The following is a 257500-nucleotide window of genomic DNA, read 5'->3' on the forward strand; positions in this document are numbered from 1 at the left end:
CCTCTTCCTGCTCCTCCTCCTCCTGCTCCTCCTCCTCCTGCTGCTCCTCCTCCTGCTCCTCCTCCTCCTACTCCTCCCGTTCCTCCTCTTCCTGCTCCTCCTCCTCCTCCTGCTCCTCTTCCTGCTCCTCCTCTTCCTGCTCCTCCTCCTCCTCCTGCTCCTCCTCCTGCTCCTCTTCCTGCTCCTCCTCCTGCTCCTCCTCCCGCTCCTCCTCTTCCGGCTCCTCCTGCTCCTCCTCCTTCTACTCCTCCCGCTCCTCCTCCTCCTGCTCCTCCTCCTGCTCTTCCTCCTCCTGCTCCTCCTTCTCCTCCTCCTCCTCCTGCTCCTCCTCCTGCTCCTCCTACTCCTACTCCTCCTGCTCCTCCTCCTGCTCCTCTTCTTGCTCCTCCTCCTCCTGCTCCTCTTCCTGCTCCTCCTTCTCCTGCTCCTCCTCCTGCTCCTCTTCCTGCTCCTCCTCTTCCTGCTCCTCCTCCTGCTCCTCCTCCTGCTCCTCCTCTTCCGGCTCCTCCTGCTCCTCCTCCTTCTACTCCTCCCGTTCCTCCTCTTCCTGCTCCTCCTCCTGCTCCTCCTCCTCCTACTCCTCCCACTCCTCCTCCTCCTGCTCCTCCTCCTGTTCCTCCTCCTGCTCCTCCTCCTGCTCCTCCTCTTCCGGCTCCTCCTGCTCCTGCTCCTCCTCTTCCTGCTCCTCCTCTTCCTGCTCCTCCTTCTCCTCCTGCTCCTCCTCCTGCTCCTCCTCCTGCTCCTCTTCCTGCTCCTCCTCCTGCTCTTCCTCCTGCTCCTCCTTCTGCTCCTCCTCCTGCTCCTCCTCTTCCGGCTCCTCCTGCTCCTCCTCTTCCTGCTCCTCCTCTTCCTGCTCCTCCTCTTCCTGCTGCTCCTTTTTCTGGTCCTGCTCCTACTGCTCTTCCTCTTGTTCCTCCTCCTGATCCTTCTGCTTCTCTCTCTCCTTGCTTCCCCTTCTCCTCTTCCTCCTCATCACCATCACAAAATAAATAGAGCTACCACAGAAGTTTCATTTACATATAAATGAACTGGAGCTCAGTCACTTTAGTGATCTGCTTGAAGTCTTATAAATGTCAAAGTGAGAATTTGGGTCTGGGGCTAGTGGCTCCAGAGTCAATATACTTGACTACTAATCAATGTTCTCTCCTTATCAATACTCAAAATTGTTTTCACAGAACTTCTTCCCTCAGAAAATGTGGCCATTGTGAATTGTAAGCAGGTGTAATCCAGTGCTAGTTAATTGGAAGCTTATTTTAGAAGGACTAACTCTCAGCTGGACTCCCTTTGTGTTCTCCAGCAGATGAGAATCCCTGCATTGAAAAGCTTGGCTGTGCGTGGTCCCTGCTCTACCTCAGTTGCACTGTCCTCTCCAGTGAATCTGGGACAGTCAGAATCTGAAGAGTGGTGGTGGAAATAGTCATGGGGAGGTGTCACATGGCTCTCACAGTGGCTTTTGCCACTTCTTTTTAGAGAATATTCCTTTAAATGCCTATAGATAAAGGCTTATTAATAGGTCCTATAATGCATTTTTATTTATTAATAGCAAGCATGGCACAATCATGATGGTGGTTGTAAATTGACCTGATATTTTAACAGTCATTATAATCTTATAAATATTCCAAATAGAAGGAGTAGTTTCCTTTTCTGTATCTTATTTTACAAAAATGCATCACTTAGCAGAGAAATCCAGTGCTGTTAATATCTGAGACACATGTGTGCTGTGGTGGAGGATTCAGCTTGTGAGCGATGTTTGCAGAGGCCAGTTTTCTACCTCCAGCAAACAGAGATAACGCTCGCTGGGAACTTCTCTAGGTGACAGGTACCTAAAAGAAAAGACTGGTAAAGAAAAGGGACCTAAACCAGGTTTCCATCCTGTGCTTCCCGGGGAACGGTTTAATGTACAGTCTGATATGGCAGGTTACCATAGCTACCCACAGGCCCGGAGAGCAGAGCACTGGCTCTGAGCAGCTGCCTTTGTTGTCACATGCCATCTCAGGGAACCTGACAGCCCCCAAATTCACCAAAACCTGTTCCTGAGGTGTTGGAAGAGAATACTGAGTCACAAGGACTCCCCTGAGTGTGCAGACACTGCCTTAGCTTCATGCCTGTACTCAGCAGGGCTGCTGGCATTTCTCTGTCACCTAACTGGCCTGAGCTGGAATGAGCATGCTTCTTAATAACGGGAGGTCTCATTTATGGTAACAGTGGCGTGGGCTTGCCAGCGTCCTGTCTTAGATGAGAAGGGTCGGTGTCTTTAGCCGATCTCTGACAGTCAGGGTTTACTTGTATTCCCTCATGCCAATCATAGTTTGGGTTACTGTGTCATTCTTTTTTCAGTGACCTCTGATTATAATTTCTGGTAAATTTTAGAGAAGCCCTATCTGTCTGTCTGCCTCTCTGTTTACTTACTTGTGGGTCATATTGCTTTACATTCAAGATGATTTATATGATCAGTTTTTAATTTTCTCATTTTGCGTATGCACCCTTTTATATTTTCCAGTACTCTAGGTTTATTAATATAAAACGAAGCCCATGTTGTTTAACTGCATGTACCTGGCAGGTGTTTGGTTTAGGATGGACCTGTGGATGTCTTAATTGTGTGGAGTACACACGTCTGTGGTTAGGTAATTATTCACTCTATACTGCTGCTGGAGATACGTGGTGATTATGAATGAGTGGGTAGATACTGATCACTTTTTCCCTTTCTGGTAATTAGCACCATGCACTATAATGACGGCGTGTACAGCTTGTGGTGGAGCCGGAGACCTAGAACTGGCAGAGTTTGTAGTTTGCATCTTACAGTAACAGTTGCACTCTCCTGTGAGTTCTATCCTGTGTGCTCAGCCACTACTGACACAGGGAGGAGTGTGTAAGAACAGTGACAGATTATCTGCTGACACAGGGAGGACTGTGTAAGAACAGTGACAGATTATCTGCTGATACAAGGAGGACTGTGTAAGAACAGTCATAGATTGTACCCTCTGCTGACACAGGGAGGACTGTGTAAGAACAGTGACAGATTATCTGCTGACACAGGGAGGACTGTGTAAGAACAGTCATAGATTATCTGCTGACACAGGGAGGACTGTGTAAGAACAGTCATAGATTGTACCCACTGCTGACACAGGGAGGACTGTGTAAGAACAGTGACAGATTATCTGCTGACACAGGGAGGACTGTGTAAGAACAGTCACAGATTATCTGTTGACACAGGGAGGAGTGTGTAAGAACAGTGACAGATTATCTGTTGACACAGGGAGGACTGTGTAAGAACAGTCACAGATTGTACCCACAGAGATCTTGGTCTGGGAAAGAATCATTGTGAATACGGGTAAAATAATTAAAATATTTGTTTTTATTGTAAAGAAACACTGAGCACTTTCATAATGACTGCTGTGACTAACAGTTACTACTTTTATTAAAAATGCTTTGTTGAACTTTATTTGAAAAGGCATTCAGTCTGTGATCGTATTTTGATACAAGCAAATAGAGTTCCAAAAAATTAATTTGACTGAAATTAAATTGTTTCTCCCATGAATGGCTTCATTAAGAACAGAGGGGGGTTTGTGATTTGTTCTTCAGCTGGTGTATCTCAAAAGAGAGTATGTCAGAATTCAGACATTAAAACTTGAAAGGATTGTGAGGATTCTCCAGGGAAACCCACAGTGAAGAACTTTTAACAATTTTGCCTAAAACCAAGAAGTTGGAATTTAACTGTGTTTAAACAAGAGAGTAACAGAAGCTGGTACAGCTACTTATATCTGGAATAACTCCTCAGCCAGTGACTGCTTCAGAAGAGGTCTCCAGCTGACAGCAAGCTTTACTTACTTGTGATGTAAATTTGTGATGTGCTTGTGACATTTCTTTTAATATGCATAAAGGTTTTTTTTGGGGGGGGGTGAGGGTAAGTTGTACGTTGTTGTACTTTAGGTAATTGACTTTGTTTTTACCAATGTGAGAAAATGTCTTCATGCTTTGAAATCCTAAGCTGATCTCTTAGTCCATGCTGATTTTCAACTCTCCAGAATCTTCCCTGGGAGTTGGCCTAGTCTTGTACTAGCTGGAGTTACCACAGAGAAAGGAGCCTCAGTGGAGGAAATGCCTCTATGAGATCCAGTTGTAAGGCATTTTCTCAACTAGTGATCAAGTGGGGAGGGCCCAGCCCATTGTGGGTGGTGCCATCCCTGGGCTGGTTGTCCTGGGTTCTATAAGAAAGCAAGCTGAGCAAGCCAGGGGGAGCAAGCCAGTAAGTAACATCCCTCTATGCCCTCTGCATCAGCTCCTGCTTCCTGACCTGCTTGAGTTCCAGTCCTGACTTCCTCTGGTGATGAACAGCATGTGGAAGTGTAAGCTGAATAAACCCTTTCCTCCCCAACTTGCTTCTTGGTCATGATGTTTTGTGCAGGAATAGAAACCCTAACTAAGACAAATTAGGACCAGGAGTGGGGTATTCCTGTGGGAACCTGACCATGTTTTGGTGAGGACTGTGGAAGAACTTTGGAACTTTGAGGTAGAAGAGCCATTGGAATATTAAGAGCTCTGTGAGATGTTCTGTAGGAGCTTGGAAGTTAAGAACAGTGCAGAAGATGGAGGTCTGGCTTGTGAACTTTCAGAGGGAAGATTAAAGACTCTTGTCAAGGCTGTTGCTGTTTTGACTATGAAGATTCTATGGTTTTGGTTAGCTGGAGCTGAAGAATCAGCTGGGATTAACAAGATACTAGAACTACTAAAGCAAAACCTTTGCATTACTGGGACTATTGATGCTGGTCAGCTAGAGCTAAGAAATTAGTAGTGATTAAGAAGAGACTTGCATCATTGAGGTGAAATCTTCTGGGAACTGTTTTCTGAGAGTGCAGAGAGGCTTTTCCAGAGATAGCCAGTGTTGTACCTCATGCTGTGGTTGGACTTGGTAATGTGTAAGAGTCACCCAGGTGGTGCTGGTTTTGAAGGAATGAAGGGTTCAAGGAAAGCAGCTGAGGCTCAGCACTGTGAGAAGCCATGGAAGGCCATTGGTGAAGGTACAGCCTCAGCTGCAATTAATGCACCAAGACAAGCAGTGTTTTGTAGATACCAGTGCCATGGAGATGAACACCAAGAACAGCAGTGGAGGTGGAGAACAGGCTACTGGACCATAGATGACTATGTGTGTGCTACAAAGGGAGAAGTGACCCAAGCCCTTGGAGGAGCCCAGAAGTTCATGAGTGGATCCCAGACATTGATTAGATAGTTAGAGTTGGATTTTGCTTTTGATTGTGACTGTTCCCTGGTTTTATCCTTCTTGAAGAAAGAAGTGAAGCCCACAGTTAAGAAACTTTGAATTTTAAAAGAGATTGGATATTTTAAAGGAACTGAAAATTTTAATGTGTAAGATTTTGTAAAGACTGTGGGACTCTTTACGGTTATTTAGATCTTGAGGATGAATAAGAAAGTAAGGGTTGGTCCTTTCCAGCCCAGAGGGCAGGGTGACCACCATCAAGGCTCAGGACCCACCTGCACACAGCTGAGCCCCCAGAGAAGTCTCACAAGAGCTCTCCCACCTGAGCCCATGGAGACAATGGAGTCACTGCAATCAGAACTCACTACCTACCCACAAAGAGACAAACACCCAGAAGCAATTTCCTTCCTGAGACTTCGGGCCCTCAGATCCACAGGAGAGAAAGGCTCCAGTCAGAGACAACAAGATCACCTCTAATCACAGATGACAAGATGGCAAGAGAAAAGTGAAAGAACCTAAGCAATAGAAACCAAGACAACTTGGCAACATCAGAACCCAGCTCAAACACCACAGCAAGTAGTGGATTGCCAAACACACCAGAAAAACAAGACTTAGCCTTGAAATCATGATTCATGATGATGAGGGAGATCTTTGAGAAATGTATAAATAATTCCCTTAAACAATTACAGGAGAACCAGGATAAATCACTCAAGAACTACAGAAAAACACAACCAAACAGATAAAGGAATTAAAAATGGAAATAGAAACAATAAAGAAAACACAAAAAGAGACAAACCTGAAGATAGAAAACCAAAAAAAGAAATGAGGAGTCACAGATGTAAGCATCACCAACAGACTACAAGAGATTGAAGAGATGATATCAGGGGCCGAAGACAACAGAAAACATAGACAAAGCAGTTAGAGAAGATGCAAAAACCAAAAAGCTACTAACCCAAAATGTCCAGGAGATCCACGACACAATGAGAAGACCAAACCTAAGGATAATAGGAATAGAAGAGGGCGAAGAATATCAACTAAAAGGCACAGTAATTATCTTCAACAAAATCGTAGAAGAAAACTTCCCTGCCCTTAAGAATGAGATGACCATGAGCATACAGGACACCTATAGCACTCCAAATAGAGTGGACCAGAAAAGAAACTTTTCCCGACACATAGTAGTCAAAACAACGAATATTCGAAAAAAAGAATCCTAAAAACTGTAAGGAAAAAAGGACAAGTAACATATAAAGGCAGACCAATCAGACTTACACCAGATTTATCAAAAGAGACTATGAAAGCTAGAAGATCCTGGACAGACATCATACAGACCCTAAGAGAACACAAATGCCAGCCCAGGTTACTGTATCCAACAAAACTCTATATCACCATAGATGGAAAAACCAAGATATTCAGATAAGTCTTCCTCCAACAACAAAAATAACAGGAAACAAAAATCACTATTTCATAATTTCTCTTAACATTAGTGGACTAAATTCCCCAATAAAAAGACATAGACTGTCAGACTGGATATGTAAACAGGATCCAGCATTTTGCTGCTTACAGGAAACTAATCTCAGAGACAAAGACAGACATTACCTCAGAGTAAAAGGCTGGGAAAAAAAAACCTTCCAAGCAAATGGGCCCAGGAAACAAGCTGGAGTTGCTATTCTAATACCAAATAAAATAGATTTTTCAACCAAAAGTTATAAAAAAGATAAGGAAGAAGACTTTTTACTCATTACAGGAAAAATTTACCAAGATGAACTCTCAATCATGAATATCTATGCTCCAAATACAAGGGCACCCACATTTATAAAAGAAATCCTACTAAAGTTCAAAGCATATATTACACCACATACAATAATAGTGGGAGACTTCAACACTCCACTCTCATCAATGGACAGATCATGGAGAAAGAAACTGAACAGAGACACAGCGAAACTAGCAGAGGTTATGAACCAACTGGAATTAAAAGACATCTATAGGACATTTCATCCAAAAACAAAAGAATATACTCTTTTCTCAGCACGTCATAGTACCTTTTCCAAAACTGACCATATAGTTGGTCACAAAACAGGCCTCAACAGAAACAAGAAGATAGGAGTCCTCCCATGCATCCTATCAGATCACCATGAACCAAGGTTTGTCTTTAGTAACAACAAAAACAACAAAAAGCCCACATACACATGGAAGCTGAACAGTGCTCTGCTCAATAATAACATGGTCAAGGAAGAAATAAAGAAATTAAGGATTTTTTAGAATTTATCACTACATACCCAAACTTATAGGATGTAATGAAAACAGTACTGAGAGGAAAACTCATATCTCTGAGTTTCCTCCAAAAAGAAACTGGAGAGAGCATACACTAGCAGCTTGACAGCACACCTGAAAGCTCTAGAACAAAAAGAAGCAGATACACCCAAGAGGAGTTGACGGCAGGAAATAATCAAATACCGAGCTGAAATCAAATTGAAACAAAAAGAACTATACAAATAATAAACAAAACCAGGAGATGGTTCTTTGAGAAAATCAACAAGATCAGTAAACCCTTAGCCAGACTAATTAACTACAGGGCACAGAGAGTATCCAAATTAACAAAATCAGAAATGAAAGGGGAGACATAACAGAAACTGACAAAATTCAAGAAATCATCAGATCCTACTACAAAAGCCTATACTTAACAAAACTGGAAAATCTGGAGGAAAAGGATAAACTCTAGACAGATACCAGATACCAAAGTTAAATCAGGACCAGATAAACCATCCAAACAATCCCATAACACCTAAAGAAATAGAAGCAATCATCAAAAGCCTCCCCACCAAATAAAGCCCATATGGGTTTAATGGAGAATTCTGTCAGACTTTTATAGAAGACCTAATACCTATACTCTCCAAACTATTCCACAAAATAGAAACAGAAGAAAGCAATTTGTTCTTCGAAGCCCTAATCATGCTCATACACAGCCACACAAAGACACTACAAAGAAAGAGAACTTCAGGCCAATTTCTCTTGTGAACATCGATGCAAAAATACTCAATAAAATTCTTGCAAAACGAATCCAAGAATGCATCAAAACAATCATCCACCATGACCAAGTAGGCCTTATTCCAGGGATGCAGGGATGGTTCAATATACGGAAATTTGTCAATGTAATCCACCATATAAACAAACTCAAAGAAAAAAAAACATGATTCTCTCACTAGATGCTGAAAAAGCATTCGACAAAATTCACACTGCTTCATGATAAAAGTCTTGGAAAGATCAGGAATTCAAGGCCCAACATAGTAAAAGCAACATATAGCAAACCAGTAGCCAGCATCAAACTAAATGGAGATAAACTTGGAGTAATCCCATTAAAATCAGGGACTAGACAGGGCTTCCCACTCTCCCCCTGCCTATTCAATATAGTACTGGAAGTCCAGGCCAGAGCAATTAGACAACAAAAAGAAACCAAAGGGATTCACATTGGAAAGGAAGAAGTCAAAATATCACTATTTACAGATGATATGATAGTATACTTAAGTGGCACCAAATATTCCACCAGAGAACTTTTACAGCTAATAAACAACTTCAGTGACTGGTTGTAAAATTAACTCAAACAAATCAACCACCTTCTTCTACTCAGTGGATAAACAGGCTGAGAAAGAAATTAGGGAATCAACACCCTTTACAATAGTCACAAAGACTATAAAATACCTTGGGGTGACTTTAACCAAACAAGTGAGGGATCTGTATGGCAAGAACTTCAAGACTCTAAGGAAGGAAATCGAAGAAGCTCTCAGAAGATGGAAATCTCCCATCCCAATGTGGATTGGCAGGATCAACATTGGCCATCTTGCCAAGAGCAATCTACAGATTTAATGCAATCCCCATCAAAATCCCAACTCAATTCTTCATAGAGTTGGAAAGAGCAATTTGCAAATTTATCTGGAATAACAAAAAACCAGAATAGCGAAATCTATTCTCAAAAATAAAAACACTTCTGGGGGACTCACCATCCCTGATCTCAAGCTATATTACAAAGCGATTGTGATTATAAACTGTATGTTATTGGTACAGAGATAGGTAAGTAGATCCGTGGAACAGAATTGAGGACCCAGAAATGAACCCACACACCTATGGTCACTTGATCTTTGACAAAGTAGCCAAAAAACATTCAATGGCAAAAGGAGAGCCTCTTCAACAAATAGTGTTGGTCCAACTGGCAGTCAGCATGCAGAAGATCGATCCTTTCCTGTCTCCTTATACAAAGCTCAAGTTCAGGTGGATCAAAGACTTCCACATAAGACCAGCTACAGTGAAACTATTAGAAGAGAAAGTGGGGAAGAGCTTAAGAGGAAATTTTCCTGAACAGAACACCAATGGCTTATGCTCTAAGATCAAGAATGGACAAATAGGACCTCATGAAATTGCAAAGCTTTTGTAAGGCTAAGGACACTGTTAAGAAGACAAAATGGCAGCCAGCAAAGAAAGGATCTTTACCAATTCTGCATCTGATAGAGGGCTAGTATCCAATATATACAAAGAACTCAGGAAGCTAAACTATAAAGAATCAAATAATCCCATTAAAAATGGGGTACAGAGGTAAACAAAATTCTCAGCTGAGGAATATCAAATGGCTGAGAAGCAACTAAAGAAATGCTCAGCATCCCTAGTCATCAGTTAAATGCAAATCAAAACAATCCTGAGATTCCACATCACATCAGTTAAAATGGCTAAGATCAAAAACGCAGGTAACAGCAGATGCTGGTGAGGATGTGGAGAAAGGAACACTTCTCCACTGTTGGTGGGGTTGTAAGCTGGTACAACCACTCTGGAAATCAGTCTGATGGTTCCTCAGAAAATTGGACATAGTACTACCTGAAAACATCTATTCTACTCCTGGGCAAATACTCCAAAGGTGCTCCAACATATACAAGGACACATGCTCTACCATGTTTATAGCAGCCTTATTTATAATAGTTAGAAGCTGGAAAAAACCCAGATGTTCATCAACAAATGATTGAATACAGAAAATGTGGTACATTTACTCAATGGAGTACTACTCAGCTATTGGAAACAATGACTTCATGAAATTTATAGGCATATGGATGGAACTAGAGACTCATCCTGAGTGAGGTAACCCAATCACAAAGAACACACATGGTATGCACTCACTGATAAGCAGATACTAGCCCCAGAAAGCTCTGAATACCCAATACCCATGAAACAATTCACAGACAGTATGAAGTTTTTGGTCATGATGCTTATGCAGGAATAGGAACCCTGACTAGGACATCTGTTAAGACCCCTCCTCCTCTTGGCTGTTAGGCCACCTCCCACTGTGTTTGCTCTTGATGGAGTAAGACTTCTCCATTTCGCACAGTGCTCTCCTTCCCCGAGAACAGCCTGCTCTTCATTTCTCTTCTCACCTGGCTTTGTTAGAGAATCTTTCATCTGTTTCATCAAAAACTGCCTCTTGTGCTTTCTGTCCTTCATGTTAGCTGTAGCACTCAGTCCACACCTGTTCCCTATGTGGCTATTTTAGCCCTCAGCTCCTGGACAGTCTCTTCTAAATGAAATGTGACTGTTGTGGCCTTGGGATGATCCAGGACAAGGCGCAAATGAAAGTGCTAATTGATCATCTTGTATTGTTCGGTGATTTGTCTAGTGTTTTTATCTGTAGAGACATTAATATGAATTGAGAACTGGTGTATGGCAATATAGAGCACACTTAGCAGTCAACAATACTGGTCTGGATTAGCAGTGACTCTTTCCCTCGTTTAACAGAGAATTTTACTGTTAGGCTACAGGGAGAGTCACAGTGAGATGCTCTAACAATCACCAAGGAACTGGCCAGTTACTGAAAGAGACTGCCAGCCCTTGCCCTTTTTAACTGGCAGAAATTATTATGCCTCCTAGAAATCAGGGTAAAGTAAAAGAGGGTAAAGATTTCTTGGGGAATTTAAGTCTCATGTTCTTTTAACACCCTCTTGCTGCTCAGCAGTGCTGAAAGCCTTTTGGAAAGGAAGCAGCCTTCTCTCTGGGGCTCTGAGACCGTTACCACTGCCGGCAGGTGTGTGTGCACATCACTGTTCACTGTTGGTCTGTCCCATTGCATTGTCAGCTTCTAGGTCCCTCTGTCCTCCCTGGGCTTGTCCTTGGCATCTGAGCAATGCCTGGTGTGTGACAGGCACTCAGACCACAAGTATGAGAGCAGAGCTGTGTATCTGACTGATGAACCAGTGTGACCACGTGCGTCTCACACAATGTGTGAAGAGGGCGTGCTGTCACGTGCACTCACTTGTCAGCTCCCGTGTCTCAGAGCCCGTGTCTTACGTAGACACTGTTTGAGTTCATTCCTGTGTTAGGCTCTGCCCCTTAGTCTGAGTGTTTAGAGCCTTTCAGTTGGTCACTGTGTCTGGCTGTGCCTGTCTTAACTGTTGTGTGTTCTCCATTTGCCTGTTTGCTCTTGGTTCTCTCTGCGTCTGTGCATTATTTTAGATTGTGTAATCTGCAGAATTCCAGTGAATCACCTCATTGCCCTGGGACTTAGGCTTGCACCTTGATTTCATCATGGTCTACTTCTTTATTGTCGTGTGTGTGTGTGTGTGTGTGTGTGTGTGTGTGAGACAACCTCATCTGCCATCTTCAGGTAAGCTGTCTGCCTCTTCTGAGACAGGCTTTCGGATTTGCCAACCTCTGGCAGTTAGGCTCAGCCTCCTCAGGGCCGAGGCTGCAGGTTCAGGTTGTGACCTGGGTTCTGGAGCTTGGACGCAGGTCCGTGCACTGGCAAGGCAAGCAGGCCACCAGCTTCTCCATGCCCTCAGCCCCACAGCGTACTCTAAGTGATTCTCTGTTCACGTGTGCCGTGGGGACTATTCCCAGCTCCTCATTCTTTGTGCTGTTCTGAACTTCACAACATTTGATTACTTTTGCTTTTAAATAGTCAACTGCATATTTAAGTCTTTAAAGCTAGGGAAATATGTTTACTTGATCCCCATTTCAATTCTCCCTTCTTCCAGTGTGTGAGCCTTACCCAGATGTCCTTCCTTGCCTGAAGAGCTTCACCACTAACCCTGCGCTGTGGGTGTGTGGGTGCTGAGTCCCACACCATGGCCCTGGTGCTCTCCTACCTTTCCTCCTACAAAGGTCCTTTTATACGTTCCTTCTACCTAGAGTTCCAAGGTAATAGCTTCAGTTTATGTTTCTGCATGCGGGCAGTGTGTTTCTTGGCTGGGACTCAGTGGTTTGCCCACCTGCTTCTTCTCAATGTCTGTCCCGGGCTTTCATGGTTTTGATTCTAACGTCCCTGTGAGTGTTTTTCTCTGTTGGCTTATTGTGTGCACAGGTTTGAACTTTGGAAGGTTAGCCATTATATCAGACCTTTTTCTCTGTACTTGGGAATGAGGTGTGCAAATGTGATGGTGTGCCCTGTCTCTGGGCTAGATTCTTGAAAGTGCCATTGTGTGGGAGAGGCTCTCAGGAGTGTGCTGTTACTCAGCCCGCAGGCTTTGGACTGTGCTGCATTGGGAATGTATGTGTTCCTCTCTGACTCTGAGGTCAGCCCTCCCATGTACAGTCTGCTAACTACGTCCACTGTCTTCTCATTTCATAGTCTTTTGCAAACAGCAAACTCATATGTATTTATTATAGACAACATGCTTTAAGTACATGTACTTTGTGAACGCAATCTATGTATAGTCTTTTCATCAAGAAAGTATAAATTGTGATTTTCTTCTCACACGGCATAGCCTGATTACAGTTCCCCAGTTCTTCCAGTTTCTCCCTCCTCCATCCCAGTGCCCCCCTTTCCTCCTCTATCCCAGCCTCCCTTTCTTCCTCCATCCCAGTGCCTCCCTTTCTTCCTCCATCTCAGTCCCCCCTCCACCTCCATCCCAGTCCCCCCCTTCACCTCCATCTCAGTCCCCCTCCACCTCCATCTCAGTCCCCCTCCACCTCCATCTCAGTCCCCCTCCACCTCCATCCCAGCCTCCCTTTCCTCCTCCATCCCAGTCCCCCTCCACCTCCATCCCAGTTTACCCCTTTCTGAACACCATTCCCCAGTTCTTTCCAGTTTCTCTCCACCTTCCCATCTCAGTCCACCCCTTTCTGCCTCTCATTAGCAAACAAACTGGTTTCTGTGGATGATGATAGTATAAAATAAAATATAACAAAATAAACAAAATCTACCACATCTGAACTGGACAAAACCAGCAAATGAACAAAGGAGAAGGAAATGAACCCAAGAGAAGGTGCAAGAAATGAAGATCCACTTGTTTGCACACTCAGGGATGCCATTGAACACCAAACAGTAGTCACGGTAGATATGCAAAGGACTTGGAAGCTAAAAAGAGGGAAGAAAAGATACATAAATACAATCAAAGTAAAGTTAGAAAGTAAGATTAAAAACCAGCAGCAGTGAGAGCTCTGGCTGACATTAGACCGGGAGCCACCAGAGATGAGCTGAGCTCGTTTTCTGTAAGCAGTCTACTGCCAGGGATGCAGTCTGCCCACCGGAGGAGTTTGTCCAGCGAGACACCCTTGGGGAGAACTCATTTTCATTTGCAAGTGGTTGTCAGCAGGGGACAGTTTCTGGCTCTAGAGCCCGCCTGCTGCAGACCCGTGCAGGGCTGTGTATGCTGCCTCAGCCTGTGTTCATATGTCGGCCATGTGGATTTCAGGAGTCTTGTTTTGGGGGTGTCCTGCGCTTCCTCTTGTGTTTACGCTCTCCCTCTTCTGAGGGAGGGACCTGATGGAGTCCATTTAGGTCTGAGTGTCCTAAGGTTTCTCACTCTGCATGGTGCCTGGTTGGGGTCTGTATTTGTTTCGTCTGCTGCAGGAGCCTGTGGGTTCCCAGGGAGCCCTGGCCACAATTGCGCAGGTCTTAGTTTTAACTTCAGAATACCTCCTTGCATGTGCTGTGTTTGCGTATGTTTCTCTCCTCAGATGTTTTCCTTTACACTCCGTTTAAAGTGTTTGTTTCAAGTTTCCTATTCGCTAAATCCCTCCTCTCTTCTCAGAAGGTGTAGTCTCACCTGGTGTGGTGGTTTGAATAAGAATGGCCCCACAGACTTTGAATGCTGGGTCTTCAGGCATTGGCACTTTTGGGGAGGAGTTAGGAGGTGTGGCCTTGGAGTAGGTATGGCCTTGTTGAAGGAAGTGTGTCACTGGGGTTGGGCTTTGGGATTTCACTCTTTCCTCCTGCTGCTTGTGGTTCTGGATGTAGAAATGTCAGCTGCCATGTCTGCCTGTGTATGGCCATGCTCCCCACAGGGAGGACCTTGGGCTAGCCCTCTGAAACTGTAAGCCAGCCCCAATTAAGTGCTTTCCTTTATAAGAGTTGGTGTGGTGATGGTGTCTCTTCACATGGAACACTGACTTAGGTACTTGGATGTGGTGTTTGAGCGACGACTTGTAGAATAATACATAGTTATAGAGAATACAGAGTCTTAGTGGAGTGCTTTATTTTTATGCATTTGTTTAAGACAAAAGGTAATCACTGAGTTTTGTCTCAGAGAACAAATATTAAATTTGATAATTTTATTTACTATCAATACATTTTTCTTCCAATGTGTTTATTAGTTTTGCATTGCTTTGTAACCAACACTGATTTAAAAATTATCATTACTTCACATTTTCCTGGAGTCTGGTCCGGGCTCAACTGAGTGTTCTGCTCAGATCTCAGAAGCTTCTGTCAGGATAGCAACCAGTGATGTGCCCTGAGATCCTGGGTCATCTTTTATGCTCAATGCATAAAAAAGCCCTAGTTTTCTGTGGTATAGAATTCAGCCCTTGCTTGGAGTCTAGAGGTTGTCTGCTCTTTCGGCTGCTCCCTGCTCTCTGTCTGTTCTGAAATGTGGCTCCAATTCTTCAATACCCAGGAAGCAGTTTGAATGTTTCTAACATATCTCTCTGATATCTAGACCTCCATTCCAGTAACCTTCCTTTTGTTAGTAGTCAGCGTATTCTCAGAATCCCTTCTGTGCTGTAATCGATGCTCACAGGACCCTGTCACAGGCCCTAGAAACAGTTGTTCTTCTTGGAGTGGGAATTGTGGGTTTGTCTTACAAGCCTTACAAGTTTACCTACCGTGGTTTATATTATTAATTATTACTACAATATTTATATTATTATTATAATTTGAAGCCTTTAAGTCACGAGGACTGGAGAGATGACTCAGAAATTAAGAGCACAGGCTGCTTTTCCAGAGGACTCCTGTTAGATTCCTAGTACCCGCAAGGTAACTCTCAGTTTTCAGGTTCAGTCCCAAAGGAATCCAACAACCTCTGATGGCCCTATGGGCACCGTGTGTACATGGTCTGCAGAGATAGGGGCAGGCAAAACACTCATACATATTTAAAATGTTAGGTTTTTATGTAAAGGGTATAGATACATTGAAAATACTAATGGACTATATTAAATTGATAGTGGAAACCAATTATTTTCTGAAGTATTATAACTATAACCTTGGTAGATTGTTTTATAATTTTGTTTCTTCAGAGAAAAGTATAATTAACTCTCATTATTCTTAGAAAAGAATCTCAGCGAAATTTTGGTAATTTTCTCTTTGCTTAGCAATAAATATGTATAATTTCAAAAATCCTGATTCGTTTTTACATAAATTTAATACTTAGTTCTGTACTAGTGTTTTGAAGTTATATGGTAATTTTCTCGCAACATGAAAGGGTGAATGAACTGTTCACAACTCTGAGTGTAGTGTTGCTTAGTTACCTGACCCTTTCATTTGAAGTATTAGACATTTTGATAATTGGTAGCCCTTGAGCTTCTGAGTGTTGCTGACACACTGTGGTTTATGTAAGCCATTCACCTTTGTATTGTAGTGTTTCTGTGAGGTAAAATAAGAGTGTCGTTAGCACAGGCTGTGGAGTGTCTTAACTATATGAAACCAGTCATTTCAGGAAACACTCTAATGGACACCAATGAAATTATAAAAATACTTTAATATGAGCTTGCTTCAAATACAGTTATACTGCAAAATGCAATAACAGTACTGATCTGTCACATGTCTGTAAGGAAAAGATCAGTGGAGGATATCTAGAATGTTACATGGAGTTGTATTAAAAATTCAGGGGCAGCATTGGACACACGGAAAGTGCACTCAAATCATGCTGCCCATTGTCGTACCCAAGTTATTTAAGTAGCATCTCACATGGACTGCTCCTCCAATGGGCAAAGAGCACGAAGCTGCGCCTAGGTAGCCCCATTCATTTAACTTTTCACGTGTGTATGTTTGTGTATGTGTGTGGGTGTACATGCACATGTGTTTGCATGCATGTGGAGATTCAAGGCCTATGTCAGGAAGCATCCTCCATTGATTGTCTACCTTATATATTAAGGCAGGTATCTCGGTGAAGTCCAGAGCATTTATGGCAAGTCTAGCTAACCAGCTTGCTCTTAAGATGCCTGTTGTGCCCTCAGAGCTTGGAGTTACAGGTGACATACCCAGCATCACATGGGTTTCTGTGGCTCCAAACTCCAGGCCTCACATTTGCAGGACAAGTGTTTTAATGCTGATCCCTTTCCCCAGCCTGGAAACTCTTGCATTACATTTTTTTTCTGTGCATTCTCCTTAAGCACACCCCTCCTTAAAATTCCTATACATTATACATTATTTTTTTAAAGTACAAATAAATCTGAGTTGAACAGTATCCACCTGTAATCCTACTTCCTCCAGAGATGCAGATCTAAGGAATTAGTATATTTCTCTCTTTTAAATATTTTGCTGTAGAATTCTAAGCCACATTTCATATCAATTTGCATATTGTTTTAACTTTCTTATTGTGGGATAGGAATCTCTTAAATCATTAACATTGTTTGCAAGCGTGTTGGTGTCTGTCTACTACATGGCACTGTCTGCTTGTGTTGTTTCTGATGTTTACTGAAGAGGGGAAACTGGAGATTGTGTATCTTTGTCAACACCTCCCAGTTCCTACTGTACAGTTCCTAGAGGAAGAAAAAATACTGTAAAGACCTAAAACTGAAGTTGACCTTGTTAATTAACAGTCACTAGTTTATTTTAAAGAGCAGAACATGTGCATGCTGCTTTAATGACAGGGAAAGTGAGTTAGCCTTTATAGATTTGTGAGAGCTTTGATCCCCTTCTCCTTATTGATAAGCCCTGTGCCTTATGACTTTGGGGAAAGCCTCCTGAGCCTAATATTTTCTTCTGTTACATTTTCCTATTGATTTTCCTTTTAAATTTATTCATCTACTTTGTAAAGTGCAGGTATTTGCAGGTATTTCAGAAATGTATGCCCATTCTACACCTTTGCTTGCTTGTTTTCATTCCTTGCATTTGGGCTCATAAATCTTTTCACTGTGTGCATCCCTACACTTTATCCCTGTTGTCCTTTGTATTTATATAACTTTAAGTAATATGAAGTGGACTTTGGTGTTTCTAAGGTTGAGTTAAAACAAATCTGACTCTGACACTAACACAGTGTTGAGAATGTGAAACAGTACTTCTTTGCCATTGATTTCAGAGAGTTCTAGCATCTATAAATTCTTTCTTTTACAAATTATAAAGTATCTACTATAGGAGGTTGTTAAAATAATTATATTTATCAATAGTAATCATATTTTATTAATACTTATTAATATTTTGTTGTACCATTTATAAATTAAAGTTTGAGTTAAGAATGTATCAAAAAATGAGTTCCATTTTTTGAAACCTGTGGTCTCAGATATTTGCTAGGGTCTTGAAGCCTGTCTCACAGACAAGGGTGAAGAAACTATAATAAACTGTAGGTTGATGTTAAGGTGATACATGATTGGACAGTAGACAATGGGTGGGAACAAAGTTTTGGTAAAACGGAAGAGGAGGAGAAAGCCGGAAATGCAAGAGGAGGCAACATGGAATCAGATATGGATGTTTCTCTCAACGAATCTCTATATGGATAAGGTTGTTATGATTATTTATAAGGGTTTCTATGGGTCAATTTATCTTATCTATGTGGAAAGTTTTTATCTTTGTCAACTGGTTGTAAGATTATTATGTAGAAAGATTGTGAATTGAGAATTTAACATATAAACCTGTTTGATAAGTTGTTGATTGTTGAGACTTGACTTTACAGGACTGTGGAGGACAGTGTGCAAAAGCAATGGCTGAGAACTAGCAGTTCCAGCTCTGTTGCCCTTGAGTGTGGGGCCCATGGACTGAGATGTGTGTGTGTGTGTGTGTGTGTATGTGTGTGTGTGTGTGTGTGTGTGTGTGTGTGTAAGCCTTGGTAACAACACACCAAGGGAAAGTGAGTGAAAACGACACAATGGGGCAGTCATGGACCACCCGGGACAGAAGCAGCCAGGGCAGGTGGAGTGAACTACCTGGGAGTGGAGGGTCGGCTTGTGGATCCTGTGATAGCATCCGGGTGCCTGGCTCACACTGGAGATCCCCCTGGGATAACAACAGAACTTTAAAAATATTTACCAGTACAATAAACCTTTATTGTTGTAAGCTATTGACATTTGTAAACTTTAGTATTTGGTAATGTCATGCATGAATACAATGTATCGAAATTATAGCAGCCTGTTCCCCCATCCTGACTCCTGTTTTACCCACACACTCCTGGATGCCTTTTCTTATGCCCATCTTTCGGGTTTTGTGCCAGTACCACAATACTGGCTTACATTATCCTTTTTCTTCTTCATGGTTTTCACTCTCTGTAAACTAATATAATTGTTTACCTGGCATCTCATGCTATAGGCATCCCTACCTGTCTTATGTTTTTAAATTGCTATTTCAAATAAAAGAAAAAAATCTATTTTTTACTGACGTGATTGATGGCTACTGATTTTAAAAGAATATTTCAAGCATGAGCTCTTATTACAGGTAAGTTTATATACTTTTTTTATATGGATAGTAGTTTCAACTGAAAGTTTACTTCCCCCCAGGAGTTGTATCTGGATTGGCCAGTGAGAAGAGAGTGATATTAAAACAAACAAACAAACAAAAAACTTTAACAGTAGGTATTCTCATCACATAAAAGTGAAATCCACGGTAAGGAAAAACTATAATTAGTGTTCTATCAAAAGGGAAGTGTCAGTGGAGATCCATAATTATCTCATTAGATTAACCACACTGTCAGTTTAGCAAGGGGCAGAAGCAGAGGTGGGAGGTGTTTCTTTGTCCAGCAGGGGGCAGCATCTGACTTGCTAATGGACCCCCTTGCCTACTGATGGCAAGTAGAGAAGCTTTGGGAAGGGTCCCCAGAAGACAGTAGAGCAGGCACTTCACACTGGGACTGGAGAGTGGGAAGTCAACACTGTGCATTGAGTGGGTCACACTGAGGGCTTGGCCTTGTGACCTCGCAGACCAGCAGAGTTCATGGTGGAGCAGGGCCAGTCAGTCCCCTCAGGCCTTCATCACTGTTGACATATGAGCCAAAGTGGATCCTTGCAAGTCTTTATTCTGACTTTAAGCATCAATTCTTTCCTTTCACCTCAGTGTTTATATTTCATGGCAATGATGTGTAATAAATCATGTCACAAATTAGTGACTGAAAACCTTTGTTTGTTGATCATTTGTTGAGTGGATAGTTTTCAGCTTGGCAGTTTGGGCTGAGTGTAGCTGGGTGTTTCCTTTGCTCTCCCTGGTGTGTCTGTGGTGACTGAGGTAGTCTGGCTGCGCAGTAGCTGGAAAGATGTTTGTTCACTTTTCTTCCAGAAGCTTGGGCTTCCTCCTGATGAGAGTAGGCATCTGAGACAGAACAGACAATGGCTCCAGGGTTACACTTGTGCTACCCAAAAGCAGCTTCTAGGTCAGCCAATTCCAGCAACATTTCTCCTGCCTGCAGTGTGACACTCAAGTCTAAGGCCTTCTTTATGCATACTGGGCACAGACCACTGACCTACTTCCCCACAGACGCCACCTGCTTATGGGACCTGCTGTGAGGCTAACACAGTGAGAACTCGGCTTCCCTTCCTTTTCATCTCTCAGGTCTTTGTCTTTGGTTTGGGGGGGGGGGGTTGTTTGTTTGTTTTTACTCTTCTTTTTTTTTTTTTTTTTCTTTTATGAGCAGGGACTCTTAACCTTCCTAATGCTGTGAGCATTTAATACAATTCCTCATGTTGTGGTGACCTCCTAACGATAGAATGATTTTTGTTTCTACCTAATAACTGTAATTTTGCTAATGTTATTAATTGTAATGTAAATATCTTGTAAACATCTATGTTTTTCTGATGGTGGTAGTTAACTCCTGTAAAAGGGTCATTAGACCCTCCCCAAAGTGACCCATAGGTGAGAACCACTGTTGTAGATAATTATTATATTTTTATTTTTAGATAAAGTTTATTACTTTTGTATAATTAATATTAATTTCGTAGATTATATTGTGGGATCTTATTACATTTTACTTAGAAGTACCTTCCCTGCATCCTCAGGATGTATCTCTTTTTTTCTACATAGTTTTCTTTAAGGTTTTTCTTTATTTTGTTTTATTTATTATTGTTGGGGGGGGTGCTTCTGCACACACATCGAGCTCAGAGGACAACTTTCCGGGTTGTTCTGACTTTCATCCTTGTTCTGGTATTTCTGCTGCTTCATGTATAGCACAGGTTAGCTAGCCCACGCGCTTCCTGTTGGGTCTTGTGTTTCCGCTTCCACCTGGCTGTGGACAGTCTGGGCTTTGGCGGAGTGCAGGTGTCTCTGTCTTCTGAAATCTGTGCTGTTTTTAACTGTTCCCAGGATCTGCAGGCAGCGGTGAAACTAAACCAGGGTCACACACTGTCTTGCTGCTCACACTGGTTTGGGCTCCTTAAAGAAGATGAAATGTATAAGGAAAAGCACACTTTTTAGCATGCACTACGGATGAGGCTGGTTCTGTATTTCTCTTGGGTGATGACTTACCACATGGATGTCTGTTCCTCTGTCTAGATAAGTACTCATGTCTGTATATTGCAGGATGCTGTGAACTATCTTCAGTGCCCTGTGCAGTGTCCGGGGTTCTGAGGGATTGCGTGTAATAGAGACATGACACGGTGGTGCACGGGGAGGTTGGGATGCGATGTTCAGCGTGGGCTGCCGCATAGATCCATGTCAGCACTGCAAGCAGCAGGAAGAGGGCAGACTGTATCCCATCTCAGCTGACTCCAGCTTTCTCAGGGCCCAGCAGCCCTTAGCATAGGCTGCAGCAATTTGCAAACTGGGCCCTCTAACCCATTATAGGCTTAACATTTAAGACTCACAGACACTGAAGGTATCTGGGTTTCTTGGAGAAGTCAACTAGATATGGATAGGATATGTGTTGTGTTTTGTGCCTTTATACAGGTTTCTATGAGGGTGCAGGAAAGCCTGCCTTTAGCTCAGTCCAAAGGGCACTTAATGGATTTTTCACTTTTTATCAAACAGATGTACAAAATGCATATAAATTTTTTTAAAAAGCTCACTGCAAATGTTGGTGTTTGAAAGCTGAGGTTTGCTGCTTTTGTCGATTTGTGCTGTGTTTTATGATTCTTGTACCAGTGAGGACACACACGTGTGCACGCACATATTTCATCTTCTGCTGTTACTTCCAAATCTTCCTCTTGGGAACTGCAACTCTGGTTCTTCCTTCTCTCTGGTTCCCTTGTGCAGAGGCAGAAGGAGCAGGGATGGGTTAGTTGCTGAGTCTTTGGAGAAATGATAGTCACTTCCAAAGATGCTGCTTTCTGCTGGCTTAACTTTGGCAGCTGTCTTTGGTCGTGCAGCTCAAGATTTAATGGTAGATTAAAGGCCGGGGAAGACGTGTCATTGGAAAGTAGCTTCTCCAGCCACAGAAATAGTTTCCCATTGACTACTTGTTACTTCTCTGATCTTAGGGCAGAACTTAACTGTGTACTGTAAACACACTTCCCGGACCCTTTCCGCACCAAAGCTGTAATCTGATTTATAGAACAAGTCTCTGGGTCCTACTGGTTCCCATTGAGTTTACCCCACTGCTAAGTTTTGGCAATAATTGTTTTATTTTTCTAGTGAGTAATGTGTGCATGCACCTGCGTATGCTTTCAAATGTCATGAGAATCAGCAATTCTTGGTGAGGAAAAACCAGACTCTTATCTTTCCAACTTAGCCCAGGCTCCAGTTCACCTGCAGGTTGTGCGCCATGCTCTCCTGTTCTGGGAGCTGTACCCTGCTCTGGTGTGGGGAGAAGCTGTTCTTAAGCCTTGCTGAGGCTTCCACAGGCCTTACCAAGTATTTGACTGGTAGCAAAGGGACATGACTTGCAGAGCAATAGCCATGCTTAGTGACAAGTTAGGTTTCCTGTGGGTTTCACATAACTACGTTATATTAATTATTCTAGACTTTTGACAGAAAAAATTAATTTTCCATAGTGTAAAGAGACCATGTTTTAAAGAATTATAAGCTTTGAATGGCCTGAGACCTGCTGTACTTAAAGTTTCATATGACACTAGAGGACAGGGACCTTTGTCACTGCCATCATTATACAAAGGTCAAATCCATCCAGGAATCTGTGTGTCAGTATGTGAAGGTATAGACATGTACACACACATGCATGCGTGTGTTTGTGTTTGTGTGTGTGTGTGTGTGTGTGTGCATGTATGGTGTTTGGGATTGAGCCCAGGGCTTTATCCATGTTAGGCAGCTACAACTCAAATACCGAATTGCATACTTTTAGAAAGTAATTCTGAAAATTGCCTTTAGTGTTTTAATTTCATTTATTCCAACATTTGTTTCTGAGGCAGGATCTTAATATGCAGCCCAGGTTACTCTGGAATTTGCTATGCAACCCAGACCAGCCTCAAATGCCTGCCCTTGCTTCCTTTGCTCCCCAAGCTCTAACAACTATTTACCTCTGTTGCCAACTTTGGATTTAATATGCTTGGCTCGGATTTTGGGGACCTGTCTGGAGGAGAGTTAAAGCAGACAAACATAAAGTCAGAGTGTACCACTGAGTTAATGTCAGTTTACTTCATATTAGACATTTGATTAAAATGCTTAAAATTTATTATGATCCAAATTAATCACTAAGGCTTTTGTCACTTTAGTTTGATAAATTAATTTTGAACTAACAGAAGTTGAATCTCATTCTGTGACTGTTACCATCCTGGTCAATATTACAGTAAGTTGACACATGAAGACATATAGGCACACACCTCAGTTGCAGAACCGTAGTGCTTCTATTGAAGACACAGCAAAGTGGGAGAATGCTCTTCCCTAGACAAAGGCGCCCAGGACACTCAGCTGCAGACTGTGGGGTGTGTTGGAGAAGAGGTGTGCACTGAGCTCTAGATGAAGGAACACACGGCACTGGGTGTGGAGATGAGAGGTAAGGGTAGATGCAGGGGCATGGAAGGAGGAGCCAGCCTTTTGAGAATTCAGAGCCAAGGGTGTTTCCAGCTAGAAATAGTCTCAGGGCGGGCACCACCCTAGTCAGTGAGTTTTAAAGAGGTACCCCAGGGTCAGGGCCTCCTCTGTGAAGGGAAAACCCGACCAAGGCTGCCTGCATCCAGACCGGCAGCTGCTGCTGTTAGGGTGAGTTTCGTACCATGTCCTCAACGTCTAACTAGTGTGGTTTGTGACTGCTTCCGGTTTCATAGAAAAGATGAGACATAAAACTAAATTTAATGGAGAAATAGCAGTGGCAGGACTCTTCCCCTGCTGAGTAAGTTGAGGAGGGTGGCGGTTATACTGGTGCCAGGACAGGAGCTTCATTTAGCAGGATATTTATCCCAGTTGAGGTCTTCACTGCTGCTGGCCAAGTGCATTCTTCTGGGCCACGCGCTCCTCTAACAACCACCACTAAATGCTCTCTTTCCTATCAGCGTTTACATTATCTATTGCTAAATTCTTCAGCTCTGAGGTGGCCATGTTATCCTTGTTTTGCAGAAACCGAAGCTGAAAGACTGGCACCCTCCCGGAGGCTTCATCCTGGGACTGTGGGCGCTCATCATCATGGTCTTCTTCAAGACCTATGGGATCAAGCATATGAAGTTCATCTTTTAGACTCAAGGGTGTTTGAAGGACAACGACTGGAAGATTGAGCCTTGGATAAACTTAGGTTTTTATATGTCTTTAAATATGTTGCTTTTGTATAAATTTGGGAAGAAATTTAGGAAAATGGAACGTTAGTGAACTTTTGACTTTATAACTTAATGTATCTTTCATTGTGTTTGTGTGAGATATAGAAACCAGAGGACAGTGACATTGGTGTCTTGGTCTTTTCATTTACGTACATATGTTCCCAGTTATAGAGCACATGCTGTTCCATAATCTTTGGTGTTTACAGTGCATTATTACCTTTCCCCTTCCTTGGCTATCCTTCAAGAATATGCTGTGAGCCTAACTTGGAGGCACTTGCCTGCAGTCCAGGCTGTTCAGGAGGCCGAGGAGATTCTTTCAGCCCTGGGGGTCAAAGGTCAGCCTGGGCAACAAACAACAGAGAAGAGAAACACCGTGGAACGCATTACAGTGTGTGGACCCTTACCTGTTCCCAGCGTTCCCTTTGGCTTGCTCTGGAGTGCACGGTGACTCTCAGTCATTCGTGGGAGCCTGCAGCGTTAGTTGTAGGGGGCGAAGCACAGCTCTGGTCTCTCTAGGGAAGAAGTGCCTCTGAGAATTTCTAGGGTTAACCGCCCAGAGGAACATGCCCTGTTATTTTCTACCTAAAGCATCCTGTGAACTTGTAGAAGTTTGTCCTGAAAGAGACAGACTGTCCCTGAGGACAGACACGGAGCACACACGTACGGCCCCGCCTCCACGTAGTGGCTCAGTGACACACCAGGCACTGCTTCATATTCCGTAAGGTGTACGAGCTCACACCCACACTGGCTCTTCTACACTGCCACCCCCATCTGTCCTGTGTGTTTGTGACCAGTCTCAGGTACTCCTTCTCTTTCAGACTCTGCCGTCAGAGAGCCGTGCTAGGGTGGGTGCGCCTATAGGTTTACTATTCACATCTGAGGGGATACCTAGTGTCTTACCTAAGAATCTGTTTTCTTTACACTGTTTACCACTGTAGGCAACAATGAAGAGACTCTTCTAACCCCTGGCAGCGCACAAAGAGACACCTTGTTGGTGACGTTGCTCTCATCAGTCAGGGCAGGACAGACGGAAGTCCTTCATTCATCCTAACTTAATGCCTGGCTTGGTGGCCAAAGCTGTAAAAGTCAAATCATCAAGTCAAGTCCAGGCAGCACAACTTGGGAGGAAGACAGTGGACAGAGACATGTGGACCAAATGCCACCCACAGCAAAACTGCAGTTCCAAAGTAGCAACAAAACACCTTTGTTGTTGGGGTCACCATAACATGAGGAGTATTCAGGGGGTACAGCGCTTTGAAGGTTGAGAATCACTGGTTTAAAGTTGATAATCCACTGATCTCCTTACTAAGTAGCACCTAGAACACTGTGTTGTAGTTGTAAGCAAAGCATCCTCTCAGCAGCAACAGAGTGACTGCCATCGCCCCATGACAGTCTAGTGCAGGTAATACTGACGCTCCTCTAGCTCCGAGTCTTTATTAACAGGCAGTTTTACTGCTGTGCTATGTAAGAGAAAAAAGGGAATTTCTTCTGGAGCACGGAAGAACAAGCAGAAGCTGGAGTAAGAGACGGTCTGACCACACCCCTTCTAGACCATGCTTGACACAAGGTCCTGGGGACACGATTGGGTGGGGCAGAAGGAGTGTGGGAGTAAGGACTGCTCTTGAGACAGTCATTTTGTCTGAATGGAGTGAACATGCCCTGCCGTGAAGGCTTCTGGCAAGCAGAGCTCCCTCAGAGGCTGGGACCGGTCCAGACCGGTCCTTTCCTAAACCAGGCCACAAGTAGCACTCGGGGTTAATTCACCCGGCACTTTCAGAGCGCAAGGGTGGTTGTTGTGGTATTTGTTTCTCTTTCACTTTTTCACTTTTTAGAATATAATTGAAGCAAAAAACTTGAAAAGTCTGCCTATAGCCGTTTTTCTTCCACGAAACTGTTCTGTAAGTGTATATACAGCAAATAACGCATATCCTAAATATATCCTCAGCATCTCAAAGAGATGAAGGGAAGTGTTCACCTCCCTCGGTGTGGTGACGATGGATGAGAAAATGCTGTGACTGGACCCTCTGGAAGTTATAAATATGCTGTGCAATTGTTCTCATGTGTGCTTAGGGGCACACAGGGATGGGATGGTGACAGGGCTCGTCCTCTGGGGCTTGGGCGCCAAGAGCTGCTCTCTGACATCCCTGGTTCTACTTGTGTTTTCTCTCTTCTGCCCCGTGGTGTTCTTGAGGTTTGAGAACAGGGACGTAGACAAATGGAGCCCTGTAGACAGGCCCTGACATTTCAGAGAGTTCAGGGCAGAGCGGCGCTGTACCTGGAAGGCGTCGGGTGTGAGAAAACGACACACAGACCAAGTGTTGTGTATTCTAACCCCATGAGACAGTTATTTGCAGCTTATAAAAAGAAAATGTAGTTTGGATGCAAAGGTGATAAAATTGAATCAGAAATCAGAAGTAAACCTCAAAGTAATGCATGCATTTATGGTTTCGATTTTTATATATTCTCCGCTGCTTCAGAGTGAAGAGCCCCACAGCAAGTATAACTCATCCCTTCCTGCTTATCCAGGTTTCCCGTCCCGGTCTGAGCTGCTACATTCCTTCCATTATGTATGTTGTATAGCCGTTACAGTTACTGTGGGAATCATCGTTCAACATTTTGATGCATGGGTTTCTGGAATCTCTACAACAAATGTTGAATTAACATATTATCCTTTCCTATTTCCTTGTACCAAAATTAAGCCCATCTGTGGTCGATGCTGTTCTAATGTGAAAGAGAGATTTTGTAAACACAGTGCAAGGTACAGCTGTGCAGCCATGCTGAGGGTCCCGGGCCGCTCTGCAGCACCGGCTTCATTGCTCCATTGTTCCATTGGGAACCTCAAGGCCTTGGCTGCTGTCTGCAGCCTGCATGGCCGCTGGTCACCACACCCCGGGGGTTGCCGGTCTTCCCCCTTCCCCCTGCAGAGAAGTGTACTGTCTTGGAAATACACTGTGACATATGTGGCTTTATTTAATTGTGTGCATGCATATATAATCGTCATGTTTCGCTCCCACGGGCCTCACTTCCATGTCACATACGTGCATATGAGAAGGTTTCAGGGTTTGGATTCAATGGTGACACTGAGACAGATTGGCATATATTTTATATGTATGTATGTATTTATAATTTTATATTATATGCATTTATGTATTTAAAAAGAGATTAATGCCACAGATAGACAGGCAACAGCATACAGGAGCTCCAAGGAGAACTCAGACCAGCATGGCAGAGTAAAAGTCCCTTCTTACATATTCTAGAGGAAGGGGGAGAGGAACTGGATGGAAAGGTTTGCCATTTTGGCCCCAGTTGGCCTTAGCAGGGTAAGCAGTAAGTAGTCAGAACATTAGGTCATGGTTTCTCCAGCGCAGCCGTTACTGGGGAACCGAGGAGAAAAGACATCCAGAGGAACAGGTCTCTGGGTCTGCAGACCAGGTGCCTTGGCCAGATCACCTTGGATTCTGGAATCATCAGGGTTTAACCAAAATGGAGGACCTTTACAAAAAGTGGTGTGACCTTAGCTCACAATGAAGGAGATATGTACATATAGCTACGTCTAATTCTTCGTCTTTGCTCCTCCCACCACAGGCCTCTTCTCATCCCTATGTTTACACTGCCCACATATTTCTGTTTAGATGTACTTAGGCTCATAGTCTGCCTGTGAGAGAGTATTTGACTTTCTGAGTGGCTTATTTCACTTAGCACCAACGTTCCCAATTCTACCCATTTCCCTACAGACAATGTCATTTGTTTCTTTACAGCCAGCTTCAAACCCACTATACAGCACATGCCTTTGTCCATTCGTCAGCTGACAGACAGCTCACTGGCTCCATATCTTCGCTGTTGTGGGTAGTGCCACAGTAAATATTAATGCAGTTTTATCTCCTACGGAGAGATTGAAGAGACTGGCATTCGATGTAGCACATCTGTAAGCAGTGTGCTTTATGGGTTGATCAAGTTTGCAGCAGTGTTTCCGAGTTCTGTTTAGACCTTTCAGACTGCATGTCACCCTGGTTTCCTTTGCTCTTTCAAAATGTAGCAAGTGTTGGAAACGGGCATCTATGTAGTGCTTCCTATGGACAACACTGCACATTTACCGATGCTTCTCCCATCAGGAGTGGAATAGTACTGCCCATTTCAGAGTGAGGTCATTAAAGGTGACCACACATACACCCTGCTGTGTCTGGTGCCTCCAGACCCAGCCACCATCTCCCGAGGAAACCTGAGCCTGTGGAGAAGCTGTGCTCCAGGCCAGGCCCTAGCCAATCCACAGCATCATCTCCTGAGGTCTGAGCAGCGGGTTCCCCAGTGCCCAGAACCAGGAGTGTATTGCAGTTAGAGTAGTGTCGTGTTAGAGCGGTTGCTAAGCAATAGTGACCGAGACTGTTATCATGTGCTGCACCTGGGGGGCTCCCGGGGTTGCAAAGATAGGATTCTTCCCTAAAGAGTAACAAAATGATTCTAGAATAATTCATGAGGGAACGGCTACCAAGGAAGACACAAAAACAAGTCCCATTTCAGAGCCACACGCTACAGACTACACAGGGCTGTTGTTTTTAGTCTGTGTCAAGGGAAGCTTAGCGGTCTGGAGATGAATCGGGCTCCGGAGCCACTTCACCTTACTGTCCACCTCCTGCCACTGGACAGGGTCTGTCCTTCCACTCGCCTGGACTCAGAGCCTGAGACCTGCCCCTTGAGAACTGCTCGCATCCTGTCTTGGAGCTCCTGTTTCCCAACCACGCTATCTCCTCCTTTCCAGTTCTTTTTGAATAAATGTTTTCCCTTATAGTGTGCTCAGAGCTTCTCTATCTAACGTTCTAAAATCAATCTGCTCTCTGCTAAATACTTCACCATGTTGTTTCATCTGGTTTTTCTTCTCTCACCTCAGTGGTATGCTCTGTGTATGCGTGTTTGTGTGTGCATGTTTGTGTGTGTGTGTGTCCGTGTGCATTTGTGTGTGTCTGTGTGTGTGCATGTTTGTGTGTGTGTCTGTGTGCATTTGTGTGTGTGTGTGTGCATGTTTGTGTGCGAATTTGTGTGTGTATATTTAGAGAGAGAGGTAAAGTTATTTTATAACAGAAACTATATCACATTAGACACCAGATACTAGTGAATAGAAGTCCAAGTTCTGAGAATTGGTTATTTATTTATTTACATCATAAATGTTATCCCTTCATCCTGGCCCCCCTCACAGCATTCCTCCTCCCACCTCCCTCTTCTTTGCCTCTGAGAGGGTGCCCTACCCCCAGATATAACCCCATTCTTGTACATGAAGTCTCTGCAGGATTAGGCGCATCCACTCCTACTGAGGCCATATGTGGCAGCCCTCTGGTCTGTATGTATAGGGGGTCTTGGACCAGCCCCTGTGTGATCTTTGTTTGGTGGCTCAGTCTTTGAGAGCTCCCAGAAATCCCGTTTAGTTAGCACTGTTGGTCTTCCTGCGGGGTTGCCATCTCATCTCTTTAGGGGCCTTCAATCCTTCCCTTAACTCTTCCACATGGGTCTCTGACCTCTGTCCAATGTTTGTCATTATCTGCATCTGCTCAGTCAGTGCTGGGTGGAGCCTCTCAGAGGACTGCATGCTCCTGTCTGCAAGGGCAACACAGCATCAGTAATAGTGTGAGGGATTGGTGCCTGCCCATGGGATGGATCTCAAAATGGACCAGTGACTGGTCAGCCATTCCTTCAGTCTCTGCTTCATCTTTGTCCCTGCATTTCTTTTAGACAGAACCAATTTGGGGGTCAAAAGTTTTGTAGTTGGGTACTGATGTACCCATCCCTCTACTGGGGTGTCCTGTCTGGAGGTGGTGTCTTCAGGTTCCTTATCCCCACTGTCTCCTCACAAAACTCAAGTCCAAATGAATCAAAGACCTCAATGTAAAACCAGACACATGGAGTCTAATAAAAGAGAGTGGGAAACAGCCTTGAACACATTGGCACAGGAGAAAATTATTTCCCAAAGAGAACACCAATGGCTTAGGAACTAAGGTTGAGAATTAAATGAGACTTCATGAAACTGAAGGCAGAGGACACTGTCAGTAGGACAAAATGACAGTCTACAGATTGGAAAAAGGTCTTTCTTAACCCTTCATCCAGCAGAAGGCTAATATCTAAAATATAAAGAACACAAGAAGTTAAGACTCTGAAAAATCAAATAACCCAATCAAAAAAGTGAGGTAAAGAACTGTGATGGTTTGCATATGCTTGGCCCAGGGAGTGGCACTATTAGAGGTGTGGCCTTACTGGATGGAGTAGGTGTGTCATTGTGGGCGTAGGCTCTTATACCCTTGTCCTATCTGCCTGGAAACTTCAGTCTTCTAGTAACCTTCAGATGGAGATGTAGAACTCTCAGCATCCCCTGCACCATATCTGCCTGAACACTGCCATGTTCCCACCTTGGTGATACTTATTGAACCTCTGAACCTGTGAGCTTGGATCCCATGTAGGAGGGGAAACAAAATAGTCATGGGAGTCAGCAGAAGAAAGGGACTTGTGTGGGAACAGGGGTGGGGAGAGACAGGAGAGAGTATCAGAGACCAGGAGAGTGAATGGAAATATGCAGCTGCCAGGGGTCGGGATGGGGGGATTCTCTAGGAAGTCCCAGGACTCAGTGCAGGTGAGCTTGCGTATCTTTCTTGCCTACTAAGTACCTTTCTTAAGGGACAGAAAGACTATCCCTTTCTACTTGAAAGCACCTGAGCCTATCATGTTTTCTCATTATCCAGCCTTCCTCTTCCTTTTTTCCCCCTTCTCTTCCAATTCCCTTGGATGACCTAGGATTGTGAAGCTCTGGGTCCTGTTAGGGCATGACTGGATGACAGTGGCATCCTGTGAGTCTAACTTAGATCCCTGTCATCCAGTGCTTGCTACGGGCTTGTGAAAACAGTGGTTACAGGGACAAGACTATCAGTAGACTTGGCAAAAGAAGCTCACCCCCTGGGGAAGACAAGCATGAGCCCCGAGCTTTAACAGCTTGTGGGCTGGTCACATGAGTGTGTTTTTATAGCTGAACCTATGAGCTCCAAATAAAGATTGATCCTACTGGCTAAAGTGATTAGAAACCTCCAAACAGAAATTGAATTGCTCCTGCACCCTGGGCATGGAGAAGGACTTCTCCCAGGAAACCCCTTGGTAGTTCCATGATGAACAGTAATGGTTGAAGAAAAGCTATAACCAAAACCAAAGCAAAGTGCAGCAGGCCAGGAGAGGAGTCTCCCTTCTGAGTGAAGGTTTGGTTCTTTTCTTCAGCTAAAAAAGTGGTCACTGTGTTTCGGTGTGGGGGCGAGGGAAACATGAGCCAACCTTTCAATGGTGACTTTCAAGCCAGCTTTCTGGAAATGAGGCTGGCTTTACAATGTGTGTGTGTGTGTGTGTGTGTGTGTGTGTGTGTGTGTGTGTGTGTTACAAAGGAGCTATAAAGAATGTATATATGTATATATGAATATGTATGTATTCATCTCTATATATGGCAGAGGAAATTGTGTGATTGTGTCTGCATCCAACAACCCATCTATGTATATATAGGCATCTGTATAAAGGAAGGAAAATGAGACTATATACGTCTTCTTTATGGTTCCTTCATTGGTGACACTACCCCTACAATATCACCCTTAGGAAAGAAATGCCCAGTGGAGCTGTGATGCATGGTGAAGACGTGATTTGCATGGCTGTAAAGTTGTGTTGTATTGAAACCTCTTTATTTTGGCATGGGATGACAACTTCTTCACTTGTTAACGTTCAACAGGTGACATGTCATGGCACTGCGCTCAGGTGTGAAGAAGGGTGACCATGGGCTGAATGGCCACAGAGCTGCGCTGTTGTCTTTTCTCTCGTTCATTGTTCAAAGACAAGGAGCAGGGCCTTCAGGAGGTTCTTCCTCCCAGGAGACCCCAGTAAGCCTAGTCAGGATAGCCTGCTGCAGGAACACTGTGCTGAAGAAACACTGCTTGTATCTGCCGCCCACCTTCCTGTGAACAGCACGTCCCCTGAGGCACCCTTCAGGGATGACCTGAGGCATGGTCCCCTCCAGACAGTGACACCCCGAGGCTTGCTGGAAGCAGCAGTGACCTTTGCTGCTGTCTGCCTGGCTGCGCCATGGCCTTTCATCCACGTGACGCTCTCCTTGGGTGTCTTTCCCTGGGCACCCTATCTCAGTCCTTGGAGTTCAGGGCTGCTTCTGATGCCCGCCCGTCCTCTGAGCCCTGACTTTCAATCTCTCACCAGGATGCCTCCTTGGTTGAACTTTTGTGTGAGTACTGTCTCCTGGCTGGACCTCACTAAGCACACATCCTCTCAAACACACAGGTCATAAAGTGGTAGGATTCCTGACCATGGTCAATGGACCATCAGTTGTGGGGCTCAAGGGAACAACTCTGTTCCTTGGAGGATCATTTCTCACCACCTCCTTTGAATCCAAAAGGAAGGCAGCCATCGGGGCTCATGGGCTTCCAGAACCCCGCGTCTCCTGGCTCTGCACAGCACCACTTTCTGTGAGTAGGAAGCGGAATGGGTAGATCGACATCACTCACAGACACCCTCCCCCACGTCCCTGCCAAGAGTGGAGATGGATCAAAAGAAAAGAAACAAAGTAGGAGCAGATTGGTCTAGGCAATCGATCTTCCCTCATTTTCCGTTCACTCCAGTGTGTTCTCTGACGAAGGTGTTTGAGAGGAGCAGAGGGTGAGGGCCTGCCTTTTACCTTGTGCTGTTTGTTAGCCTGGTGAATGCACTCTATATAGGAACAAAGTAATGAGATCACAGCTAAGGAAGTGTGCTGTGGACCTAACAAATGTGAAGGCTGAAGAGAGGAGCAAAGACCAAATCAGAAGAAATCGAAAGGAATAGAAACAGCAATTCCAACAGGTTGAAAGCAAAAACAAAACTCGGAAATGAAAGAGCCTAGCTAGGGAAAGTGACAGGCGTTTCAAACGGTAGCAGTTAGTGTCTGAACCTGAGGGGTTGGGTGATGTGCTTGTGCAAAGAAGAAGCAATAAGGTAAAAACAGTAGAAACCAGACCGGAAAGTCCGAGCCAGAGAGCTGGGGGGATGTGAAGGGAGATCTCTAATGCGAAGACTAGGAGTCTAACGCTAACAAAGCAAACTAAAAATAAACTTAGAAGACGACACAGAACAAGGCCAGTTGGAGTGAGTCACCTGCTTTGCGGAGAGGCACCTGGCTTCTGCTACTATTGTTCTCAGGGTACCATGAATTCTAGAAGGTTCCACGTGTGCCTTGCATTTCCAAGTTCCGGCTCTCTGCAGTGTACCGCTCAGGATTCCTTCAGGTCAAAGCTAAAGGTAGCAAGCATTTCCCCATAGGCTCTGTCTCGGTGTCTGTGTGGTGTTTAGTGCCTTGAGGAGGGTCGTCTGGCTGGTCTGTCACATGCCTCAGCCAGAGAAAACAGGCAGACTTCCCACCTGCCTGTGTGACCCCATGATAAGTTCTCAGGGGCCCTTTCTCTCCTCTACCCACGGTTTAGACGGTGAGAAATGTGTTTCACACGGTGACCTGGCACACCTGTATGTGCACATGACAGGAAATGATGTCACTGTGTCAGTGTCCGATGACCCATCCATGTATATATAGGCATCTGTATGGTTGAAGGAAAACGAGAAGGTGGCTCTTTCTTGGTATAGTAACCCTTTTAATTTCCCATTTTACGGTATGTGACTGTGTGTCTGGCTTCCTATCCGGACTCCCCATCAAGCCGACTCAGCGAGAGCTTGGAGAAGCACAGCCAGGGAACGTGCCCCTCAGGACGGCAGAGGCACGGCACATGACACACGCACCCAGCCGGCTCCCGTTGTGGTTGAGCTCATCCTTATACTGTGCTCCCGACACTGCTAAGGAACTGGTACTTCTTACGTAAGGGCAGCAGCCGCATTCTGTAGAGGAGCTACACACCAGTGAGCTGACACCCTCACACCCGGCCCCTCTCACACACAGCTTCCTGAGTGCTCTGGTCACAGACACAGGAGCCTCCCATGGTTTCTGCTGTCCAGCATGACAGTGGGCAGACACTAAGACACAGGAAAGGCATCTGTGTTGTACATTTATCAAAGTCTCAGTCCTCACACCAGACCAAAGCCAGGCCTAGCTGGGGCTCACACTACCACTCCATCATGTGTTAAATGTGCTCGGGACATGGAGGGGAAATCACTCATCCTGATGGTACTCCTGTTCTCTTCTACATCAAAGGCTCAGAAAAGTGCACATATGGAATCCTAATGCATTTCAGTTGGGGCTGAAGTCCTCAGGCCTAGGAAGCACAGGCACTCTGACCAGAGGCTGAAGGGAGGTCAGTGGGGACAGGAGTGCAGTTCCCATAATACCTGGACATAGGGGAGGAGTTCAGGCTGCTTGTCTATGCTTGCAGAAAAGTTCAAGATTACTGAGCATGCTAAAACCTAGAGTGCCCTCTGGTGGCCATTCAGATTGGCTCTCTAGCGTGTACTTAGGGCAAGCCACAGAGCAAAGAAAGATAAGGCATTTTGGATGCAAGGTGTGAGACAACCCCAATTTGAATAAATTTTGCAACAGGCACCCCAGGGTGTCTGGGAATTGATTTTAGACTTGGCAGTGCTCACTTTCCCAGCCTGAGTTTGTGTCTCAGTTGACCTGCCAGGCTGGGGGCTCAACTATTCCCAGGTTTTGGCACCAAGATAATAGGTTTCTTCACAGTAGAAATAAGCCAACTCAAGCCGAATTACAAGTAAAAAGGGCAGGCATATTTTCCAATGGATTCCCAAGTGTTGAAACAGTTAGGTTTCAGTGCTGTGAAAAGGCACCATGACCAAGGCAACCCTTATAAGGACAACATTTAATTGGGGCTGGCTTACAGGTTCAGAGGTTCAGTCCATTATCATCATGGCAGGAAGCAAGGCAGTAACTGGGCAGGCATCGTGCAGGAGGAGTAGGTGAGTTCTACATTTTCATCTGCAGGCAACCAGAAAAAGAGAATGTCTTCTTCATTGGGCAGAGCTTGAGGACCAGGAGGCCTCAAAGCTGCATACAGAGTGACACACTTCCTCCAACAAGGCCACACCTACTCCAACAAGGACACACCTCCTAATAGTGCCACTTCCCATGGACAAAGCTTTCAAACCACCACAGTCAGAAACCAAAGGACAGTGTGCAGAATCCTGCATGTAGCCTGGAGTCATACCGCGGTGGGAATGGGGTAACCCTGGGTCACACGGCTCTGGATCCAAAGGCTACCTGGAACAAAGACTGTCTTTGTTACATAATGGGCTTGCCGTGAGGAAGCCAGCACTCTTGGTGGGGGACCATGCGAGTCTTCGACCCAGAAGAAGATCCTGGTACTTCTGGGCAGTGGGTGGGAAAGGTGCTTAGTACTCAAAAATGGAGCTCATCAGGCAGAGAAAAAGATGTGGGGAAAGGAAAGACCCCACACGGCCAGCTTGGCCGAGCCTGCCAGGCTGGGGGCTCAACTACTCCCACATTTTGGCACTGAGATAATAGATTTTCTTCAAAATAGAAATAAGTCAATTCAAGCCAAATTACAAGTTAAACAGTCAGGCATATTTGCCAATGGCCTCCTGGGCACTGAGACAGGAAAAAGTCACAGGCAGGCTATGGTGGGGAAGATTTTTTTTATGTATTATAGGCAAAGGAAAGTGCTGTGTCTGTCACATGCTGGGCTGGTGTCCAGGTATGGTCGCATAGGTGGGGATTTGGGTGGCTATCGACTTCAGGGGAGGGTTGCCGCAGCTGTCAGGGACACAGAGCTGGTCTTTTGGTGCCTTTTCTCTGTCTGGAGACTTGCTGAGCAGGCGGGGTCGGAGGGAGAATGGAGTTTGTCCCATCCGAACACTTCTGTTGGCAGTGGCTGTGCTTTTGGAGCTGAATCAGATCAGAGGTGAACCGGGGTGCCATGTTTACACGCAGCAATGCCTGAATTATACGGCAAAGACAGCCTAGCAGTTTTGACAGCTGTTTAATGAGGTCCACTCTGGAGAGACAGATTAAAGCATATACCCATGGGGGCACACCCTGCATAGGCTGCGGCTGCGACTAGGGAGGGTTTATTTTTGTAAATGGGGATCAAGTGAGGATTTTCTCTCTGCATTAGATCTGTTCACTGTCACGCTGGACAGATGTCATCTGGGAGAAATGAAAACACTGGCACTTATTGCCACTTTGGTGGTTTCTCTATGGAGAGAGAGAGGGGGAGAGGAAGAGGGAGGGAGAGGGGGAAGGGAGGGAGGGAGGGAGGGATAGAGGGGGGTTTGGTTTTTTCAGAATCTCACACAAAATTGCCTTATCCTTATGTTCCACACCTGCTAACATCCGAGCGGCCACCTGCTCTGACTCAGAATTCAAGGCATGTACTCTCACCGTGAGCTGTTTCCTGTTCCTGTCTTCTTCCCAACCGCACTGCTCCTCCTCAGCTAAGCCCTGATGGATGCTGGGAGCCTACATCTCTCCTTGATAGTTTATCCATGCCAACAAAACAAGACAAAACAAACCAGTGGCAGAAATCCAGAGATCTCTGAACACAGTGTCCGAGTTTGGCACATCATAATTGCAAATCTCTTGTCAGTGAGGTGTCTGTGAGGTATCTGTGGTCTCCTCTTACCCTGTGAAGGAACCTAGCTGGTGGTCCCTTTATCTAGACTTTTTCTCTTTGGTGGAAGGATAGCTCACATCTGTGGGGGGGGTGACCTGTTTTGGGTCGAATATCAGATATTTATATTATAATTTGTAATAGTAGCAAAATTACAGTTACGAAGTTGCAATGAAATAGTGTCATGGTTGGGGGTCACCACAACATGACAAACTGCATTAAAGGGCTGTGGCATTAGGGAGGTTGAGAACCACTGTTCTACTCTCATAAGAGGCCTGTTAGCCAGCAGACCACAGGTAACCATCAAACCTACAGTGCTGGACACACACAGGGAAGACACAGAACAAATCAAAACACTCCCAAAAAGCATTTTCTCTGAACTTAACCCCTTACTGAAAATGCCAGAGCATTTAAAAATGGTAGTTATATATCTTGTGAAGTCCAGGGAAGGAAGGAGGTGACATGTGTATGTCACAGCGGGGAAGAGGATGAGGAGGAAGGTGATGGCCACTACGGAATGTGGCAGTGAAGGGCTGTGCTGTGAATGAGCCCAGAGAAGGCTCTGGAAACAAAGAAGCAGTGAGCGTTGAACAATGAAGGAGAATGGCTTTCTCCTTTCAGGCCAGCGTTGGTGGTTGTGTGACAGTGTTTGTATTTTTAGCTGTGACGTCCTCCACAGCATCCCTAAAAAGTGCGTGGGACCAGGTAGCAAGTGTTTGGTGCCTCGGGCACAGGTGAGCTGTCAGTGTTCCTATCCTAAGAGAAGCTCCTGCCCAAGCATCATCAGCTGCATGCTCTGCATGACCAGTAGGATGCACTGAACAGAGGTGAGGTGTGGCTTTGTTGGAGGAAGTGTGTCGCTGTGTAGGTGGGCTTTGAGGCCTCCTAGTGCTCAAGCTCCACCCAGTGCACAAGAGAGGCTCTATGCTGGCAGCCTTCAGACCAAGATGAGGAACTCTCACTTCCTCCAGCACCACGCCTGCCTGGAAGCTGCCATGCTCCTGCCTTAAATGAATGAACCTCTGAAGCTGTGAGCCAGCCACAATTAAATGTTGTCCTTTATAAGAGTTGCCATGGTCATGATGCCTCTTCACATCTGTGAAACCCAAACTAACTCAGGCTGGGAAAATGAGCACTATTAAGAGCTGTGGCTTTGTTGGAGGAAGTGTGTCACTATAGGGGTGGTCTTTGAGACACCCCCCTCCTAGCTGCCTGTAAGACAGTCTGCTCTTGGCTTCCTTTGGATGAAGATGTAGAACTCTCAGCTCCTCCTGCACCATGTCTGCCTGGATACTGCCATGGTCCGGCCTCGGTGATAATGGACTGACCCTCTGAAGCTGTAAGCCAGCCCCTATCAAATACTGTGCTTATAAGACTTGCCTTGCTCATGGTGTCCGTTCACAGCAATGGAAACCCTAACTATGACACCATTTATTTAACCGAATGTTCTCCGGAGTTCTTCCCATGGTGTGTAAAGGACTATACGAGGTGTTGGCACTCAGCCCCGTCCTCCACCACTCCTGCCGCCTGTTCTCTGGTGAGGAAGCAGGCCTTTGGGAGGCAATTTGGTTACAGGGGAGGGACACAGGCATGGGGCATGTGTTCTTTGTAAAGAAGGAGGGGGCGCAGGGTTTACCTGCCTGGTGCATTAGGAGGTCTGAGTAAGCTGGGGGGGGGGAGGGACAGAAATTGTTCTTCTTTACTACCCAAGATCTGACAGTGAAAACAGCAAAAAGCCAACATTTAGCAAATGGCCCAGTAATAATAGCTCTAGCAAGAGCCAGCAGTGGACGGCAGGACTGATAAGATTATAATGAGAAAGGGTATTTGCATATTCTTAAAATATCACCATAGACAAGTGTAATAATTACAACTGCAGAGAAAAGATCTCACGTAGTTCCAGCCAGGGCGTTCCAGAGACACAAGGCTGGAGTGCGAGGGAGAGACAGAACGAATGGGAACCTAACACAGGACCATAACGTTCTCGGTAAAAAAGAAGTTAAAAATTAACTGCTGTCTGAGATTTCTTTAAGGTAAGAAATCAGAAAACAAAACCAGAAACAAAACAAAATGCAAGAATCAGAATGACAAAGAACAAATGTAATTAAATGAAAAACAACATATAATCAATTAGGAGGAAAGCCCATTATTTATAAAACAGATGAAATCTGATACTGAATGAATTGATGGGGAGAGCAGACCAGTTCTTAACTTGCAATGCCCTCGAAGGCTGAGTAAGAAACACTTATTCCGTTCCGGAAGGCCCGCCTTTGGAAGTATGCACTTGGGCAAATGTGCAAGACAGCTGGCCGTGCGTCAGCAACAGAGAAAAGCTCGTGGCTGTCACAAAAAAAAAAAAATGGTAAAATGACTGAGAAGAACACACCAGCATGAGGGAGACGATAAAGGGGCTGCTCTGATATCTTCACAATTTCTTCAAGGTATTAAAGTCTTAGTCACAGGAAGATTAGAAGTCAGTAATAAACATTCCTGGGAAAAGATGGGCAGAGACGTGGCGCCTCTGCATTGGTTACTGTTCTGCTGTGTGATCAGCAGCCTGGCTAGAGAGGCTCAGGGGCCTGCAGCAGGTGGAGATCATTTCCCTGCCTAAGAAGCTGAGAGAGAACCTGAGTGCTACAAAGCTCAAGGCTGCCCTTAATGACAAACTTCCTCTAGCAAGACTCCACTTAAACACTCCATAACCTTCCCAGACATCATCACCAACTAGGACCAAACGTGCAGTCCTTGACTGCTGGGGGACATCATCACCAACTAGGACCAAACGTGCAGTCCTTGACTGCTGGGGGACATTTCTCATTCAAACCCTTATATCCCCTCTATGTAGAAAACTTCCAAACCTAATTCATAAAATTAAAAGACTTGATATCAATAGGAATGAGTTGCCCCCCAACAGATCTATTAATCAATGCATTCCCTGTGAAACTCTGTGTGGTTTTACTAAACACAAAGCTCATTTTTCTGTAAAACTATATGTGGAAATAAAATGTGGACTAAAGCTAGACATTAAAACATATTAACACTGGATTGAATTTGGATGAAATTTTAAAATAGGCAAAACAAAGTTGTCCCCTTGGGTGAGGAGACTGGCTAGAGAGAAACAGGGAAGTGGCGTTGCCACACTGTGCTTTGACCTTGAGTGTGGGTCTGTAGCTCATAATCTGTTGTGTGCATTAATGAGCCTACTGTGGTCTGTAATACTCACTCTGTTGGTGTGCATTTGTGAACCTACTGATTGATAATAGTAAGACTTAGAGACTTTTTAAAAAGAACATTAAAAACAAACAAACAAACAAACAAAAACCCAAGCAGGATGTTCCTCAGAGAGAAGGAAAAAGCATAGAGTAAGCACCCTAAAGACTCAAGGCTCATGACAGTGCTGTAGTAATTAAGGCTGTGTAACATTTATACAAGGACAGACTATTGGGTTGGCCTTGACTATCATATAGAGAGCAGATCTAAACACCCACATTTATCAAAATGTATTTATGGGGTCATGGGGAGAATGAAACATTCAGGAAATTTTATGGGGGGGGGGCAGCTAGAGTCTACATAAAGAGTACTGACTTTTATCACACTATAGGAAAAGGAAATCCTGGGCCAGCATGTGAATGGCAGACATTTTGAAATGTTTAAGATAAAACACAAGAAAAACACAAGTAGCAGTGGGGTGTTTACCAGAAGATAAGATTATGCTGTAATAATGTAAGACGGACAATGGCTCCTCATCAGGAGAGACCACAGAGGAGAGAAGACTGGAAGATGCTAGCAATACATGTAATCAACAAGAATAGTGTCTAGGGCAGAGGATATACTGATAGAGACATCCACCCCATAAAAGGCACCGATGACAGACCAGTGAAACAATCCCACACAAGCCTCACTTAGTGAGACATCAAGTTTACTGTGGTCACCACAGCAGACTGAGTCCCTCAAGGACTGAATCACCAGCCCAGTCTAGCACAGGTGACTCATGAAAACTCCATGCAGGAATGAAGATAGCTTAGTTACTAAGAGACTGTCTCTCCTCAGCAATTGGAACTACTTATATAACCTTGGGCAGAGGACTTTGAATCTTGTAACTTTCAGGATTTTCTGAACCTTGTAAGTTTCCTTTATTTGGACCTTGTTTATTTTGCTCATTTCCCGTGTGTTTAGAAGTGTTCTTCAGTTAGGAAGAAACAGCTGCACACGAGCTAAGAAACCTTTAAAAGGAAAAGGAAGTGAAGCTCTGTGGGAACAAAATCAGTGGTGGCAGCCATTGGCAAATGAGCTGAACTACGGAAAGGAAATCTCATCAGGAACTGGGCATGTGCACGTTAAGATCACAGTGAGACAGTTTGTACCCACTGACAGGGCAGAAGCATAGCGGCAGACACTCAGTATCAGTAAGAATGTGGGCAACGCTGTTGGGAGGAGAGAACCCAGCCTCTGTGGAAGTCAGTCTGGTGACATCTTGCCACGAAGTAGTTCTGCTGTACATATAGCTCAGCATTTTCATTCCTAGGTATATCTCTAAGAAATTACTATGCATATGGACTAGAAGTTTGGAGAATTTTCACAATGCTGTTAAAAGGTATACATTATATATATTAGTAATAACCGACAATGACAAAGAATAGGAAAAAGTAAGTTGTCTAATGTGTTGCAAACTTTCTTCTCTGTTGAGCTGCTGCCTTATGGCCATCGAGAACAGTGGGTGCATTGACTTCAGAGAGGGGGAGCAAAGAGTGTGGTAAGTGACAGAGGAAGCTCCTGACAGCAGAGAGACCCAACCATGGGCTGCTGACAAAGGCTGTGTCTGGAGTTCATTTCTGGGCTTAGAGGGGCTGCGATTGGTTTGGTGTATACAGATTAGGTGGTAGGTAGAGTCAGGAGGGGGCTCATGGACTGGAATGGGCTCTGCTCCCACCCCAGACAGACAACTCATATGAGAACATGAGCCTTGGGCTATCTCAGGACCTGGAGGGTGGAGGGAATCAGTTTCCATGTTCCATCTCTGTACTGGCTGGTTTTGTGTTCACTTGACACAAGCTGGAGTTACCACGGAGAAAGGAGCCTCAGCTGAGGAAATGCCTCTATGAGATCCAGCTGTAAGGCATTTTCTCAACTAGTAATCAAGGGGAGAGGGCCCAGCCCATTGTGGGTGGAGCCATCCCTGGGCTGGTAGACCTGGGTTCTATAAGAAAGCAGGCTGAGCAAGCCAGGGGAAGCAAGCCAGTAAGCAACATCCCTCCATGGCCTCTGCATCAGCTCCTGCTTTCTGACCTGCTTGAGTTCCAGTCCTGACTTCCTTTGGTGATGAACAGCAATATGGAAGTGTAAGCTGAATTAACCCTTTCCTCCCCAACTTGCTTCTTGGTCGTGATGTTTGTGCAGGAGTAGAAAACTTGACTAAGATAGTCTCCTACCTTAGAAGACTAGCTCAGGTCACAGATAGGATCCCTTCATTTCTGTGTATCCCTGAGCTCTATTCACACTTGACCCCCCCATGTGTATGCAACACATTGGTATTTCATAGTGAGAATCAACTAGTAACAGGAAAGAAAAACAAATATGCTTCGAGAACAAGTGAATTTCAGAAGACTATATGAAGTGTCTTATATGATGTTCAGGCTCTTGCAGAGTCAAAGAACACAGTATTCATAGATGTACCCATGTCTACTAAAACGAGGTAGGAAGCAGCAGAGAGAAGAGCAGAAAACCTGAGGTCAGGAGCAACATGGAGGTGGCTTTGAGGGCAGTACGCCTGCTCTGTAACTTGCATATTTGCATATTTAGCAAGTATTAAATATTATACACTGGATATTCTTGTATAACTTATTACCTATAAAATTAAATTTCTGTCCAGAACAATTGATGAAAACAGAAACCCCAGAAATAAGCTGCCAGGCTCTTGCTTTCTTCAGTGAGCAGTATTATGGCTGTGGAAAGTTACTCAAGTGTCTTGTGCCTCAGTGTTTGCATCTTTAAAATGGAAACTGTGAAAATATGTCCTTATTCTGATTACTAAATTCATTCATAGAGGAAAAGCAAAGTTGAACAAAGAGCCTTTGCCAAGGATCAGCTTACATTTGAAGGCCAGCAGCTTAGCATCTAGTATTCTCAGTTCTTTTATTTGCAAAGCAATGGAGGAGGTGAGACTATGGCAAAGCAGAGTATGTCTTGTCAGAGACATATATAGCACACTGAATATTTAGTAGTATGATGTAACAGCCTAATTATCCTACTGGATCCCCTAGTTTGGAAACTGATGAACTAACCTCACGGTGAAGAAACAGTCAGGAAAGATGACCACATTAGGAACAGGCATGCTCCCCAGGACAGAGAGGCATAGCATGTATGAGGGTCTTCACACAGCCCTGTTGAGATTCTGTTTGGGTTCCTGTTAGACTCACTTGATTTACACGCCGAGTACCACTGTGGGGAGATGTCTCATTCTGGTCCAGCAAAAAGCACTGTGCTCTCCTGTGCTATCTCCAGGCCTCCTCCTCCTCCTCCTCCTCCTCCTTCTCCTCCTCCCTCTCCCCCTCTTCCCTCTCAGTGTCAGCAAGTGGAGCTGGTGATAGAGTGGGAAGGGCAGGCAGTGAGTGGTAGTGGGCCCGAGCTCAGGAAGATGTCACTGTCCTTCCAAGAGAAGCCCGGCCATGACTTCACCCGGAGTAGCAGACTCCACCAGGAGCTGACCCAGGCGACTGCAGCGGTGGGGGCACCCTTCTGCTCTCTCCCTCACTTCCTAGTAGAGACAAAACTCTGCATCTGCTTCCTGGGAACAAAAGTGTTCCTGCTTTTATATTGTGCCCCCACCCCCATTTTTCTTTTAAGGTGAATGCATCTTCAAATTTGACGTGGCTTTCCTGCTACCTTCACGGAGCTGTCAAAGTGGAGGTGAGCTGTCTCTCATTTCCTGTTGGCTTTCTTTTGTGTTCTACCGCTGGAGCCAGAGTCCTGGCTGCTTCTCAGCCTGCACATGCCACAGCATTTGTCAATATTAAATTTAATTTGTGCTCAGAGCACTTCACTAACGGCGAAAACATAAAGCTCGATGAACTTTACCTTCCCTGTGCATTCAGTCCAGCCGGCATTAGCAAACCTAATGACCTGCATGCCTGTCCTACCCAAACATAGGCCAGTTCTGTTGACTGAACACATGATCTGTTTAGAAACTGACCCCGTAAAGCCCACTTGAAATTTATCTACCTCGAGACCCAGTGACGCACTTGCTCTTTTATAATAGAAAGAATTTCTTTCCAAGTGTCGAAACAGAGCGTCAACATTAGAGAGAGGGACATCAACAACAGACATTTATTGAGTGCCTATTGTGTGCAAGGCACCGTACTAGGTATGGGGCTACAGAGACAAAGGAGAGATAGCCCCTGCCCTCAAGGAGCTTACAATCTAGTCTAACAGACACACACAGAAAGACACAGGACAATCCAAGGTAGCATGTCATACTGGGGCACAAGTAGAAAACAGGATCTCAGGTTTTTGTTTTTGTTTTTTGTTTTTACATTTACATTTCAATACCCTGAGTAGGTGGGGGAGTGAGCTTAAACCAAGTTACTCCCATGCGGTCAGTCTCCGCTCTTTCCACTTGCCAATGTCTTCTGGTAAGTGCCAAAACCCAGCCAATCTGTAACTCTCCTCTTGCCCCACCTCTTCAGGCTTTGAATTTTTTATTTTTGTCTAGTCTTGTTTTGTTTTGAGAAACTTCAGAGAGGCTGATGTTTTGTCCTGCTCTGTCCTAAGATGGTCCTACTTTTAGGACCTAAACTCCCTCCTTCCCTTGTCTTGGCCAGCGAGGGGGCACATCGACAGTACCTTGTCTTGTAGTGGCATTGACTCTTGGACCTATCGTTTACAGCTCCCGGAGGCTCTGTACCGAACCCATTCCCTTGACAGGTCTCTAGTTACCGGCCCAGCAGAAAGACCTGACCAATCCAACACCGAGGGCTTGAGAACTCTGAAGGCAGAAGAAACTGGAGAGGTCAATGGTGAAGACATGGAGGCTCAAGAGAGGCAGAAGGATGAAGGACAGTGTGAAATGCTCAGAGCCAGAGGAATGCTGGGGCCTTCGTCGGGGTGGGACTCCCTCTGGGAGACCCAGAGTCACTGCCCAGGGCAGATATCTGAAGAGGTACATACAGCACTGTCTGCTTCCTAACAGAATTTCTACGTGTCTCCTCACTTCCTACCATTCATTTGCCTTCTGAAAGTTCTTTGAAATGTGAAATATCACACTTATTTCAATATGAGATCATCTGTCTTCATTCTAAATGAAGTTCAGGTGCTTCAGAGGTGCCTTGTCTTTGGCAGTAACCTAAGGGTACCAAAAGGCCACACAAGTGTACCCTTTAGGACAGGGCTTTGCTGTCCTTTTTCATTTGCTTTTATGAAGGACTGAGATCTGTGTTTTAGGACCTGTGTGTCCCTGAATTGATCTGTTTCTGTGCCCAGCTCTAAGAGTATAGAGCAGCAGAGCAAAAGGGGGCTCAGCTCCCTAACACCCACTTATGAGAGTGGGAATCACACAGCCAAGTCCCCATGCACCACACTGAATATTTACCTCCTAATGTTCTTTTAATGTGCGCTTTCTTGGGTGAATATTTACTGTAGAATATTAAATGTGAGATTCCTCTTTTTATGGGCCATTTGAAGTGATTGATTCTGTTTGTGAATTCCTGTGTCTTTGCCCATAATGGCTATCTATTGTAATGGCCCCTGCCAAATGTTCCTGTGTTGAAATAACAGAAGCCATGGATCGCCCAGCTGTGGCATCATATTATTGTGGTCTTAAAAGCTGGGAGGAGGCTGATGGTACCACTGGGGAGAGAAGAGAAAGGTAGCATACCAAGTCTGAGCGGGGCTTCAGATATCCCGAAATCACTGGAGTCTGTAAGCAGGGTGCCTGTCCTATATCAGATTTATGTTTAATGGCATCAGATGGCATTACGTCTGATGTGATAAGACATGAACTCAGCTGCCCACAGCCAGGTCCACAGCACAAGCTACCTGAGCTCTCGGCGTCTTTAATGCAGCAGTAACAGTGCGACCCAAGTGATCATTTCTTACACTCAGCTACACTATGTTTTGAAAAAAAAAAGCACAAGGTCCAGTATTGTAGATACAAGTGAATTTAAAATATTGTTTTCTGTGAAAGAGCCAAGACTTTGGGCATTTGGTTGATTGGCTGATCTTTATTCTTTTGAGTATCTGAGAGGAGGAAATTAGGAAAAAAACCACTTATCTTGATATTTTTGTGGGCTTTTCTCCCTTAAACACACACATACATGTACATACATATACACATTACACATACATACACATATACCACACATACACACATACATACAGGCACCACAATTCATACATACCACACACACATATACATACCACCTAGTCCCACACATACATACACACACACACGCACACACACACACACACACACACACACCACACATACACAGATACATATCATACACACACCATTCACAATACACATACACACATATCACACTCCCTACACATAAATACATACATATATACCACCCTCACACCTGTACACCACCCCCACATATATGTACCACACCACATACACACACACACATATGTATATATACATACACCACACACACACACACATACACACACATACCATACATACATACCACACACACACTATTCTCCCACATACACACATTTACATATACACATACCACACCACACCACAACACACAAAAACACAAAAACACCCCACCCAAAGTTATTCAGACAGGAAGACAGTGAATCAGTCAAGCCTTACCCCTTGGTAGCTCTGTTTTTCTAAAATCCCATAAGTATAGGAATTGTTAGTGGAACCACTTATATTTGAACAAATAATCTCTTCAAGGGGTTGTGAAGGTGACCGTCAATCAACTCTGTGTAGTTCACACCCTTATTCCTGTGTGCATAAGCACACTGCTCAGAGGTTGTGCTGTGCTAGAGAAAAATTCATTTTCCTACAAAAACTGAGACACTTGAAAAATGAATTCCACTATGCCTTGGACAGCCATTTCAACTTTTTCCTTTTTTAGGGACTTTTGATGACTCAAGCTGTACCACAATAACACTTTGCCCTGTCTGAATACCTGGGCTGTTTGCATCTCCACAATGGTGCTCTTCATAATGAACAGTTCTGCTTAATGAGAGGGAATGAGCCGCTGTCACTAATTAAGAATATGGGAAAGATCTGGTGGTGTGAGACGCTTTATCCACAAGCTCTGTCCTGTTGGTAGAGCAATGCCTGTTCCCTCGTGACATTAGCTGCTGCCTTCAAGTCTGTCATTAGACACACTAATGTCCCTTTGGCAGGAGTAAAGAAGAGTCTAGCATATTCTTACTTTTCCGAGTGGTACAAATTTTCACAATGAAAATCTGTAACACTATGTGACCGTGGACTGGAATGGAGAGAGGAGCCTTTCACATTGTTCTAAGACTTACAGCCACTGGGTTGGAACTGTTCTGTGTTCTTAAAACACAGGCGGATCTTGGCACTGCCTTTACTCCCAACCCCCAATTCTTCACTTTCATAAAGAACCCAGGGATAGTTTTTAGACTATCCCTGACAGGACAGGAGGAAGCATGGTTTCCCCCAGAGAACCCTGGCATCTCCACTATGACTGGAAGGTTCCCGCTATGATAGCCATATCAGGCCAAGTGTCTGATCCTCCCATCAGTGGGAGAGGCTCCGGCCATCTTAGATTTGCAAGAGGAACTCAGGGGATTTTCTGCTACGCTCTAAAGAAGAAGAAAGTAGAAGTCAGAGAGAAATAGCTTGTATTATCAGTTGCTACTGAAAAAAGCTATTGTATCTTTACATTTTTCTCATTAGCATCTTTTTGTTTTAATAATACAGTTTTGGCTTTCAATTTTGTTCTTTTGGACATTTATGTACATTAGAAAGTGTTATAGCTGTCTCTGTTATGAAACAGCAAATTGCCTGAAGCTGAGAAGTTCAAACAATGCTGCACATTTCCACGTCAAATGCCGATTTCAAGCTAATAATGAGCATTGTGAATTCAGTAACTCATCAGCCTGATCCTAGCCCATTCCAACCACCATTCAGGATTAAAGAGTCAGGAAGAATAAATTACCACATAATCATAATCTATAAAAATACTGCCTAGAGTACACTAAAAAACTCTCAATAAATAAATAGCAAACATTTGCTTTATGAAAATCATTGGAGATGTGCTCTTCAGAAACACGTCCTTACTTTCAGGCCTTTTACAAATCACAAAGTCTGACAAATGACAAAGATTACAGCTCAGGTTAGGTTACAGCCCGGATAGAAAATCCTTTGACATGGATGTCTGTAAAGAAACACAACTAAAGTGTTGGGCTGCTTATGTTGCAGTTTTGAAGGCAATGCTTCCAGAGACCTGGAGTGTTCCCATGGCAGTGGCACTGAATCAAGGGCACACAGTTGCTCTTTCCAAGAGACAATACACAGTTGCAATTTCGAAGATACAATGTATGCATTCTGGAATGTCCGCTGGCCGCTGGGATCTGTCCATGGTGCTGAAGGACGCTGCTCTTCTCAGCCACCCATTGAGTTCCCATTTCCCTGCCTATAGCGTGAACACCGCGCCTTACTATCCAGCACGTTCACCCCTCAGAACACAGGCTTATCCGCATGACTCACAGCGGGTGATTCTGGCTTCCAGTCTGGTTGGAAAAAGTGAATGTTGAATGTCCGTGCCCAGTTCTTAAACACCCGTTTCTCTGTAATGAAACGGTGGTGACTGCCCTTGCGCCCTCGTTCGTGAGAGAGGTACATTGTACATTCATCGGGTCCAGAAGGCTCATAGTAATGATAGGGGACAGAAGGATGTTTTGGGTCCCTGTGGGAGGAAAGAGGAACAACTGTTACAGCAGAAGAGAGCAAAATGATGCAAACACCCAAGCCGTACCGACACGGAACACGCTTCCTCGGTGTTACTGTCATAAGCTGATAAACACAAACCCAAACCGTATTTTCTCATCAAAACAGCTTCAGCTGATGTTTTCTTTCTGGTGTTGAAGTAATAAGAAAACGAAAAGATTTGAGGATGTAAAGTAAGCACGGCATCCGACAGAGAGGGTAGGAATGTGTGGGGGATGTTTAGGTCCCAGGGTTTAGGCACTGCATGTGCACAGTTACACTAACACTTCTCATTGTCACACTAGTTACTACACTCCTGAAAGCCTGAATAAAACCAAAACAGAACCGCTCTGTTTGCCTTATCCGCGGCAGCAGTCGATTCCCACAGGGGCTCACTTCCACAGTAAGGCAGGATTGAAAGGCCTGAAGGCCGGCACGTGATCTGGGCGTCTCTGCCGTCCTGCCTAAGGAATGCCAACCTGGCTGCTTCAGCCACACTCAAAGTTCTGCCTGTCAGTTAAACTGACACTCTTCCTACCTCAGAGCCTTTGCACTGCAGGATGGCCACCTGTCTGGAAATTTCCTCATGAGTTCATCTTTCTCTCTATTGGGAATCCAATGTATCCTCCTTGTGATGGATGGGAATGGTCACTGTGGGCTCAGACATTCGAATGTTTGATTCCCAGTTGATGAGCTGTTTGGTAAGAATTAGATGGAATCTTTGCTGGGGAAAATGGCATACTGGGTGAGGGGGGTGATCTAAGCCCATAGTAGTAGCTTGCTATCCATCCCTCCCTCCCTCCCTCCCTCCCTCCCTCCCTCTCTCTCTCTCTCTCTCTCTCCCTCTCTCCCCCCTCTCTCCTCTCCTCCCCACTTTTCCAATCAGAATGTAATCTCACCTACTGCTCAAGCACCATATCTACCTGTGCACTGCCGTGCTTCCTGCCATGATAATCACAGACTAACTCCCTGGAACTGTAGCAAAACCATCACTAAATGCTCTCTGTTGTAAGAGGCCTTGGTCATGATGTTCTATCACAGCAACAGAACAGTGACTAAGACACTTCTCAAGGGCCTTTGCTCCCACCCCTTCGCCCCACCTGTCAGTGACCTTACAGCAAACATCTCAAAACTGCCATTGTTTTCCTATTGATTGTCTGCCCTAAGGACAGGGGTTTTCCTCATTTCTGGGACTATGCCTAGTGTGGAATCAATAAGCAGATTCTGAATTTCTGTCCTTGAAGTGATCAGCTGAATGCCATGTCTCCATAGACATTTTCTTTTCCAATAATCATAAGTCTGATTTTATCAGGTAAAAAAAAAAAGACAGACAGCAGGCAGCCACTGGTTTATTCCAATTATTGTAGATGAGCCATCTGTCCCGAGTCTAATGTCTCTTGGTCCAGAGACTCTCAACTCTTTCTTCCCTTCATGGGAGCCCTGGAAAGTTTTTCTATATCTCCCATTTCCACTTCAAGTCAAAACACTTGATTGATTTCTTCAAGGTGGTCTGGCATCAGATTAATCTCCATTCTAAAACAGTGCTCCCTGTTCTGGTCTTGAAGAGCAGACATTAACGCTCATCAAGGTGTTCAGCAGACAACCTAGGCATATCCAGTCTGGCGCCACATACATATCCCGAGGTAACTATGAATGCAGCCTAACACAGGTGTAGGTCACTGTGCCAGTATGAATAGGAATGCCCATCCCCCACATAGACTTATTGGCCCGTAGAGAGTGGCACTATTAGGAGTTGTGTCTTGTTGGAGAAAGTGTGTCACTGTGGGTGAAGGGTTTGAGGTTATATGTGCTCAAGCTACACTCAGTGTGATATACAGTCTCCATCTGCTACCTTAGGATCAAGATGTGTAACAATCACTTCCTTCTCGAGCACCATGTCTACCTGGAGGCTGTTATGCTTCCCACCATGATGATAATAGACCAAACTTTTGAAAATGTAAGCCAGCCCCAATTAAATGTTTTCCTTTATAAGAGCTGCCTTGGTCATAATGCCTCTTCACAATAATGAAAACCTAAAGGGTGGACACTCCTGCTAGAGACTCTGAAAGGCCCAGGATGCTGAATATCTTGCAGTAGTCTTTCAACAAAACCTGATGCCTGAGGGCCCTTCTCTAAGAACAGGAGCTCCTGTCCCCAAGATGCTCCATCTACCAGCAAACTCCCTATTCTTTTTCTTTGGAAGAGATCAATACTAAAATGAGTTTAGAGTAGCAGCTTCCCTGGGTCAGAGATCAAAGTCTTTTATCAGGAGTGGTGTCACGTCTGTGGCTCTGACAACAGTAAACCTCTGAGCAGCATCTCCTCTTAGGTTAAAGTTGTTCCAGGAAGAGAGGTTTATTTCTGTCCTGTCAGCCCAGATGCTGTGCTGAGTTTACACTTTGCATCTTCAATAATCCTGTCTCGGATCAGGGACTGCTCACCTGCCCTGTCAGTTGCTGCAGATCTCTACCCACCCTAGACCTGGAGTAACACCAAGGTTCAGTAGGAAGCATTTCCAGTATGGAAAACTCACATCGGAGAAAACTCACGTTGGAAATGGCCACTCCTTACAAACAGCAACCACAGAGGGACAGAATCCTGCTTGTAATCCTTAAGAGGCTTAAGAGGCTGAGGCAGGAGGATTACTCTAAGTTTCAAGCTAGCCTGGGTTATAGAGTGGAGTCTTGTCTAAAGCACACAAAGATCAAAACATAAAACAATAGTGATAAATAAGTAAATTAAAACTCAATCAATAAAACAAAAGACCAAGGAGTAGGCATGTGTAGAATCCATCTCTGCAGGTTCATAGAGCAAGATCTGGAGAACGGAGACTGCCAAATTCATCCTGCCATGCTATTCCAGGGGCTAACCTTCTCTTTCACATCAATTCAGGTTTTAAATGTGATTCACCTAAATTTTAGGCATCGTATTGACATCAATCTACTAAGGAAACAATTAGGTTTCTAAAAATATCGTGTGATTGATGTAGTACCTAGGAATAGAATGTAATTGGAAGTTGGCTGGAGGATGCTCAGGATCAATTTCCTTATCCAAGACGATCATCTCTCTGAATGAAAGCTTATTGGGCTCCATATTGATCACCTAGAAGAAAATTAGATTTATGTGTTTGGGTTCCATGGTTACAGAGGTGTCCACGTGGGCCGTTCTTGGAAGTAAAAACTGTTTTTTGTCTTTTAACCCTTTGTGGTGGTTTGAACATGCTTGGCCCATGGGAAGTGGCACTATTAGGAGGTGTGGCCTTGCTGGAGGAAGTGTGCCACTGTGTAAGGCAGCTTTGAAGGCTCCTAGTGCTCAAGCTCCACCCAGTGTGAAAGACAATCTCTTCCTTGTTGCCTTTGGATGAAGATGCAGAATTCTTAGTTCCTCTAGCACTACGTCTGCCTGCATGCTGTCTTGCTTCCTGCCCTGATGATAGTGGACTGAGCCTCTGAAACTGTGAGCCATTCCCAATTAAACGCTTTCCTTATAAGAGTTGCCTTGGTCATGATGTCTTTTCACATCAGTGAAACCAGGGGCCAGGGTTTTTCTGACCATGCTTTCATTTGGAGGAATGATTTGGGGACTTTAGAAAGCAGTGGAATGCTTTAAGCGGGACTTAACCGGCCGTACTAGTAGAAGCATAGAAGACAGTGGTGCTGAGAGTGATTTGAACTGGGGGGAGGGGCTCTAGAGGTTTCAGAGGTGGAAAATTTTAGTATGTTTCCTAGACAAATTTTTGAGACTGCTCTTAGGATATTTGGGGGGGGGGGGAATGTAGATGCCTTTTGCCCTTGTCTGAAAAGTCAGCCTGAGGCTGAGGTGAAGAGATTTAGATTAATTACATTGACAAAGGAAATCTCAAGTCAACCAAGTTTACTCAGATCCATGAATTTACCACTGTGTCCTGTGGCTTACTCTTATGAGGAACATTTGATCAAGCAAAAGTTTAGGGAAAAAAACCCCAAAATGTATGGTTCAAGTATTAAAGGGACACCAAGAAGTTCAACAGAGCTAAATCCTGTGTTCAGGATATTAAATGGAATTAAGAAAGTGGTGACCTCAGGGCAAGATCCCACCCAGCTAAACTCACTGTTTGTGTTTACAGTTGTTATTATTACCTGGTTACTGTTTTCACTTGGACTTTTAATCTGAAACTAAAAATTCTTTGTCATAGTCACTGTGTGATAGTCACTGTGTGATGTCACTGTGTCATGGACCCTGCGTGATGGACATTGTGTGATGTCTCTGTGTGATGTCACTGTATGATGGTCACTGTGTGATGTCACTGTGTGATGTCACTGTGTCATGGACCCTGTGTCATGGACCCTGTGTGATGGTCACTGTGTGGTGTCACTGTGTGATGTCACTGTATGATGGTCACTGTGTGATGTCACTGTGTGATGTCTCTGTGTGATGGTCACTGTGTGATGTCACTGTATGATGTCACTGTGTCATAGACCCTGTGTGATGTCTCTGTGTGATGGTCACTGTGTCATGGACCTTGTATGATGGTCACTGTGTGGTGTCACTGTATGATGGTCACTGTGTCATAGACCCTGTGTGATGGTCACTGTGTGGTGTCACTGTGTCATGGACCCTGTGTGATGGTCACTGTGTGGTGTCACTGTATGGTGGACACTGTGTGATTGTCACTGTGTGATGTCACAGTTTGATGTCACTGTGTCATAGACCCTGTGTGATGTCACTGTGATGTCACTGTTTGATGTCACTGTGTGATGGTCAGCAATGCAAGCCCTAACTAAAACACACTGTCCAGAGAATTAAAGAGTACTTTGCTGGGCTCAGGATTACAAAGCTGAAGTAGGTTATGAATGCCTTCAGGATGGGAGTCTGCCCTCAGCTGTAATTCACCTTTTCACTCAGAAAGTCCTTTCTGCCTAAATCCTTGTTACATCTGCAGCCTGCCTTCCTAAAGGCTGTGTACTTTTCTTATTCCTCATCTGAGGAAAACCATCAATGTCTGAGAATTTTCACATGCAAAGGCTGTATTCCAAGGGATGTGGTGGTGGACTTCATGTCTGGGGCCAGGGAAGAGGAAAGAGGATGTTCTGGGGGCAGAATGGTGCAAACTAAGTTCCTTCCGGCTGCCTCGATTCCCTAAAGTAGAGTGAGGTCTACAGAGCAACTGGAAGAGGGATGGTTTGCTCATTCTCTTTAGAGAAAGCAGGTGAAGAGACGGAAGGAATTAGCATTTAACACACGCGTGCTTTAAGGAAATATTACCCCTAGCACACTGCTCCCATAGATTCTGGTTTAAGTCATAAGGAGAGGTCCCAGCACAAGTGGTTTTTGAAGTGCCTTTAAGTTTGAGCATCAAAATAAATAGCAGCACTATTGGATAATTAAGCTCACGAGGCGAGATAAATCTCTATAGTCACATGAGGATTGTAATAGAGACGTGAAAAAACAAGGGAAGTGGCCGTTCTAAAGGAATTCCAATGAGTAATATAAGAAAAGGAAGAAATACAAAATCATCCCCAGGACAGTGCAGCTGCCGCTGAAGGCAAAGATGTGCCAACAAGCCAATGCTGGGAAAGAGATGGGAGAAGTATGCTATCGGCAAGGTCTTAATGGATAGCCCCCACAATCTGTGTCACAGAGCACGTGAAAGATAGTCCACATACAACGGGAACTCATCAGGAAGCACAGCAGTCAGGGGCTGCCAGCAGAGGGAGGACAGAAACACAGACCCTCATTCTAGCCCAGTAACTAAGAGGGACCTCAGCTCAGGCCGAATCAGGATTCCGACTGTGATGCTAAAGGAATTTCAGGACTCACCACTTTAGTGAGTGAAATAAAGTTGGCGATGTTATTAACGGTGTTTTTAATGTAAGTCTCAGGATTCAAGGGAAGAGAGGCACTCAGAAGAAAGTAACATATGCTCCGGTAGGAGTGTTTTCTCTGCAGGAGAGCTCCAGGGAAGCAAGACACACCCAAGCATGGATACAGGCTCCTCAGGGAGATAAGAAACTAACTATCCAGAATTAGCCATTTATTTTATCTCAGCAGCTCCCCAAGTTACTCCCCCCTCCAAGGTTGTTAAGACCATTTTCCCTCTCTCTCTTGATTAGGTGGTTCCAGGATGCTGACAAAGGCTTAGACCTTCAGCCACATTCCAGAGCTGGGGGCTTGTTTCTTATTCTCATGTCCCCAGGGTATTCCCTGAGAACCCCACCTCAGCATCCTCAGTAATAAGACAAACTGATACCATGTAGAGTCTGATAGGAGATGCTCATAAGACTTTGTCACATCTGTAGTTCCCTTCCCAGAAGAATGACACCAGTCTAATGACAAGAAAATATCAGATAAATCAGATGTGTGGGAAATTCTACAAAGTGTCTGAGCACCAAGCAGTGCTCTTCAAAAGTGATAAGGTCATGAAAGATGAGAGACCTCAAGAGATTCTCAGTAAGAAGAGCGCAGTGGGTAAGGGCACTGACATCCCGAAAAGGTCATCCCGAACACGTAGGGCTTCGGTGAAGTCTGGAGTTTGAGTGTCACGCTGATGTTAATGTCTCAGTTTCGATGAGCAGACCACAGTTAAGCAAAAACTCACTACAGGATAGCCAGACAAAGAGCAAAATGGGCTCTTTATGCGGACCATTGGTGTAAATCTAAAAATTATTCTAAATAGATATGTTCTAAAGACTATATATTTTACTATCTATGCATGTATTTTAAAATAAACAAAACAATCTCTGTCTGTGTGTGCCTGTGTGTGTCTGTCTGTGTGTGCCTGTGTGTGCACCTGTGTGTGTATGTGTATGTGTGTGTGTGTGTGTGTGTGTCTGTGTGTGTCTGTCTGTTTCTATGTGTGTGTCTGTGTGTGTCTATGTGTGTGTCTGTGTGTGCCTGTGTGTGTGCCTGTGTGTGCGCCTGTGTGTGTATGTGTGTGTGTGTATGTGTGTCTATGTGTGTGTCTGTGTGTGTCTATGTGTGTGTCTGTGTGTGCCTGTCTGTGTGTGCCTGTGTGTGTGTCTGTGTGTCTGTCTGTGTGCGCCTGTGTGTGTGTCTGTGTGTCTGTCTGTGTGCGCCTGTGTGTGTATGTCTGTGTGTGTCTATATGTGTGTCTGTGTGTCTGTCTGTGTGCGCCTGTGTGTGTCTGTCTGTGTGTGCCTGTGTGTGCGCCTGTGTGTGTATGTGTATGTGTGTGTGTGTGTGTGTGTCTGTGTGTGTCTGTCTGTGTCTATGTGTGTGTCTGTGTGTGTCTATGTGTGTGTCTGTGTGTGCCTGTGTGTGTGCCTGTGTGTGTATGTGTGTGTGTGTGTGTATGTGTGTCTATGTGTGTGTCTGTGTGTGTGTCTGTGTGTGCCTGTGTGTGTATGTGTGTGTGTGTGTGTGTGTGTGTGTGTGTGTCTGTGTGTGTTGGGGACACCATGTGTACTTGTTCAGTGTTCATGAAAGTGCAGCCATGTTTGTGGAGAACAGAAGATGTGAGCGGCCATTCTTTTTCTGGCGCTGTCCACTTTAGTTTTGATTCGTCTGTCACTGGCCTGTATGTAGTTCACCACACAGGCTCGGCTGGTTGGTTAGGAAGTCCCGGGCATTCTGCTGTCTCTGCCTCCTCAGTTCTGGGATTGTAGTCATGCGCTGGCACACCTGACTATTTTTCCCATGTGTTCTGAGGTTCCAACTCGGGTCCACATGCTTACAAAGCAAGTGCTGTACTGGCTGGGCTGTCCACCTCAGCCCACGAGGACACTGGCTGAGCTGTCTGCTGGCTGGGGACTGGTATTGCAAGTACCTCAGGTCTCAGTTTACTTGCTCTCTTTCCATCTCTGTTAACCCTCTCAGCTAAAACCAAAGCTTCCAGTAAACAGATCAATGTGTGGCCCCCAGGTGGAGTTTAGTGTTGGACTTAGGCACAGGCCTAAGCAATCTCCATATACTAACAAATTTAATCCTCCCAATGGCCCTATAAGGAACATTGTAAACTCAGGTATAGAAAACCTAAGGAAGGTCCAGGGACCAACATTAGCTCACTGTAGATGCTTTGCACTTAAAAGAGATGCTTTATATCTGGGAGAAACGTCTGTCTCCCAGGTGAGGTTTCTATAGGGACGGTCCCCACATTTCTGCCGGGTCCCTCAGGCCTTGAGGGACAGCTTGCTTCCTGCTACCTCCTTCGGGACCTCCCTGGCAGGCCCTCCGAGTGGTGTTTGCTCTGCTTCGTATACTGTTAAGCAGAGACATCAGGTACGGTTGTGCCCAGCAGGATAAACGTCATCAGGGGTTTGTGATGCTCTATTTCTTCAAGCCTTCTGCGGTGGAGCCGAATAATGAGTGGAAAATGTCATGATATTGGAAAGAAGGGTTCAGAACACTGTGCCTCAAGATATGGCGTCTTCTCCTTTGAAGAGCCATATAGGCAAAGTCATCTTTCCTCAACCCCTCCCCTGAATGACCCTTTAGAGAATTCTTGGCCTTCTTCCAAAGTAGACCATAAAACTTTCAGCCCAGAGGCCCCCCATACCCAGAGAAAGAAACACCCTTCCCTCAAAGACATAGAGATAACAAGAAAAGCAGGAGAAAGTCTCAGTAAATCCACCTGATTTAACATCACCAGGGCATACTTTTTTGTCTAACATTGCTCCACAACCGTCTGCTTCTTCAAAATTAGCCTGAAAACACGTTTTTCTTTTCCAAAAAGTCTTCTTTCTAAAGACTCCCATGCACATAAACTTGGCCCGGGTAACTCTGCAACTGGCCTACACCAGGGCCCTTTAGAATAAACCGTTATCACCAGCAACCCCACTGAGCTACTGTTTGTGTGTTGCCTGGATTTCTTGTCTAAGTAGCCCACGTCAAGAATTAGCCATTTACCTCGGAAACCTGTGGCACTATCACTGTGTTTGGGGAGCAGCCCAAACCTAGCTGCTCCTCCTTCATGAGAGAGCAAGCCACAGTCCTCTCCTGAGCCCCAACCCTGACTCCCAGAGGGCACCCTAATGGTTCTGGAAGACCCCCTAGGAGATCAGGAAACAGTGTCAGGTGAGAATTAGACAAAATGTGGCAAAGGTGGAAGGACAGTGGGACTTCCCGGAGGATGCACGACTTAGCTTCAGGCCTCGCGGAGCCTCAGCCACACAGGTGCCATTACCATTCGTACCTGCCCACCGTGAGTGCTGGGCTCTGCTTGGCGAGCTATTGCCAAGTGGAAGCTGTCCCTGCTGCTTCTGATGGCAGCTTTATTAATGTCCGCTAGCTAATAATTCTAGAAGAATCAACTCTCCAGTATTCATGATACCTTTGAGATGTCCTTCACATTATGGACGAGGTATTAATTTAGTTCCATGACAGCAATCAGTCTGAATCATTACTTTGGTAATTAATAAGAAACGATGGCTAACAGAGAGCTGTAAACTTGGTGATGTGCTGAGTATGACCGGAAATAAGATTATTAGGTGGAATTTAAATGCTTGGCCTATTATTATCGCAAATAATTTACAAAGGGAAATGAGATTAAAAATACTCACCATAACTTGGTTTAGAAAGCAATGATAACAGACCTTTTCTGCAATTTATAGTCCGTTCAAAGAATGGGCTTGACTCCCTATCTGGAGATGGCGTGATTTAAGGGTCTACCGTACCCAGGATAATCCATTTTGATGCTGTCACTGGGGCAGCACAACATTAATTCTCTCCACCTTTCTGAACACTGATGGGTATGAAGCTCGGTAAGGGAGGAAGGCGGGGCCAGCATCCAAGCCCATTCCTGGGCCTCTGATGCTGGCCTCCACTGACAGCCACACAGACTGTGAACTCAGCGTTTGCTGATTACAGCGCTCATCCCTTCTATATGACTTGTAACAAACGTTTTGAATCAAATTCTCTCTAATTTTTTTCTTTAAATTTACTTGACCTGTGTCTGGATGTATGCCTTCTCTGTGGTGGCCCCTGTGGAGGTGTGAGGTGTTAGAACTCTGGGTCTGGCATTGCAGGAGTTTGTGAGCCACCTGATGTGGGTGCTGGAACTGAACTCAGACAGTCTGAAAAAGCAGAATGCATTTCTCACCTCCAAGCCATGCCTCGAGCCTCCAATCAGATTCTTAAACCACCAAAGGAAAGTCTTTTGGGTTATGAAGGAGCTGATTTATATTGAGTATGCACCATGTTCTGTCTGGATGACAGCAAGATCTAAAGGTGCAACTGAGGCATCGCCCCTCTCCTCAGGGAACAGATGGGTAAATGAAGGAGAAGCCATCCATGGGCTGTGACAGAGGAGAGGTGCAGGAAGGCTGGGGAGCCCATAGGGCTGTCTCAGCAGCAGAAGGGACTATGACGAAAGCAGGAAGGTGAAGGGTTAACAGGTTGGGCTCTTCAGATTTGCAGATCTTTGTCCAAATCCCTTCAGGCCCTTATCAGCTCTGAGACCTTGTCTGTGGGCTCACTTGGAAAATATTGGAACCAGCATTACACTCCAGATCATCCCAAGAGTCTATGAACTAAACCATGTGTGCATTCTAAGTGCAGGGCTGGCTTGGGTGTGTGCATAGGAAATGGAAGTCCTTATTCGGTTAGGAAAGAGCTGGCATATCCAGATAAATGAAGAAAGGAGAGAAGGAACTTCCATGCTGAGGGCAGGAAGAATGTCTGCAGGGTCAGTTCTCTGACAGGATTTTCAGGTTGGCTGACATAAATTCGTGGGTGCAGAAGGCAGGACCAGAATAGTGTGCAGACACCACACCCTGAAGGGCTGCTGGGCTAAGCCCGAGAGAACGAACTCTGTTGTAAAAGCTTTGGGAAGCCCACAAGCTGTGTCAAACAGTAAGGTCAAGACTGTGGTGTGCCCTACTAGTCCAGGGATATCTGGACAGGGAAGCAACCGCAGTTTGTGGGGTAGCAGAAACGGGCTCAGGTGGAAAAGGCTGTTGGCTGCTTCCTTGGCTCATAGCCAGGATTTTATTCTTCCAAGTCCTGTGCAGTCTCTCCCCCCCACCCCCGCCACCAAAGTTCTTTCTACACTGACCACCCCTCTTGGTGGTTTTTAAATATACATATGAAAGTAATCTTTTCCCAAAGAGTCCCTTTTCTCAGTACTTTGAGGGCCCACTTTCTTGTTAGTGAACGACTAGGCAAGGTCACTGAGGCCCATGGGGTGGAATGAGACAGCTGGCTGCCCAGGGAGGCTTGGTGGAAGATGACATTCCACACCACATCTGCAGCTTAGGGAATCATGGGCTGCTCAGCCGTTTACCTCTCAAAGAATTTAGCCCCAGATCCTGCTCTGACACCATGCAAAAGGCTGTGGATTTGGTCATGCGAGCTGCAACCGATGGAAGTCAGTGATGCTTTGTCTCTCTGTGAGGAGGAAGCATGGTTCCACTCTCCTGAGAGCCCGAAGGCATTGTGTTTAGATTAGAAAGCAGCCGGGCTGTACCATCAACTCACTGCAGGACTTGGCATATTTCCTCCCACTGAGGCCAGACAAGTCAGTCCAGTTAGGGGAACAGGAGCCCCAGGCAGGTAACAGGGTCAGGAACAACCCCCTCCAGTTACTGGGGGACCTGCATGAAGACCAAGCTTTACATTTGCTACATATGTGCAGGGATGGGTGTGGCATGTGTAGGTTAGTAACCATCAACAGGACAAATTGGCAACCTATAGAAAATGTTTACCAACCCTACATCCAATAGAGGGCTAATATCCAAAATATAGACACCAACAAATCAAATAATCCAATTAAAAAGCAAGGTGTGGAAGTTAAACAGAATTCTCAACAGAGGGATCTCTAATGGCCAAGAAACACTTAAAGAAATGTTCAATGTCCTGAAGTCATCAGGGAAATGCAAATCAAAATGACTCTAAGATTCTACTTTTCACCCATTAGAATGGCTAAGATCAAAAACTCAAGGGACAGCACATGCTGGTGAGGATGTGGAGCAAGGGGAACACTCCTCCATCGCTGGTGGGAGTGCAAACTTGCACAACCACTCTGGAAATCAATCTGATGGTTCCTCAGAAAATTAGGAATAGTTCTATTTAAAGACCCAGCTGTACCACTCCTAGGTACATACTCAAAAGACACTCTACTATGCCATAAGGACACTTGCTCCACTATGTCCATAGCAGCTTCATTCATAATAGCCAGAAACTGGAAACAACTCAGATGCCCCTCAACTGAAATATGGATAAAGAAGACGTGGTCCACTCACACAGTTGAGTACTACTTGGCTATCAAAAATAAGAGGACATTGTGAAATTGGCAGGAAAATGAGTAGTAGTAGAAAATATCCTGAATGAGGTAACCTGAACCCAAAAGACATGCATGGTGTCAATTTCCTATTTTCCAGAGGACCTCTGGTTGCTCTTATGGAAGAAGCCATTCACACACAGGTCTGGGAGGTTCTGCCCTTGGTCAGATTGGCAGGGATGGTCCTTACTCCAGGAATGCAAAGATTCCTCCAAGTTCAGTTCAAAACCAAGGACAGACATTTCAGAAAAACTCAGGTATTCAGATGCCCTGACCGTGAGCATCTTCTGCACGGGCACTGCCTCTGTAACCTTTGACCCTTGTGAAATGGTTATGAACTGACCAGAAGTCACTGTGATTAACTAATGAATGAAAAGCAGTTGATTTGTAAAAATGAGCATTTCCTGAGGTTAATGCTCTGAAGGGAGTCTTGTGGTGGAGTCACACATCTGGCAGCCACCACTGTGGTCAGTTCTCAATAGGGCAGAAAGGAGACTGGCCTCCAAGGGCTCAAAGGAGGACCATGCCTGCCCTTCCTTCCCAGGACCCAGCTGCCATCTGTGGCTGAGCACTAACTAATGTGCCCCTGGGGCATCTTTATAGACTGTGTTCACGATGGATGGCCTGCTTTCAGACTGGTGAATATGTCCCCCTGAAAACTCAGGCCTATGCTGAGCTCCCACCAGTTTCTAGTGAACTCATCATAAACTTTCAAGACCAGTGCCAACGACGCCACTAGTGTTTTATAGACCCGAGGGCTGAGATTCTGAGACACAGTCACAATGTAGCCTGGCCAAGTTCACCGAAGACCAGTGAAGGTCACACCTCTCTTACAGGAAGAACTGGTTTGTTTCATTCATAGACAACTTTTTTTTAGACCATTAAAGAAAGAATGGAAGATTGAGTCACTGCCCTGATATTTAAAAATACCTACCGTATGAAGTACAGTGAGCATCCCCTGCCCTGCACCTTCGGGCTCCAAACATGGAATCAAACATACAAGACTGCCCATATGGAAGCCACCTCCTGGCCCCTTCAACCAGCTCACAGGCCACCACCAATTCACAAACCAGGCCAAATCGTTTCTGGCCCTTAACCCCCGCAGCTTAAAGAGTATGTATTTTGTTGAGATCCTTATTACTTATGCCTTGGCTACTTTCAAATGAAGCCAAAGGCAGGACAGAACAGTTAGAGAAGGACAAACTTAGAGGTTGGTTTTGTTTTTTGTATGTTTGTTTTTTTTTTTTTTTTTTTTTTATTCTCTGAGAAAAAATATTGTTTTCAAGAGACATTTGCTATTTAGATAAGGACTGTAGAAAATGCAGTTTAATAGTTTCATGGCTGGTGCTGTTCCCATGGTCACTGTTAGTTTAATGTGGGCAAGGCTCGGTAGGGGCATCTGAGATGACAGAGACGAGCGAATCAGCATAACCTGATCATCTTTCGTCACAACTGCAAGTTAATGCTTGGGAGAATATGAACTGTTCTGTGGATCTTACATTATAATCCTAATTGAGGTTAGGATAAGGTTGATGATGGGGGACAATCTCTCTGGTGCACTGTCTGCAGCACTCTGTGTCTGTCATCTTTGCAAACTCTCCACAGCTAGTTTTTTTTTTTTTTTTTTTTTAACTTTCATATATCCACTTTACAGATGGGGAAACCAGGCTCAAAGTCATGTAGTTGGGAACTGAGTCCTTGTAGTCCAGTCAATATATCTTGAACATAAAGGGCAGGGGGAGGCATGAATATGTGTCTGTCCTCTTCTGAGGTGGTTAATACTGATTATTAGCTTGACAGTATCTGGAGTAACCTAGGAGGCAAACCTCTTGGTGTATCTGTGAGGGGGTTTTGAGATTGCTTTATTTGTGATAGGAAGACTCGCTCTAAACGGGAAGAACAGGACAGAGAACTGAGCACCTGGATCCATCTCCGCTTCCTGTCTGGATACAATGTGACCAGATCCCTCTGGCTCCTGCAGCCGGGACTTCACGGCCAGCATAGACAAGATACAATGTGACCAGATGCCTCCGGTTCCTGCAGCTAGTACTTCACTGCCAGCATAGACTGTGCCTTTAAACTGAGAGCTTCCTTTCTTGTTGCTGTTGCTGGGCATTTTGCCATAGCAACAAGAAGTTTACAGATACACACACCTTCTTGCCCTTGCCTTCCCCGACAGCCATGACTAAGTAGAGAAGATACTCCCAGGAACCCAGGCTTTCTTCTAGAGGCTCCTGGCACTCCACTTTCTGAGACGCAACTGTGGCAGCACCCTTCTGAAAAGTGCTTGCCCAGGATATCTTGGGGAGACAACCTTTTCTGTGGCGGCTGAGTTGTGAAGCCCAGAGCTGGAGGCAACACATGGCTCATTGGCATTATCTTAATTCCACTGTTAGCATCTTTCCATACAACGTCTCCATACTAGGTTGTGAGGGACTAGCCGGGAAGAAGAGAAATGACAGCTTAACTCGCCTTTCATTTGTTTTCCATAATAAATGAAATATTTCCTTGAACACTTAAAGCCATTAACATTTCAATTTATTCATGCTTTCTCTTCCTGGCATCCAAAGGCAATATTACATAATTATGCCTGCTCGGGAGCCATCAGCTTTGATGACAATGCCTTGCGTATCTTTTGTTAGACTGCTGATGGGAGGCAGCTCGCTTCTTTATACCATTCCGCCCACTTCTTGAAACCTCAGTTGTCAAACGGGGAAACAATGTCAGTGACATAAGTGATCAGGAACCGGATGAGGACCCTATCTAACACGCCCATGCTCACTACACTTTGCATACGTTAGCTTACTTAATCCACCCACAGCACTCCGCGGTGGGTTCTATTACCGAAACCTCTACTTGTACAAATAAGGAGGGCGAGACAGAGAGAGATAAGGTGGCTTGTTCAAGGTGGCTTTAGGTTCATCCACACTGAACTTGGATCTTGCGGTCTGGACCTGCTGAGGGACATCTTGATGTTCCAGGCTTCTCGGTCCATGCCTTTCTGTCGCCTGTGTGACTGAATCTTATATAGAGGAATCCTGCTGTGCTGGGGACTGAGAATGTGGCAAAGTGGCAAGAGTTTGGCTTGAATACCTGCTGGAGTTAACCTTGGAGTTTAGTTGTCATGTTTGAGGGACTAGGGGGAGGGCCAGCTGGCATAGGGGTGCGTAACTATAATCCTAACACTTAGGAGGCAGAGGCAGGAGTATGGTAAGTTTGAGACCAGCATGGGCTATACAGGGAGAACGTTAGTCCTCTTTTAGAAAGCAGGAGGGCAGATGAGGTAGAATCTTTAACGAGACCTGCCTAAGAGGTCTTGAAGGTGGGCCTTTTACAAAAGCCTGTTTCTGTCTCTTGTCTATGTGCTTCTCACAATGTATGTTACCTGGTTTTCCTTCACCGTTGCCCACATCACCTGACTGAAACAACTTAGATGTGAAATGATTTATTTCAACTCTCGGACTCAGAAGGTTCAGCCATCATGGTGTGGAGGATGTGAGAGAGAAGGACATCTCATGTCCTGAGGGTCAGGAAACAGAGAAGGGAGCACTCAGAACCCCTGAGGCTTTCTTTTATCTACCTGCACCACAGCCCTTGGGACTCTACTGCCCTGCTCAATTAGTCCACACGGGGACACACCCTCAGAGCTGTACCTCAATCTGATTGGTCAACTTGATGGAGATTAATCTCCACACCACCTTACATCCTGACCTTCCTCCATCACAGGTCCTCCATCTTGGTCAGGGCTGCCTCTAGAACCCCGAGTGGAATAAAATCTTATTCTTTATAACCTCCTCCAGTGTGTGGCATTCAGTTCTAGCAGCAGAGAGATGACCAACAGATGTCTTTAAGTCCTTTTCCTCATTCTTGCTCTGTCTGTTTAAAGTATAATTTTCCTGAAGACCCATGACCTCTGAGGCACTGTTGGGTTTAAATGGGTGAGAGGAAAGATACACATACACTTTTGCCAACGAGATATAAATAACCCCCGAACAGGTTTGACCATTTGAGCATTAGGGGCGAAGGCATGAGGAGGCCATGGGCATTTCTGAAAATCAGGGTGTTTTCAGAATTGATTGGCCGCAGGATTCCCTCTACAACCACAAGCCAAGCCCTTGAAAAAAGCTCAGTGCTTCTGTGAACACATAGTCTCTGCCTGGGCAGAGGGCAGGAGGGCACCCCGGGCATCAAAGTGTGTGCACATTGCCCTTAAAGTGATAGAGCCAAATAATTGTGCCTGTGGTTTTGGCTCTAGGAATGTGAACCAAGGGTAGAATGGGGTAAGAGAAAGAGACTCAGAGGAGCATGATAATTTCAGGAAACAAGCCTCTTGGTACAAAAAAAAAAAAAAAATGTCCATGAATTCATTTAAACATTACTGCATTTCTTCCAGGTGGAAAAGAAACATAATTCTTAATGCCTGTGCATCATCAATATTATGCCAATTATTACATTACTTTTGGCTGATAAATATTCAGAGAATAAATGAAGCCCATAAGACGGATTAATTCTCCAGGAGTACAAACAAAAACTTTCAATATTTTATATCACATAATTAAATGCTGATGGCTGTTTCTAGAGCCAGGACATGCTAATTAATTGCTCTGAGAAGGTGCATTGACATGCTTTGTGGCTGGTGTTCAGAATCAGATGACTTCTAAGCCCTAAATGGCTCTGCTGATGAAGTACATTCATGAAATCAATCCTACCTGCAGAAGTCTGGGGGCACCATGCCGTAAACATCGATCCTGTCACAGAGCTCCAGAGCAATTGTCATGGTGAACCAGCCAGTGCTCAGCCAAGTGTTGGAGATCTTCCTGGAAGGAACAAGTGAAGTCTGCACTCTGGTAAAGTAGTCCCACATTCATAACCATGCTGGGGCTGACTATAAAGCAAATATCCCCACCCGTAATGTACACATGCACATGCACATACACACACACATACACACATACAACACACACATGCACATATGCACACACACATGAACACACACATGCACACATTAACACACATGCACATATGCACACACACATGAACACACACATGCACACATTAACACACACATGCACATATGTACACACATGTGCATCCCACGTGCACACGTGTGTACACACATGCACCCAGGCACACAGGCAAACACTCATACATGCACTTTCTCTTATTCTCTTCCATGTGGTACACATTAGAATTTTGCTAAATGAAAATCTTTTCTAGTACATTCATAACTAATGTTGATGCTAGAGGGATTTCTACATCATTAAATATAATGATCATTGTTTGAATGCTTAGGTGTGTGCTGCCATAACTCAACTCTAAGATGACAATATCCATGTGGCCATTTGTTATTAATGAGAATATTTGACTATAAACTTTCCCTGTGTCCCTAAACAAGCTGGATTACAAATAATATAAGTATGGATAAACATGTAGGTCTTGCTACCTCTCTTTCTATCTATGTATTAATCTACCCACTTATCTATCAGCTGTACATGTATGTATGTATGTGTGTGTATGTATGAATATATGCATGCATGTATGCATAAATATATGCATGTATGAATGCATGTGTATACATGTATGTATAGATGTATGTATGCATGCATATATCTAACACATCTATTTTCCACCTTCTTATCAGTGTCAGTTGTTACTTATCTATCACCAATCAATTTCATTTTGCCATCTTTCTATTATCATCTATCACTTATTAGTCATTAATCTATCATCGGTCTATATATTCATATATTTTTCATGTATGTATATAGGTATTTGTCCATCCGTCCATCCATTTATCCATCCATCCATCCATAGGTGAGAGGTTGTTCTGAAGCACATTAAGAACACCAGCGTTGCGACTGAATTTCTTTTCTTAGGAAGAGCACATAGGTTTGGGAGGAAGAGAGCCAGAAGGATGCTTGCATCTAAAAAAGCCTTTACATTTTCCGTACCCGAGGTCATTCAGAGCTTTCTGAAAATGTCTAAGTCCCAAACCGACAAGTGTAAAGAACTACGTCTGTGCATTTTGCCATTCATTAACATGTCCATTCAGACATCCGAGTGGAGGCTGAACAAGCCACCCAGCCTCAGGAGGCCAGTGGAGACACATCGGCAAGGTCTAATTTGAGTCATGAGAATGACTCACTGGTCTCCATGCTCCACTGCTGTGGATGTTAATTTCGGTTCTTCTGGGATTGCTGCCTTTTCTTTCTTCAGTGCCATGGCATGCCTCATTAGCCAGCTCCAAACACCTTGTCCCCAAGGTCAGACTGTCTGACTTTGCCCAGCCACAGAGCTGGATGTGAGGTGAATAGCAGAACTGCGGAGAGGGCGTTCCTGATGCACTGTAGAGCTCCGCCGTTTGAGAAGGAAGGCTGTTAAACAGTGTGCTTTATTCCCCTTCATTCAGGGAAAGGAGATCATTGTAAAGGAGGCTTTTCCTCGTCAAGAGCCTGACAGACACGGGTGGGTTTCAGTCTTAAGTCTTTAACACGTTTTCCTCTACCCCACAGTTCCTGCCCAAGCTTGTCAAAGCCCCTACAGATGAGGATAATGTGAGCTTGACACCCTCCTGTTTCTGTCGTGTGTGCAGCTGCATAACCTGAGGCAGTTGCTGCGGATCTGAGTCTCAAACTCCTATCTGCAAAGCAGATGCTAGATGCTCTGTCCTCTGGCCATTTGAGACCATTAGACAATGCTCACAAAAGGGACTGGGGGGGGGGCGTATTGGTGATACATAGAGATCCTCCCCTTCTCTTCTGGATGCTGGGGTGAATGAACAAGGTAAATAATTTAGCATTCTTCCAGTGCTGTTTGGTGCCCAGAAAGAAAATCCTTCCAACCCTCTGGCACTGGGGACTGATGGAGGAGGTGCATCAGGAGCTGGGGTCTGATGGAGGAGGTGCATCAAAAGCTGGGGTCTGATGGAGGAGGTACATCAGGAGCTGGGGTCTGATGGAGGAGGTGCACTGGTAGCCAGGGCAGCATTTATAAAGAACAGAAGCTTCCAACATTCGTAGGTCTTAATATATCTCTTCCCTCTCACTAGGGCTATACCTTTATAAGGCTTGGGGATAGAGGGGTTGGGAAGGATCAGATCCAACTGAACGAGAAGGGGAAGAGGAGGGAAAGCCGTCATTAAAGGGGAGCCTATGTTCATACCTTTGTTGTGTTAACATGCTGGGCAGTGCTTGCAGACTAGTCTGATGGAGCCCAGGACAAACACAACCCCCACAGATCCCTGAGAGGTCTGGGAACCAATGGCCACACCCATATCTTCTGCCTTTCTATTCCCTGGAAACACCAACCAGGGTTTTCTTGGGAGCAGAAACTCCCTGAAAGTTTTTCTGTGATGCCTGGCCTGGAACAGAGGAGGGAGTGGGGCCACAGGAAGTGGCTCTGCAGGTGGAAACACTATGAATACAAAGTGGAGGACTAGAGGAACTGAAGCGAGGGCTCTTTCAAGTGCCACTTAAAATTCCCCAGACTTTCCAAATAACAGTCTGGGATCACGCACCATAGAAACGCAAGGGCTTTGTTCTGTCTTCCTGAAAGGATCGGAACGCTTTCTTCTCCCCTCCAACAAAGGAATATCTACTGTTTTTACAGTTAATCAGCTGTAATGAAGGAATATGAAGAGCTGTCATGTGCTTATTAGAGAAAATTAGCAGATATTCTTTTGTATGATGAAGTAACACACCGAGCTGATAACGCTATAGTGCACACTAAATTACAATTAAAGGCCTCTCTGCTCTGCCAGAATCTCATTTATAATCTCAATGGAGTATTCTTCCTGTGGTTATTTCATTTATGCTGCCTTTATGTAATTACTATAATATTGGTTCTGAATCATATTTTCCTAATGTGCCCTTATTCAATTATAAAGTTATTTTCAAGTATAGTTACTTTCTAATATCAAAGAACATGATTCGGCCATCTCTGTCATCTGCTGTGCTTCATAATTGCAGAGTGCTCATTTCCATCTCCACTTTTAAGGCTAAAACTTCCTATAAATCAAAATCTCTCGACTTGGCCCATTTCTTAAGAAATATTAGCCTGAGTCAAATGTTCCAGTGACGAGTTTGGTTTGGATAGAAAGCCAATCCTATATGTGTCTTCAACATATGCCCTCAAACTGTTGGATCTCTGTGCTTACATACAAAGAGTATTTTCAACCCAAATGTTCTGGGCTTCAGTCAAATGGAAATCTGTTCTGGAAGGTCGTTTCTGTCTCTCAGCCTAAGAATAAGGACGTATAAGAACAGTGAGTCAATAGCAGGCCAGCTTTCCAGAGACAGTCTCCAATGGTAACAGATGCGAAGCTCCTTCGAAAGGATCGATACGCTTTGGCGTGCTACAAGGTCATAGGTGAGATTTCCTGAGCAGCACAGAGTGGGTGATAATTGAGATTTACCTGCAGAAAGAGTCCCAGGAGCTCAGCTGCAAAGGCTCGGCTCACTTCTTACAGCCGGAAATAAAGAGATGTTTTGAGCAGAAGGTTTGTATTGGTCAGGCTAGAGGGAGGGGTAAGATGTGTCCTGTATGAGACCCTTCCTTAGGGATCTCAAGTGATCAAGGGGTGGGACGGTTCAGGCTCCGGGCCGCCCACATCACGCAATCCCTTGCAGAGATCTCTTGTAATACTGTGCAGTTGTCTTTATGACCCCTGCACCAGGGACTTTTTAACAGAGAGAGAGAGAGAGAGAGAGAATGCATTTTCTATGGTTTAGACAGTTTAAACTTTTTATTTTCAAATTTCTAAGTGGCAACATTTAATTGTAAATAGTTCCTTGTCTGTCCATTCCTTATAAAATGTGTTCTTGTTTGTCTATTCAGGATTTTTTCCTGTTGCTGGGCCACAGGGCTGAGCATGATGGGAATTTGTATCTTAACTTTTAATCTGGAGAGTCCATGTGATCTGACCCCTGGCTGGGTTAGAGATCGACTAGGTTAGCCACAGGTCTGGGCTTTGCTAGTTGTAGGGATGTTGGGATAGCGTCGGGTCTGTTAGCTAGACAAAAGTGTGTATCTCACTAGCCGTGAGTGTGATGAACTAGTCACAGGTGTGTTTGGCTAACTGTAGCTCTTCTAGTCCAGCTGTAGACCCACTAAGCTAGTTATGGGTCTGGCTTGTGGTAGCCACAGACCTGTTGTGTTTTCTCAGGAAAGAGGCTGGTGTAGTGAGGAAAAAAATAATGCTTCCCTCCTGGGGCCCACAACTGTCGGGGTGAGCCCCCAAACTGCTGTAAAGACCCCAAGGTTGAAAACCACTGCTCTTTTGTCCAAGGGATTTGGAGGTCCTGGACTAAGTTTCCCAATTATATTCTCATAAGCTCACCAAATAGCAGTTCAATACTTCCTGGTCCTTATTTTACTTAACAAATCCCTTTAGGTTTAAGATGAGAAATGGAGTAACAGATTTTTTTTCTTTTAATGAGAAGTGCATTGGACCACTAAGTGTATGTTAATTATAACAGTATATGCTTTAGAATTTAATTATGAAATTAGCCTGATGACCTGTCACTGTCCCCGACTTTCACAGGGGTGTGAGGTTATTGAGTCTCTAGGTACATAGCTGATGTTCCAGCTCAGAGCAGTGTGTCCTGCCACCCCTCTGGGGCTTCCCTGAGCACCCCAGTGTATTACCCCCCTCTCTGGCTCTGTCCAGCTCACGACCCTTTTCCCTTTTGACCTTATCTTGTGCCTCATGCCCAGATGTCCTGAATGTACTCACAGGGGGCCTTTCTACAGTCCCCCCGCATGCTCTCTCCCTAGTCCTTCGGTCCCTCGGGAAGACTTCTATCCCTTCCAGATCTTTCTGTACTTGTAGAAACTCTGTCCAGGCTCTCAGTCTGTCTGAAGCATCTTTGTGAGAAAGACTTTTGATCACCAGACCACAGACTTTTCAAAAATCTGCAACTTATATGGAAATACACCAGGACGATAAGTTGATTCAGATGTGGGTATGTGGTTTTCATTTCACTTTTGAAGCATGCAGTGCAATGGGCCGTTAGTGTGTTCGCAGTTACAACCCTTACTGCTTCCTTTAGAACATTTTCACATCTAAACAAACTTCCTGTGTGCTCATCCACACATGCATGTGTCACGTGCCATCACGTGAGACGTTCTTAATTGGTATGTGGCCTTATTCTCAGACAGGTGCCATTACTGTAGAGCCTTTCTGAAAACACTAAAAATGTTTACTTCGTGTGCATGTGTGTTTTGCTTACATGTATGACTACATACCACATGCATGCCTGGTGCCCAAAGAGCCAGGAAGAAAAGTGTTAGATCCTTTAGGACTAGAGTTACAGATGGTTATAAGCCACCATGTGTGTGTAAACCGAACCCAGGTCCTTTGCAAGAACAGTCAGTGCTCTTAACCACTGAGCAGTCTTTCCACCCGTTATCTGGTCTCAGTGAACACTTTGGAAAACATTGTCCTGGACCACGGTTTGCCTCCTGCCACACAAGTTACAGCTCCATTTTCTTCCTTTCACTACTTGATGAATGTCTAAGGCTATGTGATTGGAGGATGGCATCTTGCGTTTGAGTGTCCAGAGAGGTTCATGCAAGTGCAGTGCTGAGCAAGGAATAGGTTCTCAGTGAGGAGCCGTTGACCACATGACTGTGTATCTTTAAAAGGCAAAAATAATCTCACCTCTTTCCCTCTTTCCCTCCCTCCCCTCCTCTCCTTCCTGTCTCTATCTCTCTGTTTCTCTCCCCCCTCTCCATGTGTATGTGTCTGTCTGTCTCTCTCTCCATGTAAGCATGTGTGTATCTGTCTGTTTCTCTGTGTATCTGTCTCTGTCTCTGTCTGTCTGTCTGTCTGTCTCTCTCTCTCTCTCTCTCTCTCTCTCTCTCTGTGTGTGTGTGTGTGTGTGTGTGAATGGTGCATGTACATGCTTGTGAATGTGTGGGTGGCAAAGGCCAGCCTATCATTCTTCAGTGGCTGTCAACTTTGTCTTTTGAGACAGCGCTTCTCTCTGGCTTGGAATCCATCCAGTAGACCAGGGTAGGGTTGCTGACAGCCAGCCCCAGGCACTTGCTTGTCTCAGTTTCCTTAGCACTGAGATTCTAAGCATGTACCACCGTGTCCATTTTCCCCTGTGGAGCTAAGGATAAAACTGGGGTCCTCCTGTTGGGGCGGCAAGCACCGGCAAGCACTTAGTAAACCGAGCCTCATCTCCACATCTTGTCTTTGATAAATGAAGTGACCATGTCGCACTTTTCCTAATGTAGGCCAGACTCCATTTAGCCTTTTTAAGAAAATAAGGTCTTGTCCACGAATTACTCAGTAATGGTCACTGTGCTTGAGTCCAGTTTGCCTTACATACTCAACAGAGCAGTCTGTTACCAGGGCGACCCAACATGTGTGCCCCATTGATGTTGCTGACATGAGTCACAAGCTCACAACACAGACCCTCCGCTTTGGGTTGGCTTTTAGTGAGTCTGCCCCCAGCACACATCCTCACGGCCCCTGCTTCCCTCCTATGCACTGTACCTGTCTTTGCCAGTCTCCTGCTTGAAAAGCTCATCGAACCGCAGCATCTTGTGGCGTGTGATCATGAAGGCTTTCAGCCGCGGCAGCACTTGGCTGAGGAGCTGTAGGTTGTTGTACACCTGGCCCTTGCCATCCCGCCGCATGTAGCTGCTGGGGCCCCAGAAGATGAACACCGTGCCCTGACTCACGTTGAGCAGGTCATGGCGGTTGCGGAGGATCCTCTGGATGCTGGAATGTGCAATCACCCGTAGGCTGGTGCGGTTGCCCACATCAAGCCCATAGCCTCGGGTGGGGGCGTCATTCATGCGGATAACACACTCTGTCTGGTCGATGTGGGGGCCCTGCCGACTCCGCAGCAGATGCCCTGAGCTGGTGACCAGGGCACAATCCTTGCAATGCATTTTCAAGGGCTGTAAGACAGGAGAGGAGAAAGATGGTGTCAGCCACAGGATTTACCTACCTTGGCATCACCAGGATTGTTCCTCCTTTTAACACTCACCCCCACCCACGGCATCACCAGGTTACATCCCCGTCTTTAGATAAGAATGTCCTCTCCCTTTTTTTACAACTCCCCCTTCCCCACCGACTTGCATCACATTATATCTGGTCCTTTGCAACTACACAAACCCTTGCTTTCTTTCAAACTGTAGACAGAGGATGTTAGATTTGGGAGAACGGCTGGTGTTGATCTGTCTGTCACTGGCTATACTTAAGATCCCAGCGTGGACAAGTAAAACCAGCAAGGTGAAGACTGCTGTATGCTTAGAGATGGGAAGTCATGAAGACACACTTTCAAAACTAGGTCTTTCTGGATCCAAAGCTGGCCCCGAGACAGAGCAAAGCCCTCTCCTGCAAACTGTGTAACTCTACGTTTGCAACTCTTGTTCATCTTATTCCAAAGGTAAGAACTGTTAAAGCTTTGGATGCTGGGAAAGTTTATTAACGTCAATAAAAAGTGCGGCCCGTGAATCACGTGGGCAATGCCATGCAGGCTCAGTGCCGTGGCTTTGAGATAAAGACTTGTTTCTCATTTAAAGGCGCAGGGAAGGACAGAAACCACAGCATCTGCTTTCATTTATGTCAATAAAGCCTCAAGCTCACAGCCTCAGATTCCTTTCTGAAAATGCATCCCATAATACCCTGGAAACCCACAGGGACAACGCTGCCGACAACGCTCAGGGGAGCACCTTGAACCAATGATTTCCTTTCTGAACACCTAAGCGCTAGCAACTTAAACATGCCCTGTTCCTGCTTAATGGAAATAGCTCCTCCTTGTTCTAAGGTTATGAAATTAGAGCCTGAGCCCACGACCAGGAAGTTCAAAAGAATCTGAATGTCACTGTGTAGCCAAGAGTGACTCAGAGCTCCTGATCCTCCTGCCTCCACCTCCCAAGTTCCGGGATGGCAGGCACATTCCACCTCAGTGTATGCAGTGCCAGAGCCTGAACCAAAAAGCACTTCTTAACCGAGCTGTATGCCTTAGCTCAATCAAAGCCTTCTTTAGGGAGGTCGCCTCACTGATCTAACCCCAGAGCTTTGCCCTTCTCAGTTAATTATGGACTGGGCACCTGGCTCTGTGGAATCAGGAAATGGGATCCTTCTAAGCACTGAGATACTCAGTTTTGTATTGACCTTGAGAGTTTCCTGAACCATGGGAGTGATGGAATAGCCAGACATGGTGTTCCCCAAGACCTTCTCTTATGCCAAGGTGGGTTCAGCAGGTCCACCTTTGTTTGAGACACGTGTTTGGGTACTGAAACTTGCTAAGTCACTGACCTCCATGAGCCTTGGTTCCTTAACTCTAGCAGAGGAAAACTGCCCTTTCTACCTTGTTAGAAATGGGGAACCCCTAAGATATGGGCAGTTTTGTTTAAGTCATTAAAATCAGTACTATGTGACCTGGGAAAATGGTCGTTGCGTGTAGCAGAGCCCAGCTGAAGCATGGGACTTGTCACAAGAATTAGTCAGTAAGTGACAGGTGCTCTCAAGTCTATCCCTTACGTGATGTGCACACCTGAAACTTCAGCTCTTGGGAGGGAGAGGCAGGTGTAGTCTCCCTGTGATTCGGAGGCCTTCATGTCTACATAGCCAGTTCCAGCTCAGCTGGGCTACACCTTGAAAACAATTACCATTTAATATGAGTATTTATGTGGTGAATACTCAGCAAACCAGGACTGAGCCCTTTGAGCTAATGACGGACACACGGGCTTGAGAAACCAGAGCCTCGGCCACTGTAATCACCAGGAATGCAAATTATCACCAGGAATGCAATGTTTCTACAATGTTGTGTGTAGATGACTGGGTGTGATGGCTGTCCTTGTCAACTTGACACATCTGGTAAGAGGGAGACTCAACCCAGGAAGTTCCGCCATTAGATTCACCCTAGGACATGTCTGTGAGACCTTTTCTTAATTGCACTTTAACAGTGGGGAGCCCACCCCATTGTGGGTGCTATTCCTGGGCAGGTGGTCCTGGGTTATCTACAGAAGCTGGAAGGAGTCTTCCTCCTTCCCTGGTCTCTGCTTCATTTTCTGCTCTGTGTTTCTGTCGAGTTCCTGCCCTGTCCTCCCTCACTGATGAAGGGTGACCTGTGTGTGAGTCAAGTAAACTCTTCTGAGTTGGCTTTTTGTTGTTGCTTTTTGAGATCACAATATAGTATTTTCTCCCTTTCTTCCCCACCTCCAAATCCTCCCATCTATGCCTGCTTTCTGTCTTTCAAGTTCATAGCTTCTTTTTCCTTTAGTGTTGTTAAATAATGTGGGTGCTTGTGTTCCTAAATGGATACAGCTTAATCCATATAATGTTACTTGTGTAACAAAAGAAAGCAAACCAGTGCTTGGAGTTAGGCAGCCAGATTCAGAAAAAGAGAGAAACAGAGCCCTCTAAAGCTTGCATGTTGGCGACGGACCATGGGCAAAGGAATACATCAAGGTATGACAGGGTTTATGGAGGAGGTCTGAGCTGAAATCTGACTGATGGGGTTTAATTAGGCCACTGCAAAGCTGAGGGTATTTAAAAAATAGTAGTCAAGTAGCAATTTATTGAGCACTCTGCATGCGTTGGAAATGTGTCTGAGCCTATTACGCAACCATGTTTATCTTTCAAACAACCCTGTAAAGTATTATTGCTGCTTCTTTACAAATTAGACGTTTGAAAGATTAAAAAATTAAAATAATTTTGCTCGGGATCATACAGTTAGGAAAGGGGTAACTGGGATTAGAGGTAGGATATCCGGTTCTAGAGCCAGTGGGATTAGCAGGTAGGCTAGCACAGTGCTCTGGAGTAACTAGAGAGTTGCGGGATGTTAGCTTCACTCACTGGGTCCCTCCTGTATTCCTTCCTTGTGAGTGTTCCATCTCTTAGGGCTCTGATTTGGCAAGAGGCGGTCAAATGGCAGCTAGGACCCCAGTTCCGGTGAGGAGCATTCGCTGTAGAACTCAGTCCGGAGCCCGAGTCTACAAGGGTAACATAGGGTGAAGACCTGAACTTCTTGAGGAAGAGCCACACTCCTGTTCCCCTCTCCCAGTCCCGCGGTCTAGGGGGAGGAGCCTGACAACTCCTGTCCTGCATGGACTTCTGGGTAAAGGTTCCTTGCTCCACTGTCATTCTGTACATGAAATACGCAGAACTCGGTTTGGTTTATTTAATGATATTACTCGATTTGTTCTCATCTGGGCAAACTGGGAAGCAGAGGGAACAGAACATGCACGGGGGCGGGGCTATAAACCTCAAAAACCCCACCTCCTCCACCTCCCAAGGCTTCCACAGACTTCCCCTCCCCCACCACCAGAAAAAAAAAAGTCACCAGCAGTGGGAGACTAATTGTTTCAACAGGAGTCTTGGGGGTGGGAGGGCCCTACAGCTAATCCGCAACAGAGAATTATTTTATGTATCAGACACTGAACTTGTTGCATAGATTGTCTCTCGGGGAGCAGAAGTCCAGGGAGAAGATGCTCTCAGTAAGGATCCACAGTAAGTGCCAAGGTAAGGGACTGTGGAGCCAGAAAGGCAGGGGTGCAATCACTAAGGGATTGTGCTGTGGAAACCAACAGAAGAGGGGGTCTTAGAAGGGGGAAGTCATAACAGGACCGGACGTGGGGAAGGAGAGCCCAAGAAATGTGATCTCCTCCTCCTCCTCCTTCTTCTCCCCCTCCTCTTCTTTACAAATTCAAATTTTTCAAAAGTTTTAATTTATATTTCAGTCCTATAAGCGAACATTCTTAAGTGGAACTCTTTTCTAAGAATATTTAGAACATAAAAATTTGCCAGTTATCAGATGGACACAAATCCTTAACAAAGGTTTCCTGTGTAATCCTCACTAATGCGAGCCTTCATGAGAATTCCGCTCTTACCGTACATCTTCAGTCTCTCCTGTGACAACAAGGCTAAGGGCCGACAAAGGTTGTCAGTGGGGAATGGAGCCTCTCAGCCAGCTCTGACAGCTTCTCCAGTGACTGACCCAGTGTCTCGGGTTGTCTGTGTGTTAGTGGTGAAAATTCTGGGAACCCTTCAGCCCTGGGAGAACAAACATCGGTACCCCTGGGAAGCCCACCAAAGTGTCCTGTGACAATGAGGAGCTTCTGCAAGGATTAGGCTGTTCAGACACGGGAGGGTCAGGAGACAGCTGATCTCAAACAAGTCCCTAACCGTACCTTTTTAGAACAGAAAGGACCATCTAGATAACCCATAGTCCAACGCTGCTGATTTCTTTACCTGCTAACTTACCCTGACATTCATCCTGACCTTTAATTAATACTTAACATGCCCTGAGGGACCATATAACTCAGAACATTTTCTTCTTTAGGTTACTTTATTTATTTTTTTTTTAATTTTTATGTTTTTATTAGTATGTATTAATCATATGTAATAGTGGGTTTCATTATGAAATCTTCATACATGTATTTTAATCATATGAACCCAGATGAACTTCTTTTGTCCCCTTTCCACTGTTTCTTCCTAAGAAATGTTCTTTCTGCTTGGATGTGTGTAGGGGTAGGGGACAAAAGGAGGTGGGGAGAAAGACAGAGAAAGAGAGAGAGAGAGAGAGACAGAGAGACAGAGAGACAGAGAGACAGAGAGACAGAGAGACAGAGAGACAGAGAGACAGAGACAGAGAGAGAGTGAGTTTCTTTAGGGTGGCTTACAGGACCTAGGCACTTTACCAGGTAATTATACCACTGAGAAAAATGTCTTTTTCTTTCCCCATCAATAATTAATGACCTATAGATCCTCAAGAGAGCAGGGGCCAGGCAGGCGTCTCCTCCCTCAGTGACTGAGTATTGACTTCCCATCTTGTCAGAGCTTCTGTTGGCTCAGGAGTACAACTGCCCTGTCATGTGCGGCAGACAGGGATTATTCCTGATCCCCCCTTCCTCTGCCTCTATGATGTGGGCCCCAAATCCAACCAGATAGTGGTTGGTTCTCCTCATAACAGCCTTATTACTATCTGCCAGTGCTGCACCCTGTCTAGCAGTAGGGACTAGAGCTAAGGAAGACCACGGATGATGATTCCCTCTGGCACCCTGCACCTGCTGACATTTAAGAGGGCTTGCCAGCAGAGGGGATGTTTCCAGCCCAGTTCCATTCTGATTTTCGTTTCATTCTGTGCTGAAAGCACATGATGTATACAGTAGTAGGGTTTTGCTATCTAGTTCTAGTGGGCAACTGATCTCAGCGTTACTTGCTTACATCGCTTCAGGGGCTTCAAGGGTCTCCCTGACAACAGCTGGTACTTCAGGCTGCGCCATAAGTTTGCTTCAGTGGACCTGGACCTGAGGTCATGCAAGCTGAACCCTCCAGGCTGGTTTTCAATTTCCAGTCACTGTGTTCTCCGTGACTGGGGACTCTGAAGAGGGATAGCATCAGCTCATTTCCCCTGCTTGTCCTGGTGACTTCTCACAGCTGACAGGTGAGATGCTCCCCCACCCCAGGGGCACTCTGAGCACCCCCATTATCTTCCCCACTAAAGAAGGTCTTTGGGGGGAAGAATGTCTCTGAATGTGCTGCACAGATTCTCTGCAATCACCAGATATAGTCAGCCCACCAGGAGGTGGTCTAAGCCCATGACAGGCCTGAGTCCTCGCTCTGCCCACCCATGTGAGCTCTGTTCTCTCGGCTCTTCCCTGAAACTAGCATCTTCTCGTAAAGCCATGTTCATAGTCTATGTGGTGCAGAAAGATGGAAGCCCAAATTCTGCCCGTTGCTAAGGGTTACCAGTAAGACCAGTAAGACCAATCTGCTTTTCTCCCCCACATCCTTTTTATTGGACATTTTCTTTACTTACATTTCAAATGTTATCCCCTTTCCTAATTTCCCCTCCAGAATCTTCCTCTCCCCTCCCCCTGCCTCTATGAGGGTACTCCCGTCTCCTACCTACCCACTCCTGCCTCCCTGTCCTGGCATTCATTTACACTGGGGCATCAAGCCTTCACAGGACTATGGCCTCTCCTCCCATTGATTTCTGACAAGGCCATCCTCTGCTACATATACAGCTGGAGCCATGGGTCCCTCCATGTGTGCTCTTTGGTTGGTGGTTTAGTCCCTGGGAGCTCTGGGGGGATCTGGTTGGTTGATATTATTGTTCTTCCTATGGATGACAAACACCTTCAGCTCCTTCATTCCTCCCCCTAACTCCTTCATACTATGACCTTACATTTCTAGCATCTGAGAAGAGGGTGTACAAAGGCAGGGGCACTTCCAAAGAGGAAATGGAGTTTGGTCCCTGCGTTCAGAAGGACCAACGGTGCTGTGGAAGCAGAAGGACTAGAAATCACACACACTGCGAGACCCAGTTTCTTAGGGTGTACTGCGCTCCTCCGAGGGAGCCTTGTTCTTTCACATCTAGGCACCAGTAAAATTCTAGAGTCTCAATGATCTGGTGGGGGGCGGGAAGCATTCACAGGGGGTAAGTTGGTTTCTGCTGCGATGTCTGTGTGCTCAGATGTGGGATGGACAGCTTGCTAAGCAGAGCGTGGGAGGACTGACTCTGGGCTCTGCCTGCAAGACAAAGGGCAGCAGAGGAGGAAGGCAGAGCTTATCTGGGAAGACAGCTTGCCTGTCTTCTTCCTCATAGTATCCGGCCTCCCAGCACCTCTCTCCTTCAGTCTCGTCTCATTTTTTTCAGCAGTTGGATAGCTTAGTAGAAAAATGACCACCTAATACTGGATCACTCCAGTCTGGGCAGTTTCCTGTGTCCTAGCTAGGAAAAGGATTTAATGTGTCTGGGGATGTCGTTCAGTAAAGTCCAAGGCCCTGGGTGAATCCCAGCACTACAGAGAGCTTGGCATGATAGCTCATGCGGGGGATGTCATCCTGGGGTGTGTAGGCTCAAGAAGACCAAAAGTTCAAGGTGAGCCTTGTCTACACAGCAGGCTGAGGTCAGCCTGGGCTACATGAGACCCTATGGAGGGTGATGGGTAAAAGAGTGACTCCCAGCTTCCTGTACTCTGTGGGAACGAAAGGGCAGAAGATACACAGGTGGCCCGAGCAGCAGCCTGCCAGGACTTGTCTTGGTTCTGATGTACAGCTGGAAGGGACAGGCAGCAGTCAGCTGTCCTCAGAGAAGGGACAGTGGAAGCATCGTGGACAGAGCTCATCATGACGAGGCCTGGAACGAATGTCTGGGTGGAAACTGTCCCAGGACACAGGAGGGGTCATTGAGTCAGTTATTAATCCCCAGGAGGAGCTTCATGCCAAGGTCATGTAAGGTGTGCCCAGAGGGTTCCTCAGAGGCCTGGCACTGCAGACCATTCCTCCCACCACCCCATGTGAAGGGTAAGCAAGCTGCTTGGAGCTGTAGAAAGTAGGTGGGCAGCAGGCTGTTTAGGGGAAGATGAGTGCGCGCGCGTGCGTGTGCACGCGCGTACACACACACACACACACACACACACACACACACACACGGAACTCTAATTTTACTTTTGCTGTTTCTTATGTACTTGGGCAATTTACAAGCATTTTCTGCCATTCTAGAACACAGGACAGGGCATGTACCCTCTAATGGGGCTCAAGATGATTTTAGAATGTGTGAATTAATCCTTCTGTCACATTCCTTCTGTAAAACACCCCACAAAATACACACATGCACACACACATGCACACACGTGTGCACACAAATGTGTATACATACAAACACATGCACATGCACACATATACACACAGGATAGGAAAACACAATTTCTGTCATGGCTAACTCCTTCACACTGTGGTGACAGGAACATTTTTATTTGAGGAAGCGAGCTAAGAAGTCAAGGTCTGATTTTTGTCACAGCCGGAAGAACAAGAGTGGGTGGAATTCTCTCTGTGACCCAGCCGATGCGTCCCGAGCCTTTCTTAAGAGAATAGAGCAAGCCAAGTCAAATTAAAGCTGACACCTAAAATGCTTGGTGATGTTCTTGCACACATTTGTAGCTGGTAACACCATGTCTTCACTTCTTAAAACTGATTTATTTGGCAGGGGGAAAGGTACCTCAGAATGTGATGCCCATTAGCTCAGTAATGACACTGGCCTTGCCCTGGTTGGTGGGGGGAGCCCATTGGTCTGGAGCAAACAGATATTTTAAATGGCTTTAGGTGTTTCAAGACACTCTGGCCTTGCAATCTGATGTTTTCTTGTAATTACCAGACTGTTATTAGCTGTCAATCTCGGTTCAGGCACCTCCATGGAGCCATGCTGATTATTTAATGTGAGTTGCCAGGACAATGTTACTCTTCCAAGGAGCTGCTTTTCCTGCAGCTCGGTGACAGGCCTTCCCACCAGCCTCAGGGGCCACAGAGCACCAGCAGTCTTTCATTTCAAATTCTCTCTTCACCTAGTGCTATCTATATTGTTTTTGTCCCTTGCTTGGATAAGGAGAGTCAAGCTCCAAGGCAGAAGGCTGGAGTGGGTGTGGCCTAGTTGGAGTGGGTGTGGCCTAGTTGGAGTGGGTGTGGCCTTGTTGGAGTAGGTGTGTCACTGTAGGTGTGGCCTTGTTGGAATTGGCGTGGCCTTTGATACTGAGCCATGTCTGAAAACATTTTGCTGTTGTTGCTGTTGGCCTCAATCCTGCTTCTTGCACTTCTCAGATGAATATATGGGGTAAAATGGCATAGCCTTTTCAAGGTCCGATACCATGAACGCGGGGCATTTGAGCACAAACGGGAGGCTTGCCACTTCAATCCACAGGACAACTTGTTCCCAACAACTCACCCCCCAAGTCCCAGGCTCTTCCTTGAGGCTTGTCCTGTAGCCCTCTAGTTCCTGTGCTTCTAGTGGCTCTGCCTTCTACATCTCATCCCTGCCTGACTCACGCCTCCTGTCCCCGTATAAGTGACCAGCGTACTTAGTGAATACATCAGTACCGGTAGTATTCAGCTCTGAGCTGACACCTCTCGTTCACCCCTTCACCTGTATCCCTGTCTTCTAGGCGTTCCCAGGGTCATCCTCAATATGCAAATCACGTTCTGTCACGTGTCTGCTGAACCTTTCGGTGGCTTCCCTCCGAGCTCTGTGCCCCCTCCTGACCATCTGCGGCTCCTGCATAGCCTTTGTGCTGCCTTCTCCCCATTGCTGACTGTCTGACGTGCGTCATGCAGTATCCCCTCTCTCTGTGTGACACTCCTTCACAAGCAACTTCAGATGCTGAGAAATCTGGTTTCCGTCTCACCAGCACCCTTTCTCATCTCTCGTCCCATTCTCTCAGGACACAGGTTTTGTTTTATTTTTATAATCTCACGTGTCACCCTAAAATAATCCTTATTGTTTTGTGTGTATGTGTGTGTGTGTGTGTGTGTGTGTGTGTGTGCCTACATGTTGTTGTCTTTCTTAGATTCTGGGATGTAAAAGGAGAGAGACTATCTAATTTATATAGTTTCTGTAGCACCACTAAAGATGTCCAGCACAGGGGTGTTCAACAAGTGCATTTGAACAAATATTTGAGCCACAGGCATGTGAAGGACTTACACGGGGCATAGCACAAGGCGTTACACATGGGCACACTTGTGTATAAATCACCATTCAGAGGACAGGTCCACAGACGTCCTGACTCTGGAAGTCGGTTCTGTTTCCTACAGTACAATATTGGAGTTTGATGTATGTTTCATAACCATAACTTGCACTGAATTAACTGCAAAAGGAGGCCTGGGAAAGCCCATAATTTCCTTTTAATTTAATTGCATTTTAATGAGCTTTTAACACTCAGTCTTATTAAGATATAATTTGTATGCCATAAAATTTACCCATTTTATTTTATTGCAGTTTTTGATACAGAGTTTCAAGTAGCCCAGGCTGGCCTCAAACTCACTATGTAGCCAAAGATGACTTTGAACTTCTGATGTTGCCCCATCTCTTAAGGTGTGTGTGCAGTACAATGCCTGGTGACAGATTCGCTGATTTTATTTTCATCATTCAGAAAACAAACAAACACCCCCCCCAAAAGCCCTAAGCCCCTATGTAGACCCTGTCAATTCCGTGCCCACACCCCCTTTGACTGCTGGGTGACAGTTTGTCTCCAGCCAGATCTCCCTTCTTCTGCTGTTCACTGTAAATGGAATCATCAGTTGTGTTCCCACACTCTAGTTGACTTGTTTATCTATTCACCAGTGTGTGTGTGTGTGTGTGTGTGTCTTACATTTGTGTTGTCTCTTGTTTATTATGAATGGTGTTATGAATACTCAAATACAAGCCTTTGTGTAAACGTATATCTTTGTGTCTCTTGGGGAACCTAGGAATGACATTTCTGGATCATACGATAATCTTCTTTATAGCTTCAAGATGGCCAGTCTGCTTTCCCAGGCAGGTGTACATTCTCCATTCCCAGCGCAGCGCACAGGCTTCTCGGTATGCCTGACGGTGTATCCTGCCCTCTGTTTGGTGGTAGCCATTCTGAGGGGTGAGGGGAGTGTCTCATGGCAGTGCTTGTCCCTGTTGTGTTTCTCATTTGCCCTGTTTTGAGTTTCTGATAGTTTGTATTGTATCCTCCACTGCACACTAAACAAGTGGACAAAAGTAGGGGACCGTTGAAGACTGAGTGCTGATTTATATGTGCTGAGCCAGGGGCTGATCTTCAGCGTCAGCTTGGCTGCATTAGAAGTCCTCCGTGAGATCAGTGAGGTACACCAGGGGGCGGTGAGGGTGTTTCCAGACAGTTTAACTGAATGAGGAAGATTCACACTGCACTGAATCTGGGTGGCACTGTCCCCTGGCAGGTACCCTGAGTGGCGCTGTCCCCTGACTGAGCCCCTTCACAGTAGATTGAAAAGGAAGGAGAAGGCTGGCTGAGGGTTGGCCTTTCTCCTCGTTCTGACCTCTGCCTGCCTTGAGGATTCTCATCTGTTATCTGATCCTGTTGCTAGGATGTTCTGCCCAGGTATATGTGGCCAGCAAGCTCTGAATCCAACCCTTCAAACCTCTGAGCCCTGGTAGAGCCTTTTTCCTTAGGTGTCTCTGCCAGTGAGTAGATCAGAAAGTAGCTGATATAGTCTTGCTTTCTTTCTTCGTGGTCCTTACACAGTGGGTGGCTAGAATTTTTCATTTTGGTGCTTGATGCTTGGCAGATGTTTGGGAGATACTTGAAATACTTTATTGATCTCTGTCCCTTTCTTGGTAAGCAATAGATGGTTTTCCCATTGTTCTTCATGAGTGTGCACAGTTGACAGGTTGGTTACATCCTAGAGCCTGATCCCTCCCTGGGATGCTGGCACAGTGGTTGCTATTTACCTGGGCTCACCTGCCATCTTCCTATAATTCCACAGTGCAACTACCTTGACACACACAGTCACTCCCTGGAAGACAGGCCATGTAAGGACCCCACACATTATTTAGTGTAATTAGAAGGTGGCTTTTCATTAGCCTAGGGTGATATTGACTGTTGCTGGATGTGCCTATTTCTACAAATCTGGCTGGCTTGCTTCTACCAGCTTTGAAAGAAACCTTAGACAAATGTGAGCATAGCCCCAGGTCTGGGAAGGTGCTGAGTTGATGGCTGTAAGAACAGAGCTCTATCTATGGCCGAGTAAAGAGTGGGCAAGCTAACCAGCATTTGGTAGCCACGATACATCCTCCAGACCAGGCAGGGATGTGTTCTGTTAACAGAATAGAGATTTCTTCTCCCCCTGCCCTTTCCTTTGCTCAACACACAGCTCTTAGGCTCTAATTATGAGATCCCTCGAGCAGCTGCCCGGACACTGTCTGCCGATACCCCACTTGAACATTGGAAGGACTGTAAGGTTGCAATGACACAGACTCCTCACACGAATCGATGGCCATGTCTCGTTCAGTCAATGAGTGAGAACTACCCACATGATCAGAACATGAATGTACAGCACTGGACTGGAGAAAGCCCAGCTTGGGTGGCAGGCATGGGTGCATCGTTGTTGCAAAGCATCTTAGATGAAGGGCTAGGTGTGGCGGTAACCCCGGAACTTAAGTGGTTGAGGATCGAGGGTCACCTTGAGCTCCAGGCCAGCCTGGGATATGTGAGACTGTCTTACGACACAATAGAAGAAATGGAGGAGGAGGAAGCAGGGAAGAGAAAGAAGAGACAGAAGAGAAGGTGAAGGAACAGTGTAAATGAAAAGGGGGTGGGAAGGAGGTGGGAGGGGAGAAGATAAGGAGGTGGTAAAAGGAGAAGAGGAAGCCTGTGCAAGGGAGGGGGTGGGTTGGAAACATAAATGATACCAGAAATTAGAAATCATGGAGAATCTAGAAATTCAGAGAACCAAGAACACAGTACAGATTCCAAGAGATCAGGAATGTGGAACCTCCACAGAACCATCTAGAAGGTGAGAGGCAGGCAGTGGAAATGGTTCCTACCACCCAGCATCTTAGGTCACACGAGCAACCGTCATTCAGTTATCAAAGGCTGGGGTCAAACTTTGTTCCCTTGGGCAGGAAGGTGCAGAGTCGGTTTGGAACCTCATCCAGACAAGTGGGATTTGGTGCTAAGAGTGGTTGTGCTTATGGCATTTTAAGCTCCATTTGCTTATAAAATTCATTTCCCAACCGCACGTTGAAATGGGGTGCTAAACTAGAAGTTATGGCTGGAGGGAAAAATGAACATCACGGTGCCCACTCGGGTAGGATAGCGAGGTAAACTTCTCTTACTCCGTGCTTCCTCCACCAACTGTCGCATGGACGTGGCCGTGTGGCTCCATGCATCTTCGCTTACTGTGTCTTTAGGGTGAGCCTCCTGACACACCGGAGCAGAGGTCACTGGGAAACTGAGGAAGGAGGCATGCCTGCAACTCTGGCCCTTCCAGCGCCCTCACTCGCTGCCTAGTGAACTTGTCGCGTGAAGATGTTGTCAGAGCAAAGGGATGAAGACCAAATCCAGAGCCACAGCTTCAGCAACCCATTAAGAAGCCTCACTTCTTTTTGACTGTGTGAACAAGAAACTTACCTTGATCTGCCGTACCTTATGAGAAATCCGGGACAGCGCGTAGTAAGTGTCATTTTACACAAGGAGATAGAAAACCTGACCTGTTGATGCTTACTGCAGCCTGTGGCTGGAGGACAGGTCCTCATTTTTTTCTGGAGGATGCTTCTGACCACTACTTCAGACTGAGTCGGCTAGACTGCCCCCCCACATTGAGAACATTCTGCATTTCTAAAAGGCTTCCTTCAGCTGAAGGGGTCTGCAACCCCATAGGAAAATTCAATAATATCAACCAACTACACTGCTCCCAGAGCTCCCAGGGACTAGGCCACCAACCAATGAGAAACATTGAGAAACCCATGGCTCCAACTGCTTATGTGGCAGAGGATGGTCTTGTCTGGCATCAATAGGAGGAGAGGCCCTTGGTATTGTGAAGGCTGTATGCCCCAGTGTAGGAGAATGCCAGGGCAGAGAGGTGGGAGTGGATAGGTAGGAGAGGGAGCACCCTCTTAGAAGCAGAGAGAAGGGGGATAGAATAAGGGGTTTCCAGAAGGAAAACCAGGACAGTGGATCACACTTGAAATGTAAATACATAACATATCCAATAAAAATAAATAAATAAAAGGCACCCTTCCATACTGACCTATTTCAGTAACCCTTATCTCTGCACTGGGTCTCATTCGCTTTTCTAAACAAGCCCTGTCCTCGCTTCTGTCCTGAGGCCTCCGTTCAGAGTCCACTGCCGGGCTTGCTAAGTCTGGCATGCCCTCTACCTACCCCACTTCAGACCCTGTGCCAAGGCCAACTGTCCAGCTGAGCTGTGGGTCATAAAGATTGCGTGGGTTAAAATCCAGCGACCTACCAGCTTTTGCCCTTTAGGACACTTTTCAGTGCTCCCAGCTCTTAGTTCTCTTACATGGAGGGCGAGTGGGTGCAGGGCTAGATTTGCTCCTCCTCCTCCTCCTCCTCTTCCTCCTCCTCCTCCTCCTCTTCCTCCTCCTCCTCCTCCTCTTCCTCCTCCTCCTCCTCCTCCTCCTCCACTCTCCACCGCCCACATGGCCTCCCCTGCTGCAGCCTCTGACACACCACCTCCTGGGGAGGCATGGCCGCCTTTTTTATTTCTAAATCTTCACGTCTACCCTGTTTCACAAAGTGCTTAAATTCCAGAACAGGGCCAGTGGATGTTGGTTGGATGAATGAGCCTGTGGATTTCTGAGGTGGCAGAAGGCAGGTTTCATCTTCCTATTCCTCATTGTTCAGAGAACTGTAAGGTTTTTTTTTTTTTTTTTTTTTTCTTACACTTTTTTGATCCTGCTTAAAGTCTAACCAGACAATGCTAAGACCCTTTTCATATCCTGGTACTTTGAAAAGGCTTTGATCGTTCGGACATCTACTGGTGAGACTGTGTATCCCTAGACTGGGGGATGTCAAAGGCGAAGGACTTAGAGAGTCACTGTGGCCAGGCCCAGCAGAGCAAGGTGGGCCCTTTGTCTTTGAGCGTGTTCCCAGGCACGCTGAGGTTTCACAAGAAAACAGCACAGGGGTTAAGTGTCTTCTCTGGGGCTGGCAGTTTGGGAGGAGCAAAGCGGGACACTGTTAAACACAGATCCTGACAGCCACCGCCCCGTGGCTGGCCCGGCTCACTTTCTATTGCACTGAGAGCTGCTCTGATGTTTATTTCAAAAACAAGGCTTACGAGGGACAGGTGTACAGGCCATTGCTTCACCAGACAAAGGAGGACATTATTCTCGTGTGTGTGTGTGTGTGTGTGCCCTCACATACTCACGTCTGTTCAGTCAGCATGCTCATGTATACACATGCATGTGGAGGCTAGGGATAACTTCAGGTGCTACACCTTAAATGCCTTCTCCCCCTTTTTTTCTCTTTCTTCCCCCCCTCCTCTCCTCCCTTTCTCTTTCATTTCCTCTTCTTTCTTCTTCCCCCTTTCCCTCCCCTCTTCCCCTCCTCCCTTTCTCCCCCTCCCTCCTATCCTTCCCATCTACCTCCTCTTCTCCCTCTCCTTTCCTCCTTCCTCCCCTCTTCCCACCCCTTTTCACCATTTCCCCTCCTCACCCCTTCTCACCTCTCCGTACTTCCTTACCTCCTTAGCCCTTCTCTCCTCTCTTCTCCCCTCTTCCCCCCTCTCATACCCTTCATTCTCACCCCTCCTCACGTCTTACCTCCTCAACCCTTCTCCTTTCTTTCTTCTCTTCCCTTCTTTCTTCTCCCCTCTCCCCCTCCTCTTCCCCACCTACCCCTTCCTTTCTTTCTCCTCTCCTCCTTTCTTCCCTTTCTCCCCCCCCCCCTTCTTCTGCCACCTCAAAAAGAATATCTCAGTGCCCTGGAACTCACTGAGTAGGCTAGCCTGGCCACCCATCCTTTCTTCCTTAGTGCTGAGATGCCCCTCTCCACCCCGCTCTGCCTCTGTTTCGACCCCAGCCCAATGTGCAGCCTTGTCCTTCTTCAGCACCAGCCCCTTTCAACTCTCACCCAGCTTCTTTCCTTCTGTTCCTGCCACCACTTCCCGAGTTAGCTGAACTTCACCATAGAGCAGGGTTTTCAATCTGTGGGTCTCGACCCCTTTGTTGGCTGACCAGCATTTTCACAGTGGTCTCCTATCTGATATCCTGCACATCAGATGTTTACATTACGATTCCTAACAGTAGCAAAGTTACACTTATGAAGTAGCAATGAAAATAACTTTATGGTTGAAGGCCACCACAACATGAAGAACTGGATTAAACTGGATTAAAGGCCTGCTGCATTAGGAAGGTCGAGAAGCACTGCTCTAGAGCTCAGTTTATTGGCCAGCATCTCTTGAGAGGTGTGGGCATTATTTATTCATTCATTTTTTTAAATTTTTGAGGGAAGATCTCCTGTACCCCGGAACTATCTTTCAACTTACCATGTGGTAAAAATGAAGTTGAGCTTCTAATCTTTCTACGTCCACTTCCAAAGCTCCGGAGCTACAGGCATATGGTACCACACCTACTTTATTTCTATGTTCTCCTTTTCCCTCCCTCCCTTTCTCCCCCTCCCCTTAGGAGACATTATCTTATCCACAGAGCTCGGGGCACTGCCTGAGACACATAGATCTCCAATCTCTCGCCAACCACATTAAGCCCAGGCTTCCAGCAGTTTGACAATGCTAACACTACAGTGACTGACCCCGCCCCCCGTTCCCAGGTACATGCCCTCTGAGCAGGGTCATGAGCCCCACAGTCAAGAGCAAGGGATCATGGATGCATTCAACCCACAGCACTTAGCATTGCTGCAAGGGATCTGGGAACAGACCCAGTGTCTTCTGAGGTTAATGACTTTCTAGAACTGTGAGTGAAGCCATGGCCATCCCATGCAGAGGCAGTGGCTCTGCCTCTGTCATTGACCTTTACCATGCTCTAACACCTCTGTCACCACCACCTTCCCAGGCTCCTCTATTAACTGCTAGACTCACACCCGACATCCAGGGTGCTTGGGACCTCTTGCCCCCAGCACTCTGCTTCTCCCTGGGCCCCTGACTTGCTTCACTGTCGATCCATTTAGAAGAAGACCCATGGGGTGGCATAATGGAATCATTTTCGTAGCATTACACCCACACCCAGACGTTCCCATTTGTGACTTCATTCAGACAAGTACTTTCCAGTCCTTTGCAATGTGCCAGACACTGTTCTTCATGCTGAGGATACAACCAAACAGATTCTTTCCCAGACAGGCTATGTGTGCACTGGGGACAACTGCTGTGCTGTCTGCCCCTGCTTACAGAGCCCAGCACATGGCACTGATCCCGAGAACCTAGACATGAGGCTATATTTCCCCTCCTCTGGGGAGTCGTTAAGGTTATCCTGCTGAACCCCTCTCAATGACACCTCTGCAAGCCAACGCCAAGGCTGGAATGGAGCCCCTGAGACAAATCAATCCCAGCTCCATGCAAAGACAGACATGCCTGTGCCTTCCAGAAAACAACCTCAAATGCTACCAGCCGTGCTGTGCTTTTATGGGGAGACAACAGGACTGGCCAGGGAGAGAAGAAAACCAGCCAGCAAGTGTTGGAGATTGACACAAGGTGCTCACAGATAGGATTGGGAACCCCTTCCCTGGCCAGGGCGCAGGGAGCCTCTCCTCAGCCATGCATCCTAGGGTCCCCCTTTATTTTCTGTGAAGATGACATAGATCAAAGGTGGTGTATGACCTTTAAACTCAGCCACATTTGGGACCATGGGGAAAAGAGCAGCCCTGAGAGGTGAAGGAATATGCCTAACATCCCAGAGTCAGGACCAAAGCTAAGACTGAGCGTTGTGTTCAAATGACAAGCCAGTTCCTGCCTTGTTGTGAGATGTCACCTCCTAACAGAAATTTGGGGGAGCAATGGCCTCTCCTGGAACCAGTGCTAGACAAATCTGCATCCTCTACTGATAGGCCAGTATTTATGGTTTTTCACTGCTGAGAGGTTAAGCCCCTGGTTCTGCAGGTAAGGGCTACTGGCTAGAAATGGCAGGCTGCCTGCATGGGGAAGGGGCACTGAGGTGGTGTTGGGACGCTTTGACCAATGAGGCAGCCGCCTCTCATCTTCCCAGCAGTCTCTCGCACTTTCCCCTTGTATCACCTCTGCCTTGCCTTCTGAGTACCACGTGATCTGAGTACCACGTGATCTACGCTGGCTGCAGATGGCCCCAGGTCTCTGGCATTTCCAGATCGAACTTGTTATTCCATGGCCCAATTTGAAAAGGCTCAGGTACCCCAGAAAACTCGATTCTTACTGAGTAAACTGGGTTCAAGGGCAAGAATCCCCAAGCCTAAGCTGTCTGTGAGGGGAACTGGGTATTTTAGCGTTGTCCTGGAACGGGACATAATGTTAAAGACTTGAGCTTTCCGGCACCTTCCAGTTCCGCCATGTTTATGTTTAGAGTAAACGGAAGCCACAGGGCAGGGGACAGTAAAGGATATGAAGAGCTGAAGGACAAGGACCAGGGAGGTGATCTGACCATTGCTGAGAGACACAGAAAGGTGGGTCACAACAGATGGACTTAGGAGAGAGGAGGCATCTCCGAGGACATCCGGACAGGCTGGGGAAAAGGGTTCCGGTGCTCAGGGATGCTCAGGTCTTGTTAACAGCTGTGTGCACGGCACTCCTTCTGCATAAGTCAAACCTTAGCCTGGGCGAACAGGCGGGTCCTCTGCCCATGTGTTCTCTGTATAGAGTTTCTAGGCCTCGCATGGCAAAGACCTTTCTGAAATCCTCATATCAGATGAGAAAAACAGGTGGCTTCTGGGATCTCACCTCCTAAAAACCGGCACAGAGGAGGACCCACTTTCAGATGCAGATCACAGGATTCCTGTAAGGTCTAGCCATTAAAGGTGTGTGTGTGTGTGTGTGTGTGTGTGTGTGTGTGTGTGTGTGTGTGCATGCCCGAGTGTGTGCATGCACAAAAGTATGTAAGTATAGTTACACTTATGTACATATGTGTGAGTAAAGGCCAGAGAACAACCTCAGAGTTTCTTCTTTGGACATCATTCACCTTATTTTTTGAGGCAGGGTCTCTCTGGGCCTGGAAATCATTGATTAGGTCAGAATGTCTAGCCATCAAGTTCCTGGGATAGCTGTGTCTTCCTCCACTCAGACTGGTGGAGTGTGTGTGCTGCTACCCCTGATGTTGGAAAAAAAAAACCCATAGTTTTTGGGCATTTATTTTCCACAGTATATATAACTGGATTGGAATCTTTTCATTCAAATAGAAAGCAAAGCAGGTTGGATAGAAGTGTGGCTGGTGTGCGGCACGGCTGGATTAAGCAGAGAGAAACTTCCTCAGCTCCGAGTGAACCAGCTGGTGCCCATCCCTTGGGCTGTTTCAAGGGTTAGAGTCCTAGAAGACTATTTTCTGGATCCTGCCACTTAAAAGACAGAGACCCTAACAGCACCCCAAGCAAGCAGTGCCCAGCATTTGCTTCCTATCTTAAGGTACACATTTCTCCCGAGAAGCCAAAACTTTTCATAAAATATTGTCTGGGAAGTTTTAACTCTGAAGTATGTGTTAATCTGAGGGTTATGTTGTGTGCCTGCAAATGTCTCAGTAGCTCATCTTCCAGGCAGAGAGAGGTATCAGTAAGGCTTCAGTGAGGTGTCTACAGCTCCTTAATTTTCTGTTTTTATGGACGCGGTGGCAAATGAAAGTTTTCATTAGTATAATTAAAATTCCCACTCTCCTCAGAAGAGACAAATGACTCATGCTGAGTTTCCAGGAACTGGCGACAGGCCAGATAGCACTGGCCTAGGTGTGTGCTTTATTGGCTGGAGGGAGAAAGTACCAATGGGTGTGTAGCTTGGTCTGAAGGGAGTGACGTGTCTATATATAAAAGGCACAGACATTCTTATTAGGAGGCCTGATTACACGATTCTAAAATTTTCCTGAAGCCTCCTGACATGGGTGTGAGGCACAGCCCTGTAAATTGTCAGCATATAGAAGCTAAGATTTAGAAAGCGGCTTCCGCTGCGCATTCTGTAAAATGTGTCCCACGAGGAAGATTAGTATCAATCACAGGCTTATTGGAGAACGAGATGGGGTCCAATGATAACCTGGCACCATCAACTAGAGTAATGGTCTAAGAAGCAAAAGCAATCAGAGAGGAGAATGGAATCTGCACAGAGAGACAGAAGCAGAGCCGGGTGTAATGGATCACGCTGATGAGCAGGCGCTGTTACCCAGCACAAAGGCAGGCGTGAGCGATGGAGCTCAGCATGCAATGGATATGGCCCACCACCGATCTTCAGGATGCCTCCGGACACAGACCTGCCACCTCCAGAAGCCCAGCTGCACACACTGGTACTAAACTACAATAAAGTCATTATCAACCAGAGAATACTGCTGGTTCCAGAGGCCGATGCTGTTTTCGGAGATCTTCATGTGGGAGCTATGAGAACAATATATCCTAGACCTAACTGATTCCCGTGCTGGGCTTTCTCTCCTGAGCAGGGATGGAGGAACTGTCTGACTGCACTTTATAGAGGAGAGTCCTTGGACTGCTGGTTTTAGGATATAGTCCTTCTTGCAAGAGGCAGTACTTAGTCCTCTTTGCCCATGAGGTGATCTGCATCTCTCCCAGCCAACAGCAGGCAGTAGGAAATGGTGATGTGTGACCTTGGAGCTGGTGAGATGTGGCTTTTGCCACACCTCTGTCCTGAGCTCCTCAACTCCAGTGCTTGGCAGCCATTCATGGAGAAAGCCCAGGAAACACAGAGGCCACTTAGAGGTATCTGCACTCACAACTCCCCTGAAGTCTCTGCTCTCAGTCAGCGTGGGTGCTTAGGATGGAGGGGGGCTGAGATGTGTCAGCAGGTATGAGGGACCTGTGGAGGCCTGTCTTGCTGCATCTGGTCACCTCTTAGAAGGTGCGGTTACAAACCTGTGACTCCTATGGAGAAGTTTGAATGCTGCCTGAAGTAATTGGTGTAAACCCTACCCTTCCCCAGACTACAGATCTGCAATGGGAAAGAAGATAAAAAACAAAAAGCATGTGACATTCTCATGCTCCAGGGCCTCTCAGAACCACATTAAGGTCATTTTAAAAGTGACAACAGGAAGATCCCCTGAAAGACATTTGTCTTCATTGGAGACAGGGCCACGAAGACCATACCCAGTCTAATTGCTGACGCAACCCCCCTCAGTCTTACCAGGATTGTTTGTTTCTCATTAGCAAAATTCACATCCTTGGCTCAATTCTTTGCATTATTTTAGTAATACACACTCAGTCTAAGGGTATTTTTGTGCAGAATATTGCCTAAATGTTTTGCTAAAGTGCTGTACTGGGCTGCACGTGTGAATATCTGTAACCTGAGTCTAAGATCTTTCCGCTTATATAGATGGAATAATAAGGCAAGAATTTGGGCAGACAACATGACACATCAGACACTTCTAAATTCCTGTGCCCATGAGGATTTGTCACACCCTTCTGTTGGGGTGACAAAGAACTTAGGCTGGTCTCAAACTCATGGGGTCTGGTGATCTGCCTGCCTCAACTTCTCTAGTTGTTGGGATTCTGGTTACTTACTACCACGCTTCGATCAAAGCACGTTCAACAGCCATTGAGTTAATAGGGATACCCAAGCTGGTTTCTAGCAGAAGAGAACGCACACCTTAAAGGTTGCGATTGCAATCGGCGGACATTTCAGGAACGTTTTTGCTACTTATAAGTTACAGAGAACCAAGCATGTGGGTCTGACTTGTCCACAGCGTTGGGCCAACTGTTAAGTTCTGTGTGAAAGTTCCACCAGTGTGGATCTGGACGAAGCTCCAGGTGGTCTGCTCAAGCTGCTTCTGACTCTCTACCCCGTAGTTATAAAGATGCAGGCTTTTACAACTTCCATTCTCTCTCTGGAAGCAATTTCCATCACAGTGTCACACGACTGGAAACCGGAGAACAAAGCTTACTCCTGTCCAGTGACACCAAGCACTTCCGTGGTGACAGCAAAACCCATGTCCCCCCTCTCCCATCAGCTGACAAAGGAGACCTCTTTCTCCTTTCATGGGTCCTATGTGGAGAAAATAACACACTTTTCAATGTTCTGTGACACCAAGATTGCCCCTAATAAATGACATTGGGAATGTCTGGGTGGATCTGCCCTCTGCTCTGTCACCCAGAGGATACAATCTCTCCTCACACAACGGAACAGTTTAAGGAGGGTTGGCGTGCTCCCCACCCAGAAACTCAGGAGAATTAATGTGGCTTCACTGTTTCCCCGGGGCTTTGAAGGAGCCATCTGTCCAGCTGGCAGAGCCAGGGCCGCCCAAGTCTTTTCTTAGCCTGCTTCCCTGGCTCCCTTCTGACATGTCACACTCATCTGTCAAGTGATGTCTTCGCTGTCCTGTAAGTCGGGGTGGCTCTATAGTCTCTGCCTTCTGGTAGCCAGTAAAATCAGACATCAGAAGCTGATAAGGGACCAATAACCAGTGATCACATGAGGGACAAGGACCCAGCACACTTTGGTTACTGTTCACCAATCATGAGACAAAGTCAAAGGACTTTCAAGGATATTCGACATATCACCAGTGCAGGGCATTTTTAATTAGTTAATTATGTGTGCATGCAAGCACGTGTGTGTGTGTGTGTGTGTGTGTGTGTGTGTCTGTCTGTCTGTCTGTCTGTCTGTCTGTGTGGTGTTTGGTCTGAAGCTTACAGAAACACTCATAACTGGTGGCAGTTCGAGGAACCCTAAGGGAATGGCATCACTGGTTGCATACTTCAGAGGAGACTCTTGGGTATCTGACTCTTCCTGTTCTCTCTCTGATTTTTCAGCTGACAGGAGATGAGTGTCCTCTCAGTTACTGATGTCATGGAGGACTTCCTCCCTACAGACCCAAGAAGATGATGTGACCATGGACTTTCAAAACTGTGAGTATTATTTTAAAAAATCTTAAGTCAACTGTTTCTTTTATTTTGCTATACTAACAGAAAAGAGAAGGTGGTCTGATAAGAATCTTCTTTCTCTCTTAAGTTGCCTAAGAAAGGGAAATCTACAATTGAAAGCAAAACAAATACTGTCGGGCAACTTTGTTGAGGTATCACAGGATTTTTACATTGCCTATGTATCTATAACCAGGATCAGGGTTAGAAAAGAGTTTAGGATATGAGTCAAGCCTTTTGCTTTACAAATGAAGGCTAGAGTAAAGGCTAGGTGAGTCCTTGCTGTGACACTGTGGGTTCTGAAGTCATACTCCTGTCCCAGGCTCTTCACATTAGGCTGCAGTGCCTCTCTGAGAGGTGTCTTTGCAGCTTCCCACACTGTGGAGATTACCAAGTCTTCCATAAAGGACCTTCTCTCACTCTGGACACCGATAAAAACCATGGCTTGCACAACTCACTCAAGTATTTAACTTCCCTCAAAACTTCAGGGCGTCCTCAGGGGGATATGCCGGGTGTTTGTAGCCCTGTGGGACTCCACAGCAAGTGTAACCATGTGTGGGGTCAGGAATTTGTCCCTGTGCCCTGGAACCTGTCCTGCCTTCATAGCTTCTAGAGACATTCGTATTTTTAACTCCTGAACCCACACTGATTGAGATTGCCGTTGTTTTCATAGCTTATGGAAACACTTTTGTTCCACTACATGGACATCCTGGTGTTCAAGGAGACAATGCCCAGCCGGCTTCCAGTTGCATCAAGCCCCGCTCCCAAACCTAGCATGGGGCTGGGGTGGGGGTGGGGGTGGGGGATTTCCTGTAAAGGAGCTAGAGACCCAGCATTGCCTCTCTGATTTTTCAGTATTTCCTAGTAACAGTTCACGCCCTGGACCCTTAGATGGGGTTTCTTGTTCCCCTTCATGCTTGCCAAGTGATTCTGTGACATTTTAGGGAAGCCCAGTGTGCCTTCCCCCATCTTTGTAGCACAACAGATACACTTACATGGTGGCTGGCTCCCTGTCCTTTTAAATTGTTACACCATCCAGAGACAAGAGGCTTTAATAACCAGGCTTTTGCTCATTGATTTTGAAACAATCACCAGTACATTTCTTTCACCCATTCAGAAAGGAAGCTTAGAAGAAGTGGAAGATCCTAATTTCAGTGTTTGTCCCTCCTCCCATCCGTCCGTGGATGTAGCGGTTCAAAGGCTTGAGAACAGTGCTATTTTCTCTGCTGTCAGACAGTGTGGGGAAGAAATAGATGTAATTTCAAGGGACATGCATCCCAGTGAATTTGTCAAGTCGGGGGAAGGATACACAAAGAAGCTTAGTATTTAAATTCTGGGACAAAAATGGCTGGGACTAGAAGCCTGGATTGCAATTCTAGCTCTGGCTCCGAGCACATCACAAGACCTTGGTGAAGCCTTGTAGAGTACAAGACGTTTTATGTACAGATGGGGGGGGGACGACAGAGGTTGGGCAGTTATCATTCATGAATGCTAGAAACTAGATATTGTCTTGGGAAGTGGCTGGTGCTACCCCAGGCAAGCCCTGCCAAGGCGGGACAGATGACCTTGAGTTTGGCTATGAAAAAAGCTTAACCCAATGCCTTCAGGAACAATAGACAACCCCTGGCTTGGGACGAGGCCCCTGGAAGCCCTGTGCTCCTCTGTGAACCTCTCGAAGCCTCTTTTGCCCACCTCTTGCCTTTCCATCTTGCAAGCTAAGCTCACGGGCTGCCTGCTAGACTATGTCACCCTTGTATGTGCGGTTCTCTCTGCCTAAGAAGTAACCCATTTGGCTTACTCCACACTGACCCTTGAGGTCTGTGCTATGTCCTCAGAGAAGACTTTGAGGCTCTCTTCTTTCCCCCAGAGTGAAGTAGATATCCCTTCTCTGTATTCTGAAAGCTCACTCCAACCCAATTAGTGATTTCCCAGGGAGTTTGGGTTCCTGGTGGGTGCCTGAGCCACCAAACATCCCAGGGGATGCATCAATCCTGGGCATCTTGGTGGGTGTTTCCAGATGAGGCTAGTGTTTGAATTGGTGGACTAAATATGGTAGATTAACTCATAGCTTCTCTCTGACTCTTTCCGACTAATAGTATTGTCTGGAACCTTCTTTCTCATTTTCTTTTGCCTTGTGCTAGGATTAAAACCATCAGCTCCTGTTGTCCTCAGCCCTTGGGCTGATAGCACAATATGCTGTCTTGAATCTCTGAACTGCAATTCCGTAGATCACAGATTTCTTAGACTCCACAATAGGGGCTGGGGGTCAGGGGAGACGACAACTGATTTCTTATACAAAGCGTGAGAATCTCCATTAATACAATGAGTTCAAGTAACCAGAACTGACACTGGGAGAATAAAGTCCCACCCCCCACATGCACACAATTATACACACAGGTAAATTGGTCAACCTTAAAGTACTGATTGTAGACATGGCACTTCTGCATAAGCTTATCTGGCCCTGTAGATCTAGAGTGTAAACCCAGGTTCACCATTATGTAGCCATACAATCAGAGTGGGAACAGGCTAATTTATAAATGTACGCTTTCTATAATGATACACTATATATCCTTTCTATTTCACAAATCACTGAGAGAAAGCACGTGGTCATTATGCATGTGTCTGTGTTTCCTACAAAGTTCCATGTCGAATATGACCAGATCCCGGGGGACCTTTCGTAAGGACCCATCAGGTCCTTGGCTGCAAGAAAAGGGAGAACAAGAACTTGGTGTGACTCGGAGTGTGGCCCTGCCTTTGTCATGGTCTATCGGCACATCAGAGCTCTGCCAGCCTGGGCAGGGAGTGGGCTTAGAGACTGCCAGACACAGCGGTCATGGGGATTTTCATTTCTATGGCATCTTCAGAGAGGACAGTAGTTCCTGTCACCAAATTTATTGCTTAGATCACTCTGAGCCTTTTGTGGCAATGGGGGAAAATCTTTCTCTGTACATTCTTTATTCATAACTTTAAAAAAAAGCGACATTAAATCTGCCATTGCTTCCTGCTAATTGCCTGTAAATCAGCCATGTGTGAAGTTCTACACGTTCATCCACCAGCATAAAGTCGCAGAGCCCCACACCACGAACAGCCCTGACGGGGAGCCTGTCATTTGGTCGATGGAACAGTAATAGGTGTGGGAGTAAGTGATGTATAATGGATCATGAGATTTAAAATCCAGCATCCGCATCTGAGCTGCTGAAAAGGTTAGGGGATTATGTGGCTGCAGCCACATCAATTATGAAATAGAAAATACTCATCCTTGCCTTCCATCTCAGAAGGTGGTAAACATTTTATCCCTCTTTCTTCTGTGGGAGCTAAAGACTGGGGTCTGGGTGATCAAAGGGGATGTACAAACAGCCCCATGCATGACAGGTAATGACCCTTCCCTTATGACCCCATCCACAATTTGCCTTGACAATCGATGGGAAATGAAGTGTGATCAATTTCATTCACGTACATCGTCTCCTATTGACTGACCTGCCAAATTGTTGATTGAATAATTAAAGTTCAGTCTAAAGAGAGATGTTCACAGTTTTCTCCAAGGCAAGTTTTCAGGGCATCCCAGAGCAGCCAGCCTGCTGCCGGGAGCCGGACCATTAGCTGTTTATCCTTTTACTTATGGGGGTGAATCACACTGTTGATGTAAATAACTGTAATAGTCCCCAAGGGATGAATGGCAGCTGGGAGAAGAGCAAAGCACTTAGAGGAGTATGACACAGCCTTGGGCTTCAGGGACAGCTTTTCCTGACTGAGGACATTTCATCCAAATGCAGTGAGAAAACAAGTCACATTTATATGGCTGCACACTGCCCCGGAAGTTGCAGGGAAAGTTTGAATGAGGTAGGAGGGTCATGAGCTCAAGGCCAGCTCTGGATACATCAAGACCCACATTAAATGAAGCAAAAAATGCTCAAAATCAAAAGACCCAGTTATCTGTGGGTGAGGAGGGGATGCAGTTAGGGCTGGAGTGAGCAAGAGAGTGCAGTAAAGGAAGCCATGCCAACCAGCAGCCAGCAGCTCCAACCAGACAGACAGGAACAGAGTCTTCAAACAGAAAGCACCCAGCCGCACACCTGGAGCACAGGCACTAGTCAGGAAACATTAACTGCCTCTTCCTGGTCAGTCAGCAAGCAGCATCCCTCACAAGGCTGCAGAAGCAGAGGCTTCGTCATACAGACACATGGACCTGGTGTGGGCCATCTGAGGCTCTGCGATTGGCTGCTGCAGCTTGGTCTGTATTCCCATACACACTGTCCCCTGTGACCTTGTGTGTACACGCTGGCCCCTTTGGGCAGCCCCTCCCGCAGCAGCCTAGGTAACTAATACGTCACCAGTCCTCTTCTTGAAGGAGCTTTCCTAGATTTGACTCCAGCCCTGAGGTGTTTTAACTTCGTAGCTAGCACAGTGATTGGGAACTGTGTGTTGAGCATTCTGTTGAATCTCCATGGTTTCCACCCTGCTTTTATCACTGCACTGTGAGATTCCTCAGGAAACAGGGTTTGCTTTTTTAACTTTCCCTGTAGTCTTCCACACTGTGCATTGTGTAGTGGACCACCTGGGTCACTGTGGTGGTTTGAATAGTTATGGACCCACAGACTTATGGGTTTGAATGTGTGGCTCACAGAGAATGGGACCATTGGGAGGTGGGGCCTTGTTGGAGGAAGTGTATCACTGCAGAGGACGGGCTTTGAGGTCTCATATGCTCAGGCTATGCCCAGTGTGCGTGCAGATCAACAGGTAGAACTCTCTGCTACCTCCATGGCTGCCTGCATGCCACCATGCTTCCCGCCATGACAGAAATGGACTGACCTGAAACTATAAGCCAACCCCAATCAAATGTGGTCCTTTATAAGAGTTGTGGTCATTGTGTCTGTCCACAGCAATAAAACCCTAACAAAGACAGTTATCAAAAGTAACCTTGGATATTCCCGAACAAACCATTTAGACTTAAATTCCATTATAAAACTCCGATATTCACCCATAACCGGAAGTTCCTCTAAAGCCTGCCTCTCACAGAATGCTCTGTATTGCACTCAGGAGGACCAGACTGGACAGTTCAGACTTGTCTTTTTTCAGCTTTTTCGGGAGCACAGGAAAACACATCACTGTAAGGCTTTATTGGAAACATGAAGATCTCTTTGGCTCTTGCCTTCCTTCTCCGCTGTCTCTCGTTTGTGGGGGTGCTCAGATGCAAGCATGTAAACTCTCTCTGCTTTGTTTGGAGAGCAAGGGATGACCTGGAATTCCCGTGAATTCTACTCTCTTCTCAGCAGCTGCCTACTGAGGTTCTCCGGAGCCTGTTTTCCTACAGGCTTAGCTTTCCTACATACCCAAGGGGCCACAGATAGATGGCCTAATTAGAGGAAGGTTCAAAAATCTCAGCATAAGGAAGGCTTTGCCCCTTTCCCACAGTTTTTTATTCCCCCATGGCCTAGAAATTCTGTTCTGTCCAGTCAAAATTTCTGAGGTGTCTGGTCACTGGGCTCAGTACAGTGTGGCAGTTAAAGTTGTCTATCAGTAGAGTTTCCAGGTTTGAGTGGCAGCCTCGGCCTCTCAGTTGCTAAGCTGTGGGGCTTTGGACATTGGCTTAGCCACTCGGTGAGATTATGTTAAATGTCAGTGATAGATAAGATCACTTCTGCCAAAAGTCACTGTGAGAGGGGGTCGGGGGTGGAGAGTTGGCTTACCGGCTAAGTAGTTGCTGCCTGAGTCATTACAGCCTCGGAAGGTGCAGACATGAATCACCTGAGCGAGATGCCTACTGAGAAGAGCCATCTGTGAATTTGATGGAAAGACCTTACCTCAAGGATAAGGTTGTAGGAGAAACTGAGGAAGATCCACTTACCCATGCACATATTCCCATGCAAATATGCAGAGTCACATCCAGTCACATACAGGCAAATGAGTACACACATCAAGCAGGCACACAGAGACATACATGCACACACATATATGCAAAAGCACACATGCTCATATACACGCACACATATGCAAACATACAAACATACACTTACACGCATACGCACAATCTCACACATGTGTATATATACACACATGCACAATCTCACACATGTGTATATATACACACACATATTTACACATACACATACAAATGAAAAATGAAAAAAAGTCACTGTGAAGATTAATGCACATGAAGCACTTAGGTTACTGCCTCGTATGTAAACAATATTTACTATACATGAGGTAAAATACACCTCCCTTTGTCACTATATTATAAAATTACATTACATACAAAACCCCAAGGATCATCACTTGGGATGAATGGGGGAATTAATTCCAAGACTTCTCAGATGCCCAAATCCACAGATGCTCTTTTCTTATGTAAAATAGTATAGAATTTGCATAAGGTCTATTCCCATGACTCTAAGACTCTCTCAATTACTTACAATATCTAAAACAATGTAAATGACATAGGAATAACTGTCATCACTTCTCTTAGGGAAGAGTTTGGAATGCACACCACATTTGCAGAGGATATACATGGGTTGAGTTCCCACGAGCCACTTTGGGCAGCTTCTAGCTGCCTGTACTCCAGCCTCAGGGGCTCTGATGCTTTCTTCAGCCTCTGTAGGGCACTATAATCATGTGCACTCGCACACACAGAGACACACTACGTACACATAGGAATCTTTGTAAAACAACCTGTGCATGTCCGCTGCGGACTGAATCTCCCTCCGAACGTTCTTGCACCACTGTCTACTGAATCTGCAGACGTGGAGCTACCCGGTACAGAAGGCAGACGGTGCACAGTACAGTCTGCTACCCATAGAGAATGGAAAAATGATTTCATAGGCAGAGTGGAAATAAAATATTATGCTCACATAACAAATAAAATAAAAACAAGCTCAATTAGCCTAAGATAGAGTTATGCAAATTGCAAATGGGAGATTGCACTCAAGTTCTATGTTTCCTACACTTCCCAGAGCTCTGGAGTCACTTAGAGTTTGTTATAAAATAGAAGTACCTTGGCTGCATGCACAGGGGACAGCGGTAATGGCTCCTCTGGCCCTGGCAGCAAAGGGAACACTGTTGCTTGAGGACCTAATGTGGTGGTGTTTTCATCAGTAACGTTTTTTGGGGGATTCCCAAATCGTCAGCTTGAGTGTGTAGATGCCCTTGTGGAAACCAGAAGAAACAAGGTACATAAACCAACAAACAAAATACTGTATCCTTGTCTCTTAATTCTGCCCTAAGCATCACTGCTCCCGGCAACAGAGCTCGCGTTAGCTCTGATTATCATTGTCCCACTGAGCACTACTTGAGGATGACCAGCAGAAAAGACAAAGGGCCATCCACCTGCCAGAAAGTCCTACGGGGTTCTATGCCCTGCTTTTTAGAGGCCGCTAGCTGAGGCTCAGACATCAAGAAAACGTATCCAGCACTGTGGTCAGTATGGGAGCTTGAGGGGTGATGGGCCTTCTGCCTCCCCAGGCTCCTCACATCTGAGCAGCACGCAGGCTTCTTTGACAAGACAGCAGCAGATCGGCTTCCTTTTCACATCTCTTTTGGAATTGTGAGTCAGCTTATCTCCAGTCTGCGATTGCTTAGAAGGGCCCAGGAAACCCCACAGGGGAGCTGAGTGGTCAGTCCAGGTACCCAGGTGTTTTAGACCCAAATTTCGGACAGTTGTCACACATGGGGCCTTCTAACAGAGGAGACCACACCTGCAGCTGGGTGGACACCATCTCTGGATTCTGGCTTAAGGGAGGAGGGAAAGATACTCAGAGCATTGAGGTAAGGTCTCCGTCCATATCTGAGCTCTGAGATGGTGGGGTCATCATTGTGAACCCCGGGCCATTTGCCCACCTATAGTGAGTATCGAGTGTACGCTGGGCCCTGGCTTAGGAGCTGGAGAAGAAAGGCACACAAACTGAACCAATAGGCTCATGTCACAGTGATGCGAAGAGACTGTGGTCCTGAGCACTTAGAGAGAATATTTTGGTGCTCACAGTATAACCATTGCCTCTGGCTGGCAGCCCCTTCATTCCCTCCTTCTAGCTCTAGTCTAGAAATTAGGACAGTAGACAGTGGGGGTAAAGGCCATTCTATTAAAATATTTTAGTATTCTTTGTCACTAAGGAAATTGGCAATTTGTCCTAAGTCAATAAGCCTCTGACTAGGAAGCAAGCTTCTGGTGGTTGGATGGATTTTCTCAGGGGGAAGCTTCACCTACGACAAGGAAAGAGGTGACCTCAGAATCAAGGATTGAAAGACAGCCCTGGAGAGAAATAAATCCCAGCAGGGAGGCCAATTTTCTGTCACACGAAGAACAAAACCATGACATTTGTCCACACAGTGGTCCAGATGATGTTGGCCATGGAACTCAGCTGATAGCTGCCCCTCACACTCTCCCATCCTCTCTCCTCCCCCAATTCCTCTGTCCATTTCCGTCCTCGTACCGAGATGCGCCAGGTTTCCCTTGTCACCTGGAGGACGCACATGACTGTCTCCTCCTCCTCCTGTCTCATGTGGATGCTGACACTGCTCAGGTTATGTCATCCTTAAACCTGTGACTTCCTCTTAAGACTCCTGTTTCCAGCCATCCAGGTCTCTTTCCCGATAATCCAGAGCCCACCAGAACCCGGAATCAGGTAAGATACAAGGTGTGGCAGCAACAGTGATGGTCTGGGGTTCTCTGTCTTGCCATGTCCACATTCTTCTAGGTCCCCCTTACTGCTTCTCGACTCTGCAGTTGATTTTCTTTGGCCAGTGGTACAAACATAGAGGACTGGGCTAGCAAGGCCCTTCTGCATCACTGTTCTCAGCAACTTGTGGCCGCGTGAGCAACACTAGACTGGTCTGCTGGACACCACAGCCTATAGGCTAGTCACTTCAGTGTCCCGAACAAAGCCTGGCACCCACCAGACATACATCCAAGAACATCTGGGAGCACTCAGCACCCAACTGACCAGCTATCTCCATAATCCAGGCTAAAAGAATAGCCTAGGCTAACCCTGAGGTAAATGCACATGTGATTTTCAGCCACTAATGGTTTTAGATGCCCTGTTTCATGGTCAAGGGGGACAGATAGATAAGTGTTTTTCCAAGTGAACTGATTCTGAGTTAAAACTATGTACTCTTGTCATTTTGTGGTTTCTTAAAGATTTAGACATTGACTGACGATACGATCTGGGAATCCCACTGTTTCAAAGATGGCACAGGCTTAGAGAGACACTTGCAGATTAGTAGCAATGGCAGTGTTCTCCTCAACAGCCACATGGAGAGAAAAACTGGAACGTCCCTGGTGGATGAGGAACAGAATGTGTGTGCTACAACAGTGGGACATGTCCAGGCTTTAAGGAACGACAGGAACGACACTCAGCTTTAACCCTGCTGCATGTGTGAACTCTAAAATCATGTTAAACAAAGCAATCCTGAGCCCAAGAGACATACTGTATCATCATCATCATCCTCCCCTGAGAGACCCAAGAGACCCAGCACAGTCAGAATCACAGAGATACAAGGGAGACTAGAGGTCTGTGGGGGCTGAGGGAAGAGGATTGGACAGTTGTCCTTCAGCGGCCACACAGCTTCTGCTTAGGATGATGGCAACGTTTAACGTTGGGGGAGGGGGTTGGTGCCATCACTGTATGGAAGGTATTAATGCTTCTGAATTGTATATATAAGAATGAGGAGAGAGACCAATTGTATGTGTGTGTGTGTGTGAGTGTGTGTGTGTATACATATATATATATACATATATATATAGTGAGGTGTGTGTATATATACATATACATACATATATGTATATAGTGGGGTGTGTATATATATATACATACATACACACACACACACACACACACATATATATATATAGTTGGGTGTGTGTGTATTTGCATGTTTTTTATGTAGACACCTGTGTGTAGGTGCTCATGCACATGCATGAAGATGAACTGGAGGCTAGACTTTAGCTTTAGACATTGATCCCGAGGTCTTATCCATCTTAGCTTTTGAGACAGTGTCTGTCATTGAGCTGAGCTGACCTATTAGACTGGGCTAGATGACCTTTGAGTTCTAGGGCTTCTGTCTCTGTCTCTCCAATCGAAATCTACAAGATCATTCTGCCACACCCAACATGTTACATGTAGAATCTGAGGATCCAACTCGTGTTCTCATGCTTCTGCATATAATGTGTGTGTGTGTATTATACACACACATATAATGTGTGTCTGTGTGTCTGTCTCCACAGTTAAGAAAACTGCCAATGTGTAAATGCAGATTTGGCTTCAGACTAAGTAAATTACTGTGTGAGAAGCCAGTTTCCCAAGCTGTATTTGTGTGTAATTCAAAGGTATATATATATACCAGGTCAAAATTAAATGGAATCTTGCCTTTTTAAGAATCAGGGCAATATTTGGAAAAGTCACAAGACAATGTCTGTGCTTAAAGGATTAAATTCCCTCTGTAAATTCCTTACTTACTGATAAGCAGTCACTGGAGGCCAGATAAAACACACTGTAAGGGAAACATCTCTTGCTCAGCTCAGGTTCAAAGCTGGGAACACAGCCTGGCTTCCGTTTGTTTAGGCTCTCAGAGTGATACCATATGGAATCCACGAGGTAATTCTAACCTTTTATTCTCTCCTACCACACTGGAGCTAGAGTAAATCGAATCGCTGTCTGAAAAGCTGTGTGAGTTTACTCCCCTTCACAGCCACTGGATCTAAGTAGTTAGGAGAAAATGTCGCATGGGAATGAGTTTAAACTAATCTTCATTCCACATGTGAGAACACCTCCTCCCCCAGCCCTGAAAGCGGCTGCCTGTTACCTATGCCAGGCAGGATCCTAGGATGCTGTCCCCAGGTAGGTAATTCACACGGCTGGAGCTGTTCCATATTCTGCAGTGTATAATTACAAAAGAGAGTTTCATCTTCAGACATTTCACACACATTAGTCACGGAAGTCTCGACGCCTCTGGATTGCAGATGGATAACTCTGTGAGAGTTGGGGGACTTAAACGACGTCTGTGGGAACAATCCAAAACTCTAAACTTAAGAATCGAAGTTGTCGGAATGAGCAAAACCCAGTTTGCAAGTAAAAGAGCTGTGTTTGCTTTATCCTTTTCCGTCCTTCCCCGTGCTCGGCACTGAGCATAACTTACCTCACTGTCCTCTGCCATGGCTTACTGCGCAGGGTCTACTGTCGAAAGTACCATAAGAAGGTTTAGTTGTCACGAGGTTTTATTTAAAATGCTATTCACGGATGAACTTGATGCTAGAGACAAGCTAAGATTGTTAGCTCCAAATATAACTGCCATTAGACACAACTGATTTTATTTCTTTGGTGTAAACTAGCAAGGCAATGTGGAACCTTGGCATGATGCCTGGTGCGGAATTCAAAGGGTCACCGCCCTTTGAGTTTAGCCGGCTGGGTCCTGCTTGTGAGCATCATAGAAGGTCAGTATCACAGAAGGGCTTCAGTGGGCAGAGGGGCATCTTCACACCAGTGCTGCCTGGCTGGGCACTTTGCATGCAACGTTGGGTGTTTGGGACCAAAGTTCAACAGGCTCTATGCCTCCCACAGTTCTCTCTGCAGCTCCTCCCCTCAGCTCCTCCCCTCAGCTCCTCCCCTCATCTCCTCCCCAGCTCCTCCCCTCAGCTCTTCCCCGCAGTTCCTCCCCACAGCTCCTCCCCTCAGCTCCTCCCCTCAGCTCCTCCCCGCAGCTCCTCCCCGCAGCTCCTCCCCGCAGCTCCTCCCCTCAGCTCCTCCCCTCAGCTCCTCCCCTCAGCTCCTTCCTGCAGCTCCTTCCCTCAGATCCTCCCCACAGCTCCTCCCCGCAGCTCCTCCCCTCAGCTCCTCCCCTCAGCTCCTCCCCACAGCTCCTCCCCTCAGCTCCTCCCCTCAGCTCCTTCCCACAGCTCCTCCCCTCAGCTCCTCCCCTCAGCTCTTCCCCTCAGCTCCTCCCCTCAGCTCCTCCCATCAGCTCCTCCCCACAGCTCCTCCCCACAGCTCCTCCTCACAGCTCCTCCCCTCAGCTCCTCCCCTCAGCTCCTCCCATCAGCTCCTCCCCACAGCTCCTCCCCGCAGCTCCTCCCCTCAGCTCCTCCCCTCAGCTCCTCCCCTCAGCTTCTTCCTGCAGCTCCTTCCCTCAGATCCTCCCCACAGCTCCTCCCCGCAGCTCCTCCCCTCAGCTCCTGCCCTCAGCTCCTCCCCACAGCTCCTCCCCGCAGCTCCTCCCCTCAGCTCCTCCCCACAGCTCCTCCCCTCAGCTCCTCCCCTCAGCTCTTCCCCTCAGCTCTTCCCCTCAGCTCCTCCCATCAGCTCCTCCCCACAGCTCCTCCCCACAGCTCCTCCTCACAGCTCCTCCCCTCAGCTCCTCCCCTCAGCTCCTCCCCTCAGCTCCTCCCCTCAGCTCCTCCCCTCAGCTCCTCCCCTCAGCTCCTTTCCTCAGCTCCCCCCAACAGTGTATCCTAAGCCTCTGTGCCATTTGTAGCGATCTGACCAGGCAATCTTCCATTTTCCCATCAAACTAGGGAACCCACAAAGTCTGACACATCCTTCAGTAAAAACCAACTCCCGTCATGGTTTTTTCTACCTGGTTTTCTAGTCACTTCCAAGGTTACATCTCTTTTTGTTTTCAAAATCATCTATCATGAAACAAACGAAAACCCCTTTACTTTGTAATCTGCACTTTGTGGGTATCTGCCTTCTTTAGTCTGTTCATCCAAACTTCTCAGGCCATGAGAGCCTCTGGTTACTCATGTGACATGCCTGGCACAGGCCCCTCTGGAAATTCTCACATCCTGATACGAATCCCCAAAGACAGGTCTGGCAGGAACTGCTTTTTTCGTTTGTCCATTGATGGCAGTCTGACCTGCTGTGGGGCCGTGGTATGCGTTCAATCTCACACCATGGTAAGCTCTCTTCTCCCTGGGAACTCTGTGGAGCTCCTAATGCTAGAGCAGGAGAGGACAGGAAATATGCTGGCTTCCTGAGTTTTCATCTTCTCACAACAGTATACAGCTGGAATTTCAGCCACCTGGCCAGTCACCTCAGGGACATGCGCCCAAGCATATGTAAAACATTGCGAAAACCACATAACCGTAGTTATAAGTTAAGTCCTTAAGCTAAGGGAGCAATAGTCAGTGGGTGAAAAACCTCCCCCTTTGCTTTTTCTTCCATATAATCTGATTATTATTGAAACTGCACACCGAAAGCCTTCAAATCACAAAATACACAATGACGTGTCTGAAGCTCACATATTCAAACCACTCAGAAGGCATTAGCTGGCGAATGTTTTGGGGGGGCAGGAACATGGCTCCTTAATGTTTGACGTTGAAAGCTTTATGCAGTGGCCGGTGCGGTGTGTGCACCTGACAGACACTGTTGAAAGAGGAAATGGAATTTCTACCTCATATGAACCCACAGGCCACATACAATGGCACAGAGGAGCCCCCAAGGCAGAAGCCACTGCAAACGGGGAACTTCAGCTGGTCTAGACCGAGGCTACCCACTTAGAGATTCAAGACTTGGCCCTGACAGTTAGCTATGTAACTTTGAACCCATTGGTTAGGTTTCAAGCCTGTTTCCCTGTAATGCTGGGTGGGGGCACAATTGTGCCTGCCATCGACTTTCAAGGAGAGCTAAGTCCAGTGGATGCTTTATTCCTCCTCCCCCCACATGTCTGGGTCCCTCTGGGCTCTGTGCCAGTTGCTGGTGGTGATGTGATAAACCAGAGAGACATTGTCCTTCCCTCACAGAGCCAATGGGCTCCCAGGAGACACCGATGTAAATTTAGTAAGCAAGAGAGCAAAGGTGGCAAGCATTGCACACTCAAAACAGAGTCTAGAAGTATGTACTCACAGTTTTTAATGCGTGTAATTTATGTTTTCTTGTGTTTCGAGATGGGGAGGAAACACAAGAGGGTACTGGAGGCCGGGAGAGAAAAGGGAAGGGAAGAGAAAGTACTTTAGCAGTGCAGGTGTTGAAGGGAGTAAGACAGGAAGTGACAGAGATCCTGAACCTTCTCTTCCCCACCATCTGCCGGTTCAGTGCCTCTCAGTGACTTTCTGAAGGTGAGTCATAGTGTCAGAGAACACAAAGCTCTGCAGACCATGAACTGTCATTTAAGCTGACCACTGAGGTCCCGGGGATGAGTGACTCATCGTCTTCGTGGTTCATTCTGACCGTGTGTACTTCTTTCCTTAAAGCAGACTTGAAAGCTAAGTGTAGTGTTGGTATGTCCAATATTTGGGGTTTGTGCTTAGGTAGGTAGGACATGTGTCCCATAAGCCACTTGCCTGGCCATGGGGCCACACGTTTTACTGGGAGCAAGATCAACTTTCTAATAATCTCATCTAGAGATTGGGCCCAAAGGCTGACAGAAATCGGGGGAGAATACAGCTGCCTCCGTGGTCAGTAGTCCGGGTACATCTTTCTTTAAACGCTGCACAAAGTGGCTACCATGGTCTTGGAAAATTCCAGAGAGTACTGAATCCCCTCCTACCCATGGCCTTACAGAATGCTGCAGTGTTGTGCTGGTTCCTAGAATTTAACACAGGTCACTTGAATTGGAAGCTCTAACATGGGCTCACACTTTGTGGTGAAGACCCCTCCCCAGTCTCTCTCACTGGAATAAAACTGAGGAAAAAGGTGACCATCTCTTCTAATAGTTGCAATCCCACCAGCTTCAAGTGGTTTTAGGAAAGACGTGGCCCGCCCTGGGTCATGTCACTCTGAATTTACTTGTGAATGCCGGGCCACAGGAAGAAAAATCTCACCTTCATGAATAGAGCAGCAAAGTCAATTTGGAAAGAGAGCCAGTGAGGAAATTAATTCTTTTACGGAGCTGTCGGGGTTGATTAAGTTGGTTATACTACATTTTAAAACTCATTAACAGGGTCTATCAAGCCATTTGTAAGTGGGTTTTTTTTCTAGCGTCTTTATGGTCTTTATGTTTACTGTCCTGGAAGGCTTTCGGTGCCAATCAAAATAGATGACAGTGTTAAGTCATTGGCTTCGTCACATAATTCAGCACTGGGCGAGCCCCGCTGTCTCCATGATGTATGACCTTGCAGAAGAGGCTGATTCGCCTGCTCTCTTCTCTGATAAGAAAAGTATATTTATAACCATACTGTGCTGCATATGTATTTCACAGTGTGTGTTCCAAACTGAGTTACTTTAATCATAAAGAGATTCTCTCTGTATTAGGTGGTGTAGGAGAAAAAGGAAAATTTAAAAATAGTTCCTTTTTCTCATTCGCTCTTTTGGCCAAAGCTTCCTCAAATAGGTTCTAAGTCAGTGAGCTTGTAGTGGAGGAAAAGTCACAATCAGAAGCAGAAGGGATACATCTTTCTTCTGCATGCTTAATGAAAGAAAGAGGAGACAATTGGATAAATCTGCACAAAGGAAGCGTGCAAAGAGTGTCTTCCAGAACTGAAAGCTAAAGTAGAACACAGCGGAGGACTGCTCGGCTGTGAGAAGAAAAGCCCAAAGAATTAGGATTTACAAGTTTCTCTAACCCTTAACAAATTCCTTAAGTGGAAATCTCAGAGATTTGCTAGGTAAGTTCTTACCACCATTATTGCTAGTAATATGAGAAAAATATAAATAGGATTCAACCCTCCTGTGGCCAAAGATTAGTGTAAGGATAGTCTATATTGCTCACAAATTAATTAGAGAAAGCTGCAGAGACTTGTGATTTGGAGGCACGGGAGATGTGGTACTGTAAAGTAGGGTCCCGAGAAAGTGGTGTAACTGATACTGCATTCATTAGCAACCATCGACAGAGCTCTTGGTACATTTCCAATTCTGTGCAGAGGATGGGGTAGCAAAGGAAAACTTCAGCATGGCCCATGCCTTTGGACTTTAAGACCAAGTGTTAGGAAGACAAGAAGGAACAGCTAGAGTTTACAGGGCATTGTGGGGGAGTGACAGTTGAGATGCTTCTCAAAACGTGAGCGGACAAGTCAGAAGAAAGAGAGGGCAGGGCATGGGGCTGTGACAGGTCCTGCAAAAGGATGAGGTGCCTAATACCTGCGGGCAGGGGAGGAGACAGACATTAAAGCAAATGGAATGCCAAGCTAAGAAGTTTAAGTTAGTGGATTGCCAGGACATCGGGAGGCTACAAACTTACAAGTGGCTCAGGGGCCAGTAGGTACCTAGAGGAGGCACACTTGCCTCAAAGCACTCGGACTAAACCCAAGGAACACCATGAGGGGGAAAAGGAGAGATTTCAGACCTGGGTACGGTAAACAAGAGGACGATAGTAAGAGTTTTTATTTTTCTGCTCAGAAAAGAGGACGACATGGCCAGAGTTGCATGCTGGAAAGGTTCATTGGCTGCAGGAGAAAGAGTTAGAGGGCAAAAACATGAGGTGGGAAGGACCTTGGAAGGCTCTCCAGTGTTCTTGGAAGATGACACTAATATGACAACAGAGAGAAGGACCAGAGGTAGAGAAAGCTCAGAGGCAAAGCTGAAAGATACAATGACTTACTTGAAAAATAGTCATTGTACCTCCAGACAATAGGATAGAGTACCAGGAAAAAAAGGTAGAGATGACCTGTCTCCCTGTCTTCACTGTGTGCTTGAGGCCACCTGCATACGGTACAAAGGGGCAGTGAGCTGCCACTGGATAGCTGCAAGAGAAGCAGGCCTGACACACTGTAGAACACACATTTCTGGTTCCTTTCACCACACGAAGCACTAGAGGAAAACTGTGAATGGTTTATTATCTCTTCCTAAACAAAATATTTCTCCTAAACATTTTTTGTTGTTAGTAAGCAATACTGAAGCCCACAGGATAAGATTGCCAAGGGATAGGGAACTTGCATGGTATTGGGGAGAGGGCAGGCTGTGAGAAGAGAGAATGAGCTAACTTTCAACACATAAATTTGTCTGTAAAGTTCCATCTGAAGATGTCCTGTAGGCAGCCCGACCTACAATCTAAGAGTCCAAGAACTGGATTAGATTGTTATTAGAGAAGATGTGAAAAACTAATGCTAAAGAAATGAAAAAAAGGAGATATTTCCAGAAGAAAGAGCAGAAATACCAGGGAAGATTGAGCTAGGAAATAAATATAGAGAGGGACCTGTTAATGGCCTGAGAAGAACAGAAGGCTTGGTGCGTTTCAGATAATACTCAGTGGCTGTGAGTTTAAATAACTCAAGGTCCTAGCTTGCAAATCCAGGTATTTGCCATCTAAGCATTGCCATATAGCTATTCCCAACCACCCCATCATTTACACACAGCTGCAGACATGGGTCTGTAGAATAACTTATATTTGCTCCCCACAAGTCAGTAGCCTGTTTTCTGTGAATGAACTACATCTCACAGGGCTGGAGAGGTGGCCTAGTAGGGCAGGCATTTGCTGTATGTGCCTAAGATCCTGAACACAGGTGTGACAACCTGAGTTTGAATCCCCAGACCCCCACAAAGTCAGACATGTAGTGTGAGCACTTATAATGACATCATCCCTACAGCAAGATGGGAGGTGGAGACAGGATCCAGTCAGAACCTCAGGAAGTCTAGCATCTGGAACAGCAAACAGGCAGAACAGCCGTAAACAAGGTGAAAGTTGAGGACTGGCATCTGCAGTTGTCCTCTGATTCAACAAGCATGCCATAAAGGGTACACACTTCACACACACACACACACACACACACACACACACACACACAAACACACACACATACACGGACTTTGTAGGACTTGCCACATGTTGTGTTGTTAGAGGTCATCTTGGACTGCCTCTACAGGCCCTCTCTTCAGCATCTCTGTGTCTCTGTATGTCATGTGGCTTTGAAATGGCTAGGACCAAGGTCACATGCTGGCTAGCTCTGGGAAGCAAGAGCTGATCAAGGGGAAAGATTTTTTTTGCTTTATAATTATCCCTCTTGAGGGCACAGCTCTTCTCTCAAAGTGTTGTCTCTAGACCAAGGCTGCTTTAAACCTCGCTGATGTTGGTAAAATGAAACAGAAGTCAGAAAGGCCCAGGATGACTGCACAAGATTGTCATGGGACCCTTACAAACTCAACGTCCCTAGGCCTTTTCATAGTCAAGTCAATTGTTTAAGGAAAAAGAAAAAAAAAAAAAAAAGAAAGAAAAGAAAAACAGAAAGAACAACTCTATCAAAACCCAAACAGGCCCTACAAAAAAAAGTTTATATGGCCCTGGATGGTATATAGATATATGAAATATGTATACAAATTAATCATCTCCTGATAAGACTAAAAGGGTTTATTTGAAAATAGTTCTTTAGTATTGATACAATTTTCCATTTACTAAATATGAAAGTAAATTTGTATATTGATCAGATGAGTTTGCTTATTTATTTTTACATAAAGAATTAATCTTGGCTGAATATTTTAACTTGAACCTAGAGTATATTCAATGTTTTCAAAGTTGATCAATATTTTGATTTTATATTCATCAACGCCGAGAATGTTACATTGCATAGATCTGTAGTACACATTAGAGGAAGTATGTTTAGAGCCATTTCAGAAATTTCTGGAAATTTTGTTCTAATTTGAAACCAAGATTTACTGAATAATTTCTTTATGAAATTCATCAGCAACTTAAACATCAATTTTAAAACCAAATATTTTAACTCAATACAACCCAAAGACATATTGATCTGGTACATGCTGAGAAGTGAGAGTTAGAAAAAATTAAACATCTTTGTTTTCTGTAATTATGCCATTCTGTGTCTATAGGGGTAGAACTCTTCATATGTACAGTGAGACACTGCAGGTCATGACACAGAGGAGTTTGGAATTTGGACAGTGTTGGTTGGTATTGTGGAGTAAGGCAGGTGAAGAGAGCGAATGCATGTTCAGAACCACAGGTACAATGACGGATACAGGACAGCCTTCATTATGCACTTGAACTTTAAACTTATTTCTGGTCTTTGAATCTTCAGAAGCTTTGTGCTGTTGACAATTTATCTTCATGACCGTCACATTCAGCCATGTGATTTTGGGTCTGTGACCCGTAGTTTAACAAGCTGAGGTCTGCATAATAACCTGTGTGGCCATGGCCATCCCTACTCTTTACCCCTTCCAGTCCTAAAGTAGGCAAAAGCTCCCTGCTATTTATAAACATAAACACTGACTTTCTTCTCTGAGACCTGAAAACAGGCTCACGTGCCCAGCAGCCCCTTTATGAAACTCCAATCATCTAAATGGAGTGTGCTGTCAGGCTGGTTTGCTGCCAGCAAGAGATTAGTTCACACAATAATTTGTTGCCAGTGACCCAATTTCCTACTGGTTAGCACTTGACGAGAAGAGGGGCTGAGGGGCCTTATGTCAAAAGAGGGAAGTGTGTCTACCAAGGCACAGGTTGCTTTGCTTTGGAGTCTGCCATACCCATGGAACCCGGGATTTGGCACCATGTCCTTCCCCTGAGCATCTCTCCTCAACCACTTAGGGAAGAACAGAGAGAACAGGAAGCAGAGAGAGCTGGACATTTTCTGACGGATGAAGCAACTGAACCTCTAGATTTCCAGGTAACTGCTGTATGAGTTCACGCCCAGAACGGTCAATTCTGTGGTGCAGAAATTCCACGGATCTAACTGTGGCACCAGGAGCGATGCCTGTGCTGTAGGAACGAGATTCTCACACTGTTTTGGACACTATAGAGAGAAGCTTAAGTGTCGGGAGAAATAATGTTCAAGAGCACAAGAGAGAGGACAAGAAACTCATGGTATGTGCACGTGTCCAGGAAATAAACCCTTCTGCAGTGTTCTCCTTCCAGAAACCAAGAAAGGAGATGGAAACTAAGTCCAAACACAAGTTATAAAACTGCCAGAGAGGTCTAATATATTTTTTGAGATTTTTCTGGAAGCAGTTAAGTGAGAGGAGGCAGAGAGAGGGGGGTGGGGTCTGAGTGGTAGGAGTCCAGAATTCTTATGCCACTTTCTGAAGACAAAAGCTAATTCCTGAGAAGGATCACTGTGTCTATGACTGTGGCAGAAACAGGCCACTCTATTGCACCAAGGCTATGGTGAATGCCATGGAGAAGACCAAAGGGAGACCAAAGGAACAGCACTGCATTGTGTGAGCATACCTCACCACACTGCAGCAATGGCATCCAAACCCTTCAGCAAGAGAAATCTTACCCTGTGAATTCCTGGGACAAGGAGATTAAAATCATTGGTCACTTATATCTATGTAAGAATATTCTGACACAGAAGAAGAGAGGAGGAGGAGGAGGAGGAAGAAGAGAAGGAGGAGGAGGAAGAGGAGGAGGAGAAGGAATAGAAGGAGTAGGAAGAGAAGGATGAGGAGGAGGAGAAGGAGAAGAAGAAGAAAGAAGAGAAAAACAGGCCAGATTTGATTAACCAACTGTAGCTTTGCTGAGATTTCACCACAAGGGAGATGCAGGATGTGGAGAGAGGTCTTGCTGTGAGTTTGATGGTGAAATAAACCGAACAAATGCATTCACTGCTGGCTGAAATACAACAGCAATGGAAGAAGAGAGCGCGGGCAGGGCCAGGGTGGAAGTGCGGGGCTAGCAGAGCCGGTGCAGAGACGCTGTTCCAGGGAAAGAATAGAAACCATGAGCAGACAAGGAAAGCAAGAATCATAACACGAACAGACAGCACGAAGCCCACAGGTCTCTTGGAGGACAGGAATGAAAGCTGACAAAGTGAAATGAGTCAGCAAGGCCCAGCATGACTGCACATGGCCGTCATAAGCTCCTTATGTAAGCCAAAGTCCCTGGGGGACTCTCCGTAAGCAAGTCGATTGTTTGAGGAAAAAGAGAAGAAAGGAACACATCAGTAATGACATCATCAAAACTCCAACAGGCCCTGTGATTGCAGATCTAACACTCGATGTTTGATGCAAGGCTGGAGAGGCATTTTAGCATCTAGAAGCACTCGCTGTTTTCACAAAGGCATGAGTTTGATTCCCAGCACCTAGGATGGGCAGCTCTCACAATTGTCTGTAATTTCAGCTGCAGGGATCTGAAACCTCCTCTGGCCTCTATGGGCACCTCATTCATGTTGTATATTCCTACACAGACACACAAATAAAAATCATAGAAATATGTTTAGCAAGAACTAGACAGTGCAAGAGAGGGAAGCTGGTGATAAGAAATTTATTTATATTAAAATTTTTCCTTAAGACTATGAACGAGAAGACACATTTAATAGTTTCTGTGGTGATTTTGATAAGGAGACCCCATAGGCTTCAATATTTGAATACTTAGTTACTAGGGAGTTGCATTATTTGAAGGGAATAGGATTAAGAGATACGGCCTTGCTGGAGGGAGTGTGTCTCTGAGAGTGGGCCTTAAGGTTTCAAAATCTCATGCCAAGCACAGAGTCAGCCTGTCAGTTAGTCAGTCTGTCTGTCTCTGTGTCCCTCTCTGTCAATGAATCAGGATGTAGAACTCTCAGCTCCTTTTCTAGCACTATATCTGCCTGTATGCTGCCATGTTCTCTCTATGATGATAGTGGAATAAACCTCTGAAACTATAAGCAAGCATCAATTACATTCTTTATTTTATAAGTCTTGCCAGGGTCCTGATGTCTCTTCAAAGCAATAGAATGGTGCCTAAGACAGTTTCTTTTTGTTGAAAATAATAACAATGAGAAAAATTCAGTCAACCAAAAATTTAGGCAAAGTTTGAAGAAATTATAACTTAATAATTCTGTTAAAACTAGAATAAACATGAGTAAGAAAAATAGACACAGCATGTGATGGTTAACCTTAGTTGTGAAACTAAAGAGACATTGGGAAGGGAGCCTCTGGGTACACATTTAAGGGATTATCTTAATTGGGTTAGTCAAAGTAGGAAGACCTCCTCACTGTGGGCGGCACCATTCCCTAGGCTGGGATCCTGGACTGTATGTACAAAGGGGAAAATGGGCTGAACAAGTGTTCATTGATTCGTTCCCACTTGTGGACCTCAGCTGGACTCTGTGATGGTGGGCTATCACCTTGAACTGTGAGCTGAAGTAAACTTTCTCTCTTGAGTCCTTTCCATCAAGAGGTTCTATCACAGAAACAGGAAGAGAAACTAAAGCACAATGTAATTAAAACCCAGGCAGAGGGAAATCACTTGGAAGAAGATCTTGCTTGTGTCCTGTTAAAGCTGCTGAGCTATATAAAGATACACAGACACTCTTAACCATAGCTGTGCAAACACCAAGAGAAATAAGGCAGATTAAAATCACTACACCACGGGAGAGATGAAGGGGAATAAGAAATGTCCTAGATGCTCATCAGGACATCCGTGTCCTAAATGTTCAGAAGTTCATCAAGGGAGAAAAAAAAAATCCAGATTCTTACATGAGCAGAATGCATAACAAAGGAAACGAAGTGGAGAAAACAGACCACAAAACAATTTATAATTTTAAAACTTTAAAATGAACACACATAATAAGGGGAAGTCATAAAAGTGCCTTGGAGCATCTAACCGGGGCCAAATCACGTGAAAGGTGATGGTGGATCTCAAATGGAGTGCTTAGAACTGGGGCGCATAGGAAATTAAAGTGATTCAGAATAAAAATATCAGGCAACTGTAAACCAAAATATAGCAGAAGCCTTTCTTAGAGCGTTGTAGCTAATGCTCTCTACCCTAATGCTTATATAACATGGTCTATATCTATAAGCATTTCTATAAGCACTTTACAGACACCAATCTTTATCCTTTTACCCCAACTCAGTGACATAGTTGCTGGGCATTATCTCAATTTTTTTTCCCAGATGAAGAAAATGTGGTTAAAAAATACCCCACATGGGCAGTAAATAGCAATGTGAGAATTAAAACCCCTCATTTACAACCTGTGATTAATGACTACATTTCTCGAATATCAAGGCAAAGAGCATGAAATGAGAGAAAATGGATGTTAATGATGCAATTCATGATGCTGAATGGAACAGCCCTGTACTGGGCTTCTGTCAAGAAGGTAGTGTTGTGACTGACAGGGCAGGAACTAAAAAGAATATTTCAAAAGAGAAATGAGTAGAACGGCGGATACGTCTTTAATTGTAACAAGTATAATCCACGCCACGCACATTTCACCTACTAACAGTGAACAACCCAATACCTTTATTATGTTCGCGGAGCTGCATGGCCGCTGATATGATGCGCTTTAGAACATTTTCCTTACGTCACCCATGTCTCCCCTTACATGCTTCCATGGCTCTGTGCCCAGCTGTAATTATCAAACACTAATCTAAATTTCGCCACTGTATACTTGACTATCCTGGGCACCTAATGTAAATGTTATTTCTAAGTTCTATGTACATGAGTATTTGCCTGCACGTGTATATAATATATATGTTCTCCACATGTCTGCAGCCCTGGGGAAGCCAGAAGAGGATGCCCTAAATCTGGAGCTGTAGTGTGGGTGCTAGGAATAGAACCTGGGTCCTCTACAAGACCAGCAAATGCTCTTCCACTGAGATACCTTCCAAGCCTTATGAACATAGTCATTTTACTATGTAGTATTATACTTGACTGAATTTTGTCTTTCCAGTCAACAGTGATTTCATTTGTACTGACTTCTGAGAACTGCATCACTGTGGGAATCCATTTGCCCATTAATTATTTAATGTGTGTTTCTGTTTGGGCTGGTATGCACAATTCTACAACAAGCGTGAATGCAGAAGATTCTATGTGAACGTGTCATTTCTCTTGGGTGGACTTATCCAGCCACTTGGTGACTTTATGCTTAATAATCAGTTAAGTGCCACAGTGTTTTCCACGTGGCCACAGCAATGTGCCTTCTACCAGCAACACACAAGAGTTTCCCCCTCTAGTCAGCATGTGTTGTTACCCATCTTTTTAACATGGTCATCACACATTGTCCAGTGGCATAGTGCTTTGGGTCTTTGTTTCCTAAGTGACAGATGGCGGCGAGTACCTTCCCAAGGATGTCTTCTATATGTATGTATTGTCTTTAGAGGAGAGCCTTTGCCCACTTAAAACTTGTGTTGTTCGTGTTATTGTTCGAATCCTAACAGCTCTCCATGTATTTTAGACAGGTATGACCCTTGTTGGCTGCACTCTTAGCTAACATGTTCCCTCTGCCTTTGAGCTGTCATTTTGCTTGTGTCTCTACAGCGCATGACTGGCGTAAAGTGTGATGACTTTCAGTTTATCCACATTAAAAACGAAACTACATGCATTTCTCAAGTCATATGTAAGAATCTGTTGGCAGGTCAAAGTCATGATTATACCTTTTTTTTTTTTTTTTTTTTTTTTTGAGGAATCTCAGTTTATCTCTCAGGTAATCATTGATCCATTTTAACTGATATTTGTGTGGGGTGTAGGGAAGAACTTCCTTGTGCTTATACACACATCCACTTGCCCCCCACATCACTTGCTAAAAAAAAAAAAAAAACCTATCATTTTTCCATTTAAAGGAGACTCTACTTTCTTCTCTCTGTTCATGACACACTGGAGTGAAGAATTAGGGAAGGGGTCGAAGTACCCTGTGCCATAGCTGTAGTCAGGTTGGTGGGCCATTCTGTTCTCTGAGGTCAAGGATGTATTTTTTTTCATAACTGTAACAAAAATTAATGGCATGCAAGTCCCCAATAAATTTTAAAAGGGCAAACTCTATTTATAAAAGAAAGAGGTAACAATAAAATGGAGAAAACCAAAACACGCACAAAGCTGTGAAAGCATAAATAATTAATTTTAAAAATATGAAACAAAATAATACCACTATGATAAGAAAGAATTTAATTTAGCTATGCACAGATGGTTGCAAATTAAGAAAGATAGTGTAGTATATCATATTAGCAGGTAAAAATATTATAATCATTTCTACAGATAAACTCTTCAAGAGACGCAGATGCATATTTGGTGGTCAGTATAACCATAAGCAATGAGCAAATGTCTAAGCAGAGAAAATGTAAACATTCCCTTCTCTGAGCCAAGGATCTTTTCTGTTTTTTTTTTTTTTTTTTTAATTTTAGGTTTTATTTAGTCATCTAATTGTTTCTATGTGTGGCATGTCACAGCCTGTGTGTGGAGGTCCGAGGACAGCTTACAGGAGTTGGTTTTTCCTTTGCCACATGGGTCCCAGGGATTGGATATGAGCTCAGATCACCAGATTCGGGGCAGGCTGCTTTACCACTCATTGACCCACCAGGACTTCCTTAATGGTGGAACACCAGAAGACAAGGCCAGGATGTCAGGGGTTAGGGTTTGTATCTAACATGTACTAACATACAAATAAGATGTTATAATTACAACAATGAAAAGTGTGGGGTCTCGGAAGGGGGGATGGGGATTTCATATCTGAAAACCTATAGAGAACAGGGTAAGGAACACAATAGCCGATCAGATTGTGAACTAACACACAGAAACCAATAGTCTTCATAGTAGGCCCCATTTATAGCAGTCATAAAAATAACAATGTACCTGTGAATAAATTTACTAAGGAAATTTGCAGCTTTATATCAGGGGATAAAGAATCTCTAAAACAAACCTAAAAAATAGAAAAGAATGCCACAGCATGTGTGTGGTGACATATGCTTTAATCCCAGCATTAAGGAGGCAGAGGCAGGAGGATCTCTGTGATTTCCAGACCAGCCTGGTCTATAAAGTAAGTTCCAGGACAGCCAGGACTACACAGAGAAACCATGTCTCACATAAATAAATAAGCAGACTATAATTTCGATTCATATCTAACAAGAACACCACACTTTCTGAAGTAAGATCAGTTGATTTTCCCTTTATAATTTAGATTGCTAGAGGAAATAAGAGGAGAAACTAGGTTTCGGAAATTATCAATATGCCTTACAGTGCTTCATAAATCCATGTCTGTTGGATCTGAGAACCCAGGTCTTAGGGTTTCCATTGCTGTGAACAGACATCATGACAAAGGCACCACTTACAAAGGAAAACATTTAACTGGGGCTGGCTTACAGTTCAGAGGTTTAGTTCATTATTATCATGGTGGCAAACATGGCAGCGTGCAGGCAGACAAGGGGCTGGAGAAGGAGCTGAGAGTTCTACATCTTGATCTAAGGCACCAAGGAGAGACAGTGAACCCCAAGGCCTCGCTTGAGCTTCTGAAACCTCAAAGTCCCCACCCAATGACATATTTCCACCATCATGGCCACACCCACTCCAACAAGGCCACACCCACTCCAACAACATCATGTCCTCGTGCCCTATGAGACTATGGGGGCCATTTTTCTTCCAAACCACTGCACACAAGGAAAGTGAAATAAGGTTGGCATCTTAAGCCCAGAAGGATGGATGGCTATGGTTATGTCTAGGGCTTTCTGTTTGCCTACATACAAGAAAAAAATCAAATAGAATTAAAGACACAAATATGAGAATAAAGCCACAGTGGCAGGGTTTGCTTACAACTTTGAGGTAGAAGATGACTTTCGGAATGACACAAAAATACAGAAACCACAGAGCAAAGTATATAGTTAGTTTTATGTGCCAGGTTGGATGGAGCCCAGACATTTGATCAAACATTGTTTGGAAGAACGTTTGTGTCTGAGCAAACTGATTTCTCCTCCCTAAGGCAGCTGGGCACATTAGTTGAAAGTCCACATTGCTCCCTCTGAGCAAGAGAGACGTCTTCCAGCTGCAGCAGTGGTTCCCTGTGGGTGTCTAACTAGGCAGCCTGCAGCCTGAGGCTTGCCTGTCTCCATGAGCACGTGAGCTAATCCCTTTCAAGTAAATATACATGCAAGCCATATTGTTTGTTTCCTTACAAAAGCTCAATGATTACCAAGAACCTTGTAAAAAAAATTCTGTGTACATAAAGAAAATAGGTTTTTATGCCAACAAAAATCAGAAAGACAAATATAGAAAAGGTATATTTTATTGGAAGAGTAAAACCTGCTTTTCTTCAACTGGAAAACAAACAAACAAACATAGGTCTGGTCCTTTTGGAGAATGAGCTGCCAGGGGCCCTCTTGGTTTCAGACTGACAGGATTCTAAAAGTAATGGCTGCTATTGGCGAGAGCAGGTGTGTAAACTGTTGATAATGGGAACACGGACCTGGGCAATGCATATGGTAGATAATGGGTTGACAGCTGCACCCGGCTTGTATCTTCAGCATCGCACTTCCTGAGACGGTGTAGATAACACACAGTCATATGCTAAATGGATATGCACTGTGATTTCGGGCTTATATGAAGAAGTAATTAGAAACATACCAAATTTCATGAATAAAAAACTGGATGTACAAACTATGGCAAATGTATCTGAGAGAAATTTTGTACATTTGTAAAAGGTGAGGAGTTTTACAGAGAGAGATGAAAAGCAAAATTCAGGATCTGGGGCAGTGAAACTGAGTCGCTCATAAAACATGTCATTACTCTTATAGAGCTGGAAGGTTAGTAAACGCTCTTTACCTAGTCTTATTTATTTCTTAACACATATATTTTTAATCATGTGTGTTTGGGTGTGGGTCTGTGCACGAGTGCGGTGCCCACGGAGGTCGAACAGGACCTTCTGGAGCTGGGGTCACAGCATCATGAGCCTGTAACAGTTCTGTGCTTCCTGACATGGGTTCAGGGGAGTAAATGCCTCTGCAAGAGCAAGGCATGCTTTTAAACACCAAGCTATCACTCCAGGATTACATAGATACTTCTTGATCAATGCAAACCTTAAAATGAATGAAATTTATGAAAACAGGTCTGTTTAGATGAGGGTCTTTGTTAGGGAGAACTTTTAACTCTATGATCTTTTGTAATTTCTCATATGCATGTGGAACCTAGTTGAAATATTAATAGAACAATAGAGCATTGCTTCGTTAGTCTTGCTAATGAGAAGTTGATATTTTAAGCCAATCTATTCAACAAGAACAATTAGATAACCTAAGAAAAATATTTAAAGTTTCCTTGGAAGCATGAGAAAGGGAACAAAAGAACAGGGCCCAACAGGGAGAGCTGGGGGGAGCAAGGGCAGAGAGGGAGCCTGGCCTTGGGGAATATTTTCTCTGGAGAGCTTTGACAGTTTGGAATGTCCTAGCTCTGACATGTCCTAGCACAAAGGTACAGTAGAAACCAACCTCAGGACACCCCAGACACCAAATTCTTCTGACACAGAATCTAACGGTTGTCACTTTAAAACCCAAAGACAAGGCTGAGAACTTTGGTTTAGAAATGGGAAATTGAGTCCGTGTAAGATGGAGACTATAGAATTAAAAAGTGGGCTATTAGACACAGCAACAGACCAGCAGCCAGCGTCACGGGCTGAGGTGCAAGGAGATACCCAGAGGGAAGCAGGAGATGAAAAAACCAAACAAACAAGCACCCATCCCCCCAACAAAAACAATCATGCCTCACAAAAGCGGAAGAGCAACAGCAGAATCCCCGACATCAGCATGTATACATAAAATATCAAAAAATGAACTCATTGTTTAAAAATATTGGAAATTATCCCTGTAACCTTAGTACTCTAAAGGATGAGGCAGAAGGCTGTCTGTGAGTTGAGGCTAGCTTAGGGTATGTAGAGAGAATCAGCTTCAACGCCCTTCTCCCACAAATAGCAACTAGAGGAAAATTTACGTTGTCTTCAAATGAACAACAGTGAGATTGGCAGGTCAGTTCCCTATTTAAAAGAAATGATGGAATCCAGAAGGGCCATGGAATGCTGTGTGGATTTTTTGTTTGTTTGCCTTGTTTTGGGGTGCTGAGAATTGAACCCAGGGCCTTAAATACATACAAGACAAACACTCATCTAAGAAGCTAAATCTTCACTATGAAATTGTATCTTTAAATGAAAGAACAAAATATCTACCAACCTAGCAATCCATGTATTGAGAAAATTTACTTTTAAAATGAGGGAAGGATTCAGATATTGTCACAGGGCAGAGGCACACTAAAATATGGAAGATGTCAGAGGTTTATAGGAATGACCCTGGACAGAAGGCTTGCAATGATACATAAGGAAAAAAAAAAAAAACAGGCAGTCAAGAAGCTTGGGTTATTGAAGTGAATGCTAGCTATAAGAGGTTATAATATTTGGGGACTTTCAATTCCACAGACTGCACTCAGGTGATTCTGGACCAGAGTACCAGGGTTAAAGTTTGTAACACATGAAAGAAGTTAAACTGCCAACTGTCTCTAGTCAGGCAGAGAAAGCAAACTTCATCTGATGCCTTAACAGTGGGAAAGGGAAGAATGTGACCCTCTGACTGTTTGTAGGAGAGGGCCAGGCACATTTCAGTGTCTGTCCACGGAAAGTATATTTATTAGCAAGTTAGCTAATCCAGAAGAACAGAAAAGCAAAAGTCTTTCTAGAGGGTGCCCAAATCTTCTACTTTTTGTTACTATAATAAACTGTCCAACACTGAATAATTTATATATACACATATAGATGTAGATATAGGTATACGTATATGTATACGTATACATACACATATAAAGCTAATGTGGCTTTTGGTTCTGAAGTATAGGAAACAAAGGACAGGAGCTCTCACATGCTCAGTATATGCAAAGGGCCATTACACTTCATTATAATGTGGTCAGATAAGGAATGTGGTCTTTGCTTTGTTGTTTCTTTACTCCTCCTCTTTCTCTTCTTCCTCCTCCTCTTCCTCTTTCTCCTCCTCTTTCTCTTCCTCCTCCTCTTTATCTTCATCCTGCCCTCCCTACTCTTATTTCTTCTCCTCTTTCCCATCTTTCCCCTCCTCCTCCTTCTCCTTTTATCTGTTTTTGAGATAGAGTCTCATTATGAAACCCTGGCTGTTCTGGAACTTTCTATGTAGACCAGGCTGGCTTAAACTCTGCCTTCCTCTGCCTCCCGAGTGCTGGGATGAAGCTCTCCACCATGACTGGCTGATCGTTCTTATAAGGCCCCACTGCCACTAATGAGGCCTTCGCATGACCCCAGCAAACTGCAACTTTCTATGAAATACGGAACCTCCAAACAGCACCTAACTTGGATATTTAGGGGTGACGTTTTTAGCATGTAAATGGGCAATATGTTCAAAGAATCCCAGGCACACACACACAAAAAGAAAAATCTCCTATGTGAGTATTTATACTGCAGATCCAAGAGACTAGAAGGTGGGTTTTTACAATGAAAATAAACAGATCTGGATCGATGCAAAACAAGATTCTCAATGTCTGTGCTCAAAGCCCAAGCTCAGAGGAAAACCAAGGCCTTGACAAAGAAACCAACGAAGCTAAGTTATACAAGTTATACTTATATATTACAGTGAGAAATAAGGGAAGAGGAATTTCTGGGGCCACGGGGTGCAGAGGTGACGTTACGACGTGACAGTAGAGAAAGCACTGAGGATTCGGAGGTTTCCCCGAGGGTGATGGCCTTAGATATCTTTATTACGACACATAACATTAACAAAATTATAGTCATGAAGTAGCAATGGAAGTAATTTTAGTGTTGGGGGTTACTACAACACGAGGGACTGGATTAAAGGGTCGCGGTGTTAGGAAGGTTGAGAATCACTGTACTAATGAGCGGGAAGAGCAGCCATATTTCTGTTTCTTTGAAACAATGAAGAAAGGTCAGTTACAATGCCAAGAGGTACATGATACTTTTAGCGAGGCGTGCTGGGCCACCATGCAATGCCAGCATGCGCAGTTGAGGCGGGAAGATCGAGAATTAAGATGGGGGCAGGAGTTGATAGTTTATTGGCTAAAATGCATAGAAATTTAAAACATAAAAGAGTTTGAGGACCCACTGAACTATGAAGATTGTTAAAAGAATAGTGTCGTGTTCAAACAAAAGTTAGTGTGAAGGCTTATGTTAAAGCTATTTTTCCATTATGCTTTTAAACATTACTTTTTAAAAATGTGTGCTTGCGTGGGTGCACGCGCATGCGCACTCACGCGTGCGCCTGCTCACATGCACAGTCGATAAGGAGAGTGAATCCAGTAACAGACTTAACTACGCTTTCTCCTTAAATAGCAACTTCAGTGTCCTATACCCCTTTATGCCTCTAGGACCTTTAGCTGCTATTGAAAATAAAAATGCGCCACAGATTTACTTTCATCCCAGTTTCACCTTTAGCATCTGCGTTACATAAACAAGCGTTTGTGAAACCGAAGGAGGCACCAGTACCGCCCGCAGCCTCTGAGCACTTGAGTGTGTCATTAGGTTTCTTCAGGTCTTCTTGATGACTGCAGTAAATGTGTGAGCGGCCTGTGAGCATCCTGGCATTGGGTTTGGAGAGTACTGCTTCCCTCCCCAGGCTCCCCCACCTCCCCAGCCCACCTTTTTCAGCTCGGGCTGCTGGGCTGTGACCGGGAATGAGCGCTGCTTTCCGACAGACAGCCAGAAGCTCTGAAATTCTTATCATGTTTTCCTAAACCTTCCTCAGCTCTCTTCCTTAGCTGTTCTACCTGTCTCTCGGCCTGTGTATTTATTCAGTAGCTCCCGCATCTTTGTCAGAGCCTACCGAACAATCTCGACTTTACAAGAGCGGCCAACGCTTTGATCTGCCTTGGTGGCTGGTTGAAGTTTGCTTGATTTCAGAACTTCATTTGCCAGACATCCACTGTTTCGAGCAAAACATTTCACTCAGGCAACAACAAATCTTTGTTCTGGGCATCTGGAGAGACCTTGGTCCTACATTCGTGGAGACTATATGCTAATGGGTTGACTTGTGGCTATTTCCTCTGCAGTGACACACTCCTTCCGGAAAGAAGGAGGGTATGGTGCATTAGCACACATCGTGGTAAGGAAAGTGTTTTGATAAGAGCATAATAGATTATTAGTCTCTAAGAAAAAGGAAGCAAGACTTGGTGCGTGCGTGCGTGTGTGTGTGTGTGTGTGTGTGTGTGTGTGTGTGTGTGTGTGTGTACAATGTACAATTTGTATACATGAGTGTAGAGGTAGGAGGTTGACCTTATCCTTTCCTCAGTTGCTCTTCACCTTGTTTTTTGAGACAGAGTCTGTCACTGAACCTAGCGGTCACTTGTTCTCAGACAAGTTGTCTAGCAATCGCCAGCCCTGTCTCTGCCTCGAATGGGCTAAGATCATGGTATATGTGTTCGCACATGGCTCTTTACATGGCTATGACTGTGTATGACTGACTGAAACATCTCCCGGGATTGTAGACTACTTTTTATGCGACACTTCTCAAAGGAACTCAGGCATCTTTGGAAACTCTTTGGCAGTGACTCTGTTAGAAGCCCTGGAAACAAGAGAGTAGTTGCTGCTCCGGAAAAGTAGAAAACTTGTTAAACAATCTGGGGCATAGGCAAGTAATGGAGGCTGTCGTGACTCACAGAGCTGCCCCGAGGAACCTGACCAACATCCAGATGGAAGTGCACTAAAAATTCTTAGCGGGAGGAAGGGCCTTGGGTGCTAAGAGGCTGGTTAGCCCCTCTTCTGAACATTCTCAGTGGAGCTTTCCTTGTCCTGCACCCACAACAACTTTCAAAAGCCATCAGCCTCATTTAGACTACGTCTTGACAAAGCCCTAGCTTGCCCCCTCATTTTTCTAAGCATCTGTCCATTTTTCCTTTTTTTGAGTAAACGAGGCCACGATTCCTTATGTCCTCCTATGCCCATAGGCAAGACCAGAAGGTATGGAGAAACAGCCAAACCCAGTAATAACTGCAGGAAAATCAGAGTTAAAAGTAAAAAACAAGCCAGGAAGAAATGGAAAAAGATGAAGTGATACCAGACTACCATTTAAAATGAGAAATACATACCATTATATTAAAACATCAAAAACTTCCAATAGATACCTAAACACATCTGGGATTGAAGTCTATATTCATTGGCTAAATATGGATATTTTTTCATGTGTGTCCTACAAACCCTACAAGGATGAACAAGGGTAGCAAAAATGATCCCTGTTGTCCAAGTAGCTGGGAGACTGAAAGAGTTACCATCTCATTTCCCCACGAGTAGGGAAATGGGTTGAAACCTACAGGGCCAGCATGGCAGCCCTTGCTGGAGGTAAGGGTCATCTGGAGAGTGCTATGGGAGGAGAGAGCAGGGGGACCCTTGAGATGACAGAAGAGAGAGGCAGGTCCACAGACTTATGGATAACTAAACGGCTCATGAGCTGGGCTGCAGAGGCCCAGAGCTGGGAGACAAGGAGAGGCAGCTAGCTAGGGAAAAGAAAACCTCTTTGTAGGGTACAGGGCTCAGAAGAAATGTTCGAAACCACAGGTCTATCAGAAAAGAAAAAGAAGACAAGCATCCAACCACCATGCTAACATACACAAGAGCTCAGTGCTAGAGTGCCTGCTGACATGGGTCAGGTCCTGGTTCAATCCCTGACATTACCTCCAAAACGGTGTCATCCATTTTAAATTTTAAAAATGTTTTTATTTTTACATTTTGAGTGGATGTTTTGCCTGAATTTATATATCTGTCAGCTAGTGCCTACAAAGGCAGAAGAGGGTATTAGATCCCCTGGAACTGGAATTATAGATGGTTGTGAGCCACCATGTAGGGTTGAGAACTTAACCCCCGTCTTCTGGGAGAGTGTCTTCTGACAGTACTCTAACAGCTGATCCATCTCTCCAAACCCAGGGCCACCCTTTCAAAAGAAGGTGAGCTTTGTTCTTCCAGTAGAAAAAAAATGCTTTAAACTAGAAAAACTCAGCGGGTCTCGGCCTGTATTGTTATCTGTTTCTGCTGGCCTGGGAAAATGCAAGGCAGAAGGTAAAGAGCACATGATGCCTCTGCAAAGCCAGGCTACACAGTAGAACAGAGAGTGAGCCATTTCTGCGGATGCACATCCTTCTTCTTAACAGCTACATAGATTATATCACATCCCTAAACACAGCCAAATGTCTGCACAAAAGCAATCAGAAATATTTTAGATTACTTCTAAACAGAAGTTCAAAAGTTCAGAATGGAATAAAGGCAGATAGAGGGTAGACTGAAAGCTGGGATCTGGATCCAAAGAACCAGGAAACAATGTACATTGTGATGGAGAGAAGCGGCCATCAGCGTTTTTGCCAAGCCATCACACACAGCACCAGAGACAGAAAGTCAAAACGGTGTTAGGAACCTCATGGGGGAAGAGGTGGGACACACTGCAGTCCTCCAACACAGCTGATCCTGAGTGTAAAGGTGAAATAGAAATCAGACAACTTGAGAATTAACAACTGGCTTGGTCTTTTGAAAATGGCACTAACATTGGAACACAAATTTATTTCAGCTAAATGATAGAGGGAAGAGATGTAGGAAGCAGCTATATATCTGATCCTTCCGTTAATCCTCATTTTCTGGTGAAGGGATGCCATAGCAACTAAGAAGTATTCAAATGGAGAAATCTAAATATTCTGTATAAGATAATATAGTGTGTCACAGTTAGTGATCTGTTGTAATGAGCTGGGTATACAGAAAGGTATTGTTTTCCTTGATAGATAGAGCAACGGGAATTGCTCAGGGCTGAGATTTTAGGTCTACTACTTTCAGATGTAGGAATCAAAGCTATGGGTGGGTAGATAGTTAGATGGGTGGATAGATGGGCAGACAGTCAGATAAATGGATGGTTGGGTGAATGTATTAAACAAATACGTCAAAACACCAATGGCTGTCTAGAACTATAGGTGTGCTGGGTTGGATGGTGTTCTTCACAAAAATGCCATGCTCATCCAGAACTGCAGAATGACATTATTTGAAAATAAGGTCTTATGCAGATGAATTCAAATGAAAAATAAGGCTGTGTAGGGTTAGGACAGGCTTTAAGTCCAGGCTGGTTGACTTTCTTAGATCAAGAGGAGACACTGAGAGATGTATGGGGAGAGTATACACAGTGCAGGGGCTGCAGTCTCTCGAGTCTCTAAAGTTTCCAGATGGTAGGGCCATGCCATACCTCAGCTTCAGGACTCTAGGCTCAGGAAATGAGGGATGATTGGTTTTCTGTCACCGGATGTAGGACAGCTGCTACAGAAGCCCTCAGAACCAATAAGTAGTTGAGGATGAGAAGCACTCGGTGAAAATGCGTTCGGTTCTGTAGGTTTGAGTTGGTTCAGAACCACAAGCTGCCAAGGTTGCTTATGGTTTTAAAACATAAAATGTGTAGTAAAACGTTTAGAAGACTCATTAATCAAGAGATGTTCTCTGCTGGGTCTGAAGGACCTCCACCCTCAACTTTGACTTCAGAAGACCTTCTCAGCACCAAGAGAGAAGTTCCTCAGTCACATCTCTCCCATTTCTCCAAGACTATGCTTCGAGGAGATGCCTCTGACTATTGTGTGAAACCCACTGTGAGCTGGGGAGACAGCTGGTAATATGCGGAGTGCATAGAAGGTTCTGGAAGTATAAGATGGATGATCCATTCGCAGGAGGTCTGAGCCCTATCACAGAGGATGAATTATAAACGATGTCATGATTGGACCCAGAGACAAAGGGAGGAAGAAGGTGTTGACTCACATATCAGTGGCTACAAGAGGCAGGAGGCTCTGGGGTTCATTACTCAGAAAGCTGTCTGTTAGGCTGGACTGTTGAATCAGTCTCACTGGGGCTGTATTCACATCCTGTCTCTAACAGCCTTTGTGTTACTTACACAAACATGGCTAGACACAACATCCCACAAGGGGATTTTAAGCCGTGTATTTTCCTACTTAAGGCATGGATACATTAATAGCTTGTTGCACAAGCAAGAGAAGCAGATTGTGGCACTCCCATACCCACACCAGAGCAAGGGACAGTGACAAGCATCTGTAGCCCCATGCCCAGCATGGGACAAGCAGACCAGGCCAATCAAAACTCCCCAGGCTCAGTGAGACGCTATCTCAATATGGGAAGTAATAGAGGAAGACTTCCAGTGTTGATCTGTGGTCTCCACATGTGCAGGCATGCTGCACACACACACACACACACACACACACACACACACACACACACACACACGGCATATTTAAGGTATATTACCCAGGTACTTGCTTTAAGTCATTCTGATGAAAATGCAAAATGAGGCTGCAAAGCCAAAGGACACTAGTGGGTCTGGACGTTTAATGCTGATTTATGGAGTTCATTACACAAAATATTGATTAGCAGTAATTTTTTTTTCCAAACAAAACTTGATGAACAACAGCTGAAAATCAGATTCAGACCCTGTAGCTCCGATGACGTAGTCCTAGGCACCAGGACTTTAGCTCTCTAGGTACTATATCAGAATTTCATCTGTTTATAAACGGTGAGGTGAATAAGGCCCTAGTTCAAAACTTCAGTGCAGTCCACACAGAGTCTACGCAGCGACTACCTGTGACTACTGAATTTGCCGGATCTTTATCAAATCACCACCCCGCCCCCTGTCAACTTACAGATGATGGTGCCACGTTCTTCCAGTAGGAGGTGGATTTAAAAACCCATTCAAATCGGCTTTGTGTGCAAAGTGAGCAAGACAGTGTTTAATGTATGTGGCATGTGTCGGGTCGGAGGAGCGGCCAAACCTCTGTCTGTGCCTCTGTGCCATGTGGATCTTCCTCGACTCTGTATCTATAAAAATAGCTATCACTTACTCCTGTTAGGAACAGCGCACAATTGATTTCCATTGTCCTTGTCTCTTTCAATCACAACGCCCAGCCTTCTCCTTCCTCTCTGTTGTCACAGCAGCCATCTTCCCAGGGTCAGCCTCAGTACAGAAACTGGCAGTCTTTGGGGATGTGCCCCATGGCTACTGTGCTCACGGTGACCTCTCTAACCTCTCACTACAAAGCCTACAACTCACAGTGGTTAAGTGAGGGCCAGTGAGGCATTTCCTCAGGGTAAGCGAGGGAGGCAGGATTCAGACTATGTGCATGTACCACAGAGGACAGGACCATTCTGCTTATTTCCCTGGCCATCCACCTAATTGGATGAGCATGTATTAATTTGATCAATCTCAAATTAATAATACCAATCACATTTACCTCCTGCTCAGCCTTTATCCTAAGAGGAGTAAGGAGTAAGCCTCAGACCTGGGTCCTAGTTTTCTTAAAGACTCTGGAAAGTCACTCCTGGACCTTGTTGCCTTTAATTATGTAATGATTGCATTGCTTGTATCAGATTTAAAAACACCACTTAGACCAGTGCTTTCCCACTCTTCTCTCTTCACCCACGACATGCATCATAACACTTGGTGTGAGGGATTTTGAGTCACTTGTTTAAGTTAAAGTAACAGTTACAAAGAAACAAAAAATATTAAAAGTAAAATAAATCACAACAGAGAAAAGATAATCTTTGCAACTATTTTACAACAGTTTAGCATCCACTCCTACCCCCATAAGCCATAATTTTAAACTTTCCCTGTTAGAGTTGGGGGACTGTAGAGGTGAAGGAGAATGACCGAAGGACACGGGGTCTTAGGATCAATGTTTGGAAATCTTAAAGAATAAATTTTAAAATACCATTTGTAAACACAGAAAAACCTGTTCTCTTAATAAAAAGTTAACTAAAAATGGATCAGAGATATAAACAGAAATATAAAACTTGCATGAGAAACCATCTGCTAAGATGTTGCATATCTAAAACTAGGGAAGGTGCTTTGAGACACAACATAAGCGTATAAAAGGAAATTGAAAAAATAAACATAATGAGTCATATTTACTAAAGTCAAGAATTCTTGTGGAGTAGAAGCAAGACCTGTCATGGAGGAACACAGTGGTACAGACTGGACAGAGAACTTATAAATGGTATATCTGAAATTTTCTTTGATGCAGAAAACAGAAAGGGATCTTGAAACCAACTTTCACTTGGAGAACTGGCAGAAGACAGGACAAGAGTCTTCGTGATGGAGGCACACGGGGTGGCAAATTAGGCTAAGGACTGATGCCCCAAACTTATTAGCCAGTAGGGATACAGGTTAGAACCACAAGAAGATGCTCATGCCAATCACAGAGCAGCAGAAATAAAAGTGTAAGAGCTGCAGACATCTCGGCAAGGGTGTACAAAAGGTTGGTGCTGATGCACACGGAGAAAAGGTGAGGAAGGTTTCTCACACTGATCATATGACCCCACCAACCACTCCTGGGCACTTATCCCAGAAAAACGTAAAATTGCATCTATATAAAACCTGCATGCTGATTTTTATGATGATTGTGATCATAACCATAAAATATAGAAGTAACTCAAATATCCAGTGTTAGGAGAAGGTGAGACAAAGTTTGAGATAGCAGTGTGACTCCACACATCTGCATGCAGCAATGTGGACAAAGCCTCGGGGAGCTGTGTGGAGTGGCTATAATGGCTGAATTCAACCTGATTGGATCGGGAAACAGACAGAGATTAGTAAAGCTCATCACTAGGTAACTCTGTGTTTTCAGGAAGGATTAACTAAAGCTAAAGATCTGTCCTGTGTGGGGGTGGCAGCATCCCAAAGAAATCAGAGGGAGACAGGACAAAGCCACTGGGGGAGAGAATAGCTACACCCTCATGCTCCTGTTGCCACATTGTTCAATGCCCAGGCCCAGAGTCAACGCAGCCAGTCACTTATGTTCCCTTCAAAGCATTGGCTTCTAGCATTTTACTACAGTGACAAAAATGTGGCTAAAACAGGGGTAAGGGCGTAAATCTCAATAGTTTACCCGCTGCTTGGCTCTGTTTGTTACAGTTTCATCTTCTTGTGATCAAACACTTTACCAGAAGGAAGTTAGGGGAGGGTTTATCTGAATATGTGTCCAGGTCAGCCCCTCCATCATGGAGGAACCTGGCTTGCTGGCTTGCACTTGCTTGCTTGCAGGGTCACGCCTAACTAACGTTCTCAAACAACCCAGGGCCACAAGCTGGGGGTGATACTGCCCACAGAAGGCTGTGCTGTTCCACTTTAACAATAATTTAATTAATAACTTAATTTAATAAACGAGGACCTATCTGATCAGCGATCAATCTCTCGATGAAACTGCCCCTCGCAGGAGTCTAGGCTGTATGAGTAGAAAACTCAGGCTAATCAAGACCATGTTTGTAACAGCCAGGAAATAACAGAATGACAGAGATGAGGTTTAAAAAAGGATGGTAAACACATGGTGACATAAAGAAAAAGCATGGGGGACCTTATAGTCTGAACACAGAACCACACCACACGCAACCACTGCTATCACTATCATCACCACCATCAACCAACACTATCACCACCCCCACCACCACCATCACCACCACCACCATCACCACCACCATCACCACCACCACCACCACCACCACCATCACCACCACCACCATCACCACCACCATCACCACCACCACCATCACCATCACCACCACCATCATCACCACCACCATCACCATCACCACCACCACCATCACCACCACCATCACCACCACCACCATCACCACCACCACCATCACCACCACCATCACCACCACCATCACCACCACCATCATCACCACCATCACCACCACCACCATCACCACCACCATCACCACCACCACCATCACCACCACCATCACCACCACCACCATCACCATCACCACCACCATCATCACCACCACCATCACCATCACCACCACCACCATCACCACCACCACCATCACCACCACCACCATCACCACCACCATCACCACCACCATCACCACCACCATCACCACCACCATCACCACCACCACCATCACCACCACCATCACCACCACCACCATCACCACCACCATCACCACCACCACCATCACCATCACCACCACCATCATCATCACCACCATCACCACCACCACCATCATCACCACCATCACCACCATCATCACCATCACCACCACTACAGAAACAAACGCATATAAAATCATAACAACGAATTAAAATTCTGCAGCTTTATAGAGGCAGAAGAGCCTGGCCCTCTGTGTAGTCAGATATCTCTACTATGTAATTCTTAGCACTGGGGTAATGAATGGAAGTCAGAGCAAACTTATTTTCTTATGTATCTGTAATTGCTACAAAATAAGAAGCCAAATTACACAAATAAATACAGAAAACAAATACTTAAAACCTTACCTTTTCTACTGGGTTCTTTTACTGTGAAGTATGCCATGAAATTATTTACCTTGTCTGCATGGTGCATGTATTAATCAGCCAGCTCAGACGGTTGTAACAAAAACCACACAGTGTGCCTTAATCAGCAGACAATTGTTTTTTGCTATACCGGGGCTGTCTGGGAAGTCCAGGAGCAAGAGGTCAGTAGCTGCCATTTCTGATGACAACCCTCTTCCTGACTTGAAGATGGTCATCTAGTCATTGTATCTTAACAGATTAGAAAAGAGGACAGGAGGGACTGAGGGAGAGAGGGCGAAAGAGAAGGAGTGAGAGAGGGAAGGAGAAAGGGAGATGGGAGGGAAGGAGATGGAAGAGAGGGAGGAAGGAAGGAAAAGAGAGAGGGAAAGGTGGAGGGAGGGGGAAAGGGAGAGAGAGAGAGGGAGCAAGGAAGGGAGGGAGGGAGGGAGGGAGGGAGGGAGTGAGGAAGAGAGGAAAAGGAAACATTTAGGTTTTTACAAAGGTGCTAATCTTACCATGTGGTGATGCCTTCATGATTTTGTCAGTCATCCACCAATTCCATCAGTCAGGGCCTCCCACGTGAGTGTGGAAGGTGCACACACGTGTGCGCACACACACAGGCTATGGTGGGGAGGTTTTACGGGTCTGCTACTCACGTTCCCCACATCTACATTTAGTATTATTTAATGAGGAGCTCATCAGCGACTGGAACCAGACAAACAGAATGTTTACACAGGAACAAGCAAGGCCCACCAGGCAGGACCGGGTGTACTTTAACTGCTGGCTGTGAAGAACCTGAAGGTTGTAAAGAAAAGGAGGTGGGCACATGCTTCAGTTGCACAGGACAAACATGTTCTAGTGTTTTACTGAGTAGACAGAACTTGGTGAGTACTAATGGATCACACACTTTGAAATGTCCTCAAGAGAGAATGGTACTTAGGACTCTTTTCTGTTGATTATCTTCCTTAGATCATTTCAGATGATGCTCGAGTTATTAAAATACCACACTGCACTCATAAATATGTTAAATAGTCATCTTGACCCAAAAAGGTAAAATTAAAAACCTAACAAACAAATATAAACTGATACACAAGTTTTGATTTTAAAGTGTGTTAGGATGGCAGGCTTAACCTTGTGAAGACTACAGATTTATTTTGAAGAATTTATCTCTCTAAACCATCAAGCAGAGTTCTAACTTTAGTATTTTGTGTAACTTTCTCTTTATTCTCCATGGTAACAAGAGTACCAATTATATTCACATTAGAATCACATCTGCTCATTGGATGAACCCACAGTCTGGCTTCACACACACACACACACACACACACACACACACACACACACACACACCCCAAATGGAAACAACAACAAAAATACACTTCTGACACTGACTTTATCATGAAGAACACAGTACATATTGCTGTTATTTAGAAATTGTGGGCAATCCTTAGTAAAATTTGAGAGTCATAGCCATGCATAAACACACATTTTAAAGACAGCAATTACTGAAAGCCGCAGGGTCACACTGGCCTTTGGCATGACCCTGTCATCTTCCTTCAGGGAGGCCCATTGCACTCAGCAACAGTTGGTGCCGTGCCCTTAGCAAACGCTGTGTGTGAGAGACAGGCAGCTTTGACCGTGGCACGTCAGTAACCTGTCACTACCATGACCCCACAGATTGCACAGGGAAGGGTGCTGGCTTCCCCTGGCTCCCGCAGTGACCCATGCGTCTAACAAGTGTGCTGATGGCACGATTGGAACAAGATATTTCTTTTTGGAGGATTCTTCATGAGATGATCATATCTGTCTCTTTTTAACACCCCATGTTTGTTTTCTCTGTCCCCACGTTCAGCTGAATCAGCCTCCTCGGCTTACGTGACCCCAGCGTGGGGTTTGAAATCTTTGGGCTCAGTTTGAACTTTCAGCCCTAGTTTTGACTAACCTCTGAGTCTGCTGTTTCAAGACCCAGTTTTCCTCTCCTGATTTGTACCATCATCAACTTCCCAGCGAAGCCTTATCTCACGTCCTTCCCATGTCTTTTTCACCATATCATATCACGCATGTTTACAGCTTGCATCATATAGCCCTGTCATTTCTTTGTGGGAAATTTAGCTCTAAATCTTACCGCAATCACTAATTTATTGTCCGTGCATAGTGAAAACTTTAAAAGGTTCAGTAGATTAGTCTAATAATCTGTCTTCAAAGAGTGTTAGTTATCTCTTGAGGCATCTGTGCTCTTGCCTGTAAGTTGTGAATAATACTAAGAAGTCATAAATGTGATCAATGAACTACCATTGGTGTGAAGTACACAGAGTATAACTGTATTGTGCACAGTGACATGTATCAGCACCGTCACGAGCCTGTCACTATGCTGGCATTAGAATGCTGCACTACTGTGTGCCCATGAGGATCTGGTGTGGCCTGGTGGAGGAGCTGGCCTGGGAGTCAGAAGGTACAAGATCTCTCTCGCCTCTCCCCATGCCTAACCCTGTGCACATAGCCTTGGGTTAGTCAGACTTTCTAGTTCTGCGAGATGGTTTTGGAGCTGGAGACAGGGCTGAGCCTCTCTGTACCCTTAGAGTCTATGATCACACAATGCTGTATTGAGTCAGGTCCCTCGGTCTGATCTGGGCTCTCAGTGACAGGCCTGTGGACTTGGGTTCACTGTGGACTCGTCCACCGTCTTGGAGATGTATCGGTGAGTGCAGACACCGGGCCACTGCCGTTCGGTGAATGCTGACTATAGAATGCTTATGGTTTAAGATCACAGTGGCTGGTTGGACATTAGGGGGAAAATGCAGTGCATCAGGGGAGATACCTGATGGTTTTCCTCTGAGCTGATCCTGTGGGAGGGACACATCTCCAGCTGATCAACCTGGTGACAGTTCTCCAGCCCATCCTCCCTGCAGACGCCTCAGGTCACTGGACGAGTGACCTCAATTATAGAGACAGGGATCCAGATGCCCAGGACCACAGTGTTCCAGTGGGAAGAGCCCTTGTCTAGTCTAAACATTTGATTTTACACATGAGGGGACTTCATCTCAAAGAGACCAGAGGACAGCTACAAGGTCACAGATTAGAAGCAGAATTTGGTCTGGACAGCATGTGCTCTGGAATCCCAGCTGAAAACATGTCACCTTCCCCGGCACCATCCACAAGGGGCAAAGACAAAGGGGAGCCCCAAACAGGCAGCACATAGAACATTACCCTTCTTCTGGCTCCAGTTCTCAATAAGGTCTGATTGATCAAGACTGTTGGGGAAACAGTAGAAGGGAGCTTGGGCAAAGAAACACGATGTCTAATTCTTCACTCCTGTGTGACTAGTGACACTATTGTCATTAAGGCCTGTGTTGCTGAATCCTAGGTCCAGGAGCAACTGGTGCTTTGAAGTCCTTTTCTCTTGTGCAGAAGGACGTGCTCAGCACCACACCTCAGGCATGGGATACAAAGAACCTGGTTGTGTTTCCTGAAATGGACCTGTCGTGACTGAGAACTCCCTCTCCAGATACCGGCTCTGTGAGAGGACAGCCCCGGGAACAAGTTGGCATGAGGCCCGGCTCTTGAGAGGCTTTGAGGTAGCTGATGAGCTCAGAAGGCGTCGCATCTGGTGGTGACTATATGTCACAGAACATGCAGTGGAACCAAGACTGGTCCAGCAGCTGGAGCCCTGTAAGACGTGATGATCAGGCCTGCGGAGATGCCCAGACATCTATCTGTCTCACACGGGCATGGGGAAGGCAAGCAGAGTGAGACACACATTCTCAGTTCTTTCCTTATGTAAGTAGAGTAGGCACAGCTTTGGAATTCCATCGGTCTATCTCTGTTTCTCTTTGGCGGTTGGCTCTTCAGCGGAAGTACAGGGTGAAGTCCAACCTGCAGTTCTGTTTGGGGCATTGTGTGTAAGCCAGTGGTTCTTTTTCTGTCTCCTTTTCTCTGGAGTTTTCCTTTCTTTGGAGAAACGTGGCTGCTGCAGGGTCTGAGACCCACAGTGTAGGCCTGAGGGAGGAACGCAGCTGGGTGCTGAGGCTAGCTGAGTTCAGGGAATCAGGAAGTCTCCCATGGTGGAGACCGGTAACTGTCAAACCCGCTATATCCCTCTGGAATCACGTTGCTCATGTAGGGTCAGGCGACTGAGCTGCTCCCCATTTGTGAGAGTGCAGGTCACAAGTCACTCATGAACCTGGGCTTGCTGACATACCTGGTGCTAATGTCCAGTTCTTCCGAAGCGACCTCACAGGCTACCGGATGGGAAAGGGCTGTCTGAAGCATTCTGGTCTTCAAGTGCCGAGAGAACTCTACTCCTCGGCTCTTATTTGTAACTCAATCATTGCCTACCTTGCCCTAGCATTTTATTCTACAAAACACACTTCATCTGAGGACAGCACAGAGGCCAGAATCTGACCCCTGTGTCCTCTTGTCTGTCTGGGATGTCAGTGTGATGGTTCTGGGTAGATGGTTGGTGGGGAGGTAAGTGTGTCCCCTTACACTCCATTCTGCTTGGAGTTCCCTGCAGTTCTGCGCTTCTCCAATTTCTGTTCTTTAAGTGTATACTAGAAAAAGTTTTAAAGATGAAAATGAAACTTTAATGGCAGGTTAAAAAAAACTGATGGTTTTTCACGGTAAATTGTCAATACTTTAATTTTTTTTGTAACCCTGATCTAATTCAAACCTGATTAAGTCAGCATTTTAGGTTTTTTTCCCCAAACAGATCAATTTTTGCTTATTTCCAGAAATAGTAGGGGTATTTTAAAAAGCTCCAAGTCATTGGCCAGGGTCTTTTACATTGTTATTAATCTGGAGGTATGAAATGTATTCATCCCAAACTTTGGGTAATTACAATGAAATAAATTAAAAAAATTCTGGGGCCGCAAAGATGGCCCTGTGGTTGGAAGCACTTTTGCTCTTCTAGGGAGCCTTGGTCTGTCTCCCCACACTCATGTAGCGGCTGCCAACCATTTGTAACTCCAGTTGCAGATCTTCCACGTCCTCTTCTGGCTTCTGTGGGCACCAGGCACATACATGGTACACAGACATAGATAGATACGGGCCAAACAGCCCTACAGACAAAATCCGCTTAAAGAAAGTTCATGCCTTATAAACGTGGTTTCCTCTTCATTCTCTGTGTCAACCTGCTAACAAGCGAACCACCCTTTCTACCCTGAATCACCAGCCACCAAACCTAAAACACTCCACGCTAAGGCCTTCACAGAAGTTGGTTTGGTAAATATGTTTCATAAGCTTAATATCTTATAAATTTGGATTTTTTAGTGCTTTCACGTATAACAATATTGTAATTGACGTGTGATAAGTTTATAATATTCTGGTATGATCGGATGGCTACTCAGCAGTGGGTAAATGCATTTGGGATAAGTGACATGTATAAAAAAATGTGTCTACCACTTGAACATCTAGAGACACTTCCCACAATCTTTTAAATGCCCAGATGGATTACTTAAAATGTTAAAACTAACAACGACAATGGAAATGTTTATGTCCAGCAGCCACTCTGGACCACTCTTGCAGAAAAGGCTCATGAGGCAATTTGCGTTGAGGTATTTTTCTTGTCTGACTCTTCCAAACACAACCCTGTATTAGCGTGTTCAATAAACCAAGTAACACTCTCTCTGCATTACTCCGAGCCATTCTTGACCCTCATTTCATTCTAGTTGGAGGTAATTACTTGCTGCTAATGCAAAATGCAAAAGGCACCCTTAAATTCAGCTGAATTATTATGTAGATTGGAAACCAGACCTCTCAACTCCTCTCACCGAAACTCTTTTGTCTACGTTATCAAATAGAAAAGTCCTACTGATTTTTCCCCCAAGAGAGGGAAACCTTTTACTTATAACAACATCCTGGTCCTGAGACTCTCAGAAGAAAGGGTGAGCGTCCTGAAGATTAATGTCACAAGGGAATGGATGAGTGAGTCAGTAGTGATGTGGAGGGTTAGTGTGTGATGGAGGAGGAATTGATCACAGAGGAGGAATTGATCACACAGGAGGAATACAGGTACCCAGCCTCTGCTCCTTTTCCGTCTAGCGCAGCGAACACACAGGCTTGTGTTCAAGGCATTCTAAATAGAACCTGGATGGTTTTGTTGTCGGTCTGCATCTGCTTGGAACTCTGATTATCAACTCATTTACATTCGAATCAATCATTCAGGGCACTGAGAGCACTTCTCTGGATTAATAGTGTTTACAGTAAAAATGGAGCGTGGGCTTTCCAGCCTCATTCCAGGAATCAATAAACAAACGACAGTAAAAGGCATGTTTTTTCCATGACGACCTAAATGGCTTCCCAAGCGCCATTTCATTCTATCGCAGTAAAAGGGTGAAGGCATGGCTTCTGCGAGGACCAGCGGAGCTGGGTGCAAAGTTCAGGCGTCAGGAAGAAAGTCACTTGCCACAGGGCAAGCAAAGTCCAGGAGCATTGTACTTCCAGGAAATGAAAATGAAATATCTTCCATAAATTAAGAAGACAGCAAAACAGTAAATCAAGATTAAACATGTGGGACCAGGCATTACTTATTTTTTTTTTACAGAGTAGAAAATTAAGGTCTACAAAGTATAGGAACATTTCACTCAAAAATCCGGGAACAGTGATTGATTGGTAGCCTGGGCTCGTGTCTACAGGGCATGCCACGATGCTTCTTCTATGTTCTTTCTCTTTCCTGTTCCTCTCACTTTTCTTCTGGTCTATTCAAAACACTGCTTCCCTGCAGCCTTGTTTTGAAACTCTTATGTAGCCTAGGCAGGCCTCGAACTTGCAATGTGGTCCAGGATGATCTTGATCGTCCTGCCTCCACCTCATGAGTACTGGGGTTACAGGTGTGAGATAAACACTGCTTTATGTGGTGCTAAGGATCAATCTCAGCCCTGGACAAACCATGCTACATCTCTAACCTGAGCAGGGCTTACAAATCCTCTCTCTTTGCCCACACAAACATCACCCCAGGCATCTGAAATGCACATGAGTTCTAGCTAGCATTTGAGAGCATTGGAGCTAGGCCTGTGCCCAAGGGAGATCTCACAGATGTTTCCCCAGTGACCTTGGTTTTGTAAGGCAGTTCTTCTGTGTTGGGACAGAATCCAGACTTACCTTCAACTTTCTAAGACAGCCACTCCAGCTGGGGTCCGAGCTGCCCAGTGTCCCCAAGATATCAATGGGATTGATCATCTTGAATTTCTCAACATCTTACATCTCACAAGATGAGCTGACTTTTGTCTAACTTGCTGTTACTCACATGCTAAACTTCAAATTCTTTCTGTGAATTCTGGCCACAAAATGTTATTAACTGTGGTTCTAATATGGATACCTGTGGATTGATGTCTATTTGCAGGTGAGGACAGGCACAAGGTAAGACAAGGCCTGTGATTGGGCAGTAAAAAAGAAAGGTAGGGGCAGAGTTTTTGAGAGGCAGGAGAGATAGGGAAGAGAGGAGAAGAAACCAAGATGGAGGAAAAGAAGGATGACCAGGACCCATGTGGCTTTAAATAGCCACAGTTAGCTATGAATATCTTGTGAGGGATGGATTATTACAAGATAGTTTGTCTTATCTAGATGGGCAGTTTATATTATATCAATTGGCTTTGAGTTTATTGTGTGGATGGTTTGTGGAGTGAGAATTTACTGCTATAAATCTGATTGATAAATTACAAGTGTCTCGAGTTTTGATTTTTGTCAGGTTACTGGGGATTGTGACTGTAACCGCAGGGGGCAGGTGCTGGGAATGTGAGCAGAGTCCGCAGCAGCAGGAGCGCCCTGAGATAGGTGGTCTCTGTACGGGACTGGCATAGCAGCAGCTCCTCACTGGTGGGGCTAGCCATGGAGGTGGAGAGGCCTCTGGGGACAGAGACTGACAGGTGGTAGTGTGTGGCATGGTACCTGGTCACCGTTTACATTTTTAAATATTTACTGCTACAGATTCATGGGAAGAGAAATTGGTGGAGGGACACAAGGAGGCATTTCTAGGGGAAAGCAATGTCCTCAGACTGGATGCCAAACTGGCAAAGTCTGTAAATACATTCATATCTGCTTTTACTCAAGGAAGCTGATTTAGAGAAAGTGCTGGCCTATCTTCTGAAGCTGGTACATTCCCTAGATTCCAGTTCTTTAATCTCTTCATGCGTGCTTTCATTCCACCCATTCTGCAATCAACAAGTCCAGGTGGGGTTCAAGCCTAGATTCTGCTCAAGACACTGGGGCTGCTACAGTGAAAAATGGACCCAGATCTCTGCTCCTGTGTCCTTTTAATTCTTGGACCGGGGAGGAGTTATGGGTCAATACTTGTTGATGTAAGAATGGGAGCTCAAGGAGCAAGCTCATGTGTGCTCGGTACTGCAGACACCTCTGCGCCCCTGCTCCTCCTGTTGACTAAGCACGGGTCCGTCACCAGGCAACACGTCTCTCAGCTTCATCTCGCCCTCTGAACTATCCGCCACGGACGTGATGCGGTAGCCTGCTCTTTCTCTTTTAGAAAGGGAAAACACTTGCTGAGAAGCTGTTGCTAGTGTTCTCAGACAGAACTCAGGCACTGTCTGCTTGAGATTCGGGCACCGGATATCACGGGAAGCGCCTCTGTGTCCCACCAGGATGAAAACTATTGCCTTGGGCGGCCTTGGGGTGACAGGACAAACACCAGGACCATGGTCCCTTCTGTTCTTTTGATCTGTCCACCTTTGGGGCCTTTTGCTGCTCAGCACATGAACAATAAATAAATCACCTGCTGGGCCTAGGCTCCCCTTTATGTGAAGTGTGCAAACCTCACCCTTAAAGAATGTGACATTCAGGTTTTTTTTTTTTTTTTTTTTTTTCCACGCCAGAGAAACCTCAGTGGCTGAGACGTGAGCTCACTGAACCGTGGCTACTAACAGGCATTCCTCCTATTCCATCAGTAGTTTTTACAAATTAGACACACTGCCTTGTCACAATACCGAACCCCAAACTCAAATTACACATTAGATCATCAGGGAAAAATATTCTAGTCCACAGTTCACGATGTCTTTTATCTCTGCTAATGTGGAGAAATTAGCTTGGTTCCTCCCTGGATTTTAACCAAGGACTGACTTCTGTGTAGGGGGACTGCTGATGACCTTGAAAATATTTCAGGAGTGCAAGCTCTGTGGTAGAAGGGAGTGTGCTCAGGCCTCATTTCAGGGTTTGGAAGGACAGCTGGGCTAACTACTCCCCTAGCCAGCTGCACTGTTTCAAAGTTGTCCCTTGCTATTCTTGAAGTAGCCCTGAGTAGTAGGTGGTCAGAACTTATGGTCAAATAACCTAGATGCGGTCAGATTGGCCAATGGCTGGTGAACATATGAATCCAACCATGTTAACAACACATGTGGGTGTGCATCTGGGGAGGTGATTTAGCATAATGGGTTAAGCCTAAAGACTTCAGAGCCACCCTGGGTTTGAACCCCATCTCTAGCATTAAAGTGCCTCCAAAATGGGGCAAACTAATTAATCTGTCTCTAGCTCAGTTTGTCCATGCACAAAATGGAAATAACAAAAGCATTTGTGGGCAGATGTGAAGAAGAAATTAATACTCAGAACATGTTTAGAGCGGTAGGGTCTCAGTACACGTGGGCAGATATCACATGGTAAAAACAACACCTGGTATTGCCCTCTCTGTGAGGCCACTGCTCAGTGTTCTAACTCCCGGGACTTTGGGGGTCATTCCTAGGCTCTGGGGCAGCTGCTCCAGGTGTCTATAGAGGTTGTGAGGGCAGAGGCATCTCAAAGCTCCTGCATGGAAGGAGATGTGAACATCTGTGTCTCATCTGGGCATCCGGCTGTGCCATCTGTCCCCATCTCCATCACCCCTCTACATTGTCAGGCATGTCTTCCTTTGCCTCACAAGTATTCCTCAGCGCCACCCTGGAGACGCTTTACCCTTCTTATGCAGAGGATAGTCACTTTATGAATGTCAAGGGGATTTATTTCCTGGGTTGTCAGGTAGCGTAAAGACAAGAGACATTTGCCCTCTCTTTCTGAAGACCACAAGTCAGAGATGAAGTTTCTGGAAGCACCATGCTTCCCCTATGGATGCCGGGTCAAACCTTCCTTGTCACTTCTTGTTTTTTGGTAGTTTCAGAAAATCCTAGCCTCCCAGAATCTCTGTTTCCATCTTTCTAAGGTTTGTTCTTTTCTGTACCCACTTTTTTTGTCTTTTTTAAAATTTTTTTTGTACTTTTTGACATGGGTCTCTAATTAAACCAGAAGATCAGAGATTTGGCTAAGCCAACTGGCCAATGAGATTTAGGGCCTTTCAACCCCCTCCTCCCCCACACACAAAATAAGACACCTAAAAGGCAAAAAGCCCTGGTGTTGTGGGCAGAAACTAGCAAGTCCAGCTGAGACCTGATTTGAGGTTTCTGTGTTTGCAGAGCCAATACTTTATGTCTGATCCATCATCCCAGACCCTCAACATGGGCTTTCAATCACAAAGAAAATGTGCACTGGAATGTATAGGGCTGTGAGTCTGGATGCACACATATGTCCCAGCTGGTGCTTATTAATTATGCAACATACACAAGCCAGGTTGGCTTTAGTTACCAGGCAGAAGTCATGAGTTTCACAGTAATACAATGAACTCAGGCTCAATGATAACAATGTCCCAAACTACTAGAATTTATTGAACACCTACTTTGCATCAGTGTGGAGAACAGATGAAGTACGGAGTGAACATTGTTACCATGAACACAAACATGTCAATGACCCCAGGGCCTTAGACCCATGGGAAGAGCAAAGCCTTCCCTGGTCATTGATGGTACAGGTGACTGAACTTTAACTAAAACCAGCATATGCAGAAACTGTCAACCACAGCCTCCTCCAGTGTGACAGTGACCTGAAACTGCTCCCCTACAGAGACCTCCTATGCAATTAGCTAGCCAGCCTCCCCCTTGATCATGGTAAGCAGGCGTCCTTGCCCAGCGGTGTGTGGGAAGTACAGTGAGTTTCCTGGATGTGGATATGTCTCCATCAGTGTGCACGGTGCTTTTCTGTATGTGTGACTTTCACTTCTTCATTCTCTGTCACCTCTGTTCGATCAGTCCCTGCACATCAGCCTAACAGTGATGGGCCTGACTGGTCCTGAACTATGAAAACTGCATCCTCTGGGTCTGTCCACTCTGACGGTCTCTTCAGCTCTTGCCTCCAAGCACTTAAGCTGGAGTGGTGAGTGGTGAGGATGACTTTATTTAATGCTCAGGATGCCCATACTGTTAACATTCAAATACAAGTATTAGTGAAACCATATGTATGTAACTAATGTATACCAGCCTGGTGAAGCCAGAGATCCCTGTCTTCCTTCTGATCTCAAGGTTTCACATATATCCACATGTATATCCACATGTAAATGAGGACTAACCTTAACCGCCCTGTGAGGAAGGTTCTATAATTCATACCGTTTTACAGACAAGGAAATTGAGTGCTGGTGTGGTTAAGCAACCTCTACACAGTCCTTTGGCTCATGCCTTGTGACTCAGTTGCTAGGGTTATACTAGCTGCCAGTTCCATGCAGGTAGCAACTCAGCCCTCGTGTGGCTACGGTCTCCCATGCATCAGCCCAGCTTGTGATATTCAGGAAGCGATCAGCAAATACTGTGGAATGCCTGAGAGTCTAATTCAGATCCCTCACATGAGGCTACTGTGTAATATATGGATCACATAGACTTCTCACTAATCATGTGACTCACGGATAGATGCTGATGTACAACACATGTGCACACAAATATAATATATACACAACACACGTGCACACAGACATATCCATTCCATCTCCACTCCTGGTAGCCAGCTGACATCAGCTCACATCCTGTTGACCCTTGGCTCTGTCATGCATAAGGGACATTCATCTCTAAGTTACCGATTTAGGATACACAGATGAATTCTCTGGTTTCCTTGGCATCTCTGCTCTAAAGGCATTCCCGTTGGCTGAGCTGATTGTGCTCTGGGAAAGCAAGTGACTACTGCTTGTGGGAACTAGGACTAGTTCTCGTGATCCCTCTGCCCTTTTCTATCCAGTAATGTTCTTTCTGGTCACTGGTGCTAGCTCCATGTCAATGTGTTCCCAGACCCACCAGAAGAGAATCGGGAGGAGAGATGGTGCAGTGTCCCAGCGGCGCTTGACCCGCTCTTGCTAATGCTGGGCAGTGTGACTCATCGCATTAGAGCTGACAGGGTGTCCCTGAGATGACACGGATGCTTCTGGCATGCCATCAGGGAAAGACGCCCCTAGCTCTGCAGAGTCCAGGAGGACTGATTGTTTAGTAAATATTTCATCAAGAACATTAGCTGTAGAGTTTGGATGCTTAAGTAATGCAGATAATGAAATGTTAACAATTAAAAATTAATAATGTTTGAAATGTTAAGCATAATTAGGCAGGCAGCACATCAGTAATGAGGGGTCCACTCATGGTGACTGTCTATCCATCCACTCGGCGCAGGGCTGTACTGCAGGCGAAGCAGCCTGTCACAGTTCCAGGAGTTGTTCTAGAATGCCGCCCTGTGCGCTGATTTGTCGGTGTGCAGCCGTCTGCTGGTACGGGCTCCCACGGTGGAGGCCTCTTTACATATGGCCCGTGCAAAATATTGGCTGGGCATGTTTGATGCAGGACGGGGAAGACGGTATAAACATAAAGCACCCTTCCAATCAAAGGTGCTGGAGATGAGGCAGGGGCGAGTCCATGTTTATTTAGTGAGTCATGTGATGCAGGAGGGCTCTCTGGAGATTCGCTCCATTTGTCCTTCCCTTCTGCTCCTCTCCCTCGTCTCCAATCATCCCCTTCCTCTTCCGTCCAAAAATAATACACTCAAGTGTCCTTCATCTCAAAGGAGAATTCTCTGAACATGTCTCCTATAAAGGCAGCCAGCCTTCCTCTCGTCTTTCATTCCTCATCAAACTTCCTGGAAGAATGCAGCACATTTCCGTGTTCACCCTCCTGAATCTCATTCCCTGGTGTGGCATCCAGGTGTGTGCTCTCCCTCCCTCCCTCTCTCTCTCTCTCTCCCTCCCTCCCTCCCTCCCTCCCTCCCTCTCTCTCTCTCTTTCTCTCTCTCTCTCTCTCTCTCTCTCTCTTTCTCTCTCTCTCTCCCCCTCCCTCTCCCTCCCTCCCTCTCCCTCCCTCCCTCTCTCTCCCTTCCTCCCTCCCTCCCTCCCACCCCCTCTCTCTCTCTTTCTCTCTCTCTCTCTCTCTCTCTCTCTCTCTCTCTCTCTCTGTGTGTGTGTGTGTGTGTCCTTGTCGCTTTCTCTCTGTCTGTCTCTGTTTCTGTCTGTCCCTCTCTCTGTGTGTGTGTCTCTCTCTGTGTGTCTCTTTCTCTCTGTGTTTCTGTCTGTCCTTGTCTCTTTCTCTCTCTGTGTCTCTGTTTGTCTCTGTCTTTCTGTATCTCTGTCTCTCTCGTCACCTAAGCTGTTATTGGCTGAGCCAGTGACCCCCCTGCTCCACTCTGTAGGACTGTACCCCATCCTTCAGTAATTCTCCCCTTTGATATTAGCCTTCCCATTTTTGCAGTGTCCTTTTGGCCTCTCATGACCAGTTTTTAGGTTTCTAGCTGAAGACCATTCCCCTTTCAGTTCTCAGTTTCTTTACATAGGACTTGTAAATGAATTTAACAGAGACAGGATAACAAGCATGTGTGTGAAATGGAGAGGAGTCACCGAAAGACACAGAAAGCAACAGAGGTAGTGATAGCACACTTTGACTCATTTTATGTTGTTGGAGAAGCCTGCTCTGTGCAAAACGGAGGTTTCCCTTGCTCAGCAGGGCTTCCCCGTGTTGGCCTAACTTGTGAAATGTCTCTGAGCACAGATGTCTGACCTCGTTTGGAGGATGACCCAGAGCAGAGCTCTCTGCAAACACTGTATGGTTAGCCACACATCATGCCCTAACTTCCTGCCTATATGATAATTAAGTACTGTGCTCTGGCCACTCAGCCCTTCCCACCAGTATGCCTAAGAGCCTTATATTCCTTACCCCTGGACCAATAAGAGAGCTGTCTCACTGAAGCTGACTCCCGGAAGTCCTTCCTCATACTCATGACTGTCGGGCTCAGCTTGATGTTTCTACCCTTGGGCTGATGGCCAATGACTCTGAAGAGAAGGGACCCACAATATATTATATTTTTTAAATTACATTTTGTGTGTGTGTTTGTGTGTGTGTGTGTATGTGTGCCTGTGTATGTCTGTGTGTTCCTGTTTGTGCTCATGAGTGAGTGTGTGTGTATGTGTGTATACATTTATGTGCACTCCTGTATGTGTGTGTGCATGTAAGTTTGTGTATGTGCGTTTGTGTGTATGTGTGTGTGTGTGCCTGGGTGTGTGTGTGTGTGTGTGTGTGTGTGTGTGTGAATATGTGTGCATGTGTGTGTGTGCATGTGTGTGTGTATGTGTGGCATGGCACATATAGGGAGGTGAGAGTACAACTCTTAGGAATCTGTTCTCTCCTTTACAAAGTTGGTCCCAGGGATTCAGCTCCCATTGTGAGGCTTGAATGCCAAATCCTTCTGTATTATCTTAGTTTTCTTTTCTGTTACTGTGGTAAAAAGACTTGACCAGAGCACTTTAATGAAAAAAAAGTGCTTACCTGGTTCACAATTCTGAGTTACAGCCATGCTGACAGGAAAATCGAGGTGGCAGGGACTTGAAACAGGTGGTTGTGTTACACCACAGTCAAGAGCAGTGAATTAGTGAATTCCTGTAATGCTCAGCTCAGCCTCTCTCCTCCTGTGTCCCCTGTCCTGATGGTGTTCCCTCAGTGACTAAGTCCCCACAGACCACAGACATGGCCGCTGCTCAACCTAATGGAGCCAGGCGTCCATTGAGACTCCAACCATCACACCTGCATCACACCTGCTGCGTCTTCTCTCCCACCTGCTGAGTTGCTGACCAAGCTGTCATTTAATAATGTTAGTGTTCTTGATGTTAAAGTTTCAAACCTATGCGTGTGAGTTGTTCTATATTATTAGTGCGTGGTTTTATAAAGCTTTACTTGTTGTAAAAGCCTATATAGTAAAAACAAACAAAAAGTAAGATAAATGGTAAAACCCACCCCTTGATTCTCTCCCTGCAGGGCTGGTTTTGGCCTTGGTTTTATTTCTCTGAGTGCCTTGAATTTTTTCTTTGGCTATGCCTCCTACTAAGACCTGGCTCTTACAGCTCAGCTCAGGGTCTTAAAATGCTAAAGACAATTATCATCCGTAAAGTTCTCAATCAAGCATTCTCAAGGAACGTGTTCAAAACAAGTCTCTCTTATTCCCTCTTTCTCTTCTACAACTCATAAGCACACACATGCATAAGTACATACGTAAACACACACATGCATAAGCACACACATGCATAAGCACATACATGCATAAGCACATGCATGTATACAAACATACATGCATAAGCGCACACATGCCTGCACTCTTCCACACCCTGCTTTTTCTGTTTCCTGACTTGTCACCTCAGGCAGCTTTTTGACTCACTTTCTTCCTGGATTGGCCCACAGTGCTCTTGAGCCCCTCCCTCTAGAATGGCGTTTGCATTCAGCATGGCCCGTCTGCATCTGACTGTGGTCACTGCCCTCATCTTCTGCCTTCATAAGAAAGTTGCCAACTGTTGCTCTCTCTGTTGCTTTTGCTTCAGTGTGTCTTCCACAGTGAGCTTCCAGACAGATGGACGGATGAAGAGTTGCCGAGAGGCCAACTGGCCGTCGTTAACACTATGAATTGGTCAGGATGTAGCCTCACGTCCCCCATGTTTCTTAGTAAGATAATCGTCACTGGTCAGGTGGATCACAAAAAATTTCTCCGACTGTTCTGAGAGTCATCTAAGTCATTGGTAGTTAATGATCGATAGTTAATTTTCCCAGCATATGCATTGAACTAGGTTGGGAATAGGTGGGCGTGCATTTGTTGACTGAAGGATGGAGCACCTAACACCAGTTTCATATAAACTGGGAGAGGAGAGTCACTGACATTCTCCTTCTTACTTCCCACCTTAAAATCTTCTATTAATAAAGAGACATGGAGAGCTAGGAGGGGTTTGGCTAGATGATTTTTTTCCTTCTATAGAGACTGTAGTGGCTGGTTTTGTGTCAACAACTGGACACAAGCTGTAGTTATCATAGAGAAATTTTTTCATGATATCCAGTTGTAAGGCATTTGCTCAATTAGTGATCAAGGGGGGAGGGCACAGCCCATTGTGGGTGGAGCCATCCCTGGGCTGGTAGACCTGGGTCTATAAGAAATTAAGCTGAGCAAGCCAGTGGAAGCAAGCCAGTAAGTGACATCCCTCCATGGCCTCTGCATCAGCTCCTGCTTCCTGACCTGCTTGAGTTCCAGTCCTGACTTCCTCTGGTGATAAACAGCAATGTGGAAGTGTAAGCTGAATAAACCCTTTCCTCCCCAACTTGGTCATGATGTTTGTGCAGGAATGAAAACCCTGACTAAGACACAGACCAAACTCTGGATTGAACCTGGGGGAACCTGTGCACCTGGAATGGCCGGGGTGCTGGAGCTGGAGTGGTGGCTGTGGTGGTATGTGTGTGGGGGGGGAGGGGTCTTGAAACTTTAGGGCGGTGCTATTTTCTCCCCAGGTCTCAGTTTTCTTCTAATGCTTCTGCTTCCACGGTGATGCTTCCTGGCTCTGAACGTCTCACGGGACCAGTGCAGAAGAAGCCATCTTGGTTACTTCAGCGGAATTCAGAAGATGATTTCTGGTCTTTCCTTTAAACAACAAGTAACAGCTCAGACTCTCAGCTTCATCTGCTCACAAGTGACCGGATGGATTTCAGAATGATTATTGTTGCGCATACGTGAGATGCTAAACACGGCATGGAGAGGAAGTCAAATCTAACATGCATACATTTATAGGAGCAGGGCTTAATTGTGCGAATGTGTGCACCGGCAGGGGCTGGGGAGGGTTGGGCTTTATGTCTACTGTTCTCTGTAACTTGAATTAAAAGGCATCAAAGTGCTTTGGTTTACTGGCTGCTCCAGGCCTTTTATGGCAACCACACGTGTTTTCCTATATATCCTAGCACCAGAGGTCTGTAGTTCTTGTGATAGCTCTGCAACCCAATTTTTTTGACCTGTGGGCAATTTCTCCTCTACAAGGGGGAAAAAGAAATTAACCAAATAATCTAAATCTAACAACAAAGTAATAAAATGTCAATTTCATTCTGAAGTTACTGAAGTCCCTTCGCAGCTGAATAACTCGCCAGCCTGTACTCTGCATGTGCGTATTTATTGAATTCAACAAGAGCACGCTTTGCACATCGGCCGCCCGTGATTTGTGCCTAAATAATAACTCCTGAATAGAACTCACTGCTTTATGGGTCTTTGGTGGGGTTTTTAAAAAATAAATTCTGCACAAGGGATGGCATTAAAAGGGGGAAAACCATAATGTGATTTTTCTCCTATGTAGACATGGTGTTAGTTTCCTTTTATTAATCCAAGCAATGAAAATCACTTTGACATACCGTCATTATTTATTATTTATTTTCACATCTTTCTTAAAAATGGGGGGAGGTCCCATTTTAACATGCTTTAGAGTCTTCAGAAGCTGGTTCCCTGGTGACGGCTCTGAGACCGAGTACACAGAACTGTCCAGGGCTGCACGCCGCAGAACCAGCTCCTCCCTCACACAACCATGCTCACGGCATGTCCCGGTATGCAGAAGGAACCCCTGTTAAATTAGCAATTAGGCAAAGTAAAGCTTGACTTACAGAACAACCCAACGCTCAATGGGACGGACGTGGTGATGGCCGAATTCTTGAGTGCTGTGTGTAGCTTCTAAATGTCACCTACACATTTATACTGTGCCTGATTAGCTTGGAATGTCAAAATGGCAACCGAAGACCCCTCAGAGGACTCCTAAGGGTCGAGGCGCCTTTCTTTTCTCTCTTCGCTTTCTTTTTTTCCCTCCTCAAGAGTCGTCAGAATGAGCTATGGAAAGCTTCCTGCTTAGCCTGCTAATAACTATCAGAAATATTCACGGTATTCCCTGGGTTCTTCTCACATGGTCAGGTTTTAACATGCAGTCCTTACTCTCAGCCTAATTACTTGCATTTGAACCTCACATCTGTCACAAAACTCTTACACCATTTTTAGGAAGGCCTTGTTATCAACAACAGAAAGTGGGGGCTGTGGTGGGGTGGGGTGAGGTGGGGGTGGGTGGGGGTAGGGGCTCTTATCTCAGACAGTATGTGGACTGACAAAGCCACTGAAGCAGTTGGTGCTAATGTTATTACAGTGCCTTCCATATATGTCTCACATCAAATGTGGTTCCAGTCTTTTCATTATAACTTGGGCTTTCTAGGAGCCCAGAGAGAGCTGCCACAGAGAACCTGTCCTCTGTGCAAACCTGGCTGGCCACTAAAAAGCAGGCTTCCCATTCTGCTCTGAAGGAAACAATTAAAACTCCATTTGCATCAAGAACCAGAGAGCCCTAGGTTAATTACCAGTAAGGGTGTGTTTACATTCCCAGGGGCTAGCCACTGACTGGTTTTATTTCTGAGGAAAAAAATGCTGCTGCAGTTTGACTAAATCCACAGGTATTTTATTTTTTCACTCTTAAAATTCTGTGTGGCCAAAAGGGAGCCTGTCAGTCAAAGATCTTTCAAAGGTAACCTCGGAAACCTTCATTTTCCAGAGTCTGAATGGGAAGCCTAAACAAAAGAAGACAGGGGAGGCCGATGCCTGTGTGAGGCTCAGAAGAGGGCTGCTGGCCTCGGGTATTATGATGGTTACATAATTGTCCAATTAAAACCGTGAGACAAAGTCTGGGACACACAGGTGTGACCCGGGATGCAATGCGCTAAGGACTAGTTACCCAGATAAGCATGTCAAAGAGCTAACTTCCCACCTGGGTAAAGTGCTTGCTTTGAAAGAACCTCTCTAACAGGAAGACGGAGACAGGCAGGTGGCTGGGGTTGATTAACCACCCTCTTCAAGGCCAGCAAGAGGACTTGTTACAAAGAAACAAACAAAAAGATGGACCGGATCTGAGGCAAGACTGTTACAGTTGTCACACACACACCTGCACACATCACTTCCTTTTTTTCTTCTTCCCTCTCTCCCTCCTCTCCTCCCTCTCTCCCCTCTCCCTCTTTCCCTCCCCTCTTCCTCCTTCTCTTCTTCCCTTTCTTCTCCTGTCAGAGGGAATGATGGACCAGCCAAGCTAACTTTAGCAGCTGTCAGGGTTGTAGGTTGTAAGTTACTTCTTTAGGTTTAGATTCAGCTCTCCAAAGCCTCGAGCCACAGATAGGATGACCTGGGCTTTCTTGTTCAGTTGCCACGTGCTCTTCAGCTATGGGTTTGTACCTGCAAGTCCCAGAGTCTCTATTTTAGCTGTGGAAGCCAGTCTGTCTCTTGCCAGTCTCTGACCACCGTCTCTCCCTGTGCTCACTTCTTTACCTGCTGACAGACGTTTTCCCATTGACCCATTTGTGTAGTGATCCGAGTTCGCTTCCTCCTCCCTCACTGCGGCCTGTGCTAAAGCACAGCTGTGCTCTGAAGCAGCCATTCTTGTCTAGAGCAGAAGAACCGGGGAACCACTCACTGAACCAACGATAGCTTGTGATCTCAGGAGGCCTGGGATGCAGGCACCATGCAAACACTAGCTTCACAGAGATGGCCCAGACACAGGGAGCGCTCTCAGTGCAGGCCACTTCTCTGGAGAAGGAATTAGACGGAGAACAATTTCTAACGAGAAGGTAGGCACTCCATCTGACATAAGGAGTATCTTTTCCAACTAGATGTGGTGGTGTGTACCTATAATCTCAGACCTCGGGAGACAGAGGCAGGGGGATTTCTGAAAGTCCAGGTTGGTCTACACAGAGTTCTACATTATCCACCACTGTAAAGGAAGACTTAATCATAAAGGAACAGCTGTGTCATCTGCAAGTACAGCCCCCCTATTTCTACCGAGACTACAGTTTCCCCTTATTGTGATTCCTCTAAACCAAGACATCTCAAGACCCTAGTTTGTCTGTTTGCTTGTTTGTTTGTTTTGTTTTATTTTTTGGTCAAGATGCTTATGACCACAGTCAATTTGAAGTAAAAAGGAGGAGGTGGGACCTAGTTAGAGGAGGTGGGTCATTGGGGACATGTCCTTGACCACTATATCCTGGCCTGACCCTTTCCTTTTCCCATTCTCTGTCTGCTTTGTATTATCGACAAGATGGGAGACTTTATCACATGCCTCTGTAGCCATGATCCCTGCCTTACCAGGGCCCTGACTCAGCACGTTGAAACCAAGAGCCAATGGAAGTTACTAATGATGCTGCTGGGGGTGTTCTTCCCAAGAGCCTACAAGGAACCTGACAGTTTTAGTCATTTGGTGGTACCATTTTCCCACATAGAAACTCTCTGTTCTGGAGCGAGTAGAGAGACTCAGGAAGTCCACACAACTTGCAAAGCTCAAAGAGCTCATGAAAGATTATTAGATGTATTAGAGGGTATTAAGGCTCACAGGTGTCCTCTCTTCCTGCTGACACAAAAGCTGGGAGGGACTGCTGAGCAAAGCAGACCCTCAGGAGGAACTGGCTGTTTCTCATTGTTGTCTCTGGCACTGGGGTGGGGTGGGGAGAGCTTCCTGGTGAGGCAGGTTCTTTTTCTCATCCATGCTCCTTTCCTGCCTTTAGGTGAGAGAAAACCTTCATGCCCATCCTCCTTGTTTGGGTCTAGGTTAGGGTTTTACTGCTGTGAACAGACACCATGATCAAGACAACTCTTAGAAAAGCAATCTTTAATTGGGGATGGCTTACAGGTCCAGAGGCCCAGCATCATCACGGCAGGAGCATGGCAGCCTTTGAGCATGGTGCAGGAAAAACTGAGAGTTCTCCCTCTTCATCCAAGGAAGCCAAGGAACAGACTGTCTTCCAGGAAGCTAGTAGGAAGGTCTCAAAGGCCACCCCTGTAGCGACACACTTCCTCCAACAAGGCCATGCCTCCTAATAGTGTCACTCACTGTGGGCCAAGGATATTCAAACCACCACAGCCCATTTCTGTCTCAGATGGACAGCTGCTCTAGTGCCTCTTCAAGGCCAACAAGCTCAGCTCTCATTCTGAAAACCTCTGTTCTGAAGCCCGTTCTCCATCACACACACCCCTGTCTCCTCATTCATGGCTCCCTTAGTGAAGCTGACATCTAGCTTCCTGTCTGTTTCCCTGAAGCCACAAATCCCCCCACAAGTTAGATGCAAGACCTTTCATTTTTAAAAACATTTCTTGCAAGCTCCCTACACAGAGGAACAGGGAGCTGTAAACACGTAGAAGAAAATGTCGTCTGTGTTAGCCATTTATCTTTAATCTTTTTCCCGAAGAAGCTACTAGACAATACTGTAATTAATATAGCAGAGTTTCAGTCTTTCCTCCATCTGGGAGAAGATGAGGGTAAAGAGAAAGGAAGCGTAATGATAATCCATTAAAATTTGACCACCTGCATCTACTGCTCATCCCAAATACAGATTATATAAAAAGCCGCCATTTAGGGACCTCACAGGGCAAAAGACTAAGTGACCAGCAGATTTATTGACTCAGAGAATGCTTGACCTGCATTTTGTTCCAGACAGAGTTTCAAGTGATTTATACATACAAGCAACTTCATAGGAGCACTATCAGCGAGACCCTAGGACAGTGATGTTGATTTCACTAGATAATAAGGCCAGAATAAATTGCCAGAGCCTACAGAACCAGTGGGGTGGAGGAGATCAGTCTTAAAGGGGCAGCCTGACTCCCGCCCCAGCCTCTTCCTTTCTATTTGTACCATCAAGTAGCAAAACAAACAAAGAACAACTCTCTTTGTCCAAGGCAGGGCTTTATTCAAGGCTAGCCTTGAACTCACGATGCATCAGAGGATGCGCTTAAGCTCCTGAACCTTCCACATACTGGGACTGCAGGTTGTGCCATTATGGTGGGCCGGACCCATCATTTTGAGTCATCCAGTAGCTATAGCAGTACTTTAAAAACCTGGTAAAATTAACCACAGTAACATATTTATTTAGCCCCAAATGTCAAAAATATTATGTAGTGATGGATTTTCTGAAAACATCTCCTGCCTTCAAGGGGGCTGAACTTTTGTCGGATCTTGCAGCCAAGTTAGTAATATACCTAAGATCATCCACATCCACAGACTTCACCTGCTGTTTCACGTGGCATTCAGCCTGGGTACATTTACCTGCTTTTAAGAGAACAATGTGACCAACCTTCCTATGCCTTGGATTTCCCACACAACCCACTTTACAACCTAAACTAACGCACAGCATTAATATCAACTATGTACTGACCCAGAATGAGTGTGTGTGGAGGGCTGGGGATAATCATTAGCTGAAAATGTCCAGCAGGTTGAAAGCAACCTCAAACAAAACAAATAGCATCCACAACTGTTGGACTATAGATTGATGATGTCTATACGTGGTTTTGAGCGCTATTCTGGGTCAATGAAGTACCTTCTGCACTTGTAAAACTCCTACAGAGCTCTTCAAAGAATCCCTCTTTTCTCCCCAGTGCCCTGTTTTCTGTACTGTTTGATAAATAAAGCCCTTTGTTAGGGACAGGTACAACACACAAGTGACAGGAAATTATCACACACACACACATGTATACATACATGTACTCATACATGCATATATACACATGCACATGCACGCACCCCAGATAGCCTATGGAACAGGCCAATAACCACAGACTACAAACAGTAGACGACCAATGGAGAGAAGAGGGTTATTTAAAGTGATCTCACTCTCAGCCAAACTTCAGGAGGAGTTTCATTCTTAAATGTGACAGTAACATAGTTTCATTTTCGCATGTTATTGATCTACTTAGTAAGCTAGTTTAACCACACTTTCGAAGCTGAAGCTAGTGTGTGGTTATGATCACAGCATGCACACGGCAGTGACAACTGCCTGTGATGGTGGCTGCCTGAGTGGCTCTACACCACACGTCTAGAACATTGTGCTGTCACTAGCAAAGCCCCAGGTCTTAGCTGCGTTTTCTTTATGATATGAGGTGACACCTTGTCTTGGTTCATCCAATCTGAAACTTGAAGGCACACGGGCTGGGCAAACAGGAATAACTGGGTTATTCCATCCACTTTCAGCTGCCTGGTAGCCAGGGTTACTCCGACCTTTCACCCCTATGTCTCACTGCGGGGAACAAAACAGAAAGTACTCAAAAAGGAAGAAAAAAGTAAGGGGTTTTACATTTTCACATCAATTGCTCAATATGCCAATATGTGTAGACTGGCGTCATTAATTGAATTTGTCAAATCTCACTTTGTGCTAAGGCCTATGATAGACACCAGGGCCTGAAGACAATCAGGACAAACCCAGACCTCGCCCTTAGGAAGCACAGAAGAAAGATCGACAGTTTCTTTACCAGTACAGTGTAAAGTGCGGCAGGGCCTGGGCGGCCTTGGGAGGTTGGCGAGCATGGCGTGGGCTGAGGGGTGTGAGTACCAGAGAAGAGGTGAATACAGGGGTGAACTAAAACACCTTCCTGGAGCGCTGCAGTCAACCAACTACCCAACTGATCCTTACTAGTGGGGGCACAGGTGAGATCCAGAGAAGCTGTCAGCGTAGCCCAGTGTTCCCTGAGCAGAGTCGGGGGGCCGGTGAGCTGTGTTTATCACAATGGAACTGGAGAGGACACCACAACTGAAGGAAGTACTTGATGGACAGGACACGCTAGCCACGATTTAAAGAATGCCAAGCGTCCCCTTCAGTAACACTCGCAAGAGCGTGGTTCCGGAATGACTCACTGGAATGCAGTGGTTATAAGGCATTACGTCACGCACACAGTCCGTGAAGGATGCAAATGTAAGCTCAGCCTTTATGATGATTCCCATTAGCATGAGGCCATTGAGCTTTATGTTCTACCCCTGATCTGAGGGGAGAGGGGAAGCCGCTGAGCTGTGTGTAAAACCTGAAAACAACACCAGGAAGCTTCTCTTGGGCTTGCTCTACCCACGCTTGCTCAGGCCATCTACCCCTACCAAGCGCTTTATTCACATGGGACCCAAACTGGTCCTTACAGCATGCAGTTGATCTTCTAAAAGGCAGCATGACACCGACACGCACAATCACGGCACAATCACAAATAACTCTAATAGATTCATGAACAACCTCTACGGATAACTCATCAATCAAATGTAAGAACCTAGAGGACGCAGTGATGTTCAGGCATAAAGAGAACGGTGCCATTTTCTTCTTGCCAAGAGAAACGAAATGTGGTAGAGACGGTTGATCGGGGAGACCCTACAGTTAGGGGTGAAAAGGAAAAAAACTCTCACATCCCACGAAAAAGGCACAAAGGAAGAACACGGAGGCCCATTGCAATTACAAGGCTGTGAAATCACAGATTAAATGTATGCACTGTAGCTCTGTCACAGGAGAGGATTCTCCACCCACGACTATTTTTTCTAGCACTCGTGCATGTGTTTAAGTTGTGGAGTTGGTCCATGGTCAGTTGTGATCACTTTCCCAACAGCGACAAGAGAAAAGTGGTCTCACTTGGCTTTCGTGTGAGGATCACAGCTTCTCTATTTTCCCCTCACCCCTTCGTGCTTCCTGATCTGACACCATCTATAGGCCCAGGAGGCTGGAAGTCTGTGAGTGCGTCCAACAACAGAGAAACATTAGGATTTTCTAAAATTCACTTTATGTATCCATTAACATATTACCTGAGAGTTTTTAAGGATGTGGGAAGAGACATGTCTTATGGGAATAAAATGACTAGGTATTACCTGAAGACATTAAAATCTATATATAGGGACTGAAGTTGTGGCCCAGTTGGAAGAGAGCTGGCCTCAAATGCAGAGTCCTGGACTTCGTTCCCAGGACTACATAATCCAGGCATCATGGCCTTCTCCTCACATAGGCGAGGCAGGTGGATGAGCCATTGAGGATTGCCTCCAGTTACTTGGGGAATGAGAGGTCAGTCAAAGCCAAAGACCCAAAATTTAAAAAAAAAAGAAGATAAAATGCTTTAAACATAAACTTAAAAGCCTTTGTGCTGTAAGGACATCTCAGCTTGGGGCACTAAGTCAGCCAGCGGACTGGCCTGGAATTCCAGCCCTGCTCAGAAGGAATATCCTAACTGAAGCGACAACCAACAAACTGGGAAATATTTGCAGTATGCGACAAGCAAATCGGATGGATTTTTTTTTTTTTTACATGAAATAAACGTTCACAGGGCAGTTTTAAGCTTGATAAAACTCTCAACTTAAAACAAGAAGTTTTCAAAATAAATGAGTCGTGAGCATATGGGAACGTGTTTGGGGGGTGTCTGAGCATGGGGACATGGCCAGATCGCCAGAACACACGCTTATAAACGCTGGGTGCAGTGACACATGCTTCTAATCCAGTGCTGGGGACTCAGGTAGAAGCAAGTCAGGGTTTCACTGAAGCCACTGATCGGACAGCCCAGCCTATGTCATGAGTCAGAAAGAGACCCTTCTCCAAAGTAAACGACAGAACCCCAAAATAAACGTGTTTCAATCCTGCCTGACAAGTAACTGTTATGCTTGTCTTCTGGATGCCGGTGAACCTGTATACACACACGGGGCACTAGCATCCAGTTCATTCAGTCAAGTGTGAAAACCAAGCCCAGAAATCCAGCACGCCGTGTCCTAAAGAGCTGTGTGTAGGCCCTAAAGTCTTGGTAACGCCAGGGTCATGGGTTACAGCTCTTTACGTCACAGTCATTTCTTCTAGAGAGATTTGTCTCTTGTGATCTCATGAAGCATTATTTTTAAGTACAAAACAGGCAAATACTTGACACTTTTGTTTCCCATAGGCTTAAGATGGAAGCCATGGCCACCTGTATCAACTGAGCCACACAGTGTGCATTTGGGTGCTTACTTTTACAACACTCAGTTAGTGATGGATGTGCATTACAGGGCACACATGCCACCTTGATTGATTGCCTGCTGACTACCAGTCTTCCTCCCTGCCTGCCTGCCTGCCCATCTTTCTCTCTCTCTATCAGCATGTATCTTTCTCTGTCTCTCTGTCTCTGTGTCTCTGTGTGTATGTGGGTGTCTCTGTGTGTCTCTCTCTGTGTATATGTATCTATGTGTCTCTTTGTGTGTGTGTTCATGTATGTGTGTAGGGGGTGTGTGTATGTGTCTATCTGTGTGTGTCTATGCATGTGTGTGTCTCTGTGTGTGTATGTGTGTGTGTATGATGTAAGCATGCACAAGCCACAGTAAATGTGTGCACGTTCTGCAATCAAACTCAGACCATCATACTTTGCTTTTCTTGTCCTGATATAAAATATTCTACTTAGATGGCTATATCTAATAATGCAGGCTTTGGGACTCAGCACAGCACAGTGAGAACTTCTGTTGCTTGAAGTCTTGCAGTAACAGACAGACAGATAGAGTTGGCATTGGTTTGAGGATATTAGTGATGGACCATTCCAGGCTGTGGGCTTCAAGCAGGGGCAGCTATTGTAGAAAACGTAAAACTGTCTTTGGTTATGAGTTAATAAATCTAAGCAAATGGTCAGAATCTGCAAAGAAACAATGGCATCCAATTCTTACTTGTTTTGGTCTCAAACCAGAGTAAGGGAAACCTATCTTGACTGGACATGGATCTTCACTGGGCAGAAATGGGTGGATCCAAAGACTGCACATTCCTCAGTTCTTGAAGATGTCTCGGGCTCTCCTGTCTACCTTAGCTAAGATGATCCTCTACCGAAATGGTGGGAACTTGATCGCCTAGAATTATAGACACTTTAGCCATTGATGTCCCCCATTGGCCATATGTGGAAATTCTTGGGAAGTCAAAGAAACATATTTAAACTAATCTCTCTCTGAAGAAGTCACTGCAGAGAAATTGAGGCACACAGTCTAACTTTCTAGAGAGTGTAAAGAATGTTTCAATGATCTCTAGGAAGTGCATAAATGTTAGACACAAAGATTGACCCCACAGACTTACTACTTAATAAATACTCGAAGTCCTGGTGACTGGTACATCCAAATGCACACAATGGACTAACTTCAAGACTTGAACGGACCTTCCCATTAGAGACACCGTGTCCACATGCTCAGAGGATGCAGCAAGCCTTCAGTGTTCTGCAGTGGGCTTCTCAGATTTGGATTTTGAGTGAGAAGACCCACAGAATGAGGAGGGAGTAAAGAGACCCAAGTTTGTGCTCTTTGGGGATATGAATAGTATCACCTCATTGGGAAACACAGATTCCCAGGTCTCAGTTCAGGCCTGGGCTTATGTGCACGGATTCTCTCTCACACATACCTGCTTCCCCAACGCATGTGTGAATAGAGACAACCCAGCAGCTGCCACCTGTCTCTTCAGTGCTCCTCTTAGAATCTTCACACTGTGCTTATTCGACCACGTTTTCTCTCACTTGATACATCTGCTAAGGGCCTGGAGTGTAGCACGCAGTAACTTTGCTTTGGAACAGCACTTTAATTTTTAAAGCTGATACACTACAGTTCTGTGAATATCTGTGTGTATTTACTACATGTGACAGTGCACAGTAGGACCTTGGGATCGTGCTTTTCCTGACACTCTGTTAACAACACAGAAGGCCAACCTGTGCAGGACTAGAGACTGAGAGATAACTTCTCTATTCATGTGGCTACTGTGCCTCCTACCTGGGCTGCTCTACATCCTGTCCCACAACTAAGTTCACATCCACCCTTCCCCGTGTCTCCCCCCACCCTGTCTTGCTATTGTCTTTGCTTTGTATTATGTAAAGTTCAAAACTTTAAAACGCAGCTTCTTTTGAAATAATCGTAGACTCTAACGCAGGTCTGAAAAAGGAATACAGGGAACCTGTATCACGCCACACTAACATTCCTGGCTAGCAGCACCTTGCAACCACACACTCCAAGGTGTCACAGCCAGGGCAACAATGTGGATACAAGCTAGAAGCAAAGTGTTCTGGATTCCTTCTGGAGACACTTTTCCAGAGTGGCATCCTTCCTCTGCCTGTGGATTCTAGTTGCTCACTTGGTTGTTGGTGTTGATTTTCAGACTTAATGGCTATTGCACAGATTTGTGTAGCTGTATTTCTGGGCTCTCTGTTCTGTCCAACTCTGTCCACCCTTCTTGTGATGCTGTATCATTTGGTTACTGAGCTCCGTTGCACAGGGTAAGTAAGCATTCTCCCGATTCTTTTAGAAGGTGGTTCTAGCTATTCCAGAACCCCACCTTCCCTGTAAATTTTAGGACTGGCTTCTTAGTGGCTACAAAAGTCTTGCTTTGTTCTAATAGGAATGGCATTCAACCAATGAACTGAGGAACAGTACACATGCACTGTGTTGACTTTTCTGTGAGTTCTGCAAGCCTCTCCACTGACTTAGAACTTCTAAACGTTCTTTAATCATACTTTGTGGGGTATAGCATAACATTTCCGTTCATGTTAGGTTTATACCCAAGTATCCGTTTTCTTTGGGGTGATTGTAAATGCTTTTTCAAGTTTTATTGACATATGACCATTGTGAATAAATAGAAATACTGTTGTTTTGTGCCTATCCATCTTTTCTTCGGTGACCATACATAACCTACTGTTCCTAGAAGCTCTTGTTTATGTGTATGTGCATGGTCATGAGTGTATACACATGTATGTGCACATGATGAACACATGTGTGCATATGTATGTAGATAGAGCTGGGATGCAGTGTTCTCTAAGGGAGTGGTCTATTCTTTCAGGCTGTCATGTGTAAGAAGGTAAAGCTTCTCCTAGCATTGGGTTGCTGCCCCCAGCTGCCACAGTGATATTTATATTTTATTCTGGGTACTGATGGTACTGTCTCCTCTCTTGGGCTTTCCTTAGCGTCATGGAAGAAAAGCGGTATCTTTTATGCATGTTGTTGGAGGGTAAGCTTTTTGTTTCACTAATTTTCCCCCATTTTCTGTTTGCATTGTTTCTCTTCTTTATACTGAGGATCACATCCCAAGTCTTTTTTTTCCCCCTTCTTTTTAATTTTATGTATGTGAGTAAATTGTCATTGTCTTTAGATGCACCAGAAGAGGGCATCAGATCCCATTACAGATGGTTGTGAGCCACCATGTGGTTGCTGGGAACTGAACTCAGGACCTCTAGGAGAGCAGTCAGTGCTCTTAAACACTGAGCCATTTCTCCAGCCACCCCCAGTATTTCTACTTAGGATCGCACTCCCTAGATTTTATACTTAGGATCAAATCCCCTAGACAAGGAAGGTAAGCTCTTCTCTTCTCTCATTGTTCTTTGGTTTCTTCTTACACTGGTTGGCTTCTATTGTCCACCAGACATTTCTTAGAATAGACTGAAGAACTTCTGAAGATGAGTCTGTGGGCATGTCTGTGGGATATTGTCTTGATTATTTACTAGTGTCAGGAGGCCAAGTCCACTGTGGGTGGAACCATCCCTAGGCAGGTGAGCATGGGCTCTATAAGAAAGGCAGCTGAGAACAGGCCAGATTGGCATAGCAAGCAGCAATCTTTCATGCTTTTCTCGTCCTGTCTGACCTCCTGCCCTGACTTCCCAACCGGTGACGTGGGAGATGATGAAGTCATCCCTTTCCTCTTCAAGCTGCTTTTGGTCCTGTTGTTTTTCAGAGCAATGGAACATTTCTGTCTTTTCTTCGAGCCTTCTATGTCGGTTGAAGGTTCATTTCTCTCCCTTTCTAAGTTAAATTCCCCCTCCCCAAGTTTGCTTTGGTGGTCTCTGGAATCACTTTGTATCTGGTGACTTTGGCCTTCCCTTTCATCTCTCCACTCCTTATACATTAGTTGCCCCCCAATTCTGCCCCAAAGCTCACCCCACCCCAGGCATAACCTACGACTCAACGGCCCATTTCCTTCTCCAACACTTCATGCCAACAGCACCATGCTTGCCTCTGGTCTCTCTTCCCTCACTGAGTTTCAGCTCAGGTCACTCTGATTCTGTTCCCCAGCCCCTGCCTCTCCTGACAGTAACTGGCCACCCACAGTAACCTCTGTGTTTTTCTATCTTCTGTCACCTGGTTCCTGCAAGGCTGTGATCTTTGCCGTCACCGTACTGGCGTTTCCAGAGTATCCAGTTGCTTGGCCAGTCACTCATCCAACAGATGCCTAATGGGCCACATCTGTCTGTTAGAACTGGCAGGCTGACTTCTTCGGGCCAGCGGTCACCAGCACAGGACGGTAGTGTGGATCGCAGAATGCTGTGCCCGAGAAACATGTTAGATCAGGAAACACTGAAGGTAAAGTGCAGCTTAAAATCCCCGGCTGGGTATGATCCCATGAATTTATGATCTGTACCGCTTTTATTGAAAAGAGCTAGGTAGATTGTTGGATGATTGATACATTATATCCGAACTGTCACTTTTTTAAAAAGTCATTAATACTTTGAGGCTGAAGTTCCTTCTCACTTTGAGTTGCATTAATCTGAGATTTACCCAGGGGTATCAGGGTGGGGGGGCATGACTTCCTTTCCTTAAGATGTCAGAGAATGGGAAGAGCAATTTATACAGAGTCACTGAATTCATAGGATCTAAAAATTTAACTTTTTAAGTTTCTAAATTTTGTTATTTCTTTGCGGGCGGTAACATTCAAAATCTCACCGGCGTTTCTCAAGCCCAGGTATGAAAATCCTAGTCAAGGACCGGCTGTATTGTCAGGTGTGGTGGAACAAGCCTTCAATCCCAGCACTCTGGAGGCAGAAGCAGGCAGGGCCCTGTGAGGCTGACGCTAGCAGTTCTAGGACATCTGCGATACGCAGTGCGACTCCCTCCCTCTATGGAAGACTTGGTTCTGAGACAGCTCTTTTCGGGGACAGGAATGGCATGCGGATAAGCTCACCCCCCCTTCTTCTAGTTTACTGCTGTCCTTTAAAAACTAATGTCAAGTAGACACCAAGGAAAGTATGACTATAGCATGTTATGGCATGATACAGGACATTACCGCTCACTGCCCCACCACACCCCCATGCACAAGTTTTCATCTACAAGCTTCCACACAGATTTCCACCTCTTTCAATGTTGTATTCGTGGCATGTTTTTGTTTGTTTGTTTGTTTTTGTTTCTCTGATTCTTTTACCCGTTCTCCGTGCAACAGGTCATGGGCTTTTTCTCTTTCTTCATGTGAAGCGCTCTCATGTCCGTCCGGGAGCAGTATGGTTCCTGTTCTCACTTGAGCTTCAACTCCCTAATTGAAGCTTATCTTAGGGCAAAGGAATCTGAGTTTGCCGAGAGTATAACAAATAAAGGTCAGAAGTTTATTAAGCCGCTAAGAATGCTTGACTTGGTCTTTGGGAATTTAGCTTAGCTCTGCCCACATTTACTCAGCATTATACCCTATAAGGCACTAGGGATACTGAGTGAATTAATACACATACTTAAACAAAAAACTATATGCTCTAGACAGTCAAGGACACGCCCCCCCAGACAACCCCTCAGCTGAGGACACGCCCCCAGACAACCAGTCAGCCGAGGACACGCCCCCAGACAACCCCTCAGCTAAGGACACGCCCCCAGACAACCAGTCAGCCGAGGACACGCCCCCAGACAACCAGTCAGCCGAGGACACGCCCCCCAGGCAACCCCTCAGCTGAGGACACGCCCCCAGACAACCCCTCAGCTAAGGACACGCCCCCAGACAACCAGTCATCCGAGGACACGCCCCCAGACAACCAGTCAGCCGAGGACACGCCCCCAGACAACCAGTCAGCCGAGGACACGCCCCCTGTGCTTGCTGTCTAAGCCCATATTGAAGGGCGGTCTGGTCCTGCTAGGAAGCTTTACTCAGAGCTGACCCAGATGACCGTGAGGAAGTGGGGGAGCCATTTATAAGGGAAGAGCTGTGAGCATGTTAATCCGTCAGCAAGATCACCCTCAACTACAGAGGGTATGAAAGGGCATAAAACTAGAAAGTCTCGCATTTCAGAGGCTGCGCTCCACACGTGCAATTAAGAGAAGCCTCTGAAAGCCTGGGAAACATAAGAAAAATGAGAGGATTTTAATGTTATTTTCAAATATTGTAATGTTATTCTAACAGAAGCGCCTAGAAATGCAGAGCAAGAGAAAAGGAGGAGCAGAGTAACATGTCCATGAGTCTTCAGTTACACAGTTAACTTTATGCCACCATTAAACCTCTGCCTATGTGTATGTTTCCCTCTCTCATCCTGTCTGCGTGCGTGCGTGTGTGTGCGTACGTGTGTGTGTGTGTGTGTGTGTGTGTGTGTGTGTGTGTGCGCGCGCGCACGCATGTGTGTGTCTGTGTCTGTCCAAAAAACTGGAGACCTGGCTGGAACTAAAAATTTGAAGAGAGTGGACTAGTAATGGACATCCTTGAATAGAAAGGCCTCTTCCTGTCTTTGGCCCCAAATTCAATCCTTGGCTTCTCTTTGGTCTTTGACCTGCTAGCCTTTGGACCCCTGACCTGCCTGAATCTCTAGCTTGCCCCTGAGGAATCCTCTCCATAATGCAACAAGTCACTCTAGACCCATTGTGCCCTCTCCAGACGTTACTCTGATCATGATGTTGTCAGGAGGACTGTGATTCACTGAAAAGTAGAACTTCTAGGCATGAACGGCCTGTGAGCGGTGGCCATATGAACCCCAGGATATATGTAATACAGCCAGTGGATGCGTAGATGACAGTAAGGCATCACGGTGCCAAGAGGTCAGGCATCAGGTTTAGACCTGCACAGGAACTCGAGGAGACACATTCTTGATTGTGCAAGTTTCTAACTCTACTCCCTGAGACCAATGTATGGCGCCCGCATACAGCAAACAGTGGGGTTGCGGGCTCAGTCTTGGCTTTTCTTTCCTGATTAAAAAGGTCTGGGATGGAGATGAGAGGAGAGAAGGGCCCCTTTGGTAATGTGCAGCTGTTTCACAGGAGCTGTTGGAGACAAAGCAAAGCAGCTGTGCACAGCTGTGTGGCTGGCACAACCCAGTCCTTACTGTGCGGATGCTCACACTTCCCACCCGCGGACTGCCTCACAGGCAGGCAAGCTTTCATCCAGGATGGAACTCCTTCTTGGCTCAACGCTAAAAGACACCCCTTGCCAACACCCTGCGTGCAGAGATGGCAGGGGAGAGGTCTTCTGCACAGAAGAGCATCAGGCGGATGACTTTGGTCCTCATGCACACGGCTCTGTTGACCTCCATTGACTTTGGCGGAAGCCACGTTTTCTCTTTCCAAATCCCCAAATGGACAGGAAGATTGCAGTGAACACGTTAAAAACCTCGGGACCCATGCCAGCCTCAGCTTCCCTGCTTGAGTTTTCATAACTTTCCCCATTGCTCTAGTGAAGCACCTGCTACAAAGCCAGGAGGCTCATAGTCCAGAGGAAATCAGTCCAATGTGGAGGAGAGGGTGGCTCAGTGGAAGGCACTAACAGAAAGGGAATTCCAGAGCTCGGCTGACTTTTTTATTCAGTCTGGGGCCCCCGGGCCATTGGATGATGCTATCAACATACATGGTGGGTTTTTTCCCCCCTCAGTTAAACTTCTCTGGAAACTCCCTGGCAGATACACTCAGAAGTGTGCCTCACCAATACCCCAGGACCTTCCTAAGCCAATCAAGTTGGTGATGGAAATGATCTTTCCCACTGAACATCTGGGGGCTCCCAAGAGAGACAACAGTCTAGAGAGGGGCAGAGATCCGCAAGCTAGGCTTCTGGCACACATAGATGTTGGAGTCTGAATGAGGATGGTCCCCATAGGCTAATGTGTTTGGATGCTTAGGCAACAGTTAGTAAGCTGTTTAGGAAGGATTGGGAAGTATGACCTTGTTGGAGGAAGTGTGCATTTAGGGGTGGGCTTAAAGCTTTAAAAGCCTATGTCAGGCCCAAGGTCTCTCTCTTTCTGCTGTCTGTGAATCAGGATGTAAAGCTGGAACACCATGCCTGTCTGCTTCCTACCATGGTCATGGGCTCACCCTCTAAAACTGTTAATCGAGTTCCCAATGGAATTGTTTTGTTTATAAGAGTAGCTTTGGCCGTGGTGTCTCCTCGCAGAATACAGCATAGACTAAGCTTTCTAGAGCACGAAGGCTTAGTTTGCTTAGAGCCCAGCTTTCATCGGGTACAAGACTCCTGGGTGACTGTGTGGTTTGACTGTGAAATGCACCCAGGTGGCAGTGCTCTTTTGGAATGCTCAAGAAACTTTAGGAGATGGAGCCTAGCCGAAAGAAGTAGGTCAATCCCTGGGGACCGGGCAGGACCCCCACCTCTCTCTAGTCAGCAATGCAGAAGTACCTGAAACAAGACTGAGCTAGATTATTCTCTCTGAGGTGTGACATCTCACCTGCATACAGTGCTTTCCTAATGCAAAGTCTAAGAACTTTATAAACACTGGGCTTTTGAAAAGAAAACCTCATGAATCACTACCGTCTAAATGTTTACCCACCACCGTATATACTGCTAACTTCACGGCAATAGGTGTCATTTGGTAATATTCATACAAGCCAGGGTGTTAGTAAACATGTCTTCAAACTCATAACATCTTCTAGTAAAAGTGTAACTGAGATAATGTGGAATTTAATGAGTTTGCTCTCTTGGGATGTGTGTGTGTGTGTGTGTGTGTGTGTGTGTGCATGAACACGTGTCCATGCACAGGTAAGAGATACTTTCAACTGTTGGCCCTTTTGTGACATCCATGTTATTTTTTGAGATAAGAACTTTCATTGTCTTGGAACTTGCCAGTCAAGATGAACTGGCTGTCCCAAGCCGCAGGTCTGCTCTGTCTCTGCAGCCCCATCTGGGTCACAAGAGTTTGCTACCGGCTTCTATGTTTTTACACAGGTTCTAGGGGAAGAACTCAGGTCCTTGTGCTTGTACAGCAAAGGCTTTTATGTTTAAGTTGATAAAAAGTGGGTGAGTGTCTCGCCAGTTACCAAACTGATCATTTAGGCTAGACAAAAGCAAAGTCCCGTATCATTGTCTACACGGAAGCATTAGGTTGATTTCTCTGTGCAATCATTGCCGACAGCTAGCACACTACCCTCTGGAATTACTATATTTATGTGGCTTGTTTTTTTTTTTTCAAAGATCAAAAAAAAAATCATGTATCTTTAACCACAGCGATTGTGACAGTGCGTATCACGGCCTGCATGTTCTAATTCCATGATTGCATATATTTGCACAAATTATATAATAAGATGCAATTATGATAATTACAGAGGAATAGGCAACAATTGGAAAAAATTACAAAGTGCCCCTAAAATAACACTAAATTCTAAGAAAACCATCAGACAAACCAATACACAAAAAAGGAAGTGTTTAAAGATGAACCCAACTGTAGCACAGCAGGCACCTGATGTGAGAAGCCATTGACCTAGTAAAGTGATCCACACGGGCTACAGCAGGACATAACCATCTAAGGGTAAAGTCTTTTCATTACTGTACGAATGGTTAACACCGTGACTTTCCAAAACATATTATGACAAGAGAACCCTTCTCCTTGCTTATTTCTTATTGTTACTTGAAAGACAAGAGGAAGGATAATTACTACCCTCATAAAGCACCAGCAACTCTATGGAATTTTAAGTAGGATGAGCCAGCTCCACTGTGATTTTCTTGTCTTTTTCCCTATAAGCACTGTCTCCAAATGCATATCATTTTCAAGGATATATAGTCTGAGAATTTCTGTCTAATAATTTTCTTCTTAGGAAAATCACAGCCATAAGACAAATGACGTGGCTCACACATTGGACTTGCCTATAAATTGTTGTGTATTTTATTTACACCCCAATTTCTCACCTTGCTTTATATTGCAGACAAATGTCATTAATATAAAATTTGGGGAGCTTGTCTCTTGTGCAGTTATTTTACTGAATCTGTGCCTACATCTTGACAGACCATGGGAATGAAAAATAAACACCCTGACATTCGAGGAGATTCTTCACAAAGCAACATAGATTCATCTCCACGCTGTCTTTTTCATGGTCCCTGACTTTTCTAAGCACTGAGCTGAGTTTCTTATTTACTTATATGCAATGTTACATGCTCAGCCCATGTGCTGGGCTTTCCATCAGCACAACATGCCCACTTTACAGATATAAAAACTGACTCCTTTTGGAGAGAGATTCTAGAGGTTACAAAGCACTTGAGTCAAAAGGTGAACTGGCCAACAATTTTGTGACTTTAGGCAGTGTATAGGTTATGAGGCTGTGGGGGTGTGAGGTTATGAATCTCTACTGGTTCAAGGAAGGGTGTTGTCTGGCCAGAACAGAGATGTCTTACAAGTAACAGAGACACAGACAGCAATGATCAGAGCAGAACATCCTGAGGTGAGAGAAAGATGCCTGGAAGTTTTTACCATGAAACCAGGGCAACACCTGAGGCCTCTTAGGGTGGTCCAAAAGATGCTCTATGTATTTCATAGCCTGGAAACAGAGTTTTAATAAACACTGGTAAGTGATATTCCAAAGGCAGGATGAATCAGATTCCTTGAGAGTTCAGAATAACACATGAATTACATACTTGCTCTCTCGGGTTTCCATGGCAGTGATGCATGTGTAAAACCAAACAACATTGATTCCATGAGCAATGGTAAAACGTATTTATCAGAGCGAATGGTCATTAAGCATCCATCGTCTTTGGGTTCGTCACTACACAAGGCTTCGAGAACCCGAGAACAAGTGATGGGGAGCAGTACCTGCCTGTACGGAGCTCATACACCTCCAGACAGCCCAGCGGAGTATGTATGTGCTGTACTGTCAACGGAGGGAAGGCGTTGGGCAAGCACACACAGGAAAGCTCCAAGCACAGTGTGCTAGAGAAACAAAGACCTAAGGAGGTGTGGAGTGTTGAGTAAAGCGAAAAGGAGAGCCTAGTGTTTGGGGTTGCTCGTGTGCAAAGGCTAGAGAGGAAAATGCAGGTTATGACAGGACTGATGCCTTCATGAAAGACCTACACCCGTCTGCCAGGAAAAGAAGGTTGTGACAGGAAAACTGTCTTCCAGGAAGACACACACATGTGCAGGTGGGGCCTTGACCTTGGACTCCTTGTGAGTGAGACCCAAGAAAAGGTATATTTCTGTTGTTTGTAAACCACCCACTCAATGATGGTTTATAACGGGCTCCTGTTGAAATTCAGTCTCCATTTTGAGAGAAAATGCCATCAAAACATGATGGTAAGAAGTGAAGCCTTTGAGGAGCAATCAGGCTTGATTGACATCTTTCATCAAACTGCCTTCCAAATATTTATATGAACATCTATAGATCTGGGCTGCTCCAAACCTTGGTCAGAGAAGTTCTTTTTACATGGGACAGTACTTTTCAAAGTGCTGAGAAAAAAGAACTCAGCCACAAAGGAAACATCAATAGCCTCCAACTAGCCACGCCCACGGCCACACCTCCACCTGCCAGGACCCACCAGCTATGCCCTGCTGTCCACTCCCCCACCGGCCATGCCTCCCACCAGCCACGCCCTGCTGTCCACTCCCCCATCTGCCATGCCTCCGCTGACCACACGGCCACGCCCCCTACAAAGCTTGTGGAAGCTTGCAGAAGAGGGAGGGAGTTGAGAGAATGTAACAACTGGACAGTGGGAAGGAGTAAAGTGAATGCCGGTCCTCTGGACATAACGTGGTGTTATCTACATGAACACACAGCAGCTGTGGTAACCTACACACGATCTGTCAAGATCACACCAGTTAAAAGGTCCAGCATGGGTGGGGAGTGGCTTCTGAGGCTTCACCCCTAGCTGCAGGACTGCAGTTGGTGGCTGTTGAGGGAAGAAGTCATCTTTCTCTGGAGTGTGACCACTGGTAGGCTCCCTGCATTCCGGTCAAGTTTATCCATATAGGAGCAACCCTAATTGGACTCAGAGGGTTAAGTAAAATTATGTGATATATTCTGGGTAAAGCTCACATGATTTGCTACCACTCAGAATTCTGCCAGCAAGACAAACGTGCATGCTTTTACACTCTGTTGAGAAACAGAACAAACAAACCAAAGCAGAAAACAGGTCAAAAATAAGAATCTGAGAGAAATTTAGCATGTGTGGAGCCATAGGCAAGAGAAAATGGTGAGCGGCAAGTAATGCTAAACTTGGAGGGGGAAAAAAATCCCACTGTGATTAAAAAATCGACAAAGGGTTTCTGAGTGCATGGGACGTAACAAAGCCATCCAGATGTCCTGAAATTGGTCTTGTCTGCCAGAAACATCTCATATGGAACTAACAGAAATGCTAGGCAGAGGGCCAAATTCAAGTTAATTGATGGTTGACAATGCACACAAACACAGGACACACACAGAAGACACACATGGGTGATCTTGGAAGTAAACCTAAAGCAAACAGGGTAATCCGAGAGAAGCCAACCATTCCGTTGAGACCATTCATGTCTCTCTTAAGAGGAGGCTTCCACACAGGGGTCCTTAGCTACTCTGCTCCTGCTGTGTTAAGACTATAGCCAAAAGCAGCTTGAGGAAGAAAGGATTATCTGATCTTATTAAAACTTTAGGTCATGCTCCATCACTTAGGGAAGCCAGGGCAGGAAATCAGGGCAGGAACCTGGAGGCGGGGCCCGACCCGGAGCTGTGGAAAGGTGCTGCTTACTGGCTGGCTTGCTTGCTCAATTTGATTTCTTATACCATCCAGGATCCACTGGAGCACCATGCACCATGGGCTAGGCCCTCTTACATCCATCCATCAAGAAAATGCCCTACAGACCTCCCTACAAGTCAACCATGAAGGCATTCCCTCAAGAGTACTGCCCAAATGACTGCTCTGTGCCAAGTTGACAAAGTCTAATGAACATAGAGGGTAACCATGGAGAGATACCTAGACAGATGACTTTGGAAACTGACATAGTAACTATCGTTTTACCCCCTTCTGTTGTTGTGATAAATTACCCTGGCAAAAGCAACTTAAGGGAGAAAGGGTTTGTTTTAGGTCAAAGTTCAAAACACCACGGCAGGGAAGTCAAGTCAGCAGAAACCTGAAGTAACCAGTCACATCCTAGCATATCCATAATTTGGAAACAGAGGGGATGAATTGTATCCAGCTTGCTTTCTCCATTCCAAATATTTATTTTTATTTATATGTCTACATATGTATATTGCTTATGTGCAGTTGCCTGTTATGGCCAGAAGAGGGCAGTGGATCTCCTGAGCTTGTAGTACCCTAACCTGGGTTCTAGGTACTGAACTAGGATTAGCTGGAAGGAAGTAGTATTGTTAACAGCAGAGCCATCTCATCTCTCCAGCCCCACTTCCTCCACTTTATACAGTCCAGGGTTTCATGCCCAAGAACTGGTCTCACCTATAATTAATGTGGGTCTATTCACATAAGTTAACACAAACAAGACAGTTCCCCACAGACACACCTGAAGCCCATCTCCCAAGTGGTTCTAGAATCTGTCAAGTGGACAACTCTAGCCATCTTGGCTAGAAGAGAGTAAATACAGCTGTATATAAAGTGGATTTGTCATGACAAATGCTCAGTTTGGGTTCCAGAGAAGGCTGAGTTTCACTGAATATCATAGCACCCGTGGAACACTCAAAGAGGTTTGTCTAGTCAGTACTTGGACGTACAGCTCTGTGACTCAGGAATAATGTCCATGGTCAAGATGAGGACAGATTCCTCTCATTAATTGTGTATGCCTGTAAAGAAAGACATCTGAGGAGGCACACCCAGTTTCCAAACACAGGCAGTTTCTATCTTAGAGAGCTGCTCCCGTTCCGCCTGCTAGTCAGAAGCACTGCTGGTAATTCTCTTGCTACACTCAAGGATCTCAAACGGGTGGGACAACTCTCTGCTAAAGGCAGGTTTTCCTCTAAATTGACACTGATTGCCAGTCATTCTTCTCCTGTCTTAGACTTGGAAGAATAATTATCTGATGAGGAAGTTCAGAAGTTCAGCTATTATTTTAACTGCCTTTCTTAATTCAGATTCTTCCTGCACTCCATGAGAGACAGTAACACTACATTTCCTCCTCCGGGGAAATGGTTCCTGCGAGAAAAGCTTCTCTCCGACTCTGCAGGGAGGAGTTTGAAGAGAGACTTTTCTTCTAGATGCTCTCAGAAGTTTACTTTGGGGAGCACTGTACCTCTTTTCACACCACATTCTCCATCTTGAGAGTGCTTTCCACTTGCCTGGATTAACTACCCAGGAGACACAAACTTTATCAAACTTTTTTTTTTTAACATAGCTTGGGGATTTGTGTTGTTAGATGATTGCTTAAAACCATTTTCTGCTCTTCAGTTAAGAAAGAAAAGGACGACTCTGGCATTTTCTTCCTCCAAGACGAGATGTGCTTTCAGGCAGTAGGGATGCTAACTTTCTGCATGCCCAGGAAGACAAGTTGCTCCTGGAGGGCACAGTGGACAGCTTCTTTCTGAACCAGCTCCCTGCAGCTAAAAACCTACCTCCTGCTCTGCGGAGGAACATTGTAGCCAAATCGGGAGATGTCACATGACCCATTCTCCTTGTTTGGGTCGATCAAACCGACCCAAGCATACACTGCTGCAGATTTGTTTTCTGGACAACCCACACAGGAAGCCCCAGTTGGCAAATGACTGGTATAAGAAACAGGTTTAGCTTTTTAGGAAAATGCTCAGCCTACAGAGCAGACATTTTGTCTTCCCGGGTAGAAGAGCTGGGTGGGTTTCACTCTCATCAAAGCACATAGTTTCCCCAGACCCTGTTAAAGAGAGAGTTAACTACTGTATTGGTTTTCTTTTATGTAGGTGTTTTTGTGTATGTGCATGCCCACGGTGGCCAGGGTGTAGACTATTCTCCGCTGTTCCTCAGGCTCTGCTTTTGTTTCTTGTTGACAGTGTCTTTCACTGGCCTGCAGCTCACCTCAGAGAGGGACACTGGGTAGCCAGTGAGCCTCTGGGTTCTGCCGGTCTCTGCCTCCCCATCACCGTGCCTTACTTTAAAAGTCATCTGGGTATGAAAGTCAGGTCCTTGTTCTTACTTACTGAGCTGGCCGGCCCTAACAATTCTATTTCTTAATGGTTAAAGAAGAAAGATGGTTTCTGAGTTAGCTATGGGCACACAACAGAGAACTGCCCTCGATTTTGTACCTCACTATATCCTTCCTCTCCAAACCTTCCATCTCTCGGCCAATCTGGCTATCAGGGTGGCTACCAAAGGATGACCCCAGACATCATGAGCCTGGTGTCAGGAGGAGCTGCTGGGACTTTGTTTCTGAAAGGACAGTGAGGATTGGGATGATTATGGGGGAGGGGCTCTCCGGAAGCTCTCAGGACTTACTCAGGCTGAACCTCCACACCCGAATTGGAGATGGAGAGGAATTGCTACCAATGACACAGAAGCTAAACGAAGCTCTTAACTAATTTCAGCGTTCGTAGGTATATACCGTACATAGATTTGGTATACGGTAGAATAGCACATCTCTACAGTACGTATAGTGTTCCCAGACCAAAGACTAAAACGCCGTCAGTGCTACAGTCACCCCTCCCTTCCAGGTAGTCCTCCACCCTCACATGGGACAGCTGCTAACTTATCTGCCTGTCACTAATTCATTTAGGCTGTATTGAGTTTAACATTCATTCAGCATTCATGCCAGGTACTTCCTGTTGTCCGTTCATTAGAGCTGCCTTAGGGAGTTTCACCTCGAGTGTACTGAAGTTTCTACTTGCATATACTGTTTGTTCACTTACCTGAAGATCCTTGTGCAGATGCCCACGGGCAGCTGTGGATGTGACTGTGTTCTCCCATCTTTCCAGAGTCTCTCACACGGAATGACCCAAGGGCCTGTTTGATAGACTTCTTCCCATCGCCTGGCCATCTGTCCATCTTTCCCCAGTAAAATCATTTTCTGTGTGCTTATCACCCACATGCTCACGTGAGACTCCTGCCCTGCAAGAGTCAGCCTGAGCCTGAGCCAATGAAAGTCTCACAAGCTTGTGTCATGGAAATGGTTTTGTCGGTGTCTAGTTCATGTGCGGTTCAACTCACCCAAACTCTACCACCGAGTGGGTTTTAGGGAATTCAGAGACAGATAAAACTGTCACCGCATTTAGTTCTGAAAGTGGCCATTACCTTAAGGAGAACCTGCTCATCTTTTGGTCACCAGCCTGCCTGCCCACCCTGGCCAGGCTTGAGCAAGCATGAATGAGAGTGGAAGCACCAGGAAAATTCTAGACAAACGGAATTACACGATATAGGGCCTTTGTAGCTATGTTTTTAAAATGTACTTTAAAAACTTTTAAATTATTTGTATGTATGTATATGCACATAAGTGCAGGTGCCTAAAAAGGCCAGTAGTGTTATATCACGCTGAAGCTGGAATTACAGGCAGTTGTGAGCCACCTGCTTAATGGGGATGCAAAGTTGGGCACTGTGATAGTAATGCTTGCTCTTAACCAGAGTCACCTGTCTCCAGCCCACAATCTCCTTTTAAATTCAATAATGATTTCATGGGTTTGTGACATCAATTATTCTTTCAGACCATTCTATGACCAAATTAACATTTAATTGTATGACTACAAAAGAGTGGATGGATGGAATGAAGCCGTAAACGTGGGGCAGTAGTGTGTGTGTATTTGTGTGTGTATATATGTGTATGTGTGTGTGTGTATGTGTGTATGTGTGTTGTGTGTGTATGTGTGTTGTGTGTGTATGTGTGTATGTGTGTGTATGTGTGTTGTGTGTGTATATATGTATGTGTGAGTGTATCTATACAATATATAGATACAAAGAAACATATATAAAGAACCATATGATATATATATAAATATAAAAAAGCACATATACTATATGAAGAAACATATATAAATATACATATAATATATAACGAAGCATATGTTTCATATAAATATAAAATACATATAAAGAAATATATATTTATATATGTTGGGGTACATTGTATGAAGGTCTATCTCTGTATATTCAACTTTAATTTTGTACTAGCTGAGAGATAAATGCTGGCAGGATCCTGGAACTGTTTTTTCTATGGCCCATCACCATTTTAATAGTTTGTAAATATTTACTTTCTATCACTAGCCTAGAAAGAGTCTAGAATTGAATGTGATTGGCTATAATATAGATCTAATGACCAATGGCTGGACAGGGCCTAGAGGGCAGAACTTCTGGACAGAAGGGGGCACTGGGAGATAGTGAAGTAAATATTTAACAGTTCTGTTGTTATCAGCACCGCAGTCTCACTTCCCAGACACCACTCTAGTGTGAAGCCGAGCACACCTGGATGTCATCACATGGTCCAAAAGCCCCCTCTCCACTCAGCTCCCTTCCCAGGCAGTTCACTCCGCCCTCTCTGCTGCTTCTGTCCTGGGTGGCCTATGAGCTCCACAGTGTTATATTCATGCACTGTCTTCCATCACCCAGTAAATACATGACTCACATCCATTAACTTATCAAACAGGTTTATATGTTAAATTCTCAACCCACAAACTTTCTACACAATAAGCTTATAACCAATGGACAGAGATATAAGCTTCCCATCTAGTTGAGATAAATTAGACCCATAGAAACCCTTCGAAATAATCATGACAACCTCATCAAGCTAGAGATGCTCCGAAAGGAAGATACACATTGGCCTCCATCTCCTCCTCTGTCAATCTCTGACTCCCTCCTCTTCCATTCCTACCTCTCCACTGTCCAATCATGTGTTACCTTAACATAAGCTTACAGGGAGAAGGGGAGACTTGAGAGATTCTCCAGTGTACACAGAAGTGAACAGATGGGGCAGAGAGGTAGAGCTAGCTACATGGTGTGACATAGTGCCAGGATTAGCCATGTTAAGCTAGAGAGCTGGCTGGGAGGCTGTCCTAGCTAAAAGGCCTAAGCTTTAAAATATTAAAAAGCTTCTATGTTATAATTGATATCTCTGGTAGGTCTGAGAAAGTCCATATGTATAAGGATATGCAATGTATATGTAATGTATCTGTATGCATAAGTTTATTATATGACATATGTGTATATGTGTATATGTATATAATGTACATGTGTGTATATATATATATATATTTTTTTTATACAGTATTCTTTTATTTTCCCCATCTCTTTTTAGTTACTTATCATCCACCACCTTCTCACCTACCCAACTTCATGCTCTTTCTTTGTCTCTGTCTCTCTTTTTACCTTGAACAGAAAAAAAAAATCAAAACAAAAAATAGCAAATGAAATCAACAAAAGAAAAAAAGCTCACAAAGACATGGGATATGTTTGGGTTGGCCAGCTACTCCTGGGCATGGAACCTGCTTCTGAGTGAAGTCGATATGTCCAGTGTCACTCCCATGGGAAAAAAAAAAATCAGTGCTCTCGTTCCCAGTGGGTATCAATCGCAAATAACTTCTCAGTTAGGGAGGCGCTCTCTCCTCCTTCCTTTCTTCCTGCTGGGTTTTGCATGGTTCGAGTTTGTGCGTTCATGTGTGCGCTGCCACAGTGTCTGAGTTTATGTGTGCACCAGTCCTGTTGTATCTGGAAGATGATGTTTTCTTAGGGCCATCCATCACCCCCGCCTCTTCCAAGATCACTGAGCTTTGAGGAGAGGGTTTTAAAGACATCATTCAGGTCTGAGTGCTTCAAACTCTCTCACTGTATGTTGTCTGTGAGTCCTCATGGACTGCAAGGAGACGCTTCTCAGTTAAGGACTGTGTGAGGGACTAATGCATAGGCCTATCAGTACTATTTCTAATGATATACTTTCTTCACATTGATAATTGCCCGGAGCAGAACTTCTGGGACATTTAGTAACTCTGTATAACCATTTGAGGACCTCCCAGACTTAAGTTACAGTTTCAGCTCTGCCCTGTCCCAGCTATGAGGAAGGGATACAATCTCTTCCTGTCCTTGCTAGCACCAGCTGAAGTGATGTGAAGCCACGTGACACTGCGGTGGCAATTCGCATCTTTCTGACCGTATAGGGTGCTATTCTTTTCTGGCACTGAGGGCCCTCTTGTAGGTCCCCTGGAGATGGAGGTCTCCTTTGCTCATTTTCGAGTCACATCATCTCTAAGTAGTCTTTATATCATCTAGATGCAAATGCTGCACAAGATGAGTGATTTGTAAATGTCCTCTTATTTTTTGGGCTTTCTCTCTACTTCTTTGATGGTGTCATTTGAAGGATAGACGTTGTTAATTTGGATGAAAATTACTTCATTTCCCCCCCTCTGTTCCTCATCCTTTGGTTTGTTCTCATAAATAAGATTCCATTGCCAAGTTCACAGACTGGTATCTAAAAGAAACTGGTTTTTCTATTAATATTTATGTGCCTTTGACATGGAAAACACTGCTCTGTTTTGAGTTGAGCGAGGGTCCAGATCAGTTATGTTACAATGAATATTCAGTGCAGACAGGGTGACTCATTCTTCAGCAGGTAGTCTCAACGCCCTTGCAACAGTCACGTGACTGCTTATATGGCGAACTCAGTGCCGTCACTCTCTGTGACACGTGTCTGTTCTTGTTTGAGTAACATCTCTAGGTTTCCTAAGTCTTGACAACTGACAACAGTTTTGAAACTAGGAGGTTCTGACATCTCAACGCTGTCTTAATGAAGCCTAATCTCCTGCCCTCCCATGTGGGCTTTGATATCCACCTGTCAGTTCATCTGGAGAAGCAGAGGCCATCTAACAAGTACTGGACTGCTGCCTTCCTAACTGTATGAAATCTTCTGAGCCGTGAAAACGGGCTGCTCTCACTGACAGGTCTTCTGTTCCTTCTGCGATGATTTGTAGACTTTCATTATGTAAGCTTCAGTCTTTGATTTCACTCCTTCCTAAATGATTGCCCATTCTTTCCTTCTTTGTTTCTTTCTTTGTTTCTTTCTTCTCTCTTTCTCTCTCTCTCCAGTATATTGCAGGTGGATTCACTCCCTTCATTTTATTTTCAGATTGCTTGCTGTAATGATTGTAATGATAATTGCTTGTAGAGAGAAACACAGCCAGATTTTGTACATTGATCTTTGACCCAGCAAACTTGCTGGGCTCAAGTTCTAGGTCAGTAGAGTTTAACATGTCCCTGGAAGCTATGCATGAAGGGTGTGTGTCCTTCCTTTCCCTTTTAAAAAAATATAATTACCTTAAAGAAAGATCCTGGTTATCTCAGCATGTTGAAATTAGCTTCTTGGGGACCAGATGATGCTGTCCCCTGACACTAGGAACATTTACAGTACAGGACGAAGGTTGGTCTACAACCTCAGGTGACTGTATTACTAATGACAAAATAAAGCAACACATGCAACAGCTGCTCTTTAGAAACAGGCTCCATTTGGAAGCTCCCCTCTCCGTGAACACACTCAAATGAATCAGAAACCATGCAAACTAAGGCAAGACAGCACAACTCACATCTAAGTTCTAAAAAGACTAACTAGGATTCCAGTTGCTCCAGTAAGCAAAGGAGCAAGAGTCCTGTTAGCTTTAAGGCCAAGGCGGCAGAGCTCTTGTGAACAGAAGCCCACACAGGGCCAGAGCGTTCACAGGCCTCGCTGTCCCACACCTTCCTGTCCTGGTTTATGTTACTTTATCAGTGGCTTCTGTATGTGCTGGGATTTGTCTTTACTTCCCAGGACACAATTAGTGTCTCATAAGGAACTTGATAAAATAATACGTAGTGACTATAAAAGCCACACCATCTTAGCCAGACTCCAATTCATCTACCCCAAAAGGAGCTTTACCCAACACTTGACTCTGTGTTTGGTACACTGGCCAAACACGTTCTCAGTGCTGTCCTCTTGTGGTAGATGTTGGGAGAAGGCATAGGCAGATGGCAGGAAGGTAGGTCCTGTTTGGCAAAGTCCCAAGATGCTGACATGCAGCTGACGGCCTTTGTCATGCTACACATGGAGGGAGCAAGAAGTGCCATATAAACTCACAGTTCTTTAGAAGCCAGGGACTGTGTGTGGCCCCATTGATGGAATATGTGCTTCACCAGTAAGATTTTCATCAGAAATGGATGTTGAGATTAATATCCCATGTAGACCCATTCCAACTATCCATCTCCTCAAAGTCTGAGTTCTAAAATACAGCCTTTCCTTACTGAGACAACTCAGGGAAAGACCTGAAATAACACTGGCACCCACGGAGGCCAATAACCCCTTAACCAGAGGCCTCGTTTAATTTGTTGGCACTCTGAGTAGACAGTACCACAGGACACTTTACAATTCCTGGTTTGAGCCACATACTCAAACAAGCCTCAGTAAATTACGTCTAACACCATAAAAATTTTGTTGACAAATGTCTTTGTTTTTTTTTATCACTGATTAAGAAACAGGTACTTAAGAAAAAGTTAATTCTCAAAGTGTTAAAAAAATTAATGAAATAATTTTCTAATAAGCTGTACACCTTTGAAATCTGAGTGGCCACTTTTCTGCTTTCGTTTTGCTTAAGTTGAGTCTGTATAAATGCGTTGGCAAGGAATCATAGAAGTTAGGAAAGGTTAAGAAATAATTGGGCCCTTTTCAAGGAAAACCTGATAAATGTTTCTGCCATGTTGTGACCCAAGTGGCCTTCTTTCTGGTGTGGGTACCCAGGCTTGCAGGGTAAGAACACTTACCCACTGAGCCATCTTCCCAGTCAGATTCTTTCCTTCCATCTCTTCTAGCCCTTTGTGCCTCTTCAGTGTCTCTGTACACTGCCTCTGTCTTTCTCTGGTGTGGCTGGAACCCGAGACCATCTGTTCCTCTTTCCCTTCCCCTCCTTCCCTTCCTGCTAACAAACTTTTATTCTTCCTCCAGGCAAAGCTGTCTTCTGAACACTGGGCCTCTAAAGCTACACAATCCCGAGGGTAGACTACATTTTCTTTTCCATTGTGAGATTTCTTATGCCTGCCAAAAGCCCAGGTATAAATTAAAGAGAGAATGCATAAATGATATTTAGAATGCAAACCCTGCTGTCTAGGAACCTTACATGCTTCAGGCTATGGTGATAAATCTGAACGCCCCAGCACAGGATGTTTGCTGTAGAGAACAAACAGGTTATGGTGAACAAGGGACACACATTAATTCATTCTGGGGAACTGCCCATGAAGCAGCTAACGGCACTTGCTACCAAATTGCACATTTAATCCCTTCGCCTTTCTTTGCAAAACCACACAGATTGAGGTACCAAAAAAAAAAAAAAAAAAAAAAAAAAAAGTAACAAGAGCGATTGGATTGTGTGTGTGTATGCTTTTCACATTTACATTACATTGCTTCCTTTGTAGCCTAAAAAACTCTTTCCTCTGAGTTACAAGTGACATTCTTCCTTAAGAAACAGACGGTGTGTGCTCTATACAGGGCATATAAAGCTCATGCTGCAAGCTTTACAGAAGAGTGAGACCAATTTGGGTGAAATATCTCCTAATGCTTTTAGGGTGGGAAGGTGGATCGGTCCATAGCGTCTGCTCTGCAAAATTGTGAGGACTTGAGTTGGGTTATTATAACCATCAGACAAGCTTTTGCTCCAGGGTACATGCTTGGATTCCCAGTGCTGAAGAGGCTCGGTAGCCAGACAGCCTCTCCAAGCCAGACAGACAGACAGCCTCTTTAAGCCAGACAGACAGCCTCTCCAAGCCAGACAGACAACCTCTCCAAGCCAGAGAGACAGACAGCCTCTCCAAGCCAGACAGCCAGACAGCCTCTCCAAGCCAGACAGACAGACAGCCTCTCCAAGCCAGACAGCCAGACAGCCTCTCCAAGCCAGACAGACAGACAGCCTCTCCAAGCCAGACAGACAGACAGCCTCTCCAAGCCAGACAGACAGACAGCCTCTCCAAGCCAGACAGACAGACAGCCTCTCCAAGCCAGACAGACAGACAGCCTCTCCAAGCCAGACAGACAGACAGCCTCTCCAAGCCAGACAGATAGACAGTCTTTCCAAGCCAAACAGCCTCTCTGATTCTATGAACTCCAAACCAATGAGAGACCATGTCTCAAAGGTAAGGGGGCAGGGGCTGGAGAGAGAAGTCAGTGGTGAAGAGAACAGAGTTTGGTTTCTGACACCCACATCAGGTAGCTCCCGATTGTCTGTAACTTCAGCTCCAGGAGATCTGATAACGTAGTCTGCACACCCGACATGATTTGTATATACACACACCTATACATAAAAGGCAACAAAAATTAATCCCTGAAATAATTAGGTAGACATCACCTGAGGAATAACATCCAAGGTTGACCTCTGGCCTCCATCACACACTCACATATGTGCACAAAACATAGTCACACATATGCACCCACACAGACATGCATACTCCCATTGTCTGTCTGTCTGTCTGTCTGTCTGTCTGTCATCCCATAATCAACAGAAGTTTGAGAATCACCTTTATTCCACACTTATTCATGAACGCTTACACAGATGAGCCTTACACACCAGATTTATCCTCACTGACTACAAGAAATAGTGAATAAATTTACTTCCTGAGTAAATGGAGCATTTCTGTGACTAAGGTGGGGAACAATCCCAAATATGGCTCTTTCTACATAGCATCCACCTTAAGGTGTTTCTGCTTACAGCAAACACTGTCTTTGAAGAGCCACATCAAACACCACAGAGGCCCTGAACCACACACAGCAGTGCAGCGTGTGAACGAGAGTCTGTTTCTGTCCATAGTAACACTCTCTTTGCGAAAGTGTCAGACACCTGCTTGTGAAATCAAGGTTCTTGGGAACGTGATCTCAGAGAGATGTGAGGAATGTTACAACCTTTCTACTACTTACTTGCCAGTGTACAAACTATTCTTTTTGTAAAACAAATAAGACACTTCTTAGTGAGAAAGCATTTTTATAGAATCTTTGGAAATGTTCAGCTTGTTATATTGTGAATGCCAGCCATAAACCCAGGGACAGCCAGAGTTCATGTCAGCTGTAAGCCCACATAGATTTCTGACCCCTGGTGGGGCTGATGGTAAGTATTTCTCTCTGCAACCCTATTTTTATCTTCTGACCTACTACTTCTCTGTCTGATCCATCTTTAAGTTACTTCTGATGAGAATGCCAGACTACCAAATAAGGAGGGGACAGCCTTCCACAAGCAAGGCTGGAAATCTGATTGGTTGCACAAAGGAAACTCCATGCACATCACATATGCAACTAACTCAAAATGGATCGTGGGCCTAACTCTAAAAGCTAACTGTAAAACTCTTAGAAGAAAATGTAGGAGTCATTCTTCACAGCGTTGGATTAGATGATAATTCTTAAATCTAACGCTAAAATTATCAGTGAAAAATGAAAACCTAGATCAACTATTATTAAAACTAAAAACGTTGTGATCTAAAAGATGCCAAGAAATAAAAAGTACAGTCTACATACAAGGGAAAATAGAAAGTCATATAATCTTATATGTAACTTGTGTGTGTATGTGTGTGTGTGTGTGTGTAAGAATATATAAAGATTTATAACTCAAAAATAAGAAACAAGTTACCCTGTGGCCAAAAAGATGACTCAGCAGTCAAGTGTGCTTGCATTGTAATCTCAAGGTCTACAGTGTGGATCCCAACATGCACATAGCTGTGATGTCTACAGTGTGGATCCCAGCATGAGATAGTTTCTATGCTTTGTTTTGTATGTATGTTCTTTATTTTGGGAGGATTGCAAAGGCAAAAAGCAGATAGGGGGGATAAATGGGACTTGGGTGCATGATGTGAAATTCACGAAGAATCAATAAAAGAAATTAAACAAACAACAGGAGCCTGGACCTGAGTACAGCTATGTTCAGAGAACTTTCAGGACAGCAGTTGGATAACATAGGCTCTGACTTCTTTCATGTATTATCCCATTGGTGGACTCATAATTGGACCTAATGAAAGGGTGGGAGACTGGGGCAGAGCCTCGCTGGAGGAAGTACATTGTAGCCATGCCTTGAAGGACATTGTAGCCATGCCTTGAAGGACATTGTAGCCGTGCCTTGAAGGACATTGTAGCCATGCCTTGAAGGACATTGTAGCCATGCCTTGAAGGACATTGTAGCCATGCCTTGAAGGACATTGTAGCCATGCCTTGAAGGACATTGTAGCCATGCCTTGAAGGACATTGTAGCCATGCCTTGAAGGACATTGTAGCCATGCCTTGAAGGGCTGTACCTTTTTCCTGAGTTTCTCCCCTCCACTTCTTAACTCCTTAGTTACAATGCTTTACAAGGCTCACAATCTGGAATCTAAAAAGGTTAAATTGTGTGAGGGCTGGGGCTGGTGTCTGGGGTTGGGGTGTCATTCACCAGAGGCTGGGTGATTAGCGAAGGACAGAGGTGTGGGTAAAATTGTACAGTTTGTACAGGTGTGGTGACACACACACCCATGACCCAGCCCTGGGGAGAGAGGAGGAGGGAGGGTCCCAGGTTGAAGGCCATCCTTAGCTACATAGTGAGTTCTGGGATAGCTTGGGCCATGTAAGACCTTCTCTCAAAACAAACACACAAGTACCTACCATCTTCAGCCCTTAGCTGTTGGGTTTAGATTTTTATTTAACCCTTTCTATCCTGTAGTCTTCAACCTTTCTTTACTTTCCATGCGGTCCCGGCTTACCCATATTATTTGGAAAGCCCACACAAAGGTGTAAATGGAAGGCTTTTTAAGTGCTTTTATTCCTGAGGAGTTGTATCTTGTTTAGGAAAGATTTTCAATTTTTAAAGGTTTCATCTGACCTATCTTCTCCTGGATTTGATCAGAAAAACTTTCATACTCTGATAATTTTGATTAGTAACCAAAGCTTCATTTGCTAAAATGTCTAATATGATGCTTGCGAGTTTGGGGCTAGATACTTTCTTAACATCCAAGGGCCTTGGGTTTGAACACTAGTACAAAGACAGGGAAAAAAACCCAACTACTAACTAAAGGAAGCCTCAATGGCTAATTTTTCATACCTGCAAAACAAGACACAAAAGTACTATGTTATCACCGTGATCCCAGCACGCCAGGCCATGGGACAGATGTTGGAGTCCCCTCCCCACCCCGGCACCATGATTCATGAGAACTTTGAGTCTAAGGCCAGAGTGGGCTACACAGAAAGGCCTACGTCAAAACCAGAGGAGACGCGAGAAACATCATCAGCCTGTATCAGTTCTTAGAAATGAACCCACTGCAAAAATAAATCAAAACGATGACATTATTTTTCTCCAAGTGGTGAGATTTTCTCTCTCTCTCTTTTACATTTTCAAAATGTTAATACGATCTTCAGACAAAGAAAATAGAACAATAATTAGTTTCTCTTGGACTTTTAAAAATTCTCTTCTGATTGTGCATGTCAGTTATGAGGAGCAGAGAATGGGGTGCTTTCTGCCGGAGTTAGAGGAAGGGAAGGAAGAAGGGGGTAAAACGTGGGGCCGGAACACTGGTTTCCATGGCAACATCATTCTTAAGACATGACCATCAAAACAGGGCTGGATAAAGGTAGTGTGGTCCAGCCATACAGTAGGCAATTGGTCTTAAGGCAGCCTTCCACGGGAAGGAACCATGAAAGCTCCTTCCTGACTTCACTACGGAGCGTGGGGATGGGGAGAGGGGGGTGGGGAGGCTTCTCTCAAAGCCTTTGCGGAGAAGGCCTGTTCTGGAGGGCAGAACCTCCTTGGAACCTGGAGACCAAGCCCTCCATGGAGATAGAAACTAGAATTGAGTTTCCAGGGACTAAGGGAGGAAAGAGCGGAGCTACTGCCTCACAGGCTACCGAGTGCATGTTAGGGTGACTGTGTTCACTGCTCAACACCTCGGACTCTACCAGAAAAATGATGGAGTCTGTAATTGCCATTACATACATCTGCACAATAAAAACCTCCCCAAAGGAAAAAATGACGAGAATTAAGTAACTCTTTAACCGAGAAGACAAGGAGGCAGCACGGAGAAGTGCAAGTCCCTAGGCTACATTAGGTGGTCCTCCGCCATTTGGCATGTGGGGCACAGGGGTGCCAGGGCTCGAACGGCAGACTTCTTCTGCCCATGGACTGGAAGAACTGTGCCTCCTGAGACATAATTACACACACTATGAGCAACCCAGAAAAGCCACTAATACAGAAGAGGGTGAGAGTTAACAAATTGTTGTGCTGGGGAATTTCCAGGAAAGACTGTAATATCAAGGAAACAGGTCTGCCCTTTCTGCCCGGTGGCTGTTTTGAGTTCTAGTCTTTATGAAGTGGGTGGGGCTGTAGCCCAGCACACAAAGGCAGGCAGGAGGCAGTGTATGTGGAGAGTCACTCACCTGCCCCATTTCCACGCCTACCCTACCCCCACTGCCCCACTGCCCCCCCTCCCCAACAGTGTTCTGGAAGTGCCACTGGAGAATACCTCTGGCTGTGCCCCAAATACCATCACTTAGTGAGACTGAAAGAAAAAATGCCAAGAGGGATATAAACATAACTGAGGGGATTTGTGAAATTTAGATATTGCTTCGGGGGTGGGAGGATGAGTGAGAGGGAGGCAGGGAAGAGAAAGCCTCATCAGAAAAGTTTCAGAGAGCTGGCAGCCTCTCGGGGAGGGGAGTGGTTAAGGACACACACACACCTTCTTTGGCAGCAAAGGGGACTTCAACAGAAAGGTCAATGGTTGGTTTCCTAGCAGTCCAACCTACCTGGAAGACAGTTTTAGTTGTAAGCAGTTGAATAAATGAAGTCATCCCATTCCTCGCCTCACACTGGCAACGTGTCATGCACATGGACCCTGTCTGCTCACATGAATAAAAACCCCGAAGAATCAGTAAACGCCATCTACGCACATTGTGATCAGTACAGGAGACTTCCATACGAAACGTATTAAAATATCAAGGGTAATAATGTTCCAGTGAGAAATTCATGAGTCAGGCTTAGTTTTTCTTTACCTCTTGTCAGGTTGCCAAGCACATCCACATCTACCACAGGGAAAGGACTGGTGTTCATCTCTCTCAAAGCAAGCAACCTGACTCTTGTTCCTGGCGTATGGTTTCTCACGGAAGGCACTCTGTGTGCTGTGGCGTGGTCTACAGGAAAGGTCTGAGCGAACTGTTGCTGAGCTTGGGTGTCCATAGGTTGCCATAGAAACCTAGGAAATGCATAGAAGAATCCCTGTCTGCTCTCCACCCTTGAGACCTTGCAGAGGTTTTACTATTCCATGGGTTCATTAAGAAAAGTCCTTGAGGGACCAGAGAGTCGGCTCAGCTGTTAACAGCATTGGGAGCTTCTCCAAAGGACTTGGGTTTGCTTTCCAGTTCCCACATGGCAGCTGCCTACTGTCTGTCACTCTAGTTGTATCTGCAGCCCAACACCATCTCCTGGCCTCCGTAGACCACGCAAACATACGGTGCACACACATGCAGGCAAAACAACCATCCTCGGGGCAGTAAGCAAGCAACTAAAATGTCCTTTACACTGGACAAAGCCCGGTGCACACTTGCAATCTCAGCACTCTAAGAGTAGAGATGGGGGCGAGGTTGCAAGTTCAAGGCTAGCCTAGGCTAATTGGTGAGACTTTGTCTCTAAAAGCAAAAGCAAGAGGTGACGGAAGGCGGAAGTGGGTCATGTACAAGATAGCAGGGTGAGGTAAGTGTCTGTGTGCCCGTCTCCATAGTTACAAATGGTCCTTGACTAGCAGGCCAGTCAGTGCTCAGGCTATCATCCCCCAGGGGCTCGGGGCTCACTGTAGACCACAGTCACTCTGGGGCCTTGTCACTCACTGATTCTTTATCCTATTGCTACTCTCAAATAGGATATCGGATCACATGCAAATGTAATAAAGGCAAGTGAATTCAGAGTCTACCCCAAGACGCTCTTACTGGGCATTTCAGTAACTGGAGCTGTTTTTCACTCTGGTTCTTGTTTTTGATCCGGTATCTGATTATAGTGACCTTGCCAGTGTCACTGTTTAAGGATTAGGGACTTTCTAAGGGGGATGGCCATATGAACATTGACTCAAATGTTCCCTACAGGCTTGCTCTACCGTAGGGGAGGGTCACTGGAGCAGGGGGCGGGGCTTGAGGTTTATAACCCTGCCCCATTTTCTGTCAGCTTTCTGCTTCTGAGTTCTGCTGAGGTCTGGGAGAGGCCAGGAATGCTGGGCTTGGCTTCCTCTCCAGTGGAGGTATTTGCTGCCATCTTCCCTGCCATAATGACCCAGGTCCCCTAAAACCATGAGCCAAAAATCAACACTTCCTCTTCAGGCTGTTCCGTCAGATTATGTGATCACTGGGATGACAAAAGCAACCACTGAGCCCCTTAATGTGCTGGATGCTCACAGGAGAGCCAGAAGTGTCCCCACAGGTCTATGCAGTAGAGTTGTACCGTTTCTTCCCCGTTCAGCCCTGGGAACCCCACCTCTCATTCACCCCCTTTCAGTCTGCAGCTTTCACCCGGTGCCAACCTTAGATTTTCCCCTGCACAAGTGGGAGGAATGTCTGGTGTTTCTACGTTTTCTGGGATGCCGGATTCTATTATAAGAGCACAAACTAGGCACCATTTCCTGCCATTGCTGCAGACTCACTGGGTCGGGTACCCAGTCTCTCTGCGTCGTTTTTCTCTGACATCTGCTTCTGAACTTTGGACTAAGTAACCTATCACGTGGCCAGCCTACATCAAACTACACACATCTCTGGGGCAGAAGTATGACTCTTTTGTGGAGATTTGTGGCAAGGGTAGCACTAGGGCTCAGGTTTTCTCAGTGTGGCTGTTGCTGGAACAATACTTACAAGTTCCCACAGTCCTCATCCTCGGTCCTGTGTCTTAGAGCACACACAGACCATTACCACTCTCCGTGCATCCTTTGTTCAAACCTTGTACAAATTAAATAAAACTGAAGAGAACGGGCTTTCTGATTTGGGGCATGGAATGGGAGTTTCAGGCAACTCCAGACACCTTGCACAGATCCTCAAAGCAGCCTGGAAGGAGCAAATTACTAACTCCAAAACGGGTCCCAGAAAACTGCCGTTCATTTAGATGTACAGTGTGTGTTTGTGTTTCCAATCAAACGCCGTTGGATGAATTAAGATCAAGGCTTCCCCTTGACAAGTTTTCTGTTGCTTTATGGCCAATTTCCCTCTGACAAAACGGGGATGGAAACTTCCCTTCTCTCAGATGTCGTTAACAAAGGTGATTTCAAAGAATGGTAATGTTCTCTCTATAGCTAAATGGAAAATGAGAGGAAGGAAAACCTACCCTTTACCTTACTCTATGGAAAGCCTGCGCCTGGTAAGTCTGCCCACCCCACGGAGAACTGAAACACTATACAGTCCCCGGAGTCCCTTCACTCTGGGTCCCACTGGTTCCGCTGCAGGCAGAGAGCTCACTCCTCGTCACCAGCATGCATTACAGTATCTCGGCAGACAGCTTGCTTCAGACCTAACCATAACATCACCGGTTCCTGTTTTGCTCAAGTCGGCATGTGGCATTGAGACACACAGCAAGCTTCAAAATTAGACGAAGTTGAGCTGCCATCTGGGATCACCTGAGCCTCTTCCAGCAGCCATTGAGAGGCAGTCTTGAACCACAAACCTTTTACAGCTGGAGAAGCTGTACCCCGACTGTCTCAGCACTCTGGGGGACCAGCTCAGAATCTTCACACCAGCAGAAGCCCTAGCTGTCTGGATCCTCCCTGGCTGCCAATATCACTGACTCTGCCCATAGTCCTAGTTTACTAGAGCGACAGTTCTCTTCTTTGTACCGGAGCTACTCTAGTCACACCACACCAACGCCAGAACGACCCAGATGAAGCACATCTCAAGCCATTGCATCCCTACCTCAAAAATGCTTTCAAGCTCTGGAGCAAATTCAGTGCCCTGTCCACACCTCTGTGGAACTTGATATCCATTTCTCTGCCTTTCCTGGTGGATGTGAGTTGCAGAGTTGGGGGTTATGCTTTATCTGTTTCCTGCCTCCTGGGCCTTACACACAATGCTAGGTACAAGGTAGGCACATACATAGAGTGGACGAAGGGATGAATGCACATCGTTTAACATCTCAGCAGGCTAACCTAACCGTAGACGCTACACACCTCACTGCTAAGGAGCCCGAACACATCCTCTTACTTCAACATCTGGTCTGCCATTTGGAAGGTCTGAGTTTTCAAAAGACTCAGAAATTAAGGCTGGGTATGTAAAGCCTTTCTTCCCCCTTTTATCATCTCTGTCCATTCTGATGATTAATGAGTCTATTAGCCAGGTTTATTCAAATATAATATCATCAAATGCAGTATGATCACAGTCAGACTCAGCAAGGATTTACTGAGATTTGATTCTTACAAAACATACTATGACTAAACTACGTTCAAGAAGGCAGACAAGACCGGGAGACAGGTGAGGAAATCCAGTGGAAATAGTGCACAACCAAAGATGTCCACGGCTACAAAAAATAGCTTGGCACTTACTAGGTACAGTGCTAATACAGCCATGTATCGTAGACTAACATTTTCATCCACAATGAAGCACATAAACAGTGCTGGCCCATGGGATCATATGACCAGGATGCTGTCATGTTTGTGTAAGTACACTCGGTGTGCAGAACAACAGAATTCTCAGGATCAGGTGCTGTCTGACTACACTTCTCCACTGGGCAGGGCTTGGCTGTTTTGTTTCATCCCTTTCCTCTCTAATACTGACTACCCAGTCAGTGCTCACTGTATATAAGATGGGGTGACTAATGCAAGCTAATTAAAGAATGTCTCCCTCCTTTGCATGCAGGTTTCAGGGGGGAACTTTAGAGAGAAAGCCTTGGTCTGGGTCTTAATGAGTAATTAAATCTCTGGGAAACTGAAAGAACAATATTTCTTCCTAAGAGATGTGTTTTTATTTTAGTTATGTGCATGAAGTATATGTGGTCATGTGCACCCGAGTGCTGCCCAAAGAGACAGGGAAAGGGTGTCATACCCTCTGGATCTGGAGTCACAGGCTGCTGTGAGCCACCGGTGGGAATGTGGAGGACTGAACTCGAGTCCTCTGCAAGGGCCGTGCCCGTGGAAGGGCAGTTTCTGCAGGAGGAACAGCAGATGCGTGTGAACGAGCAATCTGTGCTCCCGGAGTGTGTGGAGCCTGGGCTCAGGGGAGCTGCAGGGGCTGGGGCTGGAGATGTAGGCCAGGCAGCCCCTGCTGTTCTTCCTAAGGTATGTAAGCTAGATGCTCTGAGAAATGGGCAGGCACTGGAATGGAAGCTTGCTGGGAACATAAGCCAGTCTGTAAGTAGAAATGCAATAACACAGTTCAGTCCATTCAAGATGTCCCATATGTGCAATTAATTTTCAGAATATGCTTCTTAGAAGAAATAATTGTTTAACTCTGCACTTCAGGCTGAGAACTCTCAGCATCTGTGTGGTTCGGAGGCAGTACAGAGAGGTCCTTTGCCACAAAGACAGAAATAATAATAATAATGAAGTTTCCTTTCTATTCTGAGCTACAAAAACTGCGAAGGTTAATTTTCTCCTGCACGTTTTTTACAGGTTTCTCTTCTACCTGGAGTAATTCAGAGTAGGCATTCCATCTCAGAGGTCAGGGTAGGCTATGGGATTTGCAAAACGACAGTCCTTCAAACTCTTGGTTGGCTGAGTCTCCTGATGACTCCCTCTTCCCTACTGGGGAAAAGGTAATTTCACTAAATGAGTGGGCAGGCTGTAGGATTTCTGCATGTAATTAAATATTACACTCCCTTTGGCCTGATTACTTTGTGTGCAGGCTAGTTTTGTCAATTATACACAAACCTAGAAAATAAGAAGAGGGGACCTCAACTGAGAAATGCTTGTATCAGATGTGAGGGAGGCATTTTCTTCACTAATGGTTGATGTGGGTGGGCCTAGAGCACTGCAGGCGGTGCCACACTGGGGCAGGTGCCCTGGGTTGTGTAAGACAGCAAGTGGCGTGAGCTGTGCGGAGAAAGGTCAGCAGCATTGCTCCATCGTATTTCCTTCTGTGCCTGCCCTGACTTCCCCCAGTTACTGCCATTGATTAGAACCATGGTGGCCAAACTAACCCTTCCAGTGTATTATCACTACTACAGGATGCTAACTAGGACAGAAATTTTCATCAGTGCGTGTGGCAGTCCTGACTGTGATGCTTTGGGGATGATTGTGGAAGTGCTTATAATACCAGGCTGGAAAAGACAGTGGCGTTCAGAGGTTAAGGGGCTACTGTTCTGTTGGAGCAGAACAGATACAAGTGTTCAGAGAAATGCAGGTGAAGGAGGCTTGGATTGTGAAGTTTCAGATGGAAGCAATGTCTTATTAATCATGGCTCTGTGTGCACACCTGGGTAAGTGCATTTTTTTTGTGTGATGTGTGTATGTGTGTGAGCATGTGTGGTATGTGTGATGTATGTATGAGCATGTGATGTTTATGTGAATATGATGTGTGTGGCGTATATGAGTGTGTGATGTGTTTGTGATGTGTGTGTGAGCATGTGCGTATGAATAAGTGATGCATATGTGTGTATGATATGTGCATGTGTATGTGATGTGTATTATGTGATGTGAGTGCAACATGTTTGTGTATGACTATGATGTGTACATGAGTGTGAACATTTGTAACTATGATGTGTGTATGATGTGAGTGTGAGCATGTGTGAGTGACTGTGATGTGATTGTGATGTATATATGAGAGTGAACATGTGTGTGTGACTGTGATGTGTGTATGTGTGTGTGACTGTGATGTATGTATGAGTGTGAGCATGTGTGTGTGACTGTGATGTGATTGTGATGTATATATGAGAGTGAGCATGTGTTCAGCACAGTGCACATAGGAAGTCAGAGATCAGCTTCCAGGAATTGGTCTCCACCTTTCTACCTTGCTCTGGAGGCAGGATCTCGCCTTTGTTTTTGTCTCTGCATACATAAGCCAGGCTGGCTGGTCCCGGGACTTTCTGGGTAATTCTCCTGCCTTCTCTCCCCATTTCCTGTAGGACTGGTGTGATTAGAAATGCATGATACAGGGTTTTATGTGGGTTTGGGGGATGAGTTTTTGGTCTTCAGGCCTGTGCTGCAAGTAAGCATTTGCACCCACTGAGCCCCTCTCCAGTTTTCCTCAGTGACTTTTCACAGCCAACTTTACTCTGAGTTGCAAATTGTTCCAATTACATCAGTACCATTTGTTCCGTGCCCCCTTTAGAGTAGCTGTGGCGAGCGCAGCCATTGGTGGAGACTCTCTTCTACTATCTGGAGGCATATTCTCATATTCATTTCAGAATAATGAGATCTTTAAATATTTATTTCTTTCCAATAACTGGGTAGGCCTAGGCTCTTCATTTTAATAAATTCTGTCCAAATAATGGCAAGTCACTGCTTAGAAGATATTGGCCCTGAATCCCCTCATGATAATGAAGCTCACATCAGCCTCACATTTTATCCCCAACTGCCACTAGCTGTGACCTTGGGCAAATCACACAACTACTCAGGAATGCCTTTTGATAATTATTTTAAAGTTGCCTGCGTAACTCAACAGTTCTGCGTATGTCTTAAGAGGCCTGATTAGCATAGGACGGTAGAAGAGAATTAACCACAGAACTACCAACCGGGGCAGAAAGAAACTGATATTTATGACATGAAACTAGTCCTCTTCAGTAACCCCAAATGGTCAGGCACTCTTGATAGAGGCTGATGTTAGAAGAAATTAAAACTATTTATGTAGACTTTATTTAACAAATATTTATTAAAGAGCCAGCATTATGTTGAAACCTAGAAATATGATGACATACACAAAGAAACCATCTCAGGCTCTGAAAGCCAGCTGCCTAGCTGGAATGCAATTTTAGACAAGGACCAACAACAAATCAGAGTAATATTGATGGGAGCACACAGTAAAAGTGTCTGTTTGGCCTATCAGCCTAAACACTCAAGGCAGAGACATTATGTAACAGAATCTGAACACAGTGTACAAAGTTTTTACTGACACATTCTGTCAACTGCCTGACTATGAGGTCACTGACTTTCAAGAGAATTCTTTTCTTGCCTCAAGTTCAAGGGTCAAGACAACACTGTTACTTAAGAGGTAATCATTGATCATCTCTCTAAACTTACAAATCTCCAGAGCTGCTGGAAGACTGCAGAACTTGTTGACTAACTCCTGTGGCCCTTTCCTTTCCTTGCACGGACATATTTGCATTGCAGGACCCACACTTGCTGCTGCCTGCCCCTGAGGTTATTCTAAACACGATTGCCAGTGTTGTCTGCTGGCCAGTGCAACTACATCTACACCCACCGAACGGTTTAGCTCTATGATGCAAAGTGCATGTCTGCTACAGAGGTAGCCAAGTCACTTGAGAGACTGTCTTACCACAGGACAGTCATGAAGAAACTTAACATGTATGTAGAAATCTTCGAAATTTTTTTGATACCCACATTGTTTACCGACTAGTTATCTAGCATGCACGGGCCCCAATTGAAAACAATGTAATTTGGAGGCTTCATGTACTTCAGCTGTGGTAACGGTGTTTAGTTTCTCACTGGAGCAAGAGCACAGGGGCGCCTTCTTTGAGTTCGTGCTCCCTGGCTGTCTCATTCAGCCCTGGCTTTATTATTTAACTAATCTTTCTCCATTGTCTTTCCTCTCCAAGGAGATCAAAGGCCCTTTGAGGGTAGGGACTGTGTTCTTGCTTCAGAATGCCAGTTCTGAAACTCTTCGGTTTGCAGTGAGCATTTGCTAATGACTGCAATGAGTTCCAAACCTTCAGAATGAACTGGCTACGGGACAAGTCTTTGTGATGCTTAGATACTTCAAGCAGCAATGCCCGAACTTTAACATGTACAGGAATCACAAGGAAGCTTGTTAAGTGGATTCCCACATCTTGTTTCCAGCGGTTCTTGTATTTTGAATCTTACTTATTTCTTCGTCTCTGCGAATACACTAGTGGTTATTTTATTAGTTTTTTTCTTGCAAGACAAAGGTAGGAAAACCTTTGCAAGGGCCTTGTGACCACACTGATGTTTCTGTGAGGAAGGGTCTGAGGTAAGGTGGGCTGAGCTCTGCCTTCACATCCTAGCTCCTTTCAGTGCCCTAACTAGTGCCAGGCCCGACTCCATCCAGCTCCTGGAAATGCATTGGTTAAGACTATGAACATTTTACTGCCACAACACTAGATTCTAGTTTGAATTTATGTTTACTTCAGATGTTATGAGATACAAGGAATTAAAAGTAAGCTAATGTGGCTGAGACTGGCCACTGAGGATAAAATAGGGCTTAATAAAAAATGACATGTAACCTGAGTGCTCAAGAAAGACCTCAGGAGGAGTTTCCCATGGAGAAGGTAAGCAGGCTCTGAAGTAAGAAACTCCAGAGAGAGCAGGCTAAAGTCACTCACTTAGGACATTAAGTTGGAGGGGTACAAAACTCCAACCTGTCACAACAGTGGGGGAAGGAGTCAGTATTTTCATTATTGTCATAATTATTGTCATAATTATCATCACAATTATCTTTATATAATGTTTCTCTGGTTAAAAGTAGCCACATTGTTGAATCTATTAAATATTTTTAACAATTTACATTTATTTGTGTGTGTGTGTGCATGTGTGTGTGGTGGGTGTGTGGGTGGGTGTGAGTGAGTGAGGGATGTGGGTGTGCATGTGTGGAAGGTGGAGGACAGCTTGTGGGATTCAGTTCTCTCCTTTTACCTCATGGGACCTGAAGATGGAACTCAGGTCCCTGAGGAGCCCTCCCACCAGCTTACACTGTTGAAACTCAACTCTCAGAAGCTGGTTGACCCTATGGCTGCTTTGGCTTTGTAATTTCATCAGCATGGGCAGACTCCATGTGCCAGTACCTGAGCACTGAAATCTAACTCTGAGCTTCCTGGACACTGAACTGATTTACCACTGATTGGATTACCCAACTGTCATCAAGTAGAGCTTAATAAACGGTGTCAACTTGTCGCTAGGAATTTATAGACTTTCTAAAGAGGGATCCTTCACCCACAACTCTGAAATAAGTTATGTGACATATTTTAGCCTGGATTAGTTATCAGCTGCTGAACTGACTTGCCCATCTTTCCAAGGGACATCTACATATTAATAGTAACATCACAGTCACCAAAAAGTATCAAAGAACCAAGTGCCCAAGGAAGGGAAGAACAAGGAACACACATGCTGTTGGCAGGTGCCACTCCGTCCCTGGAGGCTCTGGTGTCCCGGCTTCAGCTGTCAATCACTGCCCTTTCCTTAGCCTCTGCAGAAAAGGGCAGGCTGGTGACAGGTGGGCCTTCTGTGATAAGGGCCTGGAAATCGGCTCAGTTGTAATTCACAAGCTCCACCAGATGGAAACCGACTTTATCTACCTAGGGAGATCTGGACTAGAAACGGAATTGAGTTCTCTGTCTCCTTTCTTGGTGCTAGAAGACTCTCTGCCCTGACAGCTTCTTGATTGAATGTGTTGACAGAGAGAGAACAGAGTCAGAGACAGACCCAGAGACACAGAGAGACAGACTCGGACCCAGAGACACAGAGAGACAGAGATAGAAAGCATCCACACACAGAATGTTTAGATGTTGCTTCATAAGTCTGTCTCTGAATTTGTTTGGTTATATTATGCAAGAATACTGAATAGGGAGTTTCCCAAGGATGCAAAACATTGGTTTCTCCTTCTGTACCTGGCCAGTCTGGTTGGCTACCAGCAGCTTCCCAAACTGACAACCTAAGGGTAATATAATCTCTCTATAGACAGATGCAGACAGGACTGCTGTGATGAACACCCAACACTCCACTCAACAGAAAAACAACTTCTTCATGACCATGAGCAGCTGAGTGGTCTTTGTGCACTCATGCTAGGACTATAATTTTTATCATCTTGTCTATGAATGAGGGGGCAAGGCCTATGACCAGGCAAAGTGATATTTTAAGCTTAAATGCACCTGCTTGACTCAGCCTATCATTGAACAAAAACACACAGTGATTGAATCTCCACAGTAATTTAGTTCATAGCCATAGGTGACAAGAATACCAGTGCAGACAGCCTGTACTTTGCAAAATTCAGGTGCTGGGGGATTAGGGCCACCTGTTGAATTTAATCTTAGAATTATAATGCTAATTCCACTGTGTAGCTAAACATGAACACTACATAATTATCAGTCTTGGGGACCTAGAGCTGTGGAGATATGATTGGTGTCTTACCCAGTGTCTGTAACTGGAGCTACAGTATCCATATCTGCAGGGTCTGTAACTGGAGCTACAGTATCCATATCTGCAGGGTCTGTAACTGGAGCTACAGTATCCATATCTGCAGGGTCTGTAACTGGAGCTACAGTATCCATATCTGCAGGGTCTGTAACTGGAGCTACAGTTTCCATATCTGCAGGGTCTGTAACTGGAGCTATAGTATCCATATCTGAAGGGTCTGTAACTGGAGCTACAGTATCCATATCTGCAGGGTCTGTAACTGGAGCTACAGTTTCCATATCAGCAGGGTCTGTAACTGGAGCTACAGTATCCATATCTGTAGTTTCCAGAGTGCTCCCCAGGCTCCTTGAACCAACTGACATCTGTTGCAATCCTGGTTTAGTATGCATGAGCTTTTGGCCCTGTGGCTATCAAGCTCAGTATATCTGTGATTTTCCTGAGGCCTGATGTGAGATGGAAGAGAAAAACTTAGTCCTGCCTTCTCACAGTCTTGCCTGATAGAGATTGTGGAAGATCTCCAGCAAAACTGAATCCAGCAGCAGCTTCCAGGGGTGAACAGGACAGGAAGCCTCGCCCACTTGGCAGGCCGGAGCAGCACAAGCAGGAAAGAGGTTCATCAAAGCCCCATTGAGCAGGTCTGCATTAGCTCCTTGGGACAAAGGGACATGTCCCATAGTGCCTAGGGTTTGCACTTGTTGCTTTACTTGGTCTCAGTTTACAGCCTTGGAGTGGAACTCCTGAGGTGAATTTCCTCTCCACTTCCTTCCTCATCTCTCCCTTCTTTCCTTTCTTCCTCTCTTCATTCCTTGCTTTTCTTCTTCCTTCTGCCCTTTCTTTCTTCCCTCCTGTCATATTTCCCTTCTTCTTTCTTTCTTTCTTTCTTTCTTTCTTTCTTTCCTTTTTCTCTTTCCCCTTCTTTCCTTCCTCCCCCTTTCTTTCCTCCTTCCCCCTTCTTTTCTTCCTCCTTTAATCCCTTCTTCTCTTCCTTCCTCCATCCCTCCTTTGTTTCCTTCTTCCCTCCTTTTTCTCCCTCTGTCCCTCTTGTTTCCTTCATCTCTGTTCTCCTCCCTCCCATCTTTCTTCACTTCCTTCTCTTTGTTTTCCTCCCTCTGCTCTTTCTTTTTTCCCTCCCTTTCTTTCTTCTTTCTTCACTCCCTCCCACCTCCTTTTCTCTTCCTTCTGTCTCTTTTCTCCTTCCTCCCTCTACTGCTTCTTTTTGGACTTTGACACAGGATGCCCATGTAACTCAGTTTGACCTCAAATTTGCCAATCCCCTGCCTCACACTGCAGTGTGCTGGGATCGCAGACGTGAGCATACCTCCTGGGAGATTATGTTTTTTAGGGATGAATTGGATTGATATTGATAAGTATAGGCCAGAAAAATACCCTGCGTGAAGAATGCCATGTCACAGCCCTGGTGGCTTCTTTCTACTACAGAGTCCTTCCATTTACAGGTGCTATCACACACGGGAAGGCTGCTGCTCATCCTAATCACATATCTCTCTGATACACTGAACTTGTAATCAGCACACCTGCCTACAAAAGCATTGTTAAAGATGACTCTTAAACCCAGTCCTTAGCTTAACACCAGGCTGCAGAGGGAGCACAGTATTTGGGTGTCCTCTAACATATATCAGAGCTTGCAAGGCACCGACCTTTTGACGCTCCCGGAATCTGAGGCGGGTTCGAACTCAACAGCGAGTGTGAAAATCCAGCACTTAGTTCATCTCATTCCAGTGACCCACACAGACACCAGATCTAAACTTCTCACAACTGCAGCTCCTATCGGCAGCTTGCACATGCAGATCCCAAGTAAGTAACCAATCAGCAACCAAGAGGCCACGACTGTTAGGCCTTTGCTCTGGCATTTCGGACATACTCCAAATGGCTTCCTCCTCAGGCAGCCTCCTCCTGCCCACCCCCCTGAAGTCTCTCCAGTACAACTTCCACATTTTCAAAGAAATATCTCTGACTTCTAGAGAATGTGAGCTCCCTCCTTGGTGAACTCAGCACTGTGTGTGCTGGTGCAGACTGCACGTTTGTCCATCAGTGAATCTTGTTACACATCTCAGGCATCCAAGAGTGGGAAAGCTGAACCCGGCATGCAATCCCTCTGGAATCTCCCATCTTTAGCATTCTATACAGCACAGGTGAATCGCAATATTTTGATTGTCACTTAAAGTCTGACTTACTCGTGTGTGACAAGAGCTATCTTCTCACACAGAAGGAACATCTGCAAACGTTACTTTGGCTCTCATTCATATAATGAAGTAAGATACAAAGTAAAAGAGTTGGGAGGTTTCGAGCTGGGGAGTGAAAGTGCGTTTTAATAAAAACACACTGGCAATTCCAAATAATCAGAGATGCATTTAAATTGTATTAAAGCATCTTTGGAATCAGGAAACTTGATTAGGTTTTTCCCAGAGGCTTTCTACACTGAGACCAGAGATTTATTTATTAGTCTAAGGAAAGGAGGTTCAATCTAAAGGAAAAAAAATCAGCTTATGAATTATTAGCCAAGCCAAGCAGTAGCTTCCTGGAAGGCAAAGAAAACTAGGCCTTTAAGCCAATGGGAGCCGAGTATGTTTCCAGCCCTCCATGCCTGCCAGAACTGGGCTCCCCAGAGACTGGGGCCTTTCAGCCCAGAGCAATGCCCAGCAGAGAGCAGAGGAGCACCTGTGGAACGGAGCTGCCACAGAGGCACTCTAGGAGGAACCATGGGGCTAGTCCCTGCATCATTCCGGCTTCCTCCTAACCCACCCCACCCCCAACCCCGCAGGGCTTGGCTGGAAAATACTAGGCTCCAGAAATTCAACTTCCATCTGCAGATGCTATCGCTGGGTGTCCGGATTCCAGACCAGGACCGTTGGGGTTCGGGATCCGCTCGCATCATTCCTATTCCTTGATAAACTTTGCATCCTTCTTGGAACAGGAATTCACAACTAGCATGCAGCCCTTCCTGCCCTGACTGGTGCACCACCTTCCTGCTTCCAGAACTAGCAGCTGCTCCCCAGCCTCACCACCCCAGGAAGCAGGAAGGGTCGGGGTACAGAGCGCCCAGGCCGAGCGGGGTGGGCAGGATGGCGCACAAGCTGTCACCTTGTGGTCTGCTACTCCGAGGTATCCGTCTAGCTGCCGAGGTCCTGCGGGGGCGGTTCTACGTGGCTGGGGACTGCTCTCCACAAGCTGCGTGCTGCCAGTCGCGGTCGCCTGCTGCTGCTGCTGCTGCTGCTGCTGCTGCTGCTGCTGCTGCTGCTGCTGCTGCTGCTGCTGCTGCTGCGGGGGCCGCTCCTTCTGGCTGCCGAGGCTGCTGTACACGAGCAACAAGCTGGTGCACATGGTAGTGAGCACTAAACACACTGCCAGACCATGGCGCTGCGGGCGGGCGGGCGAGAGAGCAGATGACAGGGGCTGAGGATGCACCGGCGAAGCTTGCGCTCCTTATTGACACCAAGCACAGGTCCGGAGCATCCGCCCCAGCCTTCCCCGCAGCCAGAGAGCAGAGGTGACATGTGAGCTCCTGCATCACTGCTGCTCAAGGCCCGCGTCTCATAGTGGAGGGCAGGTGGCGCGCAGTGACCAGTGCAAGGGTGAGTGCGCCCGCCCAGGGTACTTTGGGGAGGAGAGTCTGGTCTTCACCTAAGCTGCTGGGATCCCGGCCCTCCGCGCACCCTCTCTTCTGGCCCCCTGGGGCTTCCTGCAGCGATCCCCGCTAAGTTTGAAAACCGACAAGGAAACCAAGAAAGTCAACGATGGTGCCTCCTCCCCGCCCCTCTGAGTTTGTGCCCAGCGGTCACAGTGGGACACCCTCCATCCCAGGAGAGGTCAGCCTGCTCCTCTGCTCTCCAGTCGCCCCTTGGATCACTCGCTAAAGATCCAAGATCCCAGGCATCCCTAGTAACCATCCCGGGTTCCACGCCAGGTAGAAAGTTGTTACCAATGACAGGTGACCTCTTGGCACAGGGATAGATACCCGGCGAGGCTTCCCTGATGGTCCCGGAGACCCAAAATCCCAGGGGTCCTCGCCTCTGCTTGGCGGAGTTGGAACAACAGACTCACCATCAGGGTCTTCATTTTGGGCTCCTCTTTTGTGCCGAATTCTCAGGCAAGCGCGTCCGGAGCCACTTTTTCTTGGAGGTTGTCCATGTTGGGTGATGGGGTGGAGGCTGCTCAGATGCTCACCTGGCAGTGACGGAGGCTGAACGGGAGCGGGAGCTGCGGGACCCGGGAAGCGCTGCTGTTGCAGAGATTAGAGGAGAATTAAAACTGAGCCGGACCCTCCGAGTCTCAGAGATCCACACACTGCCGCCTGCCGCCGCCTGCTGGGTCCTAGAGTCCTCTGCAGTCGGTCCCCCTCCCAACCCCCAAACCATCTTTTTACTGAAGTGGAATTTCTGGGGGCGAGACAGTTACCATAAAGGTGCACCCATTCCTTGGTCTGAAGATTTATTATTTTTTATGGGGCGATCAAGCTAAAAGGACGCAGAACCCAGTTTGTTCCTGAGCATGGTAGCCGTTAGAAATTTTACTAAAATTTCAGGTTTGTGATTTTAATTAAAAAAAAAAAAAAAAAAACAAGTTAACCTCCCAAATGTCAATAGATCTATTTAGATTTGCATTTGTGTTTACAGCTTGACAAATGCTATCATGGGGTTGTTTTCCTTAAAAATTACGTCGCTGTAATAAATAATTTCTAGTTGTTTTCAAATGTCCTTTCCCTCCCTAATTTTGCTTTGACAAATCGTTAGCCTCATGCTTTCTTTGGACCGTACTCTTTCATGTAAATGACTTCATTCATCATTTGCTTCCAAGAACACAATTTATATTTTGAGGTCCCTGGTGCTTATTTAAATGATTCTAAAGTTTTTTTGAAGCATTCAGTGCATCCTATTCATGTGATTAACTAGGAACTGTACAGTCTTCCTGATGTCAGTGAAGAAATATTAGCCGTTGAAGATAAAAATATGATCTTGCCTCCTAAGAACCTGAAGGCTCTGATACATGCTGTCCGGTGCACCGAGGCTATATACTTTTACATTCAGGATTCAAGTTAAAAGCCAGCTCATTATTCAGTGCTGAGGAGTTCAGATCGGTAGCCTGCTCTGAGTATGCTCTTGTCCCTTCATCTAATTAGAGTAAGGATTTGTTAGACCTCTAATTTACCTGAAAACATATTTCAGCCATGTGAAATCAGTCAGTGAACACAGCTGTCTTAATGTCTCTCTTAACACTGTACCTGTAGTGGTGTGAGGCTGAAGATCACATTAAGAAGGGATTGGTCAGCAGGCCACCTGAACCATGGGCACAGTGAGAGCTTTCTCAAGGCCAGCAGAGCCTTGCAAACCCCCTTTAATCTTCTCTAATCTACTGCTGGGCTGATGGCACAACCGGGACTGTTTTTTAACATTAGAGGACTACTTCCAAACTCTATTAACAAAGTTAAAATTATTGTTTCAGTGATGAACATTCAGGAGACAGAAACACATGATACGGAGCCTTTGGAGAAAAGCACAAAAATTGCAAGTACTATCCAATATTACCAGCAGTGCGGTTAGTTAGTCATTCAGTGGGTGCTGTGGGCATGAATAGTGCCCCTTGTCTGGACAGGAAAGGCAGCAGGCAGAGGAGAATCTTATCGGCTCTTGGCAATTCTTTATTGTATGGCTGCACTTGACACTCAAATTAATGAAACAAAGGACCAACTTGATGAATCATTGCAAGCAGATTATCTGTGTTTCCCCAACCCGGCTCTCGAGATGCAGCCAGACGCAGCTCCTGCCTTCCCCAGATTGTTCTCCTGCATCTAGCAAGTTGCCCAGTGACCGATAAAACACTTCTCATATATTTTGCGCTGCCAAAGAGAGACATCATATTTATGACTTAAGCTCATGGAGGCACGTTGGACATCTGTTACATGGTGGTGCATCTGACCAAACTCAATAAGCGTATGCTTTTCCCCTCCTCCTGGGATGGGAGTTAGGCGGTCACAAAATTACTTACAAAACAAGTAGAGTACATTTAAATTTTTAATTCTGAGATAGATATAAAGAACTTTAAGGTATTTGGCTTTCCAATATTTGGTTAGGATGGTAAGACTCTTGGGGGGATTCTGGCCTGGGAATGAAATGGAAAAGTAGAGTCAGAGGAGGGTGGGGGAGATAAGGAATGGGAGTCAACTCAACTTGCTGATTATATGGTGGTCATCTGTCACTTGATAGTTCTGTTTAGGAGACATGGTGATGGGGGAGGGGCAGAGAATTAAGCACAAAAGTTTTCCTCTAAGGGCTCAGAACTTTGCCCCTCTGCCCATCTGTCCCTCTGTCTCTCTGTTTCTCTTTGTCTCTTTCTCTTTGTCTCTCTGTCTTTGTCTCTGTCTCTGTCTCTCTGTCTCTGTATCTCTGTCTCTGTCTCTGTCTCTGTCTCTCTCTCTCTCTCTCTCTCTCTGTGTGTGTGTAGTAAATTTAATGAACAGACAATGGAAGAGTTCTATAGATTCAACATATGTTTAACAAGTATCTACTTTGTTATGTACCTACTGTGTGCCAGGTACTGGGATCAGCTGTTCTGAGGGAAAAGCAGTCTGTATTCAGAGTGAACTTTTATACAGAATAGAAAGCAGTACCTGTACTGCTTGTTTCTTAGCCTTGCCTCCTACTTCATTAAGATCTGAGGGCTGTACATTCCATCACAACACGGAGGCTGCACAGACAAATGGATCTCTGTGCTTGAGGCTAGCCTAGTCTGTGTGTCAAGACAAAGCTACACAGTGAGACCCTATTCTAAAAAAAAAATCCAAGAAGTTTGAAATTTCAAGGGTATCTGTGTTTATGTACCTTTATATAAACCTTTCAGTTGTTAATCTGAATGGCCAGAATGAACATAAAATAAGCAAATTCATAAGTATTTGATTGACTGAGGAGAAAAGACAGGTAGGAAAGTCAGTGAAGGGTTTTGGTTCATCTGGCTTGTACAGTTTAATCCAGGGTAAGTGGACAAGTCACAATTTGCCTCTCAAACCCAGGTAGCTGAGACAAATTTCTCACCATTTAAAACGTTGCCACATTTCTACTTCTCCTGCTATCACATCCAATCAAATTGGTTCCTATTTCTGAAAAAAGAGAATGGAAAAGAAATTGAGTGTTGCAAAATGTAGTTTCTGTGATAAAAATAAGCTGAGAATTGTTGAAACAAGGCATGTCCTAGATGATGAGGAATCTGAAATTCGGAGGGAATGTCAGCTTTGCACAGGACCTCAAAGAGCACCGAGATGCTTGGGGAGAAAGAAAGAGGCACCACAGGCTGCCCACAAGCTCTACTGTGCTTCCTTAGAAAAAGTTCCTATCACTGTGTGTGTGTGTGTGTGTGTGTGTGTGCATGTGTATACACATGTATGTTCATATGTGGGTGTGCATGTTCTTGTATGTTTATATGTGTGTGTGTGAGTGTGTGCATATATATGAATGTGAGTGTGTATGTGTTCATGTATGTTCATATGTGGGTGTGTGTATACTCATTCATGTTCATATATGTGCGTGTATATATGCTTATATGTGTGTGCTGTATATGTTCAGATGTCGGTATGAGAATGTGTGCATGTATGTTTATATATGTGCCTCTGTGTGTGCATATATGCTCATATGTGGGGGTGAGTATGTATTGTGCATGTATGTTCATATGTGGGTATGAGTGTGTATGCATGCTTGTTTATATGTGGGTGTATGTTCATATATGTGTCTCTGTGTGTGAATGTATGTTCATATGTGGGTGTGAGTGCATATGCTCTCATATATGTTCATATTGTGTGTGAGTATATATTCATATGTGGGTGTGAGTGTGTGTGTGTATACATGCTTGGCACATTTATAGAGATTAGAAGACAACCTTGAATGTTGATTCTCTGGTTCACCTTTTCTTTGGGACCCTGTTTCTCACTGGCCTGGAATTTCACCTTGCAGACCAGGCTTGCTGGTCCTGGAAGCTTCCAGGAATCTAGTTATCCTCCCTCTAAAACATTGAGGTTACAGGTTTGCCCTGTTCTGGGAATCTAAACCCAGGCCTTACACTTGAGAGGCAAAGTGTTTGCTGACTTAGCCATCTCCCCCACCTGTCATATGTTTCTAAGTTAGATGAAAGGCACAAGTCAGTGTAGCAGAAGTTAGATTGGAGCTATGGCTGCCTTTTACATTATAGTCTCGGAGAAAAGGAAGAAATTTCTGGAAGGTACAAAGAAAGGAACGTGTTTAGTGATGGTAGAGAGTCCTTGAGCCAGCCTGATGTTTATTCAACTGTGCTGTAAAGTTTGCTTAACTTTCTTCGTTTGACAGGCTTGGCCCACGGGCCTGGACGGCAGAAGTGAATTCTTAGAACATCAGAGTTCAAACTGTAGTTCTTACATGGCATTTCACTCACTTGCTGCACTTCAGCTGTATGTGCATAGGTGTGTGTGTGTGTGTGTGTGTGTGTGTGTGTCTGTCTGTCTGTCTGTCTGTCTGTCTGTGTGACAACCTCTTGGGTGTAGATCTCCATTTTTCCCTCTTGAGACAGGGTGTCTTGTTCACCACTGCCTGACTGAGTTGAGAGCTTCCCGGGGTCCCCCAGTCTCACCTCCCATCTGGTTGTAGACACATGGGAATTACATGGGAATTACAGACACACCTGGCTTGCACACGGGCTCTACAGAGCTCAGGGAGGTCCTCCTACATGCACAGCAAACACTACCCACTGAGCCATCTCATTAGACCCAGTGCAACAGTTTGCAAAGGAGAGATAGCTGGAACAACATGGCTAGGGTTTGCAGCTGGTATGAGTTGGACAGAGAAGAGGGAGTGTGGATTTAGGAATCGTCTGTATGAGACATTGAGGCACATACAGTCCAGACGCTCTGTCGAATGAGAGGCAAGAGTTGAGCCATGAATGTGGATGGATGTGATCATCTGGAAATGAATCAGCCTAAAGGAGGATCCTGAAAGCTTCAAATTTCACACAGCAAGAAAAGGACTTGTGTATATTAACCACAATACTGTCACTTAGGTGGCTGATTATTTCTGATTTAGTTGGCTTCTCCATGATAAGGCAGTTAGTCATTTATGTTCTCAAAAATATTTTTCAAATTCTATTACCATACCAAACATATTTAATCATGTTTATTTCTGTAGTTGTTGCTGAACCTCTAACTTTATTTTTGTAAGAACTGTGACTATGTGTCATTGCTATCATATCTAGGAAGCCCACCACAAAGCCGAGAATGGTAACATCAATCACTGACATCCATTATCAATCACTGACGTCTGTCACCTCTTACTTTGAACTAGCAGTATTTTGAGCGTTGCATAGATTAAACCAAGTAGACCTCTATTCGTTACTTTCTAATGGCTGTGATCAAAATACCTGACAAGAAGTAATTTAAGAAGGGAAAGGTTTATTTTGGCTTACAGTTTAGAGGGGCAGAGTCCAGCACAGCAGGAAAGGTAAAAGGCATGTTGCCAGAAGCATAAGAAGCACAGAGATGAACACTGTGCTCAGACTCTCTCTGCCTCCTATTCAGCCTAGGATCCCAGAGCCATAGATTAGCACATCCCACCTTAGGGATTGCTTTTTGATCTTCAGTTAAACTTTTCTAAATCTCCTTGTAGACATTCCCAGGGGTGTGCTCCCATGATGCATCAGTTTCTCTTTTTATTGCTGTGACTAAACACTCAATGAAAAGCAGTTTAAGGAAGAAAGCGTTTATTCTTGTCATGGGTCCAGGAGGATGCAGTCCATGTGGCTGAGAAGGCATAGCTATAGGAGAGTGTGGTTGTTACTGTTGTAGCTGTGGTACCAGGAAGCAGAGAGAGAGAACAGAAAGTGAGGCCAGGTCATAAAATCCCAAGGCCAACCCTAGTGACCCACTTCCTCTAGTGAGGCTCCACCCCCAAAAAGTCATGAGTCAAGGATCCAGTGTTTAAATAAATGAGCCTACGGGGGAGGGGTCTCACACCACATTACAGCATGCAGTTGGTTCTAAATGTTGATATTGGAGACTAACCATTACTTGGTCCAAAACTAGGCACAGGGAACAAGGAATTAACTCTCTATGTGAATGAACAAAGTCAGATTCAATGGCTGTCTTAGTCAGGGTCTCTATTCCTGCACAAACATCACGACCAAGAAGCAAGTTGGGGAGAAAAGAGTTTATTCAGCTCACACTTCCACATTGCTATTTATCACCAAAGAAGTCAGGACTGGAACTCAAGCAGGTCAGGAAGCAGAAGCTGATGCAGAGGCCATGGAAGGATGTTACTTACTGACTTGCTTCCCCTGGCTTGCTCAGCCTGCTTTCTTATAGAACCCAGGTCTACCAGCCCAGGGATGGCACCACCCACAATGGTCTGGGCCCTCCCCCTTGACCACTAGTTGAGAAAATGTCTTACAGCTGGATCTCTTGGAGGCATTTCCTCAACTGAAGCTTTTTTCTGTGTGATAACTCCAGTTTGTATCAATTTGACACAAAACCAGCCAGTACAATGGCCTATCACCAGATAGCAAGTGGTTATATTTAGCTTTACAGGTGGTTATTTCAAAAACCTTTGTTGAAAAACAAGTGAATTTTATAAAACTTTGCACATTCAGGTTCTCGAACTGACCTCTCTAACTTGGACTGATGTGGTAGAAATTACTCAGTGGGTGATGTGTAGGTGGCATAACTGAAGGCAGAACTCCTTTCGTCCCGGACCTAGAGCTGTTTTCATGTTTCGTAGCTGTGCACTCTGGGGTGATGAACCCGTGGATCTAGTGCTCAGCTTGCAAACATGGAGAGTTCAGATTCCCACCAATAATCCCACTGCAAGGGAGGCAGGGTTCCCCAGAGCAGGCTGGCCAAGCTAGCTTACATGGTGAGCTGGCCTGAGCGAAACTCTGCTGGACCGCATGGGGGAGAGTGACGTAGAGAGGCACTTGCAACCTCAAGTTTGTGCACACTTCATATGTACTCACATGTGCACATGCACCTCCACACACATGCGCATACCTCATCCATACTAAGGGATACGGACATAGGGGACATGTAAACATTTGCTGCACTACTTGATGATTATGGACAGAATCGTTGTCTAACTACAGATTATGTTATGGCCATAGAGACTATGATCTGCTTCCCAGACGCCATATTGCCCACCACCCCACAAACAAGCCAGAGATCTCCAGTTTGATTTTTCTAAGTGTAAATTAGCCTCTCCTGCCCTATCACTATACAGATGATGTCACAGCACACCTACATTTTTGTCTGATTTCTTTTGTATAGTGTCATATTTCATGGTCTATCTGTGTTGAATATATTAAAAACTTGCTCTTCTTTGTTTCTTGGCATTATTATGTAAATACGGCACATTCTTTAAATCCATTCTCCTGTTAATGTGTCTTTGGACTGTTGCCTGTTTGTTATGAATAAAGCTATTAAGTATATTCTTGCATAGGTCCTTTGGTGGGTTTGTGTTTGCATTTTTTCTTATGTGACTCTTGAGAAGCGCAGTTCTTGGGCCACAGGATAGATGCATGGTTAATCTAGAAGGCGCTGAGGAGTTGTTCAAAGGCGTCTAACCCCTTTGAACAATGAATCAGAGTTTGAGTTGTTGCACATTCTTGTCAGCTCTTAGTGTGGCCAAGATTTTAAATGCCTTTGAGAAGACATAAAAAAGAAAATCTTTCCCTAGTACCAAGATCCTTCTTGACAGGATGGCCACATTCTCTTTTCAGCGTAAGAACCCATTGAATGGGGAAGGGGGGAGAGTTGTTCTTGGTACTGAGGGTATTTCTAGTCACTGAGTTGGGGAAGCCCTTAACCTCCTGGTCCTTTACATCTCAGCCTGGACCCTCACCTGCTGCCCCTTTCATGACTTGTAGGCAGAGGGAAGGGCTCACTTTGAATGATTATGCTTTTGAGTTATTTTCTTCTTTTGAGACCAAAACCTCCCCATGTAGTCCAGACTGGCCTTGAGCCCCTGCCCAGCCTCTTGAGAGCTGTGACTGATTACAAGACTGCACCACGTGCTTGGCTGTAAGGCTCCTCTTGGCTACTTCGAGCTTGGAATTACACAGGCCAGGAATATTCCAGTCTCTGACACTTAGCTGCCGTGTGACTAAGAGAAGCCATTGATAAGTATTCTCGATTTTCTCTTTTGTAGCAGGTGGAGAGTCAAACTGTTCTAGCAGGGGCGGCTGCACAGTCAGAACACACTAATTATGTAAAGTGTCCATCGCTCTTCTGGGTGCACAGATGGATCAATCCACAGGCACATTTTTCACGAGGGACTGGCTGTGTGTTGGTGAGGCAGGCATAGCTATTCTTCAAATGTTTATTGAGCTTGTAATAAAAATAATAGTTAATACGGATCTCCGGCTTCTGCTGGGCTGTGTGCTAATGGCAGACGGCAGCTTATTTAGTCCTCACAACGGCTCTCAGAGGTAAGGGAGAGCCACATCTCCATCTTATCAACAAGGAGATTGAGATGTAGAGCCCTGAGGCCATTTGTCCAAAGTCATGTGACCAGAAAGTGACAAGCCAAGGTTTGACCAGGTCATTTTGACATATGAGGCCTCCCAGAACGTCAATTTCCCAAATACTCTGCCTCAGCCCAGGCTCCTGGAGATGCAGAGAGGAGTCAGAGAGGTCTGCCACCCAGCAGGCAGAGGGTAAAGCTGAGCAACACAGAAGATGTACAAGGGTCCTCCAATTTTCTTCAAGACTCCCCAGGCTCTGCCTGATGCTTGGCTATGGCTCTCTGAATCTGCCTCATCTGCTCCTGGATGAAGCCTCCCAGGAGACAGTCATGTTAGGTTCCTGTTTGCAAGCACAGCAGGGTTTCATTAATAGTGGCAGGGCTGGGCTCAATCACATGGCATGGGTCTAAAGTAGAGGAAGACATTGGTTGGCCATTCCTTCAGTTTCTGCCCCATCTTTATCCCTCCAAATCTTGTAGGCAAGACCAATTTTGGGTTGAAGATATTCTGGGTAGGTTGATGCCACCTTCCCTTCTCCAGAAGTCCTGCCTGCCTACAGGAGGCAGCCACTTCAGTCTCTCTGTCCCCCATCTGGTAGGCATTTCAGCTGCGGCCATCCACATAGACTCCCTGTATCCTCCCCATCCCTGGTCTCTGGCTAGTAATGTTTCAGTCCATCATCCGGCTGTGGCTGCTGAAATCATACAGCTGTGCAGACTTGCCTTTACTTCTGTTAGACTGCTTTTTGGTTCTGTATTGAGTATCATAAGTACTGTAGAAAAGGTGTCACTTCTTCCTTTGAGGCTGTTTTGTAATATATATAAGGACTGGAATTGTGTTTTTAAAGAAAAACACTTAAGTATGACAATATACTATATGTGTTTTCACCATTCAAAGTGCTGTTTCATAGTTAAAACTTAAACTATTTGATGTCATTTATTAAAGTGTGTTGTGTTCTTTAAAAAAAAAAAAGGAACTTGTCTCCTGTACCAATGCATTTGAGTCTATTCCCCATCTTGTCTTCTATTAGATTTAGTGTATTGAGATTTATGTTGAGGTCTTTGATTTACTTGGACTTGAGTTTTGTGCAGGGTGATAAATATGAATCTATTTGCATTCTTCAACACTCAGACATCCAGTTAGATCAGCACCATTTGTTGCAAGCCAGAGGGCTCAAGAACACCACAAGAAGGCCTACAGGTTCAACTAACCTGGGCCTGTAGTAACTCACAGAGCTTGGGCCTCCAGCCGGGAAGCACACAGGGGCTGTGCCTAGACCCCCGACACAGCTTGCTCTTCATGTGGGTCCCCTAACAACTAGACAGCAAGAGCTGTCTCAGTCTCTGTTCCTGCCACTGGATCCCTTTCTTCCCACCTGGATTTCCTGGTTGTCCCTTAGTGGGTGAGGATGTGCCTAGTCCTGCTGGGACTAGATGTCCCAGGGTATGGTGATACTCAAGGGGTCTTTCTTCTCTGAGGAGAAGGGGAGTTGGCAATGGGAGATTTACGAGAATGAGGCTGGAGAAGGAGGGGGAAAGCATGCAGGGATCAGGATATAAAGTGCAAACTAATAATAAATTATTGGGGAAAAGTGATGTCGATGAGTCACACAGACAGACACACAGGCATGGGGGAAAGCTCAGACAGATCTGCAGAGCGAGATGCTCACTAGCTGTCAGGGATTCCCAGAAGCAGAAGGAGACACTGCCAGTGTTTCCAGACAGAAGAGGAACAAACGCAAAAGCACGGAATGTGAAATCTCATCCTCGGGGCTGTGAGCACACAAGCTGGGGTGAGGTGGGTGTGTCGCCCCCAAGAGGACATGTGCAGTCCTGCAGCCTGTGTTTTCCTTTGGGATCACACTTAAGTGGCGCCACAGGTTCTATACCGATTCACAGCATCCCTGAAAATGATCTGCAAGTAGTTTGCTTTATACAAATCAGAATATTGTAAAAATTTTCCAGTCTATCTTTATCTCAATTTCTATATCTAATCTATATATATAATATACAAATATGATATATAATAGACTTATGCATTATACAATTTTGTTCTATAAAATAATACTGTTATTTATTTATCTACCACCATAATATATACACATATGTATGTATATACATATATTTTTATCTATGTAATAAAGCATGATGTCTCCCCAGTATTGGGAGGAGAAGCAGAGACTCAAGGATCACAGGGGCTTGTTGGCCACCAGCCGAGCAAAGCGCAAACTAAAACCATACAAGAGCTCCAAGTTCAGCCTGGTCTCAAACTATCTGCTGAGGACAGGCAGGACCCCTGGAGTCTTCGGAGTTTACTTCTGCTGGGATACAGACTTGTGCCAGCGTGCCTGGCTTTGTCTAGAAATTAAAGAGCCAACCTTGAAGTGCTGAGGCTCGCAGTTGTGTGGCGGCTGTGTGGGTCCTTGTGCTCTGGCTGGATCAGACCATCATAAGTATGTTTGCTGTGGAATAGGGACTTGGCTGTGTTTTTGATATAGCCTGTAATGTAGGAGAAGCGGCTGCAGGAGGGAATCCTATTAGAGCTCTCAATGTGCCTGCAATATAAAAGGCATGATTGATATAGATGCATCTCCCTGCTCACCCCCCACACTAATTTATATCCGTTGCATACATATTACTTTAGCTTAGAAACGTTACATATTCTAGTTTACATAAATGGTTTTATTTAAATGGTAGTACAATGTTAACATTTTAAAAGTTAGAGTTATTTTTGTGTGTGCGTGTACATGCATGCGTGGATGTGTGCATACTCTTTACCCACTGAGCCATCTCCCCAACTCCCAAGATTAGTAATTTGTAAGTCATTTTTCAAATCCCCTCCTGTCTTTTTATAACTAGAGCTTCAAATTCTTTGCTCCCTTGGAAACTATTTTTGTGATATTACCCCATCTTTGCAAACACATCTAAACTAGAACCCCAAAGAAGACAGCAGAGCTTTGTACAATCCATGTGTGTGACCTCAGCAAAGGAGGTGCTCATACTGTTCCCTTAGAGGAGTATTTTAAAGACACAAATGAGATGGTGGTAACTTAAACTGCAAGCAGACTTTCTGACATATTTAGTTGTATTAGGCAATATGTAGGACTATAACAAAATACCCAAGGCAGGCTGTCTTTACAAAACAAAGAGGTATATTTAGCTCAGTTTTGAGGATTTGAGGGAAAGGCTTGGCTGGGTTTGCTAAAAACCTGTGGTTGGAGGCAGAGCGTATCAGGCAGAAGAAAGGTTTCCTCTCAAAAGAGGAATCTTGAGAGACATTCAGGGGTAAGGCTCTGTGTTGATTACAATTTGCTCTTGGGAGAGAAAATTCACAGCATTCTTTTTCAAGGACATTGATATCTAAATGCTCCCTTTAAAAGTGGTTTGTATGTTTGTGGGGTGTGTGTGCGTGTGTGTGTGTGTGAGAGAGAGAGAGAGAGAGAGAGAGAGAGAGAGAGAGAGAGAGAGAGGGAGGGAGGGAGGGAAAGAGGGAGGGAGGGGAAAGGAAAAGGGAGAGGGAGAGGGAGAGACATGTTTATATGGTGCCTACAGATTTCAGAAGGGGACATTGGATCTCTCGGGTCTGGAACTGCAGGTGACTGTGAGCTGCCTGTGTATGCTGGGACTTGAACCTGGGTCCTCTGCAATGTGCTCTTAACCACTGCAATAGCAGCAGAAGCTCTTAACCACTCAACCACCCTTCAATTCCTAGTTTGTGAAGGTCACACCATCTTCAGTACATCATATTGGAAACAAGCATTAAATACAGAACCCTTCAAGAGAAGTTCAGCCTACATCACAGCCAAAGCACTCAGCTTCCAATAATTCTTTCTGTTGGATGCTTCCCTGAGCTCCTTTGTACGTACCAGGAAACTGAGGCACAGGATGGCACAGCGTATTGCCCAAGTGCATACAATGCATTAAGTTATATAAGTGCTAGTGTCTACCTAGGCACATAAAAAGCATTTATACAAAGCCTTTGTAATTATTCTCGTCACTATGAGATAGCTTTCCCAGAGGCTCACCACTGAGATTAAACTCACTGTCAGTCCTGCGGATGGATGAAGATGCGCAGATCTCTCCTTCCTCCCTGAGGAAGACCCTGAGCCAGACCCCTGGAAACCAAACACAGCACAGAATCCTATCCCCCTAAGGCAGATAGAGAAAGCAAATGGATGCTCTCGGGTCCCGTACAGCACTCTGCTTGCAAGGCCTCACATGTCTTATTGGCTACATGGGAAGGACCTCTCCTGCCTTTCCCTGCCTCCTCCCTCCCCCAATAAACCAATAAACAATTCATTTCCCACTGACAGATAAGACCAAGACCATGACAGCTCATTTTGTCGGGCTCTTTTTATGAGATACTGTCATGGGTCCATCATCGGTACAGCCGGATGCTTTCAAGTTAAAGTTTATACTTACACCTCAAGGTAGAGTTTCAAATGTTGATTCACCTGTTCATTCTCTAAACAAATACCGTTAGATGGCAAAGAATGAACAAGACGTCGTGCTAGGATGGGCTGAAGACACCAGTTAGGAACCTAGTCGCCTATGCTGATGTCTCCTTCTCTTCTTTCTCAGTCACATCACGGGGCATCTACAGGTAGCCCCACACGTGTGGTCCTACTGTGTGCAGTGTAGATGACCATCTTACCTGGGCACTGCTGCCCTCACCTAGGCTAACTTCTCATGTGCATCTACTTGTCTTTGCAATCTGCAGAGAAGGCTGGGCTGCCTCTGAGAAGAGGGTCTCTGAAGGGACCAGGCTGCTGTAGCATGAGACTTAATGCAGTAGGTCAATTGCCACCCGACACAGGCCTCCAACCCCCTGTGATCTCACTCTCCCTAAAAGGTAGGGTGGCTGAAATAAATACCACAGGGGACACACCATCTACACATGGTTCCACACCAAAGGCTCAGATATATGGAGGCCATTTTCTTCCCTTTGGTTATCAAATAGAATTTATGAACCTTCCGATTCACGGGGAGGGAATGAAGCCCGTAAGATCGAGGCAATAAAACTCCACTCCCATAACTTTGCTCAACTTCTTTCAGCCAAATTTTTGTAACCTAATCATGTTTTGCAGTTGTTAAAGTTATTTCTTCTGTGGACATTTGGTACCGTGGTTGGCGCTGTTCCACACTGTAACTAGGCAGGCACATTACGGAGTATAAGGTTTATGCTGTGTATGTGACCACAGAGGCTGGATGCACACGGGTGGAGGTGAAAAGAGCAATGGTAAGAATCTATTCGTCACTGGCCGTGCACTAAGTGTCCGCGGCAGCACACCCTGTGTGGGTGGTACCAAGGTTCCGGATTCTCAGGTGATGATGGGCAGAGGCGGCTGAGGGCTGTGGCGTGGAGTGTGGAAGCCTCACTAACAACAATGTTTGCGCTGTGGCCACAACATGAAACAGGAGCAACCAATGCATATTTGAAAGTACAGATTCGAGACTGAGGTCTGAGGAAGGTAACAGACTGGGTGACGGCATTCAGAGATAGCTTGCTGTGCTTAGAGACCCTAAGGAGAGAGGTACACACAGTGCCACAGTCGACACCGAGAGAGATGAGGATAGTTCGGGGTCACAATACGGAGTACCTTATAGGCCAAGCCTTTATTTCCCGTCATTGGGTTGGGAGGTAAATGGGTGTAGGTTTGGCTAGTTTCAGTCCTCAACACAGGCTGTGGGCACCTGTCTCTAAGTGCCTGGCACCCAGTTTCTGGAGTGATTAGGACAAGCAGATAACATGTGACAAAGGAGGCGATCGTCGCTCAGGGCAAAACTGTGAGCTCAGCACTGAGAGGGAGCAAGCTAGAGCATCTGGATTTCAAGGCCTCTGTGGCTACCTAGGCAGGCCCTGTCTCAAGAAAACAAAACAACACGGCACAACAAACCCGTAACGTAACCGGAAGAAGTAACAGCAAATGGACATAACAGAAACAAAAGACAAAGCAAAGATAGACGGTACCGCGAGCATGCTCCCACAGCATTGTGCGCATGCTCCCACGGCATTGTGCGCATGCTCCCACGGCATTGTGCGCATGCTTCCACAGTATCTGAGCGCATGCTCCCACAGTATCTCATGCATGCTCCCACCGTATCGCGTGCTTGTTGTCTGTGGGAAATGGTCAACTGTTGGAACAGCAAGGCCCGCAATGTCAAAGCATCAAAATACAGAAAATAAAAAAAGCAGTGTATACAGATTGGAGGGGGGGGCAGAATAGTGAGGAAGAAAAGAGCCCTGGGGCAGAGGGATGGTGCCCCTTGGCGGGTGAAGGGTGGGGACAAAACTGGCCAGACTTTAGTATGTTAAAAGAAGGCGATCTCAATGGCCAGGGAGCGGTGAAGCAGCCAGAAGGGGACAGAGGCCAAACCATGGAGCCTGCCTGCTTAAGAAGTCTGTCCTTCATTCTAAGGTCAGTGGCGCAGGTAGAAAATGAACAATGATTTTTGTTTACTTCCATTTGGTTAAAAAAAAAAATTTACACTCCTAAATCTACGCTACTTAAAGATTAATGATGTTTCGGATTCATCCGTGTAAGATAAATGGGTTGACATGCTCAGAACTTTTGGGTGTTGTGTGAAGCTTGCTTACTTTTTTATTCCTAGGGATTACAGACCCTTAGTGGCCTCTTTGTAATGCCAACCCACAGGCAGCGCAGAGAAAAGAGGCAGTCTCTCTCTCTATGAGGCCAGAGCTACAGTTACCACATGGAGTCACACAGTTCCCTCCGGAGATACCCAAGGGTTGGACACACGCTCTGGAACCTTACTCTACTGTGAACCTTGAGATAAGTTATTGAGGTTCTTGTTATTCACACATAACATGGGATCAGGGCTATGCAGATGGCTCAGGGAGTAAATGGGTCGGTGGGGTGTACGGTAGAGCACACTTGTAACCTTCTTACTGGGCAGGTAGAGATACTTGGAGTTCTCTGACCATCCAGTATTGATGAATTGGTAAACTCTGGATTCAGTAGGAGATCCCATCTCAAGGTAGGCAGCAATGATAAGAGAGGACAGCTCTGCCTCCTCTCTCACACACACATACACACATGTTCACACATGTGTGCACATATATGCCTATGCTCACACAGATGGCTTTACAGGAACATCTATGCCACAGTCTTGGCCCCTCTAACGGTAGTGCTGGGTATGCGTGTACTTTATGCCGCATTGTGCTTTACCAATGGTGAACCAAAGTGACATCACGGCTAATGGAAGGGCAAAGCGAAGGGAGCTTACTGGCATTGCTATGACATCAACGTGGGGGAGCGAAGCGGCTTCTGTACTGGAGAGTGCGAACAATACAGGTGCTTGGTAGACAAGCGTCCTCTGTGACGGGGCCTGTCACTATGTCTGGGCAATAGACACAGGCTGCTTGCTCACTGTTCATCTGCAGGAGCAAGGCACAGACATTTGAGAACTGAAGGAGGAGGCAGTGCTGTCTCCAATGATCAGATAGACTTTAACGGGTTTTTGTTTCTCTATCTTGCCTTAGTTTGTTTCACATGTGCCCTCTTGTATGTTCATGGGCAGAGGTCAGAAGACAAACTTGGGTGTTCTCTAGTTTGCATTTTGTGTGTTTTATTGAAACGGTCTCTCATTGGCCCGGAGCCAGCCATTTTAACTGGGTTGGATGGCCAGTGAGGTCTATGACCCCCTATAGCTGCCTCCTTAGTACTGGAATTATAAGTGCGTACCATTTCCCTACTTTTTATTTGGTTTTGCTTTTTATTTTATTTTTTTAATAATATGGGTTTGGGAATTGAACTCATGTCCTCATGTTTTCATAATAATACCTAACTGGGGTATTTTCCCAGACCAGTTCTGCCTGCCTTATGAAGACAGAACCTTTGAGTTGGAGACCACTAATGCTACCCTGCCCTTCCAGGTTCTTCATAGCATTTGGGCATCACATACAGCATTTATATTTCAGATGGGCTGATTCCCACCTTGCAAGGCAACATCAGGTCAGAATGGTGAGAGAGAAGAGTGGAGACAGTGGGTGCTGCCTGTGGGTGCTGTGTGACATTCTAGCTGTTGTCCTGTAATGGGCAGAGCCACTCAGTGGTGCTCAGTGAGTGGGATAATGGCTCTGAGTGAGGGACCACAGATATGTAGCTCTTACTTACATTTCTTTATATATGCACACATATATACATGCATACAAATGTATACATACTTACACATACATACATGTGCGCATGTGTGCATGCTTATACATGTATATACAAGCTTATATATATGGGTACATGTACATGTATATAAATACATACATAAGTGCATATATACACACATGCACACATCTTACATGTACACACATACATGCATATGTACATATAAAACATACATAAATACTATGCATAAATATGCAAGCATACATATGTACCTGTATACATTGTAAAATACCACCATAGTCTAAAAACTGGAGCTCAAAACTTAAAAACATTTAATTATTTTGAGGTTAATGAACAGTATTTTATCACTTAATCTTTTAGCCATTATGAAGGAAGAAAATGCTTTTTTAATTTAGCTTTTTTATTATTTATTTATCTATTTCACTTTACACCTTGAATGCAGCCACCCTCCCTTCTCTTAGGCCCATCCTCATCTCTTACCCATACCTCCGTCCTTTTCTCCTTAGAGAAGAGGACCTCTGCCCCCTGCCTCCTGGGTACCAACTTCCTCTGACATATCAATTCCCAGCAGGACTAAGGACATCCTCTCCCACTGATGACAAACAAGGCAGCCTAGCTGAGGGAAACAAATCCAAAGACAGGCAACACAGTCAGAGGCAGCCCTCCCTCCAGTTGTTAGGGGACCCACACAAAGACCAAGTTGCTCATCTGCTACATATATGCAGGGGGCCTAGGTCCAGCCTGTGCATGCTCTTTGGTCGGTGGTTCAGTTCTGTGAGACCCAAGAGTTGAAGTTAGACTCTTTAGGTCTTCTCGTGGTGTCCCTGTCCTCTCTGGTTCCCTCAGTCCTTCCCCAAACTCTTCCACAAGACTCCCTGATCTTCGCCTGATATTTAGCTGTGGGTCTCTGCATTTGTTCCCATCAGCTGCTGGATGAAGCCTTTCAGAAGGCTCCTGCCTGTAAGCATAGCAACGTGTCATTAATGGTGTCAGGGGTTGGTTCTCGCCCATGGGATTGGCCTCAGGTTGGGCCAGTCATTGGTTGGCTAGTCCCTCAAACTCTGCTCCATCTTTATCCCTGCACATCTTGTAAACAGAACAAATTTTGGGTCAAAGGTTTTATGGGTAGGTTGGGTGTCCCTGTCCATCCACTGGAAGTTCTTCCTGGTTACAAGAGGTGGCTACCTCAGTCTCCATATCTCCCACTGCTTGGTCTCAGCTTGGACCATAAACTTCCAGTTCATCCTAGAGACCCTCCCAACCAATCCGATATACTAAATTTATAGAAGAGAAAACGGGGAATAGCCTTAAATGCATTAGTACAGTAGACAACTTCCTGAACATAATATTATTGGCTCTGGCTCTAAGATCAACAATTGATAAACGTTTCTGTAAAGCAAAGGACACCATCAATAGGACAAAATGGCAGCCTACAGAATGGGAAAAATATCTTCCCCAACCCTATATCCAATTGAGGGCTAATATATAAAATATATAAAGAACCCAAGAAATCAGACACTAACATAACAACACAATTTTTAAAATGGGGTACAGAGCTAAACAGATTTCTTAAGAGGAATTTCAAAAGGCCAAGAAACACTTGAAGAGTTGTTTAAATTTCTTAGTTATCAGGGGAATGCAAATCAAAATGATTTGAGATTCCATTTTACTCATGCAAAAAATGGCTAAGATCAAAATCTCAAGCAACAGTATATTGTGGAGAAGATGTGGAGAAAGGTAAACACTCTTCCATTGCTGTGCATTGGGAGTGCAAACTTGTACAACCACTCTGAAAATCAATTTGTCAAGTTTTCAGAAAATTGGGAATAGTCCAAGACCCAGCTATACCACTTCCAGGCATATACCCTAAAGATGTTCTACCATCCCATAAGGACATTTGCTTAACTGTATTCATAGCAGCTTTATTCATAATAGCCAGGAACTGGAAATAACCCAGATGTCCCACAACCAAAGCATGGATAAAGAAAATGTGATACATTTACACAATGGAATACTATTCAGCTATTTAAAAACAAGGACATCATGAAATTTGCAGGCAAATGGGTGGAACCAGAGATTATCCGGAGTGAGGTAAACCAGACCTAGAAAGACACACACGGTACGTATTTACCTCTGGGTGGATATCAGAAATAAAGTACAGGTGACCATGCCATGATCCACAGACCCAAGAACGCTCAGGATCAAAAAGGGCCCAAGGGAGGATGCTTGAATCTCACCCAGAGAGAGAGATAAAATAGAGGGAAGGAAGTGGGTAGGAGAGGGGTTAGGGAGGGTAGCCAGGGTGGGGCTCAGGTGTGGGGAGACAGGGAGAGAAAACGGAAATGCTTTTAGTTATTAGTTATGTAAAACATATTCTGGCTGTGGAAGAAACAGTTGGTCAGTCAGTCGCTTGCCTTGCAAGTGTGAGGACATGAGTTTGTCCCCCAGTGCTATCTAAAGCCTGGCACAGTAGCATGTGTTTGTGACCATGTGGTGAGAGAAGAACAAATAGGAGGCTCTCTCATGCTCTCTAGCTAGCCTTGCCCGCTTGGTGAGCCGGAGACCCTACTTCAAGCCAAATGTAGAAAGAAGGCCTCTGAGGAACAACGCCAGAGATTGACCTCTGACCTCTGCAAGCATGGATTCACATATACACACACCAGTGTACATACACAAGAAAACATACTCTCCATGTAAGCATGGTATGTCCTATACACAGAACTAGTCAGTGCCACACGCTGTGTCACACAGACTTGTGCTGACACTCATCCCAGATCCTCTTACAGTCCCAAAAGATCTGGTTCAGCCAAGCTTCTGGATCACCTGGGTGGGGCAAAAGAATCAATAAAGATTGAAGTGTGACACGCAGTTTTATTATCTTACCTGATAAGAGGGTAGAGCTCATGTTACAGGTCAGAGATTACACCATAAAGCTTTGTCGTTTTTTTTTCTTGCTGCTCTGGACACTTACTTCTTGGTGCTCTTTCACAGAATTATTCAAATAATGAACACACTGGGGAACAAATGGAAATTCAGTAGGAAGGATGGAACTGTGGCAGAACAGCCCCATAGTGATGCATCTTTGCTGCATTCTTCAGGGTTGCTCCAGTGCCACGGACATCCCCATTCATGTCACTCAATAAGACTCTCAGCCAGGAGACTCCACCGTCCTCTACAAGATGAGTGGATTTGTGTCTCCAACCTTTCCACCTGGCTATGAGCACTTCCAAAAGGTGATGCAAAAATGGGTACCAAATCTCACTGGCGTGTTTTTGCAGGCTCACAGGTGTGGTCCCTGCCCTTTTTGATCTTGTCAACCACCTTACATTCTTCTAAGGAAATCCTTTGTGTTTTATGATGTCATCCAGAGCCTTAGAGTTGGCACCCTTAACAAAGAATTCGAAAGTTTTTAAAGCCAGAGATCCAGGAGCTCCCAGAATAAGGGAAGCACATGTAAAGCAATGGGTGTGTCTGTCTCACATCGGTCTGCAGATTATCCGTGAACCAGCTTTCACCTTTATTTGGTGTTTCCTAACACTTGATTATGAATCTCTGAGCATCACACAGTCTACAGGTCTAGAAGGATCTATATGTGACCTAATCTGAGTGGCAGATTGGGTCAAACCTCCCGGAATTGCTATCACTCGGTGAGAGGGAGTCACCAGGTTCCAGATGTCACGTGGACCATGTGCTTTCCTATCAGGGCACATCTGTTTCCAGTATGAGTGAAGTGTCAGGGTTTATGAAGTGTTGCCTTAGAGATGGGAACAGCGCCAGCTGGCCTTCCACAAGACGCCTCGTCTGCACGAATTCCGAGCTGCTTCTGTGGATGGCATGGAACAGGATGAGAAGCCAACAGCTGCTACAAGTGTCCTCTCAGGGTGTCCAGGGCCTGACAAGGCCTGGCAAGGTGGGATTCTGAGGACTGTAGGAATGGGAAGCACTATGGGGCTCCCCATCAAAGTTCCATCATCTCTACTTAATTTCCATTTGGGTACATTTGTCTCTCTCATACACACCCACACATACATACACGTGTAATATCTAATACAATTTTACATAAAAGCTAATCGAACAATTCTAAAACCTTTTCTAAATTATAGTCATAAGATGTCCCAATTATGAACATTATACCACATTTATCCTGTCTCCTTCCAGAAGTTTTATCTAAGATATATATCATATATAATATCTGGTGCATAGTATTAAACACGTGATATATACACATAGAATTACTTCTGTTCACATTTATTTGTTTATAGTTTACCCATGCTGCCTCCTGTGTTTGGAGGTCAGAGGACACCTTGTGGGCACTGACTTTCTCTTTCCGCCCTGTGGGTTTCAAGAATCAAACTTGGGTCACTGGGTTTAGCTGCAAGCGCCTTTGTTTGCTGAGCCACCTTGATGTTCCCTTACATAATTGTTTCTACTTGTGAGGCACGTATGTTTGAGTCTGCTCACGATGAAGCCCAGATAGTATGTCTGCATCACTGTCTAGTGTTTTGGTCTCCTTTAACCTGGAACAATTCTTCAGCCTGGCTTTTATGGTATCTGTAAGTGGTTTAGATCCTATGATCTATAGGATACCTTAGCTTAAAATAATTTTCTACACTGCAAAGATCAATAGGAATGATGCTTAGCCCGTTGCATTTAAAATGTGATCATTTCAACCCAAACTAGTCAAAAATACAGTGAATAAGTGACTGAGGGGCTTAGCTCACACATCCACAAGGCAACCCCCCACAGGACTCAGGCTAGATGGGAACCAAATTTAAGAAAATGCCTACTGCTAGATTGTATCTTATGATAAGACAAGACAGCTGCACCAGCAGTGCTCAACAGTACGGTTGCCTTAAGAAGATGTACATAATGACAATACCGGATGATGTGCCAACGGGGATGGAAAAATCTCAAAGGGCCATACCCCTAGACTGAGAGGCTCAATGGCTATGGAGAAAGAATCTGTATTCTCCAGGGAAGAACTCTTTGATAAGTTATCTTACTCCAGTGGCCAGCCCTCAACACATGTACATACATACAAGAAACACCAAATGGACTATAGTGCAAAAACAAGCCCTCTCTGCATGTGTGTGTGCATGTATGTGTGTATGTGTATATGCATGTGTGTATGTGTGTACATGTGTATGTGTTTATATGTGTATTTGTGCATGTGCATATATGTGTGTATATGTATGCATATGTGTAGATATGTGCACATATATGTGCACATGTGTGTGCATGCACATGTATGCTTGTGCATGTATGTAAGTGTGCATGCACATGCACACCCAAGTTATATACATAGCAATAATAATTAAAGAAGAGAATTTGAGAGGTAGCAGAGGGGATACAGAAAGAACGGAAAAGGGAGAAGGAGACATTCAAATGATTTAAATAGAGTGCTCATGTATGAAATCCTCAAAAAAGAAAAAGATTAAAATTAAAATATATGCAATCATTTCAAAACATAGTACATAAGGGACCTCCACAGAACTACTAGCAGAGTCCTCAGCAGGAAATATGCAATCAGAAACAGCAAAATGTTACATTCAAAATGCTGCAATGAAAACAGAGAAATAATCTCTAAGTAAAGTACCCTGCTCCACAAAGCTGTCCTTCAAACGCAAAGGTGAGATAAGGGTTTTTCTCAGTTAAACAAAAGCTGAAGGATGCACAAGGGAAACCTGCCTGATAAGAAATGCCTAAGGAGTGTCTCCCAGTGAAACAAAAGCCTGCTAATGAGTAACCGGAAATCTTTAGAAACATGCACTTTACTGGTGAAGGAAGTATGTGGTTGGATGAAAGACATGTTAACACTGTAAATGTGGTATAGAAACTACTTTACATCCAGCACAAGTTTAAAATAACTAAAAATAAAATATCATTAGTGGGTCTTCACTAGGGAGCATATGAAGCAAGGCACCAATAGCCTGAGCTGTGAGGAAAAGGAAGACCATGGACTTTTCATATACAACGAAGATTAAGCTGCAATCAACTTATAATCCACTGATGCAACTATGTGGTGTTTTATGTAATCTTCAAGATAGCTATGAGGAAAGAGGCCCTTGTAGGTACATGAAAGACGAAATGGAAGAAATCACATCATACTGTTGTAAGCATAACCAACCTGCAAAAGACAGAGAAACGGGAGACTTGTACCTCACAAGTGGCCAAAGGGGTAAGTTCTTACTTACTGTTGATAGCTACCTCATCAAAAGAGACAGAGACTGAATGTTTAAAGAGACAACCATTTCCAGATTTCTACCAGGAACGGAAAGGACTATTCCTTGCAAGTGATAACCAGTGGGGAAGAGATCACTATCTTATATCAGAATTAAAGTTAAAAACTATCATAAGACAGGAAGAAGATGTGGTAAAGAGCCAATTTGACAGAATAAGATGGTTATAAATGTATAATCAGTCAATATGAAAAAGGCACTCAGATGGGAAGATGCAGTGGACATCAGAAGGAGGAGGCTCTCTGTCACGGGCAACCACCCACACAACAGCCAGCAGAACTGAGTGACATTACAGGCAGACATAAGAAACATACAGACCTGGACACATGTGTATTCACACCCTATAGACACACGTGTGCACATTAACTCTAAACAAATACCTTCTTAAAATGAAATAAAACCCCACACAATTATCTCAATAGACACAGAAAGGCATTTGACGAAGTTGAATGTCTACTCATGATTAAAAATGGGGTTGGAGAGATGGCTCAGCAGGTAGGGCACTGGCTGCTCTTGCAGAGAACCCAGGGTCAATTCTTAGAGCCCACATGATGACTAGTAGCCATTTGTACCTGCAGCACGGGAGGGACCGGCTCCTTCCTTATGGAGCTCACAAGTCATAGCTCCACTGTTCCTGATTTGTTCTCATTTATTATTTAATTTTTAATACAAATGTATGCAAAAGCTAAAAGAACAATGCCAAAGACCTTTGTTCAGACAGATCTCCCAACTGTGAGTCTGTCATCACATTCTTCTTTATAAGCCATATCTAAGATATATACATAAAATAATGACACAGGGCATAAATATGCAATATATGAAACCATAATTACTTTTCATATGTTTATTTATTGTGTGTGTGTGCATGTGTACACATGCTGTCACAAGGTCTGCCACCAGCTAGGAAAGGCTTCTCCACATAAAACCAGGAATGGAGATAAGGTCAACCAGGGAGGCGCAGCCATGTCGCTGAGAGAAAAATAAACCTCAGCACAGGCATAGATACATAGATTCACATGCGTACATAAATTCTGGTGTGTGTGTGTGAGAGAGAGAGAGAGAGAGAGAGACATGAGCATGCGAAGAGAACATCTAACTGTTGAGAGCCATTGACAGTTTGGTTCACAGCATAGCTCAGTGAAACCTAGTGGTGGTGTGGACCCTCAGCTATATACCGAATACCATCATCAAGGGCTTAGGTAAGAGTTTGGCTGGGCACCAAGGTCCTTTCTGTCAGCCTGCTTACGAGCTGCTGTTGACAGCTATGGCCTTGAACTCCCCCTATGGGCTTCTATTCCTACTGCCTTTAACCAGACCCACAGCTGGTCCTGAGGAGGCCTGGGCTGCTTCCCGTTCTCTCATACTTCATACCATCATCTTGTTCCCACTCTACCCTCCCACGGGAGATGTCTAACTGTCTAACTGTCATCATTTGGGGATTCAGGGGGGGGGTGGCTTTGCGATATTCTTTTTTAAATTATTATTGAATATTTTCTTTACTTAGATTTCATATGTTATCCCCTTTCTTGGTTTCCTCTCTGGAATCCCCCTATCCAACCCTCCTCCCCCTGCCTCTGTGAGACTGTTCCCCCTCCCACCCAATTCCCTCCCATCTCCCTACCCTGGCATTCCCCTACACTGGGGCATTGAGCTGTCACAGGGCCAAGGCCATCCTCGGCTAAATATGTGCTGGAGCCATGGGAGACTCCATGTGTGCTCTTTGGTAGGTGTTTAGGCTCTGGGGTTGGGGGCTCTGGTTGTTTGATATTGTTGTTCTTCCTGTGGGGTTGCAAACCTCTTCATCTCCTTCAGTCCTTTTTCTAACTCCTCCATTGGGGACCCCTTTCTCAGTCCAAAGGTTAGTTCAGAGCGTCCACAACATTCTTAATAATTAAAGACTGGTGATGTTAGTTGCTCTCAAATGGATTGCACTCTCGTTTCAAAACTGGTATTCTTTTGAACTTGAAATGGGAATTATATTGGAGGACTGGTCTTGTGATGTCACTTGCTGTCTGAGCCTTTGCCCTCTGTGTGTGAGTGGGGGAGGCATAGATCTGATGTTTTACAACCGACTCTCAGTCTCAGAGCTCACCTGGCACTTCTCAATTGTCCAGAGTGGCCTGTGCTTCTCTCTTAGCTAAAGGCAGCCACTAACATGAACTAGTACTGAAGCAAAACCGGGAACAGATCTGTGCAGTACAGATGATCTTGGTCAGGGTGTGGTCATGGACACGGTCCATTCTTAAGCAAACAAACAAAATGTCTCAAAAAAAATGTCCAAGCCTCTTGTCTAACACAACTGACCGATTGTCTTTCTAAACTCCAGCCCCGAAGGAGTCTAAAATCATTTATCTGATATTCTCAGTGACTAATTGGACTTTGATTGGTGTCAGCTGCTGCCAACTATGATAAAGCTGTTTTTGGTAAGTCTTGACATTCTAGAGGTGACCGTGGGTCACTCCTCACACAAACGGAAAAGTTGTAGAATTACGAGTGCAGTAAATGCAGTGGATAGTCTTTCAGCCAGTAGACCTGAGTGTGTGTGAGTGTGTGTGTGTGTGTGTGTGTGTGTGTGTGTACTCCATGCTTAGGGGATTATTCTACACAACAGAGGAGGGAAGGAGGGAGAGGGATGGCTGTCATGTGTGTATATCTGTATTCCTTATTCAGTAACATCTCTGAGGAAGGCAGCTAGTATCAGTTTTCAGCATGAGATCAATCCGTAACCAAGAAACGTGGACACGGAACTCCCTCCACAAACAGGCTTTGACTCTCAAAGCCCATCAGCCTGTTCAGCCACTCAGCACCATCTCCCCAGGGTGTAGGTGAGGATGATGACCCCTTCCTAGGAACTTTCAATGATGCTGTAATCAGCTCAATTGTTCATTTATGTTGCATGGCCTCCTAAGAGACCTAACAGTGATGTGCCAAGTAGAGGAGGGAGTAGAGAACCCCCTTTCATACCCTTGCTGCCAACAAAGGACCAGAGCCACTGCACAGAGAGGAAACTTCTTAAAGGCAGCAGCCCTGAGGCTGTAACCTCTTGATTTCTTAGGGACTGCAGGATGGCTCATCTTGTAAAGAGGAGCTACAGTAATTCTAAATCTTCTCTATTTGTCTTGAGTCTGAAATATTTGACCAGGGACTTACGGTCTCAACTGTAGAATATGCCTGAACTCTTGAATCCCGACAAATGTGACTGTCATTTTACCGAGTGGCAAACAGAAACCCCACAGCAGGTGCTAGGGGAAGCAATGACTCAAACCAGTCCAGGCAGATTTACCTTCCAGGTGGTGAGAAGAGGGAGGGACAGGTGGTCTCTTATCTGCTGTTCCCATAAGACTGCAAGTGAAAGGTCCTCCTTGGATGTGATGAGTAAGAATCCCGAATGAATCCCACAATGGAGGAAGCAGATTGCAATGAAGCGATGGAACCCATGAATAGGGAGTCAGCCTGAGACTGGTCTAGGGACAGGAAGGCATCAGGGGCACAGTAGTGAGGCTCTGAGATCTGGTGCTCCGCAATTGGAACTCTTTCAGGAGAAGACATCAGTCCACAGACACGGTCATCAGAGAAGCAATAAAAGCAAAATATCCTGATGCGCAGGGGGAAAATCTTAAGATTCCAGCTTTTCGAAATGAAGAAATGCATTTGAGACAGTTTCTAAAATTTCAGAGATTTCTTGTTCCCGCAAATCATGCAGTTCAATGGAAACAAACGTAGTTATTAGCCAGGCAAATGATGTAGTTGAAACCAGAATTCTGCTCCTCACAATGACGGGGAAGGCCAGCAGCAGGGCTCAGCGGGTAAGGATAACTGCAGCCAAGCCTGACAACCTGAGTTCAATCCCTGAGACCTCCAAGGAAAGGAAGAATTAATTCTTATAGGTCATTCTCTCTCTCTCTGTCTCTGTCTGTCTGTCTCTCTCTGTCTCTCTGTCTCTCTGTCTCTCTGTCTCTCTGTCTCTCTCTCTCTCTCTCTCTCTCTCTCTCTGTGTGTGTGTGTGTGTGTGTTTTCAACTGGAGGGTGGGGGAAACCAATTTCCAGCACACAAGGCTTCAGAAACCATGCCTTTAGTATAGCCTTCCTGAAGAAATTACTTGACTAAGTGCTTCAGTGAGCCAAGAAATTAATCATAATAAAGAATTTAGAAATCAGGAAAGTTTATCAGAGAAAACATCCTGAAAGATAGAACTGGTGAAAATTGCATTAAATTTAGGTTACTGTTGCTAGCGTAGTTAGGAGACGTACTGCAAATGTCATACAAAGGGAGGTAGTGTGGATACAGAATGCAGACAAATGAAGCGAGAGAGGAAGTCTGGGTGGCAGAAACACAAACTTCAGGGCTGGAGTCTGCGTGCCGCACTCGGTGTTTGATGGTTCCTTTGTGTTTCTGAAAAGCTAAGAAGGTGACCAGCAGTGTTAACGCTCAACCCTACTGTTTGGCCGACTTAAATTCTTCCCTCGATCCGATTACACACCCACGTGCCTGTATATACAAGTGTCAGCCTTGGGACAGGGAAAGAGTGAGGGAGGGAGAGGGGAATGGGGACAGAGAGAACAGAATGTCCAAGGCTAGCCCCTTGGCATCCTCTTCACCCACAGGAGAACTTTGGTGCTCATATCTTGGAATTCACAAAACAAACTTGACAGTGACTTCCTAGCAGGATAGAACTTTCTGCTGCATTAGGCCAAGGCTTTTGGCACCTGGTGTGGTGATTGTATTCTCTGCATGCTACGAGCCGTTGAGCCTTAGAAGTTGGGTATCTGCTGGAGTCCAGAGTCTCTGACTTGGGGCCGAGTGAGGCAGGGTTCATTGAAGGATGGGGTGGGTTTGTAGGTAGGTAGTGTGTCTTCCTTCAGCTTATTCTGTTTCCCTGTGTTATATAGAATATAGGCCAAGAGGCTCACTTGTTATCTGGGTACCTGTCTTCATTTAGTGTTGATAATGTGTGTGTGTGTGTGTGTGTGTGTGTGTGTGTGTGTCTGCACTCCTGTGTGTTCACTAGACCCAGTAGGCAATGTAGCTGTGAGCTTCAGGATGATCACAGCTCCTAGAAATCCACACAGTCTCAGAATTCACACGTCTTTCAGACCCTCGTCCATTTCTGGCAGAATGCCTTTGTAGTGGCAATTTAGATAGCTTCAAGATGGGTTTTCTGTGAGAATGTGCTCATCCTGAAAATGATAGTACTAGCATTATTTTTAACTACATGGTATAAGAGTATTTCAATGGATTGAAAAATCCATTCGCATGATCACAAGGAATTTCAGCATTATATTAATAAGGAAGATCTGTTAGCTTCTTTAAGTATAATTTGAACATGTACATTTTTAAAAATTATTTCACGTGTTTTATCACCTGCCTGAGCAAACACAATTTCTCATGGCGGTAACTATAAAGACTCTGCAAGGATCACTATGAAAATTTTTTCATCAGGAATTTTGTAGCGTTATCTCAAACACAGAACCTAATATAAATGAAAGCTAGAGCTTTTTAGGCAAGCTCGGGATTTCTATCCAGCACCTGGAGGACATTTTAATTGGAAACTCTGCACCAGTTCAATATTTATTATGTTCCTCGAATTTACCTTTTTACCATTTTACATTTCAATTGTAACTTTATAATACAATGAAATGTTTGCAACACTCAGGTGTGAGCATGGTCTCATTGCGACCCCCACTCAATGGATGAGCCACCCACAATCTAGTGTGTGTGTGTGTGTGTGTGTGTGTGTGTGTGTGTGTGTGTGTGTGTGTGCTACAATATAGAAAGGAAACAAAGAGAGCAATAGGAAACCTGGGGTTGGCATCATCGATATTCTGAGAGTTGGTTTGAACACTAATCATTATAGAGTAAATGAGAAAGGAACAAATGATCTCCATGTCTTTCGCTTATAGCAGGATAACGATGTAAATTGACCACTAGTGTCAGTGGCCGTCCCCAGTATTCACTGGCTCCTCACTTCTGGCTCTCATCCCCCTACAGCCGCCAGAAGTAGTGGATAGCCCTGGTTCTAGACCAGTGCCAACGTGCTCTGGGCGGTAGATGACTGGGTTAGGGATGAGATCTTCGATGGATTCTTGATTCCTTTCCAGAGAGCTTTTGGATGGTAGCCAAGCTCTTACAGGAGATCTAAAGCTTCAAGGTGTTGGTACCCATTTCCTGTCGGGAGAGAGGAGGCAGAGAGGGAGGGTCCGGAGAACAGGTTTTCCTAAAGCCCTGCAGTGTTCTTGTTGGTTTCTGTGATAAGGTGCATTTCCGAGAGACAGGCACTCTCCTTATTATGAATCTCCTCTTGCTTTAATTACTCCAATTAGGCTCCCTCTGCCCACATCCAATGAATTCATTATCTGTTTATTAATTTGTAGCGACTGATGAGAGAGAGGGCAACCTCATTAAAATATTAGCTGGGCTGGGCTTTGGATGGCAGGCTGCAGAGGTTTGTTTTTAGTTTTTTGTTTTTGTTTTTGTTTGTTTTCTAACAAAACTTTTCCAAGAGGCATGCATTGTTCTTAGGATGCGGAAAGAAAAGGCTAATGAAAGTGTTTTTACTTAAGGAATTAGAAGTTGGGTAACAATATGTGAGCTGACAGTTTCTACATTCTTAAAGTGTAGCCTGTCCTGGTTAGGTTTGTTTGTCTGTTTTGTTTTTGTTTGCGTTTCTTTGTTTCTTTTGGTTTTGTCAACTTGACACAAGCTCAGCTCACCTGGAAACCTTAATTGATAAAACCCCCATCAGATTGCCTGTATGCAAGTCTATAGTTCATTTTATTGATTAATATTAATGAGGGTGGGCTCAACTCAAGAGGTGGGGGCAGGTGTGCAGTCTCTGAGGAGGCTGAGCAAGCCACCAAGCCATGTTTCTTCATGGCCTCTGCTTTAGTTCCCGTATTCCAGTTCCTGCCTGGAGTTCTAGCCCTGCTCTCCCTTTATGTTTAACTATGCTATAGGAAGAACCAAACCCTTTCCACCCAAGCTGCTTTTGGTCCTGATGCTCTGCACAGTAATGGTCACCCGAGGTGCTGAAAGAAGACTGTGGATGGAGCACAGCGCACAGCGGGGGTGGGGAGAGCCCTCTGTGCATAGTGTCCCTATCCAATCTCAGCCACTGTAAAACCACAACTAATAGGAGGTGAAGCTAAAGGCACGGAGAGGAACATAGCAGACTGGGCCCTCCCTCCACAGGCCAGCCTGACTGTCAATCATGTGCCGCTGTCCTTTCCTTACAAGTCTCTCTGCCTTTTATGATAAAATCTTTTCTTAAACTCCAACTCTTAACAAAGGCAAATAATTGTGAAAAGACTGGTCTTTATGACTAGCCTTCTGTTTTGACTATGATGCTAAAATGAAAATGGAGCAATTTACTCTTTAAGTAAGCATAGAACTAATCACATTTTAATTTGCCTTCTGGGGGAGGATTGTGCAGGCTTTTACTGATGTATAAGTCATATTCTATTTAGAGAAATGTTTTATTAAGGGAAAGATATTTGCCTCCAACTTAGAATTCAAATGAAATGAGCCATAGGGAAAAGGCACAGTTTCAGTTGTGACCCCACACCACCCCACACCTCTCTGACACCTGCAGCCTCAACTGGCTGGGCTTTGGGTGAAGTTTGGTGGGAGGCCTAATGAAGTCACTGTAGATAAAGATGACAAAATCACAGTGTCCACAGGCTCTTCTAGCCCAGATGCTTCCAAATGTCAAGTGACTTGGAACCACTCAGAACTGTATTCTAATTTCAGATTCTAAGGGTGTGTGAGAACTTTCTCCTGAGTTCAGCGTCATCCCGGCAAAAGATGCAAGCAAGCACATAACACAGTAATGATTTGGCAAAGACGGCCACTGGACTCAGAATGCACAGGGCAAGCCGTTTGACTCTTCCCGGAGGCCGTGTGGCTCTGTGAACAGCACATGTGTGTCGAGCTGTGTGAGTCTTCTGCTCTTATTCAATGTTGTTTTTCAGGGGACATGTGGATGCTTGACTTTTTTGTTCACACGTTTTCACTGGCAAGACCAGAGCAGAAGTCATCAGACGTGTTATTTGTCTGAAGTCAGAACATCGAGGGGACGAATGGTGGCGGCTCTTGTCACCGGCACATTGTGTGAGAAAGGATCAGAGTTAGCTGCAGTGTGTGTGTGTGTGTGTGTGTGTGTGTGTGTGTGTGTGTGTGTGTGATTAAAACGAAAGACACTAATGAGGTCATCTTCAGGTGTGTGGACCACTCTCTTTCCTTCCTCTAGACTTAACACCAAAGGTGGCTCAGATGCTTTCTGCGGTCTGTCAGGGCCTTAGCCAGTCCCAAACGGTGGCACCCAGGGTTTCTCAATTGCTGTTTACTGATCTCAGTCAAACATTCCTTGTACCCTGCAGTAATCCCTTTCTCAGGATTCCTCGTCAGGATGAGCACAAACTTCTTAACTACACTGCATCCAGCAGCTCAATCCATCTCCAGCCTTGCCCGTCTGGAACAGCCACTCCCATTCCTTCTTATCCCTCACCACTGGGTTCCCAGTCACATTGCCTCAAAACTAGTTAGACATTTGCTACCTGAAGCTTTTCTAGAACGTTCAGGCTTCTCTTCTCACCTCTTAGATGTCAGGGTCTGGGGACTTTAGTGAAGTTTGAAACTTGGAGAGAAGTGTCGCCTCTGAGAAGAACTATCACAGCTTGGAGAATGATGTCTCTCGTCTTACCTGGTCACCATGAAGAGCAAGAGGACCCCACAAGTCCTGAACATAGCTGGGTAAGTGAGGCCGAGTAGACTGGCTGGCTCTAATGGTGCCAGGGAGAACACCAGCTGCTAATAGCTGTTCAGATTTTATTCCCAAAGGTTAAAGGCGGGCACAGAACGGGGCATGTGATAGGGACTTACTGTGTTACTCAAGAGCTATCTAGAATACTCACTTAAGAAGATCTCTGAAGCTCCATCTCAGATCAAAGGGAAAAAAGCTTTGCCTAAATAGAGACATCAGATCAAACTGGGAAACAAAGATGGTAGCAGTTGGCAGTAGCCTTCTTCCAGCTCATTTCTTCTCTCCTTCCCCCAACTCTCTATCCCTCCTTCCCTCTCCCACCCTCTCTCTCTTCCCATCCCTCCCTCCACATCTCTCTTGACCTACCACCCTCTCTCTCCCCCTCCATTTCTTCCTCCCTCCCCCTCTTCCTGCCTTCCCCCTTCCTCCACATCTCCTCCTCTTGCTTCTTCTTCTCTTCCACCCCCCCCCTGCGCCACCCACCTCCTTGAAGACCACTCAGGTAGATCAAAAGATTCTTTGGTTCATTTATCACATTGGTTTCTATTCTTAGAAGTGAAAAAAAAATCAGGAAAGTATTACAGAAAGCTGGAGGACAAAACAACAAAAACCATACTGAATCTTTCCCGGGTAGGAAGTAGAAAAACAGAAGCCAAAATGTCACTACCGACTTAGACTTAATTAGCTCATTAAAATTGAAGTAAGAACACCAAGACTAAAATAATAGAGTGTAACGTATAGGTGACACTTGTGGTCACCAGGACCAACCTGGACCACAGCAGGGAGAAGCTTGCCCCCTGTGGTGTGTGGGGCTACTGTGGGTCATCTCAGCAGAACTCGCCCAGTGCTGGCAAACCCCCCAAGAAGTGGTGAGGTCTGGTTGAATCCTAAATTAAACGCTTGTATACGTTCTGGTTACACAGTAATTTTGGATATCGTGACAAAGATTTCTAATGGGTCATTAGTATCTGCAAATGGACATGGAGCGCTAATAGCTGTATGTCACAGGGTAAGTGGAGATTCAACATGACACGAACGTGACCCTGTTGATGCTGGCTGCACAACACAAATCAGAAACATGTTATTTATTATTAAAGCATGTAACTTCATGGATTCTAGTGAGATGATACCGAGCCCTTAGCCTCTTTGTCTTCCTCTCTTGCTCCAGATACGCCAGCGGCTCTGCTTCCTTTATGATTCTCACCCAGGTTTAAGGCCATATTGGCTTGGAAAGAATAACACACTTCAGTCTTTTCTGTGTCTACAGTATTTATAAATGTCTGTGATGAGCCCCACACAATGCAGTGTCCATCTGGGAAGGAAAGCAGAAACTAATGCCATGGTGCAAAGCCCCAAGTAACTGAGAGCGCCTTTTGCCTGTACAGGACCACTGGCTCTCCCAGATTTCTGCGATCGGCTGGAAAAACCTTTCCAAGTGGATTCCCATTGTGGTCTTGTGTTCTGTTTGTCACATGATTCATGTGCTCTCCTAACTCTGCTGTGTACATTCTGTTCCTTCTGTTCAAAAAGACCCCGTGCTTTATTTTAGAAGAAATAGGTAAGTTGTAGCCTTTGCCATGAACTCTTTTTAGGACTTGCCTGAAAGCAAGTTCTGTTTCTTTGCCTACATATAGCAGGCCATCTTCTTGATAAAGAATAGATTTTGACTAAGTAAGTTTTTATCATACACAGACACGGGGCCTAGTTAGAAGTACAGATTGTGTAGCTGGAGATATGGTTCAATGGTTGAGAGTATAGAATGTTATTGCAGAGGACCAGAGTTTGGCTCTCAGCACTATGGTAGCTCACAACAGACTGTAAGTCCAGCTCCAAGGGACCTGAGGCTGTCTTCTTGCCATTGTTGGCATCTGGACACATATGTGTAAATAATAAAAACCATTTTAAAAAGCTATGCTTAGACTTGTTGGGTGGGTCTACAGAAAAATGTGTCTTCCATTGCTTGGCACTTACTATATGCATACATACGTACATGCATACATACATACATATGTACATACATACATATGTACATATATACATATGTACATACATACATATGTACATGCACACACTGTAATCCCTACCATATACTCTGGTACAGGCTCTGGTGTCAGACTCTAATTTTGTTATTCTGCTCTATGACTTCAAGCAAGCGACTCAATTTTCTAACTGTAAATTGAAAATAAAAGTAAGTACCTAATTTATAGGGTCCCAAGGATTCAAAGAGGAGATAGGTATGAAATGCTTAACAATCTTTGGGCACCTGAAAGGAAACCATCCAATGTTAGCTCTTAAACTTTGCATGTTCTGTACCTTGAATTCTTCATGTACTTGTGAGAGTTTTGAATCTAGTTCTTTGGATCCTCCCTTAGCAGATAAACATTACAATTTTATGCAAATGGAAATCTGGAGACCATTTGGAGTTATGCAGAAATGAAGCTTGTAGAAATAATATTAGCTGGTTTAGATGAACAAATCTTCAGCTTTGCAGCTGGGTCCTCTCTAGTCTAACACCACTGTTTTTCAGGTGCACATTTTCCACACTTGATGGTCATCTCCTTGTATTTTCTGGCAGTAGTTGCAACCAATTAAAATGCAATTAATAAGTGATAACTCCAGCATCGAGTGGTGCTGGCTTGTGGAAGCGACATTTGGAGACAGCAGCCCAGCAGGCCTGTCATGTTGGCGGAATGTGCCAGAGACTGACTTAAATGTCTTTGAAAACAACTGAAGTGCTTCCTTCTGAGTGTCTCCAATAGAACACAAGATACCTCACTGACACTGAGTAGCACAGTGACATAATGCTGTTTGCAGCAAGTTCCCTGCCTGGGGACAAAGGACACCCCTGTGTGTGTGTGTGTGTGTGTGTGTGTGTGTGTGTGTGTGTGTAACAACCTATGTCATTCACTGCAAAGGGAAACTTGGGCTCTGTACTTTGGAGAAACAGTAAAGAAAAGTAAGACAGGAGGATGCCATGCATTTTCTCATGCAACACCACAGAGGGTGTGAAGCAACGCAGATCATTCAGGGGTGCTGTGAAGTCATTTTACACCAGGTTCTTAAACTACATCTCCTGTGTGCTTTCAGTGACGAAGAAAGGGCTAGAAGGTGGTCAGGTGGACTCTTTACAAAGTAGAACCAAAAAATGTTTGAAGTAGGCTTATATCCTGACATGAGGGAAGGTCACAGTGATGGGACCTGGATAGAGAGACATGTGTGACTGAGTTGCACTGTTTTTATACTCTCAGAGCTTTGCGGGGGATTTCTGGATTTGGGCCTCTAACCTACTTTGTGCTTCTTTCCAATCTTAACAATACCCTGGCACATCAAGGGAATTGTACGGATGCTGGAGTTGAGCTGAAATGCTCAATGCTCCTATTATACATCAGTTAAAAGTAGCAGGAACAAAGCCTGCTCCTGGTTTGCAAAACTATGGGTCCTTAATAGAAGATAGAAGGAAGGGGGACTGTATCCCGAGAGCTCAGGTCCGTTGATGTCTAATCATCTGATGACTCAGACAGTAGAGATGGTCTCCCTAGGTACTAGTCTTTGTGAATTGTTAATGTGGTCACCTGTGTTCTTCCTATGCCATAAATGCTATTCAATCAAAACAGAAGAAGACACAAAACAGATTTTGCAGTTACTTTAAAGATAGAATTTGTACAAGGGGATGTGCTATACATGCATATAATTAGGACATGGCTTTAGTTCAGGGGCAGAACTTTGCCTGCAGACAATCTCAAGCTTCACCTAGACAGTTATTTCCTTAGCGTCTTGCATGTCGGCCCATGAAAGACAGCTGCATTTAGGAAGGAAGCTGGAGCTGTCTTCCCTGGCAGCATATATCTGATGTGAACTACAGGACAAGTTCAAGAACGGCAGCAGTGCTGTGCAGAATAATGCCAGCAGCCAGTTTCTCAGACTCAGTGCTATTGCTTCTTGCCTCATCTTGTGAAGCCCAGGTTGCCCAAAACTTACACTCCCTGGCCCTCAGTCTCTTGAGTTCTGGGATTGCAGGCATGTTCATCAACATTGGATTTGTTATTGTCTTATTCAACACGATGATAAAGACATTAGCCATTGCTATAAAGCAAGAAAAAAAAACTGAATTTTCAGAGATGACATGAAACTCATGTGAATAAAAGTCCTCATATTGTAGACAACACACACACACACACACACACACACACACACACACACACACCTGACTAGTTTAATTAGATTATAAGGCATGCAGCCAATTTTTAAAGGTCAATAGCCACTTGACTTACAATGACAGCCAGTATATACAAAGTGCCAATTTTAAGTAATTTTGTATTTTTTTAAGAAAAGATTTATTTATTTATTTTATGTGAGTAAATTGTAGCTGTTTACAGATAGACAAGAAGTGGTCATCAGTTCTCATTACAGATGGTTGTGAGCCACCATGTGGTTGCTGTGATTGGACTCAGGACGTTTGGAAGAGCAGTCAGTGCTGTTAACCAGCTGAGCCATCTCTCCAGCCCAGTAATGTTCTAACAGAGTATCTAAACAATGGAGACAGGACATGATTTTTTTTTTTTTTTTTTGATGTGGTGGTCAGATATCCTATTACCAAGGTGTTAATTGCCAATGGAATTCCTTGTGACTCTTGGTGTGTGGTATTCAAAATGTTTACAGAGGAGGAAAGAACAGACAGTAGCCAAGATCATCCTCAGAAAAGATGTGGAAGAACCTACCTTCCCTGACATCTGAAGATGTCAGTCATTACAGAGCTAGCACTGGGCATCCAGGAGGGAGATAGGCAGGGTCAGTGTCAGGCCGACAGCTATCACTGTGACAGCAAGCAGAATTGTACTTTTTATACTCAAATATGCTTCAAGAGAGTTGATAATTTAAAAAAAACCCAGAAGTTTACAAGTGAGCTTTTAAACGAGAATATAGAAGAAAACACCTCCTTACCTCGGGATAGACATGTGTTTTAATCAGTTCTCACAAGCCACCATTTGAAAGTAATAAGTAGGATTGTATTTTATATGTATATCAAAAGATAACATTCAGTTGCCATGACCCCACATCATCAGTGGGCAGACTTTGGGGTCTCTTGCTTCTTGTCTTCAAAGGAATGAATTCAGTCAAGAGACTTAAGCAGAGAAACACCAAAGCAAAACAGAGAAAGGGCATGGTATTTTACAGAAGAACTTGAATGCTTAGGAACATGTAACAACATTCAACCTCTCCGACCACCAAGACAATGCAAATTAAAAGGCAATGAACGACCCTCTCAGTCCCTTAGCTTAACAACACTGGACAATGCCAGAGTGTGTGAGAACGTGACACACAGGCTTTGTGTGAGTATAAACTATCCAATCGCTTTGGGTGAATGCATTATTGAAATTGTATACGTTTATGAAGTATGGAGTACGTGATAATTTGGTACATGTACATAGTGTATGATAGTAGGAAAAATGAAGCTAACATTTCCATCTCGTAACCATGTTTTAAATGTTTATAGCACATGAGGCTCACACGTAGTTACTCGGTGCAGAATGTGGTGTGCACTGAGTGAATCGGGGCGGTTAAGACTCCGTCTCTTCCTCATAACCATGTCCGGAGCCTCTGAGCTCATGTCCTCTGGTTATTTAGAAACTGTATGCTGCCGTTCTGTGTTACGGTTCATCTGCTGTTCTGGGGCACACTGGAAACACTTCTATCTAACCGTGTTCTGGTGTCTGTTATCAGTGTCAGCCTTCTCCAACATCCAGTCGTCATGGCTCCACACCCAGAAGGCATCAGTGTGGCAGATGTTGGGGTCTCTTGGTCCTTGTCTTCAAAAATATGAATTCAGTCAAGATAGTCAAGCAGAGGTTTACTTGGCAAAGCCAAGTGAGTCTGCACTGCAGATTGGGGCAGGCTACCCCAGTTACATCAACAAATGGGGTGAGAGGGGCTGCTTCTGGATTTAAAAACAGCTCATGAATAGTTATTAATGGACATCACAGTATCCAGGCCCTTAGGACTCAAGGGAAGAATGTTTCAGGTAAGCCCTGTCCCCATCTTTGTCTTCAGTAACAGGAGCAGAACAGGAACACAAGCCCAGCCTTCTGCTATCTGGCCCCAGGTGACCGATGTCACAGACGTTCATCAGTCCTATCTCTCCGCCTGTCTTGTCACCTTGGGCACTCATTCCTGTGTGTTAGCCTTTCTCGGCATCCCCAGCCTTGAGGTTTTGACCCTTCCATCTATTGAAGTGTGGGGAAAGCCTATCTCCGTACCTAGGAGAGCATCTGCGGCTGTGCAGATGGAGAACATCAGACACCCTTTCCTTAGAGGTTCAGCTAGACGCCCTTGGGCAGGAGACCTGGTCGATAAACTACACTCTGGGCAGCAGTGAAGACATTGGGGAAAGGCTTCTGTGGGAATGAGAATCGAAATGCATCACAAAAGCTAATCACAAAAGAAAACACAGAGATGACTTTGCACCCACGGAGTTCACACAGGCGAAGGCGAGAGGTGTGTATCTTAGGATGGCATACATACAGAACAAACTAATCATAAGACCTCTGTCTCAAAGAGAGAAGCAAGCAGAGGCAGGGAGAAAGATGTCAAGTCTTACAGAATTAGAAACTTCCTTAAAAAAAAAAAAAAAGCTCACTGTGGGCCTGTGAGTGTTCCCTTAGCTATTCCTTTAGACTTTGTTCACCAGGCAGACCTTTCTGGATGTATGAAATCTTTCACAAAAAATAAAAACGTTTAGAGGTTTCCAGTTGGCTGCGGACAGCCACGAACTGATCTGGGCAGTCCACTTATTTCCCTATTTACAGCAGGATTTATACTTTTAACTTCTGCTCATCCCTGATCAAATTTACTGAACACAGTCTAGTGATCAGATTAGTAACTCTCTGTGAGCTCTCAGCCAATCCCAACCTCAGCATATGCATAATACAGTCTTAATGACCCAGAACAACATATTTAGTCATCTAATATAGGCAGTTTCCCCATTAGCAGTCTCATTGGAAATACCCCAGTATGTAATTCCTATTAGTGGTTTTATTATGAATTCCAGCACGGCCTACTTGGGGCTGGACCAGAAACTAGATTTGATGATCCTAACAAATGCTACTTGGTTGCTGAAGCCTTTCTCAATGCCCAAAGGCAGAATGCATTATTGCTTTTTTTCTGCTCATCCCAGTAGCATTTTCTCCTGGTTAGCATGAAACAGAAAGTTCTGGCATCTATGTTACAGATTACCACGGGGAAGAAAACGGATAATGCATTGAGGTCTTGTGAGAACCACTCACAGACATCAAGTCACCCCACGTCTGTGTCTTGCTTTTGTTCATCTTTTTGTGTCTCTTAGGGTCTATTCCCATGTGTAACATGTATTTGGTAATGTCTTATGTGGGAAGACTATTTCATACATGCATGAAGGCATGCACACATCCCAATAATGTTCCTAACAGGTATTAGACACATGGTATGTACTCTGTTTTAGCTGTAGTCATTTGGTTTGCTTTTTTCTTATGCTTTTGACTGTCCTGGAACTTGCTATATGACAAGGCTGGCCTGTAACTCATACCCACCATCTGCCTCTGCCTCTGAAGTTCTAGAGTTAAGGGCGTGTAGTGGCAGGCCCCCAATTGATATAACTGCATTTTTTATTTTGATGAAGAGAATTACAGTATTAGTTTTTTTAATTATAGTATTTTTTTTCTTCAGATCTGTTTCATGTTTAGAACAGTTTTTGGCATCACCTCTGAGGAAAGGAAATGGACACCTGGTAATCATCACTGCATCTCATTGGACCATATTGATGACAAAGAGATGTCCAAACACAAAACGGCAATTTAGCCTAAGGGTCGTAATGGCCTAGACCGGCCATTCCAGCACTGGGCAGCGTTGATTCAAGGAGACAGAATGGGTGTTCCAGTGAGCGGAGCAGATGAGCCAAACAAAGGGTGGACTGCTCCTTCGAAGTTGCTCCCATCTAAGGCAGAATTGAGGAATATACTGGGAAGATATTAACCTCAGGCGACTTCGGGAATCAGACAACCTTTGCTTTGGGGAGGAGTAAAGCCGAGGGGAGTCAGATGAGTTAGCTTTTCTTTTCTTTTTCTCTTTTTCATTCATTTGTTCATTGGTTCATTTTTCATTTCGACCACAGCCCCCCTCTTTCCAAAACCCCTCACCGTTCTTCCCTCCGTAATCCCTTTTAGGTTTTCCTCTGAGAAGAGGAAACCCCATCTCTGTATTTCTTGTAGCATGGCAAGGGCTGATGTGCACAGCCTAAGGAAGACTTTATTTTGGGTCAATGTTTCCAAGGCGCGATGCACAGGTTCATGGCCTTCTATGGGGTATTTGGCAGAACATCACAGAGGTGTGTGTAGGGGGGGGTGGGGTATTTGGCAGAACATCACAGAGGTGTGGGGGGGTGGGGTATTTGGCAGAACATCACAGAGGTGTGTGTGTGGGGGGGCTGAGATCTTGAGACATCCGAACACGAAGGAAGCCGGAGATAATGTAAGCCCTCATTCTCAGCCCCCTCCCATGACACATTCCCAGCCCCCTCCCATGACACACTCCCTTTGGCTGGGCCCCACCTACTAAGGTTTCCAAAGCCTTCCGAAAATAGTGCTGCCCCTAAAGAATTACAAAACCGAGTCAGACATGACAGAACTTTATCATCACTCACTGAAACAGGTTGTTCTGAAAATTTCAACTATTTTCCCTATTTTGTTCTCTGAAAGTCAGGTAACACTGAGTTTCACATTGGTGATGTGGAACTTGAATACATGAGAACTTATTTTGAGTTTGACCTTGTCTTCTGGAGCCTAATGCAGGAACTTAGTCCAGAATTATGATCTGTAATGATTTCTATTTTAAATAACAAGATGATGGCAGGGAGTCCGGAAATACTGCCTGAGGGAAATGAAAAAAAGTCTAGCCTTGATTGGGCAGTTTGTAATTCTGGTTAAAAAAAATCTCCTCTTCACAGCCAACTCTTATTTCCCCAAATATAATTAGTTTCTTGAAAAGATCTGTTTTGGAGGCATGTCAAAGAGAGCTTCCGGTTCTTGGGCCTGCTCACTGGCTATAAACATTGTTACTCTGTGTATCAAGTGAGAAACAAAATGTCAGCTGCCAGGATGCCTGGCTGGGCGCAGGGCTTAGGATGAAGACGGTCAATCCGAGGCTGGCCCAGCCCTGAAAGGGTTCCGCCTTCTAACGCTGACTGATTCATAGTTCACAGGCAAAACCGTGTAAGTGTCTCTGAGAGCCAGTACAGTGTGATACGATGTGATTGAAATTGGTATGGAAGTGTGTTGGTTTTCCTACTTAACACATGAAATATATTTGATTAGAACTGTTTTACAGATACAGTTCTGTGGTTACATATTTTTGTTGTTGTTGAACCGATGAGTCTCACTGGGGTTATGCACAGGAGCACGGGGGAGGGGCTGGTTATCGGGGCACAGACTCATGGGCATTTGCTGTCGTGATACTGTGAACCAGCGTGGGATACGGCTTACGGATACTGGACAACCGGAGTAAACTGCACAGTTCTAGGCACAGCTACATGTTAAAGAGCATCCTGCCTCGATGACTCAATTTGTCAAGTCCTCTTCTAAGTGGTATGATTTGTCTGGGTTTCCTTGTGGGAAGTGGTCACACATTCAAGTACTTGGCGTTGCATTAATAGACTCGGATGTAATAAGGATCTAGTGTTACTTTTCTCATCACTGTGGCAAAATACCCCTAAAGTGGTTCTTGCCATGGCGGCAGGAGTGTGAGGCAGCTGGTCCCGTCGTGTCCACAGGGAAGCAGGGACAGGATGCTGCTTGGTTTGACTCCAGGGCCCCAGGCCATGCATCTCAGAGGTGATTCTAAACCTAGTCAAGTTGATGACGGAGACTGACCACTGGGAGTAGGTTTGAGGACATTTGTCTTGATCCTGAACAGACATTAGAACACTATCAAAATGGGGAAGGGGGTTTGTGATGGGGCTTTCATCTTCCCAGTGACAATCAAAGCCAAATTTATAAATTAGAGTCTCCTTAACCAGGCTGGAAACCTGAGGTAGGGGTGGATTCTGCACACATCACTCTAGCTGGTCTGGGTTCAAGTAGAATGAACAAACGTGCACATGGATGGAGGCCTCAAGGCAGGGAGGAGCAGCTGTCAGCAGGGCCGAGGCAGGAGCAGGCTTGGAGGGAGTTGGAGGAGGGGTACAGGCTGAGGTAGGCCAGTAGGAGGGCCTGTGTGGCAAATAAAAGGGCTGTATCAAGCTTTCTCTTTCTAAAGCCGCGGAAGGAGCCATTACATGTGACAGCCATCTGCCTCCGGCATAGCTGTGATGCCTCTCCACATATACATCAGCCTCCTTCCCTAACGCTTATCATGAAGGGAGGGAGAAGCCCCGGAAGCCGTGAGGACAGCAGTCCACGGAGCAGAAAGCACGTGAGTGTGGAGCCAGTCAAATTCTCTAAATCTAACATCAGCCACCCGCGTGACTAAATCTTGCATGGTGACTTATAATGGCTGAGACGTTTTATTCTGTTTCTTCATGGAATCGGTAGAAACCGGCTCCTGCTAGCATTGTGCGTGTGTGTTACCCTGTAATAACTAACTAGAGGGTAATGTGTGTTATGTGTCTGCTGTGTTGTGGGAATTTCAAGTTCTCCTCCACTATTGAATATCAAGTTTTTGCTCATGTCCTGTGCTGGAATCTGGAAAGCAAAGTCTAGACAGTCGTTTTTTGTTTTGAAGAAATTGCTATCTGGTTGAAAAGTATAATGAGGTCGGCAGCTGTTTTAGGGGAACGAGACAGACAGTGTGTCAAAACAGACATGAAGAGGAAGGGCATCGGCGGGCAGGGAGGGGGGACAGGAGAGGGTGGCTTAGTAGAAAAGGATGAAAGTCTAACAAAGCCTAGTCCTGTGTATGATAATATATGCCAATAAGGCATTCAATGTATAATTGTACACTTATAATAATAAGATAGTAGTTTATAGATGATTGGTAGGAAACACTAAATAAACGCCCTATAATATTCCTATTTTACTTTTTACTTATCTCCCGGAACCCCAAAGCTTCACTGAGAACATTATCATTTGGCTCAAAAACTGTTCTGCGAACTCCATTCTGAGGATAAATATGGCTTTGCAATGAAATTATTATAATGTGTAAACAGTAAGTTCTGCATGTAAGATCTGGGGTGCTCTCTGAATAACGGGGTAGTTTTCTTCTCCATTCATTGTGGTGTCTGGAAGGTTTGGACTAGAGAAAGCTCCATCCCCACAGAAAGTCACCCCCCAAATCCACAAGGCAGGTGTGAAGCCCAGGAGTGTTAATTCTGAATTATAGACTGAGAACTAAGCCCTCTTTGGCTGGCCTATTGTTCTTTAGAATGCTGTGGAGCTGGTGAAAACCTGCCTTGAATGAATACAATAAGATGTGCTGAGGGTCAGCAAGTAGAGGCTGGTGACCTTTGTGTCAAGCAGAGAATCTTCCTATGGAAGGTGATGATGATTCAGCAGGGTGAAGCTTGAGTCTAGGGGGCTGCCATCTTGTGTGTTTAGGCATGTTCATAGACAATGTGTTCCCCACACCAGCCTGTAAGAGACAGCTTGTTCTGCAGCTTTACAGACAGGAGAGGGTGAGAGATGTTCACTGAGAGCTGGAAACAGCTGGACTAGCATGTACATGTGCATGTGTGTGTATGTGTGTATATGCATGTATGTGTGTATGTGTGTGTGCATGTGTGTGCACATCTGTGTGTGCATATGCATGTGTGTGTGTCTGTGTGTGCATGTGTGTGTATGTATGTGTGCATGCATGCATGTATGTGTGCATATGTGTGTGTGCACATGTATGTGTGTGTTTGTGTGTGTGTCTCTGTGTGTGTTTAGTGCTGTCCAAACTCTGGTGAACATTTTCTCTTCCTACTTCCTTTTAATCTTTGAGCCCTGTCTAATTACTGTCTGGCTACAGTCAGAAGGAAAAATCATGGCAGCATACAGAGACAAGGTGGCTTTCTGCCTTTTAGATTGTGAAAGGGCAGACCCAGAGAAGACTCCAGGTTTTCTTGATGAGGACTGAGAGCCATGCTTTCACGGGGCAGAATAGGCAGAGACACTTCAGGATGCGTTCCTAAGGAAGGGTAAGAGACAGGTTCTGGAAGAGAAGGAAAATTGTAGAGTGTAAATAGCAAGGGCCTCAGATTCCTCTGAAAATCACAGCATAGTTCAAGAGTCCAAAATAGTTCTGGGTACCCAGAAATGGCCTAGAAATAGTGGAGCAGGAATTCTGGGTAATTGAGAGGTCTGGGGGAGGTAAAATGACCCAGTGGCCAGAAAGGTTATTTCATAGGTGCAACATAGAAACATAAACCATGTAGACATGGTGTTGAGTGTCTAACACCTTGACACTATGTAGGGGGCTCAGGTCTCTCATGACCTCAGCCTCAGCACAAAAAGTGAGAGTGTCACATTGTCAATCTCAGGAAAGGGGAGGAGTTACACACTGTCAGTCTCAGGGAAGGGGTGGAGTTACATACTGTCAGTATCATGAAAAGGGTGGAGTTACACACTGTCAGTCTTGGGAAGGGGTGGAGTTACATACTGTCAGTATCATGAAAAGGGTGGAGTTACATACTGTCAGTATCATGAAAAGGGTGGAGTTACACACTGTCAGTCTTGGGAAGGGGAGGAGTTACACACTGTCAGTATCATGAAAAGGGTGGAGTTACACACTGTCAGTCTCAGTGAAGGGGCAGAGTTTCACAGCTTGGCCCAGGTGTCCTGGAGGAAAGCAGATTGCTCTTGCACACCTGGGTATCAGATCAGGGTGTGTGGCTGGTTCCTTCCTCCTTCTCTCATTAACAACAATTTGCTGAGTGTCTGTGAAGTGGCTGGTACTATTCTAGAATAAACAAAGCAGAGAAATTGCTGCTGTGGTACAGCCTATTAATTTACTATGGTTAGGAAGATAGGAAAATGTAGAAAACACGTAAACATTATTATGTTATTAGTGCTAGCGACTAGGTAGAATCATCAAGCAGAGCCAGGAACATCAGACCCACACAAGGAGGAAATGCAAAGACACAACCGTGAATCTGAGCAGAACCCTTTGCTCTCAATACGCATCACATGCATCCTGTTAGTCTTGGGTAACGGGGGGAAGCTTGTGCCACTGGGCATTTTAAAGGCAAAGGCTAAAGAGAAGAACCAATGGGTTGTGCTTCAGATCTTCCAAAGATCAAGGTCAGAGTTGAAGCCAAGTGCTAGCTATTTCCTAGGCTGGAGCTGAACTTGAGCTAGCCCCACACCGAGCTCTTTAGTCTTCCTCTTCTCCTCACTGGGCTTATGACTGTACCCAGAGTGAGCCTGGGGAACACTGGCCCTTTGAGAGGTTAATCAACAGTACCAAGACCATCTCAGGATTCAAACACAGAATTGTGAATCTAAGGGTTATGCTTTGCACTTAATGGGGGTCAAGGTTTCCGGAAGTGTTTGTGGCCACACCCTTGCACGTCTCAATTGCTGTGCAGTCATTTAGGGATCTACAGACTAGAACAGACCTGCAGAATCCTCCACAGCACCCAGGAACTCTCTGCTGTGTTGTCTAAGACTCCGGATCATAGCCCCACCCCTTCAAGTACTCAGAAGTGTTTATCATTGTCTCACAGAAATCCTTGTTATTCTGTGGCAAATTCTTGTGGATTCTATGCTCAGAGAAGCCAGAAACACAGGTAAGAGGTGGACTGGAGAATCCGATATCTTGGGGCATTATCTTAGCCTTCATAATCTGTGAATTTCCTCCATCAACTCTGACATGGAGCTGTTTTCCCTTCCCCTCCATCATCTCGTGTTTTAGTACAAAAGGTCTAACCTCACTGAGCAAAAAGGTATTCCGGTAATAGAGGTGAGCAAAGGCTATCCCAGTGATTGGTATAAACTGTTGTCTTGACAGCATCACCAGGGTGAGGGGCTGCTAGGAGGAGGGGATGGCTTGATTATGGTAATTGATGTGGGAAGACCTTGGTTGTGGGTGGGGCCTGGAATGTGTTAGTGGAGGACATTAGCTGACACCTGCTTGCTTGCGCTCATCTTTCTCATCTCCTGTTGTGTATGTGATACAATATGGCTGGCTAGTTGCTGCCTCAGTCTCCCCAGCCCGATGGGATGTGCTTGAGTTGTGAGCTCAAGTTAAAGCCTTCCCTAAGTGATTCGAATCATGCATTTCATTGCAGCAACAGGAAAAGAAACCGAGACAGGGTCGTGGTCAGAGCCTGGGGATGAAGAGCCAGGCACTGTCTGAAAAGAACAAACAAGGACAAAGCCCCAGGGTCTCTGTCTACATTCCGCTGAATCCACCGAGTGTGGCAGGACAGGAAAAACAAACGGAGCACAAACACAGTGGAAGCAGAGACTTCAATTCCATAGCCATTCTCAATGAAGACATTAACCATTGGGCAAAGTCATCAGCCACTTTGCTCAAAGAATAAGCATTAATGAAAGAATCCAACCTGAACGGTGTGCTGTTTTATGGCTGGTACACACGGCTCACATGTATGAATTCATGGCGCTTATTTAATGCCACTTTAAGATGAAAAATGGTGGTGGCTTGACATTAATAGCATCTCTTGATGCTGAGAAAATGTCCCTGTGGATTGAACGGCATTGCTCTTTGTGTAGATGGAGAATGAGAAGTTTATCTTGAGAGCCCTGCACTGGGATGCTGCCATAAATGCGCATTACCACAGCCCTTGACTTTCCAGGCTCCCGGGTCAAGGATGGTGTTTCAAAAAAGGCTTCACTGGCCACTATGAAACTTCTGGGCAGGAAACAGCTACCTGTATGTGCCACATTTCAGCTTTCTTGTATTTAATTGTATATTTTATTTATTTACATTTCAAATGTTTTCCCCACTGCAACTCCCCTATCCCCTCCCCACTTACCCTGCTTCTGTAAGAGTGCTAACCCCTACTCCTGCCTCACTGCCCTAGCATTCCTCTACACTGAGGTATCAAGCCTTCACAGGACCAAGGGCCTCCTTTCCCATTGCCAGATAAGGCCCCTCCAACTCCTCTATTGGAGTCCCTGTGATCAGTCTGATGGTTGGCTTCGAGCATTAGCATCTGTACTGGTCAGGATCTGGCAGAGTCTCTCAGGAGACAGCTGTATCAGGCACCCGTCAGCAAGCACTTCTTAGCATCAGCAATAGTGTCTGGGTTTGGTGACTGCATTTGGGATGGATCCTCAGATAGGACAGTCTCTGAATGGCCTTTCCTTCAGTCTCTGCTCCACTCTTTCTCCCTGTGTTTCCTTTAGACAGGAGCAATTGAAAACAATGTCTTCATGAAATTTACAGGCAAATGGATGGATCTAGAAAATATCCTGAGTAAGGTAACTCAGTCACAAAAGAACACATAGGGTATGCACTCACTGATACGTGGATTTTAGGCAAAGAGCTTGGAACACCCACAATACAACTCACAGGCCACATGAAGCTCAAGAGGAAGGAAGACCAAAGAGTGGATGCATCCGTCTTACTTAGAAGGGGGAACAAAATACTCAAGGGAAATAGAGGAAGGAGGGACTTGGGAGGAAGGAAGGAGGAGGGAAAGAGGGGCAGAATCAGGTATGGGAGGAGATGGAGATGTACAGAGGGTCAGAAAATTGAACAGAGGTGTGTAGCAATGGGGGATGGGGAACTGGGGATAGCAACCAGAAAGTCCCAGATGCCAGGAAAGCAAGAGACCCCACAGGGATGACATTAGCTGAAATACCCCAGAAAGAACAGGAAGAACCTGTTGAGACCATATCCAGAGGTATAGGCATGGCCCACCCATCTCCAAAATTTTAAGCGAGTTCAGTGTTCGAGTGGGCTCTGCGATGTTTTCTATTGCTGCCTTTTCACCTTCCAACTGCACCTCTGCGTCTGAAAAAGCCTCCAGTGATCGATCATGGGAACACTCCACTTTTGAAATTATGCAGAAGTCCCTTAGAGGTTCTGAGAGTGATGGAGAGCATGTTCTATCAATACTTCAGAAAATATGGGGCAGACGATACAGGTATTGATTTTTCCTGCAGACAGGTATCTGTCTGTAAACTCTGAAAGTACTGGCCATTCCTAATATCTCAAATTTGTGATTTTTTTTTTCCACTGCTTGGGGAACAGATTCACAGGACCCTCTTCTGATTAGGCAGATGACGTCTTCCCACTGTTTTCTGTATAAGGTGTGTGTGCTGGAAAAGGTTCTGGGCTAGCCTGAGCAAGCTGCAGCTTTAATCAGTAAGAGTTGCCTGACACTGGGGATGGAGACACTGGGATAAACTGTTTCTCCTGAGTGTAAGGGTCTTATGAGCAGTTGTGATTTTGTATATGTGTATGTGTAATGTATATGTATGTGATGCATGTGATATATGTGATATATATGTTATATATGATATATATGTGTGTGTGTGTTTGTGTGTGTGTGTGTGTTTGTGTGTGTGTGTGTGTGTGTGTGTGTGTGTGTATAAAATTACTTCAGCCAGGCCAATATTGAAAAAGACTTAGGAGTGTTTGCCTTCATGTATGAATGCACACCATGTGTGCGCTGTGCCTTCAAAGGCCTCAAAAGGACACTGTATTTCTGGAATGGAGTTACAGACATGATTATGCATGTTGGGAACTAAACCAAGGTCCTCTGAAAGAGCAGCAAATGCTCTTAACCACTGAGCTCATCTCTTCAGCCCCTGGCCGTGTGTGTGTGTGTGTGTGTGTGTGTGTGTGTGTGTGTGTGTATGTGTGTGTGTGTGTGTGTGTGTGTGTTTGTCTGTGTGTCTATGTGGGTGTGTGTGCATGTGCACATGTATATATAAAAATTTTTTTCTCGATAGTCACTCTACCCCTGAGCAATGTCTCAGCCCTTCTTTTCTGTCTTCTTCTGAAAGAGTCTCACTGAATTGTCCAGACAGGCCTTGAACATGTGGTCCTCCTGACCTAGTCTCTCAGTTGGCTGGGATTATAACCCTGTCTCACCAGGCCTGGCCAGGAACAGAGTTAACTTGTGGGGCTCTTATGCATATGGGACACTGAGCCAACTAATGAATTTTAAAATGGTAACCATAGCCTCCCAGGAGGCTCTAAATGCTTTCTCAGCTGATTGCAAGTTTGTAAGTATGAGAAACACATGAGGCAAAGAAAAGAAAACAGTAGTAGGGAAGAGAACAGCTACTCTACAGTACACCCTTTGTTACTCCACTGTACTCCGCTACTCCAGTGTGCCCTCTGCTACTCCACAGTATGTCCTCTGCTACTGCACAGTCTTCTACTACTCCACAGTCCTCTGCTACTCCACAGTCCTCTGCTACTCCACAGTCCTCTGCTACTCCACAGTCCTCTGCTACTCCACAGTCCTCTGCTACTCCACAGTTCTCTGCTACTCCACAGTTCTCTGCTACTCCACAGTTCTCTGCTACTTCACAGTTCTCTACTATTCCACAGTCCTCTGCTACTCCACAGTTCTCTGCTACTCCACAGTTCTCTGCTACTCCACAGTCCTCTGCTACTCCACAGTTCTCTGCTACTCCACAGTTCTCTGCTACTCCACAGTTCTCTACTATTCCACAGTCCTCTGCTACTCCACAGTTCTCTGCTACTCCACAGTTCTCTGCTACTCCAGAGTACACCCTCTGCTTATTTTGTCTTTGAGCCTTGGCAAACAACAGATGCAAGGACATTCCCAAAGCAGTTGGAGATCTTTATCTGGGGAAACTCCAACTTTCTCCCCCTGCTCTCTTCCCAGACTCATTGGTGAAATTTGTCCAGGTAAAGAAGCCTGCCAGTCTGGACAGACATGCCAGTACCTGCCTCTAGGAAGGTAGGGAAGAATGGTAGCAGAGCCAGAAGATGGCTCTGTAGCTGTAGGAAGAGGTACCCCTTATAGAGATACAGGAAGAGAATACCCCTTATGGAGGTTAGATACAGGAAAAGGTACCCCTTAGGGAGGTTATATACAGGAAGAGGTACCCCTTATGAAGGTTAGATACAGGAAGAGGTACCCCTTGTGGAGGTTAGATACAGAAAGAGGTACCCCTTAGGGAGGTTATACACAGGAAGAGGTACCCCTTATGAAGGTTAGATACAGGAAGAGGTACCCCTTAGGGAGGTTAGATACAGGAAGAGGTACTTCTTATGGAGGTTAGATACAGGAAGAGGTACTCCTTGTGGAGGTTATATACAGGAAGAGGTACCCCTTAGGGAGGTTAGATGCAGAAAGAGGTACCCCTTAAGGAGGTTAGATTCAGGAAGAGGTACCCCTTAGGGAGGTTAGATACAGGAAGAGGTATCCCTTAGGGAGGTTAGATACAGGAAGAGGTACCCCTTGTGGAGGTTATATACAGGAAGAGGTACCCCTTGTGGAGGTTATATACAGGAAGAGGTACCCCTTAGGAAGGTTATATACAGGAAGAGGTACCCCTTAGGGAGGTTATATACAGGAAGAGGTACCCCTTATGAAGGTTAGATACAGGAAGAGGTACCCCTTAGGGAGGTTAGATACAGGAAGAGGTACTTCTTATGGAGGTTAGATACAGGAAGAGGTACCCCTTAGGGAGGTTAGATTCAGGAAGAGGTATCCCTTAGGGAGGTTAGATACAGGAAGAGGTACCCCTTGTGGAGGTTATATACAGGAAGAGGTACCCCTTGTGGAGGTTATATACAGGAAGAGGTACCCCTTAGGAAGGTTATATACAGGAAGAGGTACCCCTTAGGGAGGTTATATACAGGAAGAGGTACCCCTTATGAAGGTTAGATACAGGAAGAGGTACCCCTTAGGGAGGTTAGATACAGGAAGAGGTACTTCTTATGGAGGTTAGATACAGGAAGAGGTACTCCTTGTGGAGGTTATATACAGGAAGAAGTACCCCTTAGGGAAGTTAGATGCAGAAAGAGGTACCCCTTAGGGAGGTTAGATACAGGAAGAGGTACCCCTTAGGGAGGTTAGATTCAGGAAGAGGTATCCCTTAGGGAGGTTAGATACAGGAAGAGGTACCCCTTGTGGAGGTTATATACAGGAAGAGGTACCCCTTGTGGAGGTTATATACAGGAAGAGGTACCCCTTGTGGAGGTTATATACAGGAAGAGGTACCCCTTAGGGAGGTTAGATTCAGGAAGAGGTACCCCTTAGGGAGGTTAGATACAGGAAGAGGTACCCCTTAGAAAGGTTAGATACAGGAAGAGGTACCCCTTAGAGAGGTTAGATACAGGAAGAAGGTATCCTGTGTACAGGTTAAATGCAGAAAGAAGGCACCCGTATGGAGGCTAGATTTTTAAAAGTGAGAATGTCTAAATATTTCTTATTTATTCATTGAAAAATGTATGTATTTATACAATGTATTTTGATCATATTTATCTAGCATTACTATCCTCCAATTCTCCCCAGCTCCCTACGATATTACCTTCCAATATGTCCTCCATTTATATTTTATTATGGATAATTTCCTGAGTCCAGTTAGTGCTGCTAATATGTGCATGGGCATGGGGCCAGTCCCTGAGACCTGGGTACCTAATAGCAGCCATAGTCCCAAAGGAAAGTGTCTCTCTCCCAGCAACCTTCTCCGTCACCAACATCCTTCAAGGGTGAAGCTACTTTCTGGTCAACATTTTGACTAGCTTGATCTTGTGCAGGTCTATACAAATGCTGTCAGTGTTTTGATGCATGCAACAGGCAAGCAGCCATGCCTCAGGCAGAAGCCAGCATTTGGCACCCCCAGTCAATCAGCTCTACGTTCTTTCTGAACATTCTTTCATGTTGGTTCCTGAGACTTGGCTTGGGGGAGGTTACTACAGATGGCAAAACCATGGCTGAGTTCTCAAAGCCACTTACATTTGACACTTTGACAAGTGTTGAGTCTCAGTATTAACTATCCCCCACTGAGAACAGAGACATCCCTAACCAAAGTAGAGAGCAACATAAATCTGAGTCTGGATGTAAACACGTAAAGGGCAGTATCACAGGCATCTTCAACATAACAACATAGATCTCCCAGGATGACAAAGACATTTGTAACAAAGGCTGTCCAAGAGTGTGACTTTGTAACAAAGTTCTTCTAAGAGTGGAATTCACGTGAGCAGCACTAGCAGGACTGAAGGCTGAGCTCCCTTCATTGCTTTTATTTCAGTGGGCCCCTGCAGCCCCTTCTCCTTATAGTTCTGAAGGGAACACACTCACCGTGAGATCCTAGCAAGGATGTGTCCATTTAATCAGATGGATGGTTTCCATCCATACTTCCAATTTGAAACCAGAATATAGAGACGTAGAGTAAATTCTCAAAAGTCATATTGTACCCTAGAATTGATAGAAGAGAAGGTACAAAAGTATTTTAGGTTTGGGGGTGGAGGAAATCAAATAAAAAACAAAAGAGGATGGCAGGAGTTGATTTTCATCTGCAGAAAGTAAGTATTCATAGTGTGACTCAGGGCTGTCATCTTAAGCTAATGTTTAAGACAGACCCTTGAGCTTTGGGGAGACATTATTCTCTAGGTTTGTTGTTTTTTTGCCCCCACTTTTCAGGTAAAGAAAATGAGACTCAAATAGATTAAGCAATCTGCCTTGAAGTCTCCGGGATCAGGCAGTGCTGATCCAGCATTGACCCTACAATGTTGAGTATTGCTTCATAAAGACTTAATGCAAGATCCCTGGAGTAAGAGCTAGCCTACTAATGTATTCATCTTCTACCCGTCTTTTTGTGAATGGAAAAACATGACAATTTTATTTGCGATCCAGTGGTCTAATTTTTTTTTTTTTTTTGAGAATTGAATTTAAATGATATCATCCATCACCTAGCAAGATAATATATGGCTTCAGGAAACAAAATTAAAATAAAGCAGTTAAGCATCAGCTTCATTTTCCTTTCGGATTTTTTTTTTTTTTCAGAATCAGCATAGGATACACCCACAAGCACCTGCTGTGAAGTGCAGTGTTTGACTTGTTCTTTCGTGGAGCAAGTGTTCATGTCAGAGTCAGGTTCTGCAGATGGATTGTGCAGAAACGAAATGGCAGGTTTCTTGTTCACACATCTAATTTCCTTCTGACCTCTGAGAATTCCCAAATCTGATGAGATGGCGAAGTGGGGGAGATGAGAAGCAACAGCCGCTGCCAGGTGGCTTTCTTCTTCTTTATGTGTTCTTCTTTTATGGTATCTATTTGGCATTTACTAAATGGTGGTCTCAGGGACACCCATCTGTCATGCTTAATTAGAAACTATAAATGGCTCTTCAGCAAATATTTCATTAAAGCTAGATTTCTAGCAATAGGAAAATATTATACCCAAGCTCTAAAAGCAAGTGCTTTACAAAATATTACAGGGAAATGGGGGGAAATGACTAATGTGCTATATTATCCCGATTTTAATTAGACCCATAGAATGTTAGAATGGGAAGACAGCTCAGAGAGAACGCAGGGGGAGGTAAGCACTAAATACGCGTTTAAATAAATATGCTTCATTTAATACCCACAGCATCACTAGACGGTTGGAATAATTATTATCTTACACATGAGAATGTTGGGTGAAGGGGGCTTTACAACTTGCCCAACATCACAGATGGCTAAAGCAAGAACAGGATTCAAACCTGAGCTCTTCTGGTTTTCCAAACTCATACCCACAATTCAATTACATTGATAAACTAACAGGCATGGAGCTGCTCTTACCAACATGGGCTGACTCCTGCCTGGTACCATTAGGTAATGGAAGACAGGAGGAACCCTGCTCTCCTCTCTTCATTGTGTATCTGTCTCCTTGACTCCCGTTTGACCCAGTGTTGGCAGATAGCTCACATGTGGAGCATCCATCTACTTAAGCTTTCAAGGGTGAAGGCTCAAAGATGGTTTGACTGTTGCCCCAAACCTGTACTCACCTTGGATTCTGAGAAGAGCAGCACCTGGGAGTCATTGCATATTAAGGCAGTTATCCACAGGGTGGGGTGGTAATCATCCTGTAGGGACCAGGCTGGTCCCCTCAGCTGATGATAACTTATTGGACCACCTTGTAAACAGAGTGAATTGATGATGGTTGAGACCATACTCATCTTAGGGTTTTACTACTGTGAGCAGACACCATGACCAAGACAACTCTTATGAAGAACAACATTTAATTGGGGCTGGCTTAAAGGTTCAGAGGTTTAGTTCATTATCATCAAGGTGGAAGCATGGCAGCATGCAGGCAGACATGGTACAGGAGGAACTAAGAGTTCTATATCTTCGTCTGAAGGCTGCTAGAAGACTGGCTTCCAGACAGCTAGGATAAGGGTCTTAAAGCCCACACCCACAGTGACACACCTACTCCAATACCTACTTCAACAGGGGCACATCTTCTAATAGTGCCACTCCCTGGGCCAAGCCTACACAAACCATCACAATACTTTAACCAGGATTTAGCAACTGTCCTTGCCTACTGCCCCAATTCTTTCTTATTTTAATCTAAAATTCAAACCAAAGATAAGGTGGGGGTTTCTGGTCTCTTTATGTTTCTCCTTCCTTTTTCTCTCATCCACCGTTACTTATCTCCCTAATTGGAATTGAGGGTGCAACCTAGCTTGGGGCTGTCAGAGCCAGACTTCTACCCCCATCTCTGTTTAAACACTAGAACTGTCTTTCACTCACAGAACAGTACCTACTCTGTGCCTCTGAACTAACTTGGCTCTTAACCCTAAGCGTAAGAGTCAAAACAAGGACCATAGATGCTTCTCCTTTATAAATTCTAATAACTCTCCCTCATTCTCTGCCACATCCTACATGTGAGCATTCCCTTGCCTGTACCGGCATATAGTTAGGAGGAGGAGCTAATGGGGCATCTGTTTCTATCCCCTTTTCATTATGATGAACTTAGCTGTGAGTAATACTTTCATTCTTACAGCCCTGTGTGCTCAGTGTTTCAGACTATGGTGTTTATTGAATATCTCACAAGCCTCACATCTGAATGGGTGTCATTGGCAAGAATGGGTGTCAATTGGTGAGAAATGGAAACGTCCTCAGAAACAAGGTGTGTTACTCCTACTTGT

At 45.1% G+C, this 257500-nt stretch overlaps 2 protein-coding genes across 3 annotated transcripts in view; one reads left to right on the top strand and one right to left on the bottom strand.

The window, feature by feature from the left end:
• Positions 1-24357, top strand: part of PIGK (phosphatidylinositol glycan anchor biosynthesis class K) — a 79454-nt gene extending 55097 nt beyond the window's left edge. Inside the window, exon 11 of the mRNA XM_080915143.1 lies at positions 24042-24357. Coding sequence (XP_080771269.1) covers positions 24042-24158 — 117 coding nt within the window. The 3' untranslated portion in view covers positions 24159-24357. The remainder of the gene's footprint in view (positions 1-24041) is intronic.
• A 24133-nt stretch (positions 24358-48490) lies between these two features.
• On the bottom strand, positions 48491-202928 carry ST6GALNAC5 (ST6 N-acetylgalactosaminide alpha-2,6-sialyltransferase 5; the record flags this gene model as incomplete). Of its 2 annotated transcripts, XM_080915392.1 has the most annotated exons (5): positions 48491-48719; positions 65663-65770; positions 72457-72866; positions 201954-202229; positions 202914-202928. In XM_080915392.1, 5 exons carry the CDS (start codon positions 202926-202928, stop codon positions 48491-48493), a joined length of 1038 nt encoding a protein of 345 aa, XP_080771518.1. The 2 variants fall into 2 exon arrangements, with proteins under 2 accessions (XP_080771518.1, XP_080771519.1); XM_080915393.1 differs by lacking the exons at positions 48491-48719; positions 72457-72866 and having other exon boundaries at positions 65705-65770.
• Between the last annotated feature and the right edge of the window lie 54572 nt (positions 202929-257500).

The sequence above is a fragment of the Micromys minutus genome (assembly GCF_963924665.1).
Source record: "Micromys minutus genome assembly, chromosome: 4".
NCBI lineage: Eukaryota > Metazoa > Chordata > Mammalia > Rodentia > Muridae > Micromys > Micromys minutus.